Consider the following 288358-nt stretch of genomic DNA (forward strand, 5'->3'; position numbering starts at 1 on the left):
TATAAGAAAAGAATCTGAAAAAGATGAATACATGTATGTGTATAACTGAATCACTTTGCTGTACACCTGAAACTAACACAAGGTTGTAAATCAACTATACGCCAATAAAATTTAAAAAAAACAAAAACCACTGCCATCAAGCAGTCAAATGGAGGCAGGAAAGACAAGAAGACAAGTCAAGGGCATATGTCACAAGAGGCACTATTCAAGGGAACGGGAATTGTGACCAATCATTCTTCACTGCTGCCAAAAGATATATATAGCAGACAGCATTCCACCCCTGCAACAAGAGCTCACGTGAGAGTTAGGATTTTCAAAGAAGAGGCTATATGACAAAGGGGAAGGATGTGAGCAGAGCTGCCAGGGTCCAGGAGAAAATGGAAAAGAGGAAGCACACTGCAGAAATGAAAAATCTATATGAAGGGGGAAAAAGGCAGATGCTACAATTAAGTATTGACAGATATGGGGGAAATCTTTTAAGTATTAAGAAGAACTAGAGAATTTAAAAATATATGTTTATAAAAAAGGTGGCAGAGAGGCAGGCGTGCAAGGGTAACACAACTCTCACCCCGCTGCTTTTAACCCCTACCCCCAGCCTAACCGTTCACACCGCTGGCCTTGGCAGGGCAAGAAAATGCTGGCCCATCGCCATCACTTTGTACCTTTCCTTGGGTTAAGCTGTTTGACTGCAATCATCCTCCCTGCTCTCCCTGCCAGATATATAATATCCTTTGCTTTATCCAAATATTTTCTTGTGTAGTTCTCTCTGTGAAACCTCCCTCATGAATTCTGATTCACATGCCTTCAGCAGCTGCAGTGACAACAACTCATCTCTAAATTTCCTTCCCCTTTAAATCCCACAGTTCAGTGGTTATCGGCAAGTCCCCTTTGACCTCGCGCTTGCTCTCACTGACCACACAGCACGCGGGATGGCATTCCCCAGGGGATCTCAGCGTTTTCACTCTGACACTTTCATGACATGCTTCACATCCACACTGATCAACGCCCTGGCTGCCGTGGCTCTGGTCTAAGAGAAAACAAGTTCACCTTAGACACAGAAGGCAGCAGTGTAGCATTTTCTCAGTAATACCAGGGTGGTTTAATATTGCAAAACCTATTTATCTAGTTCATTATATATTCACATGACACATTATATTAAGTAAAAAATGGAAAAAACGAATCACTTTTACAAATACAGAAAAGATATTTTAATAACCTTCAATATCCATTCTTGGTTTGAATAATAGACTTATTAAATCTGTGACTGAGAGAATATACATATCTTGACCCCAAATCCATTCTTATGCTTGATGGAAGAAAACCAGAAGCATTGCCATTAAAGGCAGGGACCAGACTAGTATCATTATTACCATTGAGCATTGCTATAGTGGTACTAGCTGAAAATTTTAAGAAGAAGTAAGACTTATGGAAACTGGAAGTGAAGAGGTAAAGTTATATTTGATTGCAGTTAATATGATTGTATACCTGGATAAACCAGGAGAATCAACTGATATAAGACAAGTGAAAGAATTCAGTAAAGGGACTGTGTAAAGAATAATAATATATAAAAGCCATCAACTTGCATGCAACAATCAGAAGTGATAGCAACAGGAATGAAAAAAAAGAATTACCCTGGATTTAAGTAAGAAATCTGTAAGACCTTTAGGAAAACTATAAAATATTATTGAGAGACTTTTATCTAAAAAAGGCTTAAACAAATGGGAAACCATACAATACTCTTGGATTGAATGAGAGTAATTAGATGTCAATTACATTAACCTGTATTTGAGATCCAATAAAAGTGCCAATAGGATTTATCTTTTTTTTTTCTTCCCCCTTTGGAACCAGATAAGTTGATTTTAGATTCTAAAGAGAAAAGCACAAAAAGAAAGTAGTTAGGAAAATTCTGCATGTGAAGAATAATGAGGGTGGGAAGCCCATTCAGATATTAAACTATACTATAAATGTACACTGAATACAAGATTGTGGTACTGGTACAAAATCAAGAAATCAACAAAACAGAATGAAAAGTCCATAAATAGAATACTGTATATTCTATATAGTATATATATATATATATATATACTTTTTATATATACACACAATATATATATATAAAGACATTGTTAAAAATAAAAATAACAGGTATGTTAAAAATAAAAACAAATGGAGACCAACTGTAAAAATTCCCTGAGCAGATGAAACCAGATTTATCTGCTTAATTTAGCTTATTTTGTAAAACTAACTTGACCTGGGTCATTTCTCATTTATGCTTCTGGAAAACATAAACAAAATTTAACCTGTTTCCCAAAATTGATATGACATAACCACTAACCAATTCCCTATCATTTAAGAAAATTCTAATATTGTAACCAACTACTGTGACGAATAAACAGTCACTGCTTTCTCACTATATAAGCTGCCTTATAACAATATTCCCCTGAGCTTCATTCCATGTTTTGGTTTGAGGACTCCTTGTTTGTGAACTGCCTTTTTTTGGTGTGAACACAATAAACTTTTACTGCTTCAGTGATTCATTGGTTTTACTTCCATTATTTCTGAACTTTTGACAGTTAGTTATTGTGGTAACATTTTAGGTTATTCAAAATATGATGTTGACAATTTGTGTCCATCTGAAATGATTGTTGGAACGCTAGCTGAAATGGCACACAAAATAAATCCTAAACAATTGAAGTCTCAAATTCTAAGAGAAAACCATAAAAATATTAGAAAAGCAATGACATTTTTATTAGCAAGTGGAATGGGGAAGGCTTCATTTTAAACTATTACACAAAACCCAAAGCCATGAAAGTATTGAGAAATTAACTATATGAATATGATAAATTCTGCTTGAAAAAATAAAGTCAAAAGAGAAATGAAAAACAGAAATGAAATATTTGCAACTTATGTGATTTAAAAAAGTGATTATATATTCCCATACTATGTAAAGAGTATCTATAAATCAATGAGAAAAATGACCAAACCCCCAATAAAAACCTGCAAAAGATAAGAAAACATTTTAGTGCATAAGAAAAGCACACAAGAACAACTGTCATGCCCCTTTCTTCATTTAAAGATGCAGACTAAAACCAATAGTATAGTTTTTACTTATCAGATTTGATAAGTGATTGGAGAAGATATAGTTCATACATTGCTGGTGGAAGTGATCTTTGGTGCAACCACTATAAGAAACAGTAAGGTCCTGTCTTACCAGAAATTAAAAGTTCACATAATCTCACATAAAATTACACATCTACTTTTCACAAACTCACACCGGACTACATGAGGTGTGAACAAAATTACTTATAGCAACATTGTTTGTAACAGCAATATGTTGGAAATGCATAAATATCCATCATTAGAGAGATGTTGACTCGAATTGCAAAGGATCCATGAAATTTAATATTATACAGCAAAAGAAAAGAAGGAGAAAGCTCTACATACACCACAAAAGAATGAAACAAGTGAAAACCGCAAAGTGATGAGGCGGAAGACAATGTATCTGGTGTAAGCACGATGTAAGCCTGAAGAACCAAGAAACCAATCACAGAGGTTGCCCCCTGGAAAAAGAAATGCCTGGAACACAGGGAGGAAGGATGACTTTCTTTTCACTACAGATTCTCTATTCTTTTGAATTTTGTACCATGCATGTGTGTTTCCAGTTTAAAATTAATAAATTAAATGGCTATTTCAGAATTAAGTGGAGAAGAAAAGAAACATGGTAAAGTCCCACAATACTTGGGTTTACGACCATCTTAGCTCTACTGCAACTGCTACTCTTTCTTCTTCACTGTGTGTCCATGAGTCTTTCATGTCAATGCAGGAAGAGAAGAGAATCTCCAGCAAGGGGCCCCAAGGTGGAAGAATCCAATCTGTGAAGAGCAGAGGAAGCTGGTTGGAGCATGGGAAGAAGTAAAGACAGAAAGAGCATAAGCAACAGATAATAAGGGAGCTCACGCAGGATACACTACTACAGCACAAATTCTGGAATTTGCTTAAAAAGTCATTGAAGTGTTCTAACCAGCACAGTGACAATGTCAGATTTAAAAATTTTAAAGGACATTATTTACAATTCCCAAGACATAGAAACAACCTAAATATCCACTGACAGATGAATGGATAAAGAAGATGTGGTACATATATACAATAGAATATTACTCAGCCATAAAAAGAATGAAATAATTCCATTTGCAGCAACATAGATGGACCTAGAGATTATCATATGAAGTGAAGTCAGACAGAGAAAGATAAATACCATATGATTTCACTCATACATGGAATCTAGAAAAATGCTATAAACTTATTTACAAAAAGAGATAGACTCACAGACATAGAAAACAAACTTATGGTTACTAAAGGGGTGAGGGATAAATTAGGAGTTTGGGATTAACAGATACAAACTAATGTATATAAAATAGATAACCAACAAGAGCCTACTATATAGCACAGGGAACTATACTCAATATCTTGTAATAACCTATAATGGAAAGGAATGTAAAAGAGAATATATATATATATATATATATATACACACACATACATATATATTATTTATATATATATACATACATATATATTATATATATATATATAACTGAATCACTGTGTTTTACACCTGAAACTAACACAACATTGTAAATTAACTGTATTTCAGTAAATTTTTTTTAAAAAAAAGAAAGGAAAAGGGAGAGCAGAAAAAATTTTAAGGGCATTCTTAATGAAAACAACAGCAGATGGGGCAAAAATACTGGTAATATGAGTATCACAAAAAACAGAACTGGTAAGCAGAAATTTTTTTAAAATCCTGAAAACAAAACAAATAAAATTGGTTAGAAAACATAAATAGGCAATTTAGAGGAAAAGGAGATATAATTGACTGATAAACATTGAAAAGATGGTCAACATACTGTAAGCCTAAAATTGAATGTGCCATCTTGACATCTTCGAGCCTCACAGGCTCCTAGGTCTAAGCATGAGTTCTCCTGCCTTCCAGATATGCCCCCACCTAGTGGGAAAGTCTCCCCACTGCCTACTAGTCCCCTATCAGCAGGACCAGCTGCATTCCACCTGGTTCTCACGGCTTGATTTCCCTGCCAGCCCATGAAGTTATTCAAGCAAGCCAATCACATCCTCCAGTGGGGATGGGAGGCACCCCAACTCCTTGATACTGCAAAGCCTGCCTCCCACAGACCCTGTTTGTTCACTCTGTTCCCAAGCGCAATTCCGGTGTGGACCTGTGTGTGTGCCATGTCCTCCTCCCCGAGATTGTGAACATTGGTGAGTAATAAACTTCTGCACATCTTGCCATCCCAGTGTCAGGTGTCACGTGTCTCATTGTATTTAGGGCAAGAGATCTCTCCCTCACCAACATAAGAGGTGATCAGAACCGTCACTTCATTGGCTATCAGAGAAACAGTAAGTGAAACAACAATAATATGGAATATTTTTACCCAACAGAGTCACAAAATTATGAATAACTAATAATAACCAGTGTTGGCAATAGTTTGGATGAAAATATAAATCGATGTTTTTTTGGATGATAACTATGCATAGCCTGTGACCTCTAATTGCCTTCTATTTACCTTCTAGAAACCTTTACTTAGATGCACTATTGATAAAAGAGAAAAACTGGATAAGGCTCAGAGGTCCACCAATAAGAGGATGGTTAATGAATGTTAATACAACCACCTGTAGGTCATTCCTGTGGACGGGCTCAGTCAGTATCATTTTCAACGTTCCTCTTGTATGTTTCCCTGTACTTCAGGGGCTGGAGATCTGGAAACTTTATTCTTCTAGGCTCCTTTGGTTACAAACATGACTTAGGTTCACCAATTAGAAGCTCTCATGTATGATTTGGCTTTGGATGTCTGTTAAAGGAGATAGAGGCAGCATAAAACATCATTTTTTAAGTAAAATATTTTAACTTTTAGAACAGAATTCTGTTCTAAAAATTTTACATTACAGAAATATATTTACAGAAAAATTGAGAAGCTAATACAGAGAGCTCCCATAATACTTACATACTCAGCTTTCCCTATTTTTACCATCTTAACATTTAACATTTGTTAAAATGAATAAACCAATAAGATTTTTTACTATCATTATTGTTAACTAAAATCCTTAGTTTACTCAGATCTTCTTAGTTTTTACAGAATGTCTTTTTCTGCTTCAGGATCTCATCCAGGGTCCCATTATATTTACTTGTCATGTCTCCTAGGCTCCTCTTGGCTGTGACAGATTCTTTGTTTTTGACAATCTCGACATATCTAAGGGTAGAGGTCAAGTATTTTGTAGGATACATCCCAAATAGAATTTGTCTGAAATTTTTCTCATGATTGGAGTGGGGTTATAGGTTTTGGGGACAAGGACCACAGAGGTAAAGTGCCATTTTCACCTCATCATATCAAGGGTAATTTCTACCAACATCACTAATCACTGTCAATGTTGACTTTGACCACCTGGCTGGAGTAGTGTTTGTCAGGGTTCTTCACTATCAAGTTACTCTTTTTTTCCCCTGCTTTCCATACTTTAGTTTTAGTAATGTAGTCACTATGTTCAGCTCACACTTAAGTACTGGGGATTTAAGCACACCCAAAATTTCACCACTCTAAAATCCCCCTGTGCTTCACCTAGTCAACCTTCCCACAATCCTCAGCCCCTGGCAACCACTGATCTTTTTACCCACTCTGATTGTGCATTTTTGAGAATGCCATGCAATTAGAATCATACAATATTTAACCTTTTCAAATTGATTTCTTTCACATAGCAATATGCATTTGAAATTCATCCATGGCCTCACTTGGCTTGATGGTTCATTTCTTTTATTGCCAAAATAATATTCCATTGTCTGGATGTTCTACAGTTTCTTTATCCATTCACCTATTGAAGGACATCTAAGTTGCTTCCAGGTTTTTGTGTTAATAAATAAAACTGCTAAAAACACTTGCATGTAGGCTTTTGTGTGAGCATAAATTTTCAAATCAGCTATTACTGAGGGATGTGATTGCTGGGTTTATGGTGAGACCATTTTTAGCTTCATAAGAAAATGTCAAACTGCCTTCCAAAGTGGCTGTACCATTTTTTACTCTCACCAGCAATGATGTGAGTTCCTGATTCCACATCTTCTCCAGCAACTGGTAGTATCACTTTTATAAATCTCAGCTATTCTAATATAGGTATAGTAGTATCTCATTGTTGTTTTAATTTGCAATTGACAAAATCATTTTTACATTATTTCATATTGCCATCAGTATATTTTCTTTGATGAAATTTAGGTTCAGATCTTTTATCCAATTTTGTTTTATTTGGTTGATTGATTTCTTACTGTTGCATTATAAAGTTAATTGTATATTTTGAATATAAGTCCTTTATCAGATATGTGTTTTGCAAATGTTTTCTCCCAGTCTGTGGTTTGTCTTCTCATTCTCTGAACAATGTATTTTGAAGAGCAGAGTGTTTAATTTTAATAAAGTCCAACTTATCAATTCTTCTTTCAAGGATTAAGTCTTAGAAGTTTGCCTTGATTCTAAGAATTTATTTGCTTCTTCTAGGTTGTCCAATTTGTTGGTATATAGTTTTCATAGTATCAATATTTATTCTCTTATAATCCTTTGCATTTCTGTGGTGTCCATTATTATTTCTCCTCTTTCACTTATGATTTTATTTATCTGAGCCTTGTCTCTTTTTTTCTTAGTCTAGCTAAAGGTTTGTCAATTTTGTTTATCTTTTCAAACAACCAGCTGTTAGTTTTATTGACCTTTTCTATTGTCTTTTTAGTCTCTATTTTATTTATTTCATCTCTGATCTTTATAATTTCCTTCCTTCTACTGATTTGGACTTCATTTGTTATTCTTTTTCTAGTTCCTTTAGATGTAAGGTTAGACCGTTTATTTGATATTTTTCTTGTTCCTCAAGATAGGCCTGTGTATTGCTATAAACTTCCCTTTTAGTACTGTTTTTGCATATTACATGAAGTTTGTTGTTTCTTAGATGTTTATATTCATGTCTTTCATAAAATTTAGGAAGTTTTCAGTCATTATTTCTTCAAATAATCTCTCAGCCCCTTTAGCTCCCTCTTCTCCTTCTGGGACTCCCATAATGCATATGTTGATCTGCTTCATGATGTCCCACAGGTCCCTTAGGCTCTGTTCACTTTTCTTCAATTATTTTTTTTCTTTCTGTCCGTTAGACTGGACAATTCCCATAGTTCTGTCTTCTAAGGTACTGTTTCTTTCTTCTGCTTGCTCACATCTGCCTTTTAATTCCTCTAGTGTATTTTTCATTTCATTTATTGTACTTTGTGGCTCAGAAATTTTGTTTCTTTTTAGGTTTTCTGTCTCTTTATTGATATTTCCATTTTGTTCATACATCATTTTCTTGACTTTCTTCACATCTTTCTTTAGTACTCTGAGCATCTTGCATACAGTTGTTTTACATTCTTTGTCTAGTAGATTTGCCATCAGGTGTTTTTCAAGGATAGTTTTCATTGATTTATTTTTTTCCCTTTGGATGGGCTATAAATTCCTGTAACTTTGCATGCCTCATGATTTGTTGTGGTTGAGAAATGGACGTTTGAATCTAATAATGTGGTAACACTGAAAATGAGATTCTCCCCCTTTCCCAGGGTTCACTGGGTTTTATTATTGCTGTTGTTTATTTTTTTTAATTGTTGAAGTCTGTCTCTGTGTTAAGGATCAGCCTGAGGTGTAGACTTAAGGTCTTGTCAGATCTTTTCTAAGCCTGCATCTTTCCCTGGGCAGGTGCATCTACCTTTTAATTTTCTGTATTTATGAAGTTTTTGTTGTTGTTGTTGTTGTTTTATTGTTGTTGCTTTGTTGTTTGTTTGTTTTTTAATGTTCTAGTCTTTAATACTTGGGTCCCAAAAGGAGAAAAAAAATTAATAGGAAGGGGAAAGGGTGTCAGCTCTTTAAATCCCCTGAAAGTTATTTCAGCCAGAAGGGGAGGGGATTGCAACACATGGGGCAGGTGCAACAACAGTGGCCACCTGCCTCTTTGTCTGCACTTCTGTGATCAGAAGCAACAATCAGAACACAGATTCCTTATACTTGAAGAACAGTGTTATTTTCTTCCACTCTTGTTCCTGTAAATTATGTGCAGATATCTGGTGAAACATGTATACAGCTGCCTGCATGGGACAAGGGTTAGGAGATGGGTAGCTGCTAATCTGATGAAAGCTGAAATCATCTGAAGTTAACTGCAATTTACTGTTCAACTCTTCTCCTGGTTGTTGCAAACATTTAATAGACTCCCGGGGTCCAAAATAGTTATATTGGACAGATTCTGCCAGTGCAATTGTTGTCTAGTTGGGAAGACAGTTTCCTGATGCTTCCTTCTCTGTCATCTTCCTCCACCCATTTACTATTAATGTGTCTGTGTCTTTGTATTCAAAGTGAGTAAGTTGTAGACAACATACAGTTAGATCTTGTTTCTTTCATCCATTCCGACAATATATGCCCTTTAATTGATATATTTAAAAGTTTTACATTTAATGCGATTATTGATATAGTTGGACTAATATTTACCACATTTGTACCAGTTTTTCTATTCATACACTTCCTTCTTTTTTCCCCTCTTTTTCTATCTTCTCTGGTTCTACTGTAGCACAAAATATAATTATATTTTTCTTCTTTCTTAGCATATCAATTATGCTTTAAAAATGTTTAGTGGTTGCTCTAGAGTTTTCTATATACATTTACAACTAATCTAAGTCTACTTTCAAATAACATGATACCACTTCATTGGTAGTACAGGTAGCTTGTAACAGAATATTCCCAATCTCTCCCTGCCTCCTCTTATAAAATTGCTGTGTTTTATTTCACTTGTCTATTTTATATAATTACATAATGCATTGTTACTATTATGGCTTTGAACAAATTTGTATCTATTGAATCAATAAGAACTTTTTAAAAGATTTTATTTTACCTTCATTTATTCCATCTCCAATGTTTCCCTTTTATTTTAAAAATATAGACCTAAGTTTCTGTTCTATCATTTTCCTTCCCTTGAAGAACTTCTTTTAACATTTCTTGTGGGGGGATGAATTCATTCAGTTTTTGTTCATCTGAAAAATTCTTTATATTCTCTTTTGAAAAATTTTTTTTAGATATAGAATTTTATATTTGTGGGGGGTTTTTTCCCTTTTTTTATTGGAGTAAAATTGCTTTACAATGTTGTGTTAGTTTCTGCTGTACAATGAAGTGAATCAGCTATATGTATACCTATATCCCCTCCATCTTGGACCTCCCTTCCCCCTTCCCCCCAATCTAGGTCATCACAGAACACCAAGCTGAGCTCCCTGTGTTATACAGTAGGTTCCCACTAGCTATCTTTTTACACATGGTAGTGTATTTATGTCAAATCTAATCTCCCAATTAGCCCCACCCTCCCCTTCCCCACCGTGTCCACATGTCTGTTCTCAATATCATTCTTGCCCTACAAATAGGTTCATTTTTTTGGATATAGAATTTTATATTTGTGGGGGGGGGTTCATTCAATAGTTTGAATATTATGGTATGCCTGGGTGCAGATTCTTTGTTATTTATCCTGCTTTGTGTTCTCTGAGTTTCTTAGATCTGTGGTTTGGTGGCCATCATCAACTCTGGAAGGCTTTTAGTGATGATTACTTCAAATATTTATTCTGCTCCATTCTTTCTTTTTTCTCTTACTGGTATTCCATTTTGCATACATGTGTTACACCTTTTGAAATTGTCCCAAAGTTCTCAAAGTTCTTTCTTGGATATACTGTTCTTTTTTTGCATTTCAATTTGGGAAGGTTCTGCTGACATAGTTTCAAGCTTACTGATTCTTTCCTTGGTTGTTTTCATCCAGTCTATTCATCAGTCGATCAAAGGCATTTTTCATTTTGTTAACAGTTTGTGTGTATGTTTATTTCTATCATTTTCTTTTAATTTTCTTAGAGCTTTCACCTCTTAACTATCCATCTATTCTTTCATATTTTACTTCTTTTCATTAGATTTCCTAACAAATTAATCAAAATTATCTTAAATTTCCTCTCTAATAAGTCCAAAATATGTGACATATGTGAGTTTTGTTCCGATATTTGCTTTGCTTCACATTCTGTTTTATCCTGCCTTTAACATGCCTTATAATGTTATTTTTCTTGATATCTGAACATGATAGGTTAATAAAAACTGATATAAATTTGCCTTTACTCTGAGGTATTATACTAATCTGGCTAGAAGTGTTTAATGCTTATTGTAGGTGTAGGTGCCAGGGGCTTCAAATTCCTCTAGTTTTCTTGTTTTTGTCTCTGCTGTTGTCTGAGTTTCTCTAAGAACTTCTTAAGTAGAGTCTGAGTCTTGCAGCTCTTTTAGCTGTAATCCACTGTTAACTTATTGGAGCCCTGTTGACATAGTGGTAAGACAGGCAGGGAAGTGTTCTATAAGTTTATGATTCAATCTCAAGTGTTTTTTTTTTTTTTTTTAGTGGTCCTCAGTCTCTTGGAAGTAACTTTAATGTAATTTATTTTAAGTGAGACAGGAAGGTTAGAGGGGGCTGGAATTGGATAATCGCCCTTCCACCTAAGTGAGATAAAGTCTTTTTCTGTGGAGAGTAGATCTTTGTTATAGAGAATATTCTGGGCATATTTCAAAATGGTTACTTTTCCCTTCTCCCTGCCTAGGCAATGAGGTGATTTTTCTTGGCTCCTTATGATAAGAACCTGATGAGGTACCTGGAGGTAAAATTCACAAAAGTGTGGAAACCCTCTAAGACTGTGGCCCCCAGAAGCTTCTTGCTCTCAAGCTACTGTATACTCATTCTCTAGAAATTAATCAAAATTACTATTTATGAGATTCTACCAGTTTATGCTTCCAGAAACTTTTGTTCCTCGCAAATTTATCTGCACTCTTTTTCTCTGTATTCACCTGTATTTCTAGATTTCAGGGAACAATTTTCCCCATGACTTCAATTCTCTCTTGGGTTCAAAAAAAGTCTTTGAATTTAAGTTTGTTCAGCTTTTTCCTTATTGTAAATTTTGTTGACTTCCAATCTCTTTACATGTTGAGGCTAAAACTAGAAGTCCCTGAAGCATCATTATTACATCATGTGCTCCTAGAGCTGGCAGCTGAAGTGGCAGCATCCTGACATGGTGACTCGGCAAGAGTGATGTGATGGTTAATTTTATGTACGAAACACACCGGGCCATAGGATGCCCAGATGTTTGGTCAAACATTGTACTAGGTGTTTCTGCAAAGTGGATTTGGATGAGATTATCATTTTAATCAGTAAAATAGGGTACAGTAGAGTGCAGCAGACTGCCCTCTGTAGTGTGGGTGGACCACATCCAGTCAGTTGAAGGCCTTAACATAAAAAGACCAATCTGCCCCAGAGTAAGAGAGAATTCTACAGTATATTGCCTTAAGACTTCAGTTGAGCCATCAGTTATCCTGGATCTCCAGTCTGCCAGCCTCAGGACCAGAACAGCAACATCAGCTCTGCTGGGTCTTGAGCCTACCAGCCCACACTGCAGATTTGGATTCTAATCACCACAATAATGAGAGCCAATTTCTTATAATAAAACTTTTTCAATCTATACACACGTTTATTGGTTGTGTTTCTCTGGATAACTCTAATATGGATTTTGGTACTGATAGCAGTTCTAGAGGAACAGACTTTTAAGTATGAATTTTCAATTCATCAAGATGATATGACAATTATAAGCATAATATGTGTCAAACAACAGCGTCCCAAAATGTATGAAACAAACATTTACAGAATTAAAGGAAGAAATAGACAATTGTACTAGTTTTCTATGGCTGCTGTAACAAATTACCACAAACTGGGTGGCTAAAACAACATACATTTAATTTTTCACAGTTGTGGCACCCAGAAGTCTGAAATCAAGGTGTCAGCAGGGCAATGCTTCCTCTAAAGCCTCTAGAAAAGAATACTTTCTTGCCCCTTGTAGCTTCTGGTAGTTGCCAGCAATCCTTGGCATTCTTTGTTTTGTGACACTAGGACTCCATTCTCTGCCTCTGTCTTCACATATAATTTTTTCCTGTGTATGTGTGTGTCTTCAAATCTCTCTCCTAATAAGGATGCTAGTCATTGGAAGTAGGGTCTACCTTAATCCAGTTTGACCTAATCTTAGCTTGATTACATCAGCAAAGACCCTACTTCTAAATAAGGTCTAGTCATGGTACAGCATATCTTCTGGGGGAGACACAATTCAATCAACAACAACTGCAGTAAAGATATGTTAAAAATATGTTAGATGCATGCTACAGACAAGATGTGCACATATCAACAAGGATACTGTAAGGACACATATCGGAGGGAAAAAGTGAGAAGCTGAATGGGATATATAGCAACATCCCATTTATGTGATTTAAAATATATGCACACAAAATAGGTTTACATGTTTTACAATAGCACATACAAGGGAGTAATTAAAATGGGGCCTGCAGTAGGCAGATGGAATGGAGTAGGGGATGGGGATAAAGGGTATAAAACAAAAGAGATGCTGTTCTCTAAGGGTACTGATGTGAGCTATATGATATTTTTGCACTTGAGGTCCAAAAAAGAATTAATAAACACATGAACACAGGAAAATAATAACAAATACACATTTAACACTTACTGTGTTTCAGGCACAGTGTTAGCTCTGGCAGCCATATATATACATACATACATATATATGTTTAAATATGTATATGTATAAAAATGTTAACTAATTAAACAGAAAACCACTCTCACCACTCTTAACAACTTTACTTCTCACTTGATCGCTTAAATGGCATTTTAGAATGTTGTATTATTAATCAATATAAATTTATAGAAATGTTAACAGTTGAGGAGATTCAATGAAATATCTAAAGCACATCTCTAAAAGTCTCTTTAGGGAGAATATCTGATAGTGGTTTGTTCTGTATTTGTCACTTTCTTAAAGTAGTATGTAATGTAATATCGGAGGGAACAGTTCTGAATATTGAGTCTTCCTTTTGTTCTGAAAATTAATGAATTGTTCCTCATTTAAATCTCATGCTATAGATTGACTCCCTTCTCAGATTCCCTTGTACATGGATTGTGTTTGTTCTTGATGCTATATTCTCAATGCTGAAAGCTTTATATAATGCCTGATACCCTGGGGTCATTAAATGAATGATAACAGAAAGGACTCACTTAGATGCCAAAGGTACCTTAGGTGATAGAGATTGCAGCTTCCCCAGCCCTAATGGGTTCGAAGGCACAAAATAAAGAATCACAAGGTCATCAAGAGAGAAAAAGTAGGTGTGAATTTTCCTCACTCCCATTTGATTTCCTTGGAGAAGAGAAGGCTTATAGAAGACCTGACACTTTATATCTGTCCCCAGAGACATACAAGAGCTTCTGTTCTGTTCTCAAAGTGCACTGTGGATAATATGAAAGTGTGTTTCTGGGGAGATTTGCCAGTGGTTACAACTTTCTCAGATGACCTGGTGCCATATTAATAAAATGTTAAACCCACAAACTCCCCACAAGTCAATAAATAATGCAGGCTGAAATCATTAAATATTATGCTTCTGAAGGCCATTTCATTGAAATTCACTGATTCAACACTTTTCCAAGGAAGTTTTGCCTCATTCAGCATTCTTACTATGAAGTTGGCCAGCCTGAATATCAAGGTCCTTAAAGGCCCTTCCTGCTGCTGTCACCCTTTGGCTGCACACAAACGATGGGGATATAAAAATGGTTCTCAGAAAACTGCAATTACATCGCGTCTCCAAAGTCTGGTTCATTTCTTCTCAGTTTCCAAGTCTGTGGAAGGGAATCAGATATGCTCACTCTGCCTCTCTAGCAGATTGTGCTCCTTTCCACCACCAGCATAAAGTTCAAAGCACAAATTGAAAAGCCTTGAAAAGGGTGACTCAACGTCTTTCTCCTCTGTTAAAAATCTCTTAGAGTATTTTGTTTGGAAGACTTAGTTTCTTAATTGTATCTGTGCTCTTATTCTGGAATTTCCAGAGCCAATTCTTCAGAAATTATGTGCTATTAATACATCTACTAACAAAAAGAGTAAAAAGTCTGCAACCCTGTTGCTGAAATTCAGCCGCTGTTCAACAGTGCCAAATAGAAACGCAGAGACAGAGTTTTGAGTGAAGTAGAAAAGAATAGCTTTATTGCTTTGCCAGGCAAAGGGGGCTAATGTCCTCAAGACTGTGTGACCCACCCTGGAGGGGGTAGTGAGGCATCTAACAGTGTTCAAGGAGCTGGGCGTGGTCAGCTTGTGGACATTCTTCTGATTGGTTGGTGGTGAGGTAATCCAGAGTCAGTATCATCAACCTTCTGGCTCCAGTTTGTCTGAGGTCTACATGCTTGTCAGCAGCATACGGTTTACTTCTTCCACCTGGTGGGGGCTTCAGTATCTGCAAAACAGCTCAAAGGACATGGCTCAGAATATTATCTGTAGTCCTTGAAGAGGAATTAAAGGTCCTTGACTTTGTTTAATGGCTAAAGTATTATTATTTTGTTTTGCTTGACTGTATTCCTTTCTTTCTGCATTTTCTCACTTCTCTGATTAAATTTATTCTTTGACTAAAGTTTTTCTACAGACAAAAGGCAGGAAGAGGTGGGGGTCTATTCTGGGAAGGCCTCATAGGGTCCTGCTCGGTTACAACCCTTTGCAAGTTCTTTTCCATAAGGAGGTAGGCGGGCGGCCGCAGATGGAGGGATTGCTGGGAGAGGAGAGAAGACAAACCCGATTGCACCCTCATGGCTATTGCTGATGGAAAACAAAGGAAGCTTTGGGAAAATCACTTTGACTTTTCACTTTCAAATTCCCACAACATCACGTGTCTTTCAGGTGCTGTGTGTCCATAGGCACAGAGATGCCTTGGCATCTGTCCTTGGCTCATGAGCAAAAAGAGAGTTCCAGGGCAGGTTTGTATATTCCAGGCAAGTTTGATTCCCCATAAATCTGTATGTTGGTCTTTGCACTCCCTTCTTTCCACTCCAGCAGTCAATGGTGATTTATAAGCATCCTTCTGAATGCACTTCTGGTGTCAAGGAAAGACCCAAGAACATCACAGTTAAAAGCCAAATGGGGGTCTAAGTAAAACCTGAACCTTTCTTTGTCATGAGCTTTATGGCAGATCCCTTCACCTTCACCTTCTTAACTCTATACTTCCTCACCCCTAAAATGGGGCCAGTGATGCCTACCATACATGGATGCTGTCAAAGGAGAGAATGGGCATATGCAAATAATTGAAAACATCAGGGAAAAAGTAATCTACATCTACTATGCCTTCCACTCACCTTTCAGTATGTCATACATTTCTTATAACTTTAGTTAGGCATGCTACAAGGGATAAGACTTCCTGCAAGCCAATTCAAAGGCTGACTTTTGGTAAGAAATTTTATAGAAAATAATGGCTAAATGGTTGAAGGTGTGGATGCAAGGAACAGCACACCTGCTGAAGGCAGAGTGGAGTCTTTGTCCAGTCCTAGGAACACAGTCAGAGTTGTCAATCCCTCTCAAAGCTGATGCTCAGCAGAGCAGGTGTGCAGCTAATGTCTAGAAGAATTCTTTTTTTTTAATTTTATTGAAGCATAGTTGATTTACAATGTAGTGTTAATTTCTGCTGTATAGCCTAGTGATTCAGTTATACATATATAAGTTATTTTTCATACTCTTTTCCATTATGGTTTATCACAGGATATCGAATACAGTTCCCTGTGCTATACAGTAGGACCTTGTTGTTCATCCATTCTGTATATACCAGTTTGCATCCACTAATTCCAATCTCCCACTCCATCCCTCCCCCACCCTCCCTCCCCCTTGGAAACCACAAGTCCGTTCTCTATGTCTGTGAGTCTGTTTCTGTTTTTGTAGATAGGTTCATTTATGTCATATTTTGGAAGAATTCTTAGTCCATTAAAATCCTTTGTAAAAATGCTAATTTCTTCCTAGGATAAGATTTATGCATTATGTCACACAAAAAGTTCTGTTCCAGATCAGGACTAGAACAAGATTTTTTTTTTAAATAAATCTTTGCAAAGAACATAAGTCTCTGTTAGTAATCGGCTAAAAAGAAAGCTGCACTAGCCTTTTAATTTGTGTTTGCTCTTTTGAGTCTTGTTGACTGAAAAACCTGTACAACCGGAAAGTTGAGAATCATGTTTTATTCGAGGACAGTACTGAGGACAACAGCCCAGGAAGGCAGCCTCTCAGATAGCTCTGAGGAACTGTTACAGAGAGGTCAGGGAGGAGCCATAAAGAAGTTTTTGCTGAGGGCTTCCCTGGTGGCGCAGTGGTTGAGAGTCTGCCTGCCGATGCAGGGGACATGGGTTTGTGCCCCGGTCTGGGAAGATCCCACATGCCGCAGAGCAGCTGGGCCCATGAGCCATGGCCGCTGAGCCTGCACGTCTGGAGCCTATGCTCCACAACGGGAGAGGCCACAACAGTGATAGGCCCGCAAACCACAAAAAAAAACAAAAAATGTTTTTGCTGAAAAAAAAAAAATCATGTAGTCTAATATCAAAAGATTACTGTTAATCACAAAAAACCTCAGACATCTCAAATTAATGATTTTAGTGCTTTTCTACATATGACAAGATACAAGTTTCTGGGTTCATTGAAATTATTCCTTTGATATGCATCTTAACTATCTAGGGCCAGTATCCTGTTTTTCTCCATCCTGAATTCTCAGGGTGCACCTTAGGGGGCAGCTGCAGTAGCTGATAACTCCATGGCCATAGTGCTATTTGTTTACTGACATTCTTTGTCCACAGTGTGAAGGAAGCCATATTGCCTGAGTGTCATTTTATGGACACCACTTGGCATGCTTCAATCTAGGAAGAATCAAGTGAATCCAGGAGCTCAGTGTGCTAATTTGTAGCATAGGGCAGAACCTCCCATAGTCCCGGATGGGATGGCAAGCCTTGGCAAGGTTCACCCACCTCCCTCCCCACATGAAGCCCCTGCCTTTTGGTTCTCTGAGCCTAAATGAAGATGGAACTGGCCATTTCTAGCTAAAGGTCAAATTATCCTAGGCATAATTTGAAGTCAGAGAATAATTTTCATTGCTGGGTGCATCTTTTCATATTTCTTTTTTTCTCTTCTCTTGGGGTCTGTGAGAGGTAAATTTTGGTGAGAGGAAAAAAACTAAACATTTACTAATTTGAAATAATGGCTTCTGTTATCCTTATGCTAGTTCTGTGGTACCTGTCCCTTAATAAGATCATAATTTAAGAGTAAAGTTGCAGATCATGGCTGGGTTCACAGAGGCCACTGAACTCACCCTATAAAGTAACAAGCAGGATCATAAAAATTATCCAGAGGATAAAAGGTACATCATACAATCAAGTCCCTAGACACTGTGATCCCCAGGCTAGCTGGAGATCAGCAACAAAAATAGTACAAGCCCCCACCTGCCCCAGTGAGGGGGTATGAAAAGTCACTGCATCAGGAAGCACTGCTCTGACCTTTTCCATGCCTTGTGGTCACTCCTCACTGGCTGATGAGTTCCGAGTTCTTGAGCCCCAGACTAAGAGCCACAGCCAGCCCCAGGCCTGAAGGGTGTCAATGACTCATCCTTATCCTCAAGGAGTTCCTACTCTTGGCCTTTGAGAGAGAAGACCCTAGGGAACAATCATCTGATCACAATGGGGAAACATTTTAGTAGTTGTCATTAAATATTCATGTTTCTTTTGCTATAGATTTAATCTCTCTGACCCTCAGTTCTTTGTTTTTTTATTGTCGTCTTCTGTTACAATGAGTAGGTAGTCCTAAAGCTGTGGATCTCAAACTATGTCTCTAAGGCATCTGAATGCTGTTTCCAGGTGAAAATTAACCCAGTATATACACACACATTTACGTATACACATGTATATTCATATAAATGCACACATACACGTGCATATCATGTACATTTCATATGTAAGTACATGTAGCCATATACACTATGTCATATACATATACATAGCCATATACATATACATAGGATATACATATCCTATGTGTATGCACATGTGCATATCATATCACATACACACATGTACATATACACAGACACATGCATATACATATACAAAAGTGCAGCTGTGGTTGTTGAAGCTCAGTCTCTACCCCCCTGCCTCCCAGTCTGGCCTTCATGGTGACACCTGGGCACCATCACAAAACTCTTGGGCACCACCCAGCTCTGCTTTAAAGCCACTAGGTTTTATGATTCCAAGTCAAAGGCCTGGGGACTTCCCTGGTGGTCCAGTGGTAAAGAATCTGCCTTACAGTGAAGAGGATGTGGGTTAGATCCCTGGTCATGGAACTAAGATCCCACACGCAGAGAGGTAACTAAGCCCTCACGCCACAACTACTGAGCTCTAATGTCTCCACTAGAGCCCATGTGCCACAAACTACAGAGCCCATGTGCTCTGGAACACGCTCGCCACAACTAAAGAGCACACGTGCCCTGAAACCTGCGTGCCACAACTACAGAGCCCACACGCCGCAATAAAGAGCCCTGTGCGCCACAACAAAAGATCCCACGTGCTGCAACCAAGACCCAACACAGCCATAAATAAATAAATAAATAAATCTTAAAAAAACAAAGTCAAAGACCTGTTCCCACCAACCAGCTTGCTGGCAAATCTGAAAATGTGGACGTTTACATGAATCAGTGCTGCCTGAGGCCAAATTCTCTTGAAGGAAATGGGACACTACTTCAATTTGGTGAGATTAAATTTGTCAAAAAGCAAACTTCCTTTAAGAACCAGTGAGTGAATTCAATGAGTTCAGTGATTCTGGAGCTTGGACATCCTACACCCTTAGTTAGGACCCTTGGACCTCCCAAAATATCTTCGGTGTGGATGGTCTCTGTTTAAAGCTCTTTCTGTCACAAATGAATTAGAGTTTTCTGTGCTTTGTGACTTTGGGCAAATTGCTTAACCTCCAAAAGCCTCAGTTTCCTTATAAGTAAACTGAAAATAATGATAACACCTATTTCATGAGGTTAGGGTGAGGATTATGAGATGATCCAGGGAGAGTACTCCGCACAGTGCTGGAGGACAGTGAACACTTACTGTATGTCATCATCTTTACAATTATTGCTCTTGTAATTGTAGAACTAGTGCTGACAACACCAGTAAGAGTAGAGCAGACAACAATAAAAAAAGAGTAAAGATAACTTAGTGACCTATCAACTTTAGCAGGCAAAGGAGACAATTGGAAGAATTTCAAGCCAGGTGGAAGAAATCTTAAGGAATTTGGGAGCATGAGGTAATGAAACTGTCGACTAAAAAAAAATGCGCAACCTAAAAGTTGAGAAATATGTTTTATTTTCCAGACAAAGCTGAAGACTTAAGCCTGGGACACAGCCTCTCAGGTAACTCTGAGGGACTGCTCCAAAGAGGTAAGGGAGGAGCCAGGACATATAGGAGTTTTTGCAGCAAAGACCAGGTGGTCAAAAGATTACTGTTAATTAAAGAAAAGCAGACATCTCAAGTTAATGAATTTAGTGCTTTTCTATGTATGGGGAGATGCAAGAGTCTGGGCTCACTGAAATCATTCCTTTGATATGCACCTCAGCTTTCTGGGGCCAGTATCCTGTGCTTTCTCATCCTGAGTCTCCTCAGGGTGCACCATTGGGGGTGGCTGCAGTGTCTGATGGTTTGGTGGTGGGCGTCCTCTTCCATCCTGAGTTCCCTCAGGGCTCACCATTCATCTGAGTGGCTGTAATGTGATGGCTTGATGGCTGCAACATTCTTTGTTTACTGATATGGCAGGCAATATCTTTTCATTGACAAAACAAAAGCTCATAAACTGAATGGAGAGGAATTAAACACACATTACACAATACTAGTGAGTTAGAGCCATGTGAGGATGTCACAGGAGGTATGGTACATGAATAGAGCATTTTGGAAATTGGTGGGTTTCTAGGTAAGTGGAAGGTAGTATTGGGGGAGGAAAGATGTGGCTAGGATCAAAGCTGTGATGATCACAGAATTCATGGGACTGGAGGAGTTCATGCAATGGGAGGAAGACAGCTTGTAATTGAGATCAGTGAGAAGATGAAAGGAGCTCACGGGAGCTTCTTTATGGGGAATGTATGGAGGGCTGTGAAGAGGTGGGACTGGTTCTGTCCTTCTGAAAGAATGTGGACCCCATTCTGAGTGAGTTGAGAACTCTGCCACTGAGTTTGGGACTGAGTGAGTGGGGGCAGTGGTCTCACCCGGCATCTGCTATGAGAGGGCAAGCAAGTGACTCAATGGAAATGGCAGAGATTCTCTCTTTAGGTCCCTGTTGGGTGGGCACCTTCTGGTAAAATTGATGGTAATTCATGTCACCTTCACACTGAACATATGCCACATTCTCATACTAAACACTAACACACTTCCATCCAAAAGTTTAAATGGACACACAAACATACATGCCCCTAAGGAAGAGGTGACCCAAACTTTAATTCCTGAAGGGTCTGAGTCCTTAGCTGTCTTGCCTTTATGGAATTGCTATTGTCATTTCTTTTCATTTCCAAGGGCTGCTGGAACAAATTACCACAAACCAGGTGGCTTAAAAACAACAAAAAATTATTTTGTCACAGTTCTGGAGGCCAGAAGTCTGAAATCAATGCATCAGCAGGGTCGGTTTCTTCTGGAAGTTCTGAGGGAGAATCCATCTCATGCCACTTTCCTGGTGTTGCCAGGGCTGCTCCAGGTCTTTGCTCAACACCCTCCAACCTCTACCTTTAGCAAGAGTTAACATAATATTTTTTTTAAGTTTTTAATTTTATATTGGACTATAGTTGATTAACAATGTTGTGTTAGTTTCAAGTGTACAGCAAAGTGATTCAATTATACATATACATGTATCTATCCTTTTTCAAATTCTTTTCCCATTTAGGTTGTTACATAATATTGAGCAGAGTTCCCCGTGCTATACAATAAGCCCTTGCTGGTTATCCATTTTAAATAGAGCAGTGTGTACATGTCAATCCCAAACTCCCTAACTATCCCTCCCTCCCCAGTAACCATAAGTTCGTTCTCTAAGTCTATGAGTCTGTTTCTGTTTTGTAAATAAGGTCATTTGTATCATTTTTTAGATTCCACATATAAGCAATATGATATCATAAGATATTTGTTTTTCTCTGTCTGACTTACTTCACTTAGTATGATAATCTCTAGGTCCATTCATGTTGCTGCAAATGGCATTATTTTGTGTTTTTTTATGGCTGAGTAATATTCCATTATATATACGTATCACATATTCTTTATCCATTCATCTGTAGATAGACATTTACGTTGCTTCCTTGTCTTGGCTATTGTCAATAGTGCTGCTATGAACGTTGTGGTGCATGTATCCTTTCAGACCATGTTTTTCTCCAGGTATATGTCCAGGAGAGGGATTGCAGGATCATATGGTAGCTCTATTTTTAGTTTTTTAAGGAACCTCCATTTTGTTTCTCCACAGTGGCTGTACCAATTTGCATTCCCACCAACAATGTAGGATAGCTCCCTTCTATCCACACCCTCTCCAGTATTTATTGTTTGTGGATTTTTTGATGATAACCATTCTGACTGGTGTGAAGTGATATCTCATTGTAGTTTTGATTTCCATTTCTCTAATAATTAGTGATGTTGGGATCTTTTCATGTGCATCTTGGCCATCTGTATGTCTTCTTTGGAGAAATGTCTATTTAGGCCTTCTGCCCATCTTTTGATTGGGTTGTCTGTTTTTATGATATTAAGCCACATGAGCTTAGTTCTCTGGCCAGGCATCAAACCCATGCCCCTTGCAGTGGAAGCGCAGAGCTCTAACCACTGGACACCAAGGAATTCCATAAGAGTTAACATAATCTTTAAGTTAAAGGGTTCAGAGATAGAGGAGCTTCAAGATGGCCGAAGAGTAAGACATGGAGATCACCTTTCTCCCCACAAGTACATCAGAAATACATCTACACGTGGAAAAACTCCTACAGAACACCTACTGAAAGTTGGCAGAAGACTTCAGACCTCCCAAAAGGCAAGAAACTCCCCACATACCTGGGTAGGGCAAAAGAAAAAAGAGAGACAAAAGAATAGGGACGGGACCTGCACCTCTGGGAGGGAGCTGTGAAGGAGAAAAGGTTTCCACACACTAGGAAGCCCCTTCGTGGGCATAGACTGTGGGTGGTGGAGGGGGGCAGCTTCGGAGCCACGGAGGAGAGCACAGCAACAGAGGGCAAAGTGGACAGATTCCCGCACAGAGGATAGGTGCTGACCAGCACTCACCTGCCCGAGAGGCTTGTCTACTCACCCGCCGGGACGTGTCTGCTCACCTGCCGGGGCGGGTGGGGGTTGGGAGCTGAGGCTCGGGCTTCGGGCTTCGGAGGTCAGATCCCAGGGAGAGGACTGGGGTTAGCTGCATGAACACAGCCTGAAGGGCTGTGCACCACAGCTAGCCAGGAGGGAGTCCGGGAAAAAGTCTGGAACTGCCAAAGAGGCAAGAGACATTTTCTTGCCTCTGTTTCATAGTGCGTGAGGAGAGGGGATTAAGAGTGCTGCTTAAAGGAGCTCCAGAGATGGGCACGAGCTGCGGCTATCAGCGTGAACCCCAGAGATGGGCATGAGACGCTAAGGCTGCTGCTGCAGCCACCAAGAAGTCTGTGTGCAAGCACAGGTCCCTCTCCACACCTCCCCTCCTGGGAGCCTGTGCAGCCTGCCACTGCCAGGATCCCATGATGCAGGAACAACTTCCCCAGGAGAACGCACGGCGAGCCTCAAGCTGATGCAACGTCCCGCCGGCCTCTGCCGCTGCAGGCTCGCCCTGCATCCATACCCCTCCCTCCCCCAGGCCTGAGTGAGCCAGAGCTCCCGAATCAGCTGCTCCTTTAACCCTGTCCTGTCTGAGGGAAGAACAGATGCCCTCAGGTGACCTACATGCAGAGGCAGGGCCAAATCCAAAGCTGAATCCCAGGAGCTGTGCGAACAAAGAAGAGAACAGGAAATCTCTCCCAGCGGCCTCAGTCAGGAGCAGCGGATTAAATCTCCACAATCAACTTGATGTACATGCATCTGTGGAATGCCTGAATGTACAACGAATCATCCCAAATTGAGGAGGTGGACTTTGGGAGCAATGATATATATATATTTTTTTCCCCCTTTTTCTCTTTTTTGTGAGTGTGTATGCATATGCTTCTGTGTGTGATTTTGTCTGTATAGCTTTGCTTTTACCATTTGTCCTAGGGTTCTGTCTGTCCGTTTTCTCTGTTTTTTTTTGTTTTTTTTTTTAGTATAGTTTTCAGCTCTTGTTATCATTGGTGGATTTGTTTTTTTTTGGTTTGGTTGCTCTCTATCTTCCTTATTTCATTTTTTTAAAATTATTAAAAACATTTTAACAATTATTTTTTGGTTTTTATTTTAATAAGTTTAATTTAATTTAATTTTATCTTGTTTTCCTTTCTTTCTTTTTTTCTCCCTTTTATTCAGAGCCGTGTGGATGACAGGGTTTTGGTGCTCCAACCAGGTATCAGGGCTGTGCCTCTGAGATGGGAGAGCCAAGTCATAACACTGGTCCACCAGACACCTCCCAGCTCCACATAATATCAAACGGTGAAAATCTCCCAGAGATCTCCATCTCAACGCCAACACCCAGCTCCACTCAACGATCAGCAAGCTAAAGTGCTGGACACCCTATGCTAAACAACTAGCAAGACAGGAACATAACCCACCTATTAGCAGAAAGGCTGCCTAAAATCATAATAAGTCCACAGAGACCCCAAACACACCACCAGACGTGGACCTGCCCACCAGAAAGACAAGATCCAGCTTCATCCACCAGAACACAGGCACTAGTCCCCTCCACCAGGAAGCCTACACAACCCACTGAACCAACTTTAGCCACTGGGGGCAGACACCAAAAACAACAGAAACTACGAACATGCAGGCTGTGAAAAGGAGACCCGTAACACAATAAGTTGAGCAAAATGAGAAGACAGAGAAAACACAGCAGATGAAGGAGCAAGGTAAAAACTCACCACACCTAACAAATGAGGAGGAAATAGGCAGTCTACCTGAAAAAGAATTGAGAATAATGATAGTAAAGATGATCCAAAATCGTGGAAATAGAATGGAGAAAATACAAGAAACGTTTCACAAAGACCTAGAAGAAATAAAAAGCAAAGAAACAGTGACAAATAACACAATAAATGAAATTTAAAATTTTCTAGAAGGGATCAGTAGCAGAATAACTGAGGCAGAAGAACGGATAAGTGACCTGCAAGATAAAATAGTGGAAATAACTATTGCACAGTAGAATAAAGAAACAAGAATGAAAAGAATTGAGAATAGTCTCAGAGACTTCTGGGACAACATTAAAAGCACCAACATTCAAATTATATGGGTCCCAGAAGAAGACAAGAAAAAGAAAAGGACTGAGAAAATATTTGAAGAGATTATAGTTGAAAACTTCCCTAATATGGGAAAGGAAATAGGTAATCAAGTCCAGGAAGAACAGAGAGTCCCATACAGGATAAATGGAAGGAGAAACATGCCAAGACACATATTAATCAAACTATCAAAAATTAAATACAAAGAACAAATATTAAAAGCAGCAAGGAAAAAACAACAAATAACACACAAGGGAATCCCCACAAGGTTAACAGCTGATCTATCAGCAGAAACTCTGCAAGCCAGAAGGGAGTGGCATGACATATTTAAAGTGATGAAGGAGAAAAACCTACAACCAAGATTACTGTACCCAGCAAGGATTTCATTCAGATTTGACAGAGAAATTAAAAGCTTTACAGACAAGCAAAATCTAAGAGAATTCAGCACCACCAAACCAGCTTTACAACAAATGCTAAAGGAACTTCTCTAGGCAAGAAACACAAGAGAAGGAAAAGACCTACAATAATAAGCCCAAAACAATTAAGAAAATGGAAATAGGAACATACATATCGATAATTACCTGAAATGTAAATGGACTAAATGCTCCCACCAAAAGACACAGAGTGGCTGAATGGATACAAAAACAAGGCCCATATATATGCTGTCTACAAGAGACCCACTTCAGACCTAGGGACACATACAGACTGAAAGTGAGGGGATGGAAAAAGATATTCCATGCAAATGGAACACAAAGGAAAGCTGGAGTAGCAATTCTCAAATCAGGCAAAATAGACTTGAAAACAAAGACTATTAAAAGAGACAAAGAAGGACACTACATAATGATCAAGGGATCATTCCAAGAAGAAGATATAAGAATTATAAATATTTATGCACCCAACATAGGAGCACCTCAATACATAAGGCAAATACTAACAGCCATAAAAGGGAAAATCAACTGTAACACAATCATAGTAGTGGACTTTAACACCCCACATTAACCAAAGGACAGATCATCCAAAATGAAAAATAAATAAGGAAACACGAGCATTAAATGATACATTAAGCAAGATGAAGTTAATTGATATTTATAGGACATTCCATCCAAAAACAACAGAATACACTTTCTTCTCAAGTGCTCATGGAACATTCTCCAGGATAGATCATAGCTTGGGTCACAAATCAAGCCTTCGTAAATTTAAGAAAATTGAAATCATATCAAGCATCTTTTCTGAACACAACGCTATGAGACTAGATATCAATTACAGGAAAAAAGTCTGTAAAAAATACAAACACATGGAGCCTAAACAATACACTACTTAATAACCAAGAGATCAGTGAAGAAATCAAAAAGGACATCAAATAATACTTAGAAAAATATGATAATGAAAACGCTATGACCCGAAACCTATGGAGTGCAGCAAAACAGTTCTAAGATGGAAGTTTATAGCAATACAATCCTACCTTAAGAAACAAGAAACATCTTAAATAAACAAGCTAACCTTACACCTAAAGCAACTAGAGAAAGAAAAAAAAAAACCCAAAGTTAGCAGAAGGAAAGAAATCATAAAGATCAGCTCAGAAATAAATGAAAGAGAAATGAAGGAAATGATAGCAAAGATCAATAAAACGAAAAGCTGGTTCTTTGAGAAGATAAACAAAATTGATAAACTATTAGCCAGACTCAACAAGAAAAAAAGGAAGAAGACTGAAATCAATAGAATTAGAAATGAAAAAGGAGAAGTAACAACTGACACTGCAGAAATACAAAAGATCATGAGAGATTACTACAAGCAACTCTATGCCAATAAAATGGACAACCTGGAAGAAACGGACAAATTCTTAGAAAAGCACAACCTTCTGAGACTGAATCAGGAAGAAACAGAAAATATGAAAAGACCAATCACAAGCACTGAAATTGAAACTGTAATTAAAAATCTTCCAGAAAACAAAAGCCCAGGACCAGATGGTTTCCCAGGCGAATTCTATCAAACATTTAGAGAAGAGCTAACACCTATCATTCTCAAACTCTTCCAAAATATAGCAGAGGGAGGAACACTCCCAAATTCATTCTACGAGGCCACCATTACCCTGATACCAAAACCAGACAAAGATGTCACAGAAAAAGAAAACTACAGGCCGATATCACTGATAAACATAGATGCAAAAATCCTGAACAAAATACTAGCAAAAAGAATCCAACAGCACATTAAAAGGATCATACACCATGATCAAGTGGGGTTTATTCCAGGAATGCAAGGATTCTTCAATATATGCAAATCAATGTGATACAACATATTAACAAATTGAAGGAGAATAACCATATGATCATCTCAATAGATGCAGAGAAAGCTTTTGACAAAATTCAACACCCATTTATGATAAAAAACCCTGCAGAAAGTAGGCATAGCGGGAACTTTCCTCAACATAATAAAAGCTATATATGACAAACCCTCAGCCAACATTGTCCTCAATGGTGAAAAACTGAAAACATTTCCACTAAGATCAGGAACAAGACAAGGTTGCCCACTCTCACCACTCTTATTCAACATAGTTTTGGAAGTTTTAGCCACAGCAATCAGAGAAGAAAAAGAAATAAAAGGAATCCAAATCAGAAGAGAAGAAGTAAAGCTGTCATTGTTTGCAGATTACATGATACTATACATAGAGAATCCTAAAGATGCTACCAGAAAACTACTAGAGTTAAACAATGAATTTGGAAATGTAGCAGGATACAAAATTAATGCTCAGAAATCTCTTGCATTCTTATACACTAATGATGAAAAATCTGAAAGAGAAATTAAGAAAACACTCCCATTTACCATTGCAAAAAAAGAATAAAATATCCAGGTATAAACCTACCTAAGGAGAAAAAAGACCTGTATGCAGAAAATTATAAGACACTGATGAAAGAAATTAAAGATGATACAAATAGATGGAGAGATATACCATGTTCTTGGATTGGAAGAATCAACATTGTGATAATGACTCTACTACCCAAAGCAATCTACAGATTGAATGCCATCCCTATCAAACTACCACTGGCATTTTTCACAGAACTAGAACAAAAACTTTCACAATTTGTATGGAAACACAAAAGACCCCAAATAGCCAAAGCAATCTTGAGAAAGAAAATGGGAATTGGAGGAATCAGGCTCCTGGACTTCAGACTATACTACAAAGCTACAGTAATCAAGACAGTATGGCACTGGCACAAGAACAGAAATATAGATCAATGGAACAGGATAGAAAGCCCAGAGATAAACCCACGCACATATGGTCACCTTATCTTTAACAAAGAATGCAAGAATATACAATGGAGAAAAGACAGCCTCTTCAATAACTGCTGCTGGGAAAATTGGACAGCTACATGTAAAAGAATGAAATTAGAATACTCCCTAACACCATACACAAAAATAAACTCATAATGGATTAAAGATCTAAATGTAAGGCCAGACACTATTAAACTCTTAGAGGAAAACATAGCCAGAACACACCTATGACATAAATCACAGTAAGATCCTTTTTGACCCAACTCCTAGGGAAATGGAAATAGAAACAAAAATAAACTAATGGGATGTAATGAAACTTAAAAGCTTTTGCACAAAAAAGGAAACCATAAACACGACGAAAAGACAACCCTCAGAATGGGAGAGAAAATTTGCAAATGAAGCAACTGACAAAGGATTAATCTCCAAAATTTACCAGCAGCTCATGCAGCTCAATATCCAAAAAACAAACAACCCAATCCAAAAATGGACAGAAGACCTAAATAGACATTTCTCCAAAGAAGATATACAGATTGCCAACAAACACATGAAAGAATGCTCAACATCATTAATCATTAGAGAAATGCAAATCAAAACTACAATGAGATATCACCTCACACCGGTCAGAATGGCCATCATCAAAAAATCTACAAACAATAAATGCTGGAGAGGGTGTGGAGACAAGAGAACCCTCATACACTGTTGGTGGGAATGTAAATTGATACATCCACCATGGAGAACAGTATGGAGCTTCCTTAAAAAATGAAAAATAGAACTGCCATACGACCCAGCAATCCCACTACTGGGCATATACCCTGAGAAAACCATAATTCAAAAAGAGTCATGTACCACAATGTTCATTGCAGCTCTATTTACAATAGCCAGGACATGGAAGCAACCTAAGTGTCCATCAACAGATGAATGGATAAAGAAGATGTGGCACATATATACAATGGAATATTACTCAGCCATAAAAAGAAACAAAATTGAGTTATTTGTGGTAAGATGGATGGATCTAAGTCTGTCACACAGAGTGAAGTAAGTCAGAAAGAGAAAAACAAATACCGTATGTTAACACATATATATGGAATCTAAAAAAAAAAAAAAGGTCATGAAGAACCTAGGGGCAAGATGGGAAAAAAGATGCAGACCTACTAGAGAATGGACTTGAGGATATGGGGAGGGGGAAGGGTAAGCTGGGACAAAGTGAGAGAGTGGTAGTGGACATATATACACTACCAAATGTAAAATAGCTAATGAGAAGCAGTCGCATAGCACAGAGAGGTCAGCCCAGTGCCATGTGACCAGCTAGAAGGGTGTGATAGGGAGGCTGAGAGGGAGGGAGGTGCAAGAGGCAAGAGATATGAGGATATACGTGCATGTATAACTGATTCATTTTGTTATAAAGCAGAAAGTAATGCACCATTGTACAGCAATTATACTCCAATAAAAATGTTAAAAAATAAAAAGACAATAGAACTTCTCTATCTAAAATAAATCCCATTTCTGAGAAAACTAAAAAAAGCGTCCAGAGATAAAAAAGGAAGCTACAAACAAACAAACAAAAACCCAGATGGCACCATCCTGGTCTAAGATGGCAACGGATTGGACCTCCAACAGACCCTGAGTCTCATTATACATTGATTTTGCCATATGAGTATATTAAATGACACACCAACCAATGGCTATGACTGAACATTAAGGACAAAAAGAGGATGAAAAGGGGGTGACCCTCCCACTCCCTCAAATGTTCCTTTCCCAGTAGACTAATGCATATGCTTTTCCATCATTAGCCTCACTCCTCCTCCGTTTGTCTCTACTGTTTAAAATTAGCTTCAGCTTTGTTATTCACCTATTCAAACCCAAATGGGAAAAGAGCCCTCCCCCACCAAGGTAGAGGGCCTCAGCCAAGCTAGGATCCATAGGTATTAATTCGGTAACACTATCTTCTGGTGGTGGCTGTAAACCTTGTCATTACTTGCTTTGTTCCTACATAACTCCAATCTCTGCCTCTGTCGTCAGGTGGCATTCTTCCTCTGTGTGTTTGTGTCTCTTCTCTACTTCTTATAAGGGCACCTGTCATATTGGAGGTCATATTGATCCCCCACCCTAATCCAATGTGACCTAATCTTAACTTGATTACAACTGCAAGGACCCTATTTCCAAATAAGATCACATTCACAAGTACTAGAGTTTAGGACTTAAACAGATCTTTTGGGGGGACACAATTTAACCCACAAGATTGTCCACTAACATTTCCTATTGGACATAGGAGAGGCATGTGAGAGGCACTCCAGTGCATCTTCCAGGTATGTCCTCCCTACCTCCTTTGTGTAGCAGAAACCCAGTTTCTCTGTAGTAATCAGAATCATTTGCCCCAGCCAGGACAGTAACTCTCCTCTTTACAGTGTAATAAAGAGTCCCACGTGACAGGATACAGCCTCGGCTTCCAATCCAATGGACACATCGTTGAGTTCTCTGGCAGAAGTATCCCTCCCCTTAGAACTAGGACCTCCAAACCAGCAAAGCACACAGTTCTAGGGATGGGAAGCAACAATTCTGAAGAAGAGATATTAGGTATACTAGTGAGAAAAAACGTTTCCAATTATGCTTCTTTGATTTCTAGACTCATGTATTCTGATGATTGCTTGCTGGTTCAAAGCATATACCACATATAGGGTGCTGCCTCCCAATGGGTACCGTAATGGAGTCTTCTCAGGCCATCCTACAAACATATAATGACCACTGCTTCTGGGTAACAGAGAATAGAGTAGGATGTGTGAATTTCATGAGCTTATTACCCTGTTCCTTTGATTGTGAAGTGAATGCCTTGATCAGAAGCAGTATTGTATGAAATAACACCATGGCAAATGTGGCATTCCAGACAAAGTGAAAAACTAAATGTCCTGCTCAAGGTTTTACCCACTTGGAGGATATCCCTTGACCTGTTCTTTAGGGACTCCCTTGAGTGAGGCTGTTGTGGTCCAGCAGTCCACTTAGAGTTAGTTGGTGCCAGCATCTCAGGCAGAACCATCTGTGAACCAGCCTGTCATAAGGAATTCCCCATGAGGTCATACATGTAAATCGTGGGGAAAGAAGATGGAGAAGCAGAAGATGTGATAGGGGGCTGAGCCACCTGCTCATGAAATATACTTGTGCTTCCCAGACTTGCAAACCTGTTCTCTTACAAACAACTTCTGCACTGTGGCTCTGTGTGTCAGAGCATAGCCAATTCATGGTGATCAGCTTCAGTCACAGGGTCACTGAATCCCCATTCTGCTACAAAGTTCAGTTGCATAGCAAGAGCTGATTCTTAAAATAATAACTTTGGGGCTCCCCTGGTGGCGCAGTGGTTGAGAGTCTGCCTGCCGATGCAGGGGACACGGGTTCGTGCCCCGGTCCGGGAAGATCCCACATGCAGCAGAGTGGCTGGGCCCGTGAGCCATGGCCGCTGAACCTGCGCGTCCGGAGCCTGTGCTCCGCAACGGGAGAGGCCACAGCAGTGAGAGGCCCACGTACCGCAAAAAAATAATAATAATAAATAATAATAATAACGTTGCACCCCAAACCTAGATATTTTCATCGTTATATACAGTATCCCTGTGGGAAACAGACATTTCAATTACCGTGATGCACAAGGCCCAAGACACCTCATCCAGGCCCCACTCAAAATCTGGAGCTTTGAAGATTTTCAGTAAATGGATTGGGGCAGCCCTTTCAAATATGGCATACGTTGCCTCCAAAGAGACCCACCCAAAACTGTCTATTTTTGAGCAGTAGGCAATCGAAGAAATAGCAACTTTTCTTTCACTTTGGAAGGAATGTTCCAACATGCTTCAGACCACCTGGCCCTTGGAAACCTCCCCACCGTCTGGGCCCTGTAGTTTCATGGGGTTTCTTGCTCACCCTCTGCCACACACATGTCTCAATATGACATTTAAAGCTCTTGCTGTTCCTGCTCACCAGGTTCAATCATCTTGATATCATGGGTGTAGTGGATGAGCATGGTCTTCTGTAGAATGCAAAGATTTCTGCAAACAGCCCATCACAGAGAGTAGAGACAGCCTTAACAGATATAGGCCAACGTCCAGTTTGGATTTCACCCCAGCAACCAAGCAAGCTGAGAGCTCCCCTAAGGAGCTCCATTAAGCCACTCGGCCTGAATCTCTTGTCAATGAAAATAATCACTAAACAATCAATAAGAAAAATAGAAAAGAGTTTTATTTGAGTCAAACTGAGGACTAGCCCAGAAACCCACTTCCCATATGACTCTGAGAAACTGCTCCTGAGAAGCAGGGTTTTCAGCACAGTTTTATATCTTGTCAGAACAAAGAACATTAAACAAGTCAGGATTACATTTCTTCAAGGTTTCAAAAAAAAAAAAGAACAGCCGAGCATGTAAACAGTGAGTCAGCATGGCCTTGGCACCTGGGAAGGGAGTCTTATCATCAAAGGAGGACCAACATTGATATCCCAGGAAGAGAGACATTTAATCTTTTTATTTCTAACGTGGGTATTCTTCACTTCTGGCCAATGTGCCCTTTTCTTTCATAATTAAAGCAGGTGTACAATGTATGTTTGATAGGCTACAAAGAGTCTATTTTAGCTAGCATCAAATTCAAGTTAACTCACGTATAAGCCAGAATGACTTCCCTATATCTCAATTGTGAACATTTCTTTTATCACTCTGGAAGGGCCCTCGCCTGGGTAAATTCAGCCTTATCTAGTACTGAATTCTGCACTTCATGGTTTAACCTTCTTAAAATCCATGCCCATTTTACCTGTGTCTGATGGTTTGAATTAGCAAATCTTTCCCTTTTTATCTTTTCCCTTCCCCTTTCTCTCTCTCTCTCTCCCTCCCTCCCTCCCTCCCTCCCTCCCTCTCTCTCTCTCTCTCTCTCTCTCTCTCTCTCTCCCACCCTACTCCCTATTCCTCTCTCCCTCTCTCTCTCTCCCTCACCCTCACTAAGTGTAAAAATCTCTTCATGGATCAGATTTTGCATTCGTCCCTGTGAACCCTACTTGATAGTTGCGACCCTAATTATGAGTCTCAAGGCAGTATCAGTTGAGGGGGTGGACTGGAGGATCATAAACATCACCTTGTGAGGGGACTCTCCCATAAAAGTTATTAACGGATCTTCAGATAAGGGAAGGTTCTTCACACAGGGTGCATGGGCCACTTCTTCCAGCAAGGGTTGAATTCTCTCATTTTGGAGAATTCTCTCATTTTGGAGAATTCAAAATTCCCAGCTTTTCCGGAATCCACACATGTCCCTATTCCAAATCTCAGGGTGCCCCTGCACCACAATCCAGCCTCACTTGTATACAAGGGCATTGGCAAGTTACATTGTAGTGATACCACCTACTCGGTTACATTCTGAGTCTGTGTTACAGCCATATCTGCCCTGTTGCTTTAAGAAAAGAAAATGTTTTATCTTATTTTGTCTTGAGTGTCACTGCAGAAGCTGTCTGATTCTCTGATCGTGACAGGAGCCAAGGGGTTAAAGTACTGAAAGCGTGTCAGTCAGTCATGCCGGCTTGTGACTGCCCTCCTGTGCAGTCACATGTGGCTTTCCCATGCCTCCCTGCCGGCCTTGTCATTGTTGTCACCACTGTGAATGTCAAGTACAGCACCCAAGGCACTCGCATCAATAGGCATTGCTTCCTTAGCAACCCCAGGTGGTAATTGAATCCTAATGCCACTGCACACTGTGGATTATTGGAACCCCATTTTCTACTCAGCATTGCATTCAAGGTGAAGGACATCATCAAATCAGTCCTGAAATCCCACATCAGACATTAGTAACAGGCTGTATTTTATACATATTTTTCACTCCTAAAAAAGTCAGGTGGCTGGGGGACATTTCTGGGGGAGGAGCCCCATTGCTAATGGGGTCCATGCTTATTTTTAAACTTCAAAAAATAGGTATTTAAATACTACTTCCTGGATACGGGTAGGGGTATGTTTTGGTCATTGTAGACTTCCTGACAATAACTACTAAGTACACAGCCATACAAACTCATCATTAATACTTATTAGTGCTCTTTTGACTTCATCCCCATCTCGTCTTTGAAGCATACATCCTGGAAGTAACCCAGAGGGCTGGCTACACCACAACCACATCACCTGTGGGCTCGTGGCTGTGTATTGGGAACCTGTCTACGTCTAATCTTCAGGGTCCTTACCTAATGATATTGGCTGGATGCAGCCTGTGGTCTGTGTGAGGTCCAAAATGGCAAACCTGATTAATGTGTTAGCTCAGAGAAGCAATCTTAATTTGTTACTGTGACTTGTAACATCAAGGTTATTAAAATTCAAGGACTTAATAGATTTCTCCATTTATTGCATCAATAGTAACTAAAGGAATTAGCTGAAATGCACTATCATTAATGCAATGGGAAAACATTTTGTCTTTTAGGGAACTTGTCCCCACTGACTCCCAATTCTTTGATACTTAAGAGAGTGAGAAAAAATATTTTACATTGGACCATGTGGGGGGTGTGTGTGTGTGTGTGTGTGTGTGTGTGTGTGTGTGTGTGTGTGTAATTTTCTATATAATTTAATTTGTTTGAATTCTATAGCAAGAGAGCTTCATTTTTTTCCATGATATGTGCTTCACCAGTGGTTTTGGTTTTCTGGCTATTTCTGTGATATTGAAAATAACAGGTACCATTCTGTGCCCAATAGATTTAATGGCTCTTCTTATTTGGGTTCAATCCCTCTGTGTCCTCTGAAAGGGGCTTCCAAGGTCTAGAATTGGGAGCCATGGCTGGGGTACTTAAACTGTCTATCCATTTTATAATTAACTGGGCCTTTCAGGCATCATCTTGATCATAATTTTCCTGATCCTTGACCCATCCCCTTGCCAGTCATTGCATATTCCACAGAGCTCTTGATCTGTCTGTCATACTTTGGTTAACTGGAGAAGAGGCTGTTGGATGGGGCCAGGAACTGGGACAAGAGACCCACAGAACCCAGGAGATGGTTCTGAGGGGTCTCCTGTCATTGGAAGAAGTCCAGCTCAGCCGGCATGAAAAAGTGCCAGAGCATAGGAACAGGAAGTGAGTTTCTGAAAATCCAAAGCAGGAAAGCAGGCAAGTACTCACTTGGTGTGGGTCTTGGGCTGGTGTCTGCAGTCCCTAGGGAGGCACCTGTCAGGGACATGACTGGGTTCTGTGGCCTCTCTGGAGAAAACCTTCTCCTCCTTCCCTTGTTCATTCTGCCCCAACCACTATGGTCCCTTCTGTTTTGAACTTGCTGGTCATGCTCCTGTCTCAGGGCTTTGCACTTGCTGTTTCTCCATCCCTTGGAAGGCCCTTCCCTGATAACCAGATGGCTCATTTCCTCACTTCCTTCAGAGTTTCACTTAAAAGTCATCTTCTCAGTTGGTGGATTTCCCTGACACGTGATCTGAATGTTTATATTCCCTCTCCCTACAGACCAAATGTATGTCTCCTTTCTCCGTTTTATTTTCCTCCTTAGCATTTTTCACTATCTAACACACTACATGTTTTCCTTAGTTACCTCCTTTAAGGTGTCTCCTCTACTAGAATGTAAGGTCCATGCAGGAATGGTGTTTGTTGGGGTGGTGTCTTTTGTTTACTGCTCATGGTCCAGTGCCAAGAACAGAGCTTCGTAATTAGTAAAGGTTAGTCAATATTTAACAAATAAATGCATAAAATGATCATGCAAAATCTTCTCCTGAGGAATAACTATTCAGCCGTCCACTCCTTTGTGCACGGACTTTTGGCCGGAGTGTCTTGACTTTGGGCTGGGCTGTGGGACCTGCCTTGGCCAAGGGCAGAGAGCAGAAGCAATTGTGTTCCAGTCCCAAGACAGGCGTTAAGAAGTCTTACATGTTTCTGTTTAGGCTCTTGAGGGTCTGCCCCCAGCATGAGAACTGCATGTCCTGGCCAGCCTGCTGATCCAAGGAGGGTGAGAAGCACGCAGAATAGACTAGAACACGGCTTACATGTTGAGGCAGAGCTGCTCCATGACCCAGAGAGTCATCACAATAAGAGATGGTTGTTCAGGTTCACTGAGTTTGTGACACAACAGAATTGTGGCAATATCTAACCAAGGCAGTATGCATCTTTCCCATGATTTTATCAGGCACCTACAGAATTGATTACGTGGGATGCATTGTTTTTGTTTTTGTTTTTTAATGATATGTCTTAGGGTTCCTCCAGTGTCAGTACCTATAAGCCAACAGTATTCTTTGTAAGGGCTACATAGTATTCCATGGTATGGATGTAATACAATTTATTTAGCCAAACCCTGTTGATGAATATTTAACTTCCGCTCTTTCCTCAAATCAACAATGCTGCAGTGAATACTTTTATATATGCATCCCTTTTCACATATGGGAATATTTAAGATAGATTCCTAGTGGAGAGTTCATGAGTAAAAATACATACACATTTACAATTTTGACAAATGCATCCAGTTTTTCTGAAAAACTAGAAAGAACATGCAATTCCCAAGAGTGATGAATGAGAACATCCACTATTCTGCAGCGTTTAAATTAATCCCAAACTAATAAATGAGGAAAAATAATTTCAGTATGGTTTTATTTTGCTACTTCTTGATTTTGAGTAAGAATTAACCTTGTTTCATATGTTTATTGGCTATGTTCCATTCTTCTGTGAGGGTCATGTTCATAGTTTAAATTTTTCTATTAAAATGTTTTCCTTTCTTATTAATTTTTAGATCTCTTTACATATTCTAGTTATTAACTCTTCATTGATTAAATATGTTGCAATATCTTCTACTAGTCACTTACTTGCCTTTTAACTTTATGGTGACTTTCTTTTTCTAAAGGTGATTTCAGATTATATGAAGGCAAACATTTCATTAGATTTATTTATGGATTCTGAGTTTTACACTTTGCTTAGAAATACTTTTACACCATTCCAATATAATGAGGCAACTCTATATTTTCTAAGTGTACAATTTTGATTTTTATTTGGCCTTTGCAACACCTCAATATTAGGAAAACACTCTAACATTTTTTCTAAGTTCACAGTCCTGCTTTTTATCAAAATTTTATTGTTTTTATAATGTAAGGAAACTTATTTTTTTCCAGAAGGAAATTATTTCTTGAATGCGCTATCCTTTACCGCTGACTTGAAACACTTGAAACTTGATTTTTTTAAATTTTAATAAGCTACTATCCTATTAATACAATAATATAAATATTTTTTAACTTAATAAATTTTCAATTGTGGTTAAAAAATAACATAAACCGTTTTAAGTGTAGAGTCCAGTAGTGTTAAGTATATTCACATTGTTGTGGCAAAGATTTCCAAAACTTCTTCATCTTGAAAAACTGAAACTCTGTACCTCCTTAAACAACTCCCCATCCTCCTCCCAAAGCCCCTGGCAACCACCATCTACTTTCTGTCTCTATAAATTTGACTCCTCTAGGTACCTCATACAAGCAGTGTCATATGGTATTTGTGTGTGTGACTAGCTAATTTCACTTAATGTCCTCAAGATTCATCCATGCTGTAGCATGTGACAGGATTTCCTTTTTTTCTTAAGGTTGAATACTATGAAGAATATTTCCTGAATTCTCTAGTTTGTTTATCTCTTCTATTGATCTACTTTTGTACCAATACCACCATGTTTTAATTATAATTGATCTGTAGTGATAATCACACTATACTGTTCTCTTTAAAAAATTAGATATTCTCTACCACTTGAAATTTAAAATCATTTTATCAGCTTCCATGAAACATTCCGATTTTGACTAAGATTTTATGCAATTTTTAGATTAATGTGGGGGAGAATTAACATTTTTACATGCCTATATCTTCCCATATCAGGACATAATATGTCTCTCCTTTTATTTAATTTTTTTTTTTTAATGTCCTTTAACAAAGTTTGAAGTTTTATTCACATAAGGCTTGTACATTCTTTGTTAGGTCTGGGGCAGAATTTGCTAGCAGTTCTTCAAAATCTAGTTGACTTTTCTTCTTGGGCAAGCAGCTAAACTTAAAGCAATCTTTGTAGTTAGGTTGGGTCATATAACTCAGGTCTTAGCCACTGGAAGGTGAACAGAAGTAATGGGTGTTGCTTCCAAGCCAGACCCCTAAAACACACCCCCACTTTCCCCTAAGCTCTCTCCCTCTCCTGCCTGCCTGGAATAGTAATCCCCAGAGGGTCCTTAGAAGAAATTGATGAGGATGGCAAAACCCTGTCAGGGGATCCCTGGGGCCCGGAGTGATGGAATGGAGCACGTGGGTTGCTGCCTGGGGCTGTTAAATGTGTGAGAAATGAACTTCTCTTGGGTAGAACTGTTAGATGTTTAAGTCTGTTACCACAGCTAAATCTTGTATAATCAGTATAGAAATCTCCACCTTGAAGAGGGTCAGTGCCATAGACAAGGATTGAAATTCATGGCCTAACTTAGTGCTTGGGTGTTGGGCACAGGAAGATCCGGAAAGAGAGAGGCCCCAGCCAGCAGTGGTGGGCATTTGGTCCAACTCTTTCTGCTAACTTTAGGCTTTCCAGATTTACCGAATAAAAATATAGGACACCCTGTTAGATTTAAATTTCAGGTAAACAATGAATAAGACTTCATGGAAGTATGGATGTGGTTACTGGCATGTGAAATTGACTGACAGAAGATTAGAAGTCTACAAAATTTCTGAGGAAGTTATATTACCAAAGAAACCATGAGCTTAAAAAAAAATCAAACTTGGAAATGTAAAATAAATTTGGGCCCCCAATGGGCACCAGCAAGAAAACTGCTACAAAAACTGTACACACACCCCTACCCCAAGGGTGGCATATTTTCCAATGCCTACTTCAAATATAGTCACGAAAGAAAATGGAAGGAAAAAATAAACCTTGCCAAAGAGTAGAGCCGGGGCAAAGGAGATTCTCCTGGAGCCCAAATCCAACGTCTAATCAAGGCCCTTCTTCCAAGATGCTGGCCCGGTAGGAGTCCACTCTTGCTGGGGATGGTGATTGCTGTACGTCTCCTGGTATCTCCCCCTGTACGTCCCCCTTTTAAGGGCAGTTGCATTGGGGTTACTCTCTGCCTGCTCCACCACAGCATTTAGTTTACAGGCAGCTGGATGATGGCGAGCCACATCCAGATGGATGGAGAAGAGAAGACTTCACCCAGATCCCAGACTGAGCTGGATGAAGCTTGGGGTTGGTCCCCTGGGGAAGGGCTTGAATGAGTTCTGTATGTGGGAAGAAGGGTGCAGACAGATTTTCATGACAAGATTAATGCAGAGGTTCCTAAAAATCTGTGCCTCCTCTTCCTTACCCAGGCTGCCTTGCACTCACACGTGGCTGTGTGGTTGAGCACTGGCTGCTGGAGAGTGAATGCCACTTTCAGCCCAGCTCATAAAGCACTTCAGTGCACACTCTTCTGTGCTCCTCTCCTCTTCCGGCCAGCTTGGAAGCCAGGTGTGGAAGACAGCAGAGTCACGGTTACCTGTGCACCAGGATGTCTGGTGCAGCAGAACCTCCGCACTTCCCTGGAACCACCTCACGTTTTCAAGTGAGACTTTAGGTATCTGGGCCTAGTTAAGGCTGCCCTGTGGCCCGCCCAGAAAATGTAGTTTATTTCATGGTGTTTTGTGTTAACTTAAACAACTGATAATGGAATCCATTTTTTTCCATTGCATTTTCTGATTGGTTATTATTGGTAAGTATGTTTTAAATGTTTACTGTACATCAGACTCTAACCGAAAGTGGGATCTGGCTGCTCGCCGCTCAAGAGCCAATAAAGAGGCCAGGTTGGTGGAATGGAAAGTTTGCTTTATTTTGGCTGCCGGCAACCAGCGGAGAGGGCAGATGCCTGTCCAAAGGCTGACTCCCCTCTAACAATCAGGGGGCAAGAGTTTTTATAGGCAGAGGGAGGGAGCTACATGCAGAAACAACACAGTCAGCTCTGACAGTCATCTTGAAATCTGTCATGCAGTGGTCTGACCAGCATCATCTTGATTGTTTTAGGTACAGTTAGTCTTCAGTTCCAGGGTCAGTTTGTTCCCATTTTCTTGAGACCAGTTGTTGGAATTGTGGCAGCTTATGTCGTGGCTACAGTCTGGTCATCATGTAGTTAACTTCTTCTACCTGGTGGGGGTTTCAGTATCTATAAGACAGCTCACAGGACATGGCTCAGAATATTATCTATAGCCCCTGAGGAGGAACTAAAAGTCCTTGACTTTGCTTACTGACTAACCTATTATTGTTTTGTCCTGTTTGACTGCTTTTTTTTTTTTTTTTTTTTGCTTCTGCATTTTCTCACTTCTCTGATTAAACTTATTCTTTGGCTAAAGTTTTTCCACAGACAAAAGGCAGGCAGAGGACATGGGGGGGGAAGGACCATAGGGTCCTGCTTCATTTCAAGACGATCTTTTTAGTTAATATTTTTTATCAATTAATTCTCTGGAGTTTTGGGGTAGATTATCAGATAAAAGTTTTTTAAATAGCAGGTTTGTCTCTTTTATTCCATTATTTTATTTTTTTAACTTCTTTATTGGAGTATAATTGCTTTACAATGGTGTGTTAGTTTCTGCTTTATAACAAAGTGAATCAGTTATACATATACATATGTCCCCATATCTCTTCCCTCTTGCATCTCCCTCCCTCCCACCCTCCCTATCCCACCCCTCTAGGTGGTCACAAAGCACCGAGATGATCTCCCTGTGCTATGGGGCTGCTTCCCACTAGCTATCTATTTTATGTTTGGTAGTGTATATATGTCCATGCCACTCTCTCACTTCGTCCCAGGTTACCCTTCCCCCTCCCCGTATCCTCAAGTCCATTCTCTAGTAGGTCTGTGTCTTTTTTCCCGTCTTGCCCCTAGGCTCTTCAGAACTTTTTTTTTTTAAATTCCATATATGTGTGTTAGCATACCGTATTTGTTTTTCTCTTTCTGACTAACTTCACTATGTATGACAGACTCTAGGTCCATCCACCTCACTACAAATAACTCAGTTTTGTTTCTTATACTTCTTTTTTCTTTTAATTTATTACTAAGATTTTCTATTCAAAACATTCAATAATGTAATAATGTAAGTAAAAATGACAATAGTCGGTGTCTTTTTCTTGTTTATGATTTTAATATGAGTACTTCTGATATTTCACCATTAGCTATTATGTTTGCTTCAGTTTTCTAGGAGATAGTTTTTATATCAAGTTAAACCTTTATTTCTAACTTTACTGTGTTATTTTATTTATATTTTTATTACAAATAGATGTTGAATTTTGGAAATATTTTCTTAATATTTATTGAGATTATCTTCTTTTCCTACTTTAATTTGTAGATACAGAGAATTAATAGATTTTGAAACTACTGAATCACATTTTCATTCTAAGTATTGTTTTGACCTGATATGTGAATCACAAAATTCATTACTGAGTAAAATCTGCTGAGATAGTTTGTATTTAATTTGTCCATATCTGTGTATTAGTGTGATTGGTTGATAGTTTTTAGATTTCTGTTGTCAGACTTGTATAGTATGGGAGTTAGTATTATATTAGCCTCATGGAATTCTCTTTTATTTATAGAAAAAAGGGCATATTTAGCAAAAGGCACACTGAAATAAGAGTCACTATGGGCCAGGAGACAAGGCAGGGAGGTGACAAGTGTTTGGAGGCCCTGCTAGGGGAGGAGAGGGCTGGGACAAAGTGAGAAGCAGTACCGAGTAAGAGCAGAGTCGGGGGGGGCACAGAGAGGAGAAAGGTCCAGATGGATCCACACTGATGTCAGGTCATGGGTGGGACTCACAGTCATCTCACTGCTAATTATTGCTTCGGGGGGTGGGGGTGTCAGTTAGTGCTGCAGACTGGAGTGAGAGTCGCCCCCTGGTTCCTGGAGGGACACAGGCCAGGAAGCCCAGGATGGGAAGTGTAACTTGGGGTGGTGGCCAGGGGAAGCAAGGGCTCTGCAGTGGCTGAGGCCTAGGTGCATCCTGTTGCAGGGGTGGGGAGGGCGTCTGCACCGTGTCTGCCAGGCACTCTCCACTCCAACCAGGGTCTGAGTGGTGATGATGCTTCCCTTCAGGGGCTCCCTGGCACCCTTACTGTCGGCACAAGGGGGCCGGATGTCTTTGCCCTTCTCCTCTATGACCAACAGCATGTGCGTGTAGCACTCTGGGGGACCTGGGCCCCGGTGGTTTCATTGCCTGTGCATGGCCCCTGGAGGGCAGTCCAAAGTGGTTAAACAATGGGGTTTTCTTGTTTGGTTTTGTTTTTTCACTGTTCAAGGTTTAGTTGGTATTTTATCTGGTAGGACACTTGGATAGTTGGCCACATTATTTATGTAGACTTTTCTTTTCACATTACATGGCAATGAACACTATTCTGATACATATAGTACATAAAATAAGATTCTTTAGAATAGTTATGCACGAGCCATGCAATGTTGGATTTATACATTGGATTAATTGAAGAAACAAAAGTTGGATTAAGCATCTTGACTAAAGGAACCAGAAGTTATATAGCCCACAGTAAACACACATTTGGTTGGAAGGGCAGCTACAGCATCTGTGACATTGTCAGTGGTGCCTCTTGAGGAGGGGCTGAGCCTAAGGACCATGGGCCATGTCCACCTGTAGTGCCCAGGGTGCTGGGCCCAGGGGTGCTGCTGGGGGTGAGGGCAACGGGTTGTATGTCATCCCAAAACCCTGGCACAGGGATGCTGGCCAGCAGTTCCCCTGGGTTGGTTGCCCATGTTCAGTCACGTTCAGAACCTGGTGACAGTAAGCCACAACCTTCTGTAGAGGTAACTATCTTATCACTCCTGCAGGACTCAGAAGCTGCATTGTTGGTTTCTGAGGGTAATCAAATGGTTTGGTATAAATATGGTTGTGTACAATCAAAACTGCGCAATGTAACACAGATGCCATTTGATATGCATTAGGCTTCTCGCACACTCTATGCTATGCAAGTGTGTCCATAATACAATGATCATCTATCAAATAAGGTTTAGTAAAATTCACTCAAGAAACTATCTGAACCTGGTGTCATTCTTATGGATAGATTTTTCTTTCTTTTTATTACCCTTTCAGTTTTGGTTTTGATACTTTGTTTGTTTGGATTTTGTCTCTTTGTGACTTAGAACTGATAATTCATAGATCGCATCTTCAAAAAATGTCCATTTTCCCTAGACATTTAAATGTGTTGGTATAATTTTATATAGTATCTTCTTATATTTTAAATATCTTCTCTCTTCCCCTCCCCCATCTCTAGATAGATAGATAGATGATAGACATATACATATATAGCATTTGACATTTTTTCACAGAACTAGAACAAATAATTCTAAAATTTTTATGGGAACACAAAACACCCTGAATAGCCAAAACAATCTTGAAAACAAAGGACAAAGTTGGAGTTATCAAGCTCCCTTATTTCAAACTACATCACCAAGCTATGGTACTGCAAACAGTATGGTACTGGCACAAAAACAGACACATAGCTCATGGAACAGGATAGACAGCCCAGAAATGAACCCACAGTTGTATGGTCAATTAATCTACGATAAAGGAGGCGAGAATATACAATGGGAAAAAGAAAGCCTCTTCAATAAATGCCACTGGTATTTTAATAAGGATTGCATTAAAGCTGTAGATTGCCAGGAAGAGGGAGATTTAAGGATCTTAAAACGAAGCTCAGTCCTGGCTCACCCTTGTCTCAGCTGCCCAGCTCCAGACACAAATTCTGGGCTGAGCCCCTGAGTTAAGAACTAGGACCTCACATGGCTTATTGGGCCACGGCTCTGGAGCAAGAGCTGGGGACCTACAGGAGCCCCACATCCATCTCCTTTCTATGTGCTTGTCTTCATGTTGTCATGAAGGCCAGAGCAATAATGCTACTTGTAGAAGCCAGCACTCCAGGGTGTGCAGAGAGGCTGGCATTCTGACAAGCCTGCCTTATATGAGGAAGTAGGACTGAGTACGGGGCAGGAGGGTCAAGCTCCAATTCTGGGGCATGCTGCACATTGAGGAAAGAGAGACTTGGGGAAGGACTTTTTAGAGCTAGAAGATACCATGAGTGTCTCAGAATCTTAGGGCAGGAGAACAACACATTATGGGAGAGAGAAAGGTATGAGAGCACCAAGGCAAAAGAGAGCTCTTTTTTTTATTGAAGTATAGTTGCTTTACAATATTGTATTAGTTTCAGGTGTACAGCAAAATGATTCAGTTATATTACATATATACACATATATATATTTCAGATTATTTTCCATTATAGGTTATTACAAGATATTGAATATTGTTCCCTGTGTTATACAGTACATCCTTGTTGTTTAGCTATTTTATATACAGTATGTGCTTCTATTAATCCCATACTCCTAATTTATCCTTCCCCTTGCTTCCCTTTCAGTAACCATAAGTTTGTTTTCAATGCCTATGAGTCTGTTTCTACTATGTAAATAGATTCATTTGTATTATTTTTTAGATTCCACATATAAGTGATATCATATAATATTTGTCTTTCTCTGTCTGACTTACTTCACTTAGTATGATAATCTCCAGGTCCATCTGTGTTGCTGCAAATGGCATTATTTCATTTTTTTATGGCTGAGGAATATTCTATTGTATATATGTACCACATCTTCTTTATCCATTCATCTGTCAATGGACATTTATGTTACTTCCATGTCTTGGCTACTGTAAATAGTGCTATTATGAACATTGGGGTGCATGTATCTTTTCAAATTATCGTTTTCTCCAGAAACCATATGCCCAGGAGTAGGACTGCAGGATCATATGGTAGCTCCATTTTTTTTAGTTCTTCAAGGAAACTCCATTCTAAAGGCAAAAGAGAGTTCTTAACTGTGCCCAGGACTGGCTGTTCCCCGTCCCTTTCCTTAAGATATAACTTAATGCTAGTCACATTTCCTGGACTAAACACACAATATCTATTTTTCCTGTGGTTAAGCAGAGGTGTAAAAGACAAAACAAAGGCATTCTCTGGCCAGTGTCAGACAGCAAGCACAGTATGTTACTTTATGCTGGTAAAAGATACATGTGAATTCTTCCCACACTTAAGAGGAAGTAGAAAAGGAAGAGGTTCAGTAAAAGTGTAAGAAGCAGCAATCAGAGAGGCTGGGGGCAAATCTTGATATTCAGATTTGCCCTGGGCACCCCTGCCCCAATCATTTTAAATTACAAATTATCCATCAGAAACCTGGAAACAATTTTAACTTGCTATTTCAATTTTTGGTCATATTTTACCTTAGATAATTTTCTAAAGTTGGAAAACCTGGAGACTAATTTATTTATTTTTCACTTTCCCATTAGAAGGTTGAATTCATTTCTGTTTTCGTTACTGGTACACAGTGGCTTGTCCAAAATTGCCTTCACCCAAATCCCACATGGATGAACTTACAGCATTTTAATAAGATGGCTCTTTGCTTTGAGAAGAATCTATAATAAATCTCCTTATCTTTGAAGTAATACCTCACTTGTGCCAGCAGACACATAGAGTCACAAAGGTTGTAGGTTAGCTTGAATGTGAGACGAAAGTATGTCCTTTGTAACTTGTGCACACAATAATCCAGGATTCCTGTGACAAAGTGAGAGAGAGGCATGGACATGTATACACTACCAAACGTAAAATAGATAGCTAGTGGGAAGCAGCCGCATAGCACAGGGAGATCAGCTAGGTGCTTTGTGACCACCTAGAGGGGTGGGTGGGAGGGAGGGAGACGCAAGAGGGAAGAGATATGGGAATATATGTATATGTATAACTGATTCACTTTGTTATAAAGCAGAAACTAACACACATTGTAAAGCAATTATACTCCAATAAAGATATTAATAATAATTAATTAATTAATTAATTATTTTAGAGAAGTTCAATACTGAGGTTCTAATGCAGCATTTTATTAGATGGTAAAGAGCTCCCTTTCTTCATATACTATACTCCATTAACTGCTGAGTTGTCCGAATGCCCCATAAATAATGCAAGTCCCCTGCCTATGATTAACAAAAGATATCACTAAGTGGACAGAAAATTCAATGATTCCCTTTTATGGAGATCACAGGACACACACTTAGCACAATTTGCTGACCATGCCATCAAAAAATACTGTCTGCAGAAAACAGGGCCTGGATCCTTTCACACTGAAAAATGGAGAGTGGGGGATTTTAAAGGGAGACACTGAACCCTGGTTAAAACTCTGACTTCACTTTATAGAAGTGACCCACTGAGAGAAATGTGTAATTATTGCTTCTCTTCCATTCAGAGCACACTCTTCTAGCAAAGGCATGCTGAGCCAGGAATCTGAGCTCTTTTAGGAAATCAGCTGGTAATAAGCCCAAGTGAACTGCAAAGTCCAGACCCCAGTGTGATAACACTTATATTATCTGTGATAAGCTGTGAATCATCACTCAGGCAGCATTTTGTTTGTAATGTGACAAATATGCCAGACAAGCAAATTCACCGTGCGTCTGTCCCTGGTAATTTGGCTTGGGAAATGTAACACAGCGTAACAGGCAACTTGCTAAGTTTATAAATCTGAAGAAAGCAGGGACCTATGGGGTAAATGTGCCCGAGACCACCAGATGTCCAGGCACCTGGTCTGAATATGCTCTCCCCCAGCTGATGATACGTTCTGATGCTCCATTTCTCAATATTCTAAGCAATAACAAACCTCAGTTAAGTCTGCGTTAACGTCTCTGGTGAATGCATGCTGCCCATCTACTTCCGGATTTGGAATATTTCTTAGTAGTTAGTAGATCCCATATTCTGGAAAATCCAGTTAGACAGATTGTAACACAGACATAACAGGGACCACTCTGGATTTCTTTCTGGCAAATGCACAAGCTGAGACTGTAGGCATCTCCAAATGTTACATTTCACAGCATGGAATCCACCTTTCACTGTTTCTCTCACTCAAATCAGAGCCCAGAGTGAACCAAAATTCTTCACCTGACCAAATCTACTGAAAGAACCAGAAATCTGTTAAGAATCCTTTGGCATTTTCTAATGGTGTGGCCACCATGATTGGCTTCCTAACGCACAAACCTACCCCCACCCCCCTGCCCCACCGAAAGAAAGGCTAATCCTACAATCCAGAGAAAATGTATTACCCTGCTCATCCAGGTATCTTTCTTTTCTGCCCAATTGCATCAGAATCAGCTTCTGTGTACATTAAAAGCTGGATTCCTGGTCTTCACCCCGGACCTGCTAATTAAAATCTCCCAGAATGAGGATCAGGAAATTTTACGTTTTAATAAAATTCCAGATAGTTCTGTACACACTGTATTATACTTTGAGAATCATTTGGGGTAGGTTTGCACTGAGACTCATCTCTGCCCTAATGTTCTGTGGCTTTGGAAACATCTAAAGATGTCAGTGTACACCACAAAGGAGCACCCATAGGGTCCCCTGCAGCCATCAGCCACCCCATCCTCAGACCATCACAGGACTGTGGTCAGGAGAACACACAGGGTGCAATAGGGCTGGGGAAGACGTGAGGGCTGGAAATCACGGATCTGGGTTCAAGTTCAGTGCCTCCATTTCTGATTTTGCAGTCTTAGTTACTTAACCACTTAACCACTTAACCACTCTAATTTCAAGTTCTCTACCTGTAAAATGAGAGTAAACACAGAAAAAAAAAATTGCTTCCCAGATTGCAAGAGGATTAAATGAAGTGATGAAAGTACAGGATCTTGTATACGGTGATGCTCCATTGATATTGGATTTAACTCAGTACATGTTAGCTCCCTTCCCAATTTCCTACCTGCAAGATGATGACAGCACTCCCTGGCTTGTGGGTTGTTTTGAAGATCACGTTAGATGCTCGTTAAAGATACTCTCTACAGATAGCATTGTGAAGAGCGGGGGCCCTGAATTCCTTTCCCTGCCTTGAAAGAGGAACAGACAAGGCCACCAGTTCAGTCTGAGAGAAGAGTTGTGCGACTGGACAAATAATGGGCCCCTAGGATGTCCATGTCCTAATCCCTGGAACCTGTAAGTATGTTACCTCACACAGCAAAAGGGACTTTGCAGATGGGATTAAAAATTTTGAGATGGGGAGGTTATCTTGGATTATCCAGGTGGGCCCTAAATGTAATCATAAATGTCCTTGTAAGAGAGATGCAGAGGAGATTTGACTATGAAAGGACAGAGGCAATATGACAAGGAAGTAGGGGACGAAAAAGCCACGTGTGCAAGGAAGGGATCAGATCCAAACAATGTAGGCAGCTTCCAGAAGCCAGAAAAGGCAAGGAAACAGCTCCTCTCTTAGAGCCTCCAGAAGGAACAAATCCTGCTTATACCTTTTTTTTTTTTTAAAGTATAGTTGATTTACAATGTTTTGTTAGTTTCAGGTGTATGGCCAAGTGATATATATATTTTTTTCTTTTTCAGATTCTTTTCCTTTATAGATTATTACAAAATATTGAGTATATATCCCTGTGCTATACAGTAGGACCTTGTTGTTTATCTATTTTATGTATAGTAGTTTGTATCTGCTAATCCCAAACTCCTAATTCATCGCTACCCTTTTCCCTTTGGTAACCATAAGTTTGTGTTCTATGTCTGTGAGTCTATTTCTGTTTCATAAATAAGTCCATTTGTGTCATATTTTAGATTCCACATATAAGTGATATCATATGGCATTTGTCTTTCTCTTCTGACTTACTCCACTTAGTATGATCACCTCTAGGTCCATCCTTGTTGTTGTAAATGACATTATATCATTCTTTTTATGGCTGGATAATATTCAGTTATATATATATACCACAGCTTCTTTATCCATTCACCTGTCGATGGACATTTAGGTTGCTTCCATGTCTTGGCTATTGTGAATAGTGCTGCTATGAACATTGGGGTCCTACCTACACCTTGGTGTTGTCTCCATGAGACTCATTGCAGACTTCTGACCACTAGAACTATAAGGGAATAATGCATATTGTTTTAAGTCCCCACGTTGATGGTATTTTGTTATATCAGCCATAGAAAACTAATACAGGTGGGTTTTTAAATAAAAATATTTCTAAGAAAGTAAGGGAAATCCTTTAGTAATTTATAGAGAAGTATCTGAAACTCTAATAAGGTGGTTTGGACTCGTATCCATTACTCCACCAGCACTGACAGGGCACACGCTAAGGGCCTGGCACAGAGCAGCTCAATATCAGTCTGACACAATCTAAGGTCGTGTGTGTCCCCATTTCCTTCACCCCTCACCCCGAAGCATCTTTGGGAAGAATCCCAAATGCAGATCTAGGATAGAGCCAGGCAGGCTCAGTCTCCCCCAGAGGTGGGTCGCAGTGTCTTCAGATACAGCTTCCTGTAATCCTTTTCTCGGGTCCATTCCTGTTCCTTAGGGGTCTGCCCAGGTCAGAAGGCCCAGCAGGAAGGGTAGGGTTTTTTCCTCCCCACCCCTATCATTTTCTCTGCTAGCTCTCTCAATCTGTGTCCTTTTTGTTCCATTTTTCCTCATCCTCACTCTGTCTGCCAAAATCCTATTGCCAACCGATTGTAAAGCTGGGTTCTGTGGTTAAAACAAAGCAGATGAAGCCAGTTCAATGCACAGAGGCCCCTGGGCTAAGAATAGGATGATCATATAATTTATCAGCCACAGCAGGACACTCCTGCATTCAAAGCAGCATTGCTGACTTGAGACTGGGTATCTGTTGGAACAGGCAAGTTCCAACCAGACAGTGGCACTGTCACCCAGAGTGGGACCACAGTCAGGCAGGGAGGGTAAGGGCAGGTGGGGGCCCGCATCTTCTCTTGTTCACATGGAGTATGCAAGCCTGTGGCTGTCTTGGGTTTCCAGGAGAGCCTTCCAGAAGCCCTGAGGGCTGAGCAGAGAGCCCTCTTGGGGAAGTGATGGGTAGAGAAACAGGACATGGGTTTCCTCATTCCCTTCCTCCTAGAACATCACTTGGACCAGAGCCAGCTCCTTTCCCAGGCAGGGAACTTGACTCAGTTGAGACCAGCATGTAGCCCAGCCTCCTGGGGCTGGTCTAGGCTCTGGTCTGTAACTAGACCTTCTGTAGTCAGCACTTCTCCACAACCCAACAGCATCAATCCTCTGCTACCCACACAGTCCCCAAGTCCTCTTTTGGCCATCCACTAAGTTCCCAGTCCCTAAGACAGATGCCCAAAGCCCCTAGGTCATTGGCAGAGCATGCCTTGAATCCCATCCCAGACCAAGCCTCTCTTAATTTAGAACTCCGCTTCAACCTACCCAGTCTTTAATTTTTGTGATGTCCTTCCCACTCTCCTTCCCCCTGGGGTGGTGAGATAAAACACAGGATGCCCAGTTAAATTTGAATTTCAGATAAACAACTTTTGGGGAGTAGAAGTAGGTCTCATGTAATATTTATTTCATTCTCTATTTTTATTTCATAAATATACTAGCCCTACCTTCCCCCACTCCCTTTCCCCAGAACCCAAGGAGCTACTGTCCAAAATCCTATCAAGATTGTATAGTATAAGTAAAACCTGATTAAAAGATTTTCATTTGTTGAAATTGACGTGGAAAGTGGAATAATGTGGCAACTATTTAGGGGGCCAGGCCACACCATGAATTCCATGAAGGCAGGGTCATCCAATGGTGTGAATTGCATGGGTTCAGATCATACGTCTCTGCCATGTCTTATACTCCTGAAAGGGGTGAAAAGAATTGCTATGCAGATCTCAGCAAGATGTCTCCTTGAAGCTTCCCAAACTCCATCTTCAACTCCAGACAAAGAGACGCGTAAGCCGCTCAGATGTATGGTCAAAGGCTCCATATTATATGCAAAGCCTCCCTGACTTTGAATATACTTTGAGTGCCATTTTGCTAAAAGTCTGTAACCAGAATCTTTAAGTAGATTGTAGTTATTTATTTTTTATGTCTTTACGTTACTGTGTGAGAAGTTAATTTTCATGCCATTCAATGAACTACACTGGTGCTAAACATCCATTATAATGTCTCTTTTGGTTTTCTGAAAGATGTTCTTTGAAAGCAGATACACAGTCATTGAAAACAAATAGAGTGTGCGTCTAAGGAACAGACAGCAGGGGAGCTGGGAAGAAGAGTTTAAAGGCCTGGGTGGTTCCCATTAGTCACTAGTAGACTCATTAGATGAATGAATGTAGAAAATATGATCTCCACTTTCATGAAGTTACTCCTGGTGTCATTTAGACACCACAAAAAAATGCAAGGATGTGCTCAGCTCAGACTTAATATCCTGTGTTCCAGAATCCTAGGGTTTAGTAAAAATTATACTATCATGGAGTTGGTGGCCAGTTGTGGGTGGAATATATAAGATGTTTTATGTGTTTCAAAAGCTCTCATGGAAATTAGCCCGTGAATGCCATTCTATGTGAAATGTCCTCCAACTGAAGACCCCTAGGAACAGCCCTGCAGTTGAGCGAGTTGGGCTTATTATTTGCCAGAGCAAGAGAGACTACACACAAGTCACCCGAGGGGGAGCCAGGGGCATCCCAGTAAAAGGGAGCCAGAAGGGACTCATTATAGGCTTGTGTTGGGTGATTCGGGGAGAGGGGTCCAGGAAGCTGGGCTTTGCTCTGGATTGGATGCTGTGATGCTGTCAGGAAGAGGGGAATCCTATGCTTGGACATCTTAATAAATCATGTCTAGAAGACGTGCAGATGAAAGCGAGGCGGCAGTCTTCACTGTATAGAAGCAGCCCCTCTCCCTTTACCTGCGGCAAGGTGGATGTTCGGCCCTTTGTGTGGCTTCCTGCTTCGTCTGTGTTCAGACGTGATGACATGGTGACCTTGCTCTCATTCTGACCTCTCACCTTCACTGGGTGGCCTTGCCTGATGATGTTCTGTGAAGTTGTTTAGGTTCATCAGGAGACACCAAGCTGTGAGCGCCAGGCCAGCTCGGCCGGTTGGTCGGGGCAGCTCTCCCCTTTCTCATTATGAAGCAATAATAACCACTGCAAAATAAGACCAAGTTTAGCACTCGCTTTGTCGTTGTTTACTGCAGGGTTATAATGGAATAATGTTTCGTCATATTCCTTTCTTTAGAAACACTGGAATAGAGTCATTAATGGGGTAGATATGCTATTTCAAATCATGGGATGCAGAAAGGAAAAGTAACAGAAAGGCCTTGGGCTAAAGACAGCCGAATTGCCATATACAAAGATGCAATGGTCTTGTGGCAGCCACTAAACCAAAGCCCAGGAGACAACGGAGGCCGAGTCTGTCCGCATCGGACAGGGCACCTCCCTCATTTTCCTCACAGCAGGCAGCCCCCTCACTTCTGCTGTCTCTCTGTCCACAGCCCCACACATATCTGTGCACCACGTAACCCTCCTTTACTCTGGAGTGTTTCTCAGCTGCCCCTGGCAGTGCATCCTCCCACCTCAAGGACAGTCTATGACAAAGATGAAAGCTGCCTCCATCTCACCATTGGTCCATCCCAGCAAGATAGGGGAACCCCTGCCTGCTGCTCTAAGCACAGCTGGACACCTCGAATAACACCAGCAGCAATCAGAGGACTCTGAAAGCTGGCTGGAGGACAGAGGGCTGGCTTGAGACCCTAGGGAGGAAGGAACAGTGGCAGGGAAACTGGCTGCTGCCCTTGCCCTTCCAAATCTTCCTGCTGGGTAACTTCTAATCAGTTCTCACTGTCTGCTGCACACATTGCCTGCAGGGGAAGCCGGCCTGAACCCATTCCCCTGCTCCCAGGTCTTCACCCCATCACTCATGCTGTCACATTCGTGTCCATGTCTGTTTATTAATTTACCACCCTCTCTACCAGACTCCAGCTCCATGTGGATAAGCGTCTCTCCCCATTTATCTTGGGAACATGCCAGGCATGTAGAAGGCATTCAATAGACAGCCATTCTGTGAAGGGTCTCTGCTGGTTTCCAAGTGTAATGGCCCCTCCCTAAGGACTCCACCAGATTCTCCCAGGACTCACTGCCAAAGCCCCTTTCTTCATTTTTGACTTGTGCTTTTCAGTTTGGGGTCCCAGAAAATATCCCTAGAAAGATACAGTTGACAGTGTCTCTCTAAGCTTTCCTTTTTCTCACCAGAGAACTTGCTGCTTGATGTCATTGGCAACAGTGGTAGGAAGAGTTTGCTAAACTTGAAAGGGACACTTGTGACAGGACCAGGCAGCCTGTTTGTCATAAAGCCTTTTAAGACAAGAATAGTGTGTTCCCTGTGTGGGAAGGCTGAGGTTTGATCCTGATGGAAATTAACTTAACGACATTTTCTGAGTGTTTCCCGTGTTCCGGGCTGTTCCAGGCTCCTGCCTCAGTGGGTACTAGTATTAGTTGTTTGCTCTTAAAAGATGGGGAAACTGAGGTTTGGATAAGGTGAGGAGCATGCTGGAGGTCAGTAGGGGCAGAAATGGGTTTGCAGGTGTGGCAGCCAACCTGGGGCGGCCAGTTTTCATCTCTGCACTAGAGAAAGGAGGGAAGGTGTGTGGAGGGAACAGACTTGCCAACCTTAAAGAAAATCTTGGAGAGGTTTTCTTAATCACTGCCCACCCAAGCTTATTCTTTTCTTTTTAAATTTATTTTATTGAAGTGTCATTGATTTATAATGTTAATTTCTGCTGTACAGAAATTAACATTTATAATGTTAATTTATAACATTTATAAATTATGTTATATAATTTATAATGTTAATTTATAATGTTAATTTCTGCTGTACAGCAAAGTGATTCAGTTATACATATATATACATCCTTTCCAAGCTTATTCCTTTGTGATGTGTTCACAGGGCCCTGAAACGCTCAGGAAGTTCTCACTGCCTGGTCCTCAGGACATTCATTCTCACCTGCCCCCCCACCCCCACCCCCCGCCCAGGCCCCAGCTAAAGGCAGTTTTAGGGACCATAAGTGTCTTCCACCATCATGGGATTGAAATATTAACTTTCAAAGAAAAATTGTTTTGGCCAAAAATTTCATTCACAGCTAATGAAGACAGCACATACCAGTGACAAAAACAATATTTTGCATGAAAGCAAAGCTGGGGTGAACAAGGCAGCCTCTCCAGTTTCCCTTTCATTCCTGATCATTTAAGGATTCCACGTGCAGTTCCCTGCCACTGCCACAGGGGTTTGGAGGGCAGACATGTTGGAAGTAAATGAGAGCACTGTCGGGACATTTTCTCATCCTCATTCAAAAACAGCCATGTGTGAGAGACGGAGCAAGCTGCTGGTGTGGGCCTCAATCCTGCTGTCTGGTTCTAGCTGAAGCACCACCATCTCTGGGAGGCTGGCCAGGATTTCTCAAGGCTGGGATTCCTCACTGGGTGGCCCTTGTCTATTTACATATCTAAGCCTCTTACTGAGAAAGAGCTCATTGCAGCTGAGGAGTCATTCTTTTTCACGGGACTGTATCTGCACCCCACCCAGTGCCTGGTGGAGGGGATGCCCTGTTGTAGGCGGTGCATTAGTCTGCGAGGGCAGCCGATAAAGTCCCACAGGCTGGGTGATTTAAAAAACACACGTTTATTTGCTCACAGTTCTGGAGGCTGGAAATCTGAGATCAAGATGTCAGCAGGGTTAGTTTTTGACTGGGGCCGCTTTCCTTGGTTTGCAAATAGCCATCTTCTCCCTGTGTCCTCACGGGGTCTTCCTTCTGTGCACATCTGTGTCCTAATCTCTTCTTGTAAGGACACCAGTCATATTGGATTAGGCCCCACCCATATGACCTCATTTAACTTAATCACTTCTTTAAAGGCCTCATCTTCAAATACAGTCACGTTCTGAGGTACTGGGGTGGTTAGGACGTCGACATATGGATTTGGTGGGGTGGAGGGACACAATTCAGCCTGTAACACGGCCCAACGTACTTTAAGTGAATGTATTAAATCTCAGCCTACGGTTCCCGTGGGGTCACGAAATCTGAATTTAAGTGGTAGGTTAGTCTCAGCCAGTGGCTTTGGCTCTCCTCTGCCCGTTTATTTCTAGGAGTCTGGAGGACCCTCAGGAGAGTTCAGGAAGCCTCCTTGAAGCAAAGCACCAAATGTTGGCTACCACCACTGCTCCATCCTGAGAGTGGGGTCCCCACCTCCCCCAAACACAGACGCAGTTGGAAGTGACCCCGTGACCCCTCACTGGTCCACCGCCTCCTGAGCCCACATTGCTTTGGCTGATGCCCCAATGTTTACTAAGACCCTTTTCAAAATGTTTCCTTCACAGCTTCTCTTTAGGGGCAAACCAGGCCCCCCAGACTCCCACTCTGGAACTGAGAGTCTGTTCTCTTCAGTTTGAAGAAATAGCCCTTTCCCTCTTCTTTTTTTTCAGTTTGGAAATGGATGGCAGAGATGAGCTCTAAGCTTTTGTCTATTTTGGAAATTATGAATCTAATTGAATATAGTGAACTTGCCCCTAATCATGAAGGGTTTGAGGCACTGCCTCCTCAAATGAGTCACCAGGCCTCCCTCTGTAAACAGCATTGTTACCGACCAGGATCCTTGGCCTCCTTAATCAATAGAAATTGATAAGAGACCAGACAAGAAATTCAGGCAAGGCTTTATTGGGACTACTGCTGCAGCAGGGGGGAGCTAAAACAAGTAAGAGATTCCCCTGTTTGCTCCCTGAGGGGAGGGGTGAGCTGATTCCTTATATGGGGTGAGGGTGGGGGTGTGTCCAGGGGTCGGGCCAGAGGGGTGGCTTAGGTGATCTGCCCACCCCCTTGGTGGTGGTGTGTGCAGGGGGCATGCGCAGCACCCTGCTGTTGCTCCCGACCCCCTGTTTTTGTTCCTGGCTCTTCAGAAGTGACAGTTGGATTTTTGGTCTTTTTGTACCTTGTTCATAATTTTCCCTAATTGCGCATGTGTGCAGTAATTTTTAGTCCATTATAGTTTCTTTGTATTCTGTTGCTCGAGGAGACCTTTGTCCAGGTGCAAGCACTGCAGCAAAGGGTCCCAGGTCCCAGCCTGTCTCAGTATGCAGGGCTCTGTAAATAAGGGTGCTAAAGGGAATATAATACTGTCACATAGGAGCCAGAGCCTGAGGATGACAGTATATAGGGAGCACACTGCAGTATGGATGGGACTAGCTCAGATTGTCATTTCAAGTGGGTGGCAATTTTCTGAGCCTTATCATGTTTGAAAAATGTAACAGCAGTTCCTAATGTATAGTAACTACCAAAATGCACAGGCAGAAACATAACACTCATTTTAACTCTAAAGTATTTATTTCTGCCAGACTATCCTTATCTTAAGTGATAGTTCAAAGCAACATGCTTTAGAAAACAGCTATGCAGAGAGTATTCATAAAAATATGTACTACAAAGAAATGGCTGATGCTTGGTTACTTTCACCTACCATAGAGACAAAAATGGACAAATATAGGTGGAGAAATCCTAAGCTCACAACTACAGAGGCTCCTTCAACATAAAGATCAACAGCTTCAACATAAAGTTGAAAACATCTGCCATGATACTCTCAAATTATTGATAATATAATTTACCACTAGCCTTGGTGCTTGAGTATATCACTGTCCACTGATACTCATCCTTTTTAACATAGGTCAAGGGCCTTAAAAATCATGGGTGGAGGAAATCAGGGCCAGAGATGCTCCAGCCCCGAACAACAAAACTACTAACCAGCAGCAGCGAAATAAGTGACTTGACAGAGCCACATGCCACACTCTTCAAAATGCTGCAGCCAAGAAAAGAGAGTCAATCGTGGTGGGGAAAACCCTGCCTCAGGGAGGCACCCCTACATACACATTCTACTGAAGGACCTGGTTGCGTTGTCCCCACCCCATCCCCGCCAATGTGGAGTGAGGTGACTGGGAAGGGAAGCTGTAATCTGGAGGGGAAAGTTTATAAAAATCTCACGAGTGCAGAATCCCCTATGGAGCCCTGAAGGGTCTCCACAGAAGCAGGAAACCCACCCAAGGTCTTCGTGCTTTCTTTCCCGGATGGGCAGAAAGAAATGGGGATATGACTGTAACCACTTCCAAGGCACAATCAGAGCAAAAGATAACGCTCCCCCATCCTACGAACTGCCAGCACAGTGCCCAATCCATGGTTACCTTCTTTCTGTCCTGACTGGAGGTGGGTTAAGGATAGGGGTTGGCAATGCTGCTGGGGAGATGAAGCTAAAATAACCAGCTGATGGGAGGCCCCAGGGTTTCATGCTAAATTAGAGAAATAAATGCCAGTGCAGGTCTCCTCTACCTGAGTGTTAGGGGCACTTAACAGACCAACAACTGCAGCAAAAGAGTAAAAACATACAAACCCAAATCCTCCAACCTTCCTTCCAGAACCTCAGGGCAAAAGAGCAGAAAGAAGAGGGAGGTCTGAGCCTTCATCTCCAGCTTGAATGGGAGGATAGAGAATTTGGGAAGAGGTTCAGAGACCTTCTCTTAGAGGAAAAAGAAGGTCCGCACAGAGCTGCCCAATAAGCAGAAGCAAGATGAACATAAATGGGAAGGCATTCACTCAAACACACCACGGGAGAACAGAAGAGAAAGTGTGGACCCTGGCATGTGGCAGAGATGGGAAGTTCCCCTTCTGCAAAGGAAGAACCAAACAAACAGAAGAAAATTCTCCAAAATGTTGTATGAGAACGAGAACTTGATTTATATAAAATAAGTGCTAAAAGACAGGATGGACAAATAAAATAAGTGGTAAGTTGCAGAGCTTTGGAAACAAACAGTGGACCAAAAACTCACCATTTCAGAACATGTGGAAACACTGAGAACAGGTTCAGGTTGATTAATCATGAAATAAAGGTTTGATTATATTATGTAAAAGTATATAGGTGACCACTTGAAACACATACCTATAATGTCTTCCATTTTAACAAAAGGAATACATATACACCAAAGGAGGAAAAAGAAAGAAAACTGAAAACATAAGATGCAAAAGAAATATGAACTTCATACCCAGAAATTATTTAAGGAAAAATGATATTAGAACCAAACATAGCAGTTATATTAAAATGTAAATGCATATTCAAGACAAACTTATCACAAAGTGACTCAAAAAAGGTTAAAAATAAAATTATGGTTAAGGATATACTAGGCATAAGCTCAGAAAAAAAATCTGGGGCCCTGATTTTAAAGTGTGAATTCAAGGAAAATATAGAATCAACAAATGATATCAATTGTTAAATGTCATATAGTAAAAGGAAGGAAAACTAAAGGAGAAATACTGCTAGTAAGGAGTGTAGTGCCTCCTGCCTGGCTCCCACTGGTCAGTCTCAAAGGCCAGAACTCCAGGCCATACTCTGGGAAGTGCTCATTTGCACAAAATGATTATATTAAAAAACTCAAAATATACATCAATAAATTATAAATATTAGAAGTAGTACAGAATGCATGGTGCTCAAAGCACAACGTAATACAATAGGAAATTAATTTTTAACTTTTAAAAATTTGGGAAATTTTCAAATATTCAAAAAATATCAGTTCAAAGAATATTTCAAAACTGAATTTATAGAATATTTAGAAAGTGAAGATAAAAACGCTACATATCAAAACATATAGGTTGCTGTTAAAGCTCTAATGAGAAGAAAATTCAGAGTCAAAAGTACTTATACGATTAAATCAGAATAAATGGAGATAAATGAACTAGGTATCAACTGCATAAGTTAGAACCACAACAACAATAAAGTAAACAGTAAAAGCAGAAGAGGAGCACCCACTTGGATGAAGCTTGAGGGCCTTATGCAAAGTGAAATAAGCCAATCACAGAATGATAAATCCTGCATGATTCCACTGATGTGAGGTACCTGGAGTAATCAAATTCATAGAGACAGAGTAGAATTGTGGTTGCCAGGGTCTGGGCGATGGGAAATGGGGAATTAGTGTTTAATGCATACAGAGTTCAATTTTGCAAGATGAAAAGAGTTCTGGTGATGGACGGTGGTGATGGTTGTACAAAAATGTGAATGCAATTAATGCCACCAAACTGTACACTTAAAGATGGTAAATTTTATGTTCTGTATATTTTACCACAATTCAAAAACATATATAACATATTTTTAAATAGGGGTTTGACTTCAAGACTTACTATAGATCTATAGTAATCATGACAATGTAGTATTAACAAAAGAATAGACAAATAGAGCAGAATAGAGAACCCAGATGGTACCCGATGGGAGACAATAAAGAGCCCGGAAATAGACTCACATAAATATAGTCAACTGATTCTTGAAAAGAAGCAAAGTCAGTTCAATGGAGAAAGGATAATTTATTCAACAAATAATGCTGGAGCAACTAAACATCCACATGCAAAAATAAATAAATAAATCTAGACACAGAGTATATACTGTCCAAAAAATTAACTCAAAGTGGATCACAGACCTAACTCTAAAACACAGAATTATGTAACTCCTGGGAGATAACAAGAGAAAGTCTAGATGACCTTGGGTATGGAGATGACTTTTTAGATACAACAGCAAAGGCATGTCCGTGAAAGAAAGAAATAATAGACTAGACTTTATTTAAAGGCAAAACTTCTGCTCTTTGAAAGACAATACCAAGAAAATGAAAAGACAAGTCACAGATTAGGAGAAAATATTTGAAAAAGACACATCTGATAAAGGATTGTTATCCAATATATACAAAGAACTCTTAAAACCCAACAATAAGAAAACAAACAATCTGATTTAAAAGATGGGCCAAAGACCTTAACAAACACCCTGTCAAAGAAGATATATAGATGGCAAATAAGCATATGAAAAGATGCTCTACATCATATGCCATCAGGGAAATTAAAATTAAAACAACGAGATACTAGTACATACCTATTAGATGGCCAAAATCTGTTAGATGGACAACCCCAAATACTGGCAAGGAAGGGAAGAAACAGGAACTGTCTTTTATTACCAGTGGGAATGCAAAATGGTACAGCCACTTTGGAAGACAGTTACTTTAAAAACTAAACATAGTTTTACCATACAATCTAGTAGTCACACCCCTTGGTATTTACTAAAAGGGGTTGAAAACTCATATCCAGACAAAAATCTGCATGCAGATGTTTATAGCAGATGTTTATGATAAGCTCTGATATTAAAAAGTCAAACCCACATGTAAATATAGTAAATAATAATTAGAAAAGGAGCAAAGATCCGTATCATGAAATAGATGATTCAGATAATGAACTGTTACTCAGTGCTAAAAAAAAAAATGAGCTATCAAGCCATGAAAAGACACTGGGGAACCTTAAATGCATATTATTAAGTGAAAGAAGTCAATCTGAAAAGGCCATATACTTTGTGATTCCAACTATATGACTTTCCAGACAAGGCAAAACTATGGAGACAGTGACAAGATCCATCATTGCCAGGGGCTGGGGAATGAATAGATGGGAGCACAGATGATTTTTAGGGCAGTGAAACTACTCTGTATGATACTATAACGCTGGGTACACATCTTTATACATTTGTCCAAACTCACGGAATGCACAACATCAAGAGTGAACCCTTGTGTAAACTATGGACTTTGGTTGATAACTATGTGTAGGTTCATCACTTGTAACAAATGTCCATCATGAGGGAGGGTAGGCATGCGGGGGGCAGGGAGTACCTGGGAAATCTCCATACCTTCCTCAATTTTGCTGTGGATCTATAACTGCTCTAAAAAATAAAGCCTTAAAAATAAAAAATACAAAAATAAGAGTAGAGGAGGACTGAAATATTAAAAATCAAGGCAGAAATTTAAGAAATACAACAGCAGAATTTGTTGATGGGCAGTATTTGTCAGAAGGTACAATTACAGAAGTCTAACACAGCAGAGGAGAGACTGGCAATAAGGCTCTAGCAAGAAAAAAATTAGGAAAGAATGTAAATTTTTAAATGAGACATTGGAGAGACAGACTAGAAAGGGCAAAGAACAGGGCAGAATGCTAGAATGTTTTGCATTCCTGTGATTCCCCAAGTGGGGTGTACTGCGGACTCAGCAAGATTTGACCACAAGAGTTCAGAAAGCCTGAAACTGCAGACAGTCCCCATCGCATGATAAGCTCTGATATTAAAAAGACAAACCCACATGCAAATGAAGTAAGTGATAATTTGAAAAGGAGCCAGGAGCAGTAAGGTCAGGTCTAAGAAGGATTGGGCTGGAAAGGAAGGTTTGGGCCAGAAAGAACAAAGTAACCAGGGAACAGAAATTATTATGTGAGAAAGGATTGCTTCCGGGAGTCCAGAGCCTCAAGACAGCTTCTGGTTAAAGCTTCGGTGGGTCTGTTCTCCAACTAACTGTGATCACAGGGGTGACATGACCAGCCTCGTCGGACACATCCCCACTGCCTGGCCTGGTTTGACCCTCTGGCTCTCACTGCCAAGGGAAGCTGCAGTCCTGGTGCCAGAGCCCTGCTGTGGCTCCCCCTGTACTGCTTGCCTGCTATCCCAGGAAGGGTTGCATCAGCCCAGGGGCAACAGGGTCTGCAGCCAGGTCCCCGAAATGATGAATAAGTCTAAGGTTTCAGTGTCTGAAAATATAGAAAAATAAAATCCTTGGTGAGTCAAATCAATACAGACAAATGGAGAAATGCACACAATTAGAAATGAAAAATGGAGACATAATCATGAATATAGAGGAAATTTTAAAATCCTAAGTTCCCATATTGCAAAACTACATAAATATACTGAAAATTGGATTAAAATTAATTTTCTTAAAAAATATGTAACTAAAATTGACTCCAGAAGTGCCCTAGGACCTAATGTGCCCAGTGGGAGAAATTCAGAAGCACCCCAGTGTATTCCCAGACAGCCCCCAGCCCTGGTGAGACATTTGATACTTAAGTAGAAGATGATTCTAAAACCAAGTAAATGGTTGCAGAATATAGAGCGTTCTTTGGTTTCTTTTGGTTTTGCACACAAAGCAAGCTGCAGAATGATTCATCTCATATATGAAATTGATAGCAAAAATCGTAAGTAGAGATCATCTCAGGAACATAATAGTAGTTTGGTCTGAAGCAATCTATTAATATACAACATACTACTAGAGCAAAGCGGAAACCCTTCTGATTATCTCCATGGATACTGAGAAGGCTGTGACAAAAAACTAACATCTACATTTCCCCAGAAAGCCTTAATAGTTTGAGAATACACAGATACTTTTTATTATGACAAGGAAAATACATGTCTTCATACAAGTTAAACAGTGAGACATTAAACCATCCCATTGATGTCAGGAACAAGACAGGTATGCCACCTGAGTCACTATTATTTAACACTGTTCTCAAATGCAGTTGGCTAAGAGAAAGAAATAAGGGAAATTAGTGGAAAGGGGGAGGAAAAAGAAAATCTTAGAAACAGTAAGAAATCATAGTTAGGTGTTTGATTATAACACTGATATGCAAAATCGACTACTTTCCTATATATTCAGTGAGAATACAAAATGTAAAAACTCATTGCATTAAAAATGGTAGCCAAATGACATGTAGAAATAGACAATAACAAATTCGTAGGACCTATCTGAAACCATAAAACTCTACAAGTGATATAAAATTAGATTTGAATACAAGCCTGGATTGCAGTATTCTTTGATAGGAGGACAATCTAGAAATTCATTGTGATCCCAATTCTTTAAAAAGTTGTGTGTGTGTTTATTAGAAAGAAAGAGTTACAGAAAAAAAAAAGAGAGGGGAAGAGAGGGAGAGAGTGTAGAGAAGAGCCTTGATTGAAATGTTTACATTAATATGAATATTTTATATTAATTGGAATGAAGCCTCAGAAATTCAAGGAATTCATAGGGAGACAAATCAATAAAACAGAAGTAGACCCAAACACTTGGAGGAATTTAGTTTACAGATAAGGTGTCATTTTGAACAAATGGGGAAAAAAACAATTACATACCAGAATGCACTGTCATGTATTTTGCTGGCACAACTGACCAACCATTTCGAGGGAATAAAAACACATCTTTACCTCCATTTCCTGCAATAAATGAATTTCTGGGAGTTAGAAGATGTAAATATAAACAGATGAAACCATAAGAATTTAGAAGAAAATATGAGTACATTTATTTATAATCTCAGAATGAGAAAGGTCTTTTAGAACTGGAAACAAATTCTGGCATCTAACAAGGAAAATATGGGTAAGTTGACAACATAAAACTTTAAACTTATATATATATATATATATACACATATATATATGACCATTAATAAGCAAATCAATAGAGAACGTCAAAAGACAAAAACATTTCAAGACATAAGACAGAAAGGTTTCAAAATACACAGCCAAATTAATTAAGAAAAAGCCAAAATTGTGTAAAGGACATAAATTTACCAAAAAATTACCAGGAAACATTTGAAAAGATGTTCAACTTCACTCCTAATAAAGTGAACTAAATCAGAATGATACTGTAATATCATTTTTCACCAGACTGGAAAAAAAAAGTTGTTCCAGAAAACTGAGAAATCGACCTTTTCATTATACTCTTAAGTGTAGCCACGGGTCAATTTTTGAAGAATAATCTGGCAATATTGACAAAAGTGTTAAATGCACATAACCTTAAATCCAGCAACTCCATTTTCAAGTTGGAATTGATATCAAGATACAGTCACAAAAGTATGCCATGATATAAGTACAAGGATGCTAATTTTAGATCTGTGTATAAAAATAAAGGCAGGAAATACTCTATAGGTTCACTAATAAAAGACTAATCAAAGAAATTATAGTGCACGGGGACAATGGAACACTAAGCAGCTATTAAGAATGAGGTAGATCTTTATATGTTGTTATGGAAAGATCTCTTAACACCAAGTGAAAAAAGCAAAGTGCAGGGCGCTAGAAACAGACAAAAAAGGAAGGTGTCTCTCCACATCCTCTTCGTCCCTGCTCAGCCTCTCTCCCTTCCTTTTTTTCTGGACATGCCCATCCCTCCCCAGAAGCTCACTGACGGTCCCCTGTGAGGAGAGACGGCAGGGGCTGGGGTGGGTGGGGGCTTATTTTCAGCCTTTCACACTTGTCTTCCTATGTGTGCATCTTTTCCTTATTACTACTTTTTAAATCGCAGAGTAGTTATTTGGGCAGTCAAAATACAAACCCCTTTTGTTTGCCCTTTTACGTTTTTCTGTATAAAATACAAAACCAAAAAGGTTTTTTATTAAAGGAAAATGTAGTAGGGATCAACTTCGAATAGCAATAAGAAATGAAGCACTCTCTTTATATACCAAAACACTTCTAGTTGTTTCTAAAGACACTTTAATAGACCAAAAAAAAAAAAAAATGATTGTGCATTTTTTGTCCACTTCACATAGAATGAGTGTACTCTGAGGACGACCCTGCTCCAAATGGTATGTTGCTGGAATGCCCTTATTTATCAGCCTTCTTGCTGTAAACCAGGGGCCTTTTCTGAAGGTGCTCACACACACGTGTTCTCACACATACACACACACCATACACAAGGCTCCATCTTCTTCAGTGCACACAGATCCACCCAGAAATGAGCGAAATAAATGGCTGAAGAAGTGCATGCCATTTCTTTTGCTCTGAAAATCAAATCTTCCCTCATGATGTATCCATTTCAGGGGTTAGAAGCAAATTAAAGAGCCCCAGGAGCTCAGACACCTTCTGCAGTTTTGAGCTTTGAGAGTTACTAGATGAAACAACAGAACAGGAGAGAGTGTCTTATGTCTTCCTCTGATCACATTAAACAGTAAGGATGGGAGAAGCAAAGGGATGATTGTCAGCTAGACAATCTCAGTGGAGAACTGCATCACCACCTGGATTTAAAATAAAAATTTCCCAAGCTTTCAAAGCACACATCTCCAATGAATCCACCCATTCAGCCAGCTCTCTGGGCTGAAGCTGTGTGTGTGAACTGTGGGAAAGCAGATCCCCCCAAACCAGAAACTGGAATTCCTGGGTGTGCAGCCACTGTTAGTCTGTAAGCCCCTCCTGCTAACCACCACTGGCCTGCCATTCAGGAAAGCCATCAGCCATGCCACCCCCTCCCCAGTTCCTGCCACAGAGGGAGCCAGAAGAGGCCCAAACCCCTGCCCCTTGGCCCTGACACATGGAGAAAAGGCATAGAATACTTTGGTGACTTCATGTTGTGCATCTGTATGGATCCACAAATTTGTAAGGCTAATCAACTCCAATACATGTGAAGTGTCTAATGCATTATTTAAAAAAAAAAAACACATATGGTTTAATTTAGCTTCAGCTATTACTTACATTAAAAAAACAAACAAACACATAGATGGTTTAAATCAGCTTCAGCTACTATTACATTGGGTGGTAATTCTAATAGAATTCTACTTGTCCTTTGGGCTTTGTCAACTAGAACAGACCGACTCAACCTGCCAGTGTCTGGGGGCAGCACAGAAAGCTTGGGAGTGCCTGGGATCTACAGAAATCCCCTTAACTTGACTGGGTCTGGCCCTGGTTCAGAATCAACACACACCTGTGTCCCTCCTGGTTCCCCTCACAGGGTAGGCTGGCAAAAAGTGTAATTTACAAGACGAACTATTACTGTCTCTTTTTTTAAATGTAGACACAGCATAAAACTGTTTCTCTCTACCAACTGTCTTTGGTAGAGAAAATTAAAGTCTGAATTGAAGAAAAACCAAGCAGTTGGGTTTTAAGTTTTAGTTTAGTTTTGTTTCGTCAGCCAATTATCTGATGGATTTACTGAGTGTGGTTTATTACGATGATTAGCTTCAATCTAGATTTGTACACAGGCAAAGCAGATATGAATTTTCATGTAAGCCCTCACAGCAAGTGACATGCAGGCATGCAGACCAGCTACCCAGGCCTCACCTGGCAGTCAGCCCTGAGCTACCCGAACCTCTTTGAAGGGCACACCAGGCAGTGGAGAATGGGCAAAACGACCTCTCCAGGGTCCTGCTGAGTGTAAGGATGCTCGGAGGATATCGAGTGGCCCATCAAAGAGGGTTAAACAGAAACGTGCTGAGATCCTATTACTGAAAGTAACAAGTAAACTGAAACCGACATGACAGCGATAGGGTACATCTGCGTCCTCGGGTTTAACGGTGCTGTGGAATCAGCACCCCAAAGTTCTCCCTAAGCCAACGTCATCGCCCATCTCTGCGTTTCCTACATGCTGGGAGCCAGGACGGAGTCAAGCGAAGTCTTTGGACACAGCCTCGACGAAGTTGGGCGCCGACATCAGGATGCCGATGGTGCAGAGGATGGTGAAGACCGAGAAGGCCATGAGGCACAGGCGGTCCACCACACAGGCCGCGAACTTCCACTCGCTGCACACGGCCTCGCTCTCGTCCTGGCAGCGGAAGCGGTGGGCGATGTAGCGTACCTCCTCCAGAATCTTGGCCAGGTCCGGGTCCCCCTCCGAGGGCTGGCCGCAGTGCAGCAGGTGCTCGTCGTGCGTGGGCGAGCAGGCCACGCGGCCGCACACGACCCCTGAGTCAGGGGTGGGCGCGCAGTGCACGCTGTCCAGGCCACGGAAGCCGATGTACAGCAGGTTGCCGTTGGTAGCCGGCGGCCCCGCCATGGCGCTCATCTCCACACTGGCCAGGCTGCAGCGGCGCTGCTTGTGCTGGCAGGCCGGCCGCACCTTGTCCTCCCCCGGTCTCTTCATGCGCAGGAACCAGGCACACCAGTTCAGGAGGATGACTCTCGTCTGCAGAGACAGCACACCGTTAGGGTGGCCGGGAAGGGCGCACGGCTGATCCATCCAAGGGGATGCTGTGATACCAGCTAGACTTCGTGGGGGTGGACCCTAGGGGTGACAGGTCCCCAGGCCTTCCCAGGCGAGTTTACACAGGCAAGCAGTGCCAACGCGGTACAATGGTTGAATCGAATGTGAGACAATGACAAAGCAATACAGAAAATCACCCTGGGAAGGAACTATACGCACACTGCCATCTCAAGGAGGACAGCCTGTGTGGGAGGAGAGGGCTGTCTTCTAAAGAGAGCCCTGAGCTGGGGAACAGAGCAAGTCACCCTCTCCGGTCCTTCCTCATCTGGAACTAGGGACCACCAACTCTAACTCCCTGTGAGGTATGCCAGTGTGCGGTGACAAACTCACAAGGGCACCCCTGGAGATGTTAAAGTTTCAAGGGCAACCCTGTGGCATGTGTCAGACACCCCTAGCCTGAAGCAGTTCAGACTGTCACATTAGATCACTGCATTCCTTGCATGATGTCCTATCCTTGCAAAGTAGATTTTGGAACTTGTCCTGATAAAAGGCAAGTGCCAAGAAAGTCATCGTGGAACAGACAAGGAGGGTAGCAGCTCCCAAGATGAGAGAAGTTTGCTGTGCCAACAGGTGCTAAGCTGTCGGGGTATAAGTACTTAGTAAGTTGTTTTGACCTGTTTAAATAATAGAACCGTTAGGTATTCCTCTTGTCCTAGGTGCTCTGTGGGGAAAAAAAACCCCACCAAAACCCTGAGACATGAAAGGTGCTGTGAACCATGGGAGTTTAGGAACCTCTAACCTAACTCATTAGGCTGCAGTGAAGACTGAAGGAGATGATATGAGACAAAATGCTGTGAAAAGTCTGAAGCTGGGTTTGGCAGACTTTCTTTAAAGGGCCAGACAGTAAATATTTTAGCTTTGCTAATATAGTGCAAAATCAGCCATACATGCAAAAGAGCAAAGAGGCTTTTTTTCCTAATAAAATTTTATTTGCAAAAGCAGTTGGCAGGTTGGATTTGGCCACCAGGGCCATAGTTCGCCGACCTCTGGCCTAAAGTGTTTTATAAACATACATTACCTGCATGCATAGAAGATGCTGGAGAGATTTGTTTCTCCCTTCTAATAGAAAGAAGGGAGCCTTGTGAAACCTCAATCCAGCTTTTAAAAAATTCTTGCAAGCCTATTTAGACAAGTGCAAGAAAAGTGAGCCCTTTCCCTGAAATGATCCAGATACTGATTTGAATTTTGGTTTATGATTGTAGGCAAATTCCATCAGCAGTGTAGCAGGTATGCTTCCCATCTGTAAGTGCAGGCAGCAAGTTGTGAAATTCGTGTCTGCCACTCTTCTTTTGGTAACCATTTTTATGACACTTATCAAAGATAACTGCAGTTATCTGGTCTGGAGACAGCAATGAAAAGAACAAGAAGGCGTAAGAGCAGTTTTGCAGCAGCTGTAAAGATCACCCTCTGTCCATCATAGGCGGCAATTTTTATCCTGCCCACACCCTATGGACATACTTCCAGAGCCTGGAAGAGCCAGCCTGCAGACCCTGTTTTCCAGGATCAGTAAGGAGCAGAAACACACAGCCCCACGTGGACACGAGGCTCAAGACAAGCCATCTCACCTGGGCATCTCAGGGTTCAGTGAAGTGAGTATAATTCCCCCATTTTACAGATAAAGAAGCTGAGGCTCAGGGGGAGGCGGTGGGGAGTTTGGGGTGAGCAGATGCAAATCATTATACATAGAATGGTTAAACAACAAGGTCCTACTGTATAGCACAAGGAACTGTATTGAATATCCTGTAATAAACCATAATGGAAAAGAATCTGAAAAAGAATATATATGTGTAACTGAATCACTTTGCTGTACACTAGAAACTAACACAACATTGTAAATCAACTATACTTGAATAAAATAAATTAAAAAAAAAGAATCTGAGGCTCAAAGAGGCAAATAAATTGGGTCAAGGTCACACAGTGAGTTTGAGTCACCTAATGTGTTCAGACTTCCGCAGCCTCATCTATAAAAGGGTCAGCTAGGTTCTCTGCAAGCCCCCTGTGACTTTAGCCAAACCCCCACTCAGAAGGCACCAGAAAGTTGGGGCCAGAGCTCGAGGGAGCACATGGGGCAGTGAGTGTGTCCAAACCCAGAGGCAGTCTGGAAGGGAGAGTTGAGCCTCAGCTCTAGGGCTGTGCCTGCCAAGCGGGGGTCTGCACATCCCCTGGGGCATAGCTCAAGCTAAATCTATTTTGAATTTCATGGCCTAAATCATTAGCTTTCAAGGCTAAAGCATCTCAGAAGATGAGATTATCCTCTTGGCATGTCTCAGACTGTGCTTGTGACCTCTGCTGTTAGGTTATGGTTTGGTTTCTGGCTGTGTGAATGTCACATAATGCCACCGCACCGGCAGGGTCTTCTTCATGGCAACAGATCACAATGAAAGCCCCTCGGAGGCTGTTTATGTTTCATATACACTTGGAAAGAAAAAAAAATGCAGTGTGTTATATAAACTGAAAGAGAAATACAAGTTTCATATCTGCTTTGCACCATTGGCTTTAACATGCTCTTGCACTGAAAGGTGAAAAATCAGCATATGCTCTTAATTCAGATTTTTCTGGAACAGTAAAGTGCTACCAGGTCATTAAAAATGGTTTTGTATCTTACTGCCTTAATCCCCTTGTCTTTACATCAGTCAAAACAGAAGAAATAAGAATATGTGTTTATATTTTGGCATCTGCATAAACACTGGAAGGAAAAAGAAATTAATTGAAATGGTTATCAATTGGTGGTGGAAGTAGGGGGGAGGCAGGAATGGGAGCAGGAGTTCCTTATGTATAATTCTTTTTTTTTTTTTTTGCGGTATGCAGGCCTCTCACTCTCGTGGCCTCTCCTGTTGCGGAGCACAGGCTCCGGACACGCAGGCTCAGCGGCCATGGCTCACGGGCCCAGCCGCTCCGCGGCATGTGGGATCCTCCCGGACCGGGGCACGAACGTGTGTCCCCTACATCGGCAGGCGGACTCTCAACCACTGCGCCACCAGGGAAGCCCATGAATAATTCTTTGATTTTGACTTCTGAAACATGTAAATGTTATTTCAAACAAATGGGTGGATAGACAAGAAAGTATATTAGAGTTATAGAGAAGTCAGATGAGAATGTAGGTGAATGTGTGCAAACGTGTCTCAGCTTCTTTTTTTGAGGGGGGAGGGACTTCTCAAAACAAGCCCACAGACTGTGGTGATGTGACCCATGTGGGAGGTGGCACCATTTTGGGGAGCCCACTGCTGATGCCACGAGAGAATTATTATTACTATTATTTTTTTACATCTTTATTGCAGTATAATTGCTTTACAATGGTGTGTTAGTTTCTGCTTTATAACAAAGTGAATCAGTTATACATATACATATGTTCCCATATCTCTTCCCTCTTGCGTCTCCCTCCCACCCTCCCTATCCCACCCCTCTAGGTGGTCACACCCCTCTAGGTGGATCACCTAGCTGATCTCCCTGTGCTACGCGGCTGCTTCCCAACTACCTATCCACTTTACGCTTGGGAGTGTATATAAGTCCATGCCTCTCTCTCGCTTTGTCACAGCTTACCCTTCCCCCTCCCCATATCCTCAAGTCCATTCTCTAGTAGGTCTGTGTCTTTATTCCTGTCTTACCCCTAGGTCCTTCATGACATTTTTTTTCTTAAATTCCATATATACAGAGTGAAGTAAATCAGAAAGAGAAAGACCAATACTGTATGCTAACACGAGAGAATTATTAAGTGTAAGGATTTGCTGTGGAAAAGAATTCAAGGGCAGTCACTCTGTAAAGCCAATTTCTTAAAAAAAAAGTGGTCTTGCCTAACTTAATTTTTGGGTAACTGTAAATTATTGCACAATGGATATTTTCAGAAGGGCCAGGAACTCCCTGCTCCTGGAGATTAAGGGAATGCATCTTACATCTTGCAGTTACATTTAGTGCACTGGTGAGTCCTAAATTGACTCTGAACTTGGAGGCAAGATTTATGGGTCTGCAAAGACAGGCTTGTTTTGGCATGAGAGGACTTCTTTAGCTCCCAACTGTCCCTAAGCCATGCTCTCTCGATGGGAAGACTGGAGGGTTTGTGGGGCCCAAGTAAGAAGTGGGGTGAGGGGTGGGGGGGCAGCTCTGCCCTGCCGGGGGTTTGGTCACACCAAGTGAGGCGGGGAAAGTCCAGGCCCTGCTTGTCCCCCAGGCAAGGTTTCCCAAGAGCCCGGCGAGGGTGGTGTAGAGCTTTGGACATTGGACTCCAGTGGAGCACGGCCCATGGCTGGGGAAGCATCAGCACACGTCACAACACATCAGTGCTGGGAGGCACTGGGACCATGTGGCCTGACCTGGGCTCAGATGACAAACATTTATTTACCATCCATTTCCTTTTTATTTTTTAATATTTATTTATTTATTTAGCTGCGCCAGGTCATAGTTGCGGCACTCAGGATATTCTTTGCCGTGTGCGGGATCTTGAGTTGTGGCATGCGAACTCTTAGTTGCGGCATGTGGGATCTAGTTCCCTGACCAGGGATCAAACCCGGGCCCCTGCACTGGGAGCACAGAGTCTTATCCATTGGACCACCAGGGAAGTCCCATCCATCCATTTCCTTTTATCGCATCCTCCTTCCCCACTGTTAACTACTTACACATTTATTTTATAGGCTTTTGGCTAAATCACTTTCCTATGTGTATTGTGATAAAAGAAAGTTTCACATACTGAGATATAGGGAAGTCATTCTGGCTTATACATGAGTTAACTTGAATTTGATGCTAACTAAAAGAGCTTGTTTGTGGCCTATCAAACAGACATCTGCTTTAATTATTAGAGAAAAGGGCACATTGACCAGAAGTAAAGAATGTCCATAATAAAAATAAAGATTAAATGCCTCTTTTCCTGGAACACCAATGCTGGTCCTCCAATGATAAGACTCCCTTCTCAGGCGCCAAGGCCATGCCGACTTGCCATGTACGTGCTAATCTGTGTTTTTGTTTTGTTTTGTTTTGTTTACCTTGAAGAAATGTAACCCCGACTCATTTCATGTTCTTTGTTCTGACAGGATATAAAACTGTGCTGAAAACCCTGCTTCTCCAGAGCAGCTTCTCAGATTAATCTGGGAAGCCGGCTTCCAGGCTAGTCCTCAGTTTGACTCAAATAAAACTCTTTTCTATTCTTCTTATTGATAGTTTATTGATTATTTTCATTGACAACTGATTGTATATATTTGTACACTGTTCACTCTATTTCTTACTCTTTTCCCTCCCCGTTCTGTTTTGAAGATCCAACCAGCAGCTGTGTGCTCATCTTGTGTGTTGCTTCTAACAGTGTACGTGCAAAAAGGAGGTTTAGAAACACTGTCCAGTGAAAGGTGCAGAGTGTTCGACCTGAGCCCTGCTCTGGGATATCAGATTGTAAGGACAGCCCCATGGGACCCTAAGAGCATTCACCATACTGCCCTGGAAGCAGAGATATGCAGACAGGTAAGAAATTGCAGCTTTTTGTTTAGGAATGCTAGCTGTTTGTGGGATTTTTAAAATAGATAAGTCATCCTCGGAGCCTCCTCTGGGGAGGGGCCCTGACCCCCCCTCTGGTGGAGGAGCTGGGGAGGAACTCACCCACTTGGGCATCTTGCCACCGTCGGGGTCGTGGTGGTGGTACTGTAGCACGATCACTGTGACGACCACGGAGAGGCCCACGATGATCATGGTGCTAGCGAAGTACTGGGCTGCAGAGAGAGCAGATGCAGGGGAGACCTGGGGCCTAGGTCACAGCGTGTCACCATGGCACAGTGCAGGGGACCCAGACTGTGTCTTGACCACCAGGGGCTGGGGAGCAATGCCCAAGAGCAGAGCAGGACCTCCTCCAGGCCTGTAGCCCACCACGCACATTCCTGGTGGGCAGATGCCAATCCAGAGCGCACAGACCTCCTCCTCCCACCCTGCTGAGCGGCCTCACCAGCTGACTGCACTGCTGGGAACCCTGCCTGCCTCATCCTTCAGTGAAAGCTAACTGCACCTCACAGGATGGTGATAAGGTTGTCCGATGAGAAAGCACCATTGTCAGAACTGAAACCACCTGGCACAGAGGGTGTGATCACCACTGTGATGACGGCAGGCCACGGACAGGCTTCGGGGATCTAGCAAGGGCAGACCCGGGTGCCACTGGCTGACTTATCAGACCTGGAAAATGACTCTACTAATGATAGAGTCTGCCCCCATCTACTTACTGAGAGCCACAGGGGTGGGGAGTGCCAGCTGTGCAGCCGGAAGAAGAGGTCAGCTGCAGTGTCTTTTCAGGCTGAGAACATCAGCTTCAGCTCTGATGGGCAAGGATGCATTTCTCCACCTCGGACCAGGTGAGAAGCAGCATGGAGTTTCCCCCCCAGTCCACTGGCGGCCGTCTGTGAGCCTGGACAGACCACTCAGCCTCTCTGGGCCTCAGCTTCTTCACCAGTATAACAGGGATGGAAATGCCTTCTCTGCAGGGTTTGCACAAGGATTAGCAATTTTATGGGCCAAGGGTATAGGAGAAAGCTGGCATGGGTGGGCATTCCTTAATTTCCAACTCTGATTAGTAAACCTTCAGTGTGGGGGAGGCATAAATTAGGAGGTTGGGATCAACATACACATGACTATATATAAAATAGATAACTAACAAGGACCTACTGTATTATACAGGGAACAATACTCAATATTTTGTAATAATTGTAGGTTATTTGTAAAAACCTATAAGGGAAAAGAATCAGGCTGTACAATAAATAAATAAATAAATAAAATAAATAAAATAAAATAAAAAGGGATTAGAAGCAAAGATGGATTCAAGTATAAAAAGAGTATTAAAAAATAACAAAACAAAATATATATACACACAATGCCTCTCTAAGCCACAGAATAAATTATCCTAACATAAATGCAAACAAACAAACAAAGCCTCAGTGTGGCCAACCACCAAGGGGCTGGGCCCTTAAAGAAAGCATCCTGATACGAGGCTAAGTGTGCAGCCACACACTTGGTTAAAAACACCTCCTGCCCTCCAGGCAGGCAGGAACTCATTGCTCTCCCAGGGAGACCAAGAGGAACCTACAAGGAGCTACCAGACTTATCATCAGCATCAGGGACCTCTGGGGAGGGAAGGGAGGGGGAACCAAACTGTGACTGTTATGGGCTGCATACTCTGTCCCCCTAAAATTTATATGTTGAAGCTGTAAACCCCAAGTACCTTAGAATGTGACTGTGTTTGAAGAGAGGGCATTTAAAGAGGGAATTAAGTTAAAATGAGATTGTTAGTGTGGCACCTGGTCCAATCTGACTGGTGTCCTTATTATAAGAAGGGGAAATTTGGACACACAAGGAGGCACAGGGATGTGAAGATACAAAGGAAAGACCATGTGGGGACACAGCAGAGGGTGTCCATCTGCAAGAGAAAGAAAGAGACCTCAGGAGAAACCAACCCTGCCGGTTGGAGGTTCCAGCCTCCAAAACTGTGAGCACATAAATTTTTCCTGTGTAAGGCACCCAGTCTGTGGAATTTTATTGTGGTAGCCTTAGCAGACTAATACAATGACCTATGGAGGGATCCAGGCGGACTGGATCCCACAGCTGAAATCTCAACAACAGAGGTCAAAGGCCAACAGCATCCCATCCTTCTAGATGTGGGCTATGCACCAACCAAGCCTGTGGGTTCATCAGACACAACAGGGTCTGCCGACTGCCCCTTTAAGGGTGGTTTCTGCTGCAGGTCTCTATTGAAAGCATTGTGCTAGAAGGTAGAAAGGATGGGGTCAGAATGTCAGGTTGAAAGAAGGTTCCTTGCTTCCAGGATGGTACGGAGAGAAATACGACACCCTCAGAGGCTTTTTATACCAACAGTCTGTCTGGTCAAAATATTACACATCCAGAAACCTCCAATAAGAAGGGCCTTGGCTTCTTAATTCGTGAAGCCTGGCGATATCATGTAAGGCACCCCACTCCTACTTACCCCTGGTTAACCACACAGGATTGCCACCCGTATACTGCTTTCCTGTTTCTGACCTCCACCGCCAAATGGGAGTGGGGACTCTCATTAAAACTAATATCTATTGGCAGAATGTTTGCTTCCTGTCCTCACAACTGGCTTGGAGGTCTGGTTCCCTGACCAGGAATAGGACCCTGGCTGCAGTGGCCAGGGTACTGGGTCCTAACCTCTGGGCCACTGAGCACCCCTCGGCACACTCCTGCTAATTCCAGTCCAGTCCAGGGAGGTTCACAGCAACAGGTGATGCTGCCTCCTGTCTCTGTCATCCTTCCTTGGGCAGAAGGTCATCCTTACACCTGCCTTTGTGTGTGGTTTGTGCATCCCCTGCTGGACCAGTCCCTGCTTCACCTACACCCTACTCACATGACTGACTTTCCCTGCTAATTGCAGAGCCTAAAGAGTAAATACCTACATCCTTGTCCCGCTGCCCCGAAGCTAGTGATTGTTTAATCTTTAGTTCAGAATGGCTCCCCTTTGATAGTTTAACAAAGGGAAGACCTCCGCCCCTTGTAGGTACTTAGCCCAAGGGGCTAAGAGGGCTGTGCCCCTCTGCTGGTTTCCCTGGTAACCGATGGGCCAATCTGACTTCCATTCCCCTAGATAACTGGTGGGGTGTCACTCCAGGACCCTTTTGCTTCAGATGCGTAAGATCTCCCATCTACCAAACAACTGATGTCCTGTCTCTGGACTCTTTCTTCAGTCTTGAGTCTGGGCAAGTATAGGGCTTGCAGGCCTGCGAGTTGCAGCCCAACATGTGGCCAAAACATATTTGTCCTGTTCACCTTCCCTCACAATCATTAACTTTCTACAGAGACATCGCGTTATCTCAAGAAACAATGGCTGAGAGTTAACGTGTAACAAATAATTTGTGGAAAAACAGTGACTCAAGCTAAAATAATGCATCTTTAATGGTAAAAATCTCTGGCTCCATAACAAGTGTGAGGGGGGCATTGTGGGAGAAAAGGGGGCATTTCTGCATCTCAAGGCCAAACCACGAAGCCAGACTCCCCCTCCCCTTCTATGTGCCACGTAAGCAGAGGCCATGGGTCAACTCTGAGTAGTTACAGCAAGTCATCTCCTCACAGCAGAAAAGGGGGGTCATGCAGCTCTCCAGTCTCCTGCGGGACACGTTTCTGCTCCCTGCCTGTGCTGCAAAATCCCAGGCACTCTCTAAGCCCATGTCTTTAGAGGAGCTGGATGCTTGCTTACCTATCAAGGGCACTGAGTCAGAGGTCGCAGGCATGATCTCAGCCACCAGCAGCATGAAGACGGTAAGAGAGAGTAAAACTGTGATCCCTGGAACAGAGACATACAGTGGTCCCTGAGACAGAACAGATGGTAAGGCCTGAACTCCACCCAGCCCAAGAGTCAAAGGAGGTGTGGAGGGAGGGATGGTGGTGGCCATGACATTCCTGAAACCAAATGCACGGTTTTCTATATTGATGGGAATGGGCATCTTTCTGGGGACAGTCTGTGCCATTTACTGGAGTCCCAGAGGAGTCCCTGGGAAAACAAACTTAGGAGCCAGAACTTTAGAAAAACAACTCAAAATAAATCATTGACCTCAGCACATGTATCTCTCATTTTCTTTATTACATTAGTATCGACAGGTAGTTTCATGTAGCAGGAAAAAGAAAACATACAGTTTGAAGACCTGGCTTTTGTTCTTGACTTTTCTACTTACTAGCTGTGTGACCTTGGATAGGTCATTTAATGTGCCTGAGGCTCTTGTATGAATGAAAAATATCACCTGCCATATCAGTAAACAAAGGATGTTGCAGCCATCAAGCCATCACATTACAGCCTCCCCAGTGGGGCACCCTGAGGGGACTCAGGATGAGAAAACACAGGATACTGGCCCCAGAGAGCTGAGGTGCATATCAAAGGAGTGATTTCAGTGAGCCCAGACTCTTGCATCTTCCCATACACAGAAAAGCACTAAATTCATTAACTTGAGGTGTTTGGTTTTCTTTTTTTTTTTTGCGTCTCCCATCCCGGAGCACAGGCTCCAGACGTGCAGGCTCAGCAGCCGTGGCCCACTGGCCCAGCCGCTCCATGGCATGTGGGATCCTCCCAGACCAGGGCACGAACCCACATCCCCTGCATCGGCAGGCGGACTCTCAATCACTGCGCCACCAGGGAAGCCCTTTGGTTTTCTTTAATCAACAGTAATCTTTTGATGTTTTGACTACCTGGTCTTTGTGGCAGAAACTCCCATATACCCTGGCTCCTCCCTTCCCTCTTCAGAGCCGTCCCTAGAACTATCTGAGATGCTATGTCTCAGGCTTGAAGTCCTCAGAAAGTCCACCAAATAAAACATAATTCTTAACTTTTCGGTTGAACATTTTTTTTCAGTTGACACTCACAGTCAGAAGTTCTAGGTTTGAGAATGATTTCTATGTGTACCAAATAGGATCTTTAGTAACTCTGAGATGCTGAGGAGCTCATTTCACCAATCTAAATCATAGTTTTCTTATCTTCCTATTGGAGGATAATCAGGAATTACACTGTGTGTGGCCATATATAGATGCAAGCTGATACTATATTAAACTAAACTGTGTCCTGTCCACAATGAATTCCAGCTGGTTGCCACCAAGGGGTGGGGTGGGGTGGCAGAAGCGGAGAAGGTACAGGCCCCTCAGGGAAGAATTGGTTCTTCCCTGGGCATCCCCATCCTCTCTTCAGGATCAGAGGAGCCTGTGGAATCTCAAGAGGGCCTGGCCATCCTGCACAGCGGGCTGTGGTATCAGGGAGCCACCCTGGGCTGGGATGCATGGAGTGGGCCCTGGACATCTCTGCACCTAGAGCCCAGACTGCCATCCTCAAGGCAGGGCCCTCCCATCCCAGCTCAGACCCGGTACTCACCCAGGGAGATTTTCTCCCCAGAGTCTGCAGGGAGCAAGAACACGAGGAGGGCCAGGGCAGAGATGAGCACACAGGGAATGAGAAGGTTGAGGCCATAGTAGAGGGTCCTGCGGCGGATGGTGACAGTGAAGGTCACATCCGGGTACGGCTCTTTGCAGCACTCATAGAACTTCTCACTCCGCTTGCCAGGGATCCCTTCGGTTCCAGGGGAAGAAAGGAACCACCGTTGAATAAAAGGATGGAGTTTATTTTAAGGGGTTATAACACACACACAGAGCCATGGAATTTGTTAAGTGCAAAACACTGGCTAATTGTTGTCTGAAAAAATGCTTTAGGTTTATTATAGATTTATTTAAGGGTATCTTAGTGATATTTGAACAAATTGGCAGGTTTTTTATGTATTCAAATTACATGTGCTCTAGACTGAATGTGTCCCCTGCAAGGTTCATATGTTGAAATCCTAACCTCCACAGTGATGGTTATTTGGACGTGAGGCCTTTGGGAGGTGATTAGGTCATGAGGGGGAGCCCTTGGGAATGGAATTAGTGCCCTTATAAAAGGGACCCCAGAGAGCTCCCCTATTCCTGCTGCCATGTGAGGACACGGCCTGAAGACAGCTGTCTGTGAACCAGGAAGCAGGTCCTCACCAGACGCTGAGTCTGCCAGCACCTTGATCTTGGACTCCCAGCCTCCAAACTATGAGAAATAACTGTCTGTTGTTTATAAGCTACCCAGTCTATGGCATTCTGTTATAGCAGCCTGAACGGACTAAGACACCATGATTATAAATAATACACTGTAAACTCGACACCATTATAAATGTAATTATTGTTTTCTATTTAAAATCATCAAATATAGGTTCCCATCAACTGCAATTTGCTGTTCCACCTGATTTTAGGGATAAAGCAGATTTGAATAATGTAGAGATGCCCATACTAGCACTGACCTTACCATAACTGCAAGTTCCTTATGGAAAGCACTGAATTTTCTCATTGTTTTTTGTTTCTCATCCTAGAGCTCTCAGTAAATCATGGAGAATGCTGCAGGGTTCAATAACTGCTCATGCTGAAAAGCAGAGTGGAAAATCCCAAACTTTTTAAGCCAGCACAGTAATAAAGCAGCTTCCTTCTATGTTGCCAGTATCACGTCTTTGCTGGGCTTACCCACAAGGTCCCATTCTCCATTTGGGATATAGCCGCTGATGTCTGCCTCCTGCATCTGCAGATCCAAGGACCACCCTCCATAAGACCAGGACCCAAACTTCAGTTTGCACTGCTGCACATCAAAGGGGAACCATCGCACATCAATGTAGCAGGAGCTCTTGAAGATGCCTACATGGGCAATGAGACAAACCAAGATGAAAGCTGGCTGAGACCTGCTTTAAACACACAGCAGTCTCACACAGTTGGTAGGAATGTAAATTGGTGCAGCCACTATGGGAACAGTACGGGGGCTCCTCAAAAAATTACAAAAAGAACTAAAAATGATCCAGCGATCCCACTCCTGGGTATACATGGAAAGGAAACAAAATCAGTATCTCACAAAGATATTTGTACCCCACTGCAGCATTACTCACAATAGCCAAGACATGGAAACAACCTAAGTTTCTGTTGATGGATAAACAGATAAAATATTATATATATATATATGTGTGTGTGTGTGTGTGTGTGTATATACATAAAATCAAATTTATGTGGATTATATGGAATATTATTCAGCCTTTAAAAAGATGAAAATCCTGCCATTTGCAACAACATGGATGAAACTGGAGGGCTTTATGCTAAGTGAAATAAGCCACACACAGAAAGACAGATCCTGTATAATATCACTTACATGAAGAATTTTTTTAAAAAAAGTTTAACTCATAGAAACAGAGTAGAATGGTGGTTGCCAAGGGCTGGAGGGTGGGGGAAATGGGAGAGAGGTTGATCAAAAAGGGAACAAACTTTCAGTTATAAGGTGGATTCATTTTGAGGATCTAACGTACAGCATCGTGACTACAGTTAATAATATTTTATATTTGAAATTTACTATGTGAGGTGATGGGTGTGTTAATTAACCTGATTGTGGAAATAAATGATTTCACAATATATATGCATATGCATGTGTGTGTGTGTGTGCGTGTGTGTGTGTATATATATATCTACACATGCATATGCATATATATCACGTATATACATACATATATTATACATATATATGTGTATGTGTATATATATATTACAATTTCATTTGTCAACTACACCTCAATAATGCTGGAAAAAATATTAAAAATAAAAATAAATGCACAGCAATCCCTTGGTCTCCATCCCATACACTATTCGTAACACACAAAGCCTACTCTTCATGGAGTGAAAAGCTTGCTATCCTGATCAAGCATCGGCCGGTTAAACGATGCATCATTTCTGATGCTCTGCATGTCTCATGATCAATGCTGTGCACACATCCCCTGGACCATTTGAGATCCCTTCAGGAGGAGGCAGTGTGAGTACCGGGGCCTCTCACCTGGGTGTGACCAGAGAGGCTTCAGCCCATCCTGCCCGTCCAAACTAGACCTGTCCAGGACAAGCTGAGTCTTTCTGGAAAAATTTCTAGAAAAGAGTTCAGTTGAAGCTTTACTGTCTTTTACATTTCAAAGGCTACACCGACATTTTCTGTTCTGAGCAAAGAATTCAACATTCTGTAAACTTGCTCTTGCCATGCATGTGCATCTCCAAATTCTAAACAGTAAGAGAGATGTAAAGAATGTAAAAAAAATCCTATAGAAGCTGATAAAAATGATGAAGAGCTTAGAAACAGAATCTGAAAGGTCTGTGTGCGTCTGTGTGACTGTGTTTGGTGAGGAGCAGGAAAAACATTTTCTTTAGGTTAAAAATTGAGAACATACTTGGTTATCTAGAAATATATATGGAAGATAATTTTAACTAGCCTGAATTCTAGATTATAAACAGAACAAAACCTAATAGGTTTTAGTTGAAGAGGTAGTGTTTGGACAAAAGCTAGAGTTTCCACTGAAAAGAGGGACAGGACAAATTGGGAGTAAATTTACCAACAGGTCACTGAGATAATTCCACACCGGCCATTTATGCCCATGTGCTCCTTGCTGCCCAGAGAAGGACCAGAAGGCAGTGATGGCACAAATAGCTAAGGGTCCCAGTGCTCACAGGGACAAGGCAGACGCTCTGTAAATTTCTGCTTCCAAATTTAAAAAAAATGAATGGAGGGACTCAACTTGCTAACAGGGACCCCCCCACCCACCCACAGTCAAACTGGGAAAGGATAATAAACTTCCTGTCTCCTCAAGTCCCTTTAAACAGGATTTGCAGCATTACATCCAATGTCCACAGGAATCTGGAAGTCATTACAGACACTACCCTCCCATTAATGGGCTGAATCCCCCAAAACTCTCACTGCTGGTAGAAAATGAAACTGTAACTGTATTATTCCATTTCTATCAAATGACCAGAAAAAGAGACTCTCTAGAGGCAGAAAGGAGGTCAGTGGTTGTTGCCGCGGGCCGGCAGTGAGGGTGGGGACTAACTGCAAACAGGCAAAAGGGATCTTTGGGGGGTGATGGAAAATGTTCTAGAACTAGATTGCAGTCGTGGTCGTACAACTCTGTGAATTTACTAAAAATCATTGAATTGTGCACTTAAGATGGGCCAATTGTATAATACGTAACTTACACTTCAATAATGCTGTTAAAAAAATAAAAATATGACATGGGAAAGAAGTCATTTCCTAATAACCAAGTCTATTTCAAAGCTTGCATCTGAAGCACTTTTTGCCTGTTTAGTTGCTGGAGCAGAGCAGCTTCCCAGTTCAGGTCTACACGACCCCAGGCACAGTCTTGCTGCCCTGAACCAGACAACCCCACACTCTCTAGTCCAGAGTAGGGGAGACTCCCACAATCAAAGCTCCATGTGCCCTCCTGACAGACTCCGGGGGCCACGCAGGCTGGGATGTAGGAACTGGCCCCAAAGGGGCTGCTGCACAGAGGGCTTGGGGGTCAGGAGGACTGCTCCCGTGGCTGAAAATAGCCTCAGCCTTCAGAACAACCCGCAGCCCAGTATTCTTCTACGCTGATGACTGCTGGAGGTCATTTTCCAAAATAGTTCTCATGCTAGAAGCTGCAACTTCTAGGCCTGGTGTAAAAGAGTGTACCAGTGATAGAAGACCCATCCCTTTGTCTTTGTTAGGAGGAAGGCTTGCGTCCCTGGGGGAGGAGAGGAGGGGCTGAGGAAGAAGCAAGGAAGCACAAGGTTTAAGACAGAAAACCTGAAAGTCTGGAGTCCTTCCATCTCCTCAGACAATAATGGATGGTATCTGCCTGTGACAGGTTCAATCCCTGACGCGTTCGTTTACCTACATGTGGGCCAGGCCGCTGGTTGATGAGGGTGGTTCTAACGGGAATAAACACAGATCCTGCCCTTGGGACTCTTATCCTCTGCTAATGAGAAAGAGAATGTAAACCACCACCCAGGAGGCAAAGCCAGCTTTGCTGTGAGCTGTGAGATGGATCCAAGGGCACAAGATGGGGCTGACTGCTGGAGGGTGTGTGTGTGTGTGTGTGTGTCTGTGAGGGTGTGTGGTGTGTGTGAGCATAGTGTGTGGTATATTTTTTGTGTGATGTGTCTATATGTGTGGTGTGTATGTATGGCGTTAGTGGGTGACGTGTGCACGTGTGTGTGTGTGCACGTGTGTGTGTGTGTGTGTGTGTGGTGTAGGTGTTGGTGGTGAGGAGGGAGGTGGATGCAGGCTGCCTGGGAACAGAAAGTTAAACAAACAGTTGCAGTGGGGGAAATAACCCTGGAAAATAACATGTGAAAAATCATCTAGAAGATTTAAAGAAATCTGTTAATATCTTGAGGGCACGAAGCCTGGGTTTCCCATGGCATGGATCACTCACAAGCAGCCCAAGGCCCTGTGAACTGACAGGAATGATGGGAGGAGATTCAACCCCAGCAGTTACCCATCAGCTGCCTGAGAAGGAGAGACGCTCTTTCAGGAAGAAATCACTGATGAGTCCCTTGGAAACCACCTGTTCTCACCTCTAACAAGCAGGTGGGCTTTAATGCACGCACTCAAGAAGCCAGCCCAGCAAGGTCACCGTCTCACCCCGACACTGGAGGGCAGCACATACCCAGGTACCCAGTGCAGTGGGAAGGAAAACGCAGGCTGTGAGGAGGAAATGACCTGGAGGTTGGTTGCAGGCTATAAGGAGAACAGAAATGACCTGACAACGGAGATTTGTTTTAGTTGTGGATGAACTTTAAAGAACACAGGACAGACAATACGGACAGAGGACATGTGTTGGCAAAGACAGCTTAAGCCATGATCCCAAGAGGAAGACAGCATTGCCACGCTCAGGGAATACATGCAAGCACAGAGGAGAAGAAGTCAGGAGGGCTGGGCGTGCGTGGAGGCTAAGGATGCTCAGAGCTCAGAGCCAGCCGCTGCCCCTGCGGGCACCGTCGGGCACCCCAACCTCCTTCACGCTGTCTAACTGCAGGGGACAAAGGGAGCGGCACTTACCTGGAGGGAGGTACTGGCAGTGCCCAGAAGAATTCACTAACACGTTGGTGTGGAACGTGGCGTCAAACCGCTCATCAGCACTGGAAACAGGAGAAGGATCCGTGAGCCAGCCCAGCTGGGCAATGGGTTCCCCATGCCCTTAGGGCAGTTGTTCCTGCAGTCCGAGCAGCTCTGAGAGGGGCTGCTGCTTGCAGTTGGGACAGCCAGCAGCGGTCTGAGAGCCCCACCTGTGGCTGACCTGGAAGGTCTTCCCAGAGCACAGGGGGAAGAGACCAGTGCCCACCTCCATTTCATAGGGATGCCTATTTTTTCCATATGTATATAAAACAAAGCTCTTAGCAAAAATGAAACCTGAAGACAACTTAGGAGGACATTGGCAGATGAGACATTTCAATCCATCTGCAGGAGATAAAGAGTGGGGGGAAGTAGAGCGCCCCTCTGCTCTGCTTAAGGGTGGGATTTGGACCCACTGTGTTCAAGGTCCTAGTTCCAGCCCCTTGAATGGGTCCAAAGCTCGGTTGGTGCTTGAGAAATCCAGTTTGAGTGACTGAGGCTGCAGGTGCATGGGGGAGCTGGGCAGCCCCAAGGAGTACGGGGCTCCAGGCTTAGTGATGACAGGAAGGAGCACAGGTGGAGACAGAAGAATTAGGTTCAAGTGTAGAAGAATGCACTCCAGCCCCACCCCCTGCCCATGGTCAGAACCTCCTACAGCCAGGAGTTACCAACCTGGTTAAAGGGGGCACACAAAACGGAAAGGAAAAACAATTAAGACCAACAGCCCTTATTATCCAGGTCTTTCATTTTCTGTGTTCTGACACTTTGACATCTGGGGCCTTGCTGATCCTGGAGGGACTACTCCACCCCCACCCCCATCCCAGGTCAGCCAATTCCTAGAGATAGCAAACAACTCGCTCAAATGGAAAGGAACCAATCCAGAGCCCACACCCCCACCATCTCTTTTATGGAGATCTCACCCTCCTGGCCACCATCCACCTGCCCTAATCACCCCAGGACCAGGTACCAGACAAACAGGGACAGGCCATATGTACCCAAGCCTGCTGAAGGCATTCCGGGTCCTAGCCCTGCTTACCCTGCCTCACCAGTTCCATTCCATGGAAACCACAATAAAGGCTTTTGACCACATTTTCCCCTCACGCCCTCTGCCTCCTGACTGTCCCTAGTGCTTCCCTGTGTGGCCCTGTATGGCGAGCATGCCTCCTGTTTCCAGGGAACTGTAAGATAAACTTCCTTCCTTCCTGCCAGTCATTTCTGTGTCTGCATTTTACCATGCCTGATTAAAACATATCCTTAAAATGTCAGATGTAGTGAATGGACTTGAGGACACGGGGAGTGGGAAGGGTAAGCTGGGATGACATGAGAAGGTGGCATGGACATATATACTCTACCAAATGTAAAATAGCTAGCTAGTGGGAAGCGGCCACATAGCACAGGGAGATCAGCTCGGTGCTTTGTGACCACCTAGAGGGCTGGGATAGGGAGGGTGGGAGGGAGGGAGATGCAAGAGGGAAGAGATATGGGAACATATGTATATGTATAACTGATTCACTTTGTTATAAAGCAGAAACTAACACACTATTGTAAAGCAATTATACTCCAATAAAGATGTTAAAAAAAAAAAAGTCGCCCTACAGGTGAATAAAAAAGTAAACAGCCTCAAGAAAACGTAGGCAGCCAGTCAAGATGCCAGCACCTCGAGTTAAGTTTCCCTCATTTTAGCAACTGGAGGACCTCTGCTAAGGGTTGCCCACGTCTACAGAGGCTCTGCAGCCTTTTCTGTTCCCAAAATCCTCTAAAGGGGAAACTCACCGTCATGAGATATCTGAGAACAGCCTTCACTGTGAGAGACAAGGACAGAAACAAGAAAGATCCAAGAAGAAACAGTCAATGAAAGGAATGAAAAATTACCTCTTATAAAAGTAATATCCTCACAAAAATTCAAGAGGATATTGCATTTAGAAAAACAAATGGCAATATGGAAGTTAAAACATGATCTATGAAATACACCTTTATAAATAGGTGGGAGGTTTGGCTGATAAGAATCACTGAGATGAAATGTAAGACCGAAAGGATGAGGGCCTCAGAGTAAAGGCCAAGGAAGCGGAAGAGACATGGGGGCGGGGGTGGGTAGTGGGAGGGAGAGAAATCACACAGAGAAATTGTAGAGCTGAAAGAAACCCCTCCAACGTGAAGGCAAAGAAAGGTGTTTTTAAGAACATTAAGTTGCCAGAGAGCTTGTTTCTTATGTATATTTTCTTGGTCATGGACTTGAGCATCAGCTCCAGAAGAATGAGGGTGAATACTAAGGAAGAAGAAATAAACTTTCAGACCAAACCTAAAGATCTGGAAAAGGAATTTTCATGATGAGCTGTGTAGTGGGTCTAGAAAAAGGGGCGGGGTCCAAATTACAGCAAGATATAAGGGGTCTCTGAAGAGAGTAAAGTGGATTCAGAGTGATGAAGAGAAGAAACAACAAGGTGGAAAACACCGTGGATTTGACTAAGGGCACATTGTTTTCAAAAATCTTTAATTAAAAAAAGCCACCAGAAACTTCAGGAAAAAACTGTACAAGAAAGCCAAGGTTTGAATATGAAACAAAAATGTGATGAAGCTTAAAGAAAGAAGGAAGGGAGGAAGACTAAGCTACAATAAAAAGATAATCCTCTGAGATGAAAAAGGACACATCCACCCCCTGACTTCCAAACACACTCAGGGAGAGAGAGGAGGAGGAAGGCTCAAGATGTAAATATTCTTTGCTTCACTGCAGTCTGTACCTGACTGTCTTAATGACACACAAACAGTGACTGGGAACCAAATATCTGAGGATGTGGACCTTCACAAACTCACCCTGGATTTTACCCTGCTTTTTAAATTAGGTTCTCTGGAACCCCAAGATTCTGTGGAGGTGCTTCAGATTTCTGCAAATGTTTGATTCCAGTATTTTCTTTTCCTTGTGTTTCAAAATGCATCATCAGATGAATGGATAAAGAAGATGTGGCACACATATACAATGGAATATTACTCAGCCATAAAAAGAAACAAAATTGAACTATTTGTAGTGAGGTGGATAGACCTAGAGTCTGTCATACAGAGTGAAGTAAGTCAGAAAGAGAAAGACAAATACCATAGGCTAACACATATATATGGAATTTAAGAAAAAAAATATCATGAAGAACCTAGGGGTAAGACAGGAATAAAGACACAGACCTACTAGAGAATGGACTTGAGGCTATGGGGAGGGGGAAGGGTAAGCTGTGACAAAGCGAGAGAGAGGCATGGACATGTATACACTACCAAACGTAAGGTAGCTAGCTAGTGGGAAGCAGCTGCATAGCACAGGGAGATCAGCTTGGTGCTTTGTGACCGCCTGGAGTGGTGGGATAGGGAGGGTGGGAGGAAGGAAGACGCAAGAGGGAAGAGATATGGCGACATATGTATATGTATAACTGATTCACTTTGTTATAAAGCAGAAACTAACACACCATTGTAAAGCAATTATACTCCAATAAAGATGTAAAAAACTGCTAATAAAAGTCCAAAAACACTCAAATAATTGTTTGCAAAATTTTAACTCTTCAGACACTACCAATGTATTAATTCATGTGGCCCGTTTAACTTCTTTTCTGGTGGACGTGAAACTAAAACTCCTCTTGCCATGAATACTGCATGTATTTGAAACTCTTGAAAATGAGTCACCCAGTAAGATTTCAGTTTTGCATGATTGTTCTTTAAAAAAAAATTCACATTTGAATCTACAATTCCAGCACAGAACCTGCATCTGCCTTGGCACCTCTTCCCCCACCCCCGACCCCGCAGCAGCAACAGCAGAAAGCACTGTGTGATGCTTCCATAGCTTTGCTTATTTTAAGCTTGGGTGTCATCCTGGCTGATTTTTATATTTATAATAAAGGCTGTGGGCATCTGTTAATGATTCAATTCCAAAAGAAAATAAAATTCATACAGCTCTTTCTCCATGGATTTGGAGCAATTTAATTGAAAAGACTCTTGAGATCACAAGGCAAATGGGTAAAAACAAGATAAAAATCTGTTGCTAATGGCTGTGTGACTCAGTGATTTCTGAATACCGTTCAACCAAAATAGAATATTGAGATAAATGTACCACTGTCATCATTATCAAAATCTTAATACTCACTGTGGAAGTTTTAGGGTTCTTCCCCAGGGGCAAATTGATTTTATACGTAAATGATATAAAAGTAAACTCTGGTCATAATTATGTGCTAATACCACTTCATCTGTTTTGACCATTAGGGCTGGAGATAAGGTTTGTTTGAAAAAGGGTTCTGTTGCTAAAATCTGAGTCTGAAAACACGGAGGGGATGAAGTCCCTGTGAAACATGAGTGACCAAAACCACTGCAAGGACCTGCCAGGCGACAATATCAGTGATGTCCATTGGGTGCCAGCTGACAGTGACCTTGAGGCCACATGGTATCACAGCCTTGCAGCCAGCAGATTCTGGTCACCCTGGAGGCTGGGTGGGTTCACAGAACTCAGCTCACTCTTCCCTCTGTGCTGGTGTGCACCTGAAGCTTTCTGTATTAAACTGTTAGAAAACAGTCAAACATACATATTTTTTCTTGACTACTAGAGGACAGGATACACCCTCAGAACTTTTGATGACCCTGGCACGTGGCCCTTCACTCCCCTCAAAACCTCTTCCCTCCAGCAGCCTTGGTCCTCGTCCAGGTAGTAATGGACAGATGAGCCTGCACTTGGTGTGAGGGGAGCTCTGGGCACTCCCACTGAGAAGTGCCCATGGAGAGGAGGGATATTTAACCCCAATATTGAAGGTGCAGGTCCTACGTCATCTGTCAAGTAGTCAGGAGCAGAGGACATCTGGACAGGCTCTAAGGATGGGCAGAAGGCTCACAGGTTCTGTGAGCCTACCAGGAAAGGTGGGCGTGTCCCCAGAAGACAGCGTAGTCTGATCACACACCTGGAGGTAGGCTGGACTGAGGGAAGCTTCATGAAGGTGAGGTTTGCCTGGAGCAGGGGTGAATGAGATGTTGTCCCAAGCAGCAAGGCTAATACAGGGGCTTGAGGGCTAACCACTGGTGGCTATGCCTACAGGACCCAAGGGCCCATCCTTAGGGGAGGATTACAAACTGTGCTTCCAGACGTCAATGGCAGCACAGGCAGGCAGAGCCCAAGGGACACAGGTGAACCCTGGTGGTCTGGGTTAAGACTATTTCCTGCTCCCCATCCACAGGGTCTGACACAGTGCCTGATCCCAGCCCTGCAAAGGGCTCCCGGCCCTGGAAGCAGAGCCCTCTGATCCCAGCTTGGTGCAGCCCCTGCTCATCTTGCCCCGCAACACTGACCCCCATCTCTGAGCAAAAAACCCCAGGTACACTGCACTGCTGTCGAGAGCACACTGTGGGCTCATGAGGTGAGGACTGTAATGAATAGGGTCTCAGGCGCCATCAGACCCATTCCCTCTGAGCTCACATGGTCCTCAAAAGAGAGAGAGGGAAGAGCAGAAAAGGCGAAAATGATCTTAACTGCTCTACCACAAAAAAGAAATAATGATTATGTGATGAGGATAGGGGTGTCAGCTAATGCTACAATGGTAATCATATTGCAATATATATGTATTTCAAATCAACACAATGTACACGGTAAACATAAAATGTTGTATATATATATCTCAATTGTATCTCAATAAAAATAATAAAATAAAATTTAAAATATTGTAAGAAAAAAAGTAAATGAATAAGAAAGAGGAAACCCATCTATCTCAAAAGACTGTCAATCTAAGGTGCCATTTATCTTAAATCTTTTAAGGAATAAAAGCTGCCATGGATCAAAGATAAGATCAATAAAACTAAAAGCTGGTTCTTGGTGAAGATAAACAAAATTGATAAACCATTAGCCAGACTCATCAAGAAGAAAAGGGAGAAGACTCAAATCAATAGAATTAGAAATGAAAAAGGAGAAGTAACAACTGACACTGCAGAGATAAAAAGGACCACGAGAGATTACTACAAGCAACTATATGCCAATAAAATGGACAACCTGGAAGAAATGGACAAATTCTTAGAAAAGCACAACCTTCCAAGACTGAACCAGGAAGAAATAGAAAATGTAAACAGACTAATCAAAAGCACTGAAGTTGAGACTGTGATTAAAAATCTTCCAACAGGGCTTCCCTGGTAGCGCAGTGGTTGAGAGTCCGCCTGCCAATGCAGGGGACGTGGGTTCGTGCCCCGGTCGGGGAGGATCCCACATGTCACGGGGCGGCTGGACCCGTGAGCCATGGCCGCTGGGCCTGCGCGTCCGGAGCCTGTGCTCTGCAACGGGAGAGGCCGCATCGGTGAGAGGCCCGCGTACAGAAAAAAAAAAAAAAAAAAAAAAATCTTCCAACAAACAAAAGCCCAGGACCAGATGGCTTCATAGGCGAGTTCTATCAAACATTTACAGAAGGGCTAACACCTATCCTTCTCAAACTCTTCCAAAATATAGCACAGGGAAGAACACTCCCAAACTCATTCTACAAGGCCACCATCTCCCCGATACCAAAACCAGACAAAAATTTACCATTGCAACAAAAAGAATAAAATACCTAGGAATAAACCTACCTAAGGAGACAAAAGCATGGACTTATATATACTACCACATGTAAAATAGATAGTTAGTGGGAAGCAGCCGCATAGCACAGGGAGATCAGCTCGGTGCTTTGTGACCACCTAGAGGGGTGGGATAGGGAGTGTGGGAGGGAGACGCAAGAGGGAGGGGATATGGGGATATATGTATATGTATAGTTGGTTCACTTTGTTATAAAGCAGAAACTAACACACCATTGTAAAGCAATTATACTCCAATAAAGGTGTTAAAAAATAAAAATAAAAACAATACATTGGTAACAGCAAAAAAAAAAAAAAAAGCTGCCAATTACATGTTAAGATACCGCTGATGCCCAGATTTCAGAGGAAAAAAGTCTGTAGAGGATAGATTAATTTTATTTCAAAAGAGAGTAGTAAGTCCTTTCTCTGGATATTTTGATTTTGTTATGTATTTTATTCTAAAGTGTTAAGGACATGTTAAAATGATAGCAAGGTGGCTTGTCACAGACCATGACCAAAAAGTCTTGAGCAGAACTGAAATTTCATGGTCGTTTCTACCTTTCAGAGATCCCAGGAGGCAGACATCCAGGTATCAGCAGGAGGCTTCCAGAAGAATCTATTCAAGATCCTTTCTTTACCCACCAATTTATATGTTAAATGGCATATAACATGGATTATAACAATTGGATGTAACATTGGATGAATTATAACAATGTTATAAATAATATGGGATAATGTTATCAAAGCCTGTGTCAAGTTTCTGGGCTCCCAATATTGTTCCTTGATCAATAGGACTGTTCCTGATCCAGTACAACATCATCTTAATCACTACAACTTAGTGGAAGTGTTGGTATTTGGCAGGGCAAGTCTCCGACAACTTTGTTCTTTTGTTTAAAAATTATCTTACCTACCCCTGGCCCTTTACTCATCATTAAGTTCTAGGATCTACTTGTCCAGTCCCATGAAGACCCAGCTGAGACTTTAGTTGGAATCACATTAAATTTACAGACTAGTTTGGGAAATTCTGACATCTTTATGATACTGAGTTTTCCCAGAAATAAATATATAACTCACCATTTATTTTGGTCTTAGATTTATTTATTGATACTTTTTAACACCTGCAAATACTGGAAAAAAGTCATATAGTTGATGAATGATGGTAATTTAGTTTATTCCTTTCTAATCTTTAATATTTCATTCTTTTACTTTTCTTGTTATTTAAGATTCTTATCATTCTTAAGATATTTTTTAAGTGATGACAATAGGTATCTTTATTTTGTTCCACATACAGAAACTTGTAATGTTTCAGCATTAAATGAACTTTTGGTAAACACCTTACATCAGGTTACACAAGTTTTCTTCTATTTCACAAATAGGTATTAAATACCATCAACTGATTTTTCCCCAGCTACCAAGATGATCGTGTGATTTTTCTCCTTCATTCTGTTAATATTGATAGAATGAATTTTTCTAAAGTTAAACAAAACTTATTTTTCATTAGAAAACTAAATTTGTTATGATTTTTTTAAAATTATTGCTAGATTTAGTGAGTTAATACTCTAGTTAAGATGCATACATACATGCTCATAAGTGATACTGTATGCTAGATGGAACTTGCCTGCAAAACCCACTTTTTCGAATTTCTTTTTAAAAACATATCAATCAAGAGAATGAAAAGGCAAGCTTCAGACTGGTAGAAAATATTTGAAAAAAGATATACATGATAAAGACTGCTATCCAAAATATACAAATGACACTTAACAGTAAGAAAACAACCCAATCAAAAAAACCTTGAACAGACACCTCAACAAAGAAGTTATCAGGGAATTGCAAATTTAAACAACCAGATACCACCACACACCTAGTAAATGGTCAAAATGCAGAACAATGAGAACACCACATCTGGCAAGGATGTAGAGCAACAGGAGCTTTCATTCATTACTGATGGGTACACAAAATGGAACAGCCACTTTGAAAGACACTTTGGCAGCTTCTTACAAAACTAAACATCCTCTTACCATACAATCCACCAATCACACTCCTTGGTGTTTACTAAAAGGAGTTGAAAACTTATGTCCAGACAGAAATCTGCACATGGATGCTTAAAGCAGCTTTATTCATAATTGCCAAAACTTTGAAGCAATCAAGATGTTCTTGAGTAGGTGAATGAATAAATAAATAAACTGTGGTATATCCAGACAATGAAATGTTATTTAGTCTTAAAATGAAATGAGTTATTAAGCCATGAAAGACCTGGAGGAAGCTTAAATGCATACTACTAAGTGAAAGAAGCCAGTCCGAGGGCTACATACTGTATGATTCCAACTATATGACATTCTGGACCAGGCAAAACTATGGAGACAGTAAAGCTCAGTGGTTTCCAGGAGTTAGGGGGAGAGAGGGATAAATGGGAGGAGCACAGAGGATTTTTAGGGCAGTGAAGCTAGTATGTACTATAATGGTGGATACATGTCATTATACATTTGTCCACATCCATAGAATGTACAACATAAAAAGCAAACCCTTAGTGTAAACTATGGACTTTGGGTGATCGTTATTTGTCAATGTTGGCTCATCGATTGTAACAAACATACCACTCTGGTGAGGGTGTTCATAATCGGGGAGGCAGTGCATTGTGGGGGCAGGGCTATGTGGGAAATCTCTGAACCTTCTCAACTATGCTGGGGATCTAAAACTGCTCTAAAAAATAAAGCATATTTTAAAGATAGATAGATGATAGATAGGTAGATAGGTAGAGAGATCCAATTATCTTGTCTATTTTTCTATTTTGTCTAGAACCAGCTTATATTTTTCTAGAAAAAATAATTTCTGGCTAAGTTTCCATATTCAGTGGCATAAAGTTGTCCATAACATTCTCTCTTCTTTACTTTCTTGATAATTATTCCCTAAGTTGTGTTCATTTTATTAGTTCTTTTTAAAAGCAACTTATTCCTTCTTGATTTCTATCTTATTTTTCTCATTTAATAAATTTCTACTCTTTTCTTTATTCTTCCTTCTCTTTACTTAATATTATTTTTTTCCTAACTTCTTGGGATTGGTAATTAATTCACAAATTTTAGTTTTAAAATCTTGCCTAATGTAAGCATTTAAGGCTATGGATTTCTCCCTACATATATACACACATGCACACACACATTCACACACACTAAAGTTTTTTTTATTTAATTCACATTTGGGTACTTAGTTCTCCAGATATGTATTTTTAGTAGAACAAGGACACATCTGTTTTTCTATATGTGTCTATCTGTATCTATTTCTCTACATTAGATGAGGCTTGTTAATTATGAAGTTCTATATCCTGACACATTTTTTCCTTCTTGAACTATCAATTACTAAAAAAAAACAGTACATTAAAATCTTCTACCACAATTATGGATTTATCTGCCAATTTTTCTTCATTTGTTTCAAAGCTATTTTATTAGGTGCATACATGTGAAATTTGTTAAATATTCTCAGAAATTGTTTCTTTTTTATCATTATGACTTGATCTTTAACCTTAATTGCACCTTTTTTCTTATAGCGTGTGTGCGTGCACATGAGAGTGCGTGTGTGTGTACATTTTCCTGTTATAAACATAGCCATTCTAATTTTATCTTATTCTTGTTGGCCCAGTATATCTTTTTCCTTTTTTTTTTTGTCTCTTGTGTACTTATGCTTTAGTTCAAATATATATCCAAATGGTGTGTGTGTGTGTGTGTATATATACACACACACACATATATATGTGTGTGTATATATATATATACACACACAAATGGTGTACAGTTGGATTTTTTAAAAATATATAGTTGGGGGATCTCTGTCTTTTTAACTAGCTGCCTAATCCTTTATCTTGTCTGTTACAATGTTTGGTTTTATTCCTACTATTTAATTTTGTGCTTTTTATTTCACCGTCCTTTGATTGCATTTCCCTCATTTCTATAGGCTTCTCACATTTTCTTTATTCTTTCCCTACTCACTTCTTACCTGTCTGGAAGTTTAAAAAATTATTCTTATGCTTCTGATGGTTATTCTTACATTTTTTTAATCCCTTTAAAACAAACATTTATTGTTCTTTTCTAATTACAGAAATAAAACATATTCACAAAAAGGGAAATACAGAAAACACTTGGTAGGGACGCAATAATTATGAGGTGACTGAAGGAACAAAAATTAAAACTACCCACAATTCTGTAACTCAGAGGTAACCTCTTCAACATTTTTTTCTGACCTTTTTCTATGCATGTGGATACATCGGTTGTATATAATGCACATGCATACATACAGATATTTTAAACAAAATTTTAGATCTTACATACAATACTCTTTAGAATTTGCTTTTTTTCCCCACTTTAGCAATGCATCATAGACAGTTTCAATTTTTACATTTTTAACGTGTATACTTTACTCAGAGTTGACAGCTCTATGTTCTGCCAGAGCAACTTAAGTCCAACTAAGTGCTTTACCTACAAGTACCATCCAAATACTGCCTTTCATGTTACTATTTTCCATCATTTTAATCTCTCTTTGTTTTTCACCCTCAAGTTCATCATTATTATTATATATGTTCAAAACTATTTATATTTACCTGAATTTTTAACAATTGCGTTCCTTCTCATATCCTGTTCCTAAATGTATATTCTGGTAGTTTCTTTAATACGTGTATTTCTGGTATTTCATCATGGCAGTTTACCTCTTCATGGTAACTTTAGTCTTTGTTTTCCTGAAAATGTCCTGATTTTGCCCCTCATGTAAAGAAGGGTTTAGCCAGGACAGAATTCTACATTGATGATTATTTTCTCTCAAAATTTAAAGTTACTCTTATTTTTTTCTGTCTTCTACTGTTGCCTCTAAAAGGCCTGCAGTCAGTCTAATCATCATCCCTTTGTAGCAAACTATCTTTTTTTCTTTCATTTTTTCCAGTATCTTCTTAGCTTTGGGCGTTCTGCCGCTTTTAGCAAAGTTGTCTAGGTGCCCGTTTCTTATTATCTATCTTTTCTCAGACTTCTTGTATCTCCTGAAACTGAGGATTTATGTTTTTCATCAATATTATTAAATTCTCAGCCATTCTTTTGGAACATGGCTTCTGGAGGAAAAAGTCGTATTTCACCGGAAAACTGCATCCTCTAAAAGCATACAGCTCTGAGCAAGGCATGGGACTACGTCTGAGCTCTTTGGAAGCTCTTTGGAAGCTGCAAGCAGAGGATAGATGCATAAATTATGTGTTGTCTGGGAGTGATTTCACTGGTGGTGATTTGACTTCCTGCGCCCTGTAAATAAACACATTTTATGTCCACTTACAATTCATCTCAACATTCCTTTACTTCATATACATTTGTCCTGGTTTGACTTTTCCTTTAATTGGATCTAACATCTGCCTTGTTCCCTCATGTCTTGTGAGTAAAATAAATTCTTTAGCATGTGTTCGTTTTTTATATCTGTATATGGGTCACAATTTTACCTTTCCTCTGAAAAATCATCTCCTAACACTTCTCCCACGTTCTTTCTATTATTTCCTTCTACAATACCAACCACCACGTGTGGGAGCACCTACGCAAGAGAGGAACTCATATGCCCTGTCTCACAAGGTTACATGTGGGGTCAATCCAGGATGGGGTTCATGCATCCACATCTGTTTTCTGCATGACCTCAGACACACTGTGCTATTATTTTGATGACTCTTCCTATTTTTGACTTATTTGCAAAATAATAACAGTACCCTTCTCAAAAAGGTTGTAAATATATGTAAAACATTTGGACCAGGACCTGGTACATCGAAGCACCATTCACCAATGCATCCATTCACCATTCTTTCATATTTTCCACCTATTTAGCTGGCTATAGTTCATCTAGGAAATTACCTCTACTCCTTTGACCGTGTCTCACCTGACACCCAATGCTTCTACTGAGTTTTTAATTTTTTATTTCATTGAAATGCTGTGTTAGTTTTACAATGTTGTGTTAGTTTTACAATGTTGTTAGATTTAAAATGTTGTGTTAGCTTCAGGTGTACAGCACACTGATTCAGTTATACATATATATATATATATATGTATATATATATTCTTTTTCAGATTTTTTTCCCTTTTAGGTTATCACAAAATATTGAGTATAGTTCCCTGTGCTATACAGTGGGTCCTTGTTTATCTATTTTATCTACTGTAGTGTGTATATGTTAATCCCAATCTCCTAATTTATCCCTCCCTCACCCTTCCCCTTTGGTAACCATAAGTTTGTTTTTTATGTCTGTGGATTTATTTCTGTTTTGTAGATAAGGTGAGTTTTTAATTTTGATGCCTATATTTCTCATCTCTATTAATTTTATGTCTTTTTTTCAAAGCTGTTTTTTAAAGAGTGCTTTGCGTTTTTCTTGCATTTTCAATTCTTAATTGTGTTTAATTATTTAAACATTATTTATTAGTTCCTATTATCTAAAGTTTAGATCGAGATCTGCAGTTTGTTATGTCTGATAATATTTGCTCCAAGGGAGGTGCTATTTATTTATGTATCTTTTGTAAGTTTAATTTTCAACTCATCTATTTGCATATGTTTGTTTGCCTTTAACAAACAGTCTTTGTAACGTTTGCTATAAAATCTAATGAAGGGTGATATAGAGCAAGAGCTCAGGGGACACAGATGCAGCCACGGTGTTGGTGGAAGCGAAATGACAAGGGGGAGGGGGTAGAAGAGCAGAGCCCTATGGCTGTCGCCTCACAGCTTTCCAGCCCCCGCTCCTGGACACCAACCACTGTAGTTTGTGCTGTTTGTCAGGTGGCAGAAAACTCAGGGTTCAAACACTGATGCACCACCATGGAGCTTGGACAGGGCACACCTCAGCTTCCAGACACCAAAAATGGAATGAATCTTCAGCCTCCAAGCCCCCTGATTGTGACATGGAGCTTCCCCCACACAGCCAGAAACAGGCAAGCTTCATCTTCCTGCACTGAGAAGGAGATACTCCTCCAGCCCCCTTCTCAGATAGGGCAGTGTTTCCACAGCAGTCGGTTCCAGCCCACCTGGTCTGGGCAAGAGGGTAGGGCCCAGGTGTCACCCTTGCCTCCCTAGGCGAGTTGTTTGGTGACCCAGGACCCAGGATAACTGCCTGAGCTCCCAGGGCTCCACGTGGGGAAAGCACTGGCCTCCATCCTCCCGGGCTGCTCAGAGCCCCTGCAGTCCCTCCAACACAGAGGTCAGGCAGCCTACTTCATGGATGTGAATGAGTCCATGAAGTAAAAGTGAGTTTTCCATTTCTGAGCTGTGTAACCTGTGATGCCCTTTCTCTCCAGAGCCATGAAACAAAGAGGACAAAAGAAAGCTAGCCACCCCTGCTGGGGAGGGGAGAATTTCTGCCACTGGTGCCCTTGGTTACTTTTCACACAAGGACTGTGAATCAGGTGTGGAAATTCAAACGTGAGAGAAGGTGAGTAGAAAACACAGAGGGAAAGGTGCTGACTTTGCACTCTGCCCACCTGTGTTTCAGTGACCTCTGACCTGGCATGTATGCCACCATGGGAACTTCCCACATAAGTGGGGCCACCAAATCCATGCCTGAAGTTCCCCAGTAACTGGCTGAAAAGTGACCAGACTAATCTTCTGAAGGGGAGCTTTTCCCTTTACATTGAAGATAGTAAAGAAATTGATCAATATGAAATCTAAGTAAACTAAGCATATGCACTTGCTATGACAGTATAAATAAAATCTAAAAATGACAAAACAGAAATATTGTTTTTATCTTCAAGAAGTTAATCTAAATATTTCCTGCCTAAAATTATATTAAGTATTTCCACCAAAACACTGAAGCAAGAAGTGCTTCAAGTGAACCAAGCTGGTATAACGTGTTTGGAAAGAAATTTCACAAAATGTAATTAGAGGATTTAAGAAGCTTAAAAATTCCATGTTTCTTGGAATTAAGAAATTCTTGGAAAATAAGATTAAAATAATTATAGTCACAAATATGTTTATTACCAATTTCAATAAAACAAAAATTAGAGCTCAGACTTTCAGTTAGGGAGAGAATAGACACGTTTACCTATTTGCATGGACTGAACTGCACCTCCCCCAATTCATATGTTGAAGTCCTAACCCCCAATGTGAATATATTTGGAAACAGAACCTTTAAGGAGGTAATTAAGGTTACATGCAGCCATAAGGATGGGGCCGTAATCCAATAGGACTGGTAGCCTTATAAGAATAGGAAGAAATTAATATTCATATTCTCTCTCTCTCTTTTCCATAGAGGACACAGTGTGAAGGCAGGCATCTACGGGCCAGGATGGGATCGTTCACCAGGAACCAAATTGGCTGGCAGAAATAAACGTCTCCATTTTTATGTACCCATTACAGTCACTTTAAGAGTTTCTTGGCAATAACACAGTATATAAATAAATAAGAAATAAAATGTAATGGCCTGGGGATTCTTCCCCAAATAAATATTTACTTTAGTGGAAAAAAATGCCCAGAGTATGGTATTTTGTTATTAGTGTTTTGCAGCACTATTACTTCCATTAACTATGCCTAAAACTCTCAACATAAAATATAAATAAACATAGGACCACTGTGAAAATGAAGAGAAGGCAGAAGGACTGACACAGTCCCTGGGTTTTCCATTTGTCTCTTATATTCCAAACTGAGTACTGGAGAAGCATCAACAGGTGCAGAGAAAAACAACAACAACAAAAATGTCCTGAGAAAAGCAAAATGACCAGGAAAGGGCAGCCAGGGAGACAGAAAACTTTTAAGTAATAGTCCTACCTCAGCTAAACATCAAAGGAACCATCAGCAGAGAGGTGAGGCCTAGTAGGCTACCAACCAAATTACATATTCCAAGAAAATATTATCAAAACAAGCAAGATCAACTATATTATTACCAGATAAACTAGACTTTAGAGGAAAGAAAATTACAAAGGGCAGATATAAATTTACATACTGATAAACACTCCACATACCAAGAAGACACAACAATCATACATTCTTTCCCAAACGAGCTGAAAAGCTGAAAAGTATGTGAATAAAATCAGAAGGAAGTAAAAAAAAAAAAGAAAAAGAAAGAAAGAAATATACAAATCTACATTCTTCAACACTCCTCTCTCAACACTTGATGAGAGGACAACTAGACGGAAAATCAGGAAAGTCACAGAACTTCACACACCATCAACCAATATGGCCTAACTGACATAAAACCCTTTCCCCAACACAGCAAAAACACATTGTTTTCAAGTCCCCATGGAGCATATACTAAGACAGACCACAAACTGTGCCATAAAAACCTCAACAATATTAAAAGAATTTAAACCATGTGGAGTGTGATTTTCCACAATGGAATCAAATTAAAAACAAGTAAAAAGGAGACAACATGAGAATTTCCAAACACTTGGAATCTAAACACTAAATTTCTAAATAATCTATGAGTCAAAGAGAAAGTCTATGGTTGGAAACTCAAAAGATAAAGTGAACTGAAAAAACTAAAAATACAGCTTATCAAAATTTGTGAGGTACAGGTAGAGTGCTGAGAAAGAGATGTATAGTAGTAAATGCTTACATTAGAAAAAAGTCTCAAGTCTGTAACTCTATGCTGACTCCTCATGTAACAAAAAAAAATGAAGAGAAAAATAAACTCATAACAGGTAGAGAGAGGGAAATAATAAATATAGGAAGAAAAATCAATGAAAGTGAGAAAAGAAAAACAGTAGGGAAAATCAATGAAACAAAAATCTACTTCTTTGAAAAGATCAATTAAATTGACAAGCCGGGGCTTACCTGGTGGCACAGTGGTTGAGAGTCCGCCTGCCAATGCAGGGGACATGGGTTCGTGCCCCGGTCCGGGAAAATCCCACATGCCGCGGAGCGGCTGGGTCCGTGAGCCATGGCTGCTGAGCCTGTGCGTCCAGAGCCTGTGCTCCGCAACGAGAGAGGCCACAACAGTGAGAGGCCCACATACCACAAAAAAAAGAGGGGAAAAAAAAATTGACAAGCCAATATCAGGAATGAATTTGAATATATCACTACAAGCCCTGCACACATCAAAAGAATGACAAAAGGATGTCACAAACAACTCTTCATATATAAATTTGACAGTTTAGATGAAATACACCAATTCCTTGGTTCCTTGGAAAGCACAACCTACTAAAACTTAAACAAGAGGATATAAATAAGCTGAATAGTCACAGAATTATTAAACAAATTGAATTACTAATTTTAAAATTCCTGAAAAGAACCCTCTAGGTCCTGATGGTTTCACTAGAAAATTCTACCAACAATTAAGAAGAATTAATACCAATTCTATAACTCTCTCCCAGAAAATAGAGGATGAGAGAATATCTATCAACTCATTTTAAGAAGCTAATATTATTCTGAAACCAAAACCACAAGGATAGTACTGAAAAAAACAGAATAAGAAAAAAAATAGAAACGTATAGAGTACATTCCCTCATAGACACAAAAATCCTTAATAAAAAATTAGCAAATACAATTTGGCAGCATATATAAAGAATTATACACATAACCAAGTGGGGTTTATTCCATGAGTACAACATTGGTTGGAGTATTTCAAAACTGATCAATGAATCAACCATATTAAGAGGCTGAAGAATAAAAAGCAGATGCTTATACCAATTGGTGCAGAAAAAGACACTGATAATATTCAACACTCATGCAGAATAAAAACTTTCAGAACACTGGAATAGAGGGGAACTTCCTCAGCCTGATAAAGAACATCTACCAAAGAAACCACAGCTAGTATCATACATAATGGTAAAAAGACTGAATGCCTTCCCTCTAAGATCAGGAACAAGGCAGATCTTATTCCTGATCTTTCAACACCCTTATTCAACATAATACTGGAGTCCTCACCAGGAAAGCAGAAGAAATAAAGGCATAGAGATCAGAAGGAAAAAAAACTGTCTTATTTGCAGTTGACGTGATGATAGAAATCATTTGCATGACTATGTAGAAAACCCCAAGAAATCTCTAACAACAACAACAACAAAACCCCACAACAACTCCTAAAACTAATACATGAGTGGAGCAAGGTCAGAGGATACAAGGTTAACATTTAAAAAAAATTGTGAAGGAGGGTTCAAGATGGTGGCATAGGATGATCCTGAACTCACCTCCTTCCACAGACACAGCAGATCCACAACTACATATGGGATAATCCCCTCATAAAGAACCCGAAAGCTGGAGGAACAGAATCTCTACAACAAAGAGTAAAAGGACAACACTGAGACGGTGAGGAGAGGCAGAGAGATGTGTCACCAAGGAGGAAACCACACCCTGGCTGCGGTGATCCACAATCGGGAGGGATCACAAAGGCCCAGACCTCTTCTCTGAGGAGTGAGGGATTCAAGCTCCACACCGGGCACCCTGACCCCTAGATCCTGCACAGGAAAGACAAGCCCCCAAAACACCTGATTTTAAAAGCCAAAAGAGAGTGCTCACTTTGGCAGCACATATACTAAAATTGGAGCAATACAGAGAAGATTAGCAGGGCCCCTGCATGAGGATGATGCACAAACTTGTGAAGCATTCCATAGTTTTTGCACTTATTTACAAAACAGAAATATACTCACAGACATAGAAAACAGTTTTATGGCTACCAAAAGGGGAGGGAGGGGATAAATTAGAAGTTTGGGATTAACATATACACACTATTATATATAAAACAGATAAACAAGAACCTACTGTATAGCACAGGGAACTATACTGAATATCTTGTAATAACCTATAATGGAAAAGAATCTGAAAAATAAAATATATATATATTTTATATAACTGCATCACTTTGCTATACACCTGAAATTAACACAACATTGTAAATCAACTATACTTCAGTAATAAGAAAAACCAAAAGGGAATACATCCAGGGCAACCACAGAACTGAGAGAAGAGAAAATTCATTCTTAAAGGGCCCACATGCAGACTCACTCAACCCAAAAGCCAGCATAAAAATACCAGATTGAAAAGCATATAGACTGTAGGTCAAGGGGACCCACTTACTAACCTTGAAGCATCACCAGAGAGACAAGAACCATTTCAGATGCTTCCTGGGGAATGCAAGACAGTGCCAAGAACCATTTTTTGCCATTTCAGACTACCTTGCTAATACTGGTGCTGGTGGGCACCACTTTGAAATTCTTGCTCTAACTTGTTAGCACCAGTGTGCCCCACTGAGAGCCCCACCCACTCCTGCCACATCAGCCCCACCTACCAGTCAGTGCAGCCGTCACAGGTAGACCTCCAAGCCAGTCTGGGGGGCTGCCTCACTCATCAGCACACCACAGCAGCTGTAGCTATGCCCCTCAGCCATCCTGGAGGGAAGCCCAGCCCACCAGCATGCCACAGAAGCAGCTGTGGCCCCACCATAGAGGAGGGTGCATGCAGCCCCAATAGGGGACAACCCTTGAATGCCTGGCTCTAGTGTCCAGGCAGAATTGCACCTCTGAGCCCCACAAGACATTTCCTAAATAAGGCCACTCCTTCAAGACTGGGAAGGATAGCTGATTCACCTAATACATAGAATCAAAGAATTAAGAAAAATGAGGAGACAGAGGAATATGCTCCAATTGGAAGAACAAGTCAAAACCTCAGAAAAATAACTAAATGAAATGGAGATAAGCAATCTACCTGACAAAGAGTTAAAAGTAATGGTTATATAGATGCTCACCAAGCTCAGGAGAAGAATGGATGGACACAGTGAGAACTTCAACAAAGACAGAAAATATAAGAAAGTACCAAACAGAAGTTACAACTAAACTGAAAAATACACTAGAAGAGCTGAACATCAGACTGGATGAGATAGAAGAACAAATCAACAAGCTGGAAGACAAAATGGAACTCATCCAGACAGGGCAGTAAAATGAAAAAGAACTTAAAAAGCAAAGATACCTAAAGGGACCTTTGGGACAACATTACATTTGCATTATAGGGGTTCCAGAAGAAGAGGAGAAAGAAAAAGGGTCAGAAAAATTATTTGAAGAAACAGTGGCTGAAAACTTCCCTAGTCTGGGGAAGGAAACAGACTTCCAGGTCCAGGAAGTGCAGCAAGTTCCAAATAAGAGGAACCTATAGAGTCACACACCAAGACATATTATAATTAAAATAATAAAAGTTAAGGATAAAGAGAGAATCCTAAAAGCAGAAAGAGAAAAACAACTTGTTATGTACAAGGTAAACCCCTAAGGCTATCAGTAGATTTCTCAGCAGAAACTGTACAGCCCAGGGGCAGTGGCATGACATATTCAAAGTGCTGAAAGAAAAAAAAACCAAAAAATTTCCAGCCAATAATTCTCTACCCAGCAAGGTTATCATTCAGAATTGAAGAAGAGATCAAGATATTCCAAGATAAGTAAAAGCTAAAGGAGTTCATCACCACTAAACTGACCCAATAAGAAATGTTAAAGGGACTTCTTTAAGCTGAAAAGAAATGGCACTAACTAATAATAAGAAAACATACAAAAGTAAAAATCTCACTGGAAAGGTGAATAATAAATATAGTAACTTAATCACATAAAACAAGCATGAAGGTTAAAAGATAAAAGCAATAAAATTAACTAAAATTATAATACTTAATTACTTAAGGGATGCATAAAATAAAGAGATAAAATGTGTCATCAAAAGTATAAAACATGGGTGGTATTAAAAAGATAAAGTTTTGGAATGTGTTCAAACCTAAGTTGCTACTAACTTAAAACAGGCTACTACTTACACAGGATGTGATATGTGAACCTCACAGTAGCCAAAAGGAAAAAAATTATAGTAAATACACAAAAGAAAATAAGAAAGGAACCTAAACATAACACTAAAGAAAACCACAAAACACAAGGGAAGAGAAAAAGAGAAGAGGAATAAAACAGAGAGGAACTACAAAAATAGCTAGAAAACAATTAATAAAATGGCAATACATACCTATCAATACTTACTTTAAATGTAAATGGACTAAATTTGCCAATCAGAATACACAGAGTAGATGCATGGACAAAAAACCCAAGACTCGTAAGTAGGTTGCCTACAAGAGACTCACTTCAGAAGAAAGGACAGGCACAGACTAAAAGTGAAGAGATGGAAAAAGATATTCCATGCAAAGGGAAATGAAAAGAAAGCTGAAGTAGCCATACTCGTATGAGACAAAACAGAATTTAAATCTAACAGTGAAATAAAAAACAAAGACAGGTATTATATAATAATGGGGTCATTAGAAATTAATCACAAGAAAAAAATGGGGGAAAAACCCCACAACATGTGGATATTAAATAACATGCTACTGAAAACCAATGGGTCATCAACGAAATCAAAGGAGAAATCAAAAATTACCTAGAGAGGAATGAAACAGAAATATGACATACCAAAATCTATGGGATACAGTAAAGTGGCTTTAAGAGAAAAGTTCTTATCAATACAGGCCTACCTCATAAAACGTGAAAATTCCCCCCCCAAAAAATGTAACTTTACACCTAAAAGAACTAGAAAAAGAAGAATAAACAAAGCCCAAAATTAGTAGAAGAAAGGAAATAATAAAACTTAAGGCAGAAATAAATGAAATAGAGACAAAAAGCTATAGAAAAGAGCAACAAATCTAAGAGATGGCTCATTGAAAAGACAAAATTAACAAACCTTTAGCTAGACTAACCAGAAAAAAAAGAGAGGACTCAAATAAATAAAATCAGAAATGAAAGAGGAAAAGTTACACTAATACCACAGAAATACAAAGGATCATAAGAGATTATTACAAACAATTATGCACCAATAAATTGGATAACCTAGAAGAAATGGATAAATTCCTAGAAACATACAAACTTCTAAGACTGAATCATGAAGAAATAGAACATCTGAATAGACCAATCAATAGTAAAGAGACTAAAACAGTAATCAAAAATCTAACAAAATCCCAGGACCAGATGGCTTCACTGGTGAATTGCATATAATATTTAAAGAAAATTTAATACCCATCTTTCTCAAACTCTTCCAAAAACTGAAGAGAAGGGAAACTTTCCAAATATATTTTACAAAGTCAGCATTACCCTGATACCAAAACCAGATAAGGGCATGACAGAGAAAAAAATTTTTAAAAAGAAAAAGAAGGAAAAATACAGGTCAATATACTTGATGAAGATAGATGTAAATATCCTCAACAAAATATTAGCAAATTTAATCCAACAATACATTAAAAAGATCATATATCATGATCAAGCAGGATTTATTCCAGGGATGCAAGGATGGTTCAAATCCATGTATCAATCAATGTGATACATCATATTAACAAAATGAAGAATAAAAATCATATGATCACCTCAATAGATGCAGAAAAAAGCATCTGATATAATTCAACATCCATTTATGATAAAAATTCTCAAAAAAGTGCCTATAGAGAGAGTGTACCTCAACCTAATAAAGGCCACATATGACAAACCCACAAGTAACATCATACTCAATGGTGAAAAGCTGAAAGCTTTTCCCCTAAGATCAGTAATAAGACAAGGATGCCCACTCTTGCCACTTTTATTCAACATAGTATCAGATGTCCTAGCCTAGAGCAATTAGGCAAGAAAAAGAAATAAAAGGCATCCAAATCAGAATGGATGGCATCCAAATCAGAATGTCACTGTTTGAAGATGACATGATACTATATAGAGAGAATTCTAAAGTTCCCACCAAAATACTATTAGAACTAATAAATGAATTTAGTAAAGTCACAGGATACAAAATCAATATACAGAAATCCATGATATTTCTATACACTAATAACAAACTACCAGAAAGAGAAATTAAGAACAACCCCATTTACAACTGCATCAAAAAGAATAATATACCTAGGAATAAATTTAACTAAGCAGATGAAAACCTGTACACTGAAAACTATAAGACACTGATGAAAGAAACTGAAGAAGACACAAATAAATGGAAAGTTATTCCATGTTCATGGATTGGAGAAATTAATATTGTTTAAATGTCCATATTACCTAAAGCAATGTACAGATTCAATGCAATCTTTATCAAAATTCTAATATATTTCACAGAACTAGAAAAAAGAATTCTAAAATTTGTATGGAACCACAAAAGATCATGAATAACCAAAACAATCTTGAGAAAGAAGAAGAAAGCTGGAGATATCATGAGCCCTGATTTCAAACTATACTACAAAGCTATAGTAATCAAAACAGTATGGTACTGGTACATAAACAGACACACAAGTCAATGGAACTTGAATTGAGAGCCCCAAAATAAACTCACACATATATGGACCATTGATTTACAACAGAGGAGCAAAGAACATATAATGGAGAAATGATAGTCTCTTCAATAAATGGTGGAAAACCTGAGCAGCCACATGCAAAACAATAAAACTAGACCACTATCTTACATCATAACAAAAATTAACTCAAATGGATTAAGGACTTCAATGTAGGACCTGAAACCATAAAATTCCTAAAAACAAACAAAAAACATAGGTGGTAACCTCATTAACATTGGTCTTAGTGGTGTTTCTGTGGATCTGACTCCAAAGACCAGAGGAACAAAAGTGAAAATAAACAAATGGGACTACATCAAACTAATAAGCTTCTGAAGAGCAAAGAAAAGCATCATCAAAATAAAAAAGGCAACCTCCTGAATGGGAAAAGATATTTGCAAATCATATATCTGATAAGGGGTTAATATCAAAAAATATATGAAGAACTCACACAAATCAACAACAACAAAACAGCCCAATTAAAAATAGGCAGTGGATCTGAATGGACATTTTTCCAAGGAAAACATAGGGATGGCCAACAGGCACATGGAAAAAATGTTCAACATCACTAATTATTAGGGAAATGCAAATCAAAACCACAGTGACATATCATCTCACACCTGCCAGAATGGCCATCATTGAAAAGACAAGAAATAACTAACGTTGGAGAGGATGTGGATGAAAGGCAATCTTTGTACACTGTTGGTGGGACTGTAAATTGGTACAACCACTATGGAAAACAGTAAGGAGACTCTTTAAAAACTTAAGACTAGAACCATCATATGGTCCAGCTATTCCACTTCTGGTTATTTATTCAAATAACACAAGAACACTAATCTGATTAGATACATGCACTTCTACGTTCATTGCAGCATAATTTACAATAGCCAAGATATCCTAACAACCTAAGTGTCCATCACTGGATGAATGGATATAGAAGACACACACACACACACACACACACACACACACACACAATGGAATACTACTCAGCCATTAAAAAAGAATGAAATCCTGCCATTTGCAACAACATGGATGGACCTTGAAGGTATTATGCTAAGTGAAATAAGTCAGACAAAGAAAGACAAATACTGTATGATTACACTCATGTGTGGAATCTAAAAAGTAAATAAATAAACAATCAAAATAAAGCAAAAACAAATTCAAAGGTACAGAGATCAGATTAGCGGTTACCAGAGGGAAAGGGGGCTTGGGGAATGGGCAAAATGAGTGAAGTGGGTCAACTGTATGGCGATGGATGGTAACTAGACTTGTAGTGGTGATCACTTTGAAGTGTATACAGATGTCAGATTATAATGTACACCCAAAATTTATATAATAAACACATATAGTATATAGTATGTCTATATACTAGTAACTATGGAAACTGAATGGAACTATGGAAACTGAATATTCAATACCATTTATAATTGCTAAAAAAATGAAACTCTTAAATATAAATCTAACAAAACATGAACAGGACCTGTATGCTGAAAATTACAAAATACCCATGAAAGAAATCATAGAAGATTTAAACAAGAGATAAACACAATCACACGTTGGGAGAGTCAACATAGTATGTCAATTCTCCCCAAAATAATCTGTAGGTTTAACAAAGTTCCTATCAAAATTCCAGTAAGATTTTTGTAGACATGGACAAGGTCATTCTCAATTTATAGAGACAGGCAAAGAAACTAAACGATCTAAAACAATTTTGTAAAAGAAGAATAAAGTAAGAGGAAAAACTCTATTTAATGTTAAGCCTCACTTAAAGCTAAAGCAAACAGGGCAGTATTGCATTGGTAGAGGGACAGACACAGATCGATAGAACAGAACAGAGAACCCAAGGGTAAACCCACACAGATCTGCGCAACTGACTTTATCAAGGATTTGAGGCAATTCAAAGGAGAAATATAGCCTTCTTAAAGAATGGAGTTGGAGCAATTGGAAAACCATAGGTGAAAAGAACTTTGACCTAAGCCTCACATATTATACAAGAATTCACAAAAGTTAACTCAGAATGAATCACAGACTTAAATGTAACTCTTAAAACTATAAAACTCAGAAGAAAACAGGAGAAAATCTTCAGGACATAGGTGTAGGCTAAGATTTCTTAGACTTGACACCTAAACACAATCCATCAAGTAGATTTCATGTATATAATTTTTTAAAAAATTTGCTTTGTGAAAAATTCAGTTAAGAATATGAAAAGATGCCATATAAAAAATAAATAAAATAAAATTCAAAAACAAAAATAATATGGAAAGACAAGCTATAGAAGGATAAAAAATATTTTCAACACATATCTGAAGAAAGACTCAGAATATATAAAGAACTCTCAAAACTAATAGTAAAAAATAAATAATACCAAAACCCAGCAACAATCAAATTAGAAAAAAGGCAAAAGAAATGATCAGATACTTGATTAAAGAGGATATGCATAAGTACATGGAAAATGTTCAACATCATTAGCCCTTGTGGAAATGCAAAACCACAATGCGATATTACTACATACCTAACAGAATGACCAAAGTAATAAATAATGGAAACATCAAATCCTTGTGAAGAGGCAGTGTAATTTGAGTCACGTATTTCTGAGGAGAACGTAAATGGTACAGGTGCTCTGAAAAAGGGTATGGCAGTGTTTTTAGAAAACTAAACATCTATGTATTATACAACCCAGCAATTATACTCTTGTGTAATTTACACCAGAAAAATAAAAACTTATGTTCACCTAAAAACCTGTACATGCATCTTCATGGTAGATTTATAATACCTAAAAACTGTAAACTCCCCAAATGTCCTTCAATCGATAAATATTTAAACAAATGTTGTACATCTATACCATGGAATGTTATTCAGCCACTCTCAAGAGGTTACATACTGTATGGATCCATTTACATAATATTACTGAAATGCCATAATTCTAGAGATGGATATCCTATGAGTATGTGCCAGAGCTTAACTGTAGGAGGAGTTACACAAATCTACACGTGATGAAATTGCTTAGAATTATGCACACACACAAATGCACATATGTAAAATGGGTGAAACCTGAATAAACTCTGTGGATTGTACCAATGTCAATTTCTCAGTTATGACATTTTACTGGACTTATTTAAAATGTTACCACTGGGGAAGACTGGGAAGGATAGGAAGATGTACCTCCCTGTACATTTTTCTCTGTTTTTTTGTGAATCTATAATTATTTCAAAATAAAAAGTAGAATTATTTTTTTGTTTTTTAATATTCTTAATAAGCACTTTATTTTTTTGAATTTTATTTTATTTACTTTTTTATACAGCAGGTTATTAGTCATCCATTTTAGAATTTTTTAAAAAAAATTAAGACACCAAATATCCAATAATGGTCAATTAAAATATATCATCTCAATGGAATCTTATGTTACCATGAAAATTATAATTAGGAAGTGCCCATAGAAACATAGAAAATGTTTATAATTACTGAAAAATGCAGTCATTATAACCACATCAAAATGTATTAAATGGATGGACTGACAGATATATAAAATGACATTTAGCTGTTTAGGGAAGGGAGGATAGAAATGAAGCAATTTGACTTTGTAATGGCCAATGATACTGCTCTTTTGAACCATGAAGACTTTTTTTTTTGCTCTCAATCTGAAGTTGGCTTTCACAATAAATGAGGTTAAAGGGTCAACAAAGCCAAGATAAAAAGAATGTGACAATGTCCACTGGAAGGTCAGGAAGAACTATCACCTTCAAACCCAGATGCCACCTGCCACAAGCCTTTAGAGGCACCCACTGGAAGTCTATAAAATGGAACCCATCCTATGTTCTGCTTACTGAGAACATCAAAGGACCTATGTTACAGCCATAACATATCCTGCCTGTTGATTACAAAATGCATAAGGAATCCTGTAATAATTCCCTAAAGCATTAATGCACCCTGGGAAAATGAGAATACCTAGGTAAGTACCAGGGAGAAGCACTCAGATGGTTAGAATCAAGTTCCCATTTGTTCTTTTGCCATAGGCCACCAATGTCGTGAGCATCCTTCATCATTCAGTTGGTCTCTCTCTCTGGACAGCAAGAGGGAGACAAGAATTTAATTAAGGTTATTGTATGGGCTGAAATTCATGACATCAACCCCCCCCCCAAATTCCTCCTAGTTTCCACCTAATTAAAGATATGTAAGTTGGTATTTGTGCCCAGCAGGTCAGAGTCTTTCAAAGTTTGGTCCATAGACCACTTGTAGCAGATTCCTCAGCTGTACTCCAAACCTGCTGTATCGCACCCTGAGGGAGGTAGAGATGAAGCCCCCATTGCTAACAAGTACTTGGGAGTTTCTTAAGCAGAGCAGAAGCCAGAAAATCAAATCAGAAAAGTCAAAATGAGCCGGAAGATTGAGAGTACCCACATGGTTTGCAAGGACTCAGAGGACCATACCAAAGAAACCTCTGAGCAGCCTGGGAGTTTTTAAAGCCCATTGAATGTCTCCTCATGAACACTCTGACCTGGTGCAGAAGGACTGCAGACATGGCTTACATGGGGGCAGAGCGGATCTAGACCCTGGTCCCGAAACCTGGTCCCCCACAGCAATGGTACTTCTGGTTGCACACTCTTTCAGATGCTTTGGTGAGTTTTTATCCTGGATAGGCAAAGGTGGATGAAACCGGTAGACTTACTAATGCAATTCACTACATATCCATGTTAGACAAGGAAGCAAAGACATAATCTTAACAGAGACAGAATAATTGTTAAATTCAGCTCTCACGGGCTGGTGCATTTGTCCCAGATTTGTCCCTTAGTATTTCACGGTTATGCTCACTATTGTAAATGAGATCCTGTTTTCCATTTTGCTTCTCTGTTAGTCACTGATGTGTAGCTCAGCTATTATCTCGTCTTCCTTGCTCAACTCTATTTAGCTCCAAGTTTGTCAGCAGATTCTATTTTTAAGTCAATAATCAACTAGAAGTTACAGCAGTGTTGTGTCTTCCTGCTATATTTAGATCTCTTATTTTCAATTTTTTCTTGTCGTGCTCTGGCTACACCCTCCAGCAGACTGCTGACAGGAGGGATATCTGGCATCTTTGCCTTATGTCTGACTTGGATGTGGACCTAACTTCTCAACTATTAGTTTATGTTTACTGCAGTTTTCTTGTGGATTGTATTTATCCAATTATGAAAGTTTTCTTCTAGTCTTGGTTTATAATGTGTTAAATCAAGAATTAGAGCTGAATTTAATATTTTTTCTGTCCGTTAATTTGTTTCCTTCTTTAACATGGATACAAATTAACGTGACTTGCATTAGTAATTCTACCAAGTTAATCCATCCTTGCCTACCTGGGATAAAAATTATTTGGTATTTCTCACTTAGTGCACTGCTGGAATTCATCTGTCGGTATTCTTTTAGGGTATCTGCATTCATATTTACACTTAAGATTTGTCAATAGTTCTATTCAGATGTCTTTGTCATGTTTAATATCTGTTAGCTTTATAAATCTTCTATCTTTTATCATGTTCTAGAACAATTTATGTAATGTATATTTATCTATTCTTTGAAGATGTAAAATTCAAATGTAAAAATGTAACTTTTAAATGTATATATTTGCCTACCTTTCCCATTTTTATGTATTTTTAAGTCTATTCTGATTTTCTACTTTTTAGGTATATTTAGTAATTTTTATTTCCCTCAAAAAGCACCCATTTCAACCAGATGTTCAATTTATACATATGTTCTTTCATTCATTCACTTTTTTGACGTTTTCAAAGAACTAGATTTTAGTTTTGAATTTTCTTTTTTTTAAATGTGTGTTTGTTTTATGCCTTTTAAAAATCATTTCTGGTATGTCTTTACTAATTCATCCTAGTTTCTTCCAGTTTCTTCTGATATGCATTTGCTAACTTTTTGAGGTATAGGATTAATTAATCAAATTTCAAACTTCCTTGTTTTTTTATCTTTAGACACGACTTTGGCATCTGTCTCTGGTCTTGACATGTTCATACTCATTGTTATTCATTCTTTAAAAGACACTTCTTAAAAGTTCCTATAGCCAAGATTAATTTAAGAGTGTTTTCTTAAAAAAATTAAGTGGACATTATACATACATATATACATATTACTGTATTACTATTGCTTTGTTGATAAATTCCACTTTTAGAGCTTTGTGATGAGAGAACAGAAGCCATGTGATATCTACATTTTGGAATACACTAGATATTATTATTTGCCTTATGTATTGAGGTGCTCCTGTGCTGGGTGCATAACTGTTTAAGAGAATTCATCACCACCAAAGCAGCTTTATGACAAATGCTAAAGGAACTTCTCTAGGCAGGAAACACAAGAGAAGGAGAAGACCTACAATAACAAACCCAAAACAATTAAGAAAATGCTAATAGGAAAATACATATCGATAATTACCTTAAATGTAAATGGACTAAATGCTCCAACCAAAAGACATAGACTGTCTGAATGGATACAAAAACAGGAACCGTATATATGCTGTCTACAAGGGACCCACTTCAGACCCAGGGACACATACAGACTGAAAGTGAGGGGATGGAAAAACATATTCCATGCAAACGGAAATCAAAAGAAAGCTGGAGTAGCAATTCTCATATCAGACAAAATAAACTTTAAAATAAAGACTATTACAAGAGACAAAGAAGGACACTACATAATGATCAAGGGATCAATCCAAGAAGAAGATATAACAATTGTAAATATTTATGCACCCAACATAAGAGCACCTCAATACATAAGGCAAATGCTAACAGCCATAAAAGGGGAAATCGACAGTAACACATTCATAGTAGGGGACTTTAACACCCCACTTTCCCCAACGGACAGATCAACTAAAATGAAGATAAATAAGGAAACACAAGATTTAAATGATACATTGAACAAGATGAACTTAATTGATATTTATAGGACATTCCATCCAAAAACAATAGAATACACTTTCTTCTCAAGTGTTCATGGAACATTCTCCAGAATAGATCATACCTAGGGTCACAAAACAAGCCTCAGTAAATTAAAAAAAATTGAAATCGTATCAAGTATCTTTTCCAACCACAACACTATGAAACTAGATATCAATTACAGGAAAAAAACTGTAAAAAATACAAACACATGGAGGCTAAACAATTCGCTACTTAATAAGCAAGCGATCACTGAAGAAATCAAAGAGGAAATCAAATAATACCTGGAAACAAATGACAATAAAAACACGACGGCCCAAAACCTATGTGATGCAGCACAAGCAGTTCTAAGAGAGGAGTTTACAGCAATACAATCCTACCTCAAGAAACAAGAAATATCTCAAATAAACAACCTAACCTTACACCTAAAGCACTTAAGAGAGAGAAGAACAAAAAACCCAAAGTTAGCAGAAGGAAAGAAATCATAAAGATCAGATCAGAAATAAATGAAAAAGAAATGAAGGAAACGATAGCAAAGATCAATAAAACTAAAAGCTGGTTCTTTGAGAAGATAAACAAAACTGATAAACCATTAGCCAGACTCATCAAGAAAGAAAGGGAGAAGACTGAAATCAATAGAATTAGAAATGAAAAAGGAGAAGTAACAACTGACACTGCAGAAATACAAAGGATCATGAGCGATTACTACAAGCAACTCTATGCCAATAAAATGGACAACCTGGAAGAAATGGACAAATTCTTAGAAATGCACAACCTGCCAAGACTGAACTAGGAAGAAATAGAAAATATGAACAGACCAATCACAAGCACTGAAATTGAAACTGTGATTAAAAATCTTCCAACAAACAAAAGCTCAGGACCAGATGGCATCACAGGCGAATTCTATCAAACATTTAGAGAAGAGCTAACACCTATCCTTATCAAACTCTTCCAAAATATAGCAAAGGGAGGAATATTCCCAAACTCATTCTATGAGGCCACCATCACCCTGATACCAAAACCAGACAGAAATGTCACCAAAAAAGAAAACTACAGGCCAATATCACTGATAAACATAGATGCAAAAATCCTCAACAAAATACTAGCAAACAGATTCCAGCAGCACATTGAAAGGATCACACACCATGACCAACTGGGGTTTATCCCAGGAATGCAAGGATTCTTCAATATATGCAAAACAATCAATGTGATATACCATATTAACAAACTGAAGGAGAAAAACCATATGATAATCTCAATAGATGCAGAAAAAGCTTTTAACAAAGTTCAACACCCATTTATGATAAAAACTCTCCAGAAAGTAGGCATAGAGGGAACTTAACTCAACATAATAAAGGCCATATATGACAAACCCACAGCCAACATCATTCTCAATGCTGAAAAACTGCAAACATTTCCACTAAGGTCAGGAACAAGACAATGTTGCCCACTCTCACCACTATTATTCAACATAGTTTTGGAAGTTTTAGCCACGGCAATCAGACGTGAAAAAGAAATACAAGGAATCCAAATCGGAAAAGAAGTAAAGCTGTCACTGTTTGCAGATGACATGATACTATACATAGAGAATCCTAAAGATGCTACCAGAAAACTACTAGAGCTAATCAATGAATTTGGTAAAGTAGCAGGATACAAAATTAATGCACAGAAATTTCTTGCATTTCTGTACACTAATGATGATGAAAACTCTGAAAGAGAAATTAAGGAAAGACTCCCATTTACCACTGCAGCAAAAGGAATAAAATACCTAGGAATAAACCTACCTAAGGGGACAAAAGACCTGTATGCAGAAAACTATAAGACACTGATGAAAGAAATTAAAGATGATACAAACAGATGGAGAGATATACCATGTTCTTGGATTGGAAGAATGAACATCATGAAAATGACTATACTAACCAAAGCAATCTACAGATTCAATGCCATCCCTATCAAACTACCAATGGCATTTTTCACAGAACTAGAACAAAAAATTTCACAATTTGTATGGAAACACGAAAGGCCCTGAATAGCCAAAGCAATCTTGAGAAAGAAAAATGGAGCTGGAGGAATTTGGCTCCCAGACTTCATACTATACTGCAAAGCTAAAGTAATCAAGACAGTATGGGGTTTCCCTGGTGGCGCAGTGGTTGAGAATCTGTCTGCCAATGCAGGGGACACGGGTTCGAGCCCTGGTCTGGGAAGATCTCACAGGCCGCGGAGCTACTGGGTCCATGCACCACAACTACTGAGTCTGCGCGTCTGGAGCTTGTGCTCTGCAACAAGAGAGGTCGCTATAGTGAGAGGCCTGCACACCGCAATGAAGAGTGGTCCCTACTTGCCGCAACTAGAGAAAGCCCTCGCACAGAAACAAAGACTCAACACAGCCAAAAATAAATAAATTAATTAATTAAAAAAAAAAAAAAAGACAGTATGGTACTGGCACAAGAACAGAAATATAGATCAATGGAACAGGATAGAAAGCCCAGAAATAAACCCACGCACATATGCTCACCTTATCTTTGATAAAGGAGACAAGAATATACAATGGAGAAAAGACAGCCTCTTCAATAAGTGGTGCTGGGAAAGCTGGACAGCTACATGTAAAAGAATGAAATTAGAACACTCCCTAACACCATACACAAAAATAAACTCAAAATGGATTAAAGACCTAAATGTAAGGCCAGACACTATCAAAACTCTTAGAGGAAAACATAGGCAGATCACTCTATGATATAAATCACAGCAAGATCCTTTTTGATCCACGTCCTAAAGAAATGGAAATAAAAACAAAAATAAAACTAATGGGACCTAAGGAAACTTAAAAGCTTTTGCACAGCAAAGGAAACCATAAACAAGACGAAAGGACAACCCTCAGGATGGGAGAAAACATTTGCAAAGGAAGCAACTGACAAAGGATTAATCTCCAAAATATACAAACAGCTCATGCAGCTCAATATCCAAAAAACAAACAACCCAATCCAAAAATGGGCAGAAGACCTAAATGGACATTTCTCCAAAGAAGATATACAGATTGCCAACAAACACATGAAAGGATGCTCAACATCACTAACCATTAGAGAAATGCAAATCAAAACTACAATGAGGTATCACCTCACACTGGTCAGAATGGCCATCATCAAAAAATCTAGAAACAATAAATGCTGGAAAGGGTGTGGAGAAGAGGGAACCCTCTTGCACTGTTGGTGGGAATGTAAATTGATACAGCCACTACGCAGAACAGTACGGAGGTTCCTTCAAAAACTAAATACATAACTACCATATGACCCAGAAATCCCACTACTGGGCATATACCCTGAAAAAAACAAAATTCATAAAGAGACATATACCACAATGTTCATTGTAGCACTATTTACAATAGCCGGGACATGGAAGCAACCTAAGTGTCCATTGACAGATGAATGGATAAAGAAGGTGTGGCACATATATACAATAGAATATTATTCAGCCATAAAAAGAAACAAAATTGAGTTATTTTGTAGTGAGGTGGATGGATCTAGAGTCTGTCATACGAGTGAAGTAAGTCAGAAAGAGAAAAACAAATACCGTATGCTAACACATATATATGGAATCTAAAAAAAAAAAAAAAATGGTTATGAAGAACCTAGGGGCAGGACAGGAATAAAGACGCAGAGGAAGAGAATGGACTTGAGGACATGGGGAGGGGGTAGGGGAAGCTGGGATGAAGTGAGAGAGTAGCATTGACATATATACACTATCAAATGTAAAACAGATAGCTAGTGGGAAGCAGCCGCACAGTACAAGGAGATCAGCTGGGTGCTTTGTTTCCACCTCGAAGGCTGGGATAGGGAGGGTGGGAGGGAGACGCAAGAGGCAGGGGATATGAGGATATATGTATACGTATAGTTAATTCACTTTGTTATATACAGCAGCAACTAACACAACAATGTAAAGCAATTATACTCCAATAAAGATGTTAAAAAATAATAATAATTTCCCTCTAATATTTGAGGAAGACCTTATTAACTTAGCCCAAATTTGTTTCTTGTTACTGTAATTTTTCACTTTGAGGGATTCTAAAGGTTTTCCCTGTATTTTGGATATTTTAATATTTCAGCATGATATTCAAAATATATGTCTCTTTTTGTTTCTCTCCTTAGCACTAAGTAGGCCACTGATACTGAATAGAGGAATACAAGTATCCCATTTCAATTCAGGAGGAAAAAGACAGAATGTTTAGGACATCATGTTAGAACCATTTTCTACCCTTTAAAGAAAAGTAAAGTTAGACCCTTACCTTGCACCATTAAAAAAATTTAAGTAAAAAAAAAAAAACCCACCAAATGAAAAGCAAAAAGCATTAGAAAAGCAAAAAGCATGAGAAAAAACTAGAATAGAATGCATGTGTAATCTTCCAGTATGGAACCCAAAGCCGCAGTGATACATAATGAGAGTAACAAAAAGATCTGATTAAGAAGGTATAGTCTATCTTCAATAAAACACCATAAATCATGCTAAAAGATAACTTGAGTAGTTTAAATTGGATAATCCTTCATGATAGATTGATAGGGAAAGTGAAGGAGATAAGAGAATGATAAACTCTAGATATTTGCATTTTATGACCCATACCCCTCACCCCTGCCCCAAACAACCAGAGTTCACTTATTTTTTGTTTATTGCTGCTGGGAATGGATCTCTTAATCCAGAGCTGCGAGTGCCAAACACTAAGGCCTCCAGTGATTCCCTACTGTACCAGGGTCACAGCCCCCAACACTGCATCCACTCGCTCTAATTTGATGCCTTCCATGTGCTGTTTGCCACATTTACTTTTAGGAATCAAAGATGTGAATAGTACGTGGTTCTTTTGACAGAGCTCGCTGGCCAGAGGGGAGGAACCTGAGTGTTAAACTGGATTTGCACGTGATGTAACGCTGAGAAACACCAAGTCCTCTGAGGCCCACAGCATCCCAGAGGCAACAACTGCACTGGACATCAAGGGCAGAGTCCTGGAGGAGAAGCCCAGCTGGACTGGTCTGAATGCCTTACTGTACTTCATCTTGGCCTATTATCCTGTTCTTTACCCCCTCCCTTGAATTAAATAAAAGCAATGTTTTGGGGGTCCTGCAACATTTGTTCCCTTTCAAGACTGTCACCCACGGTCCCCCGCTAAGAGCTCCGTGCCATGGCCTCACCTAGTGTTTCCCCCTGAGGTGCCCTATCCTGTTGGCTTCCAGGTCTTCATTTAACTGTTGTCTCCCTGTAGCCACTTGTCCTAAGTGAGAGGACCACATACATTATTATCTAAGCTGGGCCACTCTTAGAAGTGAAAGAGGCACAGTTAACAGCTGCGCCAGGACTGCCCCTGGCAGACAGGTCCAGTCTGGCCCCCTTCCCAGGAACAACTTCTTCCCCCGCCACTGGATGAGGGTCTCTCTCCTCCAGATCTTGCCCGACCCCTGACCCACATCATCTGTTCTGTAAGATGATCTTCTGAGCCCCTGTCTTACACCCATGACAAGACTGTCAAGTGCCGGGAAAAGTCAAAGGTTTGGGAGTCAAGGCCTTGGTCCTGTGTCTCAGAAACAGTTTCCTTAATTGCGAGTGAGGGAGAGTAATTCCACATGGCTTCACTGCAATCAGGAATCAGATCAGATCAGCCCACCAGGATGAAGTAATGTGTAACTGATTACAAACGACTCAAGGGCAGTGAAGGTGTGTCCTCAGAAGATTCCCCTGAGCTGCACAGACAGCATCGGCTACACACCGCCCAGAGACCCTGCCCCACAGCCCAGTTCCTCCAGATTTTGACACACGCCATAGGCACACTCAGCTTGACCCAGCCCCTGCACAGCTGAAGTCCCGGGCTTCGGGGGAGGACCAGCACCCTGCCCCCATGTCTTGTCCCTGTCAGTCACCACTTCCTATGCTCTCCTTCCTCTGTACAGATGGCCCACAGCCTGGGTAGGCAGTGGAGATCCCACAGGGACCCCACAGCAGGCTGAGAGGGAGGCAGCGTGAGGGCTGACCTTGGCCTCTCCCTTCCCTCAGGAGGCTCCTGAGGATGACTGAACTCCCCATTGAATTCCTGTCTCACTTACTACACAGACCCTTACAGCTGAGTTGGCTCCATGTCTGATATCACGAAGATCAATAAGCTCAACTCCCAAAGCCAGGCTCTTGGGCTGGATGGGTCTTGCAGCCCTCAGGGTGCAGGGGGTGGGGGACTCCATGGGCTGGCCGGCGCCACAGGTAGGAAGAGAGTCTTGCCGGGGCAGCCCTGGATACAAAGCTATCCCTAGAAAACCCAGCTGGCTGCAGCGCCCGGCTCTCTGTTTGAAATTCTACTCTAACTCTCACCCAGCAGTTTGCATTTTGTCATTCCACGCTGGCTGGCAAGGGATTTGATCCAGGAAAATTCGGTTGTCGGATGCTGAGGAAAGATCAGCAAGAAGCGATGTATGAAAATCCCCCAGCGGCTCTGAAACTGGGAGGAGACAGGCTCACGCCTTCCAGAGTGCAAGAAAAAAAGGTTGAGACAGAGTGGCCAGAGAAGGTCTGAAAGTGGAGTTAATTCTCAGGAAGCGAGAGGAGTGATTCCACTTTGTCTAACTTGTAGAAAAATAAAACACAAGAGCTCTAAAAGCACAGCTAGAGGCAAGTACATCACACTCCAGAGTCAAGCATGCCCTGCTGGGTAACCTCGGGCAAGTGGCTGAACCTCTCCAGGCACCAGTTTCCTGCCCTGAGAAACGTGGATGCTAACACAGACTTTGAAGCCACCCAGCCCTTTGCAGAAAGAGTGGAGCAAAGCAGGGGCACTAAAGGTCGGCTAGTGACAGTCCATGCTGTGCAGAAAGGCTGGGCTCCAAGTCAGTATGAGGCAGCCGGGTCTCTGGGATCTCAGCAGCTGAATGAGGACGCACGTCCACGTGCCCTCCGTCCCCTGATTTTACCAAGATGCTGGAGGAAATGACAGAGGTCAAACACGTCCACTGCCGTAAGCTGGGAAGAGTGTGCAAGCAGAGAAGAACAGATAATAATTTCCAGACAAATAACCATGGGATGGGAATCAGCTGCTAGCAAGTCAAAAGGAGAATATGAATTAGGATTTTGACAGTTATTCAGAGCAAAAAAGGAAATGCAATTCTACCAAGAGGCTCAGAGGCTCTCCTGTCTCATTCAAAGTAAAGCCAAGACCTGGGAGACTTGGGCGGCACCTCCAGTGTCTCTGAGCCTCTCCCCTGCCACTCCTGCCACCCTGGCCCCTTCTGCTCCGAGGACAGATCTAGATGACACGTTCCCGCCTCAGGTTGATCAAAAAAAGATACATTTTAAAAAGATAAAATCATGATACTTACACAAATATAAAATGAACATGTGTCAAAGATTTTTTTTTTCAGTCATTAGGTAATGAGGGCAACAGCACGGCATCAAAGACCAATTCTAAGGAGCAACCAAAGAGCAGACATGGACACTGGTGACCAGGAATGCTGATTCCGTCTATTCACAGAAGAGTCCACCAGACAGAATCCATTTGCTTCTCTATGGACTGGAATTATCTCCACCACTACAGGTTCTAGAACTTACAAAGGTGAAAGGTAAGTCAAAGACCATGACCTACTGAGTCTACTAGAGCATCTGCTAACCTAGAGGGTGCAGGTGACCTCACACGGAGATGTCATAGACTCCTACTCATCTTTCTCTCCTTCACCATTTTATTTATTTTATGATGAAGATGTTTTGCATTTCAAAGCCTTTCACAACCTTTCCTGACAGGCCTGTGCACCTGTTCTTTCTGCCAAGAGCATTTGCCTCCCTGATGCTCTGACTTCTTCCACAGCCTCCCTCTAGCCATTCTGCTGGTCTCACACCCCACCTCTGGCTCCAGCACATGTGAGGCTCTCTCCCCAATTATCAAAGCCCCAAAAACCTGGGGCTGATCATGAGAGCATGATGCATGCTCTCCCCTCCCTCTCTCCCTTCTCCTAGAGGGCTGTCCATCTTGATCGCTGCGATGTCCTCAGATCCTAGAACACTGGGTGATAACAGCATGTAAGCCTTCATTAAATATTGGTTGAGTGAAGAGACAAACGAAAAACAAACATCAACAGTGGCAGGGGTGAGAAGGGGGAGGTTTGGATGGACAAAGTTGGCAGGTTCCACTCACTTCCTAAAAACTGCTCCGCCCTCTTCTCACCTCACCTTATCTACAAACAGCCTCCCTCCAGGTTAGGTCAGAAGATCTGATAATGCAGATGCTATCACAGCACACCCTAAAGCCTCCTTCTCTAAGATCCAAAGCTGAAAATTACCTTTGCTCAACTGGAGTTTCCTGCCGTAACAAGAGCTGCCACTGACGTCCTTTCAGTGATGCCTCCTGCCCTGATCCCCACCCCCAGACCAGCCACGGCTGTGTGATGGGCCTGGGAGCATCAACCTGGGAACTTCCTTGTGAAGCCAATAGCAGCGACAGCACTGAGTCTAAGGGATTCACTCCCCAAGATCCCATCCCACACGTGGACCACTGTGATACCATGACGACGCATGCTGCCCAGGGGAGCAACTGCCACTCACAAGGATGCAGGTCCCAGCTGGTCTATGTTACCTTTGCCACCTGCCTGCCTCCTCCACTTTGCCTGAGTCCCAAGATGCTTTCCCATCACTCACATCACTGCTGCCCTTCCCCCAGGAGCTGGGATTGGACCTCCAATCAGGCCAAGGTGAAGACAACTAGAACTTCAGTGGGCCACTCACCTGCACTGAGCTGACGATGCTGACAGCTGTCCTGCCCGTGCCTGAGGCCCTGACAGCTGCCCATGCCAAGAATCGGCAGCCCTGACCGAGGCTCTGGTTTGTGCATGGGACAGGCAAACAGAATGATACCCCTGGAAGCAGCTGTCAATCTAGGACAGAAGGCAGTTGGCAGATAAACATCCTGGACGTCCCCGGTGGGAATGGGCCCTGTTGCCCACAGTAGTAGCTTTTTGACGCATCCTATATTGGTTTCCCTCCCTCCCTGGTCTCACGTCCTCTCTCAGACAATGTGCACTTGAATCCTTGTCTTGATTTCTAAGGGAATTTAAGACACTTGGGAAGAGAATAAATTCTATTTCACTGGTGACTCACTGATCAGCACAATTACAAGCCCTCTTGGGCTGGATCACACTGCATGCACTGCCCTCTCCCCAGGGTCTGCCATCAGCCACAGGGTCAGGGAACATGTGACAGAAAGAGGGCTGGAGCCAGAAGCCTGCAGCCTCAGAGCCAGACAGGTGCCTGCAGACGTGCAAATGTGGTTTTGCACAGCCTGTGAGAAAGAGATGGTTGACACCCCTCGCTGTCCTAAAAATACAGAGCCAACAAAAACGTCAGCAAATTACCTTCAGCAACAAAGATTCCATTATTGTCATGGGATTTTCTGAAGAAACAGCTCAAGAACTGAGAAGCCTGGAGAGGCTGAGGCAGCCGCCCATGGTTGCACAGTGCAGGGGTGGCCAAGACGTGGCTGGAGCTCAGGCTTTCCTCTGAAAAGCGATGCTGATACCAGCCAGGCCTTTCATTCCGCCCAAAGGCATTGTAGCTTTTCCCTTGGTCAGTCTCTTGCATGACTCATTCTGAGGGAAGCCAGCCACCACACCAGGAGGACATGCAGTCCATTAAGAAGTCCATGTGCATAAGAATTAAGGCTCCCAACGGAGGGCCAAGATCAATTTGCCAGCCATCTTGGTTGTTGGGATGCCCCAGTCAGGCTCCTCGCTGACTGCTGCCCCAGCCAGCACTGGGCTGATACTTCACGAGACCTGGAGTCAGAGTACCGGGCTGGACCCCTCCCCAGATCCCTGACCCACAGTGAGGGGGGGAAGTCACAAGGATTCTTATTTTAAATTTTGGAATGATTTGTTCTGCAAAGACAGGAACTGCAATAAACACCATTTGTCCCAGTTAGGATTGGTTGGGGTTCCTTTACCTGATGGTTCGTATTTTTTATAATTTCTGGAGAATTCCCAGCCATTATTTCTTTAAACACTGCTTTTCCCTCATTTTCTCTATTAGTTCTATCTTGGACTTCAATTAAACATTTTAAGGACATCTCACTCTATTCTCCAAGTCGCGACATTTCTCTTATTTTTCATCTTTTTGCATCCCTTTCCTACATTCTGTGTAAATGACTTAAATGTGCCTTCCAGTTCACTGATCTTCTCTTTATTTGTGAACCATCTGCTATTCAACCTATTACACGTTTCAAATTGATCTATAATTTACAAGAAGAAAGCACAGATTTTTGGTGTGTGGTTCATTGAATTTTATTTTTTGTTTTTTTTTTTTTTTTTGGCTGTATTGGGTCTTCGTTGCTGTGCGTGGGCTTTCCCTAGTTGTGACGAGTGGGGGCTACTCTTCGTTGCAGTGCACAGGCTTCTCATTGCGGTGGTTTCTCTTGTTGCAGAGCATGGGCTCTAGGCACGCAGGCTTCAGCAGTTGTGGCTCGCAGGCTCTAGAGTGCAGGCTCAGTAGTTGTGGCACACAGGCTTAGATGTTCTGCGGCATGTGGGACATTCCTGGCCCAGGGATCGAATCAATGTCACCTGCACTGGCAGGCGGATTCTTAACCACTGCGCTGCCAGGGAGGTCCTGGTTCATTGAATTTTGATGCAGATTACATTCATGTGACCATAATCGCCATGAAGTCAAGATACAGACACTCCCATTATCTCAGAAAGTTCCCTCATGCCCCTTTCCAGTCAAATGTCCCTCCCAGAGGCAACCATTTTATTGATTTGTATCCCCTATTCTAGAACATCAATAAGCGTAATCATACAGAAGATAAAAACCAAAAAAGGGGAGGAAATCGTAACAAGCCATCCACAGTTGCTACTCACTTTGAGCAAGACTGTGTTCAGACAAATCCTTGAACTGCAAGCTTAAAGTAAAGCAGAACAAAGTAACCAAGAAACCACTGGGCTCAGCATCTAGCAGGGATGGTTTTATCAGTGCCCATCCTCTCCTCAGAGCCACCCAGCCAGCTGGCCAGCAGTGGTAACTTGTTCACCATCCCTCAGGGAAGTAAAGCAGTGCATCCCAGAAATGATGCAGAGATGGCTGTTTTGCAGTGACCCAGCCTCTTCAAAGCACAGGAAATGTATTCTATCTCAAGAACCACGTGGGGCTCGCACTTGGACTACAAAATTGAGCTGGAATAGAAGCAGAAATGTAACATACATGTTGGTGATGTTTCCCCCTGACCTGAATCAATGCTCCCTTCCAAATCACGGCTCACACAGAAGGACGGCACGTCCCCTCCTCAAGGAAGCACGCCCAGCCCCATCACACACACATAATGAACTATCACATGCACCCACTGAGGAAACGTACTATTCTGAGACCCTCTGGCTGGTGGAAAGCATCAAGTTCAACATCTCTCAAAATCCTCCATAACAGAATAGTATCGGAAGGTTAGGATCTTACTGAATTCAGGCCTGTTTTTGCTACTTCCTGTGTCGGTTTCTGGACTCAGTCACCCAGTCTCACATTTTCCAGGCTGCCAATATGATTTCTCTCCTTCCTTTCTTCCCTTTGCTGTCCTTAGCGGCACTGGCATCACAAAGATCATCCCCTTTGCTCCTCCTCACACCTGGGCCCTCCCTCCGTGCTTCCATCTCATCTGTGCACAAATATTAGTCAGGTGCTTTCCAGGTGCCCAGGAGAGGGGGCAGAACCTGCGTGCTACTGGGCACAGGAACGCCCTTCTAGGAGATCAGGTGACAGAGAGAGGTGTCTGGAGCCAAAGGGGTGTCGAGTTGAGGTCTGGGGGCAGAGAGAAGGGTGACTGTCCCATGCCGAGAGGGGGCACGTGTAAACAGTGGGAGTCGGGGCACATCCCTGAGCTGACGGACAGCAGGTGGAAGAGGAGGCTGCGGGGTGGAGGGTGGCGGGGGGCCCACACACAACTGCGGCAGGAGGAGTGGCAGCGGAGGGAGGCTAGCCCATGGAGGCAGGGATAACGGTGTCACCCTGCGTCTCCCCCTCCTCCTAGCCCCACAGGGCGCCCTGAGCTGAGTGCTCCTTCATTATGCGCATCTGTTTTGGTCCTTCCACTCCTCCCAGTCTTTACTCTGACCTTCCTGTGTCATCACTGTCCCCTCTCAGCCTGGACAGCTGGTCTCCCCAGGGCAGCCTCCCCGCCTCCCTCCCTGGTGCCCTGGATAAGGGGACAGCTGATTTCTCCTCCCTCCTCCAGGCTGCGCCCAGATCTACTCTGCCCAACAGGACCACCAGGTAAAGGGCTGACTGGTTTCTCACGCTCAGTCCCTAAGGGCCCTGGAGCCCCCACTTCCTGCCTCTCCTGTGTTGCCAGGCACGTGGAAGACCTTCGGGGAGGGAGGAGACAGCCGAGCTGGCACAGGTGCAGCCCCGGCTGAGCCCCCACCCACGGCACCATCACCACCACTGCCAGCCCTGGCAGTGCTTCCCCACATCCCAGCTCATCTGAGCCCCGGCCCGTTGCCTTCCGCCGCATCTCACGGAGCAGACAAGCAGCCACGCGGGCCCAGCCAGCCCACAGCATGACGAGAAATTATCTGCGCTGTGTTTCTTCCTTAAGCCACTAAGCTCAGGGTCATGTGTTAATTTGTTAAGCAGCAAAAGATAACTGGCGCCGTGTCTACGACTGGCTTCAATAGCTTCCGTAACCTGCTTAGCCCTCGCTGCGCTCACGTGGACGCGCAGCCATATAGTTAGCAGTTACTTCAGGTAAAAAATCCTGTATCTCATTTCTCGGAAGAAAACTAACGCAGAAGAGGAGGCAGCCTCTACAGATCCCGTGGCAGAGGCTGGCAGACTCATTCAATAGGGATACGGGACTGAGAGGCAGGAGGAAGATGGCTATTTGGAGCTTCAGGGGATACAGGAGAGGAAGAAGGGGAAGCATTACTCCTGGGGGCCGGGTCCCAGGTGTCATCCATCAGACGGAGACCGCTGTATCTTTGCTCCTTGAAATTCAGGTATGTATAGAATACTTGGTAACTCTTCATTAGCCAAAATATTAGGAACTCCAAACATTTTTTTTTTTTTTTGGTACGCGGGCCTCTCACTGCTGTGGCCTCTCCCATTGCGGAGCACAGGCTCTGGACACGCAGGCTCAGCGGCCACGGCTCACGGGCCCAGCCGCTCTGCGGCATGTGGGGTCTTCCCGGACCGGGGCATGAACCCGTGTCCCCTGCATCGGCAGGCGGACTCTCAACCACTGCGCCACCAGGGAAGCCCCAGAACTCCAAACATTTTATTTATTGGTGTTTAAGGTCTTACAGATAAGCCATAAGACCCATCTCTTAAAGCCTCATTCTTAAGATTCTACCATATTATAGTATTTATTCTTGATTTCAGATAAAAAAACTGAATTGAGAATAATGGAAAACATTATTGGTATTTCTTTTTTAAATTGTCAAACCCGTCTTACTTGAAGCAGAAATCCTCATCATCAGGCCTGTGAGCACATGACTGCCATTAGTGAATGTTTACTCTTTGCCAAGTACCACCCAAGCATGCCATGTACATCTGCAGTCATCCTTCCAAACTCTGCGAGGCTGGCATTTCCCCCACCGGGCAAAGGAGGAATCTGACACTTACAGACATAGTAAACATTATGGTTAAGATTTACACCCAGACTTGTTCAATCCTAACCCTTTGTCCTTAAGCAGTCAACGGCAATGCCCCTGTAATAGGCTGAATTGTGTTCCCCCAAAAGTCATCGGTTGAAGTCCTAATCCACATGCCCAAGTATCTCTGAGCGAAACTGTATTTGGAGATAGTCTTTAAAGAGGTAACTAAGTTAAAATGAGGTCACTAGAATAGGCCCTAATCCAACATGATTAATGTCTTTATAAGAAGAGATGAGGACACAGACACACACAGAGGGAAGACCTTGTGAGGACATAGGGAGAAGGTGGCCATCTGCAAGCCAAGGAGAGAGGCCTCAGGAGAAACCAACCCTGCAGACACCTGGATCTGGGACTTCCAGCCCCCAAGAGAAAATAAATTTCTCTGAGAAAATAAATTTCTGTTGTTTAAGTCAACCAGTCTGCGGTATTTTGTTCTAGCAGCCCTGGGCAACTAACATAGCCACCCCCAGGAAACAGATGAGCCAAGGAGAAGGCATGGGGACTCCTGTGCTTCTACTCAGTTGGGATCACTTACTCTGACCTGAGACATCTTTCAAAGCTCAGCTGCCTGAACTAATTTAAGAAACTGAAGAGTGGCAGCAAATCAGAAGAGGTGTAGTCTTCTAGAGACAGGCCCAAGGATTCAAATGAAATGTGATGTCAGTAAGAAAGAAAAACAATTAAAAGGGAAAACAAGACTCGGAATACCCAGCCTTCTGGAAGGAGCCAGTGCAGGACAAACACATCAGCTGGTCCCGGGGGGGTGACCGTGGGCAGTGGCCGATGGCAGCACTGTTTCCTGAGTCAGGAGGGTACTTGGCTTCCTTCTTGTCCAGGTGGGACCAGAGGCAGCAGCCATCACTAGGAAATATCTTTCTTGTATATTAAGCTGGTTATCCCATCCTAAGCCTTATTAGAAAGAAAGGCGCTGGGTTCCCTTTTGTGACTATGCAGTTTAGCAAATAATTTAATGCTTCTAGAAATTTACCCTACCTGGATATCTGCCTTCTGGGCTTCCACTCTACAAATCAGACAGCTTTGGATGACTAATGAATCCTTCCTTTCCTGACCTCAGGAGAAGGACTACATTTATTAGAACATGACTGCTATCTGTCTGTCTTCTGTCAGGTACAAGCTTCTGAGTGTGGCTAGAGATGACAGTCTCCTGTGCTCAGCTGCCCCACAGGGCTCTCTCAATGCCCAAAGGACACTGCATCAAATGAGGACCTGGGTCCCAGAAAGTGGACTCCAGCCATGCGTCCCGTTGACCAGCAACTTCTCATGCTGTGACTGTAACTGCTGTCATTCAGGGGCAAAGGTATGGCCACAAGCAAAAATGTCTCAGTGCCAACATGCACACAAGTACCTACACACCTGTAATGCACAGCCCTGTGGACATGGCTGTCGGGGGCAGTGTGCTGGGTGCTGCAGGCCTGCGTGCCAGGACAGAGAACGCTGGACGTGGGACAGAGCTGCTTCCTACAAAGCCTCGTGGGGATCCACAGTCCCAAGTTACAGATAATGTACTGGCATTGCTATAAAATACTCAAATATGTTTGATTGTTAAACACGTCCAAAAATAAACTCATTTTTCTGCTTTGTCCACCGTGCTTACCTGTTGTAGAGGAGAATGTCTGGCTTCCAAATCTGGCCATCTGGGAAACGAACCGTCTTCACGCCTGGATACTCTGACATATTCCACTGTAAATAGTGATCCATCCAAGACTGACAAACACAGAGGGCGGCATTAGCAGCACTTTGCTTCCTTGCCTGCTAATATATCTTATAAGAGATTATTAGATAAGTTCAAAACCAAAAAGAGTTCCAGACACTTATTTACATAATTGAGTTGCTATCTGTAAAATATATGGAAACTGGGAATTAAATAACCCCTTACAAAATGACCATGAATAGCAAAAAAATCACATTTAAGATCCTGCTGTCACCATGACCACAGTCAGAGGGTAGCATTAAAGTTAATTCCAGTTCACTGAATGCCCCCGAGCCTTCCCCTCCCATAGCAGATGGGTTTTTTCCTAGCCAAATGAAGAACTGTTTTGCCTTCAAAGTTTTCCATTGTAAAGACAATTTGGACAAATAAATTCATTATTGCAATTAGAACAAGAACCAAGCTGGAAAAATGAAGAATATTTATTTCCATGAAACAACTTCGTGCAGCTGCGGGGGTACCTCTCAGAAATTTCTAAGGCACTGTTTTTGGATTTGAATTATTATTTTCATGTAGGAATAGTGCTTCTGACACCGCAACTCAAAAATGCAAACATGGGTGCTGGCAGTAAAACAATGAATCAGCACATGAGGGTACAGGAAATATTTATAAACACGTGAACACAGGTGCATCTCTTTGGGGCTAGGCCTGAAATTGGCTCTTGAGGGATCTTTGTGAGATGAAGGCCCATGTCTGGGGTCCTCCGCGCCAGGACTGTGCACCCCAGAGCTACCTGGGGTCCACTAGCTCTGTAAAGACTGCCCAGGTAGGACCCCACCTGCACTGCTGGACAACCAGCACCACCCAGCCAGGACCGCAGGGCTGCTGGGTTTGGACTCATCAGCTCCTACAGGTGTGCATAATCAGAGCAGACCCAGTAAAGGCCCCCATCCTGTATTCAGTCCCCCTGGGGCCACCTGCTCTGGAGCTCAAACTTTCTCAGATTAAAAAGGTATGTGATGCAACACCCCAAGCTGGTCCAGGGACAGCTCCCTATAATCAATCATTATTTCTGCAGCAAAACATGCATATTTTTACTGAGAAAATAAATGCATATCAATATCAGTTTGATGTAAAGTTATAAAAACAAAACCAAACCAAAAATCCTGTCACGTTCAGAGTTGCTGAGATTTGAGAATTGCAGCCAAGGGGCTGTGGGTCTAGAGCTACTGAAACTTGCAGCAGGGGTCAAAGGGCATGTCCCAGAGATCCCACCATCCTCTGGAAAGGGCAGGCAAGCATCCCAGTTCTGGGCCTACCTGAAGTCAGGCAAGAAGGAATATGCAGGCAAGTAACAGCATTTCACAGCCATGGACCATGGAAAGGAGGGTGTATTGCTACCTAACATGCTGAAGTATCATCTGGGGCATTTAGGATAGAGATCCACCAGGCTGATGTTTCTAATTAGACATGTGCAGCTGGGGAGGGTCTCTCCCACCCTCACCCTGCTGTGACAGGACAGCGCAGCACCCAGAAAGAGCCAGACCTGTTCGAGCGGTTTTGCAGGAAGGCCTGGGTACCAGCCATGCTGTGTCCACTCCAGCAGCTCCAACTCTGCCCCATTTGCCCAGCGCTCCCTTCTTTCCTCTCCCTTGCTCTGGGCATAAGCCTTTATGTGCCCAACATCTGTGCTTTCCTGACCAAGTCCTCATATCCAGCCCTGGGATGCTTCTCTGGCAGCTGATTATCACAGAGCCTTACACTGTCACCTTCCCCACCATGCTGCTCAGGGCCCCAGTGCCCCAAGAACTGCCCAGGAAGGTAGGTGTGACAGGCAGACACCCATCTCCTCTGCCTGCTGAAATGATGGCCACAGGGCAAGGGGAAGCAGGGAAGAGGGAGCACTCTGTTGGTCAAACTCAAACCTCTCCTAAGGGTACCTGATCTGAGCTGCAGGAAGCCTCCCTGGCAATTCCTCACCCCTCCTGTCTCCCCAGCTCCCTGTGCCCCAGGGCATGTATCCCGGCCATCCTGCTCACTCAGTGTCAGCTATGTGTACCATGCTCACCAGGATGCCAGGATGCCAGCATTACTATCCCTATTTACAAGAGAAATCTGAGGCCCAGAGAAGTGATATATTTTTTGTTGGTCACTGGATCAGGATTCAGAACGGCATTATTTGACTTCAAGCTGGGTGACTCCTGGGCTCTACCGTGGTTGGTTCTTCCCATCCAATCTGTCTGCACAGGCAGATTCTGCACCCCAACAAGGTGGGCTGCTCATCATCCCTGAAGGCACTGCCCTTCTGGGGCTCTTCCTTAGTCCAAAGCCAAGCTGGGTCTCTCCCACCCTCACGGCAGAAAGGGGGGCTACCGGGAGCTTTGGAATCAGACAGGCGGGTTTGTACCAAGGTTCCGGCAGAGAAGAACTGAGCTCTAGCAGGTAAACCACCCTCTCTGTGCTGCAGTTTGCTCATATGTGTCACACCTCATCAGGCTCTGTAAGGATGCAATGAGATAGTGTCACAGCAGGTAAGTCACATGGCCCTGGGAGGCACGTGATACATGATGGCTTTAAAAGGAAGAGGGAACCCTCCCTTTCACAAAATCTCAGAGGACATGAGAACTGTAATAACTGAGCTGCAGCCAAAGGTGGAGAGAGCAAGGGCCAGCTCAGTGTCAGGAGGTGGATGGAGCAGGAACCTTGGTGCTGCGTTGTCCTGGATTTGCATGAAGATTTCTTAAGAATGGATGTGGAGGGGCTTCCCTGGTGGTGCAGTGGTTGAGGGTCCGCCTGCCGATGCAGGGAACACGGGTTCGTGCCCCAGTCCGGGAAGATCCCACGTGCCGCGGAGCGGCTGGGCCTGTGAGCCATGGCCACTGGGCCTGTGTGTCTGGAGCCTGTGCTCCGCAACGGGAGAGGCCACAACAGTGAGAGGTCCGCATACCACAAAAGAAAAAAAAAAAAAAAAAAAAAGAATGGATGTAGAAAGGGGCCCATAAACAAGTGGGGTGGGGGGGAGTTTCTATCCTCCAAAGTACTGACTGTCCACTCAGATTGCAAGGCCCGGCAAGGCAGAGGCACTGAGCAAACAGACAGCAGCTGGCACGGCTTCCACACATGGGCACCTGGAAACAGGCATGAACCTAGAAACGCCAACCCTCCCAGAGCTTCCCGTCAGAAGAGGCTGCACTTTGCATTCTCTCCCTATTTCTGTGTGATTCCTTCTCATTGTCATCAAGATACGATTACATGGGATGCTTAAGGGGAAACGCAGGGGAGGAAGGGGCCCTTGATCTAAGATGCACAGTAAGAATCCCACTCTTTCAGGGGTCTGAGAACTGGCCCTATTACAACCTGCCTTGGGCCCACAGGAAACTCTTTTTAAATGTGTGTGTGCACACTTACATGGAAATATTTAATGCAAGAAAGAAAGAAAGCAGAGAGTGAGAGCAAGTGAATGAAAGAGAAGAAAGGGAAAGTTTACTTCATTAAAAAAAATACAGTATGGTATAATAAGAAATATATTTGGTCTTTTTCCTTGGTTCCTGGCACAGAGCTCCTAAAACCCTGGGAACTTCCTGAGTGATCAGATGTCTTTTAAGCATATTTTTTATACTAATGAGTTGGCTTAGGGTGGGGCCCCTAGTCAGCCTCAGGCCAGCAGAATGCCTCTGGTCACCGGAAAGATCAACCCTGCATTAGAGGGTGGGAACCCTTATCCCCACCCCACCCCTATCTCTGGGAAGAGAAGAGAGGCTGGAGACTGGGTTATGAAACTCTGAACAATAAGGCTGACATTGTAAAGCAACTATACTCCAATAAAAATTAATAATAAATAAATAAACAAATGATGCTGTTGGAGCAGGAAAAAAAAACAAAAAACAAGGCTGGTGACCACATCAAGGTGCAGGGACACAGTGGCTGGGGAGGGGAGACAGAAGTTCTACTTCTCGCCTCATACCTGCCCTGGCATCTCCTCCTTCAGCTGTGCATGAGCTGCATCCTTTATAATAAATTGGAAACATAGATGAAGGTTTCTCTTGAGTTCCAGGAGCTGTTCTAGGAAAATACTGTACCCAAGCGGGGTGTGGTGGGAACGTCCAATTTGAACTCAGCTGGACAGAAGTGTGGGTTGCCTGGCTCCCCCATCTGCAGTTTGTGTCTCAAGTGGGGACGGTTTGTGGGACTGAGCCCTTACCTCGAGGGACTGCACGCTAACTCAGAATAAAACTGAACTGCTGGACACCAAGGTCGAGTCCCGAGAATCACAGAACCAGCTATTGGATGGGCAGACGCCAAGTGCCTGGTGTCAGGAAACACCTCACACACACATGCTCTGAACATTCTTTCCGTCAACTGTTTTGATCAGAGGAAGAGAGTGGGCCTCCTCCTTCCTTCTGCCCTAAAACTTTCTTCTTTCAGTGGGACACAGTGATTGAAACACCACCCTTACCTGTGGGTTACTCTTATGGCCCTAAGCAAGCCACCGACATCTCATCTATGAGAATAACGTATGGCATTTCTATTTGTCAGAGAAAAGTGATAAAGAATGCAGAAATGAAGAAGTAAGCATTTTAGAAATAAATATGGTTTAGAATCTAATCCATCATTAGAATTAGGAGGTAAAAGATAAGCATAAGAAGGATGGGAAACCTGAAACCAGAAGAATGGTCAAAATTCCAAAATTAAAGACAACAGATTTTTTTTTAAAGCAACTACAAGTCTCTGGATGGCTCAAATGTCTCTTTAGAAACTGAAATGGCTTCTCGTAGATTAAATCAGATTATGTCTGACAGGCCTCCCCAAATGATAAAACTAATCTGCCGAGAAAATACACTAACTGCTTCCTCGTCCTGTGAAGATAGAGGTAAACAGAAAGATCAGACACGTTCTCTTCCTTCAGGTTATCTAAATAACTGGAAAGTCCTACAAATCAAGGGCAGGTAAGAGAAAGGAAAACACAATCAACAAACCGTAGGTCAAAGAGAATGTTTTCTCTGTTTCTCTTTTTGAATGTATAGAAAATCCATCATTTGTATAATATTGACCTCAGAGTTGAAATACCTAGAGAAAAGATTATGTGGATTCAGGTTTTCAGAACAGGAATTCAGCAACATGAAATGAGAGGAGAGAAAAACCAGTTGCTGAGAGCAATTTCCTGGGTCCTCTGTCCCCTCCTGTCCACATTTCTGCCCTCCCTCCCTGGGGACTCTGGCCTTGACCGTCTTCAGCATGGAGCCTCACTTCTTGTCTGTCCCCATAGCTGGGGCAGGCGAGGCTGGTCACCAGTTGGGAGAACACAAAGAGCAGGAATCAAGGTGGTCGTCTTACACATGGCTCTGGGGCAGCTCCCAAGCCTTGTCGGGGTGACATCTGAGTTCCCCATTGGCCATGCTATGGCCACAATAGGAATGCCATGGCTTTCCAGATGGAAACACTGGGTAGGGCAGAGGTTAGATAACTTTTAAGGTCTGCTCTAAATCCAAGATACTTGTGATTCCTTAAAATTCAGCTGGGAGCTACTGTTACAACTGCTCCATGAGCTACAGGTGCCAGATAAATGTGCCACCCAGCTTTATAAGGACATGCGCTACAAAGGCACCCAACTTGTTTTCCACCTGGAAAAGAAGCACTAATTAGCAAGGTCACACCTAGAGACACTCGGGCTCCCTGATCATCACATTCAGAAGAGTTTGTGCCTTTCCTCCTCTCCCTCCCGTTTCTGTAAAGCAGAGATTTCTCCCACCTGCCAACTCCACGGTCTACACAGCTAGCCTGCCTCCTGCCAATTCTCTAGGGAGGTACTTGGTCTTGATATTTGAATCTTCTTTAGAGCGTAAATTACACAGCCGGATTGGAAATGGTTTGCAAGTAGAAACTGGGTCTCATCCTTTTCTGGGCCCCCCTTACATGGCCTAGTTCAATGCTTTCCACAAAGCAGGTGCTTGAAAAGATTAGTTGAATAGGTACATGAGATTAAAAAGTGAGTTTTAAAACAAATGAAGCTGCAGGTGCCTCTGCAAATGCAAGTCTTAATTAGAAATACACTGTGCTTGAAAGAAATTTAGAGGCCTCTGGTGACATCCTCCAAAGCAAGGATGTTTATTTATGGAGAACCTGAACTCAATGCAGTAAGTAATAATCCAGTTACATTTTTCCTGGAAACCAACACCCTTGTAAAAATCACCAAATAATATACATTGCTGAAGATCAATCACTTACTGAGGGCTAAGAAACAGAGACTCAGGGAAACATGACCTCACATGCCAGGGGCAAATTCAGTGTCTCTCTCTCTCCATGAGAAAATTGTCCACAGCAGCTCTGCACTTTAGAGGGCTTGGGAAACAAGCAGTTTTATGTAAAAAAGGAAACATTTGCATTATGCCCCAGGATTCCCAGAGCTATACCTTACATGACAGTCCTGAATGCAGGGGATGGGGGCGGGGGCTGCAGACCTGAAGGCATTACTGGCAATTTATTGACAGATACACTCTTAGAATCTGTGCATTGCATTGTATGCAAATACTTTACCTTGAAAGAAAGAAAAAAAACCCTCTGAACTCTTGAGATCTCCATGAAATATGTGGGTGAAAGGGCACCACTGTCCACTATTCTACTTTGAGCTGCATTTAAAAATAAACTAGATGAATAGATTCCCAGATATGGGATAAAGCAAGTATAGTAAAATGCTAATTATAGAATCCAGGAGGCAGGTATATGGGTGCGTGCTATAAATTCAACTTCTTGGTATAGTTGAAAATTCTCATCAAAATAAACTGGGTAAAAACATTACTCATAATATGTAGTAACCTGGGGGTTAGTGCTTTGCTTACACACAGCCAGATGAAGGTGAGTTTAAGTGAGAATGCAAGTGGAGAGATTGAGGACAGTAGGGCAGGGGTCACTGCTCAGGGGAGCCTTGCCATAAAGGTTAAGAGGAACCAGAAAGTCACCGGGCGGATTTATGGGGACAGACTGCATCATGTCTGTATGTTAATGAGTGGCTCACAGACACTATTATGATGCTCCAGGCGATAGGGGCAGTTGTGAAAGCCCAGCTCTCAGCAGGTGCCAGGAGACAGAGCCAAGCCCACTGAGGAAGGGCTGGCTTCCAGGGGAACACAGACCCTGTACCCCTGGCAAAAGGAGGGAAGCTGGAGTCGGCGGGCACAGGTGTGCAGGTGGGATCCACACACTGAAGAACGTTGCTTTAAATCCTGCAGGGGAGACTCTCAAAGGTTCCTACTTTATTCACTACAGGAAAGTTCTGCAAGGGGTCTGAGACGTAGCTAAGGGTACCCCTGGGACAAACAGCAGACAGTGTGAAGTAAATCCATTTTCTGTTTTCTATCCCTCAATATCCACTTGTAGCCAACTAAAACTCACCTGCCCAAGAATTGCCTGGGAGCATCCTTTGCCTCCATGTTGAAGTATCCCCCTCCCACTTCACAAATAAAGACCTATTTCCCTTTTCTCAACTCTTACCTAGGGACACTGACCCAAGAAGCAAGAAAAAGTCCATTCAAAATACCAGTGTCTATGTCAATTTTGTTAAAAATTTGGGTGACAAATACTTTCAAAGGTCAGATGCATTTTAATTCTTTAAATTCTTTGTTTTCAGCAAAATTGAAGGAGAAACTAATCAAGTTGTCCACTGATACACGTTGATGAAAACTCATTATTTTTGGCATGTAATCTGTAAGAAGTTCAAGGAACTGAATAAACCTGTTGTTACAAAGTACCTTTCATTCTGAACTATACGTTACTACATCTATTTTTAAAAGTTATAGAATTGATAGTGAAATCTGTATCGATGTCTCAGTTTTAGCAATAAAAATGTCATCTATGAATACATTAATGAATTTAAAATAAAGCCCCATCTTTTTTTCTTTTTTTTTCTTTTTTTATACAGCAGGCTCTTATTAGTCAACCATTTTATACGCATCAGTGTATACACGTCAATCCCAATCTCCCAATTCATCACATCACCACCACCACCACCACACCACTTTCCCCCGTTGGTGTCCATACGTTTGTTCTCTACATCTGTGTCTCAGTTTCTGCCCTGCAAACCAGTTCATCTGTACCATTTTTCTAGGTTCCACATATATGCATTAATATACGATATTTGTTTTTCTCTTTCTGACTTACTTCACTCTGTATGACAGTCTCTAGATCCATCCACGTCTCTACAAATGACCCAATTTCGTTCCCTTTTATGGCTGAGTAATACTCCATTGTACATATGTACCACTTCTCCTTTATCCATTCATCTGTCGATGGGCATTGAGGTTGCTTCCATGAACTGGCTATTGTAAATAGAGCTGCAATAAACATTGGGGGGCATGTGTCTCTTTGAATTATGGTTTTCTCTGGGTATATGCCCAGTAGTGGGATTGCTGGGTCATACGGTAATTCTATTTTTAGTTTTTTAAGGAACCTCAATACTATTCTGCATAGTGGCTATATCAATTTACATTCCCACAAACAGTACAAAAGGGTTCCCTTTTCTCCACACCCTCTCCAGCATTTCTTGTCTGTAGATTTTCTGATGATGCCCATTCTAACTGCTGTGAGGTGATACCTCATTGTAGTTTTGATTTGCATTTCTCTAATAATTAGTGATGCTGAGCAGCTTTTCATGTGCTTTTTGGCCAACAGTTTGTATTCTTTGAAGAAAAGTCTATTTAGGTTTTCTGCCCATTTTTGGATTGGGTTGTTTATTTCTTTAACATTGAGCTGTATGAGTTGTTTATATATTTTGGAGATAAATCCTATCTCCGTTGATTCGTTTGCAAATATTTTCTCCCATTCTGAGGGTTGTCTTTTCATCTTGTTTATGGTTTCCTTTGCTGTGCAAAAGCTTTGAAGTTTCATTAGATACCATTTGTTTATTTTTGTTTTTATTTCCATTACTCTAAGAGGTGGATCAAAAAAGATCTTGCTGTGATTTATATCAAAGAGTGTTCTTCCTGTGTTTTCCTCTAAGAGTTTTATAGTGTCCAGTCTTACATTTAGGTCTCAAATCCATTTTGAGTTTATTTTGGTGTATGGTGTTAGGGAGTGTTCTAATTTCAGTCTTCCACATGTAGCTGTCCAGTTTTCCCTGCACCACTTATTGAAGAGACTTGTCTTTTCGCCATTGTATATCTTTGCCTCCTTTGTCATAGATTAGTTGACCATAGGTGCCTGGGTTTATCTCTGGGCTTTCTATCTTGTTCCACTGATCTATATTTCTGTTTCTGTGCCAGTACCATATTGTCTTGATTACTGTAGCTTTGTGGTATAGTCTGAAGTCAGGGACTCTGATTCCTCCAGATCCGTTTTTTTTCCTCAAGAGTGCTTTGGCTATTCGGGGTCTTTTGTGTCTCCATACAAATTTAAAGATTTTTTGTTCTAGTTCAGTAAAAAAAATGCCATTGGTAATTTGATAGGGATGGCATTGAATCTGCAGATTGCTTTGGGTAGTATAGTCATTATCACAATATTGATTCTTCCAATCCAAGAACATGGTATATCTCTCCAGCTGTTTGTATCATCTTTAATTTCTTTCATCAGCATCTTATAGTTTTCTGCGTACAGGTCTTTTGTCACCCTAGGTAGGTTTAGTCCTAGGTATTTTATTTTTTTTGTTGCAGTGGTAAATGGGAGTGTTCCCTTAATTTCTCTTTCAGATTTTTCATCATTAGTGTATAGGAATACAAGAGACTTCTGTGCATTAATTTTGTATCCTGCTACTTTACCAAATTCATTGATTAGCTCTAGTAGTTTTCTGGTGGCATCTTTAGGATTCTCTATGTATAGTACCATGTCATCTGAAAACAGTGACAGTTTTAATTCTTTTCCACTTTGTATTCCTTTTATTTCTTTTTCTTCTCTGATTGCCATGGCTACGACTTCCAGAAACTATGTTGAATAATAGTGGTGAGAGTGGACACCCTTGTCTTGTTCCTGATCTTACAGGAAATGCTTTTAGTTTTTCACCATTGATAATGATGTTTGCTATGGATCTGTCATATATGGCCTTTATTATGTTGAAGTAGGTTCCCTCTATGCCCACTTTCTGGAGAGCTTTTATCATAAACAGGTGTTGAATTTTGTTAAAAGCTTTTTCTGTGTCTATTGAGATGATCATATGGTTTTTATTCTTCAGTTTGTTAATATGGTGTATCACATTGATTGACTTGAGTATATTGAAAAATCCTTGCATCCCTGGGATAAATCCCACTTGACCATGGTGTATGATCCTTTTAATGTGTTGTTGGATTCTGTTAGTATTTTTTTGAGGATTTTTGCATCTATATTCATCAGTGATATTGGTCTGTAATTTTCTTTTTTTGTAGTATCTTTGCCTGGTTTTGGTATCAGGGTGATGCTGGCCTCATAGAATGAGTTTGGGAGTGCTCCTTCTTCTGCAATTTTTTGGAAGAGTTTGAGAAGGATGGGTGTTAGCTCTTCTCTAAATGTTTGATAGAATTCACCTGTGAAGCCATCTGGTCCTGGACTTTTGTTTGTTGGAAGATTTTTAACCACAGTTTCAACTTCATTACTTGTGTTTGGTCTGTTCATATTTTCTATTTCTTCCTCGTTCAGTCTTGGAAGGATATACTTCTCTAAGAATTTATCCATTTCTTCCAGGTTGTCCATTTTATTGGCATAGGGTTGCTTGTAGTAGTCTCTTTGGATGCTTTGTATTTCTGCAGTGTCTGCTGTAACTTCTCCTTTTTCATTTCTAAGTTTATTGATTTGAGTCCTCTCCCTCTTTTTCTTAATGAGTCTGGCTAATGGTTTATCAATTTTGTTTATCTTCTCAAAGAACCAGCTTTTACTTTTATTGATCTTTGCTATTTTCTTTGTTTCTACTTCATTTATTTCTGCTCTGATCTTTATGATTTCTTTCCTTCTGCTAACTTTGAGTTTTGTTTGTTCTTCCTTCTCTAGTTCCTTTAGATGTAAAGTTAGAGTATTTGAAAATTTTGTTTCCTAAGGTAGGCTTGTATAGTTATAAACTTCCCTCTTTGAACTGCTTTTGCTGCATCCCATAGGTTTTCGATAGTCATGTTTTCATTGTCATTTGTCTCTAGGTATTTTTTGATTTCCTCTTTGATTTCTTCAGTGATCTCTTGGTTATTTAGTAATGTATTATTTAGCCTCTATGTGTTTGTGTTTTTTACGTTTTTTTCCCTGTAATTTATTTCTAATCTCATAGCATTGTGGTCAGCAGAGATGCTTGATATGATTTCAATTTTCTTAAATTTACTGAGGCTGGATTTGTGACCCAAGATGTGATCTATCCTGGAGAATGTTCCATGCGCACTTGAGAAGAAAGTGTAGTCTGCCGTTTTTGGATGGAATGTCCTATAAATATCAATTAAATCTATCTGGTCTATTGTGTCACTTAAAGCTTCTGTTTCCTTATTAATTTTCTGTTTGGATGATCTGTCCATTGGTTTAAGTGAGGTTTTAAAGTCTCCCACTATTAGTGTGTTATTGTCAGTTCCCTCTTTTAGAGCTGTTAGCAGTTGTCTTATGTATTGAGGTGCTCTTATGTTGGGTGCATATACATTTATAAGTTCTATCTTCTTCTTGGATTGATCCCTTGATCATTATGTAGTGCCCTTCCTTGTCTCTTGTAACATTCTTTATTTTTAAGTCTATTTTATCTGATATGAGTATAGCTACTCCAGCTTTCTTTTGATTTCCACTTGCATGGAATATCTTTTTCCAACCCCTGACTTTCAGTCTGTATGTGTTCCTAGGTCTGAAGTGGGTCTCTTGTAAACAGCATATATATGGGTCTTGTTTTTGTATCTATTTAGCAAGCCTGTGTCTTTTGGTTGGAGCATTTAATCCATTCACGTTTAAGGTAATTATCAATATGTATGTTCCTATTACCATTTTCTTAATTGTGTTGGGTTTGGCTTCTTAGGCCCTTTTCTTCTCTGTGTTTCCCACTTAGAGAAGTTCCTTTAGCATTTGTTGTAGAGCTGGTTTGGTGGTGAATTCTCTTAGCTTTTGCTTGTCTGTAAAGCTTTTGATTTCTCCATAGAATCTGAATGAGATCCTTGCCTGGTAGAGTAATCTTGGTTGTAGGTTCTTCTCTTTCATCACTTTAAGTAGATCATGCCACTCCCTTCTGGCTTGTAGAGTTTCTGCTGAGAAATCAGCTGTTAACCTTATGGGAGTTCCCATGTATGTTATTTGTTGTTTTTCCCTAGCTGCTTTCAATAATTTTTCTTTGCCTTTTATTTTTGCCAATCTGATTACTATGTGTCTCGCTGTGTTTCTCCTTCAGTTTATCCTGTATGGGACTCGCTGCGCTTCCTGGACTTGGGTGGCTATTTCCTTTCCCATGTTAGGGAAGTTTTCGACTATAATCTCTTCAAATATTTTCTCGGGTCCTTTCTCTCTCTCTCCTCCTTCTGCAACTGCTATAATGTGAATGTTGTTGCGTTTAATGTTGTCCCAGATGTCTCTTAGGCCGTCTTTATTTCTTTTCATTCTTTTTTCTTTATACTGTTCTGTAACAGTGAATTCCACCATTTTGTCTTCCAGGTCACTTATCCGTTCTTCTGCCTCAGTTATTTTGCTATTGATTCCTTCTAGTGTATTTTTCATTTCAATTATTTAATTGTTCATCTCTGTTTGTTTGTTCTTTAATTCTTCTAGATCTTTGTTAAATATTTTTTGCATCTTCTCGATCTTTGCCTCCATTCTTTTTCCGAGGTCCTGGATCATATTCACTATCATTATTCTGTATTCTTTTTCTGGAAGGTTGCCTATCTCCACTTCATTTAGTTGTTTTCCTGGGGCTTTATCTTGTTCCTTCATCGGGTACATAGCCCTCTGCCTTTTTATCTTGTCTGTCTTTCTGTGAATGTGGTTTTTATTCCACAGGTTGCAGGACTGTAGTTCTTCTTGCTTCTGCTGTCTGCCCTCTGGTGGATGAGGCTACCTAAGAGGCCTGTGCAAGTTTCCTGATGGGAAGAACTGGTGGTGGGTAGAGCTGGCTGTTTCTCTAGTGGGAAGAGCTCAGTAGAACTTTAATCTACTTGTCTTCTGATGGGTGGGGCTGGGTTCCCTCCTTGCTGGTTGTTTGGCCTGAGGCGACCCAACACTGGAGCCTACCCGGGCTCTTTGGTGGGGCTAATGGCAGACTCTGGGAGGTTGCACACCAAGGAGTACTTCCCAGAACTTCTGCTGCCTGTGTCCTTGTCCTAATGGTGAGACAGAGCCACCCCCCTGCCTCTGCAGGAGACCCTCCAACACCAGCAGGTAGGTCTGGTTCAGTCTCCTACGGGGTCACTGCTCCTTTCCGTGGGTCCCGACGCACACACTACTTTGTGTGTGCCCCCCAAGGGTGGAGTCTCTGTTTCCCCCAGTCCTGTTGAAGTCCTGCAATCAAATCCTGCTAGCCTTCAAAGTCTGATTCTCTAGGAATTCCTCCTCCCTTGCCAGACGCCCAGGTTTGGAAGCCTGAAGTGAGGCTCAGAACCTTCACTCCAGTGGGTGGACTTCTGTGGTATAAGTGTTCTCCAGTTTGTGAGTCAACCAACCAGCAGTTATGGGATTTGATTTTATTGTGATTGTGTCCCTCCTACCATCTCATTGTGGCTTCTCCTTTGTCTTTGGATGTGGGGTATCTTTTTTTGTGAGTTCCAGTGTCTTCCTGTCGATGATTGTTCAGCAGTTAGTTGTGCTTTTGGTGTTCTCACAAGAAGGAGTGAGAGCACATCCTTCTACTCCGCCACCTTGAACCAATCTCTTCCAAAGCCCCATCTTTTGTAGAGAGGTAGATTTCCAATTTTTTATGTTTAATAATTATTTATTAAAATTTGTAATTAAGTGTCACCTTGAGGAATTATGTAGCATTAATCACTATAATCCTAAATCGATCCAGACGAAAAATTCTTAACACTTATTTTCTGAAGGAATAATTTTTATGTAAATATTTACATTTGAGAAAACCAAGGCAGAATGATTAATAATAGAGTTTCAAACATAAAGTTATATCACATTTGGATAAAATTCTGTGTGGAAAGTGGAATAGAAATATAAGTGCAGAGAGAAAATGGGACTATGTAAAATATCAACCAGTTAAAGAAGGGCTTGTGTGTATATTTTTTTTAATTAATGATATGGGCGTCAAATTATATGGCATTTAAATAGATTCAATTTAAAATAGAGACTGACAGTTTTATTTTTAAATGTCCATTTTACAATTGGATGGAAGTAACATAATTTGTAGTTAATTAATCTGAGGTTAGAACTTTAGATGTCAAGGTTAAAATACATGAATGAAAAAATACAGCTTCTCAAAATTCTTGCGGGTGTCACTGGAGCAGGAAGTGTGAAGGCCTCTGGCTTAGGTGTCACTCTGTCGCATTCAGACGTGCATGGCTGGAGCCAGGGGGAGCAGGGCACACACTCCCTAGCCCTAGGGACCAGTTAGGGTACAGACTGTGGACATGCACATGCAGACCTGCATCTTATAACTTATGCATATTTCTGCCTTGCAGGGTGTAGTGCAGGACATGCAAAGGCGGGGTGGTCTGGTTCACTGCATACATGAAGGTGGGAGGACAGTCCTGGCTTGTCCTACGGGACCTTCACTGTGATTCCAGCACAGGCATCGTGGAAGCAAGAGCAGGAAGCCATGGTCGCAACTTACCATTTGCAGCCAAATGTTGGTGGTCAACACTTGGTTCTTCTCATCCTTTAAAGGAAAAAAAAAAAAAAGTCAAAAATATGGTTTATATGATTTACATAAGAAGAAATGATACCCTTATTCATATACCAATCTGATGGTTGGGACGGTTGGCATGTGTGGAAAATAGAATTCATAGAGCACTTCCAAATATACTCCAGCATTTCCCCAGAGCACAGCTTTTCTATTTATGCTGAAGTAATACACATTCATTACAGAGCTCTTACAAAAGATGGAAAAGTATAGAGAAGAAAATTAAAACCCTGCAACCCCACCATCCCGAGATGATACCTGCTAATCGTTTATCTTATTTTTCCTTACACATTATTTATCATTTGTATACTTAAAAAATAAGACTGGATGCAGATTCCAATCTTTTAAAGTCAAGTTTATTAGCAGAATAGATAGAGTTTTAAGCAAATTGAAATAGGCTTCCCTCCCCCGGGGAAGGGAGTCCCCGCCCCGCCCCGTGACAGCTGCGGCACCTGTGCTAACAGTGCTGCGTGGGCCCCATTTCTCCCTGAGCCCCAAGGGTCTGCCTGCCTTTCCTCCCATCCTCCATCAGCCTGGCAGCACCCAGGCCCTCGACACACACCTGCAGGGTACATCCTGTCTAGGTGAGCAAACTAAGGGTCAGAAAGGTGGTTCCTTTATGAAGGAACCATTCACACTTGGATCTGAGTCAACAGCCCCTCTTTCCACATTTCCAAACTGAGAGTGGGTTCCAAGCTGGGCGCCAAAGTCTGCATTTTTTTCAGGAAGCTCCAGAGAGCAGATTGACCGCGGCTTTGCCCCTGCACTGGACACCCAAAGAAGATGCTAGTCAACATGGGGCCTTTCCACCTGGGATGCAACCGGTTTTTTAGCATGGCTGGAAAAGCCCAAAAGGGCCTAGCAAAAGCCACGGTGCACACGGAGACAAACAAGCCCATTTCATGCAATAGTTCTGCTGAGACTGCTGTTCACTATTTCGTGTTCAATTCCCACCTAAAAGACTCTGTAAATTAGCAATTTTCACCCTCTCCAGGAGAAAGTACTTATTAATGCTGAGATACCCAGAGGCTGAGGCCATAAGCCCCTCCAGCAGGAACTACCTGGCCTGGCTCCCTGATGGCAGTCACAAAAACAGACCCAGTGGCAGAAAGAACACCATCTACTGGGGCATGGTCTCAGGGCAGGGACACAAGTGAGAAATGGATGCTGCTTCTCCTTCAAATACCAATGTGCTGAATGCGTAAGAAGCTGGCAGAGATTCTTTGATGCATCAATGCCCCTGTCCCAGTAGCTCACCCTGGGTGCCTCTGAGAGGTGAGAGTTGGAGGCAGGAAGGTGGGTGTAAATCTCACAGAGGGGATCAGGCTGCCTAGGGAAAGACAGGGGACCAAGTCCCAAGGGTCCAAGGCCAGGGGCTGTGTCCAGAAGAAGCTGCCAATTCTGCACAAGAAAAATACATCCCCTTTTTCGAAATAACACATGCCAGGGGTTTTGGTAGAAAAAGCTGTGGAGCTAACCTCTCTCCATCCTCTGTGCAGAGATAACAGTCGCTGACAGAGCCATGCATCTGAATTGCAAGAGGGCTCTAGTTCCAGTCCAGTCTCCAGTACTATTTGAAAGCACTGATAAACTCTTATAGGACATATGTCCCTTGCCTCAACTTATTGAGTTGTTTTTAATCAACTTAAAATTAGCCAGTGTTCCATTCACGTGGCTTTCTTTTAATTGCATCCATGTCTTTATCTTCTGAGAGAAAGGCTTCTGTGGTTTGGGAGCTCAATTACGACCAATCTAATTAAAAGGCTTTCTTCTTTCCAACATGTTAGCTGAAACCTCATTAGAGGGAAATGAGATTTCTGTGGTGTGTGGCAGCATGGGACTGAGCAGGCATTTCAAACTGTAATCAACGCAAAGCAGCAGCCAGCCTCCAACGGAAGGAGCAGCAATGCGGGTGGGGGAGCCTCCACGGAGATGCGGGAAAACCCTGCAGGACCAGCAGAGCAGAGAGGCTACTGTCTGTGTTCCCAAGGTGGGCCCCTCACACCACCCCCATCCCAGGGCCACCCACTGGCTGAGTCTCAGCTCTCAGTCTGCATGGTGACAAGGTGTCCCACCTCCTTCCCACCCCCCTGTGAAGAATGTCCTTCCCCCCAAAGACTGAATGTCTGTGTTGCCCAAATTTCCTATGTTGAAACCTACCCTGCATGGGGATGGTATTAGGAGATGGGGCCTTTGGAAGGTGTTTAGGTCATGAGGGTGGGTTCACCCTCATGACCAGGATTACTGTCCTTAATAAAGGGACCCCAGAGGGCTCCCTCACGCCTTCTGCAATGTGAAGACCCAGTCAGAAAACAGCCATCTATGAACCAGGAAGCAGGCTCTCACCAGACATCAAAGCTGCAGGTACCTTGATCCTGTACTCCCCAGCCTCCAGAATTGTGAGAAATAAATGCGTGTCATTAAGCCACTCAGTCTATGGTACTTTGGCTACAGCAGCTGAGCTGATGGAAGGCAGGGCCCTCACAGGGTCTGAATTCTGCTCAGTTCCAGACAGGCTCTCTGCCCTCCTCCAGCTGTACTGTTCCAACAATCCAGTCTCAAGTCCTTAGGGCAGCACACAGCCCTTTGTACAACCCACAGTCCAGCCAAGTGTTCATTTGCGTATTCATTCATTCACTCATTTGACAAATATTTCTGGAGCACTTCCTGTTTGGGGCATTATGCCAGCCTGACATGCACAGTGGGAACTGAACAGACACGGTCCCTGAGCTCATGGAATATAAAATATGGGTGGAGGGTGGGATAACATAATTCGACAATGACACACCTATAATTACAAATGGTGACAAGTCACAGAGGACAGGAACAGAGCCCCTTCAGAGGATGACAGGAAGAAGGACTTCACCAGAGTGATGGGGATGGGATCCTGAGGAAAAGACATCACCTTTACTTCCTATGACCCTGCAACACCAAAGCCACAACCCCTCACGCCCACTGTGTGCACCCCTACCCTTCTAGATCTTGCTCCCCACTCAACCCCCAAGTGCCTGCCCTGCCCCATGCCCTCCTCCTTCCTCCTGCACAAGCCCAGGGGCTCCGGGAGGGAGCCAGCAACCTGGGCAGACCTGTGGCCTCGGACAGGAGAGTGCAATTCAACCTAAGGAGGAACCTTCCTGCCAATTGTCCAGCTGCTTTAGAAGGGACCTAACATGTATCCACAAGGATAACAAGTTAGCTGAACATTATTTAATGCTTAATAAATCTATTTTCCATTTAAAAAAAGAGGGGACCTATCGACCAGTTCCTGAGTTGTAAGCACAGAGGATGGCCACCCTTCTGGTCCACCCCTGGGCTGGCCCCCTGAGGGCAAAGCCAGGTGACCAGGGCCTGCAAGGTCTGCAGAGCCAGATCCCACGCACCCAGTGCCCCTGCCACAGCTTCCCAGCCTCGTCCCCGCCACCCTGCCACCCACGGTGGCAGAAAAATAAATTGAGAGGCTGTGATTTTCCCTGAGTCAGCGAGATATTAGGGCTGAGAGAAGACTCATATCCAGCATAAGAAATAAATGCCTAAAAGTCAATAAGAAAAAGGCAGACAATCCAACAGAAAAATGGGCAAAAGGTGAACCAACCCATGATTTTCACTACAGAGGATAACAGTAAATGATATTTGAAAATAACACAGCTAAACCTTAAATAGAGTTTGCAGTCTTCTGAATGTGATACACACACACACACACACACACACACACACACACACACACACTTTTTTTTCAAATTCATTACAGTCTTGTGACAACCACACAGCGAAGTCAGTACTATTATTATTCTCATCTCATAGCTCAACACCAGTGTTTCAGCTGCCAGGTGACTCTGCTCCCAATGTCCTAAGGAAACACTTTGGTGATGGTCACAGAAAATGATTCCCTTTGGCATCTGTACAGCACAGACATTCTCAAACTACAGGCTGGGAACCTCTGAGTTTCTGAGATGCTTCCAGAGGATCAGTGAAGCCACACCTTTTTCACAATCATGAGAAGTTATTAGCCTATTTCACCCTCATTTACTCATGAACGGTTGGTAGAGCTTTGCAGAGACCACGTGACATACGATGCAGCAGACTGACCGCAGAAGTGGATCAGAGAATCCAGCTGTCTTCTATGAAGCTGGGCATTAAGGAGATTTGCAAAAATATAAAACAGTGCTACTTTTCTCACTAAATGTGTTTTTCCTGGGAAAATATAGTTGTTTTTCTTAAAGTATTAGTTATGGTAACAAGGCACGGGGTTATTATTTCGAATGAATTCATGGACTTGAAAATGTTTTCTTAGTTTTTATTTCAAACATGGTAATAAATATTGATAGATGTAACCCATGTAAAAAAAACTTGGGGGGGGGACAGGGATCTGCAATAACTGTTATGAGAGTAGAGGGGTCCAGAAGCTTAGAAGTTTGAGAGCCACTGGTGCAGGCTTGGTGTTCCTAAGACAAGGCGTTCCTGGTTCTTGGACCCAGGGGCCCAGCCCCATCTCTGTTCTCATTTGGGGGTTGCTCAGAGTCTGTGTTTTGGAAGTACAGTGTGAAAAGTCTGCCCCAGCCTCCCCAGGGAGGGGCAAGGGGTTCGAGAGTGCACTTTTTACTAGGACTGAAAGGGCTTCTTTCCACTTCTGTTAGAGGAAGAGCCTCCCTGTCTCCCCCAAGAGGACCCAAATCTGGAAGAACGAAGCCTGGGGCATGGATCATGAGAGCAGAACCAGAGAAGAGACTCTATCTTGAGTCAGCAGCGCTGGAAAGTGGAGGAAGGGTGGAGGGGCCGGGGGATTATGGATGTAGGAGAGAGGGGGAAAGAGGTGGACTCCAGTCACACTGGTAAACCAACACTCAAGCTTCATCTGAACTCTCTCTGGACAGAAACAATAAATTTCCCTTTATTCTGAAGCCATCATCCTGACTGAATCAGTGTCTAAGCATCCCCTTCACAAACACAGCACACATAACAAGTTATCTCTGGCAGGACTCAAGGTAAGCAACTGCACGCAAGAGCTGGACTCTACAAATGCCTGGGTCATGGAAACCAGTGCTGGAGCTTCAGCACCAGGCTTCTCCAACAAACTCTCTTGGGAACCTGGCTGTGGGAAGTCCCATCAAAACGAGGTCCTCTGAAGACAGGAGCTAGCGATAGGGGATCTCAACACAACCCTCGGTGTGGAACTGGTGCCAAGGTGGGTTCAAAAGGTCGAAGGGAAGGGAAAGGGATGAGATACATGAAAGAAGGCAGGAGCTGGAAGTGAAAGCAGTAATGTTTTCTTTTTTTGTTATTTGACATTTATAATATTTCTACAAGCAATGTAGATTAATTGGTTTAATAAATTAAGCAAAAATAAAGATCACATAAAAGGAAAGAATATATATGAAAAAAATTATAGCACAGAAAATTAAAAACTATGAGTAGACACACCCTCATAAGGCATGGGCAAGATGAAAAAATTGGAATGACAGATTCACAAACATAGTTTGGCAATGAATGAATGAATGAATACATAAATAATTTAAAATGCAAGGAAGAAAGGAAGGCAAGCAGATAAACACAACTAAAATACAAAATATAATCTGGAAAAAAGCCCAATTAAGACAAGCATGCTTCCCATGAATTCTTTCTACTATATAACTCAAGAAAGCCTTGGATCAAATTAAACATGATTTCAAATATGAGATTATAAAATACCGAATGAAATAAAAGGGAGACTGCAGAGCTAAACAAATGAACTGAGAACCAAAACAATACGGTTACATGGCTAATAACTTAGAGCCAGAAAGGAACAAAACAGACCCAGCTGAAAACTGAGTTACTGGCATGAAGGCAAGGCATGAGATAACCACAGTATGTAGAGGAAAAACACAAAGAGATTAAGTCAATTAGGGACGTGGACACAGAAGTGCCACAAGGAGGGCACAACTTGAGCTGAAATGGAGAACATGCACGTGGGAAACAGAAAGTGTCCTGGGACCATGCATAGGAGACACACTTCTGGTTCTAGCAAAACAGTAAAATCCATGACCTGAACACTGTCCTGCTACCAAACACCTAGAAATGCTGGAGAAAATCACAGAAATATCTTCTTAAATGCAAATGGAAGCTCACAAAAATGGAAGAGAAATCTTCAAAAACAAAATCTTCAAAAACAAAGAAACCAAAAAGAACACTGTCAGGGGCACTGGTGGTGCAGTGAATAAGAATCTGCCTGCCAGTGCAGGGGACACAGGTTCGATCCCTGGTCCAGGAAAATCCCACATGCCACAGAGCAACTAAGCCTATGAGCCACAACTACTGAGCCTGTGCTCTAGAGCCTGCAAGCTACAACTACTGAGCCCACATGCCACAACTACTGAAGCCCACGTGCCTAGAGCCCATGCTCCACAACAAGAGAAGGCACTGCAATAAGCAGCCCCCTCACCACAATGAAGAGTAGCCCCCACTCGCCGCAACTAGAGAAAGCCCACGGGCAGCAAAGAAGACCCAACACAGCCAAAAATAAATAAATAACCTTTAAAAAAATAAAATAAAAAAGCTTCAGAAGGAGAAAATTTAAAGAAATAATGACTGAAATTTCCAGAATTGCTGAACTAACCCTCAGTTTAAGGAAGCTCAACAAGTTACTCAAGAAGATAAATATGACTCAAAAACAAATCAAAGTTTAATCATTTTTTTCAGCTCCTATATGTAAAGAGCTTACAATTAAGCTCTTATAGCAAGAAAAAAAAAACCTGAACATACTGAAAATCAGTGACTTTGGTTGGACCCATGAGAGCTTGATGTTGCAGTGTAAAGTGCCACACTGAAATCTGAAAACAGGCGAATTCACAGAGTCATAGACAAGATCTGCTTACCGGGGGCAGAGGCTACTAGAGCCATAAACTTGCAGTAACACCCACATGGTCATTTTGATGAGTCTCTGTTTGCTGAGGATAAACTTGAGTGAGAATAAGAAACCTCCAGGGAGCCACAACCTTGGGGACACCCTACACTCTCATGGATTTCATCTCCAGGAGCCCCACCAAGTTCTCAAGGTAAATATGCAAGAAAGATCCCCTTGTAACTCTGGCACAGGAATGGAAGGAGTAACACTTAGGAAACAGGCCACCCAAAGCCTTCTCCATAGCAAAGGGTACTCTCCAACCTTTCCAGAGCTTGATCTCCACCATTCCTCCCACACCAGTGCCCTGGAGCCTTTCTATCCCATGCGAAGGAGGGGACGAAAGCCATCATAGGAGGGAAACACTTGTAAAGGCCACAGCCCATAAGCACAGACAGGCCCACGGAAAGGCTGAGGTTTAACTCTAACACTACAGAACCTATAGAACACTTCCCCTCCCCCACATCATCCCTCCACACTAACACTCCAGAATAAGGGCAGTGGGAACCACTGAAAAAGCTGCAGACTCCCTCTGAGGAGGGGTACTGAGCAAAGACCAAAATCAAGAGGGGAGACAAAAACAGACACTAGAAGAATCTGAAACCTCTGGCACAGAAAGCTACAGCAAACATTACAGCCCAACTACTAGCCAAAATAACATAAATTCTCACATTAAAGGTGTATTTATTTCAATTTCTATTACCTTATAGGATATTTCTGATTTATAACAGAACACTACAAGGCAACTAAAAGACAAGAAAAAAAGTATGAAGAGACAAAGCAAGCATCAGAAAAAGACTGTAATATGACACAGATGTTGAAATTATCAAACACTAAATTTAAGATAATATGATCAATATGTTAAAGGGCCTTAAAGGAGAAATAAACAACATGCAAGAACAGATGGGTAGGGGGAACCTTCAAGATGGCAGAGGAGTAAGAAGTGGAGATCATCTTCTTCCCCACAAATATATCAAAAATACATCTACATGTGGAACAACTCCTACAGAACACCTACTGAACGCTGGCAGAAGACCTCAGACTTCCCAAAAGGCAAGAAACTCCCTGTGTACCTGGGTAGGGCAAAAGAAAAAAGGAAAAACAGAGACAAAAGAATATGGACAGGACCTGCACCTCTAGGAGGTAGCTGTGAAGGAGGAAAAGTTTCCACACACTAGGAAGCCCCTTCACTGGCAGAAAATATGCTTGAAAATATGTCATAGAAACTTTTGAAACTGAAATGCAAAAAAGGAAAAAGAATGAAAAAAATAGACCATACAATAACTCTGGGATGATTTCAAAATGTCTAACTCTATATAGTTGTGTTACCAAAATAAAAAGGAGCAGAGCAGATGAATAACTGAAGTAATAATGGCTGAGAACTTTCCAAAATTAATGACAGACACAAATCACATATCCCGGAAAGTGAGGGAACACCAAGCAGGATAAATATCTAGAAAAATAGACATGGACCTAATACCTATCACAGAAATAAAATCAAAATGGATCATAAGACTAAATGTAAAACTAGAAGAAAACATAGGATAACGTATGTGTGATCTGAGGCTTGGTGATGAGCTTTTGGATACAATGCCAAAGGAATGATGATCCATGCAAAAAATAAAGTAATTAAAATTGCTAGGTTGGATTTTATTAAACTTAAAAACTGCTCTGTGAAAGACAGTTACCAGAATGAAAAAACAAACCACAGACTGGGAGATGGTTTCTCAAAATAACATCTCTGATAAAGGACTTGGATCTGAAATATTGGAAGAAAAGTCAACATGAAGAAAACAAACAACCTAACTAAAAAATAGGCAAAAGATGTGAACAGACACCTGAACAACAAAGATACACAGATGGTAAAAAAGCATACAAAAAGATGCTCAACATGTCATTAAGGAATTACAAATTAAAACAGCGAGATGCTTCCACACACCTATTAGAATGATTAATATCTAAAAAACTGACAATACCAATTGCTGAGAGGATGTGGAGCAGTAAGAACTCTCATTTACTGCTGGTGGGAATGCAAAATGATGTGCCAGTCTGGAAGACGGTTTGGCAGTCTCTCATAAAACTAAACATAGTATCACCAGACTATCCGATAAATGCACTCCTAGATATTTACGCAAAGGTTTGAAAATTTTTATCCACACAAAAGCCTTCGTGTTAATGTTTATGGCCAGGTTATTCATAACTGGCAAAACCTGGAAGCAACCAAGCTGTCCTACAGTAGATGAATGGATAAACTGCGTTACATTCCCTATGATGAACTACTACTATTCAGGGATAAAATGAAATAAGCTATCAAACCACGAAACATATAGATAAACCTTAAACATATACTGCTAAGTGAAAGAAGCCAGGCTGAAAAGGCAACATACCGTATGATTTCAATTATAAGACACTGCAGAACTAGGGATGGTAAACAGATGGATCAGTTGTGCTGTGTGTGAGGTTATAAGGATGAATAGATGGAGCACAGGGGATTTTTAGAGCAGGGAAACAATTTTGTATGATATTGCAATAGTGAACACAAGACATAAAGCATTTGTCAAAACCCATATAACTGTAGAGCACAAAGAGTAAACCTTAATGTATGCAAATTTAAAAGAAGATCATTTAGGAAGTCAGAGGCTCCAGGATGGAATGCAAAATGTGAGAAATGGATCTAAATACATCACAAAAGTATGAACCTCCCTGACGGAGTTGGAGGAAAAGGGTGCTGACCTAAGTAAATTCCAAAATAAGGGAGTCTGTAAGGCACCGTACACTAGCACTGCACTCTAGATGATGAAGCTGTTCTCCACAGAGGTCTGGCCTAACAATTCTAAAACCACTGCATGTATACTGGAATCGAACAATTACGTAAGTGGGTGGAAGATCGTGGGAGTCAGATTTCTCACCACTGGGGTGGGAGGAGGTTAGAATTACCTATATGGTAATGGATTAGAGTTGGAGACATAAGGCAAAATTCACATTTAGCTTAATATAGATTCCAGTGTTATATATAGAAATACCATAGATATGTGCATATACATGCATTCGTATACATACTGTATACATACACCTGTCCCTTACTCCGTCAATTTAGAGGGCCTAGAAACATGCCCCAGGAGCAATGAACACACACACCAAGCACCGAGATTTTGTTTCCTAATCATTCTCCAGTAAAAAGAATCAGGTGTCCTTCAGAAACAGCTGACTCCAGGTGTTGGGCAGGAAATAAACAGATGACCTGGAGCATCTTTGAGTGCCAGAAAGTAAGAAAGTGGTCAAAAAATAAATACATAAATTCACAACGATGAGGGTACATCAAAGGGTCACAGGAACAAACAGAACAAGTACCCAGGTGGCCAAAGCTGGAACAATTTGAGAAACAAAAATCCATAAAGTAGTATTGAAGTATAACCAGAGTATAAGATAAATATCTGTGAGTCCACACTGCCATAAATAAATAACTGAATAAATAAAAGGGAGAGAACAGACAAATCTCTCATGCAGAGGAACTCCAAATAATTTATGTAGATACTCCACTTTTTAAGGAGATGGAGCTTACCTCCCCACTACTTAAATGTGGGCTGCACAGAGTGACTTCCTTGCAAAAACTACAGTATAGACGGGCGGGGGGGAAAACGTAACTGTACAGTGGAGAGGCCTGACCTACCTAAAGTCATAAGATGAAGGTCAACATCAACAATGACAAATCATATTGACGATATATGCCCTTGATATGACAGGATGAGGATGGTACTTTTAGCTCTGTGGTCCTCCTCCCCGAAACATATTACCTCAGTCTAACTATGAGGAAAACATCCAACAAATTCCAACGGAGGGACATTCTACAAAATGCCTGACCAGCACTCTTCAAAACTGTCAAAGTCATCAAAAACAAGGAAAGTCTGAGAAACTGTCACAACCAAGAGGAGCCTAAAGAGATGACTAAATGGAATGTGGTACCTGGATGGGATCCTAGGACAGAAAAATGACAATAAGTAAAAAATCAAGAAAATCCTAATAAAGCATGGACTTGAGTTAAAATAATCAATATATGTTCATTAATTATAATAAAAGGTAGCATACAAATGTACGATGATAGTAACCGGGGAAACTGAGTGTGGGGCAAATGAGTAAATCTTTGCAAATTTTCCCTAAATCTAAAACTGTCCTAAAATAAAATATGTATTTAAAAAACCAAATCTACTAAGTGAAGTCAGAAAGAGAAAGACAAATACCATATGATATCACTTATATCTGGAATCTAAAATAGGATACAAATGAACTTATTTACAAAGCAGAAACAGACTCACAGACAGAAAACAAACTTATGGTTATCAAAGGGGATAGCAGGGATGGGGGATAAATTGGGAAATTGGGGTTAACAGATACAAACTACTATATATAAAATAGATAACAAGGACCTACCATATAGCACAGGGAACTATATTCAATATCCTGTAATATGCCATAATGGAAAGGAATATGAAAAAGAAGTATATATTTATAACAATCACTTTGCTGTACAGGAGAAATTAACACAACACAACCCTGTAAATCAACTATACTTCAATAAAATAAAATTAAAAAAAAAATAAAGTCCTCCCCTTGTCAAATCAGGACAGGGTCACCTTGGAAACCTGTTGGGCTAAGAGTACTGCCCAAACAATACACATCAACAAAGAGAAAGCACCTACCATGTCCTCTCTCAGATTCCTAGCTCACACCATTTATCACAAGGGCTCTAAGAGGTCCTGGAGAATCTGACTAAGCCTGTGCTTCCCAAACGGGTTTATAGAATCCTTTTTTTCTGTAAAATCTATAAATAACGAGTCCCCTATGGATCTTTAGACTCTATCTTTTAGAGACTTGTAGGAAGCTAATAAATTACTGGTGCCCAGAAATAATTTGGCAATTCACCAACAATTAATCACCATAGAGTTCTAACACTCAGAAAGGAAAATTCGACACCTCTACCTTCCCCAGCCCCAAAGTCCATTTCCCATCTAATCCAGAGCATATCCGGATTCCTGTTTTACAGGGAGCAATGAGGAGCTAAATAACCCAAATTCAGACTATTCACAGACCTCTTTGCTTCTGAGAAGTACAATGAAGTGACTCAGGCCATAAAGCACATGACAATTACCAAGAAAAATGTTCCTATCACCAAATCAGGAAGGGAATTACTTCGGGAACTTTTTCATAATTCAGGTGATTTAATAGTTTACATAAAGTTCTCAAGTCATTCCTTTGGTTAAGTGTGAGCCACTTAACATGTCAGGGACAATATTTCATTATAAACTCTGGGGGGGCTGGGAGACAGGAAGAAAGTATGCAATGTAGGGGATGCCTGCGCTTATATCTACACAACAGCTACAGCTGAATTTCTATCCCACAACCCCCCACCTCCTCACCCCAGACTACAGACGATCACAGTCTCACTTGTAGATCAAAATTAATCTGCACCTACTTTTATATTCATTATCATCTAGAACAACCACCAGTTTCTGTTCAGTTTAATGAAGTAATGCATTTGCCCTAACCTGGATTCCATAGATACAGGTTATTAGAGAGGCTTAGGTTATGAAATAAGGAGAGATTCCTGGGGAAGGAAGTACCCTCTTGACATCTTATAATCTAGTTCAAGAACTTTCATGGAGTACCAGAATGAGTCATTCTCTACCTCTTCTTACCTGCCCTTACCTTACCTTCCCTAACCTTCCCTGACTAACCTCATGCCATAAGTCTCACCTACCCCTCTGCCCTCAGGAGGAGTTTCCCAAGGTCCCACCTATTTAAACAGAGATTTTAAATAAGACCCAGAGTCTCATAACAAAATAATTATGGTGTTTAGGTTCCTACTGAAAATCACTTACCAGAAAAAGAGCCAGGAAGATCTAAAACTGAATTAAAAAAAAAAAAGACAATCAATGGATGTCAACAAGATGACGACCAAGAGACGTTAGAATTATCGATAGAGATTTGAAAGCAGACATCAAAAAATGCTCCAAATAGCAACTGCAAACATAATAGAAATAAATGAAAAAATAGGAAGTCTCAGCAGAGAAATAGAAGATATACAGGAGAATCAAATGGAAATTTTAGAACTGAAAAACAAAATAACCTAAATAACTGAATGGAGGGACTCAACAGCAGAATGGTCAAAGAATGAGTGAACTGGGAGATAGAACAATAGAAATTACCCAATTTGAAAAACAGAGAAAAAAACTAAAAAATTAACATAGTTTCAGGGACCTATGGGACTAAAATATCTAATAATTGTATAATTGGAGTCTTAGATGAAAAAGAAGGTGAAACTAAAAAAGTACATGAAGAAATAATGGCTGACACTTCCCAAATTTGATGAGACACAATCTATAGATTCAAGAAGTGAGCAAACCCCAAAGAAGATAAATCTAAAGAAATCCCTACCAAAAAAAAAAAAAAAAAGAAATCCCTACCAAGATACATCAGAGTCAAACTTCCAGAAGCTAAAAACAATGAAAACACCTTTGAAACAGCAAGAGAAAGACAATACCTTATCTATAGGGCAAAAGCAATTCAAATGGTAGTGTATTTACATCTTGGAATCTAAAGAGTAACTCCTGTAGAGACATATAGTCAGATCGTTTTTTTTTAACCCATTCTGTCAATCTCTGTCTTTCAATTGGAATGTTTAACTATTTAAATTTAATGTAATTTCTGATAAAAGGAGGATTTATGTTCACATTTTGCTATTTGTTTCAATGTCTTATGTGGCTCCCTCTACCTGAATCCCTCTCTTGTTGCCTTCTGATGTGTTAAATCAAAACCTTCCAGGTCTTCCCCTGGTGGCGCAGTGGTTGAGAGTCCGCCTGACGATGCAGGGGACACGGGTTCGTGCCCTGGTCCGGGAAGATCCCACATGCCGCGGAGCGGCTTGGCCCATGAGCCATGGCCGCTGAGCCTGCGCGTCCGGAGCCTGTGCTCCGCGACAGGAGAGGCCACAACATTGAGAGGCCCGTGTACTGCCAAAAAAAAAAAAAAAAAAAACCTTCTAGACTACCGTTTTAATCTCGTCATTTCGTTTACCATATATTTTTTGAGCTATTTTTCCTGGGGATTACAATTAACAATTTATTACAATCCTGTTTGGATTGACATTAACTTAAATAAATATTACACAAAAACTCTGCTCCTCTATAGTTCTGCTTTCTCCCCCCTCTTTCTTTATACCACACAAACTTTGTATATGGTATGCACATCAACACGTATTTATAGTTATTGCTTTACTGGGTTGCCTTTCAAGTCAAATAGGAAGAAAAAAAGTGATAAACAAAACAAAGATTTATACTGTCTTTTATATTTACCTAAGTAGTTACCTTACTGGTGCTCTTTATTATTCATGCGGATACAAGTTACTGTCTACTGACCTTTCATTTCACCTAAAGAATTCCCTTTAGTATTTCTTGTACAGTAAGTTTACTAGCAAGAGTTATCTCAGCTTTTTTTTACTTTATTTTTTAGAGCAGTTTTAGATTCACGGCAAAACTGAAGGGAAGGTACAGCGATTTACCTGCCCCCACACACATAGCCTCCCTCATTATCAACACCGCCCCCCCCCCCCACCTAAGTGCTAGAATCATTACAACCGATGAACCTACATAGACACATCATTACCAACCAAAGTCCATAGTTTACATTACGGTTCACTCTTGGCGTTGTATATTCTATGAGTTTGGACAAATGTATAATGACACATATCTATCATTTAAGTATCATTCAGAGTAGTTTCACTGCCCTAAAAAGTCTCTGTACTCTGCCTATTCATCACTACCTCCCCTGACTCTTGGAAACCACTGATATTATTATCTCTACAGTTTTGCCTTTTCCAGAAAGTCATATGGTTGGAATCATTCAGTATGAAGACTTTTCAGATTGACGTTTCACTTAGTAATATGTATGTAAGGTTCCTATGCCTTTTCATGGCTTAATGGCTCATTTCTGTTTGGTGATGAATAACATTCCAGTGACTGGATGTACCACAGTTTATCTATTCATTGACTGAAGGACATTTTGGTTGTTTCCAAATTTTGGCAGTAATACTAAATGAGGCTGCTTTAAACACCTGTGTGCAAGTTTTTGTATGAACCTAAGTTTTCAATTCTTTTGAGTTAATGCCAAGGAGTGGGATTGCTGGATGTTATGGTAAGAGGATGTTTAGTTCCATAAGAAATCACCAAACTGTCTTCCAGAGTGGTTGTAGCATTTTGCATTCCCACCAGCAATGAATAAGAGTTCCTGTTGGCGCATCCTTGCCCGTATTTGGTGTTGTAGGTGTTCTGGATTTTGGCCATTTTCATAGGTGTTATTGGTATCTCACTGTTGTTTTAATTTGCATTTACCTGATGACATATGACGTGAATTCTCTCAGAGTTTTAAAATTTGAGAATGCAGTTGTCCTTTGATATCCAGGGGAACTGGTTCTAGGACCACCCTCAGATACCAAAATCCAAGGATGCTCAAGTCTCTTATAAAAAATGGTGTAGTATTTGCATATAACCTACATACATCTTCCCAGATACTTTAATTCATCGCTAGAATACTTATAATATCTAATATAACATAAATACTATGCAGATGGTTGTAAATACAATGTAAATGCTATATAAATAGTTGCCAGCATGTAGAAAATTCAAGTTTTGCTTTTTGGAACTCTCTGAAATTTTATTTCAGATTTTCAATCTCATTTTCAACCTGAGGTTTTCAATCTGAGGATGGTTGAATCTGCAGATGTGAAACCCACAGATACAGAGGGCTGACTGTGTATTAATTCATCCTTCATTTTTAAAAGGTAGTTTTGCTAGACATAGAATTCTTGGTTGAAAGTCTTTTCTTTCAGCATTTTGAATATGTCATCCCACTGCCTTCTATCCTTCATTGCTTCTGTTCACAGATCAGCTGTTAATCTGATTGAGGATTCTTTCAATGGGATGAGTCAGTTCTCCCCTACTATTTTCAAGATTCTCTCTGTACTTGTCTTCCAACAGTTTAATTATGAGCATCTGTATGTGGATCTCTTGGAGTTTATCCTACTTGTAGTTCACTGAGCACTCTGGATGTGTAGGTTAATGTTTTTCATCAAATTTGGTAGTTTCCAACCATTATATCTTCAAATATTCTTTCTTCACCTTTCTTTCCGCTCCGTCTAGAACTCCCATTTTGCATTTGTTGGTGTCTAACAGGTCTCTGAGATTTCTTTTTCTTCATTCTTTTTTTTTAAGTTCTTCAGACTGGATAATCCCATTGATTGATCAAGTTCCCAGTTTCATTCTTCCACCTACTCAAATCTGCTGTTGAAACACTCTAGTGAGCTTTCCTTTCAGTTTTTGGAATTTTCTATGCCAGAATATATATCTTTTTTATAATTTATATCTCATTATTGATATTCTGTATTTGATGAGACATCATTCTTGAACTTTCCTTTGGTTCTTTATAGATGATCTCCTTTAATTCATTGAAAAGATATAAAATAGCTGATTTAAAGTCTTTGTCTAATAAATCCAATGTGTGGGCTTCCTCAGGATAGTTTCTATTGTTTATTTCTGTGTATGGATCAAACTCTTCTTTCACTGCTGAAAATGGACATTTATAATTCTATAACATGACAACTCTGGAAATCATATTCTCTCTCCACCCAGGTTTGATCTTGTTGTTGTTTATTTATGTAGTCATTTTTCTGAATTAATTCTGTAAAGAGTATTCTTTGTTGTGTGTGGCCACTGAAGTCTCTGTTTGATTAGCTTAGTTTTCAGATAATGATGGAATGAGCAGAAATTTCCTTAAATGCCTGGAACCAACAAGGCTCCCAGTCTTTGTCAATGGGATTTTCTGTGTGTGCTGGGGCACATCCTCAGCACTCAGCCAGGCAGTTGACTACATTGCTTTAGCATTTACTTCCTGCTTGTGTGCGGCCTCAAGGTCAATCAGAGGTGAGAAGTGAGGGTCTTCTCAGGTCTTTTCCTGAACATGTGCATAGCCTACACATGCTTTCTGGAGATTTTTTCAAAGTCGCTATGGGCATCTAATTCCCCAACTTTTCCTTTTAATCTTTTTTCCCCAAGTGTCATCCATTGCCTCAGGCAGCTCCAAGCTTAAGCAATTACTTTTCAAAATGGAAAAGTAAATTTTCAACACGAAAAACATACAACACAATAGCAAATATATATACATCACCAATTAAAAAGTGGGCAGAGGTCTAAATACACATTTTTCCAAAGAAGACATAGAGATGGCCAACAGGTACATGAAAAGGTGCCATCACTAATCATCAGGGAAATGCAAATCAAAACCACAATAAGATATCACGTCATACCTGTTAGAATGGCTATCATCAAAAAAGCAAGAAATAGCAAGTAGTGGCAAGGATGAACAGAAGGGAGCTCTTGTACACAGTTGGTAAGAATGTAAATTGGTACAGCCACTATGGAAAACAGCATGGAGATTATTCAAAAAACTAAAAATAGAACTACCATTTGAAATTCCACTTCTGGGTATTTACCCAAAGAAAACAAAAACACTAACTCAAAGATATATGCATCCCCATGTTCACTGTAGCATTGTTTATAACAGCCAAGATATGGAAGCAATTGAACTATCCATTGATGGATGAATGAGTAAAGAAATTGTGATATGTATATTTCACTATATATATACATATATCAATCATAAAAAAGAATGAAATCTTACCATTTGTGACAATGTGGATGAACCTCAACGGCATTATGCTAAGTGAAATAAGTCAGATACAGAAAGACAAATACTGTGTATGATCTCTCTTACCTGTGGAATCTAAAAAAACAAAACAAAAACCTGATAGGGAGGGTGGGAGGTGGAAGAAATGGGTGAAGGGGGTCAAAAGTTAAAGAGAAAAAAGAGAAAACAGAAAAATTATGGTCACACAGAAGAAATATGGAAATGGGAGACAGAGTGGGGAAAAAATTCAACAGATGCTCCCAGGAAAAGCTTTATGGACTAGAAGAAGCTTTATGGACTGGATTAGGTCTGTTAAAGACAGCCTTGCAAGTGGGGTTTTCTAATGATGCATCATACAGATCAAAGAAAACTCTTCTCTGGCAATGAGTTCTTTTCCCTGTGGTGGCTGGTACCCTGGATGGAATAGAGGGCAAGTTACAAAGCTCACTGTTCTTACCAAAGGTCAGCTAATTTTCTTGAATTAATGTTCCCCTGGATTTCTGCATACGTTTGGTTAATTTCCAAAGTTTTGGAAAAGTTTGGGAAATTTTTGACAAAAGTTTTCTCCTTGATTTTGTGAAGGAGAGAATTTCTAGGGGTCCTTACCCCACCATTTTCACTTCCATCCCTCAAGCAGTCATATTTGACAAAGCTTTTCATGGGGTTCTGGTACAGAGTCCTGGTTAAGAATCACTATTCAGAGGATTCCTATTAAAAATGTGATTTGGGCATAAGCATACATCCTCTTCTTCCCAAAATTCAAAAAAACATGCGTGACAAAGAAATGTGTTAAGGAATAATTTCAAACTTACCAAAACAAACATGAAAGGAGACAACATAAACAACTTGGAATCTGAAAAGTAAATGGACAAGAAATGATGACTGACGGAGTCTTCCAAGTACAGATCTAAGTCCACGCGGAGGAGACTGAGATGAAGCCCAGAACAGCTCACAAGTTGGAGGGAGCAGGTAACCATGAAAGCAGAAGTGCAGATGAGGTTAAAACAGGAGGGCTGACATCAAGTCTTTATAAGAATCATTCAAATGCCCCAATATACTCATATGCATGAGTGGCAGCTGCTCCTCCCTGCCTGGCAGGATATTAGAATCTTACTCTCTGGAGAAGACAGACCAGGGGATTCTGTACACCAGACACAGGCAGAGCTACAACGGAATTAACACACTACAAATAGAGGTGGGGTTAAGAATACCCAACTCCTCCAGCCCCTGTCTCCTCTTGGCTCTCAGAACTCCAATTGCCAGGCTCAGGTTGCCCCGGTGGCAAACTAGAAAAATCTTCTCTGGGCAAACTGATCAGCCTAAAAGAAAAGATCTAATCATACTAAGGTCTCCAAAATAATATTGATACCTTCCCAGCCAGATCATGCTATAGTGAAGCCCACACTACCACTCTCTCTGAGACCCTCATGGACATGGACACACACACACACACAGCTCCAATCAAGGGATCACCTAGCATTATGAGAAAGCCTCTAACATAAAAAACAGGAAACAGACAACAGGGAGCAAATGAAAACTTCCAAAACTTAAAGAAAATACATAACTTCAGAAGTTATTTCCCAAATTTTGCCAGCTACAGTTTTTATTGAAATTCTCTTTTGTAAACACGGTTGATTAGATTATTGGCCACATTATTGGGCTCCATTTCCAGCACTGCCTCCTCTCACTGAAGGCTGAGTTGAAAGTTCCAGCCCTCTAACCTCCTCTAGGGTTTTTTTGATGAAAGCATCCATCCTGAAGCTATTCAGGAAAACCCATCATAAGTTACCTTATTAGCATAATGAAGACATTCCTATCAGGAAATTCCAAGCATTTCTGAAGCTTTGTGTTATGTCAGGAACTTGGGACAAAGGAAAAAATATATATATATAATATTTTACAGTTTTTTTTATATTTTATTATACCACAACTCAAGCAGAGAACTCCTGTTGCTTTTCTCCAGGTATATCCTTTTCAGGGACCCATGTGATTTCCTTTCAAGATGTATGTCCTCATTCTGGTGGATGGTGTCCATCAGGAGCAGTCTGAGAAAGGGAGCATAGAAGAATATGTTTTCCAGGTTTTATGTGGCTTTATCTTCGTCCCTTCTACTTGATGATTAGTTTGGTTGGGGATAAGCTAAAGAATTCTTTCCTTGGAATTTTGTTGTTTCTTTGTCTTCTACCTTCCAATGTTCCAATTTCCAAGAACTCTGTTTTGCACTCTGACTGCTCCTTTTTGGTAGTATCTGCGTCCTGATACACCTTGTTCTTTTCACATTGATGCAACTGCTTCTCTTACATTTCTGAAGTTATTTTTTTTAAGTTTTGGAAGTTTTCATCAGCTCCCTGTACTGTCTGTTTCTTCAAAGCCCTTTTATGCCTTGCTTATATTTTTGACTCTGTTTGTTTATATTAGCTCTTGGGAGAGCTTCCTGGCTGGAAGGGTGGCACCATATACCAGGAGGGTGGCACAAACCAGCTCCTGTTCTCCGAGACCTCCTCGACCTTGCCCTACATACTCTTCACCTGGCTGCTCATTTGCATCCTTCATAATAAAATGATCATTGTAAGCACAGCATTTTCCTGAGTTGTGTGAGTCAGTCTAGTGAATTATCAAAACCTGGGATTTAGGGAAGTCCCAAATTTGCAGTCAGCCAGACAGACGTGCAGACAGCCTGAAGACCCCACTTGCAGCTGGTGTCTGAAGCAAGAGCACCTCGTTGGGAATCATGCCCTTTACTTTGTGGGGTCTGATGCCAACAGAGTAGTCAGGGTCAGAATTGGACTGAACTGTAAGACACCAGTTGGTGTCTGAGATTTGTTGACAGAACCCGATAGTGAAGGAAAATACCAGTTCAACGTTTGCCAATTTAGTTACAAGCACGAAGACAAATGCTTCTAAAGATAAGGTCACTAAAAATGTGGATGATACAGAACCACATGTGTCTGAACCAAGGAGAGCAACTTACACTTCTACTTGAAAGTTTAGGGATGAAACAATGATTGTTATATGAAAAATTCAACAACTAGGAAAAGAAAATAGCATTAACCCTGAAGAAAAATAAAAAGTAATACGACAAGATAAATGCAATCATAGCCCACTACTTGGCTCGTGTGAACAGTGATTTCATAACAATTTTAATATATACACTGTAAATTAATTTAACCAAAAATGATAATATAACTTCATTGGGAGGATAAGGAATGAAAAAAGGAAGTATATTACTTATCTGGTGGTGGCGGGGGGGGGGGTGAAAGGACAACTAAATCCTCACCTTCAGTATTGGGAAGTCCTTAGATATTGACCACAACTTTAAACCAAAAAGCAGTAGTTGTTATAAGCATTTTATTTAGAGACACAGATGCAAATCTCAAAGAAACACCCAGAACTGGAATCAGATGCTTCTGGAAAATGTAAACAGAAAGAGAGGTATAAATAGGTCTTGTATAACTATTTCAGTGTTTAACCTATGTACAAGAATCATATTAACAAAAATACAACTTTTTAAAAAAGTATCACTACCCACAACAGCACTGTGATGTTATCACAGGAAGCAGTATAATTTAAGGGGCAGAACCCAAGAGATGTGGCGGGGTTCCTGAGCTCACACAATTACGGAGGGTTGGATCCAGTTTGAAACTCTGTTCTTATGATTCCAAATCTTGTGTTTCTCTCTCAATCTTCCTAGTAGCAACCTGTCAATAAGTAAAGTGTTTTGACATCACAGGAGTAAAAAAGATTAATTCTGATTGGCAGGGATTGGGAAATCTCTTTATAGAAAGTACCCTTTAAACTAGTCTTTGAGCCATCTCAGGCTGCTCCCTGCCGGCAGGGAAAGTGCCTGGACCATATTCCTCCCTCTTCTCCTGCCACTACCTGACTTCCTGTCTGGGGTGGGGGAAGGATGGAGCTCCTGCAGTCCACCCACCGCATGATCCTGATGTGGGGGTCTGGTGAGCTCTCAACAGTCTGTAAACCATCTACAATTTCTCAGCACCTGGTGGCCCCACTATTACAGCTCCCATAAACTGCACCAATGTGGGTGTGCAATCAACAGAATAAGGTGAATAACAGTACATTTGACAGGGCTCACTGCAGTGTTACCAAACTCACTGTCTGTGTGTATGTCTGTCTGTCTACGTATTTTTGCCTTTCTGAGTACTTTTAAGTCCTTCTCTTGAAAGTGGCACACATCTGGAACTTTTTAAAAGTGAACCTGGGGCTGCTGGTTTTAAATAAGTGTGTCTACCCATTTCACAATAGAGTGATTATGGATGAGACTGGGCTTGTTCTGTCATCATGTGCTGCTGTTTTCCCACAGTATTTCGTTGTACTTCTTAAAACCATTTCTAAATATTACTGGAATGTTCAAGTTTCTTTGTTCCAGTTTCCCCTCAAGATTTCAAAATGTTAGAACATCTTTCTGCTCATATAGTGGTTATTTAAAAATTCTGAAAACATATATTTTCATTTATATATATACAGAGAGAGAGAGAGAAATACACATATTTGGGTTACAGATTGCTATTAACATTTCAGGGATGGTTGTTGTTTGACACAATTAAGCTTGATGGAATTTTTTTTCTGACCTCTGACTAGTTTTTCTTACACCCCACCTACTTTGTTTAGGGTTTGTTTTGGTTTTTGCATAACTGGAATACATTATCTAGCAATGCTTTCAGATAATCTGTGGGTGGTAAAATGTGGATGGATCCTTGCATATTTGAAAATTTTATTTTTCTACTTGGCTTTGTAGAAATTTGGGGATAATTATCAATTTCTGACATTCTAGCCTACTGTCTTCTCAAAACCCAGTTTGGCAATTATTCTTTGGCGAATGACTTCCCTCTGTTCTGGATGAATTTAAGATTTTTTTTCCTTATCCTTGGTGCGCTGAAATTGAAGTGCTCAGTGGGTCTTTTACATCAAGTTTTCATGTCTTCCTTGAACTCTAGAAGCTTCTTTAAAAAGATCATTTATTTATATTTTTACTTCCCATTTGCTCAGTTATCTCTTTCTGAGATACTTACTAGGCTCAGGTCAGAATTTATTCCAATGCCTGCTGTCAATCCGTGGTTTCCAACTAGTTTCCCATTGACAGGCTTCTTGATAAAATCAGATTCAGGTCTGGCGTGGGAGGTACAAGACAGCCTTGGGACACCTCATTTTATTTTGTTCTAGAAAGCAGAGCAGCTATCAAGGATCATAATGACCCTACCAAAAGGACAGGAGTCACCTTGATAATCTGAGCATCAGAAACAAAAATAACTGGAAGGAAATAAGACACATCAAATACCCCCCAAAATTATTCAAAATAATAATAAAATCTCATTGGTCATCTATTTGGCTATCTTGAATACTGTATAACATATTTAAAAACTAAAAAACAAACAAAAATATCCCCAAACAAAAAATATGAAGAATGCCTGGGTTCAAGTCCCAAAATCTTCTCTGCCTATACAAGAATGGTCCTAATAATATAACACCTCATTCATAGGATCAAAGAAGAGACAAAAATTAGGTGTGTGAAAGTGTCTGAAAACTTTAAATTTACACGCATAGAAATGATGCCATTTTAGGGCGCTTTTCAAATACAGACACTGATATACACCTAAAAATCTACCTATTAGCAAGGGAAACAGGCCCTGAACACCCCCCAGCCCAGGTCTGAGGCAGGAGATGGATGGGCTCCAGGCTAGGCATTTACAACTGGCCTCCTATTTACATTTCTTCCGGCCAGAAAAAAGTGGGCTTCAGGCCAGATACTTACAATTAGCCTCCTGTTTGCATTTCCTGAGACAGCAGATAGGTGGGCTCCAGGTTAGATATTTACAACCAGCCTCCTGTTTGCTCTCCGAAATGAAAGTAACAACAGAAACAGGGTAGCTAGCCAGGCTTTATCTCCTGCAGACACCTTAAGATAACAGTCATGGCAGGAACAGACAGGGGCTAAACCTTGTTTGAGTAAAGGATCAATAGGTCATATATTTCCCTTCCTTGGAGCAAAGGAGACACTACACATGGGCAGAAAGGCTCCTTGGGGTCAAACAGGAAGGAGGCACCACCCCATAATAGGTGATGCTAAGGCAGCAGCGTCACAGGCCTCTGGGCTGGAATCCATCTAGGAAAAAAGTTTCCCACGCATGTTGGGGAGGGCCCTAGGGCAGGTCAAGTGTGGAAAAAGAAACCAGATAATTGGCCAAAGGTAAACAAGGACCTGAAGAACTGCCCTATATGAATGATTTAACCACCTCTTCACCGTGCTCCTCCTCAGCTCCTCCTCATTAAGGAGGACGCCCACACCCTTTCTCTCTCTCTGCCTTGCTCCTATCTTCACTAAACAAACTGTTTCTCTGTGTGCTCTCCCATCGTGCTGTGTCTCTACTAATAAACTTTGTAGCTGCTTTTACAGTTTTTGCCTCCCTGAGAAATGCATTTTTCACTGGGGGCAAGAGCCAGGGGAAAAAAATAGCTTCTAACCTCTAGCCCTTGCTGGTCTGGTGGCTAGGATTCCTGGTTTTCATCCAGGCTACCCAGGTTCAATTCCTGGGCAGGGAACTAAGATCTCTCTTCACACCACCGCTCAATGCTGCCTCTCCGAGATCAGGTCGACACCCACCACCCTTTCCAGATTTCCTACAACGATGAAGATAAACTCAGAAAGAGTCTCATTTTCCTCCAAAAGAGCAGCCTTTCTGAAATAGGTGCAATCCTTCCAATCCAGAGAAAGCCACATCACATATCCCATCGTACTATTCCCTTCCTCTATTTGAGATTAAGTTTCAAGCTCTTTAAAAGTATTTCTGTCTAATTCTGTGTGCTTTTGTGTGTGTGTGTGGTACGTGGGCCTCTCACTGCTGTGGCCTCTCCCGTTGCGGAGCACAGGCTCCGGACGCACAGGCCCAGCAGCCATGGCTCATGGGCCCAGTCGCTCCGCCGCATGTGGGATCCTCCCAGACCCGGGCACGAACCCGTGTCCCCTGCATCGGCACGCGGACTCTCAACCACTGCGCCACCAGGGAAGCCCCTGTGTGCTTTTAAAGTGACATCTGAAAAAAAATGGAGGGAGCCGGTGGAAAGCTGGTTTGTGATGACACATCAATGACCAGCTGCTCCCTGCAGATGCAAACCACCACTGGAAAGGAAACACATTTCCTGTCATGAGTATTCATTCCCTTTCAGTTTTTAATTTAATCCACTGCCTATAATTTTTCCTGTCATCGACAATGAAGGTGCCATCTGCACACTGTTGCTCTAATGCATGCCCAATTGTTATTGACAAAGAAGCGTCCTGGGCAGTGGCCATCACATTAATTGTTCCATACATGGAACAGGAGGAGGGGTCCAACTGGCCTGACGCCCTCCAAGGGAAAGAAAGGAGGTAAGGGGGACCTTCCTGCAGCTGGGTATCAGTCCAACTCCTGGACAGAGAGCTGCCTTCAATGCCTCTCATTCCTGAGACCAGATGTCAGTACAGACTGCTCCCGGGTATAAAGACTTCCAGAGAAAAGCCTCTGGTGCAGTTTCCATTCACTCTGGAACTTAAAAACACAAGACCACTAATACAGAGGATAAGCCTGATTCGGAGATATTCTCCTATTTCTAAATATCTATGCTGCATGCAATTTTGTCTATAGAATGTGCCCCTGAAGACTAGCCAGAAGCACTTGAATGTCTGCAAATATCGGGATTCTCTGGGCTTTGTCTGTTTTTTTATCAACATGCCTGTTATTCTTTAGTTGCCATCAAGAAATTCTGTTGATCCTCAATCTCCAGATATTTTAGGCAAATATAAAATATTGTTCTAAACGATTCAGTCATAATTTGCTGAATAGCTACAACATTTAATGAAAAAAATCTAAGAGTAATGTTTTTGGATTAAAAAAAAAACCTTGTAAAATAGTTTTTTAATGTTTTCTCAAGTTTTAAAGTTTTGGACCAACTGATTTTTAAGACCCATAAAATGTTTCATTTACTAATATATAAGCTATAATTTTTTCAAACTAACATACCAAAAAGTTCATTACCTCATTAAGGCTGTCTTTGAAAATAGTCAGTACAGAACTGTTTTAAGTTGCTTAGGACACGGGAATTTTTATTTTTCTCCAGTGTCAGATTATAAGCATCCAAAACAAAAATAAAAACAGAAAATCCATCTCCATCTCATTTGTGAGCCATCAACATCCATCATGAGACCCTGCTTTGAGGTACACCTGCCAGTCCTAATAAATAAACTCATTCTGAAAAGAAGAATATCTCTACCAAAAATTTTCAAATAATCAGGCTTTAATCCTAACAGGAGTCCGAAACTATTTGATATTTTAATAGCTTTCTTAGAATAACTGCATCTCCTTCTACAGGGGCTACATTGAAGGAAACATTCATTTACATTTAAATAAATCATAAATGTAAGAAGTATGTAAAATGCTCATTCTTGATTAAGTCAAAGGTGTAGCCATGGACTAGGACACTACAACTTCTAATTGTATTTTTTTTTAGATAATACCTTGTAGGCATATATTCAATTCACTAAAAACCATTTGAAGGACACGCTCATACACCTTTCCAAGGAACTGCACTGATTTAAGAAAATGACAGACACAATTTTGCCCAAGTCTTCTCCAAACTATCAGTTTGAAGGAACCCATTAAATATCAAAATGAGAGGGGGAGGAACCAAGATGGCAGAGTAGAAGGACGTGCTCTCACTCCCTCTTGCGAGAACACCAGAATCACAACTAGCTGCTGGACAATCATCGACAGGAAGACACTGGAACTCACCAAAAAAGATACCTCACATCCAAAGACAAAGGAGCAGGCACAATGAGACAGTAGGAGAGGCGCAATCACAGCAAAATCAAATCCCATAACTGCTGGGTGGGTGACTCACACACTGGAGAACATTCATACCACAGAAGTCCACCCACTGAAGTAAAAGTTCAGAGCCACACGTCAGGCTTCCCAACCTGGGGGACCGGCAACGGGAGGAGGAATTCCTAGAGAATCAGACGTTGAGGCCTACTGGGAATTGATTGCAGGACTTCGACAGGACTGGGGGAAACAGAGACTCCACTCTTGGAGAGCACACACAAAGTAGTGTGCGCATCGGGACTCGGGAAGGAGCAGTGACCCCATAGGAGACTGAACCAGACCTACCTGCTAGTGTTGGAGGGTCTCCTGCAGAGGCAGGAGGGGGGTCATGGCTCACCATGGGGACAAGTCGGGGCAGCAGAAGTTCTGGGAAGTACTCCTTGGCGTGAGCCGTTCCAGAGTCTGTCATTAGCCCCACAAAAGCGGCCAGGTAGGCTCCAGTGTTGGCTTGCCTCAGTCCAAAAAACCAACAGGGAGGGAACCCAGCCCCACCCATCAACAGTCAAGTGGATTAAAGTTTTACTGAGCTCTGCCCACCAGAGCAACAGTCAGCTCTACCCACCACCAGTCCCTCCCATCAGGAAACTTACACAAGCCTCTTAGATAGCCTCATCCACCAGAGGGCAAACAGCAGAAGCAAGAAGAACTACAATCCTGCAGGCTGTGGAAAAAAAAACCCATCCACAGAAAAACAGACAAGATGAAAAGGCAGAGGGCTATGTACCAGATGAAGGAACAAGATAAAACCCCAGAAAAACAACTAAATGAAGTGGAGATAGGCAACCTTCCAGAAAAAGAATTCAGAATAATGATAGTGACTATATTCCAGGACCTTGGAAAAAGAATGGAAGCGAAGACCGAGAAGATGCAAGAAATGTTTAACAAAGACCTAGAAGAATTAAAGAACAAACAAACAGAGAGGAACAATACAATAACTGAAATGAAAAATACACTAGAAGGAATCAATAGCAGAATAACTGAGGCAGAAGAATGGATAAGTGACCTGGAAGACAATATGGTGGAATTCACTGCTGCAGAACAGAATAAAGAAAAAAGAATGAAAAGAAATGAAGACAGCCTAAGAGACCTCTGGGACAACATTAAACTTAAGAACATTCGCATTACAGGGGTCCCAGAAGGAGAATAGAGAGAGAAAGGACCAGAGAAAATATCTGAAGAGATTATAGTCCAAAACTTCCCTAACATGGGAAAAGAAATAGCCACCCAAGTCCAGAAAGCGCAGCGAGTCCCATAAGGATAAACCAAAGGAAAAACATGCCGAGACACATAGTAATCAAACTGGCAAAAATTAAAGGCAAAGAAAAAATATTGAATGCAGCAAGGGAAAAACAGCAAATAACATACAAGGGAACTCCCGTAAGGTTAACAACAGATTTCTCAGCAGAAACTCTACAAGCCAGAAGGGAGTGGCATGATCTACTTAAAGTGATGAAAGGGAAGAACCTACAACCAAGATTACTCTACCCAGAAAGGATCTCATCAGATTGGATAGAGAAATCAAAAGCTTTACAGACAAGCAAAAGCTAAGAGAATTCAGCACCACCAAACCAGCTCTACAACAAATGCTAAAGGAACTTCTCTAAGTGGGAAACACAAGAGAAGAAAAGGACCTACAAAAATAAACCCAAAACAATTAAGAAAATGGTAATAGAAACATACATATCGATAATCAGCTTAAACGTGAATGGATTAAATGATCCAACCAAAAGACACAGGCTTACTGAATGGATACAAAAACAAGACCCATATATATGCTGTCTACAAGAGACCCACTTCAGACCTAGGAACACATACAGACTGAAAGTCAGGGGATGGAAAAAGAAATTCCATGCAAGTGGAAATCAAAAGAAAGATGGACTAGCTATACCCATATCAGATAAAATAGACTTAAAAATAAAGAATGTTACAAGACACAAGAAGGACACTACATAATGATCAAGGGATCAATCCAAGAAGAAGATATAACTATTATAAATATATATGCACCCAACATAGGAACACCTCAATACATAAGGCAACTGCTAACACCTATAAAAGAGGAAACAAACAGTAACACAATAATATTGGGGGACTTTAACACCTCACTTACACCAATGGACAGATCATCCAAAATGAAAATAAATAAGGAAACAGAAGCTTTAAATGACACAATAGACCAGATAGATTTAATTGATATTTATAAGACATTCCATCCAAAAACAGCAGAGGATTCTTTCTTCTCAAATGCGCATGGAACATTCTCCAGGATAGATCACATCTTGGGTCACAAATCCAGCCTCAGTAAATTTAAGAAAATTGAAATCATATCAAGCATCTTTTCTGACCACAATGCTATGAGATTAGAAATAAATTACAGGGAAAAAAACGTAAAAAACACAAACACATAGAGGCTAAACAATACATTACTAAATAACCAAAAGATCACTGAAGAAATCAAAGAGGAAATCAAAAAATACCTAGAGACAAATGACAATGAAAACATGACTATCCAAAACCTATGGAATGCAGCAAGGGCAGTTCTAAGAAGCAAGTTTGTGGCTATACAAGCCTACCTCAAGAAACAAGAAAAAACTCAAGTAAACAATCTAACCTTACACCTAAAGGACCTAGAGAAAGAAGAACAAACAAAACCGAAAGTTAGCAGAAGGAAAGAAATTATAAAGATCAGAGCAGAAATAAATGAAATAGAAACAAAGAACACAATAGCAAAGATCAATAAAACTAAAAGCCGGTTGTTTGAGAAGATAAACAAAATTGTTTATCATCAAGAAAAAGAGGGAAAGGACTCAAATCAATAAACTTAGAAATGAAAAAGGAGAAGTTACAACAGACACTGCAGAAATACAAGCATCCTAAGAGACTACTACAAGCAACTCTATGCCAATAAAATGGACAACCTGGAAGAAATGGACAAATTCTTAGAAAGGTATAACCTCCCAAGACTGAACCAGGAAGAAACAAATATGAACAGAACAATCACAAGTAATGAAATTGAAACTGGGTTTAAAAATCTTCCAACAAACAAAAGTCCAAGACTAGATGGCTTCATGGGTGAATTCTATCAAACATTTAGAGAAGAGCTAACACCCACCCTTCTCAAACTCCTCCAAAAAAATTGCAGAGGAAGGAACACCCCTAACTCATTTTATGAGGCCAGCATCACCCTGATACCAAAACCAGACAAAGATACTACAAAAAAAGAAAATTACAGACCAATATCACTGATGAATATACATGCAAAAATCCTCAACAAAATACTAGCAAACAGAATCCAACAACACATTAAAAGGATCATACACCATGATCAAGTGGGATTTATCCCAGGGATGCAAGGATTCTTCAATATACGCAAATCAATGTGATACACCATATTAACAAATTGAAGAATAAAAACCATATGATCATCTCAATAGATGCAGAAAAAGCTTTTGACAAAATTCAACACCCATTTATGATAAAAACTCTCCAGAAGGTGGGCATAGAGGGAACCTACCTCAACATAATAAAGGCCATATACGACAAACCCACAGCAAACTTCATTCTCAAAGGTGAAAAACTAAAAGCATTTCCTCTAAGATGAGGAACAAGATAAGGATGTCCACTCTCACCACTATTATTCAACATAGTTTTGGAAGTCCTAGCCACGGCAATCAGAGAAGATAAAGAAATAAAAGGAATACAAATCGGAAAAGAAGAAGTAAAACTGTCACTGTTTGCAGATGACATGATACTATACATAGAGAATCCTAAAAATGCCACCAGAAAACTACTAGAGCTAATCAATGAATTTGGTAAAGTTGCAGGATACAAAATTAATGCACTGAAATCTCTTACATTCCTATTCACTAATGATGAAAAATGAAAGGGAAATTAAGGGAACACTCCCATTTACCATTGCAACAAAAAGAATAAAATACCTAGGAATAAACCTACCTAGGGTGACAAAAGACCTGTATGCAGAAAACTATAAGACGCTGATGAAAGAAATTAAAGATGATACAAACAGATGGAGAGATATACCATGTTCTTGGATTGGAAGAATCAATATTGTGAAAATGACTATACTACCCAAAGCAATCTGCAGATTCAATGCCATCCCTATCAAATTACCAATGGCATTTTTTACAGAACTACCACAAATCACCTTAAAATTTGTATGGAGACACAAAAGACCAGGAATAGCCAAAGCAGTCTTGAGGGAAAAAAACGGAGCTGGAGGAATCAGACTCCCCGACTGCAGACTATACTACAAAGCTACAGTAATCAAGACAATATGGTACTGGCACAAAAACAGAAACATAGATCAATGGAACAAGATAGAAAGCCCAGAGATAAACCCACACACCTATGGTCAACTAATCTATGACAAAGGAAACAAAGATATACAATGGCGAAAAGACAGTCTCTTCAATAAGTGGTGCTGGGAAAACTGGACAGCTACATGTAGAAGAATGAAATTAGAACACTCCCTAACACCATACACCAAAATAAACTCAAAATGGATTTGAGACCTAAATGTAAGACTGGACACTATAAAACTCTTAGAGGAAAACATAGGAAGAACACTCTTTGATATAAATCACAGCAAGATCTTTTTTGATCCAACTCCTAGAGTAATGGAAATAAAAATAAAAATAAACAAATGGGACCTAATGAAACTTCAAAGCTTTTACTCAGCAAAGGAAACCATAAACAAGATGAAAAGACAGCCCTCAGAATGGGAGAAAATATTTGCAAACAAATCAACGGACAAAGGATTAATCTCCAAAATATATAAACAGCTCATGCAGCTCAATATTAAAGAAACAACCCAATCCAAAAATGGGCAGAAGACCTAAATAGACATTTCTCCAAAGAAGACATACAGATGGCCAAGAAACACATGAAAAGCTGCTCAACATCACTAATTACTAGAGAAATGGAAATCAAAACTATAATGAGGTATCACCTCACACCAGTTAGAATGGGCATCATCAGAAAATCTACAAACAACAAATGCTGGAGAGGGTTGGTGGGAATGTAAATTGATACAGCCACTATGAAGAACAGAATGGAGGTTCCTTAAAAAACTAAAAATAGAATTACCATATGATCCAGCAATCCCACTACTGGGCATATACCCAGAGAAAGCCATAATTCAAAAACATACATGCACCCGGATCTTCACTGCAGCACTATTTACAATAGCGAGGTCACGGAAGCAACCTAAATGCCCATCAACAGATGAATGGATAAAGAAGATATGGTACATATATACAATGGAATATTACTCAGCCATAAAAAGGAACGAAATTGAGTCATTTGTTGAGACGTGGATGGATCTAGAGACTGTCATACAAAGTGAAGTAAGTGAGAAAGAGAAAAAACAAATATTGTATATTAACGCATGTGTGTGGAACCTAGAAAAATGATACAGATGAACTGGTTTGCAGGGCAGAAGTTGAGACACAGATGTAGAGAACACACATATGGACACCAAGGGGGGAAAACCGCGGTGGGGTGGGGATGGTAGTGTGCTGAATTGGGCAATTGGGATTGACATGTATACCCTAATGTGTATAAAACTGATGACTAATAAGAACCTGCAGTATAAAAAAGCAAACAAATAAAAAAACTAATACTAAACTTTCCTTGGGTAATTTGTATGGAAATATGTTAATATAAATGTTTCAGACATCACATGAATTCTCTAAAAATCTTATATGTTTTGGTATAATGTTATAGGTCATAATTCTAGTTCTTACTTTAAAATGTATATCTCAGAAATTTAAAAAAATATATCAAAATGATATTGCAGAAATACTGACATGGATTTGTGAATCAAATAATTAATCAAAAAGAGAAAATAACATATATTTTGCCCATTTGCTTATTTGCTGATAAGAGTATCCTTTAAGTTTCTAGCTTAAGATGTCAGCTTATACTGATCTATTTCCCCTTTCCCCCCAAGACCACTCAAATTAAAATAAAGAAGGGAAACAGTATGTCAATGAAAACATGTTGCCTGCCAGATCAGGAAACAGAGGATGTTGCAGCCATCAAGCCATCATATTACAGCCTCCCTGGGTGGCGAGCCCTGAGGGAACGTGGGATGGAAAACAGGATGCCCGCCATCAAGCAGTCGGTCACTGCAGCCACCCCCAAACATGCACCCTGAGGGGACTCAGGATGAGAAAGCACAGGATACTGGCCCCAGAGAGCTGAGGTGCATATCAAAGGAATGATTTCAGTGAGCCCAGACTCTCGCATCTTCCCATACATAGAAAAGCACTGAATTCCTTAACTTGAGATGTCTGGTTTTCTTTAATTAACAGTAATCTTCTGATGTTCTGACCACTTGGTCTTTGTTGCAAAAACTCCCATATACCCTGGCTCCTCCCTTCCCTCTTCAGAGACGAGACGTCGCTCAGAGCTACCTGAGAGGCTGCCTCCCGGGCCTAAGTCCTCAGTCCTGTCCACCAAATAAAACATAATTCTCAACTTTTAGCTTGTGCATTTTTTTCAGTCGACAGGTATGAACTTCCCAAAACAAAGAGAATGGGAATGGGGCCATAAAAAGACAAGGTATTTCAATACACTACAAGAAGAGAACACACACACAGACGGAGGTTTGGTAACTGCAAAAGCAGATGAAGGAAGTCCTGTGCTGAACACTGGGGAGGGGGCTTCAGGATGGAGGTAGCAGGTCTGCCATGTAGAAACCCATAGAGTTCAGAAGTGCCCTGAGTCTGGAGGAGGGCAGGGCGTATGGAGTGGAGCTGTCACAGGTGAATTCAGAGAAAGCTTTGTCAACTCCCTTCTGACAATAATGAGCAACCAGGTTTCTCCTCACTCCACGGAGTGAAAACTCAAACAAACTGATCTGATCAGTGAGCGCTGTACAGTACAATATGGTAGCCACTCCAAAACGTGGCTCGAGTCGTGGATGTGTGGCCAGTGCTGTGAGCCTAACACACAGGATTTCCACAGCTTAGCTCTGCCCTCCCCTAAAAGCATTAACTATCTCATTAATATTTTTTACGTTTGCTACCCATTGCAACTTTAATAATTTAGGAATACTAGGCTAAGTAAGATACTTATTAAAATTAATGTTCCCTGCACCATTTTCCTTTTTAAATGTGACCACCAGAAAATCTAAAATCACATCTGGAGCTGATATTACATTTCTATTGGACAGCCCTGAATTAGGGAACAAAGAAGCTAACGAAGAAGAGAAACTAACACAGTAATATGAAGCAATTATACGCCAATAAAGATCTATTAAAAAAAAGAGGTGCCTTGAAGCAAAGCATTCAGTCCTTGAGCATTTAGGGTCCTCAAAAATGTAACAGCCCCCATCTGATATAGCACTTCTATCAATGTTTCTGTTCCCAATTTAAAAACAGGAAGAGAATACTAAGAATCAGAAGGCACTTTAGGAAGTCTTGCCAAACAAATAGTAAAAATAAACAGAAAGACAAATAAGCAAAATTAAAAGAAAGGAAGAAAAGTAACCCTACCCTAGAAGAAATAACATTGTTTGGTTTAAAACAAATGAACTACAAAAATAAAGAAGGAAAGGACAACCCTCCAAGCGGTATCCTCAGAGAAAGAGGGGCAAATGTACAAAGGACAGAGGGAACAGCAAAAGGAAGACACAGAGGACGGACAGCGTGACCAAAGACATCGGGAAAGGAAGGTACAATAAGGTTTGGTGAAGAAGATAAAAAGGGAGAGCGTCTCAGCTTGACCCCAGATCAGCTGACAACAGGAACACTCAACTGAATGGCATGGAAGCCACAGCACTAAACCCACACAGAAGGAAACAGGGGCTTAGAAAAATGGTTTTGCAGAGAACAGTGCTTACACTGTCACAGAATCGTGAGGGCTGCTTTTTTTTTTCTTTTTAAGTTGAATCAAGCCAACTTTAAATTACAAAGAAATTAAATATGGCTAAAGAATGGAACGTACATGTTACCAACATGGAGATGGAAGGACTTCGAGAGAAGTAGGGACAGAACGGGAGTGATTACAGAAAAGGAAAACTGAATTCCGGGTGACAGAAATAACAAGAAGCTTTAAGACTGTTTTTTTTTATTTTTCACCAAGTTAGTTTGTAGATATAGTTAAGATTACTCTTAATTTTTTATTGAGGTAACTTTTTAAAATTTATTTTATTGAAGTAGAGTTGATTTACAATGTTGTATTAGTTTCTGCTATACAACAAAGTGATTCAGTTATACATATACATTCTTTTTCATATTCTTTTCCATATGGTTTATCACAGGATATTGAATATAGCTCCCTGTGCTATACAGTAGGACCTTGTTATTTATCCATTCTATATGTAATAGTTTGCATCTGCTAATCCCAAATTCCCAATCTATCCCTCTGCCAACCCCTCTTCCCCTTAGCAACCTATGTCTGCGAGTCTGTTTCTCGTTCTAGATATGTTTGTGTCATATTTTAGATTTCACATATAATTGATATCACAATATTGGTTTATAACATCATATAAGTTTGACCTATACATTACATTTCAACTTCTGTACACACTGCAGCATGCTCACCACCAGAAGGTTAATTTCCATCTGTCACCATCCTGTTGATGCCCTTAACCCGTTTTGCCCTTCTGAAGATGCGAAAGTGAGCAGTGGAAGAAGTGAGAACAGAGGTTAAGAGAGGAGGTGCGGAGAGCTGTGAATGAGCCAAGTTCATATCTGTCATAACAGGAATTCACAGAAAATGGGTAAAGTTGATCAATCCAGGAAGAGGACTATAAACAGAGTATTAAAATAGGAGTCATAATCAGAAACAGAGGCAGCTGAAGGTCTTTGGGAAATGGTCAGCAATGGGAAATGTGGAGAGGGCCCAGGACTTTTCAGAAATCCTTTACTGTTGGCTCTGTAAATGCTGTGTGTGCCCTGCTGACATTTATTTGTGTGTGTGTGTTCCAGTAAGACTTTATTTACAAAAACAGGCAGTGGGCAGATTTTTAATCTGTGGGCTATAGTTTGTAATCCCTGCTTTATTCATTTTTACTACTTTGCATCTGCTAACCCCAAACTCCCAATCCATCCCTCCCCTACCCCCCTCCTTGGCAACCACAAGTCTGTTTTCTATGTCTGTGAGTCTCTTTCTGTTTTGTAGATAGGTTCATTTGTGTCATATTAAAAATGGCATAGCCCCTACATTTTCTCCGTATTATGCACATGCTAAATAACTGAAATGTCCGTTTGGGGGTAGACACAGTGGATAATACAATGTCTAAATGTAAGAAAGTTCACCAATTGTGCAGTCATTACACTAACAACCCTTAAATTATCCTTGAAAAACAAAATAATCATCAGTTGAGATTTCCACGTGAAGGTAAAACAACAACAACAAAAAGCCTGTAAAAGCAAATATATAGGAAAGTATCTTCATGAGCTTGAGGAAGGGTAGGACTTTCTAAAGATAACATAAGCCCTAAACATAGAAGAAACGAATTACAAAATTAGGCAATTAAGAATTTCTGTTCATCAAAAGATACCATTTATCTGTAAGCATATTCTACTTCAATTAAAAGTTTACAAAAGAGGGAAAGAACATGAAGAGTGAAAAGACCAGCCAAAGAGTCAAAGAAAATACTTGCAAAAATATTTTACAAAGGGCTAATGTCCATAATACAGAAAAACTCATACAAATACCAATAAGGAAAAAACAAAACCACACACACACACACACACAACACACACAAAGATAAAAATAGGCAAGAGATATGAATAAACACTTTGTAACACTTTGTAAGAGAAGATGATATCCAAGTGGAAAATTAACAAATGAAAATGTCCTCGACTTTATTGGTAATCAGGAAACTGCTAATTAAAATCACAAGGAAGTATCACTCCCCACCCACCAGAATGGTAAATTTAAAAGACTAAAATCCAAAGTGTGGGTGATTATGTAGAACAAGAAGAATTTTTCAGACGCTGCTGGTGAGAATGTTAATTGGTATAATCATTTTGAAAAGGGTTTGGCTTCATCTGGAAAAGTTAAAGATATGGCATCCTATGGCCTGGCTAGTGCCCTCCTCTATATATACATACGTGATAGAAATACAAATACATGTGCATCAAAAGACATGAGCAATTAGAATATTCATGGCAGTGTCCTTCATAAGACAAAAGCTAGAAACAACTTAAATCTCCATCAACAGAATAACAAATCATGTTATATCCACTTGATAAAAATGAATAAACTGCAGCAACAGGCAAGAACTTGGGTGACTCTCACAAAAATAAAAGTGAGTAAAAGAAAACAAAAGAATACATATTGTGTGCTGTGTGATTCCACTTGTATAAAGTTCTGGAGAAGGGCAAAACTAAACCCTTGCACTTGATTTCATGTTAATGGTTTTCCAGTGGGAAAAAAGGGGGGAAGAGACGTCCTGGGTGGTGGTTACCTGCCTGGGTTCACTGTGATAATTCACCAAGTTGGTTTTGATATTGTGCTACACGGTGGATACATATTACACTGCAATTCAAAGTTGAAGATGACTTCAAAAATGAAATCTGCCTAAGAGCTAGCCAGCATATTAAAGGTTACTGCAAATGTCAATAAAACATCTTAAGAAAAAACAGTGAATAAAAGAATGTTTCCAGAACAGTGATTTCAATTGTAAATGTTATCAATTTGAGTTTAATCAATCAGTGAGCAGCCTCGGATTAATCTGCTTAATCTGAGCCCCTCCATATGACACACTGTATGTGTGAGCTTCTAAAGACGGCTGCAGTAGAGTAGAAAACCATTTTACGATTCTGACGTTTCAAAACACCTGGAACTCAACCTGACCACTTGCCTTCTCTCCACAAAATAAAACAAACACATTTATTCTTGCTCAGACACACACACACAAGGGGGGATGGGTCAGCTCCTCCTTCTACTACCTGACTACCTGACTCAGAGCATGGAGTCAGCCCTGTGTCCAGGCCTCTCCCACAGCCTCCTCCCCTGCAGGATTTTAAACAATTCCTTACTTAATTTCATGTTAGTTTCAGCCAATTATTTGGCTCTCTGGGAGCTATGACTCCATGGCTTTTGCTGTAACTTCTAGCTTTTTCTCTTGGAAACTTAAGCATATTATGTGATGTCTTATGATATCCAAAAACATATTCAAAAAGGAGAGATAAGAGTCATAGGGGTGTGTGTGTGTGTGTGTGTGTGTGTGTGTGTTTATATACAAATAAATGTGCACATGCAAACTTTTTTACAATGGTTTTGGTTTTTACTTTGAGGGCTCTTTTTGCTAAAACAGTTTATAGCTAATGTAGAGTGGGAATAAGGAAATCACTGAAATAAAGAGCATGGGAATCAGAAAGTTCCAAATTACTTTCGTCTTCTCTAAGAAGTAAAACACTACCTAATCCTGATAAATCAATAAGGGAGCAGAGATTTTCACTGGCATCTCTCCATGACAAGACCACTTCTCTTCCTTTAACAGCATGTCAAGGATGAATCAGGAGCTCTGAGAGAACTGAGCCTCTGGGGAATATCTTCAGGGGTAGACTTGAAAGGCAACATTTACAAGAGAGCTTCCTTTATCAAAAGTGCCCATAATCCCCAGCCTATAAAGCTAAAAGAATTTTGTACGTTTATGTTCCAGAGCCATAAAGAGGTTTAAGACGGATATGATTTCTACCTTAATAAATCTGGATCAATTACAAAGGTGCATGGTAAGCAAGTTTTAATTTAGAATTTCAGTTCTGCTACCAGCAATGATGAACAAGGTAGTTCTCACCAGCCCTCCGGTGAGAATAATTAGAAAAATGCAATGATCATGTGCATGAAGGCACCAGATAACTAGCAGGGCAATGATGAACAGCAGGGCCAAGGTCCAGAAAAGGGAAGTTTAGGAAAATAACAGGATCTGGGGCCATTTTTCCAGAGCCATGTGATGATTTCTAAAGCAACGCCTACAATGCCAAAAGTTTAAACAGATCTTGGCAGACTCAACAGCTAGCAGGACAAATAGGGGTGCAGGGTCCACAGAAAAGAAGAAAGACCCTGCTAAATTCTCTATTTGCACACCCTAAAACATATATGCAAAATTCAGAAACTAACCAGCCCTCCCAGGAACGGAAGTCCAGGTCCTCCTCTACTCAGTCACTAACTGGATTAAGGTGATTTGTGCTTGCTGGTAGCTACAGCCTGTGTGTTGGTCAGAAGCAAACATAAAACTAGAGGGAGGTAGTGTCAAGATCTTCAAATTATCTCTGTGATTTTTCACATACAAAATCTGGGATAAAACTTAAAAGCATCCAGGTTTAGAAGTAACATCATGAATCATTTCAATAAATACTTTGTGAGAGATTTCTAAAATAAAAATAGGAACAGGGATTGAATATGCAGTGATAGTGAGAGTTATGTAATAGTGGGGAAAGAACACAATTTTGTTTTAAAACTCAGTTTATTACTTGGCCTATTTACGTCACTTTAAAAGTAATGCCTGCTAATATTGTTTAAGGCACCATAATGGTGTTATGCTATTTCAATTTTTAAATATTTCTCTAAACATCCCAAAACACAGAGAAAAGACAGCCTGAACTGCACCAGAAGGCCTTGAGTGATGGTGATTTGGGTGATTTTCCCCCCTGCAGTCCTTTTTTTGTTTAATTTGATTTCTTGCACAAAACACATATCTGTAGCTGTAAGAAATACCATTTATAAAAACATTATTAGGATAATTACATAACTGCACCTTGGGTTTTCTTCATAAACTGTCTTCAAGGTGTGCAATTTTTACAGCAAATATTTGGTAATATTAAGTTAGAGTTGTAGGATTTTACATAGTGAACAGTAAATATAAAATCATAAGTCTGACAAACCAGAGCAGAGGCCAAGGGATTTCAGATAACACACAAGCCCTCAGACACTGGGCTCCACACCCATGCCTGCCCTCTGCAGTAGCAAACCCCAAATGCACAACCACTTTGTTCTGCTGTCTTGTGACTAAAGCTTCTAAAAAGTTGACTCTGCAATCCCAAATGTACAAAAGAACAAAAATCATCCATGCATCATTATATGTTATACATTTCCGTATAATATTGTGTTGATTCCTATTATTCATTTTAAATACCTTGCCTTCTGGCCATGCTTTCATAACTGTACACATTTATTTTATGCAAATAAACACTCGGAATAGCCTTCAGATATATGTGTACAGGTGAATGACTAAATGGCATGCACAAAGGAGAAATATTATGGAAACTGTTGGTAGTTTAAGAACCTTACACTTGCATCACTTCAAAATGATTTCTTAGGTATTATCTCATTCCCAGCCCAGATACAAGCCCATGAGGTAAATTAATAATCACCATAAGTCAGAGTATGCATTTAGGTACTTTCACTCAATAAACTTATCTATATACCTACATGAAGTTCACATACACAGTTATATATCATAGATAGTATACCCAAAATGCCTCTGGAATCTGTCCACGTCTCCACATTCCCACAGTGACCGTTCTAGTTTCGACCTCTTCATCCTTTGCCTACACTTTCTCTTCTCTTTAATCTGTCCCACACATACACTGCCCTTAGCATCCTCAATCTAAACACAGATCTAGTAACATCCCTCCTCTTGATTAAAAATCCACCACCCCTTCCCATGCTTCACCTCGTGCCTCACCAAGGGGGCCTGGTAAAACTATCCCTCTAAAAACACAGGCTTTGTCTTTAGAAATTTATGCACAGTTTTTTCATTCTAGTCTATAATTCATACTTGTTGGATTGAATACAAATATAATGGTTTGGACTGTTTCCATTTCTAGGAAAATATGCAATGGCAAGCTGGTCTTGCAGCTTCACAAATCCTCTAGCACACCACCACCTCCGCCTCATGTCCTGGGAGATACCCAGGCGAGAGTCCAGGGCAAAATGTAAACTCTGCAGAGCCACTTGACACACCTCACATTCAACACCTCTTCTGTCTACAGTATGAACTCACCTCAGGCCTCCCACCAAAAGATAACCCCATCCTTGCAAGGTGTGTTTCTAGAACATCATTCTTACAAAAGGGTACCTAAGAGAAAGTTAGTAGTTTTGTTAGTATGATATCCCTCCTTTAAAACATTCTCAATACACATAGCACATTCAAGTTTCTGAAAAGTTTTTCAGCAAAACCCGCAGCGAAGATCAACTGGGAGCCAGTGTTCCACAGAACACACCTTGTTGAGGGTGTGCTGTCCTCACCCCACTCTCATCTTTCCTCACCCTGTTCGTCTCACCTGGAAAGCCTTTCTTATTTTCTCCAACTGGCAAACTTCTACTCACCTTTAGAAATCTAATTCCTAGCCATCCTGGCTGGAAGTAAATATTTCCTACTATGTGTGTCTGTACCACTTTACAGACATTTGTGTTCAATTACACGTGATGTAATCTTGGATTTACACGTCAGTCTCCCTAGATAGACTGTGAATTCTAGAAGTAGAAATAATCCCTTAACCAGGTATAAGTTCCCAGAACCTAGCAACGTCCACAAGTCCTTCAATAAGTGTGTGTGGAATAAGTTGATAAACAGGTAAATGATCTTCCATGAAAATAAGATATGTAGAATCACACATTATCTCCCTATTACTCCCACCAGGAAATCTCTGCTGGCAGAAAGGGCAACAATAACAAGATTTGGGAGAAAAAATGTTCTCTAGAACAGCCCAGTCAGAATGGGCAAAGGACCCCTGGAACAAAATTTGTAAACAGAACCTGACAACAGTTAGGGCTCTGCCACATGAATCACTTATGAGTCACTGTATCTCTGTCCAGGGTCTCAAGAGTCTGGCTGGAAAGCCCTGGCTCTGCTTCAAAACCAGACAGAGCCGAGTCCTGCTGGAATACAAATGTTTGCATATTTCATTATTTCTAATAGAGAGACTTCCTTTTCACCCAGGATCTCAGGATAGTTACATTCAGTCAGTTACACTCAGGCAGTTTAAATAAATTAAGCTGACTTCTTTCTGCAAAAGAAGTTACAGATTCTAAAGGAGGCAGGAGATGCAAAGGGCTTGCAAGGCAAATGTGGATGTTCCACACAGCCCTGCCTCTAACCAATGAGCAACCCTGGGCAAGAGACCAACCTTGGGCAAGACCTTTCTAGGCACTGACATCCCAACCCTTGAGTTGAGTAGCTACATAATGAAGATCAAGCAAACCTTCGGTGAATCACCAGTGTGTGGCAAGCACTTTCTCTTATTTAATCCTCTCAAAACCCTGTGAAGTGAGTATTATTATTCTCATTTTACACATGAGGAAACAAGGCTTAGAAAGGTAAAGTAATTTGCTCAAGGCCACTCCATGAGCTCACAGGATTGCTGGGCTGGGAAGTCAAATGCATTCCCGGCTAGATCCACAGTGAGAACAATGTATTAACTGGAAAATACAGACTCAGAATGTTTAAGAAACTTTCCTCAGAACAACCAGCCAGAAACGAGCAGAGCCAGAACCTACCAAAGGTCCCAAGCACAAATCCTGAGCTCTCTGAAGTAATAGAGAAGCTGCTCCATAAAGCACTTGCCTCCCCAAATGCCGCAGGCCTGTGCTGCTCCAAAGCCCCTGTAACTCCATTTCTCCACCACGGCTCCGCTTAACACCGGGGCAGCTTTCCCAGCCCCTCTTCCCCTAACCCCGTATCTCCATCCTTTCCCCTTTCCTGAAGCCCAAGCTCTGTAAACAGGAATTTTTGCCCTGGTAACCCACGAGACAGCACTTGTCTGCCTTTACAGCTCTCCTCTGTGATAACCTGCCCACGTCATCGCACGCACGTTCAATATTTTGAAGCATAGGGTCTATCTGTAGAAGGAAGTACATATTTAACACAGGTGTCATGTGGGAAAGCAAGCCATTCATCACAGCAATTTAACTAGGTTAAGTGATGCAACATACATCAGTGTAAGAGAACGGGCACTCTTTATTTTCAGGACTATGAAATCTTACCTGTCTTTTTCCACCTCTAATCTGCACACCTCTGGAGGCTCTTAGCACTTTCTACCTATTGTAGCTATTCTCACACTCCCTTCCTACCACATTCTTCCCTCCCTGAAACAGCGTCACACCTGTACACTTCTCCAGAGCACAGTCCAATGAATGCCTTGTACAAGCTAGACACTGAAATCCATTTATAATGACTTAAACACTTTTGTAAAATATTTATATCGTATGAGGATGTGCCAACTGAATATCCAATATCCATATTTAATATGTGACAACCGAATATCCAAAGCAGTCTAGAAGAGCGAAAGAACAAACTTACCCAGATATTACACAGATCTGCCAATTGAAGTGCGCAAGCCCGTGGGGCTGAAAGCAGCTGCCTGAAGGAGCAGACGAGTGTATCCCGGCGGCGGAGCTTTGCTCATCCTCAAAGCAAGACGACCCGCACTACCCTCACCAGGAAGGCAAAGAATGCCCATTACTGGAATTGGGGAGGGGGTCTAAATGCTCAGAGTTGGCCCTTTGCCTGGACAGATGAACCAGCTGCAAAGCCCAGGGCCAGGCCTCTACCCAGAGAAGGTGCATACCACGGGCAGCAGAAAAGCCTAGAAATGTCTAAATTGACTCCAAATGTCGGACTGCATGCCAATACTTATACCATAAGGGGTACTAATACGTGATCATTCAGACCTGTTCTTGAGGATTCCCGGCTCGGGACGGAGACACTTTCGTCCTGAGTTTCTAAACCGAGGGCAAGGCGGGTCTGAAGTACCCGCGCACAGGTGGCCGGGGCGCGCGCCAGGCTCCTCCCAGGCGACCGGGGAAACCGAGGCACGCGGCGGCGGGCAGGGCCGGGCCGGGACTCACCACGTCCATGATCTGCAGAAGGCTCAGAGAAAAGTAGACGGTGAGCGGCTGCGAGTCGTTGGCCACGGGCCTCTCCAAAGGATTGTAGTTCTTGACCAGGTCCTTGTAGAGCTTCCTCTGGAACTCGCCTTGCAGGGACACTTCAGGAGAGGAGAGAAGAACCGGGCGGGCTGCTCAAGGAAGGCCAGAGGGGATGCGCCCCGCGCACCCTGCCCGCACCCCCGGCCGCCCAAGCAGCGCAGCCCAGACGCGCAAGGCTCGCCTTCCCCCGTCACCGCCGACAGCGACCCCCGCCGTCCCCGGCGGGAGCGAACCCCCAAACCCGGGCCCGGCGCGGGGCGCCCCAAGCCACCCGGGATGCGCCCGGGATTCCGCGGACGAAGAGTGGAGGGCGGGGAGACCAGCGGCTTTACCGTGCAGGAGCGACGCGGCCAGCACCAGGCACAGTAAGCGGCGCATTTTGGGGCTGGAGCTGCGCGTCTCGGAAGTCGGCCCGGGCCTGCGCCTGCGGCCGCAGAGCCGCTTCTCGCGGTTCGGCTCGCGCGCCTTTAAAGAGCCGAGCGCGCGCCCCCGCCCCGGCCACCCCCGCGCGCCTCTCCACGTGACGAGCCCCGCCCCCGCCCCCCCGCGCCCCTCCCACCCGTCCCTTCTGGCCCACCACCGCGCCCGCCGGCCCTCGGGCTCCTAGGCGGCCGCAGTGGGGGACAGTAGCCCGAGCGCTCCCGGGGAGGTGCGCCCCGCCTCTGTCTCCACCAAGCGGTCCCCGCGCTCCAGAGGCTGTCCAAGGCTGGGCTCTGCCGGTCCCTTATGTCCTTTGTCCCCACTCCGCTCGCTGACGCTCTCAGAAGCTGCGCCGGGTCGGTGGGAGAACGCCGGGACCCTCAAGGGTCCGGTTCTCCAGGGCCCTTCCTACCCCCCGCCGGGGCGGGGTGCAGCGCCCGGGAACCGGGCTCCCACAGGTTCGCGACTCCCTCCAAGGAGACGAGACAGACCTGAGACAGGCCCCTCCTACCTCCCGCCGGTCGTGGATGTTCTTTCAGCATCCATTTGCTGGGCATCACCAGCCTGCTTCTCAGCCAGTTCTGGAGATGCCAAGAGGAGAGGCGAAGTCCGCCAGGGAGGCGTTCTACAGGGAGGAGACTCTGCAAAAGTGTGTGATGGAATTCCCAGTGTATATCCTCTTTATATCTCGTTCTCTTTTAAAGGCGATTGAAAATGTTGAAAAGTTAACTCCCCACGGCTTGCCAGAAGGACAGTCAAAACTTGGTGTGATCTAGGCATTGTTTTTTTTTCTGAGGCCGAGAGAATTAATTGCCAAGAGGAAGCTCAGAGCAGACACCAGTCAAAGGGGTCAGGGGCTTAGTTACATCCTAGATATTGAGGAGGGGCCATGGTTCTGGAAGAGGATGGGAGAGAGAATGCTGACGAGGGCCTTCAAAAGTGATGTGTAGACACTATCCCCTTTGCTCTCAGCAAGCATGTTGCAGAAGGCTGAGTGCAGAGGGGTTCCCTGTGCCCACTTAGGGGGTTCTGCAGCTCTCTTTCATCAGGCCCCAGAGAATCTGAGCTCCACCAGGATCTGAGATCACTGTGGACCAGCAGAGGCAATGCCCACATCTCTGAACTGCATAAGGCCCAGGATTCCTGGATGGCGCCAAAAACTAGGGAAAGGCTTACCAAAATGTGACTGCCCTTGAATTTACCCCAGCAGCAGTAAAGGGCAACCAAGGCAGTTATTTGATATGGAAAAACAAAGAATTATGTCAGCCTTGCAATGAAGTGTCCTGTAGCAAATTCACACCTGTTAACTGATGCACATATAAATAAATAATCCGTATAGGCTTTGATAACTGCAACAGGATCCTAGAAGAAGGAAGGATTCATTCTTTCTGGAGAAGGGTTCATAGAAGAGGTGACTGCTGACCTGGGCTTGCCTCAAAGGAGGGGTTTGCCGGGAGACGGGAACACCAGAGTAGGGATTCCTGGTGAGCAGACAGGCATGCTCATCACTTCATCTGGCTCCTGAGTTCCACACCATCTGGGGCCGTCTGGATACACACAGAGCTGGCATATGGTGAAGGAATGAACTACACAGTATTGGCCACTGGCAAAAAAGGAGTCAGACAAGGAAAATAAAACCCAACAACAGAATAGAGGAGACATAAGAAGCATCAGTCGGAAGATTCCCACTGGCACACCACCTCCACTGGTCCTGTGAATGCAGCACCCACTCTTCTACACATTTCCTGAAGGTACCTTCAAGCCGTGCCTTCCATCCTAGAGGTATATGAGCCCAGAGGGGCCAAGGGACTTCATATATGTGCATATGGTCATGGGGATCACGTTTCTGAAAGTATAACTACTTCCTTGCCTCCCTTGTACCCCATAATATCAGAAACCTCAAATTAAAGCATTTTCCAGTGGGACGACAGGTCAGTAAGTACAGATCTACCTTGACTTACAACAGGGTTACATCTTGATAAACCCATCATAAGTTGAAAATATTTTAAGTCGAAAATGCACTGAATACAACCTAACCTACCAAACATCAAAGCTTAACCTTGCCTACCTTGAATGTGCTCAGAAGCCGTGCATCAGTCTACAGTTGGGCAAAATCATCTAAGACAAAGCACTTTATAATGAAGTGTTGAATATCTCATGTAACTTATTGTGACACTGTACTGAAAGTAAAAAACAGAATGGTGGTATCAGTTGTTTATCCTTATCGTGATCACGTGGCTGACTGGGGTCTGTGCTCACAGTTGCTGCCCAGCATCACGAGAGTATGGTACCACATATTGCTAGCTTGGGAAAAGATAAAAATGCCAACTTTGAAGTACAGTTTCTTCTGAATGCATATTGTTTTCACAGCATCATGATGTCAAAAAATCATAGGTTGAACCACCTTAAATTGGGGACCGTCTGTATTGGTTTATGCCCTGTTCTCTGCTAGGTGCCTGGAGCAGCAACAAGAATAATCCACTCACTCAGTTGACAATTTAGAGCCAATGTAAGTGTGGAAAATAAATTCCAGTCTGTGCTGTGCCGATAAGTAGGTCTGTGAGGTTGGCTATACAAGCAGACCTCGTTTTATTGCACTTCACAGATATGATGTTTTTTTACAAAGTGAAGGTTTGCAGCAACTCTGTAGTGAGCAAGTTTATTGACGTCATTTTTCCAATTTGCTCACTTCATGCCTCTGGGTCACATTTTGGTAGTTCTCATATTTCAAACTTTTCCATTAAAATTATGTTCTTTATGGTGATCAATGGCTGATCTTTGACGTTACTATTATAGTTGTTCTGGGACACCACAGACCACACCCATATAAAATGGCAGACTTAATCAGTAAAGGTTGTGTGTTCTGACTGCTCCACTGACTGGCTGTTCCCCTGTCTCTCTCCCTCTCCTAGGGCCTCCCTACTCACCGAGACACAACAGTATTGAAATTAGGCCAATTAATACCCTCCAGTGGCCTCTGAGTGCTCAAGTGAAAGGAAGAATTGTACGTATCTCATTTTAATCAAACGCTAAAAATGATTAAGCATAGTGAGGAAGACATGTCGAAAACCAAGATAGGCCGATAACTAGAACTCTTGCACCAAACAGTTAGCCAAGTTGTGAATTCAAAAGAAAAGTTCTTGAAGGAAATTGAAAGTGCTACTCCAGTCAACACATGGATGATAAGAACGTGAAACAGCCTTCTTACTGATATGAAGTTTTAGTGGTCTGTATAGAATATAAAATGAGCCACAACATTCCATTAAGCCAAAGTCTAACCCAGAGGAAGACCCTAACTCTCTTCAATTTTGTGAAGGCTGAGAGAAATGAGGAAGCTGCAGAAGAAATGTCTGAAGCTAGCAGAAGTTGGTTCATGAGGTTTAGGGAAAGAAGCCATCTCCATAACAGAGGTACAAGGTGAAGCAGCAAGTGCTGATGTAGAAGCTGCAGCAAGTTATCCAGAAGATCTTGCTAAGACAATCAATGAAGGTGGCTACACTATACAGAAGATTTTCAATGTAGATGAAACAGCATTCTGTTGGAAGAAGATGCCATCCAGGACTTTCATAGCTGGAGAGGAGAACTCAATGCCTGGCTTCCAAGCTTCAAAGAACAGGCTGACTGTCTTGTTAGGGGCTAATGCAGCTGGTAACTTGAAGTTGAAGCCAATGCCATTTGCCATTCTGAAAATCCTAGGGCCCTAAGAATTATGTTAAATCTGCTCTTCCTATGCTCTCAATAAAACAACAAAGCCTGGATGACAACACATCTGTTTACAACATGGTTTACTGAATATTTTAAGCCCTCCGTTGAGACATACTGATCAGAAAAAAAAAAAAAAATCCCTTTCAAAATGTTACTGCTCATTGACAAGGCACCTAATCACCCAAGAGCTCTGATGGAGCTGGACAGTGAGATTAATGTTGTTTTCATGCCTGCTAACACAACATTCATTCTGTGGCCCATGAATCAAAGAGTACTTTCAACTTTAATGTCATTATTGAAGAAATACATTTTGCAAGGCTGCAGCTACCATAGATAGTGATTCCTCTGATGGATCTGGACAAAGTAAATTGAAACCTTCTAGAAAGGATTCACCATTCTAGATGCTATTAAGAACACTTGTGATTCATGGGAATAGGTCTAAATAACAACATTAACAAAAATTTGGCAGAAGTTGATTCCATCTCTGACGAATGACTTTGAGGGGTTCAAGTCTTCAGTGGGGGAAGTAACTGCAGATTACTTAGAAAGAGAACTAGACTTAGAAGTTGAGCCTGAAGATGTGACTGAATTGCTGCAATATCATGATAAAACTTTAATGGATGAGGAGTTGCTTCTTATGAATGAGCAAAGAAAGTGGTTTCTTGAGATGGAAGCTACTCCTGGTGAAGATGCTGTGAAGATTGTTGAAATGACAACAAAGGATTTAGAATGTTGCATAAACTTAGTTGATAAAGCAGTGGCAGGGTTGGAGAGGATTGACTCCAATTTTGAAAGAAGTTCTAATGTGGGTAAAATGCTATTAAACAGCATGGCATGCTACAGAGAATTTATCCCACGAAGGCAAAATACTCATCACCACATTAACAGGCTAATAAAAAATATCATGTCAACAAAATATAGTGACATAATAAAATTCAATGTGTTGTGTAAAATCCAATGCTCATTCAGGACTAAAAGATAAACAACAAACCTAGGTTTGAAGAAAACTATCTTAACCTTATCAAGTGTGCCTTATAAAAAGCCTACAGCAAGTGTCATGTTTTTGTTCTGAATAAATTTTTATTTTTAGAATAATTTTAGCTTTACCAAAAAAGCTGTGGAGATGTACAGAGAATTCTTGTATACCCGATACCCAGGATCCACTATTGTTAACATCTAACATCAGTATGTTATATTTTTCCAACTAGAGAAAGAATATGAATACGTTATTATTAACTAAAGACCCCACTTTATTCAGATTTTCTTAGTTTTTGCCCACTATCTTTCTGTTCCAGGATCCCATCCAGGACACCACATCACATTAGATATCATGTCTCCTTGGGCTCCTCTTGGCTGTGATAGATTCTCAGCCATGCCGGTTTATTGATAATCTTGATAGTTTTGAGGAGTACCTGTCAGGTATTTTGTAGAAAGTCCTTCAGTTTGGGTTTATCAGATGTTTACTCAGTATTAGACTGAGGTTGTGGGTTTTGGGGAGGAAGACCACAGAGGTAAAGTGCCATTCTCATCACATCATCTCAAGGGTACATACTGTTAACATGACTTATCACTGCTCATGTTGACCTTGATCAATTGTGTTGATGTAGTGTTTGTCAGATTTCTCCTTTGTGAAGTTCCTCTTTTTTTTTAAATTGTGAACTGATATATGTCAGAGATAGTATAGGTATCCTTTAATTTTATTTTATATTAATTTTGGGCCATGCCACGCAGCATGCAGCATCTTACTTCCCTGACCAGGGATCAAACCCATGCTCCCTGCAGTGGAAGTGTGGAGTCTTAACCACTGGACCACCAGGGAAGTACCCTGAAGTTCCTCTTTTGTACCTCCCTCACTGTCCTGTGGTCTTTGGAAGGATGGCAAAATGTGCAGCTCACATTGAAGGAGTGGGGAGTTACACTCTATCTACTAAAATATTTACATACATTTTAAATACTCCTTAAAGTCTTTACATAAATTATCTCAAATTATTCTTCTTGGGAGATTCATGTCTCTTCCCACATTTATTTATGTATTCAGTCATTTATGTCAGTGTAGATTCATGGACATTTACTTTCTACTTTGGGATCTAATCCCCTGACTTTATTTTATTGCCCATATTCTTCCAGCTTTGGTCATTGGGAGCTCTTTCAGTTGGCTCCTGTGTTGCTTTGATACCCTCCCTTGTGGGTTGTCTTTGAGCACCTGCATTCTTTCTAGCACTACGAGATTCTCCAGACTTGTAATATTTCTGGCCCCAGTCCTAGAATCAGCCATTTCTCCAAGCATCCCTAGTTCCTTTTGTTTGAAAATGGTATTAGAAGTGAACATCTGAATCCTGGGTGTGCTTGTTGCTACTGGGAGAGGTTGCTTCTAGGACCTCTGGAGTTTTCAGAGGAAGGAGATATATGTTTATATAACCCATGTATATATGCACAAACCCATCTATATCCATACTAAACTCCATATAAGTCCACACTGAATTCTCCAACTATAATGCAACGTGGATCATCTTAGCCCCCTCCCCCTTGCTTGTGGGTAACCCCCATCTCCTACAGTGAGAAACCTGTCTCGTACCATTACATCTATTTACTTACTGGTTGAACTTCAGTATGCATCTATAAAGGTTTCAGAATTCTTTTTTTTTTAACCTCTTTATTGGAGTATAATTGCTTTACAATGGTGTGTTAGTTCCTGCTTTATAACAAAGTGAATCAGTTATATATATACATATGTTCCCATATCTCTTCCCTCTTGCATCTCCCTCCCTCCCACCCTCCCTATCCCACCCCTCTAGGTGGTCACAAAGCACGGAGCTGATCTCCCTGTTCTTAACCTGTACCCTTGGGGGATGTACATGTGCTTTGCTGAATGGAGTACAGTGCTTATGTAGTCTTTTTTGCCTTTAAGTCTCCATTCATTTCCAAAGTTACTTAGGTCAGTACATTTTCACTCAACCCTTTCACTGAGGTTAATTTAGATATTTCTGATACTGTTAGATATTTTTGTCACAGTCAACATTCCATCATGGGATTCCCCTGAATCCCAAAGTGATTTTTTAAAAATTTGCATCAAGTGAAGCTCATTCTTCTTGCTATAAAGTTCTGTGGATTTTTAAAAAGCATAATGTCATATTGATTTTGGAAGCACGCAGCAGTAAGCGGCAGCTGGAAGCAAGATCTTATTTCCCGGACCGGGAGTCCTAACTGCTAGACCACAGAGGCCAGCTGCTAGGGCCTAAACCCCCAGTTCTTGCTTGCCTTGTCAATAATGAATTCAGGTGAGGAGGCAGAAGGTAAAGAGAAAAGTAAACATTTATTGGAAAAGCAAAGTACATGTGGAAAGACGCACGGGCAAACTCAGAGAGAGATCCGCACCTTTGGGAAGTTTAAATCCTTTATAAGGGGGCAGCCTTCTAGGTCTTTTTCTTCTTCTTGGCCAACCGTATTATTTTGACCCTATGGCTAATTTGTCTCTGGACTCTCCCCTGGGTGGTCACGCAACCCTCAGTCAAGATGGATTTCATCGCAAAGGCCTCTGGGAGGGACAATGGCAAGACTTATTATGGTCTGGCATCCCCTGCCTTTTTGACCCCGTGAAAACTTTTGTGCATGTGTAGTGTCTCTCTTGCCCCAAGGTTGGGAAATGTATGACCTCTTGATCTTTTAACAGTTTAGCTCCTCTCTGTCCCAGCCATAAAGTGTCAAATGTCCAGTTATCTACACTATTCCTGTTGTTGTTTCTTAATGGAAGTGCAGATCTCGAAATACAGACAGGATTCCGGTCATAAATATGTAGTCCGGACTCTGTTTGTCTCTTGCTTCAGGAAATGTAAACAGGGGGCTGATAATGAATGTCCAGCCTGGAGCCCATCTTCTTCTCACCCCAGGAAGTGTGAACAAGAGGCCAGTTGTAACTGTCTAGCCTGGAGCCCATCTATCTCCTGCCTCAATATCTCTACCATTAAAATATTATACAGGATAGTTTCTCTGTCCTATAAACTCCCCTGTGCTTCACCTATTTATCTCTCTCTTCCCAAATCCCTGGAAACCACGGATACATTTATCATCATTATAGTTTTGTCTTTTCCACAATGTCATATAAATGGAATCATGTAGTATGTAGCCTTTTAAGACTGGTTTCTTTCATGTAGCAATATACTTTTAAGATTCATCCATGTTTTTGCATGGCTTGATAACTTATTTCTTTTCATTGCTGAATACTATTCCATTCCAAATATGTAACATGGTTTATTTACCCATTCATCTATTGAAGGGCATTTTGATTACTTCCAGTTTGGGGTAATTTTTTTTTAACTTTTTGGGTTTTGTTTCTGTTTTTGTTTTTGTTTTGGCTGTGCTGGTTCTTAGTTGCGGGGCGTGGGCTCTTCGTTGGGGCACGCAGGCTTCTCTCTAATTGTGGTATGCGGGTTTTCTCTCTCTAGTGGTGCACGGTCTCCAGGGTGCGTGGGCTCTGTAGTTATGGTGCACGGGGTCCAGGGCGCATGGGCTCTGTAGTTTGCGGCACATGGGCTCTCTCGTTGAGGCATCCGAGCTCGGTAGCTGTGGTGCGCAGGCTTAGTTGCCCGGGCATGTGGGATCTTAGTTCCCCGACCAGGTATTGAAGCCACATTCCCTGCATTGGAAGGCAGATTCTTTAGCACTGGACTGCCAGGGAAGTCCCTTAGGGTAATTATTAATAAAGCTGTAATTAACATTCAAGTGCAGATTTGTGTGTGTGTGTGAGTGTACATAAAGTTTCAAATCATTGGATAAATACCTAGAAATGTGATTGACTATCATAGGATGATTGACTATCATAAGATCAGACTATGTTTAGTGTGTTAGTTTCCTAGGGCTGACATGACAAAAACCACAAACAGAATTGCTTAAACAATAAACATTTACTGTCTCACAATTCTGGAGACTAACAGCCTGATTATCAAAGTGTTGGCAAGAGTTGGTTCCTTCTGAGAGCTGTGAGGGAGAATCTATTCTATTTCTCTCCTATCTTCTGGTGGTTTGCTGGCAATCTTTGGCATTCCCTGGCATGTGGGAGCATGATCCTGATCTCTGCCTTCGTGCCTGCATGGTGGCCTGTCTCTGTGTACATGTCTCTGAATTTCCTTTTCTCAAGAACACTAATCATATTGGATTAGGGGCCCATCATACTCCAGTATAACTAATACTGGAGTATTATAGCTCCAGTATACAACTCCAGTATAACTATATATCTGCAATGACCCTATTTCCAAATAATGTCATATTCTGAGGTACTGGAGTTTAGGACTTCAGCATGAGATGGGGACTGGGGGAATTCAACCCATGACATTTAGTTTTTTAGTTTTTTTAAATGTTTTAAAAAACATTTTAGTTTTTTAAGAATTTGCCAAATTATCTTCCCAACTGGCTGTACCATTTTGCATTCTCATCCAGAAATTAGAAGAGTCCCTGTTGCATTATATCTTTGCCAGCAATTGGTATTAACCATTTTTTGTAAATTTGCCATTCTAAGAGTGGTACTTCATTGTTGTTTTAATTTGTCTTTTTCTAATGACAAATGATGTTAAGTCTCTTTTTATATGCCTGTTTACCATCTATATATCTTGTTTGGTGAGGTGTCCGTTTAGATCTTTTGCCCATTTTTAAATTCAGTTTTTTGTTTTCTTAATGTTAAGCTTTAAATATCAATAGTCTTTGTATATTTTGCCTAGATGTCCTTTATCAGACATGTGATTTGTAAATGTTTTCTCCCTATTGGTGGATTGTCTTTTCATTCACTTAACAATGTTCATTGCAGAGCAAAAGGTTTAATTTTAATAAGATCCAGATTATTAATGTTTTTTTTCCATGGATTGAGCTTGTGGTGTGTATCTAAAAGAGACCAAACCTAAGGTCACATAGATTTTTTTCCTATAATTTTATAGTTTTCTCCTATAGCTTGCTGAGGTTTTATTTGGGATTACATTGAATCTATGGATCAATTTGGGAAGAATGGGTACCTTAAAAATATTGATCCTTCCAATTCATGAACATGGAATATTTCTCCATTTATTTAGACCTTCTTTGATTTCTCTCATTGATGTTCTATAGTTTTCTGCATAACATATTTTGTTAGATGTATACCAAAGCACATCATTTCTTTTGGTGCTGTTATAAATGGTTTTACTTTTTGAAATTTAAATTCCAATTGCTATATATAGGGAAGCAGTTTACTTTGGTATATAGACTTTACATCCTGCACTCTTGCTATACTCATTTAATTAGTTAACAAGTTTTGTGGGGGTGTTTTTTGTGTGTATGGATTCTTTGGTGTGTTCTACATAAACAATCATATTATCTGAGAATAAAGATAGTTTTATTTTATCCTTTCCAATCTGTATACCATTTATTTCTTCTTTTTGTATTCCAGGATGATAATAAATAGAAGTGATGAAAGCAGACATCCTTGTCTTCTTCCTGGAAAGAAGGAAAAGTGTTTAGTTCTCACCATTAAATATGATATTAGTTGTAGGTTTTTTATACATTCACTTGATTTGAGTATGAATGGGTATCTAATTTCATGAAACCCTTTTTCTGCATTGATTGATTTTTTCTTTTAATTTCTCTATTGCCTTATTAATTATACTATTTTGCATTTATTAAGTGTTTGTTCTAGGAATTACAATATGCTTCATTAGCTTATGACTGTCTACTGTGGTAATTGTACTACCTCTGTAAAATGTAAAATCTTTTAACAGTAAAATTCTATTTAACCTCTCCTATTCTTTGTATAATTATTATCATATATTTTACAACTACATGGGTAATAAACCCCACCTCATAATGTTATTAATTTTGTATTTAAACAGAGAGTTGAATTTTTAAAAAAAATAAGATTAGTATGTATAAAAGTACTGAATCACTATGCTGTACACCTGAAACTAATATAATATTGTAAATCAACTATACTTCAATTAAAAAAATAAGATTAGGAAAAGGGTAATTTTTTAGAATTAATGTTTACTATTTGTGGAGCTCATTATATTTTCATATCCAAGTTTCCATCTCATATCCTGCACCCTGTAGAACTTCCTTTTAGAACTTTTTCTTATAGAACAGATCTGCTGGCAACAAATGTGCTTATATATGTTAGTTTCCTTGCCATCATTCTACGTACCACTGAGGCTCTGCTTATTTTGTTTACAATCTGTTTTCTCTCTGTTCTTGAGGTGGGATTACTTCTATTCATCTGTCCTTAAATTCCATAATCCTTTCCTCTGAAGACTCCAATCTGGTGATTAAGCCTATCTGGTGAAATTTTTCATATACTTTTACTTCTAGATTTTATATTTATTAGTTTTTGTGGTTTTAATTTCACTCCTGATGTTCCCAGTTTGATCATTCCTTGTGAACATATTTTTATTATGTTTTTAAAAACTCAAAATAGTTGCTTTAATGTCTATGTCTGTTAATTCCTACATCTGGGTCATTGTGGATTCTGTTTCTATTGACTGTCTTTTTTTTTTTTTTCCTTAACTATGGGCCTCATTTTTTTCTGCTTCGTCATGTGTCTAGTCATTTTTTAATGTATGCTGAACATCACAGATGGTACATAGTAGGGAATGCTTTAAAAAGTACTGAGTCATGTTCTGGTAGGCAGTTATTAATAGGTACTGTTCTAGTCCTGCCCAACTTGGCTTTACACTTTTTTGGGTGTATTATTTTGGTTATAAACTTAGTCCAGGGCCTAGCCCTCACTCTAGGGCGTGATCTTTAATCCTAGGCCTTGGCTTTTCTGGGATCTTGAATGAATAACCATGGTGCTCAGCAAGATATCTCCACTCTGGTTGGTCTAAAACACCAACATCACTTAGCACAATATTTGGCATCTCTATTCAGGTTTTATCCCCATAACAGGCAATCTCTCTTAGGCCTTGTTGCGGGGGTGTGGCTTTTGCTTTTGCTTTTTTTATGCATGTGCAGCCCAGTTCTTGGCCAAAAGCTCATGGTTAATTCATAACTTTCTAAACCACCACCCTTTACATTACACCCTCCTCTTGGGTATCCTAACGCAAATTCCAGCCACTTTATTCAGCCTAGAAATCCCACCTTTGCCTCCTCAGCTCAGCAACACCAGTTTGCTCTGCTTGGGTGCCATCTCTCCACCCAAGGTCCCAAAATTTCCCTCAGGCAGAAAGCAAAGGGGAGGGCAGGGCTCCCTTTTTTCCTCTTTATTGTGGGATCACAGTCCTATACTGCCTGTTGTCAAACATCTAAAAAGAGTTGCCTGATATATGTCACCCAGTTTTATAGTTGTTTACGGTGGAAGGTACTCTTTCATGGTGTGAAGCAGATAACTTCCCTACCTATAACATTTAAAAGTATTTAATATTCTGTACTTTTTTTTCTATCCTTTTTTTTTCTTTTTTATTGAAGTATAGTTGATTTACAATGTTGTGTTAGTTTCAGGGGTACAGCAAAGTGATTCAGTTATACATGCATATATATCTATTTTTTTCAGATTCTTTTCCCTTATAGGTTATTATAAAATATTAAGTATAGTTCCCTGTGATATACAGTAGGTCCTCGTTGTTTATCTATTTTATATATCTGCTAATCCCAAACTCCTAGTTTATCCCTCTCCTTTCCCATTTGGTAACCATAAGTTTGTTTTCTATGTCTGTAGGTCTATTTCTGTTTTTTTTTTTTAATTTTATTTATTTATTTATTTACTTATTTATTTATGGCTGTGTTGGGTCATCGTTTCTGTGCGTGGGCTTTCTCTAGTTGCGGCGAGCGGGGGCCACTCTTCATCGCGGTGCGCGGGCCTCTCACTGTCGCGGCCTCTCATTGCGGAGCACAAGCTCCAGACGCGCAGGCTCAGTAGTTGTGGCTCACGGGCCTAGTTGCTCCACGGCATGTGGGATCTTCCCAGATCAGGGCTCGAACCCGTGTCCCCCGCATTGGCAGGCAGATTCTCAACCACTGCGCCACCAGGGAAGCCCCTATTTCTGTTTTTTATATAAATTCACTTGCATCATTTTCTTGTAGATTCCACATATAAGTGATATCATATGTTTATCTTTCTCCATCTGGCTTACTTCACTTAGTATGATAATCTCTAGGTCCATCTATGTTGCTGCAAATGGCATTATTTCATTCTTTTTATGGCTGAGCAATATTCCATTGTACATATGTATACATATTCTTTATCCATTCATCTGTCGATGGACACTTTGGTGTCCATGTCCTGGCTATTGTAAAGAGTGCTACAATGAACATTGGGGTGCATGTATCTTTTTGAATTATCGTTTTCTCTGGATATAGTTCATACTTTAAGCATTATATGTGCCTTCCTTCAACATATACAAGGAGCTTTTGACACTTTAAATGTTTTGAACCCAATGAGTATTATATGTTATTATCATTGGAAATTTTGTTTCTTTCTTGCCATTTTACCCCTGAATTTAGGCATCGTTATTATTGTTTAGATATTATTTTATTGTTATAGTTATAATCCATAAATGTTTGTTTATGTTTCTCCCACGTTTACTTTTTTTTAAAACATGCCATTTCTTTTTGCATCTCAGGCTATCCTCTAGGATTATTTCACTTTTTTAGAAACCTTTCTGTGATGTTACCACACTTAAGATCAGATCATTTAAAAATTATTCCATCTCTTGTTCTCTAAATATACTTTATTGGAGCTCCATTTTTAAGATAAACTTTTTGGGGGGAAACATAAGAAAGAAAAGGTACAAATCAAAAATTACAGCTCAGTTAATATACAAAATTAAAACACTTTGAAATTAGATCAAGATACAAAATATTAACAGCAAGCAGAAAGATCCTCTCCAGTTTCTAGCCCCTCCCCACCAAAGTAATGATTAACCTGACTTCTAATACTAGAGATTAGGTTTGAATGTTTTTGTTCTCTTATGACTGGAATCTTACAGGATGTGTTCTATTGGGTCTGGCTTCTTTCACTCAACATTATGTTTGAGACCCATCCATGTTGTTAGATGTTGTTTTAGTTTGTTCATTTTATTTGTCATAGCGTATCTGATTATAGTAGTATACCACAGTATCCACTATTGATGAAAATTGGGTTGTTTCCATTGTGAAGCTATTATGAATAATGCTGCCATGAATATTCTTGAACATATCTTTTGGGAGAAATGTGTACACATTTCCATTGGATATTGTGATAGTAAATTTTATGTGTCAACTTTACTGGGCCGCAAATGCCCAGATTCTTGATATATTTCAAATATTATTCTGGGTATTTCTATGAGGGTGTTTTTTGGATGAGATTAAGATTTAAATTGGTAAACTGAGTGACACAGATTGTCCTCCATAATGTGAGTGACACTCATGCAATTAGTTGAAGGTCTGAGTAGAATAAAAAGGCTGACCCCCACCCCCCCCAGTAAGAGAGAATTCCTCTTGCCTGACTGCCTTCAAACTGGGACATTGGCTTTTTCCTGCCTTTGGATTGGAACTTACCTCTGGCTTTGCTAGTTCTTAGGCCCTTGGACTACAGCTATCTCATTGGCTGTCCGGGGGCTCCAGTTTGCTGGATCACCCTGCAGATCTTGGAACCTGTCAGCCTCCATAATCACGTGAGCCAATTCCTTATAATAGATCTCTTTATAGATACAGATAAACTCAGTAGATAGATAGATAGATAGATAATAGAGATACATGATACATATATAGGCTCACGTGATTAGATATGCATACAGATATTGATATAGATGTAGATATATGTATAAGATAGCTCCTATTCATTCTGTTTCTCATGTGAGTTCTGCTGGGTCCCAGAATTTGCAAACGTTCAGCTTTAGTAGATACTGTCAATTTCCCAAAGTTCTTATTCTAATTACACTCCCACCACACCACAATGTATGAGTGATCGATTTGCTTTACATACTCATCCACCTTCTTTGATAGAATTTCATACACTCTGGCTTATGGAAAATTGATCTCATTGCGGCGTTTAATTTGCATTTCCTTTATGACTAAGGCAGTTGAACAGCTTTTCATGTATTTATTGGTATTTTGAATACCCTTTTTTGTGAAGTGACTTCTCAGACTTTTGCCCATTTTTCTATTGGATTGTCTGCCTTTTTCTTAGTTACTTGTAGGAATTCATTCTTTGTTCAGGATATTAGTCCTTTGTCAGACATCTATATTGCAAACAGTTTTTTACAAGTCTGTGGCTTTGTTTTTACTTTCTTAAGGTTATCTTTTGAGGAACAGATGTTCTTAATCTTAGTGTGGTCCAATTTATCAATATTCCCAACTACAGTTTGCATTTTGGGTGCCCTCCTTTTGATTTCTTTGCCTATCCCAAGGTCATAAAGATACCGTCCTATGTTTTCTTTTAAGAGTTTTATGATTTAACATTGAGATTTTTTACCCATTTGGAATTAACTATGAGGTAAGATAGGAATAAAGATTCATTATTTTATATGGATATTCAGTTGACCTAATACCATTTAATGAAAAGGTAATTTTTTTCTCCCTGTATTGCCACGTCACCTTTGTGCATCAGATGATAGCATACACGTGTGGGTCTGATATTGTACCAATATCACACTTTCTCAACTACTCTAACATTGAACTAGGTTTATGTACTTGGTAGCATAAATTTTCTACACTTTTAAAAATTTCTTCAAATTGTCTTGGGTATTCTTTTTTTTTTAACATCTTTATTGGGAGTATAATTGCTTTACAGTGATGTGTTAGTTTCTGCTTTATAACAAAGTGAATCAGCTATCCATATACATATATCCCCATATCTCCTCCCTCTTGCGTCTCCCTCCCACCCTCCCTATCCCACCCTTCTAGGTGGTCACAAAGCACCGAGCTGATCTCCCTGTGCTATGTGGCTGCTTCCCACTAGCTATCTATTTTACACTTGGTAGTATATATATGTCCATGCCACTCTCTCACTTCATCCCAACTTACCCTTCCCCCTCCCCGTGTCCTCAGGTCCATTCTCTACGTCTGCATCTTTATTCCTGTCCTGCCCCTAGGTTCTTCAGAACCTTTTTTTTTTGATAGATTCCATATATATGTGTTAGCATACGGTATTTGTTCTTCTCTTTCTGACTTACTTCACTCTGTATGACAGACTCTAGGTCCATCCAACTCACTACAAATAACTCAATTTCGTTTCGTTTTATGGTTGAGTAATATTCCATTGTATATATGTGCCACATCTTCTTTATCCATTCATCTGTTGATGGACACTTAGGTTGCTTCCATGTCCTGCCTATTGTAAATAGAGCTACAATGAACATTGTGGTACATGACTCTTTCTGAATGCAGCTCAATATCAAAAAAGCAAACAACTCAATCCAAAAATGGGCAGAAGACCTAAATAGACATTTCTCCAAAGAAGATATACAGATTGCCAACAAACACATGAAAGGATGCTCAACATCACTAATCATTAGAGAAATGCAAATCAAAACTACAATGAGGTATCACCTCACACCAGTTAGAATGGCCATCATCAAAAAATCTACAAACAATAAATGCTGGAGAGGGTGTGGGGAAATGGAACCTTCTTGCACTGTTGGTGGGAATGTAAATTGATACAGTCATCATGGGGAACAGTACGGAGGTTCCTTAAAAAACTAAAAATAGAACTACCATATGACCCAGGAATTCCACTGCTGGGCATATACCCTGAGAAAACCATAAGTCTTGGGTATTCCTGACCCTTTTTACCTTTATATAATTATGATTCATTTTATAATTTGGGGGGAATTCTATGGAATTTTTAGACCAAGCTGGTGCCTTATGATACTGTATTCTTTAATCTGTGAACATGGTGTTTTCTTCCATTTATTATAGATCTTCTCTAATTTTTCTCAATAATACAGGTGACCCTTGAACAACATGAGGGCTAGGGGTGCCAACCCTCCTCACAGTCAAAAACTGATACATAACTTTACAATCATTCCTCCATATCCACAGTTCCCCAACTGAGGATTCAACCAACCATGGATCGTGTAGGACTGTAGTCCGGACTGAAGAAAAAAAATTGTGTCTCAATGGACTGCACAGTTCAAACACATGTTATTTAAATGTCAACTGTATTTTATAATTCTCAGTGTAGAAATGTTGGGAAACTTTCCAAGAATCATTCATAGGGCTTCCCTGGTGGCTCAGTGGTTAAGAATCCACCTGCCAATGCAGGGAACATGGGTTCAAGCCCTAGTCTGGGAAGATCCCACATGCTGCAGAGCAACTAAACCCATGAGCCACAACCACTGAGCCTGCGTCTGGAGCCTGCGAGCCACAACTACTCTACCCGCACACCTAGAGCCCGTGCTCCTCAACAAGAGAAGCCACCACAACGAGAAGCCCACGCACCGTAATGAAGAGTAGCCCCTGCTCGTCACAGCTAGAGAAAGCCCACACTCAGCAATGAAGACCCAACACAGCCAAAAATAAATAAATTAAATAAATAAATTAAAAAAAAATAATCATTCATAGTAAACACTGATGTTTTTATTCTATTAAAACAATATGTTTTTAAATTTCATTTTATAACTGTTGCATGTTTAGAAATACATTTGATATCTGCATATTGGTCTCATATTCAGTGAAATATTCTAAGCTCCCTTATTGACTCTGATAGTTTTTCTGTAGATTATTTTTTCAAACAGACAGAGACATAACAACTGCCAAGTCAGTTTTAAACTTTTCTTTCCAATCCATACTCTTCTATGTCTTTTTCTTGACCTATTTCACTAGGTAGGGACATCCAATTCAATATTTAATGGAAGGGGCAGCACACTGTTTTGTCTCATTCCTGATCTCAGGCAGAAGGCCTTCAATAATTTACCACCACATTAGTTTTCCGGGATTTTCATAACACAATACCAAAAAGTGGGTGACTTTAAACACAGTTTATTGTCTCACAGTTCTGGAGGCTGGAATCCTGAAATTGAGGTGTTGGCACGTTCCCTTTGAAGTTCTGCACAGAATCCTCCCTGCATCTTCTTGGTGTTGGTGGTGGCTGGCCACCTTGATGTCCCTTGGCCCGCAGCTGCATCACTTCAATCTCTGCCCATATCATCACATGATGATCATCCTGTGTGTGTGTGTCCAAATTTCCCTTTTCTTATAAGGATACCAGTCATATTGGATTAGGCCCTACGGTAATGTTCTCATCTTAACTTTGTTACATCTGCAAAGACCCTATTTCCAAATAAGGCCACATTCACAGGTACAGGGGCAGTGGGCATAGAATTTCAACATATCTTTTTGAGGGACAGAATTCAACTTACAACAATCACTAAGGAAAATGCTAGCTGTATTTTTTTTGTGTTATTGTTTTTCTTTTTTTTTCACATATATATCATCTTTTACACAAGAAGAAAATTCCCTTCTATTCCTACTCAGATAAGATTTTTTTAAAAATTACAAGTGGGTATGGAATTATTTCTTTGTTTAGCATTTATTAAGATGATATAGTTTTCTCCTTTATTTCTAATATTTTGAAGTACACTGACTTTTTATTGTTAAATTAACCCTTGTGCCTAATACAAAGACCCACATTACTGATCAAACTTATATGAAATTGAAGTCTTGTCAAGCATCAAGTTTACTAATGAAGGTGCAAAGCAAGAACTATGATATATGCTGCAGCAATATCTGGAGGCCCTGACTCCTTCACACTCAGCCCTCTGAGCTCCTTTTTTTCCCATATAGCATGAATTCTGGCTTCAGAGTGATGAATAGGGACAAGTCAGCACAGGAAAACATCTGTGTATCACTCAGCTTTTATATCCTGCAACTCAGGTGACCCTGTTCTGGCTATGTGACTAATTTCTATTGTTCAATGCAGAGGCAGCCCATCAATTGCAGATTTATTTATAGTAAGCATGATAGACAAACTAGGCATAGCATGCTAAAAGTGCCCATAGATCAGTAATCAGGACCCCCTGTAGCACTCTGTTGAATCCTTATTCATCTTATGGTTGGTGCATTTCATCAGTTGTTCTTTGCTAAGAGTTTTGGACAGAATTAAAGCTGCCTCACAAGTAGGAGGGTATGTGTCTATAAAGTCTGTTCCTTCGTACCTTCTAGTCCTGAAAAATCACCTACTTGATCTTAGTTATTATTATTTTTTTAAATATTATTGAATTTGTTTAGTGGATATTCTCTTTAGAATTTTGCATCTATGTTTATTAAAGGAACGTACCTGAGATTTTCTTGTAAAGCTGCATGTTTTTGGCATGTAGATTATGTCGGCCTCATGAAATAAGTCAAGAATTATTCCCCATTTTCTGTATTGTGAAAGAGTTTTCTAAGCTTTGTGTTATTTTCTCCACAAATCATTAGAAAAATTAGCTGGTGAAGCCATCAAATTTTGTGTTTCCTTTCCTGGGAGAATTTCATTTTGTAATTTTTATGGAAGCACAAAATACAAACAGAAAAAGTCATGTTTGTGAAACTTGCATTGAGATCAAGAAAAAGAATATTGCCAGCACTCCAAAAGCACATTTTTTCTGCTGTATTCCAGTTTCTATCCCTCAGAGGGTAATATTATCTTGACTTCTAACTTCGTAGATAGCTTTGCCTATTATTGGACTTTGTATAAATGTGATAACACAGTGCATTCTCTTTTTGTGTGGCAATTTTTGCTCAATTTTATGTTTGTAATATTCATCCACATTTTTTGGCATGCACTTGTAGTTAATTGATTCTCTTGACTGTGTAATATTTCATCGAGAGAATATCAAATACACTTCTACTGTTAATTGGGCAGGCATCTGAGTATTTTCCAGTTTGGAGCAATTAAAAATAATGCTTCTGTGAACATTCTTATAACTGATCTTTCAGTGAATGGGTTACTCCATCTCCTTGTGAGCACTTTATCCCTTTTTATTTGAAACATTTTGGATGGTATTAGTGGCATTAGTTATCAGCTTCTCTGCTAACTAATGAGGTTTAGGACCTTTTCATCTATTTATTGATCATTTAAATATCTTCTTTTGTGAAGCACCTGCTCAGAGCTTTTTGCCCATTTTTATTGAATAGACACTTTTTCCTATTTATTTGAAGGAGTTTCCTATTTATTCTGGATATGAATCCTTTGTCCAAAAATGTACTACAATTATCTTCTCCCCCTCTGTGTCTTCCTTTTCACTCTCTGAAGACATATTTTGACAAATAAAATTTACTGACCTTCATAGAGTCCAATTTATGTATTTTTCATTTATGGTGTTTTTGATGTCCTATGAAATAAATCTTTTCCAACTCTAAATTCAGAAAGATATTCTCCTAAGCTTTCTTCTAAAAGGTTTGCCATGTTATCTTTAGTATTTAGAGCTGTAATTCATCTGTAATTATTTTTTGTGTAGGCTTTGAGAGAAGGCAGGGTTCAAGATTATTTTTTCTGTATTAATGTACAATTATCTTAGCCCCATTTATGGAAAAGATCATTATTCTTTGTAGAATTACAATTTCACTTTGTCCTACATCATATGACAGTGCATGTGAGGGTGTGTCTCTGTGGTCTTTTTGTTTTGTGTCTTGTTTTCTTAATTTGAGATATAAGTTACATATGATAAACTGTATACATATTAAATGGAAACTCTAAGAGAGGAATAATCTCCAGTCTACTGATATAAAGTAAATGTAAGTCAATAACCCTGTATCCAGTGAAGAAATAACTCTCTTTCAGGGTAAAAGGAAACCACTCTTTGTCATGCCTTGATATTTGAAAAATATTTCATTGGATATAGAATTCTAGGTTGATAGCTATTTCTTTAATTTACTTTAAAAACACTATGCCACCTCCTTGCCCCACCACCCGCCTTCATGGTTTCCTATGAGAAATCTTCTGTCACTCAAATCATTGTTTCTGTACAGGTGTGTGTCATTTTTCTGTGGCTGCTGTCAAGATTATTTTCTTCATGTTTAGTTTTCAGAAGTTTGATTATGACATGTCTGGGCATGGGTTGCTTTGAGTTTATACTTTTTAGGTTTGTTGAACTACTTGAATCTGTAGGTGTATGGGGTTTTGTTTTGCTTTGTTTTTGCCAAACTGAGGAAGTCTTCAGCCATTATTTCTTCACTATTTTTTTAGCATCACACTCTTTCTCCTCTCTTTCTTGGATTCTGATGACATAAATTTGGGCCTGTTGTTGTTCCCCTACTGGTCCCTCAGGCAGTGTTGTCTGTGTGTGTGTGTGTGTGTTTCTGTGTGTTGTTCAAGTTGGATAATTTCTATCGATTAATCTTCAAGTTCACAAATTCTTTCCTTTGTTATCTCCATTCTACTATTGAGTTATAACAGTAAATTTATCTCAGTTGCTGAATTTTTCCATTTAAAATTTCCATTTGACTCTTATCTTATCTTCTTATCTTCTATTTATTTGCAGAAATTTTCTGTTTTAACTTGTTTCAAGAGAGCTTATGATTGATCATCTGAGCTTTTTTTTAAGATTTATTTTATCGAAGTATAGTTGATTTACAATGTTGTGTTAGTTTCAGGTGTACCACAAAAGTGATTCAGTTATAGATGTATATACATTCTTTTTCATATTCTTTTCCATTATGGTTTAGTCACAGGATATTGAATAACGTTCCCTGTACTATACAGTAGGACCTTGTTTTTTATCCATCTTAGGTATAATAGTTTGCATCTGCTAATCCCAAACTCCCAATCCACCCTTCTCCCACCCCACCCCCTGCTTGGCAACCACAAGTCTGTTCTCTATATCTGTGAGTCTGTTTCTCTTTCACAGATAAGTTCATTTGTGTCATATTTTAAATTCCACATATAAGTGATAGCATATGGCATTTGTCTTTCTCCTTCTGACTTACTTTGCTTAGTATGATAATCTCTAGGTCCATCCATGTTGCTGCAAATGGCATTATTTCATTCCTTTTATTGGCTAAGTGGTATTCCATTGTATATATGTACCACATCTTCTTTATCCATTCATCTGTCTCATCTGAGCATTTTTTTAATACTTGCTTTGAAGACTCATCAGATAATGCCAACATCTCATTATTGTTGTCTGTTGATTGTCTTTTCTAATGCAAGTTGAGTTTTTTTGTGTGTGTGGTTCTTCACATGCTGAATAATTATGGATTTTATCCTGCACACTTTGAATGTTTCATGAGACCCTAGGTCTTCTTTAAACCCTATGATGCATTTCTGTTTTCTGGTCTTTGAGCCCAACTAGAGGGTTTCTGCTGGACTCTCTCTGTCTGCACCATAGGGCTCAAACCTGGTTTTCCAACTGTATCCAATTCAGGCTGGGGAATATCCAAGGAAAAATGGTAAATTCACTGCCAGTTTATTAGTACTTCGAATTCTGGAGGCTTCCTTTGATCTGCCTGCTGTTTTTTACTTTTCAGAGTTCTCAGATTGCTGCCTCTTCATTCTGTTTCAGGTTTATAATTGGTATTCAGAGAGATGGGAAGATGAGACTGTGTTTACTCCATCTTGCCTGGAGCTGGATCTGGAAAATTTATTTTCACACCTACTATTTAGTTAAGGTTAACAATATAATTTATGTAAGCAATATTTAGTTAATGTTATCAACATATTGTTTCTTAGTTCAATTGCTTTCCCTCTATGTTTACTATTCTTATGGATATACATCTTTAGTATTTAATTTAGTGAGTGTCTTTGTATGATAAGCTCCTGTTGTTATGTATAAATGTCTCTGTTTTCCCACCAACTTTTGAATTTTTTTGATCAAACCACGAATACAGAAAACAGCTTAGAGAAAAGGTACCACTTAAAGAGTTTTTATAAGATGAATGTCTTTTTTTGTTTTGTTTTTTGCGGCACGCGGGCCTCTCACTGTTGTGGCCTCTCCCATTGCGGAGCACAGGCTCCGGACGCATAGGCTCAGCGGCCACGGTTCACGGGCCCAGCTGCTCCACGTCATGTGGGATCTTCCCGGACCAGGGCACGAACCCGTGTCCCCTGCATCGGCAGGCAGACTTGCAACCACTGAGCCACCAGGGAAGCCCAGATGAATGTCTTTTTAATTCCACCCATAAATCAGACAGAAATTGGCAGCAACCCCAGAAGCCTCATGCCTCTTCCCCAAAGCAAGCACTGACTTCCCATGACAAAAGTAACTATCTCTCTAGATTTTATGGAAGTCCTCTTATTACTTTTAATTGTAGTTTTATTACCTAACTGAGGAACACTAAACACTATAGATAGTATAGCTTAGCCTGATTTTCAAAAATATGTCTGTTACCCCTCTGTATATTTTTAACCTTGAACATTTTTTGCTGAAGAAGCCAATTCTGGGGAGCTAAGATTTTGCTGATTGCATTCCTATGGTTTAGTTTGATATTTTTATTTGTCCTCTAGGTTTTCTGCAAAGTAGTAATTGAGTATAAACTTAATCTGGCTCAGATTTTACTGTGGCAGGAAGATTACTTCATAGGTGTTGTTGAGTTCATTGTCAAGGGGCATATTGTGGTCTAGTTATCTAATTTTTTGTGGTTGGCAACCATAGATTCTTAGCTGGACATGCTTAGATCTTGAATGTGTTGCAAAATGGTGATGCTCTAATTCTATTGTTCCTTCTTTGTTTAAATATATTCCCACATCTGCCATTTAGTTTCTAGAGGTAGTTTGCATAGGAAAGCCAGGATAGATGTTAGAGTCTTTCCTATTTTTATGAGTTTGCAAAACAAAGAACTGGTTTTCTTAGTATTTTATAGAGTTTAATTAATTAGGTGAGAGAGAAAGAAATGGAGAGAGAGAGATTGAGAGAGACAGAGAGGGAGAGAGAGCATGCAGACCTCCAACATCAAGTAGCATAATTCACCAAGGGTTCCAGCTACAAGAGCTATGAACCCCAACTCCGTGTCTGTGCTGAGGACGTGTTCCTGATAGGCTGTTCCTCATTCCTGGGAGACCCTATCCTGGGAGACTGAACTCCTCTGACAACCACCTTTGGCTTGAGTTCTCTTAGTGGCCTTGCTGAACTTTCCTGAATGTTCATCTAGGACTCTGCCACACAACTTTCCTCCCTTCTCCCTGCACCTGGGATCAGACTTACAATGCAGTTTGATAGCTCTCCAAGATTCCTCTTTCATTCCATATTTTCTATCACTTAGCCATTTCCTCCAATAAAAGTCTTGCACATTTCATTCAACCTCAGCATCTGCTTCTTGGAGGACCTAGATGATGCAATGTATCATTATAAACTCACAGATGTACACCTCTTTGGTGTGTTTCCATCCATCTAAGGCATTATTACCCTTACTGATGCTCCAATTGTCCTATCTTTGCTGAGTGGGAGTTTCTCCAGCTTGACACCCAAGTCTTTTTTTTTTTTTTTTTTTTTTTTTTTTGCAGTATGCGGGCCTCTCACTGTTGTGGTCCCTCCCGTTGCGGAGCACAGGCTCTGGACGCGCAGGCTCAGCGGCCATGGCTCACGGGCCCAGCTGCTCCGCGGCATGTGGGATCTTCCCGGACCGGGGCACGAACCCATGTTCCCTGCATCGGCAGGCAGACTCTCAACCACTGTGCCACCAGGGAAGCCCGACACCCAAGTCTTTTTAACACAACCTTACTAGTCTTTGATAATGTCCTTGCTCTCTGTTACAAAAAAATATTCTAAGCTCATCTGCTCATCTTTTCCTTTTCCTGTCCCACACCTGGAATCAGCAATGCAATTTCAACCATTTCTCTAAGAAACCCTGGTGTCTTTTAGTTGTAAATATTATTTTTAGGCTTCTTCAATGAACATATTTAGGGTATCTATTTATCTATCTATCTATGTATCTATCATCTAGCTATCACCTAGCTATCTATCTCTCTATCATCTATCTATCTATACTCTCTTTTCCTAGCATCTATCATATATCTATCATCTATCTACCTATCTGTCTATCATCTATCTATCATTTATCTATCTATCTATCATCTAGCTATCATCTATCTATCTGTCTCTCTATCATCTAGCTACCTATACTCTACTTACCTATCATCTCTCTATCACTATCTATCTATCTACCTATCTATCTATATCTATGGTAAAATGCCTCAAGTTCAAATTCAAGATTATGGGGTGTTTACTTAAGATTTTCTATCTTTCATTTGCAGCTCCTAGGAAACCTGGTTCTCAAGAGCACTAGGGATAATCAAATTAGAATAACATATGTACACAAAAAATAATATTCAGAAGATACCAACACTTTATCCAACTGTCACCAACATGATTACTAAAAATATTTTAAAAATTGTTTTTTGTGTGTTTTTTCCATTTTCTCTTTCACTTTAAAAAGTTATACTGTATGTACATTGTCAAAGCCTATAGCTATTACATGCTATACTATCTCCCTTGAATCTCATATTTAATCTTAGTTCTACGTATAATAATAATAATTCATACCACCAGTATTTATGCCAGTCTCTCTGCAGTTTCAAAGGCAACAAGGTCTGCACGGGTTTCAGCCCATCTGACAAGGTTCCAGCTGGTTCTTTGTCTCCCAACAACACATTCGTCCTCCCTTCCTGACTGCCTGCCTTACAAACCTCAGACTCACGTGCAAGGTTGCTAGACTTACAAAGGCTGCTTAACCAGCTCCCAGTATTTGATCACACACACACACACACAGACACACACACACACACCCTAGAGGTTCTGCTTCTCTGGTTGAATCTTGGCTGCTGGTACAAGTAACCTCATTTGATTGTTTTTGAGACATGTTAGAAAATATAGCGTTGTGTTTTCTGAAAGATTCTAACTGTTCCCCTCCCCCATCTGTATCAGCACGCATTCTTCTTTGCCGCCATTGTCCCTATCCAGCTCAATTTGGACTCTTAACAGTTTCCTCTCAGTGGGGCTCTGTCCTGGAAGGGAGCCTTGCTCATTATTCCTGAGAGTTTGGAGGACCTAGTCTGCACTGGCTTCTTTAGACCTTACTGACATCCTCTTTTGCTTACTTGCTTTAAAAGTGAGAATATCCTTCCAATTCAGCTGCTTTCAAAGTTGGCCTGCTGGAATTTCCAGAAAGTAACTGTTAGCAAGGCTTGCCACATGCTTTGAGGAGGCCCAGTGAAAAGTGAAGATGGAGGACGCTTTGTTGCAAAAAAACTTTGTTTTAAGGGTTTTTTTTCCTTTTTTCTGTAATCTCTTTCCCAATCTGTCATGATGTTTTTTTCTTTGACATTTAACATTGCACTTGCTTGAGCACAAGAATACTTGTAGAGGAGTGAGACCCTCACAGGTACCTGGGGCCCCATCCATGATTCACTTCACAGGGTACACACGCCCAACCCCAGTCCCTCCTGTGCCAAGTCCCTACCAGGGTTGACGTTGGCTGCAATCTTGGGGTGGACATGGAGAAAGCAGACTCCTGAGAACGCTTGCTCGGGAGGTGGGGAGGTGGTGGGAAGTAAGACTACATGGGAGCTTGAGACAGGCTGGAACCCAGGAACTGGGACCCTTTGCTGCAGTGCTTGCACCTGGACTAACACCTCCTCCAGCAACAAAATACAAAGAAACTATAAGGGACTAAAAATAACTGCATTCAAACGCAGTTGGGGCAAACAACAAGATACAAAAAGACCAAAACCACCCAGCTGCCACTTCTGAAGTGCTGGGAGCAAAACCACGCTGTAGGGAGCAAAAGCAGGGCATTGTGCATGCCCCCTGCACACACCACCACCTAAGGGGTGGGCAAACCACCTAAGCCACCCCTCCAGCCCAACACCTGGACCTGCCCCTACCCTCGCCCCATATAAGGAACCAGACCGCCCCCCCTCAGGGAGCGAGCAAGGGAAGTTGTTACTTGTTTTCACTCCCCTCTGCTGCAGCAGGGGACCCAATAAAGCTTTGCCTGAATTTCTTGTCTGGCTTCTTATCAATTTCTGTTGATTGGAGAAGGCCAAGAACCCTGGTCGGTATCAAGCTGAGTCTCCAAGCACCCAGTGCATGCTCCATTGTCCCAGGATAAAAATTCAAAACTTATTCAGTATTTCTAGATAGCCACTGCAGATCCTTAACCTCTCCAAGTGTGAGCCCCTTCTGAGTGTGGGGCCCTGTGTGAATATGCTGGTCACATACCCATGAGGTCAGCCCTGCCTGGTGGCTATACTGGAGGTCGCAGCCTTGCAGACACCCACTGTTGCCCTCTGCTGAAGCTATGGGTGTCTTTTGGAAGCCAGTGGTTCCCCCACCCCCTTGTATTCTGGAGTTCTTAAGAAACTGGGTTATCTAGCTTTATTGTAGATGTTACCTATGGGATTTGGATTTTGCTATCCCCATCTCTTTGTGTTCACCAAGGATTTGGAGAGATTCAGAAAAAATACTGCTCCCTGCCCCGTCTTCCCAGAGTCCTTGAAAAGGTATTTTAACTGCATGTAAAATTTGATTTTAACAGTTGTTTACATTCAACCCTTTTGATGACATTATTCCAGAGGGTTCTGCTGGACTGAAGTGGAATACAGTTTCCACTAGGCTCCGTCCTGGTCTGGAGCAGGAGGAGCCTCTGGCACTGTGAGGTGGGGGATGCCCGCTACCACTGGGGAGGTGGTAGAGGTCCAGGACCCCACGTGGCCCTCACTGACACTGTGAAATGGGGAGTATCAGTACCAGAAGTACGGGTGAAAGTCCTAACTCCCTACTTAACCTCTTATGTGATGGGGAGGGGGCAATGGACCCCAGCAGTGTCCACTCACAGTTGGAGAGCAGAACTCAGCCTTTGCTGATGAAGTGGGCACAGGGCAGTTCTCTAAAAGTTTTCTGTCTTGCTAGGTTGCTTCTTTCCTGGTCACTGGCTCAAGAGAGTGGGCTTTTTTGTAGACTTTTCTGTCTGCACCTGTTGGCAGATCTCAAACGCCGATTTCTCCAGTAACCAGTCTGGGATCTGTGAGGAAGAAAGAGAGCCCAGGGACATCACCGCTGTGCTCCTCCTCTGTCCCAAGGTCCCCAGCTGGTCTGTTGTCTCTTCCTTTCAGAACTTTGTTTGCTTTATACATAATGTTCAGAGCTTTAGCTGTGTTCAGCTGCAGGAGTAGGGAAGAGTGCCTCTATTCCATTTTGGTCCAGAACAAGTTGTCCCTCTTGCTTATCTTTATGATGCCATTATTTTAATTGTTTTCTTCAGTGAAAATATGTTCCACTTATTGATATTTTGTGAGAGGAGGGTTGACTTCCCTAGCTTTAGAATTCCTTATATGTTTTCACATTTTCTTTTGAAAACTTCCACCTCTCTCTCTCTGTCTCTGTCTCTCTCTCTCATCCTACTCTGCCTAGTGATTTTGCAATTGCCAATCCCTACCTCCTTGGAACTGTCAGTCCAAAACTGCATTTTACTTATTGAGTCCCATTTCACATTTCTAGGCAAAACTGGGGACTTTCATGTGTCATCCCAAGGTCAGCAAAAAGCTAGTCCTATCTCAGACTCCTCTGGCTGGATCTGTGCTTCGCAGCTGTCCCAGGCAGCATCTTCTTTCCACATGCTTCATAAGAAGGGAGGCTGTAGGCAGACTCTCATTTTAAACACTGGGATGTCTCATTTCCCACTTTCTCTGGGAGCCAGACACTTCTATTGGCTCTCTAGCTTCTGCTTTTCTAGGTTTCTCAGTCACAGGTGTTGTTTTCCTGTCTTGCAGCAGAGCTGCACATTTTTAGGGTTTTATTTCCATGTATACTTTATCTGTATGATTGGAGAAGAGGAAAACTTCAAAACATTATCTTCCAATGCTGACTTGAAGCTGAGATTCCATATTTAGCCTACTAAATCAGTGAAGACTAAGAATTCTGATGAAGTCCAAAGTCTGGGGGGCGATGTTTTGGGAAAAGATGCACTCCAATATACTGCCTTTGGTAGTATAAATAGGTGCAACTGTTTAGGAGAGCAATTTGGGAATATATATCAAAGTTTTAATTAGTATCCTATTGAATACACTGATTTCCTAATTTATCCTACAGGATACAGTTGCCATGTATACATTTAAAAAAATTTTTAATTGAAGTACAGTTGATTTACAATGTTGTGTTAATTTCTGCTGTACAGCAAAGTGATTCAGTTATACATATATATACATTCCTTTTAAAATTCTTTTCCATTATGGTTTATCACAGGATATTGAATGCAGTTCCCTGTGCTATACAGTAGGGCCCTGTTGTTTATCCATTCTATATATAATGGTTGGGAGTTTGGGGTTAACAGATGCAAACCATATATACACTTAAAATTTGCTTTAAAAATATTTATTAGAGTATTGTTTATATTAGCACAAAGAACTGCAAATTCCCTAAAAGCCAATCATTAAGAGACAAGTTGAATAAAGGATGGCATATCCACAAACTAGAATACTTGGCAGCATTCAAAAGAATGGGATAGAGATATGCTTCCAGATTAGGAAATATACACAAGAAGCTACAGAGTAGAAAATTTACTGGTAGATATGCTCTGACCTCATTTGAGTAAGACTGTTCTGGAAGCCAGTCACATGACTGTCGGCAGGCATTAATTGTAATCATTAGAAATGAGGTGAGAAGGACTTTGACATTTGTATCCTTTCATACTTTTTGCAGTTTTATTGACATACCTTTAATTGTGTTTTTATTTTTAAGACTAGCCCTTATTTCTGGTGGGAATGTAGAATGGTACCGCGACTCTGGAAAATAGCTTGGCAGTTCCTTATAAAACTAAACATGTGATTACCACATGATCCAGCAATTGCCCTCTTGGGCATTTGTCCCAGGAAATAAAAACTCATGTTCACACAAAAAACCTCACAGGCACGTTCGTAGTAACTTTATTTTCAAAGCCCCAAACTGGAAACAACGCAGACATCCTTCAGTGGGTAAATGGTTAAATAAACTATGATAAATCCATTCCACAGACAACTACTCAGCAATAGAAAGAAACAACCAATTGGTAAACACGCAGCAACCTGAGGTGATCTTAAGGGAATTAGGCTGAGTCTTAAAAAGCCAGTCCCAAAAAGCTACATACTATATTGTTCCATTTATATCGCATCTTTAAAAGACAGAATTGTAGAAATGGAGAACTTATTAGTGGGTGCCAGGGGTCAGGGATGGGGGTATATGGTAGAAGGCAGGTAGGTGGGGGTACAAAAGGGAAAGTTGAATGGCCATTGTGGCGAGGGATCTATTCTGTATCTTGACTATGGTGGTGGATGCATGAACCTACACATGCCATAAAGTTGCATAGAACTAAACATACACATACACATAAATAATTAAAACTGGGCAAGTCTGAATAAGGTAGGTGGACTACATCAAAGTCTGATTGTTATGATGTAATGCAGCATTTGTAGATGTTACTATTGGGGGAAATTGGGCAAAGAACACAAACAGCCTCCAGAATCTCTCTGTATTATTTCCTACAATTGCATGTGAATATTTAATTATCTCAAATTAAAAAGTTTAACTAGAGCTTCCCTGGTGGCGCAGTGGTTGAGAGTCCGCCTGTCGATGCAGCGGACAGGGATTCGTGCCCCGGTCCGGGAAGATCCCACATGCCACGGAGCGGCTAGGCCCGTGAGCCATGGCCGCTGAGCCTGCGCGTCCGGGGCCTGTGCTCCACAACGAGAGAGGTCACAACAGTGAGACGCCCGTGTACCGCAAAAAAAAAAAGTTTAACTAGAAAAAAAAAAAGAAAACCATCCTCAGAGTGATTCTTTTTCTCTATAAAGATCTCAAGAATTTTTTTGTTAGGATATCCAAAATATATTACAGATTTTCTTCCTATTGTAAACTGAATCTTACTGTCTATTACATTTTCTTAATAGTTATTACTGATTTAGAGGCATGAAATTCATTTTTATATGTTGATCTACTATTTGGCAATTTTGCTGTATTCTCTCATTTATTCGGATAGACTATCTATTGAGTCTTTTTTTTTTTCCTATGAGTTTTCAATGTAAACAGCATTGGACTTTTAAAAAAATATATCTTTATTGGAGTATAATTGCTTTACATTGCTGTGTTAGTTGCTGCTGTATAACAAAGTGAATCAGCTATATGTATACGTACATGCCCATATCCCCTCCCTCTTGCATCTCCTTCGCACCCTCCCTATCCCAGCCCTCTCGGTGGCCACAAAGCACTGAGCTGATCTCCCTGTGCTATGCGGCTGCTTCCCACTAGCTATCTATTTTACATTTGGTAGTGTATATATGTCTATGCCAATCTCTCACTTCGTCTCAGCTTACTCTTCCTCTTCCCCCGGTCTCAAATCCATTCTCTACGTCTGTGTCTTTATCCCTGTCTAGGCCCTAGGTTCTTCAAAGCCACTTGGTTTTTTTAGATTCCATATATATGTGCTAGCATACAGTATTTGTTTTTCTCTTTCTGACTTACTTCACTCTGTATAACAGACGCTAGGCCCATCAACCTCACAACAAATAACTCAATTTCGTTTCTTTTTATGGCTGAGTAATATTCCATTGTATATATGTGCCACATCTTCTTTATCCATTCATCTGTCGAAGGACACTTAGGTTGCTTCCATGTCCTGGCTATTATAAAAAGAGCTGCAATGAACATTGTGGTACATGACTCTTTTTGAATTATGGTTTTCTCAGGGTATATGCCCAGGAGTGGGATTGCTGGGTCATATGGTAGCTCTATTTTTAGTTTTTTAAGGAACCTCTGTACTGTTCTCCATAGTGGCTGTATCAATTTACATTCCCACCAACAGTGAAAAAGGGTTCCCTTTTCTCCACACCCTCTCCAGCATTTATTGTTTGTCGATTTTTTTCATGATGGCCATTCTGACCAGTGTGAGGTGATACCGCATTGCAGTTTTGATTTGCATTTCTCTAATGATTAGTTATGTTTAGCATCCTTTCATATGTTTCTTGCCTATCTGTATATCTTCTTTGGAAAAATGTCTATTTAGGTTTTCTGCCCATTTTTGGATTGGGTTCTTTGGTGTTTTGATATTGAGCTGCAGTAGCTACTTGTATATTTTGGAGATTAATCGTTTGACAGTTGCTTCATTTGCAAATATTTTCTCCCATTTTGAGAGTTGTCTTTTCATCTTGTTTATGGTTTCCTTTGCTTTGCAAAAGCTTTGAAGTTTCATTAGGTCCCATTAGCTTATTTTTGTTTTTATTTCCATTTATCTAGGAGGTGGGTCAAAAGGATCCTGCTGTGATTTATGACATAGAGTGATCTGCCTATGTTTTCCTCTAAGAGTTTTAAAGTGTCTGGCCTTACGTTTAGGTCTTTAATCCATTTTGAGTTTATTTTTGTGTATGGTGTTAGGGAGTGTTCTAATTTCTTTCTTTTACATGTAGCTGTCCAGTTTCCCCAGCACCACTTATTGAAGAGGCTGTCTTTTCTCCATTGTATATTCTTGCCTTCATTATCAAAAATAAGGTGACCATAGGTGTCTGGCTTTATCTCTGGGTTTTCTATCCTGTTTCATTGATCTATATTTCTGTTTTTGTGCCAGTACCATATTGTCTTGATTATTGTAGCTTTGTAGTATAGTCTGAAGACTGGGAGCCTGATTCCTCCAGCTCCATTTTTCTTTCTCAAGATTGCTTTGGCTATACGGGGTCTTTTGTGTTTCAATACAAATTGTGAAATATTTTGTTCTAGTTCTGTGAAAAATGCCAGTGGTAGTTTGATAGGGATTGCAATGAATCTGTAGATTGCTTTGTGTAGTATAGTCATTTTCACAATGTTGATTCTTCCAATCCAAGAACATAGTATAGCTCTCCATCTGTTGGTATCATCTTTAATTTCATTCATCAGTGTCTTATAGATTTCTGCATACAGGTCTTTTGTCTTCTTAAGTAGGTTTATTCCTAGGTATTTCATTCTTTTTGTTGCAGTGGTAAATGGGAGTGTTTCCTTAATTTCTCTTTCAGATTTTTCATCATTAGTGTATAGGAATGCAAGAGATTTCTGTGCATTAATTTTCTATCCTTCTACTTTACCAGATTCATTTATTAGCTCTAGCAGTTTTCTGGTAGCATCTTTAGGATTCTCTATGTATAGCATCATGTCATCTGCAAACAGTGACAGTTTTACTTCTTCTTTTCCAATATGGATTCCTTGTACCTGTGATTGCTGTGGCTAAAACTTCCAAAACTATGTCAAATAATAGTGGTGAGAGTGGGCAACCTTGCCTTTTTCCTGATCTTAGAAGAAATGTTTTCATTTTTTCACCTTTGAGAATGATGGCTTTGGGTTTGTCATATATGGGCTTTATTATGTTGAGTTAAGTTCCCTCTCTGCCTACTTTCTGGAGGGTTTTTATCATAAATGGGTGTTGAATTTTGTCAGTAACTTTTTCTGCATCTGTTGAGATTATCATATGGTTTTTCTGCTTCAATTTGTTACTGTGATGTATCACATTTTTTTATTTGACTATATGGAGGAATCCTTGCATTTCTGGGATAAACCCCACTTGATCATGGTGTATGATCCTTTTAATGTGCTGTTGGATTCTGTTTGTTAGTATTTTGTTGAGGATTTTGGCATCTGTGTTGATCAGTGATATTGGCTTGTATTTTTCTTTTTTGTGACATCTTTGGTTTTGGTATCAGGGTGATGGTGGCTTCATAGAATGAGTTTCGGAGTGTTCCTCCCTCTACTATATTTTGGAAGAGTTTGATAAGGATAGGTGTTAGCTCTTCTCTAAATGTGTGATAGAATTCACCTGTGAAGTCATCTGGTCCTGAGCTTTTGTTTGTTGGAAGATTTTTAGTCACAGTTTCAATTTCAGTGCTTGTGATTGGTCTGTTCATATTTTTTATTTCTTCCTGGTTCAGTCTCGGCAGCTTGTGTTTTTCTAAGAATTTGCCCATTTCTTCCAGATTGTCCATTTTATTGGCATATAGTTGCTCGTAGTAATCTCTCATGATCCTTTGTATTTCTGCAGTGTCAGTTGTTACTTCTCCTTTTTCATTTCTAACTCTACTGATTTGAGTCTTCTTCCTTTTTTTCTGGATGAGTCTGGTTAATGGTTTATCAATTTTGTTTATCTTCTCAACGAACCAGCTTTTACTTTTATTGATCTTTCCTATTGTTTCCTTCATTTCTTTTCCATTTGTTTCTGTTCTGATATTTATGATTTCTTTCCTTCTGCTAATTTTGGGGTTTTTCTGTTCTTCTTTCCCTAATTGCTTTAGGTGTAAGGTTAGGTTGTTTATTTGAGATGTTTCTTGAGGTAGGATTATATTGCTGTAAACTTCCCTCTTAAAACTGCTTTTGCTGCATCCCATAGCTTTTGTGTTGTCGTGTTTTCATTATCATTTATTTCTAGGTATTTTTTTATTTCTTCAGTGATCTCTTGGTTATTTAGTAGTGTATTGTTTAGCCTCCATGTGTTTGTATTTTTTACAGTTTTTTTCCTGTAATTGATACCTAGTCTCATAGCATTGTTGTTGGAAAAGTTACTTGATACAATTTCAATTTTCTTAAATTTACCAAGACTTGATTTGTGACCCAAGATATAATTTATCCTGGAGAATGTTCCATGAACACTTGAGAAGAAAGTGTATTCTGTTGTTTTTGGATGGAATGTCCTATAAATATCAACTAGGTCCATCTTTTTTAATGTATCATTTAAAGCTTGTGTTTCCGTATTTATTTTCATTTTGGTTGATCTGTCCATTGGTGAAAGTGGGGTGTTAAAGTCCCCTACTATGAATGTGTTACTGTCGATTTCCCCTTTTATGGCTGTTAGCATTCACCTTATGTATTGTGGTCCTCCTATGTTGGGTGCATAAATATTTACAATTGTGATATCTTCTTCTTGGATTGATCCTTTGATCATTTTCTAGTGTCCTTCTTTGTCTCTTGAAATAGTCTTTATTATGAGATCCTTGCTGGGTAGAGTCATCTTGGTTGTAGGTTTTTCTCTTTCATGACTTTAAATATGTCCTGCCCACTCCCTTCTGGCTTGCAGAGTTTCTGCTGAAAGATCAGCTGTTAACTTTATGGAGATTCCCTTGTATGTTAATTGTTACTTTTCCCTTGCTGCTTTTAATATTTTTTCTTTGTATTTAATTTTTGATAGTTTGATTAATATGTGTCTTGGCATGTTTCTCCTTGGTTTTATCCTGTATTGGACTCCCTGCACTTCCTAGACTTGATTGACTATTTCCTTTCCTGTATTAGGGAAGTTTTCAACTATAATCTCTTCAAATATTTTCTCAGTCCCTTTCTTTTTCTCTTCTTCTTCTGAGACCCCTATAAATCAAATATTGGTGCATTTAATGTTGTCCCAGAAGTCTCTGAGACTGTCCTCAGTTCGTTTAATTCTTTTTTCTTTATTCTGCTCTGCAGTAGTTATTTCCACTATTATATCTTCCAGGTCACTTATCCATTCTTCTGCCTCAGGTATTCTGCTATTGAGTCCTTCTAGAGAATATTTAATCTCATTTATTGTATTGTTCATTGTTGTTTGCTCTTTAGTTCTTTTATGTCCTTGTTAAACGTTTCTTGTATTTCATCCATTCTATTTCCAAGATTTTGGATCATCTTTACTATCATTACTCTGAATTCTTTTTCAGGTAGACTGCCTATTTCCTCTTCATTTGTTTGGTCTGGTGGGCTTTTACCTTGCTCCTTCATCTGCTGCGTATTTCTCTGTCTTCTCATTTTGCTTATCTTACTGTGTTTGGGGTCTCCTTTTTGCAGGCTGCAGGTTCATAGTTCCCATTGTTTTTGGTGTCTGCCCCCACTGGATAAGTTTGGTTCAGGGTGTTGTGTAGGCTTCCTGGTGAAGGGGACTGGTGCCTGTGTTCTGGTGGATGAGGCTGGATCTTGTCTTTCTGGTGGGCTGGACTGCATCCGGTAATGTGTATTGTGGTGTCTGTGAACTTAGTATGATTTTAGGCAGCTTCTCTTCTAATGGGTGGGGTGTGTTCCTGTCTTGCTAGTTGTTTGGCATGGGATGTCCAACACTGGAGCTTGCTGGTCATTGAGTAGAGCTGGGTCTTAGCATTGAGATGGAGATCTCTGGGAGACCTCTCACTGATTGATATTACATGGGGCTGGGAGGTCTCTGGTGGTCCAATGTCCTGAACTCAGCTCTCCCACCTCAGAGGCTCAGGCCTGACAAATGGCCAGAGCAAGCACCAATATCCTGTCAGCCACATGGCTCAGAAGAAAAGAGAGGATAAAAAAGAAAGAAAGAAAGAAAGAAAGAAAGAAATTAAAGTTATTAGAATTACAAACTAGAAAAATTTTACTAAAATAAAAAAAAGTTTTTAATAACTAAAAACAAGAAGAGATCAACCACACCAATAAACAAATCCACCAATGATAACAAGTGCTAAAAACTAAACTAAGATAAACATATAAATCAGAAATTAGTCACATACAGCAAACCCCAAGTCTACAGTTGCTTCCAAAGTCCACCGCCTCGATTTTGGGATGGTTCTTAGTCTATTCAGGTATTCCACAGATGCAGTGTACATCAAGTTGTTTGTGGAGATTTAATCTGCTGCTTCTGAGGCTGCTGGGAGAAATTTCCCTTTCTCTTCCTTGTTCGCACAGCTCCTGGTGTTCAGCTTTGGATTTGGCCCTGAATGTAGGTCACCCTCTGGCATCTGTTCTTTGCCCAGACAGGAGGGAGTTAAAGGAGCAGCTGATTAGGGGGCTCTGGCTCACTCAGGCCGGGGTAAAGGAGGAGTACCGAATGCGGGCTTAGCCTGAGGTGGCAGTGGCCGGTGTGACGTTGCAACAGCCTGAGGCAGGCTATGTGTTCACCTGGGGAAGTTGTCCCTGGATCATGGGACCCTGACAGTGGCGGGCTGCACAGGCTCCCAGGAGGGGAAGTGTGGATAGTGACCTGTGCTTGCACACAGGATTCTTGGTGGCTGCAGTAGCAGCCTTAGTGTTTCATTCCTGTCTCTGGTGTCCACTCTGATAGCTGTGGCTTGCACCCGTCTCTGAAGCTTGTTTAGGCAGTGCCCTGAATCCCCTCTCCTTACTCACCCTGAAACAATGGTCTCTTGACACTTAGGCAGTTACAGACTTTTTCCCGGATTCCCTCCCAGTTAGCTGTGGCGCACTAACCCCCTTCAGGCTGTGTTCACGCAGCCAACCCCAGTCCTCTCCCTGGGATCTGACCTCCAATGTCCGAGCCTCAGGTCCCAGCCCCCACTCGCCCCAGCGGGTGAGCAGACAAGCCTCTCAGGCTGGTGAGTGCTGCTCTGCACCGATCTCTGTGCAGGAATTTCTCCACTTTTCCCTCTGCTCCCCTGTGACTGTGCTCTCCTCCATGGCCCCGAAGCTTCCCACCACCACCACTCCCTTGTCTCCACCAGTGAAGGGGCTTCCTAGTGTGTGGAATCATTTCCTCCTTCACACCTCCCTCCCAGAGGAGCAGGTCCCGTCCCTATTCTTTTGTCTCTGTTTTTCCTTTTTTCTTTTGCCCTACCCATGTACGTGAGGAGTTTCTTGCCTTTTGAGAAGTCTGAGGTCTTCTGCCAACGTTCAGTAGATGTTCTGTAGGAGCTGTTCCACATGTAGATGTATTTTTGATGTATCTGTGGGGAGGAAGGTGATATCCACGTCTTACTCTCTGCCATCTTGAAGCAAGCCTCAGCACTGAACTTTTTAAAGGCTTTTTGCTAATGTATTCAGAAGACCATGTGATTTCCTTCTTTACTGCGTTCATATAGTAAATTGCACTGGTAGATTTTCTGATGATGAAATAATCTAATGTTGAATCTTTTCTGATGGCACACATGTTTCCTGGGATAAACTCTACATAATCATTTTGTTTTGTTAATTTAAAAATATGCTTTTGAGTTTAATCAGCTAACATTCCATTTCTCATTTCTGAGTTTATATAACCCGTGAAATCAGTCTGTCATTTTCCTTCCTTATAATTTGCTTGCTCTGTTTTGGTAACAAGGTTATTAACTGACTTCATATAATGAGTTTGGAAGCTTATCTTCAAGTTCTATTTTCTGCAACAGATTGTGTAAAATAGGGGTTACATATTCTTTGAGAGTTCAGTAGAATTTACCTATGTAAATTCTACAGTTTCAATCTACAAGGAGAGCATTTGATCACCATTTCAATATTTTTATTTTTTTTATTGGTGTTCACATTCTTTTCTTACTTCTGGCACCAAATTTAGTACTATAATTTTTTTCAGAAAATTTCCCACTTCCTCTAGATCTTTATATTTAGTCCTCTATAGTTGTTCATAATATTCATGACAATAAATTTTAAATTAATTGCTTTTTAAATTTATATCAAGTAAATTCTTCATTCCCTAGTAAAGAAGGGTAAATCTTCCAATACTTCCTAATCACTAATAATTTCCCATTTTTCCCAGAGGCACTTTCCATGGAATCTTCAATCTTGTTTAGACATGCTCTTGTCCAGTTGTCATCTCTTGTCCAGTTGTCCAGAGTCTTATCATCATACCAACAATTCTTTCTGCTTATTTTCTGAATTAGCTAAATTGTTTTTAGATCTCATACTTTCCTTCTTCTTTCATTACTGTCATATTTTAGAACAAATCCTTCTAAGATAGGGTACATGGCAATCACATTTTGAGATCTTACTTTCTGGAAGTATCCTCGCTATATCCTTATATGAGATTAATTGACTAGCTTGAATAGAAGTCTTGATTGGAAATCATTTTTCTTTAAGAAGGTGGAGGAATTATTTATCATCTGAGGTAATTTTAATGACTCATCTATTTATTCATCATTTTGTACCCATATTGTTGTCATCTTCCCACGATGCTCTGAAATATCAATGGCTAGTTTCTTGTGATTTCTTTTCCTACATTGTTTCAAGTGTTCAGTGGGACCTTTCAATCTGGAGACTCATGCCCTAAAATTCTGAGAATTCTAGTATTATTTCATTATTATTGTTCTTTCCTTTTTATCTCTTCTCATTTTTTGGAACTCCAATTATTTGCATGTTGGCCCTTACAGATTGATCTTTTTTTTTTCCTTATAGTTCATCTGTTTGTTTTTTGCTCTACATTCTTATAGAGTAACTCCACTTCATCTTCCAGCCTTTTTATTGTATATATTGTTTTTCCCATCATATTTCTGAGAATTTTTGTTTTCTGAATCTTCCTTAAAAGCATCCTGGTTTTATTCCATGGATGCAATATCTTCTGTTATAGTCACTGGCTTCACTCTTCATAGGCACTTAGCTTCCACTGAGCTGGTAACTCTGACACCATTAGTCCTTCTACTTTGCCACTTTTAAAGATTTCTAATATCTATTAATGGATGTCATCTTATTTGCTTTGTCCTTCTGCACCAATGCTATGTTTTTCCTCTTTATTCTGATTTCAGCGGAATTTTTAATGTAAGTTCAATTGCCATGTTTAAAAGAAAATTCTTTTAATTAAAAAAAACCTCTAGTATATTTATGTTAATTTCCTTTCATTTGATATTCTATTTATTTGCAAGTTTTTTGGAATAAACCAGGAATTAGACTATATAATCAGCTTCTTTCTAATAGTCAGGTTTTATTTTGTAATCATTTTCTTTAGGGAAAATCAATAAACTGATTTTAGAAGTGCATAACATACCAATCAAATTCTAAAAATGAAACACACAAGATGGGATAATTATCCTACCTTAAAATAACACACATTTTAAAATTCTTTAATAAAAATAATGTGTTACTAGCACAAGAGCAATGGAATAGCCTAGACAGTCCAAACAATGCCACATATGTATTTAGGGATGTGGTATATGATACTAACCATCAGTAAGGATGTCTTTTTACTTAGTAAATAGTGTTGGGTGAACTGGCTGACTACCTGTAGAGAGAAAGAAGCTGGATTCTTACCTTACAACACACACACAAACATTTAATGGGTTAAACTTCTATTTAAAAAGTAAGTCTATTACACTAACAGGAGAGGATACAGAATGTCTTTGTAAACTCAGATGGAGAAGTCTTTCTTAACTAAGATCCAAAGTCACCAATGGACCCATTCAGAATTTGTGATTTCTGTTTAACAAAGATAAAGTTAACATATGAGGGACAGGCTGAATGCCACTCTTTCCAGTATCTAGAATATACAAAGGACTCCTGTTAATAGTCAAGGAAAAGACCAAAAATCCAATAGAAAAAAAATGGGCAAGACACATGAGGAAGCTTTTCAGATGGAAAATCAGACAGAATAGCTGCTAACTGAATGAGTATGTGCTTAACCTCACTAAAATTCTGAAATAGTCAAATTTAAACATCATATTACAGCCTTGATGTCAGATTGGCGAAAAGTAGAAAATGTGTTCAATGTTATTGGATATTTGGGGGAAATGGAAAACTTTGTTTACTTTGGGAACTGAAAACTGGTGGAGTCATTCTGGAGGGCAATCAGGTAAAATTAGTATGTGTATACCTTCCCACCCAGAAATCCTTCTCCAGGGCATATACCCTGAAGAAAGTGTCAGTGGTGGACACAAAGGTACTGATACCAGGGCATTCAGCCTTAGTCATGAGAGCAAGCAGCTGGAGATGACCTGGGCAGCCTTTCTTATAGAAATGGATGAGGGTGTGTATGTACACAGTAGAGATCTCAGCAGCAGTTGAAATTAGATTTACATATATCAACATCTGTATGGTTAATGAAAAAAATTATTTGCATTAATCACATACACACAAAATATATCACATGTAGTTTTAAGTGAATACATGAAAATGGTTTGAATGGACTTTAGGTACAGTGTGTGTACATTGTGAAGGTCAGGGTAGGGAATGGAATGGGAATGGGGATGATGAATGAAGGGGAAAATTAATAAATTAATAACTAACTTAAATAAAGAAAGAATGAATGAAGTCACACAAAGGGGACTTTGCAGGGAAGACTGATGACGAGATTGCCTTAGACAGAAGAATATGGTCGGGAGAATTTTGTTTTTGTTTATCTGTGGTCTAAAAAGTAAAACTAATTAAAAATTAGATGCCAATAATTGAAAAGTCATCTCAGGAGAAACTCACAGCAGAATTGGAGAGTTGAGTAAAATAGCTACAAGATAACTGTTATTCTCGGGAGGACAGGAATCTCGCCACCCAACTGAACATTACTATATAATATGACAGAAAATCTATCAGGGAAAACAAGACTGTGACCTTTTAGTAATCTTCCAGGGAAAAAGGTTTTTCTATATTCTATTAGCACTGAGATTGATGATTCAGGTTTAAAGTGTAAGATCTTTGATCATGTGTGTTGGTTACATAAGAGACTTGAGATTGATGGAGTGCTACTGGGTGCCCAATCCAACGAGCTTGTGCTCCATCTAAAGCAGAACTGATTGCTCATTGAAGAGTCCTTATTGTGCTGTGTCACATTGGCTGTGATGGCTGAGGACAAAGAGGCAGGAGGATGAAGTGCCTAAATCTATACTAGAAACTAGTATTATGTTGTACCAGGGGGTTAGGTAGGCTGTGTTAATCAATCTTCATGACAAACATAATAGGCAAGGATTCTTTTCTGTTTTACAGGTGAGATCAAGAGAGGTGATATAAATTGCACAAGGTCGACTGTTAAAAACCAGCTGAGGTTCAAACTCAGGCATTTCTGACTCTTTTCAATATATAGCACTTTACCTTCATCTATAAGACGCTAGAGTTGCATTTCATTATTCACATGGGGTCATCCAACACTAAGATTTTATCATTTTACTAGATATGCCAATCATAGGGTTTCTCATAGCTTCTACAATAAACTGCTATGACCATAGACCCTTCTGAGAGGACAGCCCTAGGCAGTCATACCATGACCCCCACTCCCAGCCCACAGCTGATGGACCAGGGACTTGCAATGACCTGAAGGTAACCACTGCAAAAGTCAGTGGCCCAAGATGAAAAAAGGTTAAGAAAAGATTTTCCCTGTCAGGTATTGGGTTGGCCAAAAAGTTCTTTCAGGTTTTTCCATAAGATGTTATGGAAAAAACAGAATGAACATTTTGGTCAACCCAATATTATGGATATAGATCAGGCAAGGTAGAGTCTTCTCTGGAGTTCAAAGTAGGAGACTTGGCAACCATGAGCTCCTTGGCAGGCCAAGGTAAGCTGATCCAGAGAGGAGGGCACACCAGCATCTAGCTGAGTGGTCCTGAAGTGGTCCCTGGATTCCTGCAGCTGAGTTTGGAGCTACCCTGATTCAGGAAGCCCTTCTGTTCAAGTCTTCCTGGTGGCTAACTTGGACTTCCTGACCTTGATGTGAGGCATTGTTGTTCTGTTTTCCCTAGGTTCTTGTGAAGAACCACTTCATTCTTTTCAATTTCTTAAATGGATTCTTAAGCTCTTCTCCCATTTACATGAGGTGGTGTGAGCAAATCTTTTCCATGAAGAAAAAGAGCCCAACTGAATCATGGTTTTGCTTTCTCAAGTTTCTAGAAGGTGGCCTTCAACTTTGACCAAGGAGACCCAAACACTCAAGTGTGAGAAAAAGTATCTTGGAAGTCTGCTTCATGCTTCAGTTTCCAATAGCTTCATGCTTCAGTTTCCAATAGCTTAAGCCACACATGGAAGGAGCCATGTGACCCTAATTTGATTTATGGAGGCAAAGTTAGGCAAAGTGTGGTTCTGCCTTAGAGGCTTCAGTGAATCAGGGTCCAGGAGTTGTGTTGGGTAAGGAACAGAAGTGAGAGGGCAGTTGTGAGACAAGATTGGGAGCCAGTGAAGGCTGGGATGACATCTCAGGATCTGTGCGGGGCATGTACTCGGAGATCCATGCGGTTGAGATAAATTATGATGGTGGTTCACCTATGAGCCCCAGTTCAGAGGATGAAGAGAGGTCATTCCAAGAAATCCAGCAGGAAATTAAATTAGCCAGAATGCTTTGATTGCAAGTGGAGTAACCAGCCATCCCGGTTTGCCTATGACTGCAGAGTTTCCTGGGAAGTGGAATTTTCAGTGCTAAAACCATGAGAGTCCTGGGCAAACTGGGATGCTTGGTCAACTCCAGAACTTGCAAAAGATAGAAAGTCACTAGTTAAACAAAAATATATAATTTTTTGACTCACAAAATCAAACCATGGTGTGGAAAGATCTAAAACCAGGTTTGAAAAGTCCCAGGAAAGGATTATGCAGTTCAGGGATCTCCTGCCTTAAGCTTTCAGGATTTCACCTCTATCAGCCTGAGAAGATTTCAAAAATCTATGCCCAGACTTCCCCCAGAGATTCTGTTCTCACTGGTCTGAGTTTGGATTTTGGCTTCAGTAATTTTTTAAAAGTCTCCCTTATTTGATTCTTATTTTAAACCACTGCTTTCTGTGAATAACAGAATAACCTCAAGGTTCCCAAACTTGTCTTTCCATTGTAATCGGCTGGTAAGTTTTTAAAATACCAATGTCTTCTCTCAGAGATGACGGTTTAACTTGTCTGGGTGTTGCAGGGCTTTGGGTGATTTTAAACATCAGCAGGTGTTTCTAATGAGCAGACAAATTTGGGATCCACTCCTGGATCTTCTCCCAGAATAGCGCTGGGATTTGAGCAGGGGAAGAGTAAGGATTTATGGGTACATGAGTCTTCAGAGAGGTCAACAAGGGACCATTTGCAAACTCTGTGGGTTAGATGATCATCTTCCAGGATAGAGCGAGGGTGAGAGGGTGCAGGAGATTAGGACCTAGGAGATTTTGCCTGCTTCTAGGATGGAACGCTGACCAGATAGAGGCTGGGTCCTCTGCAATCCTCACTCTCTCCCTATGCTGTCATGGCCATCTATCAAGGCTTCTGACAGATGAGCAGTTACTGTCCTGGATCTGGCATGTATCAGCTGACCTTTGACGTTAAATCATTCTTGGTTTTAATTTCCTTACCCCTCAAGTGAGGATAACACCATAGGCTTGGATGATCTATTCAAAGCAGCTGATGTGTGGTTAATGCAGAATAAAACATTAGTATTTCCCTCTTCCTCACTGCTTTGAATATCTGAGTCTCCACAGGGACTTCATTTAATAATGGGGCATTTCTGCTGTGGCAGACAAATGCTCTCAATCTGGTCATTCACAGCTTGCTCTAGCATTCCCATCTGCATCTTTAAGACATTATGATGCCATGACTCCTCATTTCTTGGAATTTGTGAGTTTGCAGTCACAGAATGTTTGAATTAAAGCTTAAGATTTCAGTGAGAATGACTGTGGGGATGACTGCAGTTGTGATTTTGATATGCTGCAAGTGTTACCAGATGCAAGTCCTTGTGCCCGACGCACAGTAAGGCCAAACAACACTGAAACATCGGAGTTTGGAGCAGAGAGAGGTTTATTGCAGGGCCAAGCAAGGAGACAGGTGACTTGTGCCAAAGAAAAACCCCGAACTCTCTGAAGAGTTTCAGCAAAGCATTTTTAAAGGCCAGGTGAGGGAGGGACGTGGTTAGTTGTTAAAAACTTCTTGGTGTCAAAATCCTTTGTTCTTGCAGCTGTCCACATAGGTCAGGTCACGCTGTTACTGTAAACCTCCAACAAAAAAAATGTTACTCTCTGTTTTGCAAATTTTTATCTCTATATGAATGGGCTCTTTAAGGTCAGAGCCCTGAGAATGGGCTATCACGTATATTTTAGGCTACATGCAAAATTCTTTTACAAAAGGTGCAGAGCCAGCATGACTAAGCACAGGCAACAGAGCACAAATGCTAGAGCTAAAGGAATACATTCAATATGGAATCAGATTTGTTCTTCTCTAGTACACAAGTGCAAATCCAAGCCTTCAAGTGAACATAATTTTCAAATATCATGACTCAGCAGATTTCAGAGTACAAGATTCATAGATATTCAAAACCCACTACTCAGTGATTCTCTGATATTATGACTCTGATTTTCTATTTTGGTTATCCATATACAGAAAACATAAATCTATAGCAATTGTACCACAAAAGAACAGTGCTGTTTCTGGGACTGGGAGACTCAAGTAGATGGGGCTTCTGCAGAGGATTTGGCCCTGAAGTGCCAGCTCGTTGAAGAAATGGCAGCTACCAGACAGTTGAAATTGAGAGTAACTTTTTATTTGTCCTATTTAAAGATAATGGTATACCCTAGGTAATAATTAGTATAGACAAGTGTTTGGACAGTGAACACAGAATAAGGATAAGATAAGGGTGTTTCTCAGATTGACACAGGGAGCCTCAGATTTTATTACTTGCTGGTTTTTAGATTGGCAATTCTTAGGCACAAATAATAAGACACTTAAAAATAGAGAAAAAAAGAGAAAGACAAATACTATATGTATCTAAAATATGACACAAATGAAACTATCTATGAAAAAGAAATAGACTCACAGACATAGAGAGCAGATTTGTGGTTGCCAAGGGTTGGGGGGAGGGAAGGACCGGGAGTTTGGGATTAACAGATGCAAACTATTATATATAGGATTGGTAAACAACAAGGTCCTACTGTATATAACAGGGATTATATTGAATTATATTCAATATCCTGTGATAAACCATAATGGAAAACAATATTAAAAAGAATGTATATATGTATAACTGAATCACTTTTCTGTACAGTAGAAATTAACACAACATTGTAAATAAACTATACTTCAATTAAAAAAAATAAAATAGACTCCCTGACTTCAAACTATACTACAAAGCTACAGTAATCAAAACAGCATAGTACTGGCACAAAAACAGGAATATAGATCAATGGAACAGGATAGAAAGAGATAAACCCATGCACCTGTGGTACCTAATCTATGATAAAGGAATCAAGAATGTACAATGGAGAAAAGACAGTCTCTTCAATAAGTGGTGCTGGGAAAACTGAACAGCTACATGTAAAAGAATGAAATTAGAACACTCCCCAACACCATACACAAAAATAAACTCAAAACAGGATAAAGACCTAAATGTAAGGCTGGATACTATAAAACTCTTAGAGGAAAAATATAAGCAGAACACTCTATGACATAAATCACAGCAAGATCTTTTTTGATCCACCACTTAGAGTAATGGAAATAAAAACAAAAATAAACAAATGGAACCTAATTAAACTTAAAAGCTTTTGCACAGCAAAGGAAACCATAAACAAAACGAAAAGACAACCCTCAGAATAGGAGAAAATATTTGCAAATGAAGCAACTGACAAGGGATTAATCTACAAAATTACAAACAACATGTGCAGCTCAATATCAAAAAAAAAACAACCCAATCAAAAAATGAGCATAAGACCATAATAGACATTTCTCTAAAGAAGACATACAGATGGCCAACAAACACATGAAAAAATGCTCAACATCACTAATTATTAGAGAAATGCAAATCAAAACTCCCATGAGGTATCACCTCACACCAGTCAGAATGGCCATCAACAAAAAATCTACAAATAATAAATGCTGGAGAGGGTGTGGAGAAAAGGGAAGCCTCCTGCACTGTTGGTGGGAATGTAAATTGGTACAGCTACTATGGAGAACAGCATGGAGGTTCCTTAAAAAATGAAAAATAGAACTACCATATGATCCAGCAATCCCACTTCTAGGCATATATCCAGAGAAAACCATAATTCAAAAGGAGGCATGCACCCTGATATTCACTGCAGCACTATTTACAATACCCAGGATGTGGAAGCAACCTAAATGTCCATCGACAGAGGAATGGATAAAGAAGATGTGGTACATATATACAATGGAATATTACTCAGCCATAAAAAGGAATGAAACAGTGCCATTTGCAGAGACATGCATGGACCTAGAGATTGTCATACAGAGTGAAGTTAGTCAGAAAGAGAAAAACAAATATTGTGTAATATCACTTATATGTGAAATCTAGAAAAATGGTAGAGATGAACTTACTTGCAAAGCAGAAGTAGAATCATAGATGTACAGAACAAACTTATGGTTACCAAGGAAAGGGGGTGGGGTGGGATGAACTGGGACATTGGGACTGACATATATACACTACTACATATAAAATAGATAACTAATGAGAACTTACTGTATAGCACAGGGAACTCTACTCAGTGTTCTGTGGTGGCCTAAATGGGGAGGAAATCTATAAAAGAGTGGATAAATTTATATGTATGGGGCTTCCCTGGTGGTGCAGTGGTTGAGAGTCCACCTGCCAATGCAGGGGACATGGGTTCGTGCCCTGGTCTGGGGGGATCCCACATGCCGTGGAGCGGCTGGGCCCGTGAGCCATGGCCGCTGAGCCTGCGCGTCCAGAGCCTGTGCTCCGCAACGGGAGAGGCCACAACAGTGAGAGGCCGCGTACTGCAAAGGAAAAAAAAAAATTTATATGTATGACTGATTCACTTTGCTGTACAGCAAGAAACTAACACAACATTGTAAAGCAACTATACTCCAATAAAATATTTATTTTAAAATAAATAAATAAAGGCATAAGCCCTTTTTCAAATTATGAAGATTAAAACAGCTATATGGAAAATGCTTACGAAACATACTAAGTAGAAGAAAGCATACTACAAATCCTATCTGTGAATACAGCCACAACCACAAAATGAGCCTGCACACCCGAACGGTGAACAAGTAAATTGTTAGAATAGTGGGGGGGAAATAGAGAAAAAAGTTAATTCAGTAATATACATAAAAAAGCCAGAATCTCACAAGAGGAGAAAACCATAAAACACACTCAGTGAGAGACACAGGCCACACTGGAAATGACCAGAACTCTCCCTGGCCTCCCTCCTTTCTCCTGGACTCTGTCCTACAGACAGCTTAGAAGGGGGAAGCATGGCTGCACCTGGCCTCCGTTCTTTGCTCAGCTGTGGGACTCCTAATCCAGGGAGAAACACAGTGGGGACTGGCTAACCCAACCAGATTCTCTCTCTTGCCACCTGTCCAAGGGTGACAGACATAGTTAATGTTAGAGCTGGACAGTCAGAGCAACCTACTGCTTGGGGCCATGCCTGCTGACGGCCAGGGAGGATGTAGTCTGTGCAGAAAGGAATAGAGGCAGGAAGGAGTAGACCCCATCTCCTCCGCAATGTGCACTTTCTGCCCTTAAGTTCCACCAAACATTCGTTAACTTGTTTTTCCTTGAATTTATGTATATATTAGTTTGTTTATTATTTATCTTTTTATTTTAAGGTTAAACAGGAAACTAGACCAAAACCCATGCTGAGCTTAGTGAATTACGATTATAAGGCAAGTGTCCTAGTAACAACCACCCAGGTCAAGACCAGAACTTTGCAGTAACCTCAAAAGCCCTTCTCCATACCTCATCCAAGCCATGCCCCTCCTTCCTCTAAATGCAATGATGCTGACTTTTGTAATAGCCACCTCCTTGCATTACTTCATGGTTTTACCATCCAACTGTGTATCCTTTCAAGCTAGAAAGGTTTTACCATCCAATTGTGTATTCTCTTTCAAGCTAGAAATCATGTATCCATCCCTTCCTTCCTTCCTTTCTTTATTTTCTCTCTTTCTTTCTTCAATTTATCTGTTGAAGAATTGAAGAATCTGAGCTCTTTTACCTGTAGAGTTCCCTATTGCCTGAATTTCAGACTCACTGTGCAGCTCAGCGTGTTTCCCCTGCCTTATTTGCCTTATTTTCTGCAAACTAGCAGCTGAATCCAGAGGCCCCATCAAACTGAGGTTCAACCCCATTGACAGGACTACAGGCTGTGCTGTGACCTTTTGCCAGGAAGCACATGGTGCCTGGTTTTCACTCTTTTGATCACCAATGAATGATACTGAGTGCCAAGACCTATTAATTGATTGAGTGTTGGAAAAACCTAATATACTTATTTTGTCATGGTGTTTTTATTGTTGCTTTTAAATTTGTTAAGGTGTGTTTTATGTCCCCGAATGTGGTCTTGGCAAATGTTCTATCTTGTGGAGATTGTGTAATCTGCTCTTGTTACATGAAGTACTCTAGAAATGTCAATTACATCCACCTGATTGATGATGCTTTTCAGTTCAACCACCTCCTAACTGATTTTCTGCCTGCTGGATCTGTCAATTACTGAGAGAGGGGTGTTGAAGTCTCCAATGAGAATAGTGTATTCATCTATTTCTCCTGGTAGTTCTATCAGGTTTTGCCTCATGTATTTTGACACTGTTGTTAGACACATGAACACTAAGGATCGTGATGTCATCTTGGTGAATTAATACATTTATCATGATGTAATGCCTCTTTTTATTCCTGGTAACTGTCTTTGCTTTGTCTGAAATTAATATAGCTACTCCAGCTTTCTTTGGATTAGTGCTAGCATAGTATATCTTTCCTTATCCCTTTATGTTTAATCTATTGGTGTCTTTATATTTAAAATGGGTTTCTTGGGACTTCCCTGGAGGTCCAGTGGTTAAGACTTTGCCTTCCAGTGCAGAGGGTGCAGGTTCAATCCCTTGTTGGGGAGCTAAGATCCTACATGCCTTGTGGCCAAGAAACCAAAACTTAAAAAAAACAAGCAACATTGTAACAAATTCAATACAGACTTTAAAAATTGTCCACATCAAAATAAAGAGAATAAAATAAAATGCGTTTCTTGCTGACAACATATAGTTAGGTCTTACTTCTTTTATCCACTCTGATACTCTGTCTACTAATTGGTGTGTTCAGACTATTGAGGTTTAAAGTGATTATTGATATATTTGGATTAATGTCTACCATATTTGTTACTGCTTTCTATTTATTGCCCTTATTTTAATCTTACACTCTTTTTCTGCCTCCAGTTTTAATTGAGGATTTTATACAATTTTGTTCTCTCTTAGCATATCAATTTAATGTTTTTTAATGGTTGCCCTAGATGTCACAATACACACTTACGACTAATCCAATTTCACCCTCAAATACACTATATCACCTCAAGGGTCTGAAAGTATTCATAATTCCTCCCTCTTATCACATAAAATTGCATATAAAAATGAATTGTCTTTCATTTACTTATAATTTGCTGTAATTGCACAATCCGTTGTCATTATTATTACATTAAACTGTGATCTGTTAGATCAACTGAGAACAAGAAAAATAAAATATTTTATTTTACCTTTATTTTTTTCCTTCTCTAATATTCTTTGTTTATGTAGATCCAAGTTTCTGACCTCTATCATTTTCCTTTCTTCTAAAAAAACTCCTTTAAACATTTCTTGCCAGGCAAATTACCTCAATTTTTGTTTGTCTGAAGAAGCCTTTATTTCTCTCTTAACTTCTGAAAGATAATGACTCTGGTTACAGAATTTTAGGTTGGTGGGTTTTTTCTTTTTTTCTTTCAACACCTTAAATATTTCACTCCACTCTCTTCTTGTTCACATGATTTCTAAGTAGAAGTCAGAAGTCAGATGTAATTCTTAGTTCTTCCATGGATAAGGTTTTTCTGTTTGTTTGTTTGTTTGTTTAAATATCTGGCCTCTTTAAATATTTCTCTTTGTCTTCAAATTTCTGCAGTTTGATTATGATATGACTTGATGTAGATATTTGGGTATTTACCCTTCTTTAAATTCTCTGAGCTTACTGGATTTGTGTTTCAGCATCTGTTATTAATATTTTTTTCCCTTTATTCCTTTCTCTCTTTCTTCTTCTGGTATTCCTATTCTGCATATGTCACACGTGTTATAATTGTCCCACAGTTTTTGACATTCTGTTCCACCTTTTTTATCCCCTTTTCTCTTGCATTTCAGCTTTTAAAGTTCCCAGTGACTTTTTTTTCAAACTCACTGATTCTTTCTTTGGCCATGATGAGCCCATCAAAGACATTCTTCATTTCTGTTACACTTACCTTTTAATTTCTAGCATTTCCTTTTGCTTTTTCTTAGAATTTCCATCTCTCTGCTTACATTACCCATCTGTTCTTGCATGCTATCCACTTTTTTCTTTAGAGATATTAGCATATTAATCATAGTTGTTTCAAATTCTTGGTCTAATAATTCCAATATCTCTACCATATCTGAATCTGGTTCTGATGCTTTCTCTGACTCTTCAAATAATGTGCTTTGTCTTTTAGCATGCCTTGTAATTTTTGTTGAAAGCCAGATGTGGTATACTGGGTAAAATGAACAGAGGTAAGTAGGCCTTTGTGTGAAGTTTTATGTTTATCAGCCTAGGAGTTGTGTTTACTGTTTGCTATAGGTTTCAGAGGCTACAATTTCCTTAAGTTTCCTTGTTTTTTTCTTCCCTGTTGTCTTTGGGTTTCCATAGAGACTTCTTCTTAAATAAGGTCTGTGATATGCAGTTTTTTTGTTGTAACCCCTGTTATCATACAGGAACCCCGTTGATGTGGTGGCAAGGTGTGAAGCAAGTTTTATATAGTACTATAATTACATCTCAGTCTTTTAGTGAGCTTGTGCCCTTAGACTGTGAGCTTCACAAGTGTCTCTCTGTTGTTGCCCTGTTAGGTGAGATAGAAAGGATAGAGAGGGCTGCAATTGGTTATTTCCATTCCTCAAATCAGTTAGACTCTGGTAAAATAGTTTTCCTTGAAGGAAGGCCTTGTTTAGAAGAACAGAATGTTCTGAGCATGTTTCAAAATGGTTCCTTTCCACTCCCCCTGCTGGGAGTGCAAGGGGATTTTTTCTTTATTCTCACTGTGAGAATCTAGCAGTTTTCCCGGAGGTAAAACTCATGAAAGTGTGCCTCCTCCAGTCTAAGACTGAGCCCTCCAGGAGTTTTTAACTCTCAAGCTTGTCCACACTGAGCTTCCAACATTTCAGCGATGAGAATTTTCTACCCTAGTGCTGGCTCCAAGGACAGTTTCTGTTCTTGAGTTTCTGCTCTACTAAACTGTCTAAGTCTCTATATCTGCCTGTCTGTCTGTATTTAGGGTGTAACCATTTGCCCTGGGACATCACTTCTCTGATGGAACTAAGAATAGTTGTTGGTTTTCAGTTTTTTTCTTGTTGTGAAGATGGGAATCATGACTTCTAAGCTCCTTACATGCAAGACCAACCAGAAAGTGGAAGTCTTGTTTTTATGTGTTAGAATACTTCTATAAGGAAACATTTCCCTCATTTCCTGCTTGATTACCCAGGGGTATAGTTGATATAAGGAAGGCAGAATGAATAATTATTTTTCTTTTTATTTACCTAGGTTTCCAGATAATTAGTTTTTTCCCTATCATCGACAGGAAGTGACCTAATAGCATTTTAAAGATAATTTTAGACTCAGAGTTGTAAAGACAGTAGAAAGTTATAGTTTACCCATCACCCAGCTTCCTTTTATGTAAACAACTTACATAATCGTAGAACATTTACCAAAATTAAGAAATTAGCATTGGTAAAAAGTGGTAACTAAAGTACAGAATTTAATTGAATTTGATCAGTTTTTCCTCTAATGTCTTCCTGTTCCAGATGCATCCAGGATATCATATTGCATTGAGTTGTCATGTCTTCTCCAATTCATGATCATTTGTAAATTCTGCCTTGTTCTTTAGAACCTAGAACCTTGACATTTTGGGAAAATACTAGACAGGTATTTTTGTAGAAAGTACCTCCATTTCTATTCTTCTGACGTCATCTCATGATCAGATTGAGTTTATTAATAATTGGGAAGGATACCACCAAGGGGTGAGTCCTTCTAGTACATCACAGGTGGGGATACATGATGTCAATTATTTATTACTGCGTATGTTAACTTTTATCACACGACTCAGATGGTGTCTGCCAGAGTTCTCCAGTGTAAACTTACTATTTTCCTCTTTGTAATTAATAGATATTTGGGGGAATATACTTAGAAAATTATATATATTTTGCTTAAAAATTTCCCACTATTTACCATTCATCAGTGGACCTTGCCTGTGGCGATTCTACTAGTGATTTTTGATCTGTAGCGTTCTGCTAGTGATTTTTTATTGAAGTAGACTTGATGTATAATATTATGTTAGTTTCAGGTGTACAACATAGTGATTTGACATTTAAATCCACATTACAAAATGGTCACCACAAGTCTAGTAATCATCTGTCACCATACCAAATTACTACAGCATTATTGACTAATCCTTATGCTATATATTACATCCCCATGTATTTTATAACTGGAAGTTTGTACCTCTTAATCCCCTTCACCTATTTCACCCACCCATCCCACTCTGGCAACCACCAGTTTGTTTTCTGTATCTATAAGTCTATTTTTGTTTTGTTTATTTGTTTTATAGATTCTACATGTAAGTAAAATCATACAGTATTTGTCTTTCTCTGTCTGACTTATTTCACTTAGCATGTTCTAGGCAAATGGCAGGATTTCATTCTTTTATGGTTGAGTAATATTGCATTTTATATATACACCACATCTTCTTTATCCATTCATCTGTTGATGGACACTTTGGTTACTTCTGTACCTTGGCTATTGTAAATTTTGTTGCAATGAACATAGGGGTACATATATATTTTCAGACCAGTGGTTTTTTTCCCTTTGGGTAAATACCCAGAAGTGGAATTGCTGGATCTTACAATAGTTCTGTTTCTAATTTTTGAGGAAACTCCATACTGTTTTCCATAGTGGCTGCACCAATTTACATTCCCACCAATAGTCCACATCCTCAGCAACACTTGTAATTTCTTGTCTTTTTGATGACAGATATTCTGACAGGTGTGAGGCAATACCTCACTGTGGTTTTGATTTGCATTTCCCTCATGATTAGTGATGTTGAGCATCTTTTCATGTGCCTGTTGGCCATTTGTATGTCTTCTTTGGAGAAATGTCTGTTCAAGTCCTCTGCCCATTTTTCGATTGGATTGTTTGTTTTTACATATTGAGTTGTATGATTTTTAAAATATAATTTGGATATTAACCCCTTGTTGGATAAACCATTTGCAAATATCTTCTCCCATTCAGTAGGTTGCCCTTTTATTTTGTTGATGGTTTCCTTCACTGTGGTAATGGTGATTTTTTTATATTTCCCAATTTCTTCTGCATTTTATAATTGGAATTCTTATGTAAATAAGAGTTATTTCTTTCCTATTTATTTAGATATATATTTATATCAGCACAGATTTATGGGTATTTATTTTATCATTTGGGTTATATTCTAATACTATAGTTATTTATAATTGGTCATTGTTCTTTGGACATTTAGAGCTCTTTCAGGTTTGTACCTGTACTCTTTTAATATACCCCCCATCCTTTTATATTTTTGTTTTGTTTCCTTATGTTGTTTTATTTTATCATTTACTTATTGGCACTACAAGATGACCCAGGCTCATCGTGTATTTTCCCTGCCACAGGTTTGAAGTCAACCACATCTCCAAAGACTAACATTCTCCTTTTGTTGGAGAACAAAAATGGTTTAGAAACGAAGACCTCCTAGACACAAGGTATGCTTTTTGTTACTGGGTCACAAAGCATCCATTTTCTCTCAGTGGATAGGGCTAGGGAATACGTGTATGTATACTATCTTGCATATACATATTTACATACCTGTACTTATTTATTTATCTATTTACATATATATGAATATATATATATTCATGTGTCCATATTGATCTTCCAACTTCAATGCAGCATCATTCTAGACTTCCTCCTCTCCTTACTTTATTTGTAGCTTCTTTCTCCCACAGTGAGAAACTTTGCTTTCATTCTCCACAACATATTTACTCATTTGTCCAACACTAGTACACACACCAAAAAAGTAGTTTCAAAATTCTTAATTCAACCTCTTCTGGGAAACAAATATATCAACAAAAGTACAGTGTTTGCTCATTGCTCTTTTTGTATTTAGCCTTACCATATGCAGTCAAAACTAGATTTTTGAACTTAGGTATAGTCTTTTATTCCTTATCCTTTCTGTGTGCTTATGTGATTCATTGGTAATATAGCTTGATTCATTCATCACAGTTAAGATTCAAAATTCCTCCCACATCCTGGTTGATTTTAAAATATTATATCAATAAAATTCACTTTGTGGTAGAAAGGTCTATGGATTTTGACAAATGAATAGGGTCATGTATCAACCAGCACAGATTCACCTCAACCATTTCATATCAAACAGTTGCATCATCCCAAAAGCTCCCCATACTACCTTTTTATATAAACCCTCTTCCAATGCAAAACAACCTCTGATCTGCTTTCCTTTCTATAATTTTGCCTTTTCCAGTGTTATATAAATTGAATTACACAGTAGGTCTTCTTTTGGATCTTTCTTATTTCACTTAGCAAATGCTTTTAAGAGTCATTTATAATTTGGCACACATGAAGAATTTGCTTCTTTTTGTTGCTGAAAAGTATTCTATTAGATGGACATATCATAGATTAAATATCCATTCATCATGTCAAGGACATTCACATACAGGCTTTTGTGTGAACATACATTTTCATTTCTCTTGGATAAATACATAAGAGTAGGACTCTGGGTCATAGAGCAGGTGTATGATTAATTTTATACAAAATTGCCCAATTCTCCTCCCCAATCTAGACCTGGGACAGACACGCAGAAAAAATAAACAGGGCCCAGTCACAGCAAGCGATCTGGTCCTTGAAACCTCTTCGTCCCTGTGGGTGCAAGACTGTGTCCCTCACCCAGAGAAACCAAGGAAATGTATAAGGCATGCAAAGGCGGAACTGCCCTCCCTTGCCAAGAAATGCTTACATGTCCCAGCTGGGGAGAACTTTTCTACCCTGCAGGCAGCACTGGAAGGGTCCGCCTGTCAATGCAAGGGACACAGGTTCAAGCCCTGGTCTGGGAAGATCTTACATGCCGCAGAGCAACTAAGCCCAGTGCACAACTACTGAGCCTGCACTCTAGAGCCTGCAAGCCACAACTACTGAAGCCCATGCAACTAGGGCCTGTGCTCCGCAATAAAAACACTGAGATCCTCATGGCACCAGATAAGCCAAACAGAGGAAAATAACACTGCTAAGTTTCTGAACGTGAAACTGCCATTCGAACCACAACCCACAAAATTTGGATAAGAGCCACACACTAAACCTGCAAAGGGTGACAGCAAGCTAAATTAAAAGATTTAAATAGAACTCAGCCCCCTAATCTAATAGACAAAATAGCCAGCATAGAGTTGAAGGTCAACTGTCATACTAAGAACCACCTTGAATGAGAAAAGACAACCAACCAACACCAGCAAGATGAATCAGATCTTGAAATTAGTTGACAAGGATTTTTAAAGCGGTTGTCATAAAAACGCTTCAATAATCAGTTACAAATTCCCTTGAAACAAATGAAAAAAATAGAAATTTTCAGCACAGAAACAAAAGCTACAAAAATAACCAAGTGGAAATTATAGAACTGAAAAATACAAGTAAGAGAAAACAATAACTCACTGGATGAGCTCAATAATAGAATGGAAATTACAGAGGATAGAATAAGTGAACTTGAAAATGTATCAATAAAATTCAGCCAATCTGAGCAAAAAAGAGAAAATATATGGAAAGAAATGAGCAGAGCCTCAGAGATCTGTAAGAAAATAACATAGGATCCAACAATCATATCATCAAAGTCCCAAAAGGAGAAGAGAAAGATAATGGGGCAGAAAGAATATCTGAAAAAATAATGGCTGAAGATTTCTCTGATTTGGCAAAAGACACAAACCTACAGCTCAAAAAGGCTAAGAACACCCAAATAAGATAAACCCAAAGAATCATTTCAAGATACATCATAATGAAGTTTTGTAAACCAAAGACAAAGAGAAAAATCTGGAAAGCAAGCAAAGGGAAACAATACCTTACCAATAAGGAAACACTAACTCAAATATCAACAGAATTCTTATCAGAACCCAAATCATGGAGGCAGAAGGAAGTAGCACAATATTTTTCAAGTGCTGAAAGAAAAGATCTGTCAACCAAGAATTCTGTATCTAGTGAAGCTATTCTTTAAGAATAAAGAGAAAATGAAAACATTGTCAGACGAGGGAAAACAATAAGAATTTGGTGCTAGAAGACCTATCCTTAAAGAGTGGCTAAAGCAAGTTCTTCAAAAGGAGGGAAATGATAAATGAAGGAACAATGGTAAAAAGAAAAATATAGGTATGTTTTCCTTTTCCTAATGAGCTTTATAAATCATATTTAATGACTGAAAAAAACTGTAACACTATCTGACACTCCAGACAATGGTGTTTAAAAATGGCCCAGTAAGGTGCCTAAATGGAACTGAGGTTTCCACATGTAACACTAAGTGGTAAAATAGTAATACCAGTAGCTATGATAAGTCATGTACCTGTATTGTAGTACCAACCCAGAGCAACTAGAATGAAAAATATATAAAATGATACACCCAAAAGCATGACAAGTAAATCAAAGTAGAATCCTAAAAAGTGTTCAAATAATCCACAGGAAGGCAGGAAAAGAGACAGAGGAATGAGAACCAGAAGAAACAAACAGAAAAAAGTATTTTAAAGGCAGACTTAGGGACCTCCCTGGTGGTGCAGTGGTTAAGAATCCGCCTGTCAATGCAAGGGACACAGGTTCAAGCCCTGGTCTGGGAAGATCTTACATGCCGCAGAGCAACTAAGCCCAGTGCACAACTACTGAGCCTGCACTCTAGAGCCTGCAAGCCACAACTACTGAAGCCCATGCAACTAGGGCCTGTGCTCCGCAATAAAAGAATCCACCACAATGAGAAGTCCGTGCACCAAAACGAAGAGCAGCTCCCACTTGCCACAACTAGAGAAAGCCCACAGGCAGCAACAAAGACCCAATGCAGCCAAAAATTACTTAATTAATTAATTTTAAATGAGGCAGACTTAATATCTAACATGTCAATAAATACCTTATATAGAAATACAATGAACAGACAGAGAGCAGCAGAGTGGATTAAGAAAAAAACAGGGCCCAACTATAAACTTTATATGAGAAACTCACTTTAAATTCAATGACATGTAGATTGAAAGGAGGGAGAAAGATACGCCATGTAAACATTATATTTTAAAAGCAGGATTGTCTAGGTTCATATCTAATAAAGAGAACTCCAGAGCAAAGAAAACTGCCAGAGGCAGAGAAGAACATCACACAATGATAAAAGGTGGATTAATAATCCACCAGAAAGACATAATGATCCTAAATGTGTAATAGCCAAAGCACAGAGCTTCACAGTACATGAAGCAAAAATTGATAGAGATGCCAGGAGAAACAGACAAATCTACAATTACAGTTGGAGATTTCAACACCCACAACCACCTACTATGAAATCAACAAGGCTATATAAGATCTGAACAACACACAAAATAGGATGTAACTGACACACGGAACAGTCCACCAATCAACAGAAGAATACACATTTTTTCCCAAGCACCTTTGGAAATTTCACCAAGATAAACCCTATCCTGGGCAAAAAAATCAAACTCACCAAATATCATACCGAGTGTGTGCTCTACAACCACAACAGTCTCAAAGTAGAAGTTAATAGTAGAAAGACAACAGGAAACTCTATACATGCAGAAAGTAAACAACACTCTAAATAAGTCCTGGGTCAAAGGGGAAATCTCAAAGAAAATTTGAAAACACATAGAACTGAATGAAAGCAAAAATACATAATATCAAAATATGTGGGATGTAGCCAAAGCAATGTTAAGAGAGAAATGTATACTGCTAAATGTTTTCATTAGAAATGCAGAAAGGTCTAAATAAATAACCTAATTTCCTACCTCAAGAACTATGAAAATAAGATCAAAATAAATCCAAAGCAAGAAGAAGGAAGGAAATAATAAAGATAAGAACAGAAATTAATGAAATTTCAGACAGAAAAAAATAGGAAAAATAAATGAAACAAATAGCTAGTTCTTTGGGAAATAAATCAATAAAATTGATGAACCTCTAGCAAGTCTGACAAAAATACAGAGAGAAAACTCAAATCATCAATATTAGGAATGAAACTGGGGATATCACTACATAGTCTGCAGCTGTTGAAAAGATAACAATGGGATGGTTTGAGCAATTACTCATAAATTTAAAAACATAGAAGAAATAGAACAATTCCAAAATAAAATACCCAAACTGCAAAAACTCATGCAGAATGAAATAGATAATCTGAATATCTCTAAATCATTAAAGGGATTGAATTAGCAATTTAGAATGTCTGGAAAAATAAATCTCCAGGTTCATATGGTTCCACTGAAGAGTTCTAAAAATTATTTGAAGAAAAATAAACCAATTTTATGCAATCTATTTGAGAATATAACAGAGGAAGGAGCACTTCTCAACTCATTTTATGAGGACAGTATTAGTCTGATTTCAAAACCAGACAAAAATAGTGTAAAAAGAAAAGAAAATTAGAGACCAATCTCTCCCATGAATTTAAAATTAGCAACTGGATCTATTAGAGTGTAAAAAGAATTATTTACCATGACCAAATTGGATTTATTCCAGGATGCAATGTTCATACAACATTTGAAATCAATCAATGCAATCCATCATGTCAACAAGCTAAAGGGAAAAAAATCATATGATCTTATCAATTGATAGGCAGAAAATACATTTCACAAAATCTGTCTCTCATTCATGATAAGAAAAAATTTTTCAGCAAGTTCATAGCTGGGAGGAATTGTCTGAACTTGATAAAGAGCATTTACAGAAAACAACAGCAATTGTAGCTAACATACTTAATGCTTCCCAACTCCCCTAGGATTAGGAACAGGACAAAGATATCAGCTCTGACCACTCTTATTTCCCACAGTACTGAAAGTTCTAGGCAAGAAAAAGAAACAAGAAGCATACTGATCAGAAAGGAAGATATAAAATTATTCCTATTTGTAAATGATCTGATTATCTATGTAAAAATCCCAAGAATTCTACAAGAAAACTCCAAGAACTAATAAGTAAGTTCATCACTGTCCCAGTTTATAAGGTGGACACACAAATATCAATCACATTTCTATATACTAACAATTGTAGAAACCACAATAAACTGACAATCACTTCAAATAAAGTGAAATGTTGGGTATGCACTTAAAAAACCTGTGTAATATCTAAGTGCCTAAAATTACAAAATGCTGATGAAAGAAATAGAGAAAACCTCCATAAATGGAGAGATGTATCATGTTTATGGGTTGGAAAACTCAACATAGTAAAAAATGTCAATTTTCCCAAAATTGATCTATAGGTTTAATGCAATTCCTATAAAAACCCTAGCAAGAATTTTTGTAGACATAAACAACCGATTCTAAAATTTATGTGAAAAGGTACAGGTTTTAGAATAGCTTTAAAAATCTCAAAAAATAAGAATAAAGTTGGAGGAAACATTGTACTTGATATTAAGGTTCACTATATAGCTACAGTAATCAAGACATTGTGTTAATGGGGAGAGATGAACATCAATCAATGGAACAGAATAGAGAACCCAGAAACAGACCCCAAATAATATGCCTGACTTTCCACAATAGTACAAAAGCAACTCAGTGGAGGAACGATAGCCATTTCAACGAATGGTATTGGAGCAATTGGAAATCCATGGCGGGGGTGGGGGGAATGAATCTTAACCTAAACCCAGACCTAATACCCTGTACAACAAATTAACTCAAAATTCTTCATTGCCTTAAATGTAAAATGTTAACTATAAAGGTTTTGGAAAAACATTGGAGAAAATCTTCAGAATCTGAGGGTAGGCAAAGTTTTCTTAGATTGACACCAAAAAAATGATAATTTGCAGCTTATCAAAATTAAAAAACCTTTGCTGTGCAAATAGCCCTGAGAACAGAATGAAAACACAAGCGACAGACTGAGAAAATATTTCCAAATCACGTACCTATCAAAGGATTAGTAGCTAGAAGATATAAACTCAACAGTAAAAAAAAAAAAAAGTCCAATTAAAATTAGCAAACTATATGAACAGACACTTCCCCCAAGAGGATATACAGTACACATAGCAAAGAAGCACATGAAAAGATGCTCAGTCTCAGCAGCCATCAGGGAAATTCCAATTAAAACCACAATGAGATATCACTACAGAAATATAAGAATGTCTAAAATAAAAAAAAAAAATGTGATACCACCAAATGCCTTTGAGAATGCAAAGAAACTGCTTTACTCAGACTTTGCTGGTGAGAATGTAAATGGTACAGCCACTCTGGAAAACCATTTGGCAGTTTCCCAGAATGCTAGACTTGCAATTTCCATATGACCCAGCAATTGCACTCCTGGACATTTATCCCAGAGAACTGGAAACTTGTGTTCACATTAAAACCTGTCCACTAATGGTCAGAGCAGTTTTATTTGTAGTAGCTACAAACTGGAATCAACCCAGATAGCCTTCAACAGGTGAATGATTAAATAAACTGTAGTCCAAACATACCATGGAATACTACTCACCAATGAAGAGGAATTGACTCTTGGCACCTGCAACAATTTAGAAACTCTAGGAAATTATCCTGAGTGTAAAAAAGCAATCCCCAAAGTTTCCATGTCATATGGTTACATTTATATAACTTTGATATGACACATTTTAGAAGTGGAAGATGTGTTAGTTGTTGCCAGAATTTAGGGATGGAAGTAAGGTGTGCAAAAGTAGGTAGATTTTAAAAGGTTGACAGGAGGCATCCTTGTTGTGTTGTAATTCCTCATTGTATTGACTATGGTGGTGGGTAAAGAATATACAGGGGTGATAAAATCCATCAAATTTAATACACTCACATACAAATGAGTACAACATGGGAAATCTAAATAGTATCAGTGGTTTGTATCAAGGTGAATATCCTAGTTGTGATACGATACTATAGTTTTGCAAAATGTTACCATTGTTGGAAACTCCTACAAGTATATAAGGGACATCTCATATTTCTTACTACTGCATGTGAATCTACATTTTTCTCAAGGAAAATTTCAATAAGTTATTTAACAAACCTGTCACATTTTTCCCAAAGTGGCTGCACCATTTTTGCATTTCCACCCACAATGTATATGGGTTTCAGTTGCTCCACATCTTGTCAGCACAAAGTATAGCCATGTTTTTGTGTGTGTGGTTTTACAGTCATCCCTCGGTATCCTCTGGGAATTGGTCCCAAGACACTCAAGAATACCAAAATCCCTGTGTGCCTTACAGTTGGCTCTCAGTTCTGCATTGGCGGATTCAACCAACCACAGATTGTGTAGTGTTTTCCATCCACTGTTCCTTGAGCCCGCGGATACAGAGGGCTGGTTGTAATTTGAATTTCATTAATGGATAAAGATATTAAGCATCACATCTGTCTATATGTTTACTTGCCACCCTCACATCTTCTTTGGTGAAATATCTCTTCAGAACTTCTGTCAACTTACATTGTTTTCTTATTGTTGAGTTTTGAGAGTTCTTCCTATTCTGAATACAAGTCTGTTGTCAGAAATGTGATTGGCAAATATTTTCTCCAACCTTGTGTTTTTATTTTCAACATCTGAACAGCTTTATTTAATAGAGCAAAATTTTTAAAAAATAAAGTCCAACTATGGGGACTTCCCTGGTGGTCCAGTGGTTAAGACTCCGTACTCCCAGTGCAGGGGGCCCAGGTTTGATCCCTGGTCAGGGAACTAGATCTCGTATGCCACAACTAAGAGCCCACATGCCACAACGAAGATCCTGTGTGCCACAACTAAGACCCAGTGAAGCCAAATAAATATTTTTTTCTTAAATAAAAATAAAGTCCAATTATTTTTTTCTTTTGTGGCTCATGCTTTTGGTGTTGTGTCTAAAATCACTTTGTTGAACCTACAGATGTTTTTCCCTTTGTTTTCCTCTAGAATTTTTATACTTTTTTATGATTTATATTTAGAGTTCTGGTACATTTGGAGTTATTTTTAAGATGTTAGATATGGGTCAAGATGCATTTTTCTGCATATGGACGTACAATTTTTCTAAAATCCATATGTGGATAACTATCTTTTCTACACTGAATTGCCTTTGCATTTTTAAGAATCAGATGACTATATTTGTCTGGGTTTATTTATGGTATCTTTATCCTCATTCATTTAACTATATGTCTATCCTTTTTACCAATACCCACTATTTTTTTTTTTTCCGGTACACGGGCCTCTCACTGCTGTGGCCTCTCCTGTTGCGGAGCACAGACTCCGGACGCGCAGGCTCAGCGGCCATGGCTCACCACTCACGGGCCCAGCCGCTCCGCGGCACGTGGGATCCTCCCAGACCGGGGCACGAATCCGCGTCCCCTGCATCGGCAGGCGGACTCTCAACCATTGCGCCACCAGGGAAGCCCCCCCCCCACTACTTTTAATACTGTACTTTTATAGTAATCTGAAATATGGTAGTATGAGTAGTTCAACTGTGTTTTTCTTCCAAAATTGAATTAACTACTTTAGTTCTTTTGCTTTTTATATAAACTTTAGAATAAGCTTGTTAATATCTACCCAAGAAACTTACTGTAATTTCGTTTGTAATTGAATTGAATATATGGATCAAATTGGGAAAATTGATATCTAAATAATATTAAGTTTCCCAACCCATGAACATGGTATAACTTTCCATCTGTTTAGGTCTTGATTGATTGCTTTCATCAACATTTTGTAGTTTTCAAAGTGCAGATCCTGCACATATTTTGTTAGATTCATTTTTTTTGGTACTATTGTACATGGTATTAACTTTCAAATTTCAATGATTCATTGCTATTATATAGAAACACAACTGATTTTTTGAAGGTTGGCTTTGTGTACTGTGAACTTGGTAAGTTCATTTACTAATTTTAGGTGCTTTCTTCTAGATTCCTTGGGACTTTTCTGTGCATGTGTTCATGTCACCTATGAAAAGGGAGAGTTTTATTCCTTATCCCTTCTTGATGCTTTATTACATTTGCTAAGACTTCTAGTGTTGACTAGGAATGGTGAGAGAGGCCATCCAAACACTGTAGCCAATCTAAAGGAGAAGTCATTTTTTCTTTCACCATTAAGTGTGATGCTTGCTGGGGTTTTTGCTGTTGTTGTTTGTTTTTTTTACTTGTTGATGATGGTTTTTATCTGGTTAAAGAAGTATCCTTTTTATTCCTAGTTTTTATCATGAATGGATGTTATTGTGGATACACTGTAGAAAGGAGATGGATCCCAACCAAAATTTGGTTCAGATGTCAAGACTGATGATGTCAGACATGTACTGAGAGAGCATGAAAACGTTTATTAATCACAGAATGGAGGCTCTCTGGGGAGAGCAGGGCAGATTCCCAAGCAAGTCCTTAAGTAGCTTGGGGTTTTATTGTGGTTAGGGTGTGGGGCTAAGGTGGCCAGGACTTCCGTTGTTGGACTTTCTACTACACCAATGGGGGGAACACACAGGCTTTCTTATCAGCTTTCTAGGATGTGGGTCAGAAAGGAAAGGGGAAATGGTGAGGCTTGAAAAGTGTGAACATCAAACATTGAAAATGGAGTCAGACTATACTACAGATGTTTAATTTGTCAAATGCTGTTTCTATATCTACTGAGAAGATCAAATACTATTTTATTTAGTCTATTAATAATGTGTTTTCATTGATTTTTTAATGTTGATCTTGTATATTGGGATGAAATCCACTTTACTGTGAGGTATTATTTTTATATATTGCTAGTTTTGATTTTCTAGCATTCCGTTGAGGAGTTTGCATCTATATTCATATGGGATATTGATCACTAGCGTTTGTTTCTTGCAATATCTTTGATTTTGTTATTAGGGTAATGCTGGCCTCATTAAGTATTTGGAAGTCAACAATAATCAATAATATTTTTATTCTAGAGAGAATTCTGTACAATTTGTATTTTTTTCTTTAAATATTTGGTAGACTTCACCACTGAGAAATCATATGGGCCTAGTGTTTCTTTTTTGGAAGATTTTAAACTATGAATTTGATGTTTGAATTAGATAGAGAACTACTTGGGTTGTACAAAAGGAGAGAAAAAATGAAAAAAAGGAAAACAAAAAAAGGAAAAAAAGGAAAAACAAAATAAACAGAAAAAAAGAACTACTTGTTTGTATATTTCTGACAATTGTCCATTTCCTGAAATCTACTTTGCTTGATAGTAATATAGCTACTCTGGTTTTCGTTGTTTAGTGTTTTCCCTAAACAGTACTACTTGTATATCTTTCTGCATTCTTTTAGTTTTAACTATCTATGTATCAATAGTTATTTTTAAGGTGGGCTTCTAGAAAACAGCATACACTTAGGTCTTGATTTTATAGCCAATCTGACAATCACTATATTTTAATTGGAGGTTTTAGACTTTTCACATTTAATATTATTCTTGGCATTTTGGGATTAAAATCTACCCTGTCTGCTATTTTCCACTTGATCCATCTGTTGTTCGTTTTTCTTTTCCCCTTTTTCTCTCTTGTTGATTCAGAGCATTTCAAGTTATCATCTCTAATAATTTATTATTTACACCTCTTTAAAATTTCAGCATTGTCTGAGGCTTTATGTTTAGTTAATCAGTCTACCTTAAAACAATATTATACTGCTTCATGGGGAGTATAAGGACCTTTCAACAGTATATTACCAATTCCCCCACATTATTCATTGCGATATTATTGTCATACCTTTTGCTTTTGCATATGCTACAAATACACACTGAATTCCCATTCTTTGATTTAGACCAGGGCTTGACAAACTACAGGCTAAAGGCTGTCATTGTGAGTGAAGTTTTATTGTAACATAATCACACCACTTATTTATGTAATTTTTATGGATTCAGTTCAGCAGCAGAGCTAAGTACAGCTAATTCCTGAACAACAAGAGGTCGGAGTGCTGACCCTCCATGCAGTTGAAAATCTATCCACTTGAAGTCAGTCCTCTGTATAAGCAGTTCCTCTGTATCCATGGATTCAACCATAGATTCAACATATGGATAGTGTAATACTGCAGTATTTACTACTGAAAAAAATCTGCATATAAGGAGACCCTCACACTTCAAACCTGTGTTGTTCAAGGGTCACCTGTCATTTCAACACACACCATAGAACCCACAAGCCATCTACAATGTGGCCCTTTAAAGAAAGTTTCCCAACGCTGCTTTAGACAGCTATTTCTTACAGCAATTAAACATTTTAAAAATATGTATATTTTTAATTTACCTTAAGTTATTCCATTTCCAGCTCCTCATTTCTGTGTAGATTCCATGTTTAAATATGTTATCATATTCTTTTGCTTAACCACTTTTTTTCTTCTGCAGTGCAAATATGTTAGCAATAAATTCTCTCAGTTTTACTTTGAGAATATCTTTATTTTTTTCTTCACTTTTGAAAGGTATTTTCTCTGTGTATAGAATTCTGGGTTAATGTTATTTTTCCCAGCACTTTAAAGATGTCACTCTATAGTCTTCTAGCTTGCACTGTTTCTGATGAGAAGTCTGCTGTCATTCTTGACTTTGTTCTAATTCTCTACTTTGTTCCTTACACTTTGTGTTTCCTTTTTTGCAGCTACCTTTTAAATTTTCTCTTTTTCTTGTGTTTTAAGCAGTTTGAGTGTGATATGAATAGGGACATGTTTGTGTTTGCATGTGTGTGTGCATTGATATTTATCCTTCTTGAGGTTCTGGGAGCTTCTTGTATCTATGTTTTGGTGTCTGTAAATAATTTTGGAAAATTCTTGGTTACCATTTTTTAAATATTTTTTCTTTCTCCATTTTATCTCCCTTCTTCTGGGATTCCAATATCTCCCTTCTTCTGGGATTCCAATTTTAGAAAGTTTGATTGTCCCAACTTTTGGATGTGCTTTCCTATTTTTCTTTCTCTCTCTTTCTCTTTCTTCACTTTTGGAAATTTCTATTGACCTATCTACAAGTTCATTATTTCCTCAGCATCAGTAGTCCATGGAAGGCTTCTTTATCCTGCTTTTTTTTTTAAATTTCTAGTATTTCCATGAATTCTCTTTTGTAATTTCAATCTTTCTGTTCAAATAACTCATCTGATTTTTCAAAGCCTCCACCTTTACTATATTAATCATAATTATACTAAATTACCTATCAGATAGTTCCAACATCTGTGTCATATCTGAGTCTTGTTCTGATGATTTTTGTATGTCTTCTAAGTGTTGTTTTCTTGCCTTTTCATTACCTCAAAATATTTTACCAAAAGTTGACCATCTTATGTAGGACAATAGTTTTCATGCCTAGATAACAATCAATATTTTATTTTGATACACCTTTCATGTGGGGATTTGAGTTCATCTAGTTAGGATTTGGCTTGGTTTGAGATTTGGCGTTGTTATGTTTACTCTCAGTGCAACCCAGGCTTCAAATTCCAGTAAAGATTCCTTTTGTATAAGGGGAAGAATTTTTTCCATAGCAATATCTGATTCTGAGTTTAAGATCTTCCTTTTGAACTTTGACTCACAGAGTGTCTCTCCACACATTCTCCTGGAGCATTCTGCAGTCACTTTTTATCTAAACGTTGTCATCATAGCAGTGGAAGGTGGGGTTTGAAGTCTCTGTCACTCTGATTAAGCCTCTGTCATTGGCTTGCACTGGGACCCTGGGTCTCATATGTGTGGGCCTCTTGGTTTTTCTGCCCCACCCCCCTCACCCCTTGAATTAGGTGGCACCCAACTCCCTATTCCCTTCCTACACATTCAATGAGTTGTCACCAATTCTCAAAAAGAAGCAGCATTTTTTGCCCTTCCGCCCACGAATGAAGACTCTTTTCTTTGGTGGTGATGGAGCAGAAAGATTCAGGTGGGATTTCTTGCCTTCTCACAGGGTTGTTCATCTTCTCACTCACTGCACAACAACAGGCATTTCACGTCTCCTTCTGATCTTTACTGTGAGTGCCCGGTAGTGTTAACAGAGAAAGAGCCCACAAATGGATCCTGAATCTCCCAGTTTCTATGGCCTCCCAGGGGTTGTACACTGTCTCACAAGCCTGCACTTGATGGTAACTAATTTGTTAACAACTCTAGCTGAATTTATCCGGGTTCAGTTGAATAGACCCCAGAGGAGTGAATACTTGCATCTCCTCTTTCCCGCAGGCACTGACTCTCCTTATATTTGGGCTGGTGAGTTGCTCTGTGACCTGAGCTTTCCAATGGGTTCAAAATATGTCATCAATTTGAGGTTAGGCTACCTCTTTTTTGGTGTAAAAGTGGGGTAGCAACACTACTTTTAGCTCTCACTTTAGAAGGTAGCTTTATTTTTCTTCTGCAGCATCAGCTGGGAGCAATGGGTCTCGCAAATCATCAAAAGATTTGGTGATCTCCTGACTCCAAGATTATCCTAGCAGATTTAGAGTTAGATCTGCTATGTATTCACATCGCAGACCTCACAAGTGTGCCATGAAAATTAAAGTGATATAGATTCCTGGGAAGAATGTAGCTTGGACCCACATCTTCATTTTTAAGAGAGCAACCTAGTTGCACAACATTGACTCTTAGGTCGAGCTGGGAAAACTGGACAGGTACATGTAAAAGTATGAGGTTAGATCACTCCCTAACACCATACACAAAAATAAGCTCAAAATGGATTAAAGACCTAAATGTAAGGCCAGACACCATCAAACTCTTAGAGGAAAACATAGGCAGAATACTCTATGACATAAATCACAGCAAGATCCCTTTTGACCCACCTCCTAGAGAAATGGAAATAAAAACAAAAATAAACAAATGGGACCTAATGAAACTTCAAAGCTTTTGCACAGCAAAGGAAACCATAAACAAGACCAAAAGACAACCCTCAGAATGGGAGAAAATATTTGCAAATGAAGCAACTGACAAAGGATTAATCTCCAAAATTTATAAGCAGCTCATGCACCTCAGTAACAAAAAAGCAAACAACCCAATCCAAAAATGGGCAGAAAACCTAAATAGACATTTCTCCAAAGAAGATATACAGACTGCCAACAAACACATGAAAGGATGCTAAACATAACTAATCATTAGAGAAATGCAAATCAAAACTACAATGAGATATCATCTCACACCAGTCAGAATGGCCATCATCAAAAAATCTAGGAACAATAAATGCTGGAGAGGGTGTGGAGAAAAGGGAACATTCTTGCACTGCTGGTGGGAATGTGAATTGGTACAGCCACTATGGAGAACAGTATGGAGGTTCCTTAAAAAACTACAAATAGAACTACCATATGACCCAGCAATCCCACTACTGGGCATATACCCTGAGAAAACCATCATTCAAAAAGAGTCATGTACCAAAATGTTCATTGCAGCTCTACTTACAATAGCCCAGAGATGGAAACAACCTAAGTGTCCATCATCGGATGAATGGATAAAGAAGATGTGGCACACATATACAATGGAATATTACTCAGCCATAAAAAGAAACGAAATTGAGCTATTTGTAATGAGGTGGATAGAACTAGAGTCTGTCATACAGAGTGAAGTAAATCAGAAAGAGAAAGACAAATACCATATGCTAATACATATATATGGAATTTAAGGGAAAAAAAGTCATGAAGAACCTAGGGGTAAGACAGGAATAAAGACACAGACCTACTGGAGAATGGACTTGAGGATATGGGGAGGGGGAAGGGTAAGCTGTGACAAAGCGAAAGAGTGGCATGGACATATATATGCTACCAAATGTAAGGTAGATAGCTAGTGGAAAGCAGCCGCATAGCACAGGGAGATCAGCTCGGTGCTTTGTGACCACCTGGAGGGATGGGATAGGGAGGGTGAGAGGGAGGGAGATGCAAGAGGGAAGAGATATGGGAACATATGTATATGTATAACTGATTCACTTTGTTATAAAGCAGAAACTAACACACCATTGTAAAGCAATTATACTCTAATAAAGATGTAAAAAAATAAAATGAAATAAAAAATAAACTGGGAAATTTAATCGCTAATGCTTTACTCAGACCCTATAAAATTAAATTATAAAATAATTCCTTAGAATTAAAACTTAATAATATCTATCCCCTCCCATGCCAGTTAAAATAATAGTCCCTGGTATTGCAGAAGAAAAATGTTTCCTGAACAAAACAAAAGCAAAAACCCAAGATTTTTTTGTTTTGTTTTGTTTTAATTCTATCTTTTTTATTGAAGTATAGTTGATTTACAATGTTGTGTTATTTTCAGGTGTACAGTAAAGTGATTTAGTTATATATATATATATATATTTTCTTTTTCTGGTTTTTTCCCTTAGGTTATTACAAAATATTGAGTATAGTTCCCTGTGCTATACAGTAGGTCCTTACCGGTTATCTATTTTATATATAGTAGTGTATATATGTTAATTCCAAACTCCTAATTTATCCCTCCCCACGTTTCCCCTTTGCTAACCATAAGTTTGTTTTCTATGTCTGTGGGTCTATTTCTGTTTTGTATATACGTTCATTTGTATCATTTTTTTAGATACCACATATAAGTGATATTACATGATATTTGTCTTTGCCTGGCTCACTTCATTTAGTATGATAATCTCTAGGTCCATCTGTGTTGCTACAAATGCCAAGATTTTATTCCACATTTATGATAGGCTTCCTATTTTCAAATAATACTAATGCAAAAAGAACAATACAGAAACCTTAGTGACATTTTTAAATTTTAACAAGAAAGAAACTAAAAACTCTGTGCTAGCCAATGTCAGGAGATGCCCTGGAGTGTCTCCTGAGCCTTGGAAGGAATAGGTGGGGAAGAGGGAATGTAAAATTCAGACAACCTATGGGTCACAAGGAAAGGCAGCATTACCAGGTCTCAGAAAATCCACCACTTCCATACACTTCCTGAGGGGTGAAAAAAATATTAAAAGGATTATTGAAGCAGAGTGAGAGAAACATGAAAATAGAAAAAAACCCCACGAAAACAAGAACTAAAAAGTCATAGAAGAGTTGGCAGTTAAACATTGAAACAGTTTGAACATATGGATTGGGTATAAATAAATGTTATAAATATGGTAACAAAGCTTCATGCACAATTCAAAATTCTTTTCTTTTAAATGAATATTTAAATGTTAACTATCAGTTATATAACTTTCAAAGGGAGATTGAAAGACCAAAAGAAGGTAAAGTGAGCAAAATTCTTCAATCAATATGGGGGAGAAAAGTAATTTCGTTCATGACTTTGCTAGAAAACTTTGATCAGATAAATACAGGCTTAAGCATGTTCTTTCATTTTCTCAAGAAACATATTGAAAGCTTGGGATTTTGAATGAGATGAAGTGATGTTTGCTCTCTTGGACTAACTGATGAGTAGCAGAGATAAACAAACTAACAACAAAGTAGGAAATTGCAAACTGTACAGAATGTTGCATGAATGTAGCAAACAGGGCATTAAGGGCAGATAATGAAACAAGACAAACTCCTGTCTGCTGCTTGGTCAGCAAGGTCCTTTCTGGGTGGCGTGTAAGCTGCACCCTGAAACCTGAGAAGACCCAGCTGCTCAAGAAGGGTGATGAGCATTTCAGGCAGGCCCTGAAGTTGGGAGAGAACTGAGGTTGGCAGGGAACTGAGCACTTAGTGTAGGGGAGGCCTGTGTATCAATAGTATATTCAACAAGGTTCAAAAATCAAATCAAAACACTTTAACACCGAATGCAATGAGGAATCCCACTTCTACCCCTGTTCTTGTCTACCTCATCAACCCCAACCTCAAGCAAACATAAATTCTTCTTTCTTATATAAAAGATGGCATACTATGAAATACTATTTTCAACTTGCTTTTTTCATGCAACAGGATTTTCTAGAGATATTTTCATAGCAGCATATGGGAGCTTCCTCAATCTTTGTTTCTTTTGCTGCTTCAAGGAATTCTATTGTGGGGCTAGACCATAGCTTATGTATCCAGTTTCCTACTGGTGGGCTTTTGAGTTGTTTGCCATACTTTGCTGTTTCAGTGCTGCTGAGGATAAGCTTGTATGTATATCACTTCCCATGTGTGCAAACACATGCAGGAGACAAATTCCCAGAAGGTACTGCTGAATCAAAAGGTAAGTGCATTTGTCATTTTGATACAAATTCCCAATTGCCCTGCATTATGTTCTGTAACATTTTGCACTCCCATCTTCAACAGATAAGCCCATGTTTCCCTAAGCAAGGAAGGGACATAATTTGGCTTTCAATTACAGAAGACCAGTCCACCCTCTGAGTAGAGGCTGCTTTGGAAAGTGAATGAGATCATTCAGAAAGCTTTTGCAATTGTTCAGCGAAGAGCTGTTCATGGGTGATGGGGAATCAGGGAGATGTGAATGAGTGATACGTAGACATAAGAGAGAATCTGCAGGATTTGCTGATGATTTGGTTGTGGCGAGTGAAGGGAAGGAGAAAAAAAGAACGGCCACACGGAGTGAGGGCCAGGAGAGCAGTGGGGATTCTGTGTGCAGTCAGGAACCTGTTAGGTTTGGGCTCCCTGTGGGACATCCAAGCTGAGCTCTCCAGAGGGCAGTCAACTACAGAAATCTGAAGCTCAGAAGAGAGATCTTAGCTGGAGATGTGGATGGGGAACGGAACTTAGAGCAATAAAATGAAGGAGGTCACCTGGGACAGATGCAGAGAGAGACGAGGAACCATCCCTGGCCCAAGGCCCGAGGCAATCTAACCTGCAGAGTGAAGCAGGAGAGGGGCACAACAAGGGGAGCAGTGCACATGCAGCATCCTGGGAAGTGCCACAGAGAGATCACTGGGAAGGAGGATGCGCTGAAGGCCACAGGAGTCCCCTGGGTGGGACAGCATGGAGACCTTCAGTAAGAACCTACAGGAGAGTTCCACCAACCTAAAGGCAACCTAGGAGTTTGAAGTTTGAAGAGAATGTCTCCTTCAAAATCACTAGAGAAAGAGAAAGAGCACAAGATACCATTGCTTAGAAAAAAGTAGAGAAACTGACAGAGTCAGGAGGGCAAAAACAGAAAGTGTAACAGGATGCTTGTGTATGGCCAGACAGTCAGGAGCAGGGCCAGCTCTGAGGGCCCCACTCTGTGCTGGTGCCTCTACCTGCAGGGCTGATGGAGCAGACAGTGCCATGGGGGCGCATAGTGATGTTAGGTAGCTGACACTTCTAAGACAGTTCTTACAATACAGGTAAGGGCATTTAAGTCTTGCAAATAAAAACAATTCTGAGACAGTGGAGGGGAGGGAGAGATGGCATGCAATATGATATGTGTATATACTGGATATATGTGTATACATATGTAAAATAAAATGTCATCAAAGGGATTGAAAAAGAAATAGTATAAAGAATATATCCACCAAAAAGGCCAACAAAGCAAAGTACAGAACATTGATGGAAAAAGAAAACAAAGGTCTCGTTATACATGTTACTCCCCGGAGACCAAAGTTTGTCTGTTAGCACCTCAACTCAGAGAAACAAAAACCCGGCACATTGGCTGATAAAATTTCAGTGAAGTCTGTAGCTCAATTAATGGTATTGTTTCCATGTTCACTTCCTGGTTTTGATAATTATACCATTATTAACAATTAGGGGGAGCTGTGTGAAGTGTTTATAATAATTCTTTGTACTGGTTTAAAAACTTTTCTGTAGGTCTAATTATTCTAAAATAAAAAATGAAAAATAAATGAGTGCATCCTTTTTCTCCCTGAAACTGCCACCTCTGCCAAGTGCCCTGTGTCACCCAGGAGTGTTATCCTTCTCTCGACCTCCAAGCTGGGGACCTCAGCTGTGTCCCCAAGTCCTCCTTCCCTCTCCTCCCCACAGTCCCGTCCACTCTGCCCCAGACACGTCCACCTCTCCTGTCCCTCTGCTCCTCTGCAGGGCCAGGTTCAGTCCTGTGTCGTCCACACAAAGTCCCCAATACCCCTGCAATGACAGCAGCCCTGCCCCATCCTCCTACCACTGTCAGAGTCCTTGTTCTGAAACACAGACCACATCCTTCCTCTTCAAAGCACTGTGCGCCTGGAGACCCACCCTGCCCATCCACCTTCAAGTCCAGCCACTTCGACCAGGCAGTCTGCCTTCCAGCCTCTGGCTACCCAAACCAGCCCGAGGATTCATGGCCCTCTGCCTCCTCTGTCCTGGACCCCACCTGGTTTGCCTCAAGATTCAGTCAAAGGCTGCCTCCTCCCTACAGCTTTCCTCTGATCCATCTACCTCCTGGAAGTGTCAGTGGCTCTGTCTTCTGCGTTTTCAAGACACCAGGGACCTCCTTTGCTTGCCGTGAGGCTGAAAGATGACTAGTGATGCCTCACTCAGCTTTATATCCCAAGAACACAACTCAGACCTGGGGCAGAACAGATCTGCAGAGTAGTGTTGCTGCATTGAACACCTGCCAAGGCTTCGTTTACACCATGCTTAATCATATTTCAAAAGCCACGGAACTTCCTATGAGCCGGAAACAAGCCATTTTCCGCTCTAAGAATTGACTCTATTATTCACTCCTTCCAGTCCCTCCACCAGCCAACAGAAAATGGCCAAGAATATACAATTGTAATCTATTTAAATGTTCTTCACTTTAGAAAAGGACTCAATACAACAGAACCTCGAGTTATCTTCAGCTTCCTTAACATAATTGGAATCAGTTCAGCTTGCGTTGGCAGGCTGGGAGGATTGCACACATTGGTGGCACCCCAATCACTCTGCTCAGCGGCCCGTGCAGAATTCATCCAGGAGGGAGCAGAGTGGCAGAGGAAATGCCATCGTGCAGAATGCAGAGTAGTTGGTGGCCCTATCAGGATCTGCATCCCCAGGACTTGCAGAGGTAGGTGGTGCAGTAGGATTCAGGAGGCTGGAATGTGAGTCCTGGGGCCTTTCAGCTGGATTTTCAGTACACCCCCCACCCCGCCACCGCCCCCCGCCTCCTGGCTAAAGTCAGGGGAGTGAGCTTGGAGATCCCACTTCTGATCCTCTATAATCCTGACATTCATCATCTTTAGCAGATAATCAGAAAAACAAAGGAACCCTTGTCTGAGTCCTGCTTCCATTCTGTCCCTTCCTCCCTGTGCACACCACCTCCCCACCCCACGTGCCCATACACGTGTGCACACGTGCAGCCTTGTAACAAGAAGCTTTTCAGAGTGCCTCAGCTATCTGGTCTGGCACAAAGTGTCTTTGGTTTACACACCTTCCCCAGGGAAGTGTTGTTCTCTAGGGTGACTGACAGGGCAGGCCCCACTTGGTTTCCTGACATCTGCTCTGGTTGTCCCTTTGTCAACACACGTGGCAGAGTGCTCACTGGGAAAACAACTACAGAGGTGGAAGGACTGCAGTGAGGCTGACCCCAGGGGGAAGACGACAGGCACCCCCGAGACTCACACGACTGCATCGTGACGGTCGCTTGAACACATCTTAAGAGAGAAGTGCTTCCGGTCAAAGGGAAGAAGCACAGAGGAAAGAGCACAGAGCACCCAGTGATGAAGCCAGAGTCAGGAGCCCTCCGGCATTTAGAGGGGCAGCCTCCGCTGTTGGACAGAGATATTTAAGAGGCCCCTGGCAGAAGGCCTGGGAAACACAACCTCAGGTTGTCTGCCTTATTTTTCTGTCATCCTGGGCTTACCTGAAATCTTCTCATTTATAGTCACCGTACTGGCAGAGAACTTCTCTGTTGGCAGATATAAGTAGAGTTCCGTGGACAGACTGCAGGCTCCCTCTGGGGTTCTAGCATTCAGCAGGGTGGACCTGACAGCGCTTTCCCTATCCTTTCTGGACACGGGGATGGAGGTCCCAGGCAGTGTTTATGGCTGATTTGCACAGCCTGTGTGCAATATTCTAACTGAACTCTTGCACGCTTTTTCTGTCCACTGTAAATTGGCTGGATTCATGCACCTGGATTCTGAGCCAACCGCAAACATGCAGCAGAAAGGAAAGGTCTCCAGGAAGGCTACCTATTTGGCCAGCTAGCCTCCTTCTCACGGGTTGTTCGCAGGGACTGATCTCAGGGCCCAATTTCATCTCCGACACACTGATTTGCCATCCTTCAAAGACCTTTCTGAGCAGACAGCTAGAAAAATGCCTTCCTGTGCCCTCATGCGGACTTCATTCAATTTCCTGCCTTTTCTCAGCTAATATTCAGCCTGTAATTTCCTAATGACTTTCTTGGGTTATTCTGCTGATCACTAAAATATCCCCTGCGTGTGTGTAGTTGGAATTCTGTCAGCATTTCCTCAGTAATTATGAACCGAGTGTCAGGGTGTCCCTGGGTATCCAGCAGTCTCTCACCAGGAATAGGGGTTGGTAGGGACTCTGGGAACAGGCCACAGCAAAAACCTCAGACATCCAACCCTGAAGAGGACCAGGGCCTTTCCACTTCCTCCACAGCACTGGGGGAGGCAGGCCTGACTCTGGACCATCTTTATTCCCTACTCAATCCTAATCCGCACAGCACAGCTTGGAAGAGATCTGCCAAACGGAGGCGCATCTAGGTCTCCCTTACCGGTTTGCACATTTGATACCCACTGGCACGTCGCCCCCCTTCACCCTCCCTAGACGACACCACCAGGTTGCAATGTTAAGTAACTGTTTCCCTAATACATTCATCAATGTCAAGCTATGAAATGTATAAATGGCTTCACATTGCACTTTGTCCATACGTTAATATTTCCAAGTTAATGAAACTATGAGCCTTAGGCTGACATACCACGTCCTAACAGTAGCCATTAAGGCAAGCTGTTAAAAAAAAAAAAAAAGGATTAATATTTTTTCCTTTAATTGGGAAAAGGTCCTCTTGCTCCTCACACACGGGTAAAAGATATGACGAAATATATGAAACCAAGATGAACCACGGAACGGACAAGCCAGCCAGACGCTCCAGCTCTGCGTGACTCCCTGGTCCTCCCTGCTCCTGCGCGAGCTGGAAGCCCCAGATCCCAGCCCCTTCTCCGGCTCCCTGACCAATCAGGAACTAGGTTTCGTCGAGCCCTCACATCCCATCTGCTCTCCACCCCTGCCTCACACGTGCCTCACCTCCCACGAGGACTGGGGCACGGTTGTTGCCCTACAGTCTTTCCCCACTTGGATTGTTGTGCATAGGACAAAAAATATTAAGCAAGCTACCTAAATACTTAAACCCCTCCCTGATCCCAATTCCGATCAAGACCTTCTTTATCTGGCTCCTGTCGTCCTTTTCTAATCCTACCTGCATCATTTGCATCATCACTAGGAATCCTACACCACCCTGTAAAACCCAGGGCTGGCCCCACCTCTGTCCTCGACACGTTCCTCTCCTGTAGCCTGAAAAGAAAACCTTCCTTCTGTGAGCGAGGTCCCATCTGTGAGTCCCCAAGCCCACTCAAGATTCAGTCTGGGCCCATTTCCTTTATGAACTCACTGGAAAAGCAAGACGCTCTTTGTGTCCATGACCCATGAATCCTCTGCTGCTCCATAAACATGCACTCTCCAGAATTGTGGTAGGCTTCACGTGGGTCTCCCCAAAAGACCAAACAGAAACCCACATCAGACACATTCTAAAATACCACGATCACAGCACTGCCTGGCACCAACTGGACCACACAGACCAATGGTTGTAACTCAACTCACTCTCCTTTCTGAGAACGTGGTGAACTGTTCGGAAATGAAGTAAATGTTAAGGAACCACCCAGACCAGGACGTAAAAGGGTGTCAAAGAGCAAACAGACCACCCAGGAGACTCTCAGACTAACAAGGACTCTCCGAGGCCCAATCCTGTCCTCCACAGTAGCCTCAGGTAAAGATCCCAGCCTGAAGGTCCCGGTCCTCACACAAGCTGAACCTCAGTGCAGATAATCGTAGGGACTCGAAGGCTGGCTACAGTGACCTTGTCACAGACCGGCTGTCACTCTCTTCATCTCTTAGTTGAGTGCCCTCTATGCGACCACCTTCCATTCATTCTGTATTAGAATACACAAGTTCAGAGCCTGACCATATTCAAATATCAAACAACTACTTTTAAATGTAAATTTAAAAATTCAAAAGCCTGTTCTCTGAGAGGTCCTTTCCAGAAGTTGCAGCAGCGGGGAAGGTTCATAGGGCACAGCGAGCTCTCCTGAGGCAGCAGGGACTCTGGAGGACTTTGGTCCTTTAAGCTGAACCGGATAAGACAGAGCATGGACATAATTAGCTGCAAAATACAATATGAGATTTAATTTCCCACACACGTAGCAACAGACGTGCAAACCCCCGCCCTCGCCCTGTGGGAGAGGCACTTTCCCGTGCTCCCCAGAGCCAAGGGCAGCGCGGGACTGAGGTACGTGTGCTCCCTGAGCTCTGGGTCACGAGGGTAGCTCTGGGGGTCTCCCCGGGAGTGTAGAGGGTTTCCCAGAACAGAGGGCACTGAACCAGGCCTGACAGGGTGGGTATAGGTCAGCGACGGTCCTAACACACAACAGTGCCTCCCACAGGACTCTGTGTGCTTAGAAAGAAGAAGAAAATACATATATAAGAGCACTGAAAAGAAAAATAACATCAGCATCTCAGGAACTGCAGGAAACCTGAGTCAGGGCAGGACGATAGCACAGGAAGGGTTGTGGCGTCAGGATGCTGCAGGATCCAGAGAGCTGAGCCCCAGACAACAGCACCTGTATCAGGTTTGCTTCAAACCTGAACAGTCCTGGGATTTCAGGAGGGGATGTCTCTGGTTGACTTCCTTTCGGTCAGAGAGTCCCAGAGAATGCAGTCTCTGAACCCCTTCCCACCCAGACCCTCACATTAAGGAGATAAACAGAGGTGGAGGATTGGATGCTTCTGACGGCCAGCGGAGAAACACAGGCAAGTCCTGATTTTAAGACATTAAATTAAAATTAAAGCATCCAATAGCCCAAATGAGTCGTTTTGCTCTGTAATCGTATGAAAGCGCGCGCACACACACACACACACACACACATACACATTTTGTAAATGCTTGTTATACAGTTGGGTTTCTGCTTTTCTATACATTTTTAAACTCCCTGATTTATTTTAATTTTTTTGAATTATAGTTGATTTACAATGTTGTGTTAGTTTCAGGTGTACAGCAAAGTGATTCAGTTTTATGTACATATATGTCTATTTTTTCAGATTCTTTTCCCTTATAGAGTTTTACAAAATATTGAGTATAGTTCCCTGTGCTATACAGTAGGTCCTTGTTAGGTGTCTGTTTGGTTTTTTTTTTCTTTTTTTTTTTGGTACGCGGGCCTCTCACTGCTGTGTCCTCGCCCGTTGCGGAGCACAGGCTCCGGATGCGCAGGCTCAGCGGCCATGGCTCACGGACCCAGCCTCTCCGCGGCATGTGGGATCTTCCCGGACCGGGGCACGAACCCGCGTCCCCTGCAACAGCAGGCGGACTCTCAACCACTGCGCCACCAGGGAAGCCCAGGTGTCTGTTTTATAGATAGTAGTTTGTGTCTGCTAATCCCAAACTCCTAATTTATCCCTCCCCCCATTTCCCCTTTGGTAATCATTAGTTTGTTTTCTATGTCTGTGGGTCTGTTTCTGTTTTGTAAATAAGTTCATTTGTATCATTTTTTTAGATTCCACATATAAGCGAAATCATATATTGGTCTTTCTCTGTCTGGCTTACTTCACTTAGTATGATAATCTCCCTGCTTTGAATGACGTTCACCTCTTCCGCTTGTCTGGAGGTCCAAGTCATTGACTGACTTTGACGTCTATACCTCTTATCCCCATTCAGAAGGGGTCTGAGATGAGACAGGCTCTTGCAACAGGCAAAGGTCCCTCGTCCAACTATGGAAGAGGCGACTGAGGACCTGCTTCCCTGGACAGAGTGGGCTCTGCCACCTGGTGGCTGCATCAGGAGGTGTCACGCTCAGCCAGGAGACCTGAGAACTGGGCCCAGTCAAGGTGGGAGGGGAAGCCACCTCCTTTTTTTTATTAATGTGATACTTTTGGTTACAAATTCATATTTTAAAATAAAAGTTTCATGGGTGGGAGACAGGCTGATAGTAGACAAAGACAGTGTTTCTAATCCTTGATCTTAATCATGACCCCTGTCATAGTTGGTGCTTAATGAAATTAGTGTCCCAGAGCTTCAGACAACAAACCTTTCTACACGGCCCCCTCTCATGACGCTCAGAGTAGAAATAGCTAATTTTTGCAAAGCTAGGTAATAGTTGGGAAAATTTAAAGAGAAAAAAATGTGATTGAGGCATTCGGACATATAACTGCACAGAAATCTACAATCACCTCAAAATTCCAAGGCCCCGCACGTGATGTGCTGTCACAGCCTGTCCTTAGCCTTGGTGTTGGGTTTTGCTGCTGTTCCCGGGGGGGCTGGGCCTGCAGGACTGGATGTATGGTGGCCCCTGCAGGGCCCGCGAACTTACACCGTGCAGACACCCTTCCTGGGCAGGACACACGTCACCCTTGGGAACTGGAGGCCCGTCCAAGCCCATGTCTGCGTGCGAAGAGGGGGCCCGGGAGGGGCCTGGGGATAAGAGGAGGAGGGCCTGAGAGGGGAGCAGGGTTTTACCCTGCAAGGAAGCCCTGGGAACTCCTTCTGTGCCCCACAGGGAAAGGGAAGCAGAGACGAAGGGGCGATTTTTGAGGGAGATGTGTGAGATGTGAGCTGGGAGTCATGCTGCTTTGGGGACAACATAGAACTGGGGGAACAAGTCTCCTCCACATTCAGGCTTGGATGGCAGTGCCCGACCGGGCCTGAGGCCTCTCCAGGAACTCCGCTCTGTCTGCAGCCTCACCAGGCGCAGGAGACGAGGCCTGCGTGAGTCACCTGCTATGGGGCCTTACCCTGCTGGGACTCCCCAAATGAACGGGGTGTCTTTGAGATGGAGGCTGATCCCCGAAGAGGCTAAACTTGGGAGTCTTCCGAGCAGAAGTGTGTTAACAGGGATGTGAGCTCATGGAGAGGAAGGGGCTACATGGACCCGCATGGGGCCAAGGCTAGGATGGGCCCTGAACCCCACCCTGCAGAGGGGTGGCGCAGCCACACCAGTGCCTCCAGCAGGTGTGAGTCAGGACTCAGCTGGGCAATGGGGCCGCTGGGCGCCAGGTACACAATGCCACATACACGTGCCAGGCTGGGCACACCACACCGGGCACATTCATCAGTGCCCAGGCTGCAAACACAAGGTGTACCTCACAGGACACACGTCGCCAGGACACAGCACCAGCACACACACTGGGCAGGAAACACTGGCCACACACAGGCCCACACTCCAGGCCCACGAGAGTGGACACACACGCCAAGCATGCATCGCCAAACACGCAGCACCAGCACCACAACACTGGCACACAAAGTCAGGCCTACAATGACAGCCCAGCAAGCCGGGCACACATGATAGGAACACACACCCTCACACACACCGGGGACATGCCTGGCACCCACAGCAGGAACAGAAGCTGACACTATGCCAGCTACACATGGCAAGAGCATATGCTAGTAACACACACCAGACACACACGCCACAACACAGCGCTATGCGTACCCTGTGGGGCACATAACACCAGGCACAAAACATTGACACGAGTGTCAGGCACACACACTTGGGGCACAGAAGCCTGGCACACGCTCAGAGTATAACACCAGGCACAACTGCCAGGAACCCAAATGCACAAAACACCATGCACACAACAGTGGGCCCACACTACCTGGTGCTACGCACAAGACCTCAGGCAATAGACACACACATCAGACAACCCCTGGGAGGCACCCCAGACCAGGCCCGATATCTGGAAACACAACACTGAGCTCACAAGGCTGCAGTACGTGCCAGATGCACACACCGCGTACACGCGGCAGGACCAAAATTCTGGGAACACAGAGCCAGGCACACGATGCTGGGCACACAGGCTCAGCCCACAAGGCCGGGTCCACACTCCAGGAACACAATTCCGGACACACAACGCCAGGCAACACCATGCAACATATAACGCTGGGCACACAGAACTAGACACACAGCACAGGGCACACAACACTGGACACACTGTCCCAGGCATGCACACACACCAGGAACAAGATGCTGAGCACACGTGTGAGGTACACACCCTGGACATACAACATTGTATCAGATGCACAACGCTGAGCACACAACTCCGGGCAAACACGAGCTGGCACACAGTGCTGTGTACACAAAGTCAGACACACAATGCCTGGTGCCAAATGCCAGGCACACAGTACTGAGTATACCACGTCAGGCACACAGAATCAAGACACAAGGTGGGCGCTCAGCAGGAACACACTGGCCACAGACGTGGGAAACACAATGGTGGACACACAAAGTCGGCACACAAAGCTGGCTTTTAGGAATGAGGTGTGAGTAGAAGGCTCCTTAACTACGGGTTCTGGGCTCGCCCTGCTGTCCTTCCCCACCGCCCCAGGGACCAGCCCCACTCCAGACTGGGCTCTGAGTGTTGTTTGTCACCACTGCAGAGCCTGGACCACTGGCTGGAATTGTTTGTGGGGATGTAGGCCAGTGTATGTCATCAGGCCCCTGTGATGGGCATTTGAATTATTCTGAGTCCTTTGCTGTAACGAAAAATCCTGCAGTGCCTAGTACGTCACACATTAATATTATTATTATCATTATTTTTCCAGAGTATTTTTGGCGTGGCTCCCTAGAATGCCAGGTCAAAGGGCAAAAGCACACATGATTTTGCTCGATATCGCCAATTATCTCCATCGAGCTATGTCCTGTTGCATTTCCACCAGGAATGTCAGAGTATGCCCAATAAAACGGCTGCGAGCGGGGTCAGAGAAAGAAGCAAAGGCGGGTCCTAGGATTGGAGTGACGTTCGGTGCATGTGCTCTTCCCAGGTCTCAGAGCCCACGTGGTGGGGAAAGCCACCTTCCCTCCGACCTCTCTGCCTGCACCCTCCCCATCCTCGCCCTCCCCACCCCTACCTCCGCCTGACCTTGAGATGAGCAGTTTGGACCTTTAACCATTAGGTGGCGCCCCAAAATAACTGTTTGAGCTACATGATGACTTTGACCTTCCTCCCCAGAGGAGATTGCTTCTTCTGCTGGTGGTTCCGAGATTTAGCCCAAAGGAAAACCGCAGCTCCAAAATCTGGCAAGTGTGGCAACATCTTCAAGCAGCTCTGAATGTTCTGTATACAATTCTTTGCTTTCCCTGATAGAAAATGCAAGAAGGTAGACTCCTCTGCAGGTAACCATTTGCCCTTCAGGGCCAAGTGACCTTGCTCCCAACTGGTCACCCTTGTAAGGAAGAACTAGTGGTTGGCCAATGTTTACTAAATCCATGAACAAATGGGTAAAACTGTTAAAAACATCCCTTCTTGAGCAATTCCCCTGGCAGGCAGCTGCCTCTTGGCAAAGCAGCAGTGGGCCCTCCCTCTCCCCAGAGTTTGAGAATGGGCGGTCCAGGCTCTCTGTGCTCCGGGGCAGGCCCTGGGCATCACAGCCTTATCTCTGCACACTCTTCAGCTCTGGCAGCGCCAACAGCGGCCTCAGAGAGTTCCCAAAGGCCCTCTCTAGGTGGTTTCAGAGTGAGCAGGAAGGCCAGACCCCTGGCAAGCCAAAGCCGGACGACAGAACCATGGAATTCCCTCCTTAGGCCCAGGTTGCACACCGCTTGGTCTGCATGACCTGCCCAAGTTTCGCAGAGCAGAGGACAGGGGATGATGCCAAGGCCCCCAGCCACTAACCCCTCCTCCCAGGCCAGGGCCTCAGCGGCTCTAGAATTGCTCAGGTATTGATGACACGGGCCTAAAATATTCGTACTGGGGGTGTTGCAGACCGCACACTCTAAGGAACTGCCTGGTGGCTTTTGGTCTGGCCTTCGCCCTCAGCCCTGCAAAATGCACGGTGTGGGTGGGAGGCAGCAGCTAAGGGCCCACACGCACTTGAGGAGCAGGAGCCCTGAGCCAGAAAGCTGGGCAGCCGAACTTCAGCCTGCGGGCCTCAGCTTCCTCGTGTGTGGAAAGACAAAAGCAATTTCCCAAACGAGGAGAGAGTTCCCAGCTTGGCACAGGTGCTGAGGTAAGGTCCTGCAAGCCTAGCAGAGGGGCCCAGGGCAGGCGAGACACCAGAGCTGAGCCTTCCTGCAGAGCCTCTGCTCCCTCCTTCATTCTTCCCGGAATGCTGGTGTGGTCCTCTGCTCTGTCTTGTCTTCCGGGTACTTGGCCCACGGTGAGTGCAAGGGGCTGTTTCTATCAATAAGGTGGTGAGGGCTTCCCTGGTGGTGCAGTGCTTGAGAGTCCGCCTGCTGATGCAGGGGACACGAGTTCATGCCCCGGTCCGGGAGGATCCCATGGAGCAGGATCCCGCGGAGCAGCTGGGCCCGTGAGCCATGGCCGCTGAGCCTGCGCGTCCGGAGCCTGTGCTCCGCAACGGGAGAGGCCACAAGAGTGAGAGGCCCTCGTACCGCAAAAAAAAAAGGGGAAGGTGTCTAGAGCCCATGCCGCTGATGTTGCCCTCCTCACCGTCCCCACATCTTTGCAGATGATTCCCAGAAGGTCACGGGGCTCTGAGATCCCATCACCTCACTTCATCTACTTCTATAAAGCATTTTAAATTGACAAAATAATGTTCTTTCTGAGTACCTGCTATGGTCCAGGTGCAGACCATGTCACTATCGTGTAAGTTAAGTTTGATCCTTTATAAAAGTTCTGCTGTGTAAATGGCACCAGCCCTTTTTACCTCTCTAAAAACTTTGCACAACCCACGTGTGATATTGTGATTTATAAGAAATATATATAATTTGGTCTTCATCTGTGTTTCTGGCACAGAGATCCTAAATCCCTTGGAATTACCTTAGTGATAAGAGCTATAGAGGTGTCTTGATATTCAAAACAAACCCCTTTTGACCACACCTGGATTTGTGTTAATGAAGTGACTTTTGGAAAGCCCCTAAGGATAGGGACTGGTTGCCAGGGAACCATCCCGGTGAATAGAGGGTTGGAACTTTCAGCCCCACCCATGCTCTGGGGAAGGGAGAGAGCCTGGAGGTGGAATCAATCACCGGTAACCAATGATTTTAATCCTGTCTATGTAATGAAGCCTCCATAAAACCCGAAAGGACTGTACTAGGAGAGCTTTCCAGACTGGTGATCGTGTGGAGATTCCGGGAGCGTCCTCTTCCATCTGCCTGTTCCTGAGTTATATCCTTTTATAACAAACTAGTAATCTAGTAAGAAACTATTTCTCTGAGTTTTGTAAGCCACTCTAGCAAATTAGTTGAACCCAATGTGGGGAGTTTTGGGGACCTCTGATCTGTAGCCAGTGGGTCAGAAGCACCGCTGACAGCCTGGATTTGATTGGCATCTGAAATGTGTGTCGGGGCAGGGGGAAGGCAGTCTTGTAGGACTGAACCCTTCCCCTGTGGGATCAGATGCCCGCTCCAGGTAAATAGTATAAGAACTGAGTTGAATTGTAGAGCACCCAGTTGGTATTGGAGAATTGCTTGGTGGTGTGGGAGTAAAACCCACACAGCAGAATTGGTATCAGAATAATAACATGAATTCATTTCTTGGAGGAAAAAAACGAACGGAAGAGTGTAGAATACAAAGGCAAAGTGCCCTTACCCGGCCTCCATGCCAAATTCTGCATCTGCTTCTGAGTGACTATGGGTAAAAGAGGAGCATTGTTCCTGGACAATCTTATATAATCAGTCATCTTCTGTACGGAGGAAGTTCTGTTTGGTTTTCTAAGGCAGGAGGAGGACACTAATTATCTTTACTGGCAATACGGCTGTAGGGTCCAGATTTTTGAACCCCAGCCCAGCCTCCTGGGAGCAGGAGTCACTAGCAGAGGGGCCAGGGTATGATCACCTGTCCAACAAGGGTCAAAGAAGTGCCCAGTGCAGGGCCGCTGAGGGACCGGTGGAGACCGTGGGGCTGAGACGGGGCGGAGAGGGCAGATAGTAAGCTCTTGAGTTCTGTGAATTGCCATGACCAGCAGGCCAATTTCCAGCCTCCCCATCTGCTACAGAAAACACGTCAGGATGTACCCACCCTCACCCTGCCTCTGCATCATCATCACATGAAGGCTGGGGGTTCTCCGTGTTGTCTCTGCTCTGGCACAGTTTATCTGCATGGGTGTCCCTGCCTCCAGGATACCATGTGATATCCGGGTCTGGCGCCTCCTGGGGCATGGGGAGCCTCTGCAGGTCAGCACCAGCCCAGCAAGGTGGTCACAATGTCAGGCTCTAGAGCCAAACCAGCTGGGTTCCAATCCCTGCCTGGAGCCAAGCTCACTGGGTTCAAGTCCCCACCTTTCACTTAGAATTAATTAAATTTGGGAGGCTATCTCACCTCTCCTCCCCACAGTATCCACATCTGTAAAATCTATAAAGGCAGTAGTAGCTCCCACCTCAGAGGGTGGTAGAAAGGATCAGGTGAGTCTAATGCCTGCAGTACGGGGAATGGGGCCCAGCACGCTGTCCAAATTGGCCATCATTCATCGCTCGGCTACTTGTAAACATTTGATGAATATTAGTTTATTCTAGGTTTTTAAAAAGTCTATTTCCTGAATCAACTTGGGGCTCTTAAAATTTATTTTAAAAACAATTTTGTATAAATTCAAATGTGTAAAAATAAAGCCTATGTATTGTATAAATTTAATACATTTCCTATATATCAATAGCTATATTTCCTTTCTTCCAGTGTGGTCATTGTTGCTGTATTATTGTTGTTGTTGTTGTTGTTATTATTTTGGATCAAGGTTTGCCAAGGTTTGATTTTTTTGGTGGGGGGTGGGAGAGTCCTTCTAAGAACCAGTTTTTGGTCTTACTATTTTTTCCTGAACTTGTTCTTCATTAATTTTTAAAGATTTTTATTCTACTGTACTTGATACAAACCAAACACTATATTTAACATTTATGATGTTATAAAGAATGATAATCAAGCCAATACTGAACCATCAACCAACGTGCCAACTTAAGAACCAAGGCAGAAAAAGTAAGCTTGGTTCCGCCTTGTCTACCTCCTCCTCATTCCAACCAGAGGCAAGCACTTATTATTACTATTTTTATCTTTTGTTCATTAAAAAAGAGTTTTTACTGTAAAGCATGTATCTCTAGACAATATATCATTTAGTTTTACTTCTTTGTAGTTTTACTTAAGTACTCCTCTACCAGAAACGATCTTCTGCTTTTCACTTACATTATGTTTCTGAGATTTGTATATATTGTTGCATGTAATTCTAGTACATTAATTTTAACTGCTGTGTAAAATTCTATTGTGTGAATGTCATAATGTATCTTCTATTGTTGTGTTCATAAACATGTGGATTGTCCGCACATATTCTCAAGCAATGCTGTAACACACATCTTTGTATGTGCTTTCTGGAACAAAGTTCTAAAAGATATTACCTAGGAGTGGAGTCAGGTGGCCATAGGGTCAGTGTGTGCATAACAGGGTGGACAGAGGAATGGATACTAGAACAAGAAGACCTGGGTTTGAATGCTGGCTTTGCCACTTATTTGATGTGTCTTAGGCAAAAGAGTTAACGCCTCTATTCCTCAATTTCTTGAAGTAGCACTGTGGGTAGTATGTGCTTTAGAGAATTGGGGAATTAAATGAGCCAGACTATGTAAAGCACTTAGAACAGTGAATGGCACAAAATAGTGCTTTATTCGTGTTGTCAAATCAATTCAACTATAATTTAAGCATTTAAAAGATAATGCCAATTGGTTGAACCAATGTATGTTGCAATAGAAGTTCTACCAACCTATGTTCTCAAGCACTGTTGGTACCATCACACTTTTTAAAGATTACTTTATAAAAGATAATACAATAGTGCAGTGTATTGAATTCACAAAATATTATCATAATATTTACAGCAAGACACAGTTTTTCTTCAAATTAAGTTATATGTATAAATTACGTATGCTGGCATATTTGTGTAGTGTTAGTAATTTTGTAGTTTTTTTAGTTTTCAGTATGAGTCCTGCACATGCTTTGTTAGCTTTACATCTAAGTACTTCATTTTTTTTTCTCAGTGAATGTAACTGGTATTGTATTTTCAATTTCAGTCTCCACATGTTCATTGCTAGTACATCATATATAAACACAATTGACTTTTTGTGCATTGACTTTCTTTCCTGCAAACTTGCTAGCCTCACTTACTCTAGGAGGTGTGTTTTTTTTGGGGGGGGAGGGAAATTCCTTAGAATTTTCTACCTAGACCACCATGTCATCTGAATTATAGACACAGTTTCTTTATGATCTATATGCCTTTCGTTTCCTTCACATGCCTGACTGTAACAGCTAGAACTTCCAGAACTGTACCGAGTAGCAATGGTGAGAGCAGACCTCTTGCCTTGTCCTCAATCTTAGGGGGAAAGCATTCACTCCTCTATCATTAAATTTGCTATTGAATGGAGGGTTTTTGTACATATTCTTTAGCATGCTGAGGAACTTCCTTCTTTCCCTAGATTGCTGGGAGTTTTATCATAAATGGGTGTTGAAATTTGTCACCTGCTTTTTTCTTCATCATTTAATATGGTCATGTGATTTGTTTGTTTGTTTTTAGCCTGTCAATATGGTACATTGTATTGATCAGTTTTGATTACTGAACCAGCCTTGCATCCCTAACTTAGATCCCGCTTGGTGATGCTGTATAAGTTGTTTTATACATTGATTCAATTTCTAATGTTTTGTTAAGGACATTTGTGTTCATACTCATGATGGATATTGGTCTGCAGTTTTCTCTTTTTTGTACTGCCATTGTCTAGATGGTATCAGGGCAATACTGACCTGGTAAAATAAGTTGGAAAATCTAATTCTTCACAAACTTTAGGTAGAATTCTCCCAGTGAAATCATCTGATCTAAAGATTTCTTTTGGGGGAGCTTCAAATTGCAAAATAAATTGCCTTAATGGTTATGAGACTATTCAAATATATGTTTTATTTTGGGTGTATTGTAGTAATTTGTGCTTTTCAAGGAATTGGTCCATTTTATCTAAGGTGTCAAGTTTATGTGTCTAGAGCTGTTTATAATATTTCCTTATTATCTTTAACACATCCGCTTGGTCCATATTGATATCCCTCATTTCATTGCTGATGTTGGTAATTCTTTTCTTGTTCAAAGCATTTTTATGATGGCTGTTTTAAAATCTTCATTAGAAAATTCTAACGTCTGTGTCATCTCTGTGTTGATATCTATTGATAGTTTTGCTTTTTTTTTCTTTTGCGGTACGCAGGCCTCTCACTGTTGTGGCCTCTCCCGTTGGGGAGCATAGGCTCCACATGCACAGGCTTAGCGGCCATGGCTCACGGGCCCAGCTGCTCCGTGGCATGTGGAATCTTCCCGGACCAGGGCACGAACCCACGTACCCTGCATCGGCAGGTGGACTCTCAACCACTGCGCCACCAGGGAAGCCCTATTGATAGTTTTTACATTTCAAGTTGAGATTTTCCTAGCTCTTGGTATGATGGATTTCTATTGAAACCTGAACATTTGAGATATTATTAATACATTGTGAAATTGGATCTTATCTAAATCTTTTGTTTTAGAGGTTTCCTCTGACACCACTTGCATGGAGAGAGAGGGTTCCACCTCGCTGATGCCAGGTGGGAGTCGAAGTTCAGGTTCCCACCTGGCCAACTTTGACTCCTGGAGGGAGGGCCCCTCATTACTGCTGAGCAGGGGTGGGAGGCCCAGTTCCCTACGATGCCCACTGACACCACCTTAGCACAGAAGCAGGGTGCCTTTTTATAGCCTCTTGTGGCCTCCATTGGCACTGCAGGGGGACAGGGCCTTATTAGCACTCCTCAAGAACCAAAGTCCTGACCTCCCACTTGGCCTTCCCCAACATAAGGCACCTGTAGGGGAGCAGTTACATCATCTTGTTGCAGCTTGGCAAACATGGAAGGCTAGGCTCAGCACCTGGCCCTTGCCTTCAAGGGGTGGGCTGGGGCTGCAGGTGTTTCTGTAAAGTTGGGCTGAGGTAGGGTGGTTATTGTCTAAACATTTTCTGTCTTGCTAGGCTGACTCTTTCCTGGTTCTCTGGATACAGAATGCAGGTTTCTTTTGTTTGTTTCTTTGTTTTTTGTCTGTGATTTCCTGTTAGCATGTTGCTGGCTTCTTTAGCACTAGGTGTGGAATAGATGAGGCAGAAAGAAAAATCCAGGGAACACATCACCATGTCATTTCTCCAGACCCAAGTTCCCTAACTGATCTGTCTTCTTCTCTCCACCTTTCAGAGTCATCTTAGGTTAGTTTTATATATAATGTTTAAGGGTTTCACCTGAACTTAGTGGGAGGAATAAGAAAAAGTACATTTATTCCAGCTTTACAGAAGCAGAAGTCTCTATCCCAGAACTTATTATATATTGTATTTTCATTCAGTTCAATGTACTTTTTAAACGTAAATACTTAAACTTTGATACTTCCTCTTTGAGCCATGGGCTATTTAGAAGTATGTTGTGTAGTTTCTAAGAGTGAGGAGATTTTTCTGTTATTTTTTTGTTATCGATTCCTAATTTGAGTCCACCATGGCCATAGTACAAATTCCATGTGATTTCAATTATTTTATTTACACCTGTTGAAGTCCACCTAATGGCTCAGGAGATGCTTCAGTTTGGTAAATATTCCATGGGTTCTTGAAAAGAATGTGTATTCCACTGCTCTTGGGTGGAGTGCTCTCTAAATGTTGATTAGATCCTGCTGGTTGATGCTGGGCTCTATCGGTTGTAGAGAGAGGAAGGAGTATTGCAATCTCCAGCAATAACTACGTGGATTTTGCCTTTTAATTTTATCAGTTTTTCTTCACATATTTTGCAACCATGTTGACTGGTGCATACATATTTTGAATTGCTATATCCTTTTATCATTATGAAATGTCCCTTTCAGCCCCTGGTAATTTTCTTTACCTTAAGGTCCAGTCTATGTGATAACATATCCACTTCAACTTTCTTTTGATTAATGTTTATATATAATATTATTTCCATAATTTTTCAACCTGATTATATCATTATAGTTGAAGTGAGTTTCTTATAGCTGCCATATAATTGGGTCATTTTTTAATCAACTCTATGAATCTCTGTCTTTTGATTGGTGTATTTAGACAATTTATATTTAATGTAATTGCTGATATGTTAGGGATTAAGTCTGCCTATTTATATTTTGTTTTCTATTTGTTTCCTCTGTTTTTTTTCCCTCTGTTTTCTTTATCTTGCTTTCTGGGTCACTTGAACATTTTTTAAGAATTTCACTTTAATTTATCTATAATTTTAGTGTATCTCCTTGCATAGATTCTTTATTGGTTGCTCTAGTTATTACATTCCAGGGTAGATGTTTATGTAACAAAACAGAGGGATTTCTGATGTGTGTACATTCCACATTAGTCATTACATTCCACATTAGTCATTACATGAAGAAGTTGGCATTCTAATGTTCATTTGTGCTACCTTTTAGTGTTATCTTGAATGGTGGGATTATTACTGAGATATGTCCATTTTCCCCCCTTGCTAATGAAAATGCTGAGATTCAGGTTTTGTATGTGATCAATGTACTGAGGTAAATGAACCTTGTAAGTCTTTGGTAAGCAGCCAGCTTTCCCTGGAAACTTCCCAGCCTCACTGGGTTCTTTATTTCATATTTGAATGTGGAGTCCTTCCCCGTGGTATCCTCTAGTCAAAGTGCAAGCAGCAGCAGAAACTTGAACTTAGATTTCCAAGTTTAAAGGTCCAAAATAATAGAGATCATATGGTTCCAGTGGAATTGTCACCTTTAGTTCTCATGAAGCTTGAAAGAAGCATGAGGGTGTTATAATGCCACAGGAAGCACCAAATCAATTCTGTTGTACCATATCTGAAAAGCAGCAAACAAATTTTGTTGAAATTAGACCAACTGCACACACAGCAAGCTTCATGTTTTGAAATCACCTTAATAATGAAGAGGAGAATAAAACTTGCCAAAACATTGGTTTTCTCAGCAGAGAATAGAAAAAGAATGCAGTGGTTTTGGATAAATTGCAAAGAATCCAGATTTTGTGAGCTCAGAAAGCATTTTCAAAGACTATTGCCTTTGCTGCTTGCACTAATTTTTCTAAAACATGCAAAAGACTGGATGTAGCATGATGGCAATTCAAAGAGTTCTAAAAAGAGAGATTAAACTTTAAAGAATGCCATGACTCATCCTGTTGATTCTGTTAAAAATCAAACTAAGTGTTTTTCTTAATGTGTGGGAAAAAGACTCAGCATCTGTCACTAATAAAAAGCATCAGAAAAATAGAATGGGTAGGATTGATGGAGCAGCATGGCAAGCCTAAAAGTTTAGAAACACCCAGATATTATGTCTGTTCTATAAATCATGTACCATAAAAAAAACCCACAGGATGTTTGAGGAAAAACCAACAGCATCAAATGCAGTAAACAGATCCTGCAGTACTATTTATTGTACGTTTGTTGCAGGATTATTAGAAGTCATGGGGGGAAAAAACTCTGAAATATAAGGGAAATGTTTATACATAAGGGAATGGTTTCATAAAGAGTAAATTAAGATATCTAGATATCCTGATTATTTGCATTCTAGTTATTTATTGATTTTCAGCAAACCTCCACAAAACCTAGTGTTTTAAAACAATAAGCATCATTCATTTTGCTCAGGAATGAGTAATTTGAATGGGGCATGGCAGGAACAACCAATCCCTGTTCTGGGCAACATCAGCTGCTACAGCTCTTCTGAAGCTGGAAGGGGAGCCACTTTGGAGACCACTCGCTCATAAGACTGGGGAGTTGGTGCTGGCTCTCGGTGGGTGCTCACCCAGCATGTTCCTAGGATCTTGTCCAAATGGGTCTCTCCATGGGGGGTCTCTGAATGGAGCTGTTTGGCCTTCCTAACAGCATGGTGCCTGGGTTCCAAGAGACGAAGGTAGAAGCTTTAAATAGCATGGCTTCTGCCTCCATCTATTGATTAGGCAAGTAAGTCACCAAGTCCAGTCCAAAGTTAAGAAGAGGGACATTAGATTCTACCACTCAGTGGAAGGATTAGCAAAGAATTTGTGGTATTTTCTAATCTGCCACACTGTGAAATATTAATCTGTTATTGAAATAATTTCATGGGCACATACCCATGATTGAACAAGTTGACATGTAAGTAGCTGATTTAATCCCATTTGTACAAAAAATGGCTGAGAGAGGACCATACATGTATATTTATTTTTGCTTATTGAGAATAGAGAAAAGTATGGAAGAATGGATGATTACACACAAGAGTGGGAAGGGAAAGGGAGGAGAATTATTAGCTTCTTCTTTTTAAACTTCTGTGCTTTGATTTGCTACCATTAGCTTATGTTACTTTTGATATTTTAAAAATCCAATGTAGTTCTTTAAAAAAAACTATAAAATAATTGACTGGAAAAGTTACCAAATCAAGCAGAACTAGATAATTTTTTAAATATTCAATTAAAATAGCAACCAAAAAGGTAAACTTTCCTAATATTTCTCTTAAACACAACAACAATAAAGTTTATACAGAGTGCTTTACATTTAGCAGCAAAGTTTTGAGGTTCCTAAATCCCAGAAATTTCTTACCACCCTGACACTAGTTTCGCCATTCCTATGGAATGCGATATGGTGAGGCTGGGAGTCAGGAAGAGAGGAAGGTACTGTGGGACTTGATGCGAAAGCATTTTTCAGGGAAGGGGCTTAAAAGAACAGTAAAACAAGTAACACTTGCCTGTGATTTATGTGCCCGTAATAACCCACAGGCCCATACAATTCCCCTCTTCATTACTCAGGCCAATTCAATACCGAGGGACATATCCAGGGGAAGACTGGCAGTTAGATTTCACTCAAATGTCCCCACGATCAGGATATAAATATCTTCTGCTGTTTGTTGACACTTTCACAGGATGGGCTGAAGCCTTCCCCACCCGATCTGCAAAGGCTATGGATGTCTGTAGGTACTGGCTTCAAATAATATCATTTTGTTGTTGTTTTGATTTTGTTTCAGCTTCCAATTGTTCATTTCTGAAATACAGAATCTGATAGATTTTTGAATATTTACTTTGTATCCTGCAACTTTTCTAAATTCACTTATTAGTTCTGGGAGTACTTTTGGAGGCTCCTTGGAATTTTCTCCACAGACAATTTTGTCATTGGCCAGGTAAGACAGTCTGTTTCTTCCTTTTCAACATATTTGCCTTTCTTTCTTTTTCTTGCCTTTGTGAACTGGCTAAGCCTTTCAACACAATGCTAAATAGAAGTTGTGAGAGTGAATATCTTTGCCTTGTTCCCAGTCTTAGGGAGAAAACATTCAGTCTTTCACCGTTAAGAATGATTTTCACGGTATATCTTTTTACTTCAATGTTGAGACATTTTTTTTTCACATCTTTACTGGAGTATAATTGCTTCACAATGTTGTGTCAGTTACTGCTGTACAACAAAGTGAATCAGCCATAGGTATACATATACCACAATATCCCCTCCCTCTTTAGCCTCCCTCCCACCCTCCCTATCTCACCCCTCTAGGTAGTCACAAAGCACTGAGCTGATCTCCCTGTGTTATACAGCAGATTCCCATTAGCCATCCATTTTAATTTGGTAGTGTATATATGTCAATATTACTCTCTCACTTCGTCCCAGCTTCCCCTTCCCCCACTGTGTCTTCAAGTCCGTTCTCTACGTCTGCGTCTTTAATCCTGTCCTACCCCTAGGTTCCTCAGAATGTTTTTTTTTTTTTTTTAGATTCCATATATATGTGTTAGCATACGGTATTTGTTTCTCTCTTTCTGACTTACTTCACTCTATATGACAGACTCTAAGTCCATCCACCTCACTACAAATAACCCAGTTTTGTTCCCTTTTTATGGCTGAGTAATATTCCATTGTATATATGCGCTGCATCTTCTTTATCCATTCATCTGTTGATGGACACATACAATTGCTTCCATGTCCTGGCTATTGTAAATAGTGCTGCAAGAACATTGTGGTACATGTACCTTTTTGAATTATGGTTTTCTCAGGGTATATGCCCAGTAGTGGGATTGCTGGGTCATATGGTAGTTCTATTTTTAGTTTTTTAAGGAACCTGCATACTGTTCTCCATAGTGGCTGTATCAATTTACATTCCCACCAACAGTGCTGTAGGGTTCCCTTTTCTCCACACCAGCATTTACTGTTTCTAGATTTTTTATGATAGCCATTCTGACTGGTATGAGGTGATACCTCATTGTGGTTTTGATTAGCATTTCATTAGTGATTAGTGATGTTGAGCATCTTTTCATGTATTTGTTAGCAATCTGTGTGTCTTCTTTGGAGAAATGTCTATTTAGGCCTTCTGCCTATTTTTGGATTGGGTTGTTTGTTTTTTTGATACTGAGATGCATGAGCTGCTTGTATATTTCGGAGATTAATCCTTGTCAGTTGCTTCATTTGCAAATATTTTCTCCCATTCTGAGGGTTGTCTTTTCATCTTGTTTATGGTTTCCTTTGCTGTGCAAAATCTTTTGAGTTTCATTAGGTCCCATTTTTTTTCCATTACTCTAAGAGGTGGGTGAAAAAGGATCTTGCTGTGATTTATATCATAGACTCTTCTGCCTATGTCTTGTTCTACCAGTTTTATAGTGTCTGCCCTTACAGTTAGGTCTTTAATCCATTTTGAGTTTATTTTTGTGTATGGTGTTGGGGAGTGTTCTAATTTCATTCTTTTACATGTAGCTGTCCAGTTTTCCCAGCACCACGTATTGAAGAGGCTGTCTTTTCTCCATTGTATATTTTGCCTCCTTTGTCAAAGATAAGGTAACCATATGTGCATGGGTTTATCTCTGGTCTTTCTATCCTGTTCCATTGATCTATGTTTCTGTTTCTGTGCCAGTACTACACTGTCTTGATTATTGTAGGTTTGTAGTATAGTCTGAAGTCAGGGAGCCTGATTCCTCCAGCTCTGTTTCTCTGTCTCAAGATTGCCTTGGCAATTCGGGGTCTTTTGTGTTTCCATACAAATTGTAAAATTTTTTGTTCTAGTTCTGTGAAAAATGCCATTGGTAATTTGATAGGGATTGCATTGAACCTGTAGATTGCTTTGGGTAGTATAGTCATTTTCACAATATTGATTCTTCCAATCTAGGAGCACGGTATATCTCTCAATCTGTTTATGTCATCTTTGATTTCTTTCAGCAGTGTTTTATAGTTTTCTGTGTAAAGTTCTTTTGCCTCCTTAGGTAGGTTTATTTCTAGGTATTTCATTCTTTTTGTTGCAGTGGTAAATGGGAGTGTTTCCTTAATTTCTCTTTTTGATCTTTTGTTGTTAGTGTATAGGAAAGCAAGAGATTTCTGTGCATTAATTTTGTATCCTGCAATATTACCAAATTCATTGATTAGCTCTAGTAGTTTTCTGTGGCATCTTTAGGATTCTCTATGTATAGTATCATGTCATTGGCAAACAGTAATAGCTTTACTTCTTTTCCAGTTTGTATTCCTTTTATTTCTTCTTCTTCTCTGATTGCTGTGGCTAGGACTTCCAATACTATGTTGAATAATAGTGGTGAGAGTGGACATTCTTGTCTTGTTCCTGATCATAGAGGAAATGCTTTCAGTTTGTCACCATTGAGAATTATGTTTGCTGTGGGTTTGTCGTTTATGGCTTTTATTATGTTGACGTAGTTTCCCTCTATTCCCACTTTCTGGAGAGTTCTTAGCATAAATGGGTGTTGAATTTTGTCAAAAGCTTTTTCTGCATCTATTGAGATGATCATATGGCTTTTATTCTTTAATTTGTTAATATGGTGTATCACATTGATTTGCGTATGCTGAAGAATCCTTGCATCCCTGGGGTAAACCCCATTTGATCATGGTGTATGATCTTTTTAATGTGTTGCTGGATTCTGTTTCTAGTATTTTGTTGAGGATTTTTGCATCTATATTCATCAGCTATATTGGTCTGTAATTTTCTTTTTTTTGTGGTATTATTGTCTGGCTTTGGTATCAGGATGATGGTGGCCTCATGGAACAAGTTTGGGTGTGTTCCTCCCTCCACAATTTTTTGGAAGAGTTTGAGAAGGATAGGTGGTAACTCTTCTCTAAATGTTTGATAGAATTCGCCTGTGGAACCATCTGGTTCTGGACTTTTGTTTGTTGGAAGCTTTTTAATTATAGTTTCAATTTCATTACCTGTGTTTGGTCAGTTTATATTTTCTAATTCTTCCTGGTTCAATCTTGGAAATTTGTCCATCTCTTTCAGGTTGTCCATTTTATGTGCATATAGTTGCTTGTAGTAGTCTCTTATGATGCTTTGTATTTCTGCAGTGTCAGTTATAATCTCTCCTTTTTCATTTTTAATTTTATTGATTTGAGTGCTCTCTGTTTTTTCTTGATGAGTCTTGCTAAAGTTTTATTAATTTTGTTTATCTTCTCAAAGAACAAACGTTTTAGTTTTATTGATCTTTGCTATTGTTTTCTTTGTTTCTATTTCATTTACTTCTGCTCTGATCTTTATGATTTCTTTCCTTCTGCTAACTTTGGGTTTTCTTTGTTCTTTTTCTAATTGCTTTAGGTGTAAGGTTAAATGGTTTACTTGAGATTTTTCTTGTTTCTTGAGGTGAGATTGAACTGCTATAAACTTCCCTCTTAGAACTGATTTCACTGCATCCCATAGGTTTTGGATCATAGTGTTTTCATTGTCATTTGTTTCTAGGTAATTTTTAATTTCTTGTTTGATTTCTTCAGTGACCTCTTGGTTATTTAGCAGTGCACTGTTTAACCTCAATTTATTTGTGTTTTTTACAGTTTTTTACCTGTAATTGATTTCTAATCTCATAGCATTATTGTTGGAAAAGATGCTTGATACGATTTCAATTTTGTTAAATTTTGAAAGGCTTGATTTGTGACCCAAGATGTGATCTATTCTGGAGAACATTCTGTGTGCAGTTGAGAAGAAAGTGTATTCTGTCACTTTTGGGTGGAATGTCCTATAAATATCAAAATCTATCTGGTCTATTGTGTCATTTAAAGCTTGTGTTTCCTTATTTATTTTCATTTTGGATGATCTGTCCATTGGTGTAGTGGGGTGTTAAAGTCCCCTGCTATTTTTGTGTTACTGTCAATTTCTCCTTTTATGGCTGTTAGCATTTGCATTATGTTTTGAGGTGCTCTTTTGTTGGGTGCATAAATATTTATAATTGTTATGTTTTCTTCTTGGATTGATCCCTTGATCATTATGTTGTGTCCTTCCTTATCTCTTGTAACAGTCTTTATTTTAAAGTCTATTTTATCTGATATGAATATTGCTACTCCAGCTTTCTTGTGATTTCCATTTGCATGGAATATCTTTTTCCATCCCCTCACTTTCATTCTGTATGTGTCCCTAGGTCTGAAGTGAGTTTCTTGTAGACAGCATATATAAGGGTCTTATTTTTGTATCCATTCAGCCAGTCTGCATCTTTTGGTTGGAGCATCTAATCCATTTACATTCAAAGTTATTATTGATATGTATGTTCCTTTTACCATTTTAATTGATTTGGGCTCATTTTTGTGGGTCTTCTTCTCTTGTGCTTCCTGCTTAGAAAAGTTCCATTAGCATTTGTTGTAAAGCTGGTTTGGTGGTGCTGAATTCCTGTAGCTTTTGCTTGTCTGTAAAACTTTTTATTTCTCCATTCAATCTGAATGAGATCCTTACTGTGTAGAGTAATCTTGGCTATAGGTTTTTCCCTTTCATCACCTTGACTATATCCTGCCACTCCCTTCTGACCTGTAGAGTTTCTGCTGAGAAGTCAGCTGATAACCTTATGGGGATTCCCCTGTATTTTATTTTTTGCTTTTCCCTTGCTGCTTTTAATATTTTTTCTTTGAATTTAATTTTTGTTAGTGTGATTAGTATGTGTCTTTGTGTGTTTTTCCTAGGGTTTATCGTTTATGGGACTCTGCATTTCCTGGACTTGAGTGGCTATTTCCTTTCCCATGTTAGGGAAGTTTTCAACTATAATCTCTTCAAATATTTTCTCAGACCCTTTCTCTTTCCTATCTTTTTCTGGGACCCCTATAATTCAAATGTTGGTGCATTTAATGATGTCCCAGCAGTCTCTGAGACTGTCCTCAATTCTTTTCATTCTTCTTCCTTCATTCTGCTCTGCGACAGTTATTTCCACCATTCTGTCTTCCAGCTCACTTATCCATTCTTCTGCCTCAGTTATTCTGCCTTTGATTCCTTCTACAGTATTTTTAATTTCAGTTATTGTGCTGTTCATCACTGTTTGTTTGCTCTTTACCTCTTCTAGGTCCTTGTTAAAAGTTTCTTGTATTTTCTCCATTCTGTTTCTGAGATTTTAGATCATCTTCACTATCATTACTCTGAATTCTTTTTCAGGTAGGTTGCCTATCTCATCTTCATTTATTTGGTCTTGGATGTTTTTACCTTGCTCCTTCATCTGTATCGTAATTTTTGTCATTTCTTTTTTTTTTTTTTATCGGTGGGACTGTTGTTTGGCCTGAGGTGTTTAGCACTGGAGTTTTCAGGCAGTTGGTTAGAGCCAGGTCTTGATGCTGAGATGTGGACCTCTGGGAAGCCTCCCTCCGATTAACGTTCCCTGGGGTCTGAGGTTCTCTGTTAGTGCAGCGGTTTGGACTCAGTGCCCCCACCACAGGAGCTCAGGCCTAACCCCCAACCTGGGAAACAAGATCCCGCAAGACATGCAGCATGGCAAAAGAAAAGAAAAAAAGGAGCAGTACAATAAAAAAAATAAAAAATAATATAAAATTAAAAAGATAAAAAATATATTAGGAAAAATAAAAATGTTATTGAAACAACTGCAACAAGGTTAAACAAAACCACAACAGAAACAAGAAAAAAAAAAGAGGCAACAAGCCAAAAGGAGCAGAACAATAAATAAATATAAAGAATAAAATAAAATTAGAAAAATAAAAGATTTATTAGAAAAAATAAAAATATAGGGCTTCCCTGGTTGCACAATGGTTCAGAATCTGCCTGCCAATGCAGGGGACACGGGTTCGAGCCCTGGTCCGGGAATAAGATCCCACATGCTGTGGAGCAACTAAGCCCATGCACCACAACTACTAACCCCACGGGCCACAACTACTGAAGCCTACGCACCTAGAGCCTGTGCTCTGCAACAAGAGAAGCTGCAATGAGAAGTCCGTGCACCGCAACAAAGAGTAGCCCCTGCTTGCCACAACTAGAGAAAGCCCGTGTACAACAACAAAGACTCAACACAACCAAAAATAAAAATAAATAAATAAATTTATTTTTAAAAAAACTCTGTAAAAAAAGAAAAAAAATATATATATATAAATGAATCAAGAAAAACAAGGTAAAACAGAACCCCAACCTAAAAGAAAAAGCAAAGGCCTGAAAAGGCCTTGGCTATGGGGGGCAGATCTTAGGTAGGAGGTGGAACTTAGGCAGGGGTGGGGTTTAGGTTGGGGCAGGGCTTATTCTAACGTGGAGTGGGGCCTAGGCTTAGGACCTGCACAGAAAGGGGGAGGCAGCACCTCCAGAGGGGGGGTCTCGAGTGTGGAGCTCTGGAGTTCGGAGGTAAGGCCCTGGGTAATGGAGTGTGGGTAGGGTTTAGGCCCAGCATGGTTGGAGGGGGTCTCAGAGGGGATCTCTGAGTGCCCAGTGCCACGTGTAGAGGTAGGGCCCTGGGTGGGGGTGTAGGGGCGGGGCTTGGGCTCTGTGCAGCAGGAGGGAGGTTCCGAGGGTAGAGGATTAGACCTGGGAGCCCAGCAGGCTCCCCGGTGCCCACGTGGGCAGGAAAAGCACTGGCCACACTCCCTTACATTCCTCCGCTCCCCTAAGGGTCTCCCCTGTCGCTGCTGGACCCCTAACTGTGGGTGGGTCCTGCAGGGTGTAGGAACACCTCCCCTCCCCCAGCCACCCCTCAGGGGTGCTGATCCCATAGGTCCGGCCTTTACTTTTTCTCCCCCTTCCTTTCCTCCCACTCCCTCAGGACTCGCTCGGCTGGAGAGGGCCTTGGTGGGCAGAGGATGAGGCCCGGCATCTCAGCAGGCTCCCAGGGGCCCAAGTGGGCAAGGGAAAGGCTGGCCACACTCCCTTTTGATCCTCTGCCCTCCCCATGGTCCCCCCCGCTTTCCCCCTCTGGTGTGGGATCCCTTCCCCTCCCCCAGCCTCCCCTCAGGGGTGCTGGTCCTGTCCCACCTCTACTTCTCCTCCCCCTTCACTCTTCCCCATGCTCTACCTGGTTACTGGGGATTCCTTGCATCCCCTTAGGTGCCCGAGGTCCCCCACCAGTGTCTGGTAGGTGCCCTTGTTGTTCAGAGATGAGAATTCTGTGTCCTCCTAGTCCACCATCTTGACTCCGCCAAGACTTTTTGTCTTTCATTCATTTCAAGAATGTTCACCCTTACTTCTTGGAGAATATTTATAATTGCTACTTTAAAGTCTCTGTCTGATCATCCCAGTATCTATATCATCTTGGTCCACACATTACTACTTTTCAGTCAAATAGCTTCTTCATGCATTCTTCCAAATGTTTATAGGTGCATTCAGTGGGTGAGACAGAGCAGAGTGTGTTTAATTCATTTTACCCATAACCCAAACTCGTAATAACTATATTTGACTCCAAATCTGTGTTCTCTGTCCAAAAATTGTCTCTCTTCACAAAAGGAATCTTGTCCATGAGCTAAGTGGATGCCGGATCCTTCAAGTGGATCCATTTGTTGGCTCCAAGCCTTGTACAAACACAATATGCTTTTCCCCAGTACCCAGATTAAATGGCATGAAAGAAGTTGGTACAGATAATGTCCAGCCCCTTCTCTCTCCACTATACCCACCTGGATATCCACAAGGTACCTCCTGCCAATTCCCTCCCTGCTCCTCAGGCTTGAGCCTCATCCACCTATTTCCTGAGGAGCTGATGCCTTTTCCTACTGCTGGACCTTACTCAGCACATGGAATTTTCCATGCCTTTCCACATGTTGACCTATTGCAGTCTTCAACATCTTCTGCAATGAGACAAATCACCAGGAACTCATAAAAAGGCCTTCCTTTTTTGGCTTTCTCTCATCTAGCCCTATCCCACCCCAAGATTTGGACACATCCTCATCTGTAGTCTTGTGAGCCCCTCTATTAGAGACCTTGTCATCTTACTTTGTCATTTTTCACATATCTCTGTCCCAGAAGAGGGGGAGCTCTTGGAAT

General features: G+C 40.7%; 1 protein-coding gene and 1 non-coding gene across 6 annotated transcripts; one reads left to right on the forward strand and one right to left on the reverse strand.

Annotated features, from left to right (window-relative positions):
• Window positions 1–65582: 65582 nt before the first annotated feature.
• Window positions 65583–187677, reverse strand: CHRNA7 (cholinergic receptor nicotinic alpha 7 subunit). 5 transcript variants are annotated; one of them, XM_060293928.1, is made up of 10 exons: window positions 187618–187677; window positions 186606–186745; window positions 143223–143267; window positions 128495–128604; window positions 83516–83595; window positions 79144–79311; window positions 77981–78175; window positions 76325–76411; window positions 72718–72827; window positions 65583–67062 (listed from the first exon to the last, which is right to left on the reverse strand). In XM_060293928.1, the coding sequence occupies exons 1-10, from the start codon at window positions 187661–187663 to the stop codon at window positions 66544–66546; spliced, it is 1500 nt and encodes a 499-aa protein (XP_060149911.1). In that variant the 5' UTR covers window positions 187664–187677; the 3' UTR covers window positions 65583–66543. The 5 variants fall into 5 exon arrangements, with proteins under 5 accessions (XP_060149911.1, XP_030730708.1, XP_060149914.1 ...); XM_030874848.2 differs by lacking the exon at window positions 187618–187677 and adding an exon at window positions 187019–187167; XM_060293931.1 differs by lacking the exon at window positions 187618–187677 and having other exon boundaries at window positions 128495–128661; window positions 186606–186815.
• Window positions 101544–101650, forward strand: LOC115862950 (U6 spliceosomal RNA). The gene has a single exon (XR_004043313.1). It is a non-coding gene; the product is annotated as a U6 spliceosomal RNA (small nuclear RNA).
• Window positions 187678–288358: the final 100681 nt, after the last annotated feature.

The sequence above is a fragment of the Globicephala melas genome, chromosome 2 (assembly GCF_963455315.2).
Source record: "Globicephala melas chromosome 2, mGloMel1.2, whole genome shotgun sequence".
In the NCBI taxonomy this organism is placed as follows: domain Eukaryota; kingdom Metazoa; phylum Chordata; class Mammalia; order Artiodactyla; family Delphinidae; genus Globicephala; species Globicephala melas.

What these genes read in the sequence shown, in the direction of transcription:
- CHRNA7 (XM_060293928.1), bottom strand. Translation starts at nt 187,663, where the DNA reads ATGCCCAGCAAATGGATGCTGAAAGAACATCCACGACCGGCGGGAG. An exon ending in CCAACATTTGGCTGCAAATG is followed by an intron (nt 128,605 to 143,222) that starts GTAAGTTGCGAC and finishes TGTGTTTGTCAG; the next exon opens with TCTTGGATGGATCACTATTT. An exon ending in TGGGGAGAAAATCTCCCTGG is followed by an intron (nt 76,412 to 77,980) that starts GTGAGTACCGGG and finishes TCTCTGTTCCAG; the next exon opens with GGATCACAGTTTTACTCTCT.